Below are 275891 nucleotides of genomic sequence, written 5' to 3' on the forward strand. Positions count from 1 at the left end.
GTAGGCAAATAGCTTCTCTCTCTCTCTCTCTCTCTCTCTCTCTCTCTCTCTCTCTCTCTCTCTCTCTCTCTCTCTCTCTCTCTCTCTCTCTCCCCCCTCTCTCTCCTGTCCTCACCTTTGGAGAGAAATGTGGAAGACTTTTTTCGATTGCATCTTTCCAGTGCTTGGCATCTAAGGCCCGCAGGTACTTTGCTGACATTATTAGTTAATTAGTCTGCCAGCTGTGTTGGTTGTGTGCCTTCATTACCGTCTCCTAGCGATGGATGAGAAGGAACCAACCCCGCTGGTTTTTTATTAGGCTGATCACCCAACTCTGAGATTCTGTTTCCATAATAGCAGAGTGGCATGGCACAGAGGCGGGCATCGGCCGCACACATTCTCACAGTCTGGGAGCATGGGATGTGCTCCGTGTGCAACAGACTCCTATCGACTCCTATCGTTGGCACTCTGTGTGGCGATCGCACACAGGGCCCCCGGACTTTTGACGGTCTATTGACCCTGTTCCGCCACTGCGATTGCTTTTTCCGCTGCCACCACCCCGTATCTCACGGGGACACATGGAGTCCAGTCAGTTGTTAACATAAACAAATAATCAAGTTTATTTTTAAATGCAGGAACAAGCTTATGGTTTCAGTTAGTTTTTCTTGACAGTTTCTTATTCTTCGTTCCTAACAACACCAAACTGATTATTCCAACTGCAGCATCTATCTGACTCCACCTAACAATTCCTCTCACTCTCTCACAATACAACTCTACCAACCCACACCTAAACCTCCCTTTTCCTTCTTCCACTCCCAAACCTCAACTCAACTCCCAAACCTCAACTTCAACTCAACTCAACTAACTTTCAAAACCTCCCACTCTAACTTTTATTCCCCCCCTTGCATTCTCACTGGCCAATCACATCACACCTATTTTAACCCTTTCCTTATGACCCATCCTAGGAGGCAAACGCCACACTCTGCCTCTGCCTCACACCTGGCTTTTATGCGGGCAGGACATAAAAACATAAGAAGAGAGTGCAGGATCTGGCCCATCTAGTCCAGCATCCCGTTTACACATTGACCAACCAGATGCGTGTAGGAAATCCGCAAGCTCCAGCACAAGAGTGACACTCACCCCTCCTGTGGTTTCCAGCAACTGACATTCAGAAACATCGCTAGAAGCCATGGGTTGGCTGTATTCTACATTGTTGTTTAGTCGTTTAGTCGTGTCCGACTCTTCGTGACCCCATGGACCAGAGCACGCCAGGCACCTCTGTCTTCCACTGCCTCCCGTAGTTTGGTCAAACTCATGCTGGTAGCTTCGAGTCCAACCATCTCGTCCTCTGTCGTCCCCTTCTCCTTGTGCCCTCCATCTTTCCCAACATCAGGGTCTTTTCCAGGGAGTCTTCTCTTCTCATGAGGTGGCCAAAGTATTGGAGCCTCATCTTCACAATCTGTCCTTCCAGTGAGCACTCAGGGCTGATTTCTTTAAGAATGGAGAGGTTCGATCTTCTTGCAGTCCATGGGACTCTCAAGAGTCTCCTCCAGCATCATAATTCAAAAGCATCCATTCTTCGGCGGTCAGCTTTCTTTATGGTCCAGCTCTCACTTCCATACATCACTACTGGGAAAACCATAGCTTCAACTATACGGACCTTGACCTTATTCTACATTAATTTGCCTCCTCTTCATTGAAAGGTCATGCTTCCGGTGTGCTTAGTGAGAGTCGAGATCCCCAGTGGAACTAAAAACTTTTAAGGTTCCTGAAACAAGAACAACAACAAGTCATTGCGCTAAAAGAAGCCAGCACAATGGTGACATTGTAAATTGCAAAACAGAAAACTTAATAAAAATTATATACAAAAAACAAACCAAAACACCGTGGGGTTTAAGTGGTTTACAGCTGAATGTGTCACCGCTTCTTGTGAATAATTTCAGCAGTGCTGAAAAAAATTGCCTTTCTTTTCTGATTATTATTATTTTTGCCCTCCTTGCAAATCTGTTCATTTGCCTTGTCCTCACTTGTTCTCACATCAGTTGCCCTCTCTGCCCCTCAGCGAAGTCACAGCGTAGCCAAATCTAATTAGCGAAACAGCATCGTGGTGACACCCCAAGGGATTGCATGATCCATAATGGGTTAAAACCCTACATGGGACTTAATCAGAACTCCCTCACTTACCCTTAGTGAGATCCTTCTCGTAGCCAGATTTGACTGGCTACTCTGTTCCCTCTGTGATACCTGATTGGCTGGGATCACCCATAGTCAAGGAAGCCAAAAACAGCAACAGGCAGCAAGGGGTGATAATGCTGAAACAGCAGAAACTGGAGGAAACACCGTTGCTCAACAAAATTTGTTCACACACACAAAAATCCCTACCTAAGTAGCTATTTTGACCCCAAAATTGAAACAAGAGACTATTTAAAGCAGCGCTCAGTTTTCCAGATTTCAGAGTAGCCAGTGCTGGAAAAAAACAGCAGCCCACTTAAATTAAGTGGTTTCCAGCTGTAATTCTTTAAGAGAATATGGAAAAAAAGGTTTAGAAATAGGTTAAAATTTATTGATAAGGATTTGCTGAACTAACAATTTGAATTGGAAGACAAAAAAGGGAGGTACGAGGAGGTCTGGGAAATAGGTTAATGGAAAATAAGTAATGGAAACTCTGTGTGTTTTTAATTATTTTCATTTTTGTATTTTTGTTATTTTTTCTTTTTGATTTTTATTGTATTACTATTGAAAACTTTAATAAATATTCTTTAAAAAGAAAAGAAAAAAACAGCAGCCTAAGATAATTGCACTTCTTGTGGAAAGTCACATTTTCTCTCCAGCCCTGGTGCTTTCTGATGTGAGAGCCCTTGTTTATTTTATTACTGCTCCTCCTTGTTTATTTCAGAGTCATAAGCCTTGCTGCACATCTCCCTAATTTAAAGTGGGCTGAAGCGGGGAGAGTGCATAATGTAGTCATCTTCACTGTGGGTGGACATACGCCAGCACACATTGTATGGGTAACATGTGTAAAAACTCAGAAACAAGGAACCTTAATTCATCTTGTTAGTGGCAGAAGTAACTGCTATGACTTAATTTCCACAAAGGTGGGTCCTGTACCATTAGTCAGAAGAGAGCCTTTCCACTTTCCTATAGTCTAGAGGAAAGAGAGGTGCTTCTGGGCTGAATCAAGTGTACACGGTAACTTTAGGTTTGTGCATAAGTGACAAAGTGCTCTGCTGCCCTTGTGCAACTTAAAAAACCAGCAGAGCTTTGGAAAGTGACAGGGGAATGTACTGTGGGACAAACAGATTGTGGAAGGAAAATATGTATTCCTGTGACCCAAGTGTGTTCAGTGGCGTAGCGTGGGTTGTCAGCACCCGGGGCAAGACAAGTAATTTGCGCCCCCTAACCCGTGAATTTGCGCCCCCTAACCCATGGATTTGCGCCCCTAAACCTAACCCCCAGATGTTGCGCCCGGTACGGCCGGCCCCCCCACGCTACGCCACTGCGTGTGTTGGGCAAATAACAAAAGAATTGGCTGGGTCCCTGGATTCAAAATTGTAGGAGTGCAAATATCCAGAGTGTGGGATCAGGTGGGATTACTATGAGGAATTATAAAATATGCATCAAGCCATTGTGTCCACAATGAATGCATTGTGTTGACTGGGTTTGATTCATTGACAATAATTTCTGACCAAATCCCACAACCCTCTGCATCTCTGGCCATTATCTCTACTGTCCATCTCTCTTGCTTCACAAGTCACGTACACAGCCCAGTTGCTTCCAGTTGCTTGCCAGGAAGGCACCCTGGGCCATAAAGATAGTGGGCAAGCTTCTTTGATGAAGCCTTTCTGATATGTTAATCCCAGGATGTTAATCTTAGGGCCAGGAAACAGATTTCACATAAAGATGATAATGATCACTGTCCTCCTGGCCATCCTTTTTATCATGTATATTGCTTGTTTATCACCTCCAGGGTTGCCAAATGCTCTCCTTTGTAGTCCTGTTCTTTGTTTACCTTTTGCCTAATTAGTTTTGGTAGTCTAACTTTCTCCCCACTTAGGGTTTGGTGAAATGCTCAGAAGAAATCTGATTGGTTCTTACGAACACTCTGTAAAAAGTTCTTTTGTGAATAAAACGACCTGGGCCAGGGGCTGGAGGGAGACAGAGAGAGATTATTATACGCACCCTTCTCAGAGTCTTGCTGGTTCAAGCCTCTGTGTGTATTCTTATTAATCAGAGTTCAATCCTTCCTTTACTTTGGGAATGCCTCAAAAATGTGGAGTTAAACTCACTCTCTTGCAAGAGTTCCTCCAGGAACAGAGTTTAAACTCACAAAAGCTAAGCAGCAGTATAGTGTTAGGAATAAAGGTTGTTAGAGCCCCTGATCCCATTTATGTCCTGCAAACAGTGCTCCTCTCTTTCTGCCCCTCTTGCAGTGACCACACACTGTTAAGTAAGCTTAAAATGATTTACTTACTAAACATTCCAAAGGTCTGATTCATAGTTTTATCCAAGGAGCAGCAAGGAGGACAGGCGAAAAATGGTCGGGTAGAAAATAGAGAGTGATAGCTTCAAACACATTCTCTAAGCTTGCAAATTGCCTAGACATGTCTTCCTTGGTCAATTACAGACCACGGAGGAGAGAGAACAGGAAGAGAAGACTTCACTTCCTCCATCATCAAAGAAAAGGGGACATGACCTAGCTTAGCCTAGGAATCTAACTCTGTGCTCTTAACCCCTTCATGCACTAACTAGCACTCATGTTTGACTGCAATTTCCCACACAGATGGATAATGGCAAGACGTGCCAAGACTCCACAAGTGAATGGATGGCTTTAACATAGCAGTGTAGATTGCTGTAGATTCCTTTTATGCTAAGGTTCATGTTCTGCCATGGCCAGATGCTGATTGGCTTGTGGTAACATGGAGGCGGGCTTTTTGTCGGTGGGACTGGGCAGGAGATTGCTAGTTCTAACTGCCCCCATACAGACTTCCGCTTACTGTGGATTTGATTTCGCCACTTCTCAAATAAAGACAATGCCTGCTGTTAAAAAGGTAAAGGGACGCTTGAGCGTTAGGTCCAATCATGACCGACTCTGGGGTTGTGGCGCTCACCTCGCTTTATTGGCCGAGGGAGCCGGCGTGCAGCTTCCGGGTCATGTGGCCAGCATGACTAAGCTGCTTCTAGCAAGCCAGAACAGCACACAGAAATGCCGTTTACCTTCCCTCCAGAGTGGTACCTATTTATCTACTTGCACTTTGGTGTGTTTTCGTACTGCTAGGTTGGCAGGAGCAGGGACCAAGCAACGGGAGCTCACCCCGTTACAGGGATTCAAACCGCCAACCTTCTGATTGGCAAGTCCTAGTCTCTGTGGCTTAACCCACAGCGCCACCCGCTTCCCCCTGGCTAATTGTTGGTGGATCCCATGCTCAAAAGTTTTGAACCTCCTCCTCCATTACTTACAGCTAGGCAGTGCCATCAGTACACAAAGAATGATGGATGTGTGTGTGTGTGTATATGAACAGAATGTGCCAATTTTAGCACAAGAGAAGGGAAATATTAGAGTAAAAATAGGGAATGATTCAGCCAGGTCCCACTCCTTTTTCACTTCCACTGTTTTCAATGGGGTTGGTTGGGTGGGAGAAGGGAGAGAGAAGGAAAGGAGGATATGTTTAGCTCTTTACCAGTGAGCCCTGGCATTGAATCCCATTGGCCTATCGGGAGTTGCGAGGGTCTTCTAATCACCAAGGAAGTGATAGCATCTTCCCATCAAATAATAATAATATAATAATAATTTATTATTTATACCCCGTCCATCAGGCTAGGTTTCCCCAGCCACTCCGGGCAGCTTCCAACCAAATATTAAAAACAATACAGTGTCAAACATTAAAAACTTCCCTAAACAGGGCTGCCTTCAGTTTTCTTTAAAAAGTAAAATAATTGTTTATTGCCTTGACATCTGCTGGGAGGGCGTTCCACAGGGCAGGCACCACTACCGAGAAAGGCCCTCTGCCTGGTTCCCTGTAACCTCACTTCTTGCAGCAAGGGAACCGCCAGAAGGCCCTCGGCGCTGGACCTCAGTGTCCGGGCAGAACGATGGGGTTGGAGATGCTCCTTCAGGTATACAGGACCGAGGCCGTTTAGGGCTTTAAAGGTCAGCACCAACACCTTGAATTGTGCTTGGAAACGTACTGGGAGCCAATGAAGATCTTTCAAGACCAGTATTATATGGTCTTGGTAGCCACTGCCAGTCACCAGTCTAGCTGTCACATTTTGACAGTACGCCCAGCGTTAAACTGGCAAATAGGGAACAGGACAAATCTTTAAGTCTTTCCTGCCTCCTGCCTAGCCTGGAAATGTGAAGAGCAGTTTACCTTTACTCATAGGTGCACAAGTAAGTAAACCTGATTGTCTCAACAACAACCACAACAACAACAACAGTGTTCAGGCCTAGAGGGAAATAGTGAAAGCAAGTGGGATTTTGCTGCCTGGTGTATAGGTAGCTCGCAACCGATGTGTGCATTCAGCTATGTGTACTGGGCCAAAATTTCACATTTCCTTCAGAATGAGGCACAGTGGAAGCTGTGGTGTCTTTATGTAATAATTCTAGGGGTTGCTCGTGCGTAAGTTGCCGCCACTCCTGGCTAGGTTACCTGGTTGAACCCTTTCTGTCTGGACAGCCCTTCACTTCGTGGCTGTCTCAGTCGCTGGCAGAATCCGTCAGTGGGCGTTTCTTGAACTTCTTCCAGCAAAGAAGTTCTTTGACGCCAAGTCTCCTCCTACTCTCCCTGCACGGAAGTCTTCTGCGCAGGGAGGGTGTGGGCAGCGGAGTACCTGTGCTCTCCCCACTGGTCTCCGGTGAAGAGTCCTGGAGCCTCCTCTCTGATTCCCCCATCTGCCCCCCTTCTCCACTGGTGTTACGCTGATTTCCTTCCCCAGCTGATGAGCTGCCTCTCTCCCTGCTGGGACCCTCTCCGGCATCGCTCTGGAGCCTTCCCTCCACCTCTGGCTCCGATGGAAGTTCCCTGACACTTTATGACACATATGTAAAGCCTACGATTGAGGGATTCACAGCATCAACATCCCCAAAGGGCCTTGCTTTTCTTATAGTCGTGATTTTGGATTCAAGCATAAATCGAACGTCGCTTTGTCTCTCTCGGCTCCCAGTTTGCAAGTTGTGGGAAAGGCTCGCACGGAGCCCCTTCCTTTGTTCTCTTAATGGCCCATCACCTGGGAAGCTAGCCTTGTTTATATTTTGACATTTGCTGGATCCAGGGGTTGGAATCCCTAGCCCCAACTTCTAACAATATGAGTTTGGTTGAACTCCCGCATTGTCCTTTTTGATGGATCAGATTTGGCTAAGGTCTAATTTTTTGCTTCTGCCAGTAAACCTCAATACACCACCCAGGAACACAAAGTACAATGAAGTGTCTGTTTGGTTGATATTGGGCCAGATAACTGGATATTTAGTCGATGTCTTGTCCAATACTGTTATAGTTATGGCTGGAGAGATTAACACACATATAATATATGCGCCTTATTAAAGCCAAGCATCATCACATGACAAACATCCCAAACAGAAAAGAACGAGACAGTCTAAAAATATAAAGAAAATACACACACCCAGCTTAATCAAGGGCCAGCAGGACTTGGCAATATTTTCCTGGGGCTTTACAGAATCCCAATATAATAACAGCTGTCTCCAAGTTCTTTGCAATATGTCACTCGAATTGATGCTGCCATCTGAAGCACTTCATCATTTCCTTTAACCAACCCTCCACCATTGGAAAGGGATTTCTGCTGTTTAATGAATCCCTGGTTGGATTTTCCAGGACGTGTGCCTTCAGAAGTAAGTTCTGCTGTTGGAAATGGATCATGCTCCCAGGTACGGATGTACGGAGCCACCATATTCCCTCCTGTCCTATATTTGTCACATGCACCCACGCTTCAGTTCTGCTGCAGTTTGTCTTGCACTGAACCCTACATTGTGTGTCCCACTCGCCACCGCGGTGAAATTAGTATGTAATGTACGTATTTGATTACATGCTGGTGGCAATCAGGGGGGAAACTTGGGAAGGAAGTTGGAGAGGGGGGGGAGGGAGAGAGAGGGGATAACAGAGAGAAAAGGGAAAGAGAGAGAGAGAGATGGGGATAGCATAGAGAATGGGTGTTGGATTCTTGGTTCAAATTACCTATTGAAAGCCTTTAGAGAAGGGGTGGCAGAGAGAGTTAGTGGGTGTGAGAGAAAAGGTGATAGAAGAGAAAGAATGGAAGAAAAAGAGAAGAAAGGAGGCAACAGAGAGAGAATAATATGTGCGAGAGAGACAGAGGGTGCCTCTGTTCGAATTTCTGCTCCATGATTGCAGTCATGGGATTGTCTATCACATAATGGTGTATGTTTTGACTCCACAGAGTGGGAAGTGAAGGAGACAGGATGTTTGTGTCACTGTGTTCTGTAAAGTGGGACTATTGTCCTTTGTTCTTTTTCTCTTTGCTGTCTGAGAGAGGGAGCCATGTTGCAGTGCTCCGTGTGTGTTTATATGTAAATAAAGTAGATTAGCCAAAATGCTGAGTTGCTGAGGTCTGTCACGCACATGAGGCACAAACTCTGCGGATCCTTAAGTGATGTCTGTTGGCATCGGTCGCTGTGATGTTCAGGCAGAAGAAAGCTTATGAAGCTCCCGAACGGTCGATCAGGAGGGAGGGAACATGCCAGTCGGGCATGTGTCTCTGCCAGGGTCCTACTCGTGTGTAGGCTGAACTCCTGACAGCCTCATCTACTTTGAGCTCTGTCCCAGCTCCTGCCCACCTAGCAGTTCGAAAGCACATCAAAGTGCAAGTAGATAAATAGGTACCGCTCCGGTGAGAAGGTAAACGACATTTCCGTGCACTGCTCTGGTTTCACCAGAAGCGGCTTAGTCATGCTGGCCACATGACCCAGAAGCTGTCTGCAGACAAACGCCGGCTCCCTCAGCCAGTAAAGCAAGATTAGTGCCGCAACCCCAGAGTTGTCTGCGACTGGACCTAACGGTCACAGGTACCTTTACCTTTACCTTTTACCCACCCTCCACCTCTAGCATGCTTCTCCACAAAATTTCCCCTGAGAGGATGTGGAGCTCACCAGAAAAACGGCTTCCTGCCCCTGATGTGTGGGGCTGCTGCTTCTTAGTCACTGGTTTCCATTTTATTGCGGATGTTACATATTTTTAATATTGAGTCAGTTTTGCATTTTGTCTGTTAACGGCTTGTCTGGGGGTGCTTCACGTGCTCTCTTTTGTGATGGCTCTGTCCTCTGACTTCTTGTTCTTGCTGATATTGTTCTTTCTCTTTCTTTTTAAACATCTAATTCATTTGTAACTGAAGTATTACATAAGTATTCATATTTTTTTAAAAGAATATTTATTAAAGTTTACAATAATAATACAATAAAAAGGAAAAAGGAAAAAGAAAAAAGAAAAAAAGAATAACAAAAATACAAAATACAAAAATAAAAATATTTTAAAAACACATAAGGTTTCCAATGCTTATTTTTCATAAACTTATTTCCCAGACCTCCTCATTCCTCCCTTTTTTGTATTCCAGTTCAAATTGTTAGTTCAACAAATCCTTATCAATAAATTTTAACCTATTTCTAAACCTTTTTTTTCCATATTCTTAAAGCATTACAGCTGGAAACCACTTAATTTCTAACCAACATCATTCTAACATTCATTAATTTTGCAATATTTCTGTAAATAGTCTTTAAATTTCTTCCAATATTCTTCCGCCGACTCTTCTCCCTGGTCTTGGATTCTGCCAGTCATTTTTTTAAATTAACCCCCCCCCCCACAACAAGCTGTTCTGTGGGTCTCCGAGCAGTGGAAAATTCACATATAACAGCACAGGTAAAAAGGTAAAGGACAATGTTATAAGAATTATAAGGTCTAAGATATAAAATAAATGTTCAGGCAAACACATACATAAATATATGGGCCACATGTCTGAAACAGTGCAGGAGAGCAGTCTTGAAACCATTTTGACTCTCCCAAATGCTTCTCTGCAAGGAGGAAGGAAATGGGAAAACCTCCCCATTTGTCTCTGTGCTCACAAATCCTGCCTTAAGGGCACATTTGGGAAAGAATAGGGTGAGCTCAGGTAATGCAATCAGTGACCATTAACGGGTTTCCTGCCAGACAGGATTTCTGCTGTGGACCGCCCCTTCTGTGATGTATGTATGATGTATTGGGGGGTGGTCTTAAGCTACAGGGTGGGAATTCCAAAATTCTATATAAGGGCTTGCACACATTTGTTCTGGGTTCCTCCTCCCTCTTACGTGTGGGGAGTGGGGACCCTGTTGCAACAGTTTAATAAAGATCAGGCTTACTAGCTGCTTTGCTTCTCAATATTCCCTGGTTGGCCTCTGTTATTTTTCTACATAAAGATTCTATACGGGCTCTTGGGTACCTGTGGCATTTGCCCTCCTATGTGTGTGACACCATACTGGGTTCATAAGTAAAGGCTTAACTACAGTGGTGCCTCGCAAGACAAAATTAATTCGTTCTGCAAGTTTTTTCGTCTTGCGAGTTTTTCGTCTTGCGAAGCACGGTTTCCCATAGGAATGCATTGAAAATCAATCAATGCGTTCCTATGGAAACTGCCTTCAGACCAGGTCTGGGGACAGTCTGTCCTCCGACCTCTTCTGAAGGCTGGGGGGGGACAAGGGCTTTTCTTCCCACCCCCAGGATTTTAAAAAACCCCTGGACAGCAGAGGACTTCTCCGCTGTCCCGGGTTTTTTTAAAATGCTGGCGGGCAGCAGCGAAGGCTTCGCTGCCGCCCGCCAGCATTTTAAGATTGCCCTGGACAGCGGAGGACTTCTCCGCTGTCCCGGGGCGATTTTAAAGCCCCTGGGAAGGCAGGCGGGGGGGGGGAGCAAAGACTTTCGCCCCCCCGCCAGCCTTCAGAAGAGGTCCTGGACCTCTTCTGAAGGCCGGCGGGGGGGGGGGGGGGAGGGAAGTCTTTGCTCCCCCCCGCCTGCCTTCAAAAGCTGTCCGGGATAGCGGAGAAACGCGCTGCGTTTCTCCGCTCTCCCGGGAAGGCAGGCAGGAGGGAGCAAAGACTTTTGCCCCCCGCCGGCCTTCAGAAGAGGTCCGGGACCTCTTCTGAAGGCCGGCGGTGGGCAAAAGTTTTTGCTCCCCCCCCCGTCTGCCTTCAAAAGCCATCCGGGATAGCGGGAAGTGCTTCCCTGCTATCCCGGACCGCTTTTAAAATGCTGGCGGTGGGGAGCAAAGCCTTTCGGCCCCCGCTGGCCTTCCTGGACCTCTTCTGAAGGCCGGATGGGGGAAAAGGCTTTGCTCCCCACCGCCAGCATTTAAAAGAGGTCCCCGGAGATTTCCCTATGGGCTTTCTTCTTGCGAAGCAAGCCCATAGGGAAATTCGTCATGCGAAGCAACTCGCAAATGGAAAACCCTTTCGTCTTGCGGGTTTTCCGTCTTGCAAGGCATTCGTCTTGCGGGGCACCACTGTAATTGTAAAATGACTAACCAATGGGAACCCAAGGGGAGGAGTTAGAGTTAGAGTTGTTAAGAAGTCAGTCTGGAGTTAGAGAAGAGAGAGAGGATAAGTCTGTGGTTTGGGCTAGTCTGGTGTGAGAGAGGGAGAGAATCTGTTAAGAGGAGTCAGTCAAACAGTTGAGATAATCAGTCAGAATTATTAGGAAGGTATAGGCCGGTAAAGAAACTAAAGATAAGAAACTGACAGGAATATTATCTGAGAAACCATAAACTTGTTAATGTTTATAAAATAAACTTGTTTATTTGGATTAATTTTAACAACTGTCTGGACTCAGTGTTTTACCAGAGAGTAACGGGTTGGTGGCAGCAGGGGAGCGAGCACAGTGGTGGCACAGGGATCAATAGACCGTTAAACGTCTGGGGACCCGGTGTGATCTCCACAGTACCCCATAAGGGAAAAGGAGCAGTTCCCCCCCAACTGCTTGATTAAGTCAATTACAAATTGCCGTTGAGAATTTTTAGGGTGGTGGCTGTGAGACCCCGGGGACTAGATCTTCTACTGTCTCACCAGACCATTGTTTTATATCTCCCCCAATACTTTGTCATTCGTCTAAATCTGGTTTCCATATCCATGGGCCAATTAATCACCCTCCCCTCCAGTTTAATGCCCCCAGGTATCCTGCACCATCCATCTAAGGCAGCTCTAGAAATGCTCAGTTGGGGGGTGTTTTTTGGGGTGTGTGTGTTATAGGGTTGCCATATTTTGAAGAACAAAAAAGAGGACACATTTGACGACTTCTGCTTTTAACTATGGATCGCTATGACGACTCTTATTTCACATACCCATGAAAAAGAGGGCATGTCCTGGAAAAAGAGGACATATGGCAACCTTAGCTGCCCCATTCCTGTCCACGGCACAGGAATGATCACCAGTTTGATTTGTTAACGGCTTCAAAACACGTTAACATTTTATCCATCTTTTTGAAGTTAAAAAAACGAGGTGTTTTTCCCCCCCTTTTGCTTCCCAGCCTTTTAAGGTCACTCTAGAAGAGTTATTAGGCAATTATGCTAATGGCGGCCTTTTCTCCAGCAAGATGCTAATTAGCAGGTGGAGAAACCTGAGTTGTAAACATAAGTTGAAATCAACAAGATGGTCAGCTTTTGTTTTGCTTTTTTATTATAGAAAAGCCCACCAAACCAATATATCTTGCCAGACCTATATAAATCACAGCTATATCTTACAGCACCCTTGAAACATGGTGTGAAAGCACCTGTTAAAAATTTATGGGATCCGCAGCGCTGCTTCTCATCTTTCTTTGATATACTAGAACTGAATGCCTTTGGTATCTCTAAGGCCATGATCACAGGGAGGCTGCAGTATATATTATTTTTTCATTCAAATCACTTTTAAAAGCCCTCTCTGCATGCAATCTGGGAAGAGCAACTCGCCCCACTTCCAGCAGGCTCCCAGGTAAGGTTTTGGGGGGTGGGGAGAAAGGGGTGGCAGAAAGGGAGAGTGGGTGGGGGAGGGGAATGGGTGGTCTGCCTAGTTTTGTCCCTGTAACAACATCTTTAAAGTCCTAAATGGCCTTGGCCCAGTATACCTGAAGGATCGCTTCCACCCCCCATCTTTCACTGAGGTCCAGCTCCGAGGGCCTTCTGGCGGTTCCCTCCCGGTGAGAAGCAAAGCTAGAGGGAACCAGGCAGAGGGCCTTCTCGGTGGTGGCGCCCGCCTTGTGGAACGCCCTCCCTTGAGATGTCAAAGAGATAAACAACTACCTGACATTTAGAAGACATCTGAAGGCAGCCCTTTTCAGGGAAGTTTTTAATGTGTGACATTTTAATGTATTTTTAATCTTTGTTGGAAGCCGCCCAGAGTGGCTGGGGAAACCCAGCCAGATGGGCGGGATACAAATAATAAATTACAATTACAGCAACTCCAGAAAACCAGTGCTGGACAGCAGACTAAGCACTTAGAGCACGGCAAAGCAGGGATACACACACAAAAAGAATTCTTCTTCTTTTTCTTCTTCTTCTTTAAAAAAGAATTTGACAATTGGCATAGTTTTTAAAAAGTATCCAAGGAATCATCGTGGCAAAAATTTTGTTAGACTTATTCATATTTGTAAAACCTTTTATCGGCATCACATACAACACCCAAAACAAATCAATACAGAATTACCACTTCCCCAGGGGCACAAAATATTTTCTAAAAGAAAGGAGGCAGAGAAGTCTATCTTGGTCTCCAGGGAAATCAGACGTCTGCAGTGTATTTCGACGACAAAAAAAACAAATAGAGATACTTAGCCACTAACTTGGTGAGCTCCTGATCATTCCCCAGTAATAGAAAATGTATGAGCTCCGATTCTGGTTTCCATTTGGGGATACAGAGTTGATCAAGAAATTGCTGGCGGAGATCAGCATATAGTTTAGAGTTAAGAACCATATGTGTAGGGGTTTCCACCAGGTGGTCTTCACACGGGCAAGTTCTTTCTCCTTCCACCCTGCCTGAGAACCTTCCCCAAAGGAGGTTAGATGGATTTGAATTAAAGCTGGCCAGCAAAAATGCCCTTCTTTCTTGAGGGTTAAGCAGACATTATGGTTCGTTTCATGTGCCCAAGAAAGTTGGAAATAAAGAGGGGGACATGTTTTCTCTGCTGCTACTGTTAATTCTTGGCGTTCAATATCCTGCAACCTAGTTTTTATTATAGCCTTGGCAGATGGTAGGGACATTGATCACAAAAGTTCAGCCTGAGTTGCTGTACCTTCTTGTTAAACAGCTGTAGCCCTGGGGAAAGAAAGGGGTCTAACAAAACTTCGCTGAGGAGAGGATCTTTATCTGATGTAAGGCAGGTGCTTAACCAGCATAAAAGAAATCTCACCCAGGTGACAGTCTCTACCTTGTGTTGACCTCCCTCTAGACACAACAGTGTGGGGCAGTAAAAATCTTGAAGAGAAAAACTGCCTGCACTCGTTCTACCAACTGGGTAAACCCTGGCAGCCAGACTGGAATGCTGCTGTTGTTGTTTAGTTGTGTCCGACTCTTCGTGACCCCCTGGACCAGAGCATGCCAGGCACTCCTGTCTTCCACTGCCTCCCGCAGTTTGGTCAAACTCATGCTGGTAGCTTCGAGAACACTGTCCATCCATCTCGTCCTCTGTCATCCCCTTCTCCTTGTGCCCTCCATCTTTCCCAGCATCATGGTCTTTTCCAGGGAGTCTTCTCTTCTCATGAGGTTGCCAAAGAATTGGAGCCTCAGCTTCAGTATTTGTCCTTCCAGTGAGCACTCAGGGCTGATTTCCTTGAGAATGGATAGGTTTGATCTTCTTGCAGTCCATGGGACTCTCATGAGTCTCTTCCAGTACCATAATTCAAAAGCATCCATTCTTCGGCAACCAGCCTTCTTTATGGTCCAGCTCTCACTGGAATACCATAGAGCAGGGGTGTCTAACTCAAATTCATCGGGGGCCGCATCAGCAGTTTGGTCACCCTCAAAGGGCCGGTTGTATCTGTAGGACTTACAGTACAGGAGAGAAGGGTTCAGGCAGCCGTTGGATCTGTCACATCACAGGATGGCATGCGCTCAATATAAAAACAAGTGGAGGTTTCCTGAATGCATTTAAAGTGGAGGTTTCCTGTGTAGAATGGCCGGCGCCGCTAGAGGGCAGACGTTCTCTGGCTTGTAGGCTGCTGCGCATGCGCTGAAGAGGTGGCTTTCTTGTGCCAAAAAAAAAAGCGAGAATAAAAGGTGAAGGCTGGCGGCCGGTGGCGGCTACACGGGCCACATGACGAGGTCTGGCAGGCCGGATTTGGCCTGTGGGCCTTGTGTTTGACGCCCGTGCCATAGAGCAATTGAGCTATAATTTTGGCTTGTTATGAAAAAAACGCATTATGGGCTGCATAGACATCTTACTGGCATTCACTGCCATTGCACGGTGTGTGGACCAGAGAAGCCTATGATGGAATGTAATTCCCAGATAGTTGAATTAGTAATACCTGCTGGATGGGTATTACCTTGCTGTTCAGAAGGTCGGTGGTTCGAATCCCCGTGACAGGTGAGCTCCCGTTGCTCGGTCCCTGCTCCTGCCAACCTAGCAGTTTGAAAGCATTTCAAAGTGCAAGTAGATAAATAGGTACCACTCCAGCGGGAAGGTAAATGGCGTTTCTGTGCATTGCTCTAGTTTGCCAGAAGCGGCTTAGTCATGCTGGTCACATGACCCGGAAGCTGTATGCCAGCTCCCTCAGCCAATAAAGTGAGATGAGCGCCGCAGCCTCAGAGTCGGCCACGACTGGACCTAATGGTCAGGGGTCCCCTTTACCCAGCTATAGCTCTTTGTTAGACTTATGCTTCATGCTCTCCCCCCATTTTCCTGTTCTTTTTATATTACTTATCCTCACCTAAAATCAGGAGATGTTTACATCTGAAGGAAGCCCTGTATCGGGAAGTTTTTTAAAAAATATTTAATGTTCGATGTTTCATTATGTTTTTATATTTTTCTGGAAGCCGCCCAGAGTGGCTGGGGAAACCCAGCCAGATGGGTGAGGTATAAAACAACAACAAAAGCTGCTAATGTTAGATCAACACAATGGACTTTTCATGTGTTGCAACACATCTATGTTTTATTACTGATACACTCTTCAGAGTTACAGTTCTTGGTTCTTTTTTCCTTTCAACCCTCTCCTCCCCCATAATTATGTTGTGTAATCTGGTCTTTCCTTTTTAAAATTACATTTCACAAAAAATAAGAGTTTTCCAATCTTTTGCGGATAACATCGAAGAACGAGCAAGTCCAGCTTGTTTTTTAAAATTGGTTTTATTCTGAATCACACATGGAAGGCTTTATAATCTATTCAGTGCTTAAGATCTCTAAAGGTCTTAACACCCCCCCCCGGGTCAACAGTCCAGTTCACCCACCCCTAAAGCTGCACCTGAGTGATATAATATTGCTTTAAATGCATGCTGCGGATAAGACCACTCACTTGGCAGAATCTAGACTGATCTGGCCCATAATTTCACGATTTCTCCCATTGTCAGGCAGGCAGCGAAGTTAATCTTCCCTGGTCTTAAATATCTCCTCTGGAATCTCGCCCTTGGAAAAACCACAGCAGCTGTCCTGTATAGTTAATACGGTTAGACAGAAGATTTGTTCTGTTTATTTTATTCTGAAAATTATTGCTAATCTGCTGGTTGGCTATGGAATGAATGTGAAGGCTCCCAGAGATAAACAATGTGCTTAAACTGAGTTGTGGGACACCAGCGAAAGTTTGTATTATGGCAGGATTATAAAACAGGAAATGCCTCCTTCAATTTGTTCACAGCAAGGGCTTAAGAAACTCTCAGCATCAGCGGGCTTTAAAATGCTTCAAAGATCTTAACCGATGCTTTTCTCTGAGTATGTTGAGTGGGGTGATCTGGTAGACTTTATAAAACTGGTCCTCCGAAAAGTCTCTCACAAAACGCTTGTGAGCAAATTTAGCATTGAATTAGAGGACACGCTGAATATTTGCTCCTTTTTGGGGGGTGGGATTGAATTTGCTGTTGTTGTTGTTTAGTCGTTTAGTCGTGTCCGACTCTTCGTGACCCCAGAGCACGCCAGGCACTCCTGTCTTCCACTGACTCCCGCAGTTTGGTCAAGCTCATGCTGGTAGCTTTGAGAACACTGTCCAACCATCTCGTCCTCTGTCGTCTCCTTCTCCTTGTGCCCTCCATGTTTCCCAACATCAGGATCTTTTCCAGGGAGTCTTCTCTTCTCAGGAGGTAGCCAAAGTATTGGAGCCTCAGCTTCAGGATCTGTCCTTCCAGTGAGCACTCAGGGCTGATTTCCTTCAGAATGGATAGGTTTGATCTTCTTGCAGTCCATGGGACTCTCAAGAGTCTCTTCCAGCGCCATAATTCAAAAGCATCAATTCTTCAGCGATCAGCCTTCTTTATGGTCCAGCTCTCACTTCCATACATCACTTCTGGGAAAACCATAGCTTTTACTATACAGACCTTTGTTGGCAAGGTGATGTCTCTGCTTTTTAAGATGCTGTCTAGGTTTGCCATTGGTTTTCTCCCAAGAAGCAGGCGTCTTTTAATTTCATGGCTGCTGTCACCATCTGCGGTGATCATGGAGCCCAAGAAAGTAAAATCTCTCACTGCCTCCATTTCTTCCCCTTCTATTTGCCAGGAGGTGATGGGACCAGTGGCCATGATCTTTTTTTTTTTGATGTTGCGTTTCAGACCATATTTTATGCTCTCCTCTTTCACCCTCATTAAGAGGTTCTTTAATTCCCCTTCCTGGATCACTGCCTTGTTGTGGCAAAGGGGCTTGAATAACTCAGAGAAGCTATAAACTATGCCATGCAGGGCTGCCCAAGATGGACACGTCATAGTGGAGAGTTTTGACTAAACGTGATCCACCTGGAGCACAAACTGGCAAGCCACTCCAGTATCCCTGCCAAGAAAACTCCTTGGACAAAAAAACCATTGCTTAAAGTCTCTGCAAATAAGCAAGCACAAACACTCGATAAATAGCCAAAATCATCATCTAACCTCCCTCAAACAGACCAAGATGAATGATCAATAAACAGGCTGCATAGAATCACCCTTTACTGTGCTATCAATCAGTAACTGGTTCAAGAAGAGGAAGAGGAAGGTTGGAGTAAACAGGAAGGGAGGAAGAAGGGATCTGGAGTGGGGATCAGTGATACTTAAACCTTGTGGGAGGTGGCGAATCGAGGTCTATTTGCACGACTGATGAGGTTTTTAATTTTAATAATAATAATAATAATAATAATACTGGCCTTGGCAATAATAATAATAATAATAATAATAATAATAATAATAATAATACTGGCCTCGGCTCAGTATACCTGAAGGAGCGTCTCCAACCCCATCGTTCTGCCCGGACGCTGAGGTCCAGCGCCGAGGGCCTTCTTGTGGTTCCCTCATTGCGAGAAGCAAAGCTACAGGGAACCAGGCAGAGGGCCTTCTCGGTAGTGGCGCCCGCCCTGTGGAACGCCCTCCCTTCAGATGTCAAAGCGATAAATAACTACCTGACATTCAGAAGACATCTTAAGGCAGCCCTGTTCAGGGAAGCTTTTAATGTGTGATATTTTAGTGTATTTTTGGTTTCTATGGAAGCCGCCCAGAGTGGCTGGGGAAACCCAGCCAGATGGGTGATTACAATTAATAAATAATAATAATAATAATAATAATAATATTTTTATTATGTATGCCCCGCCCATCTGGGTTGCTTCTGTTCACTGTTACTGACTGTTAGCGATGCCCTGCTCCAAGACAGCCTATTTCATTTCCCCTACCAAACAGTTTCAATTCCTGCCCCCTCCCTCTCAGTAAGTCAGCATACAATGGCCACAGAGTATGCTCAGTCTTCAGGCTCACTGTGAAAACCCCTCTTAGCACCACCCACTGGGATAATGCAACTGAGACTTTGCCTCTGCTACCTTTATAGGGCAAAATGACCTTGCTAAGTAGGTTCTCCAGTGATGGGAGAAAGCTTTTGCAGTGCTTGGCTATTTACCTGTTACATTTATTCCCAAAATTTATTCCGTGCCTATTTGGCTTGCAAAAGGAGATATTTTTAAATGGCTGTTACGAAAGCCCAAGACAATAAAACAGTGCGGGATTAAAATAATTGGGAACGTTTAAGAACTGGGCCCCCTCCCCTTTTTGTACGCGGGGGTGTCTGCCTGCACCGATCGCACTGGTGGGTGGGCAGATCACGCAGCTCCTTGCGATTCAAAATAGGTGCACTGAGTTATTCTGGGCTTTCAAGCGCTGCGTGTGTTTTTAAAGGAATGTGCAGGAAGAACTGGTAATCAGCTCAGTTAGATGTGCTTAATCCTGCACATTTGGGAGAGGCACGATGCAATTGAAACAGGTACGCAGACTTGGACAAAATGACTGGGAAAATTAGATACCAAAGGGATCACAAGTTCATTGAGGACTGGGGAAAGCTTACGGATTATCTGAAAAACATATGTGATGAACAAACAACTCTAGTTGGTTTTAAAGATGCTTTGTTAAAGGTGTATTGTAAAAAAGAAACAGAGATGAAAGGTTAATATCAATTGGCAATATTATATATAGAAAATGCGTAAAGATAGAAAAATATGGATGATTGGTGGAGGAGCTGGTGGAAGTACAAAAACTGGAAATTTGAGAACATGGTTGTGTTGATCAATTTGTAAAGGAAAAAATTAATAAAAACTTATTATATAAAAAAGAAACAGGTACACAAAGCCATGCCCACCCCCCGACCCAGCCTTTCACTGAAGGAATCGAAAGAGCAGTGATGTCCCTCATCTACTAGAATTATAGAGCTCTGCCTGACCTGAACCATAAGGTAGACATTAAGGTTTCTGGTTCCATGTTGTGGAAAACTTTTCCCACAGAAAAGGTGCAACAGGCATCCTTGCTTTTGACTTTCAGGCGTCTCTGAAGACTCCCTCCCTTCTGACAGAGCTTTGCAGCTATTTAATTTTTGATTTGCCAGTCACCTTCATGATTCTCTATACTTTCAGGTTGTTGTTTTTAACGATCTTTGATGTTTCCACAATGTACGATAGGTGCGACAGAAATATGTCTACAAATAAATGAATAAATGCATAAATGTGGGGCGGAGGGAAGGGTGGGGACATGTATTGCCCCAAGAGGAAGTAGCTTTTACTCTGTAAAGGTCTTCTTTCATGGGGGGAAAAAAGCCGGGCAAAAAAGCAAATTGCGTTTGGCAAGCGTGCTCTGCATTACCTCAGCAGTGTGGGCTGTTCTTTAGAAAACTTCACAGCAAGGGAGTGAGAGGAGGTTTTTACCGTTTGAACAACGAAAACCCTAATGAATTTATGGTTCATATAAACGGAAGGCCTGCCATTATGGTGGATAAGCAGACGTATAGGGAGAGCTTGCTCGTTTATTGTGTATTGTGGGCCCATTGCACCTCTCTCCTGAGAAAGCCTTCTAGTCTCCTGCTGTCAAGGTGGGAAGGCAGGCCTGAAGGGATTGCTAACCTTTTTTTGGCTCAGTTTGGATTTTGATGAACTGCCATAGGCAGCAGTCACAAAATGGCGGCTGTTGGGTGTGTGGCATGATAGAAAATGGCTGCCTTAGGGTGTGTGGCATGATACAATATGGCTTCCATAGGGTTTGTGGCATGATACAATATGGCTTCCACAGGGTGTGTAGTATGATACAATATGGCTTCCACAGGGTGTATGGCATGATACAAAATGGCTGCCATAGGGTGTGTGGCATGCTACAAAATTCCTGCCATAGGGTGTGTGGCATGATACAAAATGGACGCCACATCTAAAAGAGCAGCAGAAGAGGCCAGAACGCAAAACAGTGCGGGCATGCCTTCATGTCTCATGCAGTGTGGATTTTTGAGGGAATATTTACTGAGATTTTCCATGGGTGCCATAGGAAGTGCTTACTGGCAGGCACACCTGCACCCACGGGTGCCACGATGGCGGCAATCGAAATTGTCAGCTTCAGAAATGTGTTTTGTTTTCTGGTCTTTGATCAAAGCAGGAGCTCTTTTGTTTTTTTCCTTAAGTGATTTCTTTCAGTATCCATTTGCATCTTCAAGATTATTTCCTTGGTAAGATGTATGCCGTTTGTGTTTGTTATTGTGTTTATTTCAAGAAAAAAGGGGGAAAGTGCAGAAACCTAAGGAGAGGGGAGAGAGTATTTCTGTGGCCTTGTTGCCAGGAGTGGGGAGGAAAGAAATTCACTCTCCAGATATAGCAATACAGTTCCCTGATTGTAAATGTCTGACATCAGAAAACAAATGGCAATGGAATAAGACAGGAAGAGAAGATGCAGCTACTGTGATGGCAAGAGACAAATGGAGGTGGACAGAAAATATAATGGGAACCTGCTGAATGGCACCAGTTTTTTAATGAGATCTAGGGCAGTTGATGTTTTGAGATGGGGTGGAGAAGTAACATGAAGAGATCATGACTGAGAAGAAAGAGAGGTGACTTGCAGGAAGGAGTAATTTGAACTCTGGTCTCTTAGGTCCTAGTCAAACACTTTAACCACTGACTCCCTTGCCATGCCAGAGACCAGCACTTTGAGAGACGCTCTCTGGAGTCTCAGACACAGAAGTTTTCCCATCTCCAGTTCTCTAAGGTTCTTTAAACTGGAAATGCTTGGAGGAACTGAACCCAGCTCTTTGCATTCCAAATATGTGCTCTACACCAAGGGGGATAATGGCTCATGGGATGGTTGTTCGCATCAGTCAATCTGCCTTTCAGCGAGGTAGACACCCAAGAAGCTGAATCTTCGCTGATATGGGCAGATTAAAAACACACACGGTTCTTTACGTTGTGCAATGGCCATCTTTAACCAGGGGTGCAAAGGGTGTGGTGCACCCAGGTGTCAAATTCTGGGGGGCGCCAGATGTATACCTAATGTATACGTTTCTGAGCACAATTGAAAGTGTTGGTGCTGACCTTTAAAGGCCTAAACGGCCTCGGGTCCAGTATAACTGAAGGAGCGTTTCCACCCCCATCTTTCTGCCTGGACACTGAGGTCCAGCTCTGAGGGCCTTCTGGCGGTTCCCTCCCTGTGAGAAGTGAGGTTACAGGGAAGCAGGCAGAGGGCCTTCTTGGTGGTGGCGCCCGCCCTGTGGAATGCCCTCCACTAGATGTGAAAGAGAAGAACAACTACCAATTTTTCATGAAAAATTGGAAAAGTGGTATTATACCGACAAAAACAGAATGGCTTGCCAAATTATTGGAGTATTACAATATATCCAAAAAATGGGAGAAATTGGAAGGATCTCAAAAGAGAAGATAGACAGGGACTGGAAGGTGTTTAAAGGATACTTGCAAAACCATATTGAAAAATCAGAACTCCTATTAGAATAAACAAGTTCCGTTTTAAATATTGAAATCCTAAATAAGATGGATAACAATGTGTAATAGAAAAAGAAGCAGAAAATTGGGTTAAAGGTGTGTGAAAGAAAGTAATAGAAGTGGAAAGAAATTGCAATTGAGTAGATTGGAAGTCTAACACAAAGGTGGGGTGAGGGGTGGTGGACGGTGACGGGAAAAGGAAATATCTGTGGGATTGAGTGTAGGTATGTTTGAACATTTTTAAGGATTGTATGAAATGTATGTTTGTATATTCGTGATATGTGTATATTAATGCTGAATTATTTTAATAATAAAAACTTTTCAAAAAAGAAAGGAAAAAAAGAAGAATAACTACCAGACTTTTAAAAGACATCTGAAGGCAGCCCTCTTTAGGGAAGCTTTTAATGTTATTTCTGCTGCGAGCAATTTTCCATTTTCCTCTCCCCAAAAAACAACGTTGACACCCCCCCTCTCAAAATAAAGCTCAACAACTTCTTTGAGTCCCCCCCTTAAAAATCTGGGGGTGGCTAAACTAAATTTGGGGGCGTCGGGCGGATCTTTGCACCCCAGCGGCGCATATGCTAAAGACGGCCCTGACGTAGTGCGTAGCTAAACTATGGAACTCACTCCCAAGGAGACAGTGTTGGCCACTAACCTTGATGACTTTAGAAGAGGATTGGACAAATTAATCGAGGAGAAAGCTATCAGTGACTATTAGGATGGCTATGCTCTGCTTGCATGGCTGGAGGCAGAAATGCTTCTGAACACCAGTTCCTGGAAACCACAGGAGGGGGAAGTTGTTCTTGTGTTCGGTGTTGACATGCAGCCAAGGAAACGGGGGCAATTTGCAGGCCCCCAGCTGGCTCCAGCCCACTGGCCGGTGTGCCGGGCGAACTCCGGTCCTTGGTGCAGCATAAATCTGTGGCCCAGGCTTCAGAAGACTGAGCACGCTAATCAGCAGAGAAATGCTGCCCAAACAGAAGTGGCACGAGAGGCCGTGTGAGCATATTTACAAGCAGGTTTATTCAGCGTAGATCGGGACAAAAGGAAACATGTCTGAGCTCCTTCGTGTCCAAAGCAAAACAGAAAGCTATACACAAATGGAAGTTCCTAGCAAGCTGTGCTGGACTGTAAACAGACATGTGACATGCAACAATTCCACATGTCTGTTCTTTAAAGTGGAACGGAATTCTCAACATTCAGTTCGTGTTCGAGGGTTTCCCACAGGTATCAGGTTGTGGCCACTGTGAGAACAGGACTAGATGGGCCATTGGCCTGATCCTGCAGGCTCTTCTTTTCCCTGCTGATACTGAATGTTTTGCTGAGTAGCTCTTGATGGAGGAAGCCAAGAGTTTTCTGGGGCAGCCCAGGCTTTCAAAGACCTGATGCCCTTCATACGTTGTTGGACTCTGGCTCTCACCAGCATGCCAATGGTCAAGGATGATGGGAAGAAGAAGAAGAAGAAGAAGAAGAAGAAGAAGAAGAAGAGTAGTTTGGATTTGATATCCCGCTTTATCACTACCTGAAGGAGTCTCAAAGTGGCTAACATTCTCCTTTCCCTTCCTCCCCCACAACAAACACTCTGTGAGGTGAGTGGGGCTGAGAGACTTCACAGAAGTGTGACTGGCCCAAGGTCACCCAGCAGCTGTATGTGGAGGAGCGGGGAAGCAAACCCGGTTCCCCAGATTACGAGTCCACCGCTCTTAACCACTACACCACACTGGGAGCTGTAGTCCAATGATTTGTGGAGGGCACTAGGGTGAGGGAGATGGGCCTGGTAAGTCTATGTGTTGCTGTTCCAAGAGCTGTTTTGGATCATGTCTGCTATGGGCACCTTGCAGCTTTCTCTCTGAACATTTCCGGAGTGTTTATGATCGGCCAAGCACTCCCAGAACGCTCGTATGCAACTCCCACTCAGCACACACCGGTATAATGCCACCATCCAAGTGTCTCTTTATAACTCTTCAGGGGACTGACGTGATACTTTGCTTTTCAGGATGCAGCTGGCAGCAATTTGGTGACTTGTATGAATGTACCTTATGCAATCTTATGCACCCTGGTAGGTGGGAGGATGATTACAGGCGTCAGAAGAAGTCTTTCATGGTAAATGACAGCTCCTGATCATGTACCGGAATGTTCATTATCACCCTCTCAAAATAAAATTGGAAAGACACGTTCAATGGGGTGGCAGCAAGTAACTTGGAGCAGACCACACACACTTCTGTGCTCCCGTCGGGCAACTCTTCCACTCACAGCTAGAGATAGGGGGCAAATTCAATTCATTCTCCATTTAACCTGCCCACTTCACAATTGGTTAATTCAATTCAAGAAGACACAGCCCTGCATTGAGATTTACACCCCTCCAAAGACTGCAAAGCAGCCTGTTTATTAACTTTCCCTTTCAGATCCTGTACTGATTTGTCCATATCTTTATGTTTCCTCAATAGATCTTTTAATTGTTCCAATAATTCTTTACTTATTTTAGCATTTCGTTCAATTTTTGTATCCATTTTTTAAATTTTTAAATCCATCGCGTCTAATTTATCATTCAAATTTTTGTCCATTCTGGCTAGAATCTCTTTTATATCCGCATTTGGGTCCGGGTCTATTAAAGATTGTCTTCTCGCTTGTACTCCTAGTGTTGCTGTAATTGTCCCTTGTTTGTTTCTTGTGCTCATCTTAGGCTCACTCATTTTTTCCTATCCAGTTACTTTACCACAACTCTCAATTGTTTTGTTATTTTGTTGAGTTACTGGTGGGATCTCCCTGCTGAGGGTTATTCGTTATTTTTCATTCCATCCCTTCTTTGCTTCTATCCCTTCTTTAATTTTCTTAATTTCCCCCTTCCTACCACTTCCCGTGTTTCACTTGCCTTGCTGTTGTTTTTATTATTTTCCGAATCCCCCAAATTGCAAAAAATGCAGATATTAGGCAAGTCTGGAATGCAAACATATTAGGAGAAATTTTGCACTAAAACACTGATGAGTTTTCATGAGGGTAGATAAACTTATGTGGAAATGTGAAGAAATGAGAAACTGAAAGAAAGGAGCAATGGACTAATCCTGTGCAGTCTTCATACTAATTTCATGAGGGTGATGTGGAAGGAAAATTTGGGATGAATAGAGAGGAACCCCACTTCCGGTTCTAGTCTTGCTCACTACCAGTATGTGCCTCCCCACCAACAAACCATCCAGTTCAAGGCCACCCATTGATGTGCCAAAGTTGTTGTTGTTGTTTAGTCGTTTAGTCGTGTCCGACTCTTCGTGACCCCATGGACCAGAGAACGCCAGGCACTCCTGTCTTCCACTGCCTCCTGCAGTTTGGTCAAACTCATGCTGGTAACCTCGAAAACACTATCCAACCATCTCGTCCTCTGTCGCCCCCTTCTCCTTGTGCCCTCCATCTTTCCCAACATCAGGGTTTTTTCCAGGGAGTCTTCTCTTCTCATGAGGTGGCCAAAGTATTGGAGCCTCAGCTTCACAATCTGTCCTTCCAGTGAGCACTCAGGGCTGATTTCCTTCAGTATGGAGAGGTTTGATCTTCTTGCAGTCCATGGGACTCTCAAGAGTCTCCTCCAGCACCATAATTCAAAAGTATAACTTTTGTATGTGCCAAAGTATAACTATTTAAATTCTGGTAGGAAATCCAAGCCTATCAAATACTGACACTGACAGTGGTGACAGATTTCAGGAGGTCCTCACTGTGATGCTACCAATGAGTCTCCATTCCTGCAACACACAAACCAACCAACCAACCAACCAACCACAACAGTCTGACTGCTTTTCCTGTAGTCTGCTGTAAGATGTTCTGCTGTTGTCCCTGGAGGTGGCACAGAAGCTGGAGCAAAACTGTTGGCAGGAGCAGGAAGGAGAGCTCTCGTCTCACTGCCACACACTGGCTGCCAGTAAGGTACCAGGTGTGTGATTCAAGGCCTTGTACTTGGCATATAGAGCCCTGGACAACTTGGTACTTAAAATTCCTGTTGCAGCTGCTTCTGCCAACCTAGCAGTTTGAAAGGACATCAAAGTGCAAGTAGATAAATAGGTACCACTCCAGTGGGAAGATAAATGGCGTTTCTGTGCGCTGCTCTGGTTCGCCAGAAGCGGCTTAGTCATGCTGGCCACATGGCTGGCTCCCCCGGCCAATAAAGCGAGATGAGCGCTGCAACCCCAGAGTTGTCCGCGACTGGACCTAACGGTCAGGGGTCCCTTTACCTCTGCGGTGTTAAAAGAGCCGAGGTATGGACTCAGCCCTCTTGGGGCAGGCTTCCAACATGGCAACTTCCGCCTTAAGGAGGTGGTGGAGTTGCAGGCTCTCACGACCCCTCCACATGTGCAGGGGGTGGGTGGCCAGCCCTGTGTGACTGGGGGATTCCCGGCTGTGTCACTGGCCAGGCCGACCAATCTGGTTGGTCTGAGGGTGTGGCCTGCCCGATAAAGGCAGGACGCAGCCAGGAGATCTCTCTCTCTCTTTCCGGCTTCTAGCTGCTCCGGTTTTCCCACCCTCCCGCCCTTTAAGATTTTCACCTCTTTTGACCTTGCTATGGACTTCAGTTGGTCGCCTTGGATCAAATCTACACTTCCAGGTGCCATAAGAAAGCTGCAGAGATAGTGCAGGATAGTGCGCACCCCGGAAATTATCTTTCAGCTTCTGCCTTCTGGAAGACGGTACAGGGCTATAAAGACTAGGACTAGCCGCCTGAGAAACAGTTTCTATTCAAATGCGATTTTGGTTTTAAACGCCGTGTAATGTAGTCTCTATGGCAGTATATTGTATTTAATTAAGGGGTATCAGAGTTTTCAGGGGGCTAACCAGGCTGGGATAACTGGTATAGCAGGCTTGTTGGTTTCTGAATGTCTGATGTAGATTTTCAATTTTGTTGTTCTGTATGGTACAATGACAATAAAGATTATTGTATCGTTGAGGGGCCTGGTAGGAATTTTTTCCACTTGGCAAATTGGCACCAGCCACTTGGTTTTCGCCTACCTCATAGCAAATTGTCACAACTTTTTAAGATTTGGTGGTTAAGCATTGGAATATTTCTGGAGAAGAGAAGAGGGGTAGCGGCATCACCTGCCCCACATATTGAAGGGTATTCCGTTAAAGGATTCTGGGGGGCGTGGCCCTGTCCGAAGCCTGGGGAGATGAGGATCTAAGGCACGACCCCTATTGGTGACCCCAGGGGGAGCTCCTAGTTGATGTGCATCAGGAGGACTCCCCCTACTGGTGGTTAACCCTTTCCAGACTCCCTGCAGATGGGCTGGAGTCAAATATAGTTGGTTAGATCCAATGCCTAAGCCAATACCGCTCATCATCTGTAACCAATAAAGTTGTGGCCTTTTTTTAGCCCATTAACCTTAAATATTTGAGTCATGTGTCTTTATTCAACCAAGGGCGGGGGGGGGGGGTGTCGGGTCGGGATCTTGCCACACAACCCAAATCGTGTTCCAGCCAATAAACCAATGCTATCCCCGTCTTCTTTCCGGTTAAACAACTGCAAGAACAAAACTCTCCAAAATCCATAGAAACCCCAAAACAGAAGAAGTGTTTATTATTGAAAATATTTACACCATATCGTCAGTGTGACATAAAAAGCCCCCGAGGATTGTCTACTGCATTCCCCAATGCAGACGAGACACTCTTGATGCAATGCAAGCCTCACAGCTGCACTGTCACCACCATCTTTGTATCGTGCTTCCCTTTAGAAAAAAACAACAACAGCTCATTTCTGAGCCTCCCTCAAAAGAAGTTGAGAAATCTTTCGGTTGTCCTCTTTCCAGGGAAAAGCAAAGGCAGCTGAAGGAGCTGCCCAGCACTCCTTCAAAGCTCAGTGATGAAGGAGAGGTGAACAAAAAGACAATCAGAGAGAGAGAGAGAGAGAGAGAGAGAGAGAGAGAGAGAGAGAGAGAGAGACTGACTACAGAGACGGTCCATTCAAAAGCTTCGTCTGCCAGCAGGGCCAGTATGTAGCACGGAAGGCAAATTCTGCTCCCAAGACCTTGAAAACAGTGGAGAAGATCCGTGTGCAGTTTCTAACCCTCCATTCCCCACATTTCCACTTCTTTTTTTTGGAGGGTGGGGAGTGTTGTCTTGGACATTGAAACAGGCTTGTAAATCGCCAAGCTAAGTGAGCTTCACCTCCAGGCCACTAGGAGAGGAAGATCACAAGGCGGCTAGATCTTTTGTTGCCGTTGCATTCAGGTTACCAGTGCTCCACAAATGACGAAAATAGGGACACGAAAGGCCAATGGACAAACGTGAAATTCTTGAGGGCTAGCGCCTTCTTCGGGCTGTGATTTGCAACCCACACAGGTGGCAAGGGGATGGGGGAGTAAGGCTACTGAGAAGGGTGAGACATTCCCAGATGGTTATTTCTGCAGGACAATTGCACAGTTGCTGGTAATAGGGTGTGTGTGTGTGTGTGTGTGTGTGTGTGTGTGTGTTCTGGATCCCTGCCTTTTAGGTGGGGCTTCTTTTGGGTGGCTGATGCAATATCCCAGCCCTCCAACCGCAGTATTGTATAGCCCTGGAAATGTGACTTTCCTTCTGGTAGCTTGGCCCCAGTGTTCCCGATGGGTGGAATGTGGTTGTGTCAAAGCTGCAGCGGTTTAGAGGTGGACCTAAGGTGCCATTACTGACCAGTAGCACAGATCTTACAACTTGAAACCACCCAGAATTGTGAGGTCGTGTTTGTGTGCGTCAACGTTAGAAGTTGAGGGCTGTTCCTCAAAAGCAGCATCCTTAAAATAAAATAAAATTGGCACAGAGCTTCAAGACTAGGATTTCAAGACTGTTCAATAGTAGGGAAAAGACCACCTGGTAGGGATTCCTTAGCTGTGATTCTGGCACGATGGGCAGTTGGTTTAGATGACCGTTGGGGTCTCTTCCAACTTTAGATTTCTTTGGCTCTAGGCCCAGAGCTCACTGGGAGCAGATAGGCTTTGCTTTAGGAGGTCCTTGCATCAAGGCAGGGCTAGGATAGGCCCCAATCCAAAACCCTGGACAGCCTTGGCCGGTCAGTGTACACAATACTGTCCTAGATGGACCATTGGTCTGCACTGACGCCAGGCAGCTTCCCATGTTCCTAACCACGATTCCTGCAGCCACTTTTGCTTTATAAATAAAATAAATAAGGCGGCAGACTCACTCGGGATTTAAAGCTGAGTAAACTTGCATAGGATTGGCTTGTTAGTTTTCGAAAGGCAATGGTCTCTCGCATATTATCCCTTCATTTAGCAGGATCCCAGCAAACAGAAGTTCAGGGTCTCCCTGAAATGAGGGTAGGTTCCCTGTTACAATGGGATTGTATGGGCCCGTCCAGAGATTCCCCATGACGGCCTTGGCCCAGTATATCTGAAGGAGTGTCTCCACCTCCATCGTTCTGCCCGGACACTGAGGTCCAGCTCTGAGGACCTTCTGTCGGTTCCCTCCCTGCGAGAAGCCAAGTTACAGGGAACCAGGCAGAGGGCCTTCTTGGTGGTGGCACCTGCCCTGTGGAACGCCCTCCCACCAGATGTCAAAGAGAAAAGCAACTACCAGACTTTTAGAAGACATCTGAAGGCAGCCCTGTTTAGGGAAGCTTTTAATGTTTGATGGACTATTGTATTTTAATATTTTGTTGGAAGCCGCACAGAGTGGCTGGGGAAACCCAGCCAGATGGGCGGGGTATAAATAATAAATTATTATTATGGTTGCAGTTCTCCTATTTGGGTTTTCAAAGCATAGGGTATTTCTGGAGGGGAGAGTGTGGGAAAGCAATAAATGGAGAACACAGGGCTGTGGCACTCCCTCCGAAGGTTGTGGACTCTCCTTCCTTTTTAAGCAGAGGTTAGGTGGCCATCTGTCATGGATGCTTTAGCTGCGATTCCTGCATTGAAGGGGGGTGGGACTAGATGACCCTCAGGGTCCCTTCCAAATATATAATTTTATTACTCTACCACATGGACGAGGAGGAATTGTGACAACCAAGGGGTTAAAAAGAGAAAAAAGAACACAGGGAGAAAGAGTATTTTTCTGGTGTGGGAATGAGGAGGAGGAGAAGGAGGAAAGAGAACAAAACTCCATAGTCAGCTGGTGGTTGGCTGGGGCTTGTCACACGGCAGCCGTCTGCTTTATACTGTGAAAACTAATCCTTGTCGGAGAGGTTGGGATGGACATGGCTCGAGCCACGCGGACTCGAAGGGAGTGGTGGTCTTGCCAGCGGTGCCATCTTTTCCGGGCTGCAGAACGTACCTAGTGGGAAGGAGAGAGAGAGAGAGAGAAAGAAGAGAAAGAGAGAGGGTGAAAGTCAGCAGCGAGTCAACGGTGTGATGCAGCAGCAAGAAAAGCTAATGCAATTCTAGGCTGCATCAACAGTCAAGGGTAGTGGTAATTCCCACCCAATTCTGCCTTTGTCGGACCCCACCGGCAGCCCTGTGTCCTCTTCTGGGCAGCCAAGCTGGAACATGTGCAGAGGAGGGCAGCCAAGATGATCAAGGGTCTGGAAACCAAGCTTGATGAGGAACGGTTGAAAGAGTTGGGTATATTTACCCCAAGGAAGAGGAGTCTGAGAGCAGATACGATAACCACCTTCAAATATCTCAAGGGCTGTCACACGGAAGAGGGAGCAAGCTTGTATTTTCCTGCTCCGGAGGGTAGTACTAAATATCAGGAAGAACTTTCTGACAGTAAGAGCTGTTGGACAGTTGAATGGGCTCCCTCAGGAGACAAGGGCGCTGCGTGCAGAGGGACAGGGTGGCCGTAGCCCCAGGCACATGGCCGCGATGGCCGGCTGGGCTCCCTCAAGCATGGATGGGTAGGCAGGCAGGCCGTGCAGTGTGGCCCTGTAAACTCTCCATGCCCCAAGCCTGCCTGGTGGTGAGAGAGAGGCCCCAAGCCTCCACACCCAGCCCCTGGTCCTGCCTGATCCCGCCACCCCCAACACCAATAAAGGACGCAGTGCCACAGTCAGGAGGCAATAGATTCTCCTTCCTTGGAGGTTTTTAAGCAGACATTGGGTGTCCAACTGTCATGAATGCTTTAGTTGAGATTCCTGCATTGCAGGGGGCTGGACCAGGTGAATCTGGGGGTCCCTACCAACTGTGTGGTGGGGTGCGGGTGGCGCTGTGGGTTAAACCACAGAGCCTAGGACTTGCCGATCAGAAGATTGGCGGTTCAAATCCCCGCGATGGGGTGAGCTCCCGTTGCTCGGTCCCAGCTCCTGCCAACCTAGCAGTTCGAAAGCATTTCAAAGTGCAAGTAGATAAATAGGTACCACTCTGGTGGGAAGGTAAACGGCATTTCCATGTGCTGCTCTGGTTCGCCAGAAGCGGCTTAGTCATGCTGGCCACATGACCCGGAAGCTGTACACCGGCTCCCTCGGCCAATAAAGCGAGATGAGCCCACGACCCCAGAGTTGGCCATGACTGGACCTAATGGTCAGGGGTCCCTTTACCTTTTCCAACTGTGCAATTGTACGAGACTGTGTGTTAGCGGTAATTTCTTTGCTTTGGGGAGGAGCTAACCTAGAGGCCAACTGAGCAGAGGGACTTCCTCTCATAGCCCCGTGAATCTTGGTTGTGAGACTAGGATTTGGTCGGGAGCGGGGACAACTGTGGCTCAGTGGGACAGCATTTGCCTTGCATGCAAGAGGTTCCTAGGTTTGATCCCCAATACTGTCTCTAGGCAGGGCTAGGAAAGACCATGGGGAGTGCTCTGTCCATGTGGACCAAGGCCAGACTACATAACTTGCTGACCCCCCTTTTTTTTGCCTCTGGCATGTCACCCCCAGAAGACTGCATGTGAACAAACATGGGCCTCAGATCTAAAAAGGTTCCCTGCCCCTTAGCAAAGGGCTTGCTGAGTAGACATGCCTGGTCCTACGAATCTGGTGGTTCTGATTTCTGATGGATGCTTTTGTAACAGCATATCTCCTTCCTGAGCGAGGCCTGAAAAGCTTCTCTCAACAGTGCTGTGCGGGCAGGTGGGTAGCTCATCAGTTAAATCGTGATTCATAACGGGCTATTATGACAAGCAAGCTCCCAGGCTGCTGAATTCGTAATAAAAGCCACGCGTACAATGAGGCAGATTGTTGCTTGGTGCTCCTAAGACAATCTCGCTGTTACAAAACCTGCTGCTTAGAGAGAGATTTTCCAGGCTATCAATGCTGCACGTTCACTCACTCACAGCCCTTTATGGCTGACTCATCACATAGTGTCTTTCTACAGTTGAATACATAGCTGATTGCAAGTTCAGGTTTCTCAGAGCTGGCATATCGGGACTACATATAAAATCAGCCACCTTGGGCGAGGTGGTACCTTCTCTGCGGAATCGAGATTTCCCAAAGATGAGAACCGCATTCCACACTGCCTTATGTACAGTGTCTATTGTCTAGTCCCAAACTTGGGTCTCCAGCTGTTTTTGGACTACAACTCCCATGATCCCTAGCTAGCAGGACCAGCGGTCAGGGACGGTGGGAGTTGGACTGGTTACTTGCTTGTTGCCCAAATGTCCCCAAGTGACTCGGAACACATTTAGAAACATAAACACGTTGCACTATTAACAGATTCATACAAAACACCTGCAATTCACACACACAACATACACAAAACAACAGCATCCCACCCTCAAATGGCAACAGAAAACTTTGGCAGCACATAAGAACAGGGTTGAGGGACATCGGTGGCGCTGTGGGTTAAACCACAGAGCCTAGGACTTGCTGATCAGAAGGTTGGCAGTTCGAATCCCCGCAATGGGGTGAGCTCCCGCTGCTCAGTCCCTGCTCCTGCCAACCTAGCAGTTCGAAAGCACGTCAAAGTGCAAGTAGATAAATAGGTACTACTCCGGTGGGAAGGTAAACGGCGTTTCCGTGCGCTGCTCTGTTCGCCAGAAGCGGCTTAGTCATGCTGGCCACATGACCCGGAAGCTGTACGCCGGCTCCTTTGGCCAGTAAAGCGAGATGAGCGCTGCAACCCCAGAGTTGTCCACGACTGGACCTAACAGTCAGGGGTCCCTTTACCTTTACCTTTAAGAACAGGGTTAAACAGTCACCACCTTGCTGCTCAAGCCTTAGCTGTGCAACTCCGATTAACATGTTAACAATATCCAGTCCTCCAGCAGCACAGAAATAAGCATAAAATCCAGCTGCTAAAAATCCCTGCGCACACACACACAACACGATTGGATCGCTGTATTTCTATTTGAGTGTAAGTGGCTTTGAATACTTTTAGCAGAGAAGAAGCTGAAATAGTCATTTGCCAACCAAAATAATTATTTTATCTTTTGCAGCGGACTGGAAGCTGTGATGACACCTCTGAGGTGAGAGTTGCAAGCTTCAAAACCTCTCGGATTTGATCAGATATAAGAGCCTGGGTCTTCCGTGACCTGAAATGTGAGCTGCAGGCCATGTTTAGCACCTGCTAAAAAGAGCCTGTGGTTTGCTTTTCAGAGCTCCTTCCTGACAGAGAGGAGAGGGAGGCAAAGCAGGTGTGAAGTCACAATGGAGAGAAGAAGAAACTGCTTCTTCTTCCTGATATCCCTCTCCATTATCTCTCTCATCTAGTGTAATCTTCCCTGGCAGCTTGAAGGCAGAGGGGCAAGGATGGTTAGCTGCCAAGGCAGAGAGATAATCTTAAACAACAGAAAAGGACAGAAAGCCCATTTTTGTGTGGTTTCCAGCTGGTAGGGGAGATTAGTTAGAGGGCAAGGAATGAATGGATGTGCTTTCTGCCCTGCAGAGCTGTTGGTTACAACTAATGCTCTGTAATGATGGGATGGCAGGTATTGCTGAACGATTTCCCCCTGCTAGTGTTTTGAATCACCAAGGGATTTGCCCCCTTGCTTCCTCAAGAGAAAATACATCAATTATGGGCACCACATAGATGCTTATCTATAAACACCGCTGTTATAAATAAAAAAACCCAGCTTGCTTCAGATGGATCGGAGGAGAAATGGCTGGACTCCTTTTTCTCCACGGCTGGAAAGTGGCTGTCGCTCTTAATTCACGCTAGGAGGAAACAATTGAATCTGCTGGCGAAACGTCAGAAGTAGTTGATTTGCAGGATTGTTTTTCCACTCAGATGAATACGATGTATTCCCTTGGCATGGAAAAGAACTGCCCCATTTCCCAGATGCGATGGGAGCAGATAAACCTACCCTCCAGCTGTCTGTCTAGGTCGGCCTTCAACAGGTGAGTGCCCTGCAGATGTTTCCATTGCCATCTCCCATCAACTCAGTTTTGCTGGCTGGTGCTGGCAGGATTTGCAGCACAAAACATCTGGAAGGCACTGCCCTTGCAAAGGCAATTGTATAATCTCTCCTTTGTAAAGAAAGGGCTTTTATTTATTTTAAAGTATACTCTGCCTTTCGATTAGACGCTTACAAGGCAGCTTACAAAAAAAGAGAGTTAGAAACAGCGGACACTAAAGGCAGCTTACGTAACAAAACAAAAACGAACCCTCTTCCCACAAGCACATAAAATGTTAATCAGCCCAAAACCTGGTTACAGAGAAATGTTTTCGCCTGGCGAAAGGGGAGGGAAACTTTAACAAGCATACATGCGGTGCTTAAAAAGGCACAGGAGTATAGGAAGCCTCCTTATACTTCCTGGAGTATGGCAAATATATTGGAGTGGTGTGCCAAAAGAAACAGTCTGGCAAAAGCACATCAAAGTGCAAGTAGATAAATAGGTAAGGTAAGCGGGAAGGTAAACGGCGTTTCCGTGCGCTGCTCTGGTTCACCAGAAGCGGCTTAGTCCTGCTGGCCACATGACACAGAAGCTGTACGCCGGCTCCCTTGGCCAGTAAAGCAAGATGAGCGCTGCAACCCCAGAGTTGGCCACGACTGGACCTGATGGTCAGGGGTCCCTTTACCTTTTTAAGGTTGCCTGGTGGGGACTGGTGAGAGAAAGCAAGAGGATGCCCAATGCCTTGTGATGAGAGACTTCACTTAGAATGAGTTTTGAGCCTCTTGGGCAGAGGCGGCCAATATGGAGCCTGTCAGGTGTTGGATTTAAACGCCTATCAGACGCTGACAGCGTGGCTGGTGAACAGGGATGAGGGGTGTTGTGGTCCAGGAACATCTGTAGGGCACCATGTTGGTTTGCCCCTGCATTAAATTGATATGGGAAAAGGAAGTTAAAACTGGCGACAACAGGACCGCCTCCTGTTCCAGGCTGAAGTCTGCAGGGTTTGCTTTTGAAGAGTCCAGGGTATGGGACCTGAGTGTTCAGGACCACGGCCAGCTCATTCTGGGCTGGGAGCTCCATGCAAGCGAGCCTAAGTACAGTTGTACCTCGGGTTAAGTACTTATTTCGTTCCGGAGGTCTGTTCTTAACCTGAAACTGTTCTTGACCTGAAGCACCACTTTAGCTAATGGGGCCTCCCGCTGCTGCCACGCAATTTCTGTTCTCATCCTGAAGCAAAGTTCTTAACCCGAGGTACTATTTCTGGGTTAGCGGAGTCTGTAACCTGAAGCGTATGTAACCTGAAGCATCTATAACCAGAGGTACCACTGTACTGATGGAAGGGTGTTCGAAGCTCTATTTCCTCAGAGGGAAGCTCTTTCAGCTTAGAAAGGCCTTTCCAAAATAGTAAAACATCTTGGAGGTCCCGGGCCACAGGGAGGTTAGGCTAGCCTTGACCAAAGCCAGGGCTTTTTTGGCCATGGCCCCGATCTGGTGGAACGCTCTGTCCCAAGAGACTAGGGCCCTGTGGGACTTGACATCTTTCCGCAGGGCCTGCAAGACAGAGCTGTTCCACCAGGCCTTTGGCCAAGGCACAGCCTGACCCCTTCTCTCCTTCTGTAATCCTCATAGAACTCTAGCCCAATGGTTGCCATTAATTTGACTCTGAATTGATTTTAGAATGAATTGATTATAGAATGTATTTCAATTAATTGATTGTGATTTTATATAAACTGTGTTATTTTTACTGTTGTTAGCTGCTCTGAGCCCGGCTTTTTAATTATTATTATTATTATTATTATTATTATTATTATTATTATTAAAGTTATAGGTTATCCGGCTGGATGACCACAAACATTATGACTATTTCTGCTGTACAAGGCCAGACACACTCCTTCTCCTAACAACTCTGTGCAGTCTGTCAATAATAATGGTAAGGATAATATTCTGAATATCCTCATCAGTGTACATCGTTGTTGTTGTTTTCTTACCTCAAGGGAACAAAGAAAGATCCGCGTCCTAAGGAAATTAAACCTAAAGCTTGCAAGGCAAAGGGTGAAAACCAGCAAATGTCCCCATTTCACAGATAGGGAGCTGAGGCCCAGAGCTATATGGGCCACAGCACCAAGGGACTCTCTACATCACTGCATGGGGAAATTGAACTCATGTCTCCTTGCCTCCAGCCCACTGCTTCAAACTACATCTCATCTTGACTATATCTCATCTTGCATTTAGCATGGTGGTTTCTTATTTTTCACTGTAAAAACCTTACATGAGGGATTCCAGCTCTGAATGCTGAAAATAATAATAATAATAATAATAATAATAATAATAATAATAATAATAATATATACCCCACCCTCCCCAGCCAAGACCAGGCTCAGGGCTGCTAACACCAGGTATAAAAACAATTTATTAAACTACAACTTAAAAACAAGATTAAGATACAACATTAAAATGCAGCCTCATTTCAGTAGAAACTCTAATCAAAAACTTTGGGGGGATGAAAATGTCAAGTCTTCACCAAGGCCAACTATCCAGACTGGTCCTATGTGGGCCAGAAAAAAGCCAGGCGAGTCCCCAAATAAGAGTTCCATCACAGAAGGAGAAAGGAAAAAGGAAAAGAAAGATGCAAGCATTTTTCTCCCTCAGCCTGTTCTCTCTCTCTCTCTCTCTCTCTCTCTCTCTCTCTCTCTCTCTCTCTCTCCTCCTCAGCCTCTGGCAAACTTTTTGAAGTGCACCTGGGGAATGGAATGGAAAAGAAGTGCAATTTGCCCCTGATGGCGCTGACAGCGAAAGTGCAGCAGAGATTCTGGGAATGGCATAAAACTATATTGGGAGAAGGCAGGTGGCGTTGCAAAGCACCCTGGAAAGCCCTGAAGAAGGCAGAGCGATGGAGCACAGATGCTGAGGAGGAGGGCGACTTCACAAAGCAAAGGTCCTTTGCATGCAAAGTTTAAACCTCTGTCCCACGGGGCTTACACATCCACCACTGGCCTCTCCCCATTCCCTATCCCCAGGTAACCATGCCGTGGCAGCAATTGGCATGGAGAAGGAGTGGTTTGCATCAGGAAAGGACGCAAGGGGAAGGGAAGGCTTAAACCAAACACTCGCCTCTTTCCCCCCAAACTCCTCTCCAGCTGCTGTGATTTCATTACATTTCAAAAATTCATCCTACTGCTCTTCAGCACAACAGCATTTTGTTGTAAAAGCTACTTCCGACTTCAGGAGGAGGTGGTGTTGCAGGTTTCATGCCCCCAACATGTGCCCGGAGGCTGGCTCCGCGCGATCAGGGGAATCCTCGGGCCATGTCATCCCCTGAGCTAGCCAATCGGCTGGCTCGGGGTGTTTGGCTTGCCTCATTTAAGGCAAGCGCGGACCGGGATCTCCCTCTTTGGCTGCTCAGCTACGTTGGTTTTCCCACCCGCCCGCCCTTCAAGGTTCCCCTTCTGACCTTGTTATGGACCTTGGTTGGTCGCCGTTAAGGGGCCTGGTAGCAATTTTTTTCCACTTGGCAAATAGGCACTGTCCATTGGGTTTTCTGCCTACCTCGTAGCAAATCGTCACAACTTCTTGGTTTGGCGGTTAGGCATTGGTAGGGGTATTATTATGTAGATGTGTTGGGGGGGAGCACCATCACCTACCCCAAATATTGAAGGGTAGTCCGGTAAAGGATTCTGGGGGGTGTGGCCTCATCCAAAGCCTATGGAGGCCAGGGCCTAAGGCGCGCCCCCAAGTGGTGACCCCGGGGGAGTCCCTAGTTGATGTGCATCAGCAGGGTTCCCCCTGCTGGTGTTAACCCTTCCCAGTCTTCAAGCAATCAGGCTGAAGCCAGTTAGTTGCATAGGACCAATGCCTAAGCCAATACCGCTCTTACCTGCAACCAATAAAGTTGTGGCCAATTTTAGCCCATTAACCTAAAATAATGGTGTCATGTGTCTTTATTCCTACAGGGGAGAGGCGGGAACTCGCCAGGCAAATTATAAAACAGGGTACAGGAACCTTTTTAAATTTCAGGGCTACATCCTACCCCCAAAATGAGCCTCCTGGGAGGCCACATGCTCATGGCGAGTGGAGTCCGAAAGAACAGAGGGCTGATGAAAGTAGCAAGCAGCAGGAAATCACACGGAGTGAGTTGTAGGGAACTCGTGATTAGCAATACAGGATCCGCGCAGGAGTGTCAGGCCTAATGAGCACAGCAACTCATCTCCGGCAAGTCTTGCCCCCATGAAGACCAAAAGTCCCCACCTCCCCACAGTTGCCTACGTCTCCACCTCTCCAGGGTTTCCCCGAAGCAATCTGATACTATGCCTGTGTGCCTGCCTTTGCTCCTCTTGTTTCATGCCTCTTCTGGTTCTGGGAGACAAGCGGGGAGGGGAGCTGGGTGCAGCAGGAGTGGGAGAGACCTGGGCCTCTTCACAAGCCTCATCTCTGCCTCTTGGTCTTCCTCTTCTCCTGCTTCAGCTTCCGGACTTCTCTCTGCCACAGACTCTCCCCATTCACACAGCCCTGTTACCTCTTCAGCTTCCAACATCTCTTCCTCCCAACCTTGTCCCTCTGATGCCTCATTGTCATCCCACCACCACTCTGAACCTTCTTTCTTTGGTGATTCCCCAGCTGGTTCCTCCCACCATTCCTCTGCGTCCAACCAGCCCCTGACAACTGATCCATGGCTATGGCTCTTAAAGGTAAAGGTAAAGGGACCCTTGACCGTTAGGTCCAGTTGTGGCCAACTCTGGGGTTGCGGCACTCATCTCGCTTTACTGGCCGAGGGAGCCAGTGTACAGTTTCCGGGTCATGTGGTCAGCATGACTAAGCCGCTTCTGGCGAACCAGAGCAGTGCACAGAAACGCCGTTTACCTTCCCGCTGGAGCGGTACCTATTTATCTAGTTGCGCTTTGATGTGCTTTCGAACTGCTAGGTTGGCAGGAGCAGGGACAGAGCAATGGGAGCTCACCCCTTTGCTATGGCTCTTACCTTTGTACATTAGGCTACATGAAAAGCCAGAGGTTTCTTCTCTCTCCCCCCTCTCTAACACACACACGCACACACAGTTTCTCCCCCCACTGGCCACACTTCTCTGAATTCTCCCTCCAGCCAAGCAAGAAGCATCATCACAGTCCAAGAGAGCCACTTTCGCCCTTGGAGGAGGTGGGGTTGCGGGCTTCACAGTCTCACACGCGTGGTGGGTGGAGGCCAGCCCCCGCATGATTGGGGGGATTTCCGGCTGTGTCACCCCTGGCCAGCCAATCAGCCAGCTCAGGGGGCGTGGCCTACCCTATAAAGGCAGGACGCAGCTGGGGATCTCCCTCTTTGCCATTCATCAGCTGTTCTGTTTTCCCACCCTCCCACCCTATAAGATTTTCGTTCTTTGACCTTGCTATGGCCCTTGGTTGGTCGCCGTTGAGGGGCCTGGTAGGAATTTTTCCACTTGGCAAATTGGCACCAGCCACTTGGTTTTCGCCTACCTCATAGCAAATTGTCGCAACTTTCTTGGTATTGGAAGTTAGGCATTGATATTGGCATTGTTTTGTAGATGGAAGAGGGTAGGTAGCACCATCACCTGCCCCACATATTGAAGGGTAGTCCGGTAAAGGGTTCCGGGGGGGGGGCGTGGCCCTGTCCAAAGCTGAGGGAGGTGAGGGCCTAAGGCATGCCCCCTATCGGTGACCCTGGGGGAGTTCCTAGTTGATGTTCATCAGCAGGACTCCAGTTGGATATAGTTGGTTAGGACCAATGCCTAAGCCAATACCGCTCATCACCTGTAACCAATAAAGTTGTGGCCTTTTTTAGCCCATTAACCTTAATGTGTCATGTGTCATTATTTCCACCGGGGGGGGGGGGGAATTGCCACGCAACTCATGCTAGCTACTCAAAAGGCCCTGGAGCATGGCTGATGAGAGGTGAGCCCTCATGAGTGTGTGTTTGTGTGTGTGCATGAGAATGGGTCCCCTGCTGGGACATGGGCCCTTGGCATCTGGCTGAGCATGCCAACCCCTTGGTGCTGAACCCCGACGAAATAACATTATCTTGTTTTATCCCATCTTCTCTCTCTCTCTCCTGTGTCTGGAGTGACTCACATGAGTGTGCCATTGATGGACTGAACAATGCAATGAGGAAGGGGCAGTCTGGTAAGCTGGAGAAAGCCACCAAATGTGGTGGGCTGACATAGGAAGGACTTGCCTCTCTATTTGTATGTTTCAAGAAGCCTTAGAATAATTGCAAGAGGTGCACGGAAAAGGCCTTTCTGCTTTGCACAGGGCGGGAGGTGGCGAGCAGGGAATCACGCAGGCAGAAAGGGAAGCAAATGAGTCCCGAAATTATCGCAATCAAATGCTGTTATACCTGGCTAATGGGATGGAATGGGTCAAGTCAGAAAAGGCAGAACAGAAAGAGAAGAGCATTGCTGTTGCTAATGGCTCTGAAACGTCCTCCGTGCAGAGAGAGGAGAGAAAACTATTAGGGTGGTGCTCTGCTTGAGTGGAGGGGATGAGCGCTCAGTGAATGGCTCCGTGAAGGAAGATGGGAAACCTCTCCCCAGAGTGCAAAGGGATTAAACAGCCTGCAGCGAGGAAATGGGAGCAAGACGTGTGTGCATGTCTGTGTAGAAGCCAGCTTTAAAACTCTTGTTAAAGTAAATGGCTTTTGCAAAGTTCTTGCTCAGCAAATGTACAAACAGTGGAAGATGTTGTTGCATTGTCAGCCAGAGAATCGGGGAGCTGTTTTCTGGTGCACCACCACCAGAAGATCATATAGGAAATTGCCTTCTTCTGAGTCAAATACCTGGTCTAGTCCAGTATTGTCTACACTGGCTGGCAGAGGCTCTCCAGTGTTTGGGGCAGGACATTCCCAGTCCTTCCTGGACATGCCAAGGGGAGGGGATTGAACCATGATCCCTCCCTTTAATTTTGCATTTGCTACATCTATTTGCTCCCATTTCCTGGTGTGCACGCTTGTTTGCTGCATCTGAACTCTACTTTTTGAGACGTACTGTTCTCATTTTGAAGCAAAGTTCTTAACCTGAGGTACTATTTATGGGTTAGCAGAGTCTGTAACCAGAAGCGTATGTAACCCGAGGTACCACTGTACTATTGTCTTATACCCTGAAAAATATGGTATATTTCAAAGCAAAGGTTTGGAGTGTGGATATGGATTCAGAATGTTTTGCCAGATTTTTTTTTTTGGGGGGGGAGAAGTTAAGATTGTGCATATCAAGGGGCTGTGAGGATAACATGCGCAATCTGATGTATGTTGCAGATCCTCCAAGCATGTTGAAAATCCTGAAATCACCCAGCCCAGCAAGTTATGAAGCAACTGACTTGCCTGGTGCCTCAATCTCTCCTATGTAGATTGGAAATAATTTCATAGAATTGCAGAATGGAAAGGGACTGTGAGGGTCATTTGTCCAACCCCCTGCAATGTAGGAATCTTTTGTTCAACCTGGGGTTCGAACCCACAACTCTAAGATGAAGAGTCTCACGGTTTACCGACTGAGGCTTCCCTCACAGAGTGGCTGGGAAGACAAGCATAACCAAGACTGGATGGTCCTTTTTCTATTAGGAAGCCTAACTTCCCCATTTTGCTAAAAAACAACAACCCACCAACTTTTTATTAAGGGACGGTGCAGACAGAGAATAATGAAACTTACCTCTCCATTTAAGAAGCAGTAAAACACAGACACAAAAAAGCCCTAGAAGAAACAGAAAGACATTGGTATGAGGTTATTTTCCTCCCATTGCAAAAGAGGATAGGAAGAGGCATGAAAAAGGGCTGGAATGTTTGGGGGTGAATATCACAAAGCCCTCACTTTTTTTACTTCTGATGTCCCTCAGCCAATATTCCTCTGCCAACAAGTTGATTCTCAAGTCGTCGCTTTATTGAGATACATCTCAAAGTAATGCTGCGTTATCTCACCAGAGCGATCCTTAATATTGTCTAGATTATGGGTCCCTAACCTGGAGACCCCCAGATGATGTTGGACTAGAATTCCATTCGTTTGTTCAATTAAAAAAAAATAGTATCCCATCTCCAGCTAGTCTCCAGGTGGCTATGAGAGAGCAATAAAAACAGAGTAAAACAGAATAAAACAAACACTTTTGAACACGGGCCCCGTTGCCTTGAGGGTCACAGGTCAGCCCTGTCTGGTCTAGATCTATGGCTGGCTGTTCATAAATTGGTTTGGGGGACAAATCTCTTTAACCGGACATTACATCTTGGAAATCAAGTATATATCACAGATGCTTGCTACTTAAAGCCCAACTCCGCTTCTATAAGTGATACGTGGGGCTGCCCTTGAGACTGACCCAGAAACTCCAGCGGGTGCAGAATGCCGCGGTGAGACTCCTTACGGGGTCCTCGCTGCAGGATCACATTCACCCAGTGCTATATCAGCTGCACTGGCTCCCGGTGGAGTACAGGATCAGGTTTAAGGTGCTGGTTTTAACCTTTAAAGCCCTATACGGCCTAGGACCCTCGTACCTACGGGACCGCCTCTCCTGGCATGTCCCATGGAGGACCTTATGGTCTTCAAACAAAAAGATCTTGGAGGTACTGGGCCACAGGGAGGTTAGGCTGGCCTCAACCAGGGCTTTTTCGGCCGTGGCCCTGATCTGGTGGAACGCTCTGTCACAAGAGACTAGGGCCCTGCGGGACTGGCCATCTTTCTGCAGGGCCTGCAAGACAGAGCTGTTCCACCTGGCCTTTGGTTTGGACTCAGTCTGACTCTTATGTTTCCTCCCCTTATGGTTTTGATTTATGGGCTACTATTAAAATGAGGCTGCATTTTAAATTGTATTTTAACTGGTATTTTAATAAACAGGCTGTCTTGTTTGTTTGTTTGTTTGCCCCCCCCTTATGTTTTATTGTAATTTTATTGGTGTAAGCCTCCCTGAGCCTGGCTCTGGCCGGGGAGGGTGGGGTATAAATAAAACTTCTTCTTCTTCTTCTTCTTCTTCTTCTTCTTCTTCTTCTTCTTCTTCTTCTTCTTCTTCTTCTTCTTCTTCTTCTTCTTCTTCTTCTGTGAATGTTCTCCAAAGCATTCTCCAGAGCGTTCCACCAAGTTGGGGCCAGTACTGAAAAGGCCCTGGCCCTAGCTAAGACCAATCTAACCACCTTGTGGCTCGGGACCTCCAAAGTGTTGTTATTTGTGGACCTTATGGTCCTCCATGGGGCACACCAGGAGAGGCGGTCCCGTAGATACGAGGGTCCTAGGCCACATAGGGCTTCAAATGTCAAAACCAGCACCTTAAACCTGACCCTGTACTCCACCGGGAGCCAGTGCAGCTGGTAAAGCACTGGATGAATGTGATCCCGCGGCAGGGACCCCATACATTATAACCCATCCACAGTCCGTGAGGTATTTCTCTTGGCTATCATTCCTTGTCAGTCACCCTGACTGCGAGCTCTAGCGGTCGACAGAGTGACACACTTGTCAAAGCTGAGCCAGTTTAGTCATTTACCACGACTGTGCCCATTTTGCATTTTAACATCCCCTACCTGAAAAGACTGCAAGAAGGAATTGAAGTAGATGAAAAATATCTGGGAGATATCATCTTCCCCGGGGTTGACGAAGAAAAGCATGTAGGTAATACCCAGAAGAGGCAGAAGAACCAATGTTGCTTTGACGGCCTTCCTGTTAAGGGGAGATCAAAGGGGGAAAGTTCACAAAAACGACAGGAAATGAGAACATTGATGGAGGACAACATCTCACCAGTGAAATGCTGAAATCGCATGTTTAGTGAATGAGACTGGATTTGCCTGACCTGTGGTAGTTTCTAAGCTATGTGTGGGATGAAAGGCCACCCAAATTGCAGAATTTCAGACAACGAGGCTCAGGAGATTCCCAAATAGCTTGTGCCATCATTTGTTCACTCACTTTTTACAGAGAATATGCAGAACATTATAGCCAAACATTCAGCCTCCTTTATCGCTTCCTGTTCAGTGTGGCTGGGAGTTTAGGGGTGAAGCCAGGGAGTTGAAACCTATGAACCCAACAATGTTGACCCTGATCTTGCCCAAGTCAGTATCGACACAGCCAGGGATAGATAAGTCAGATAATTTCAGTGTCTTGTCTGGTTCCCATTTTTCCAATCTTAAACCTATTTCCCTACATTTCCACATCAGTTTGCGAATTATAAGAAAGTAACCAGGAAAACTAACCAGAGTTTTTGTTCTGATTTATCCCAATAGACACATATTTGTATGGAATTCTGCCTAATATTTTTGCAACACAGTTTTCACCGTTATATGCATTTTTGTACACATTACTTGGCCGGAGAGCTACACTGAAAAATTCAGAGAAGGGTGAATTTTGAACGGTGGCTGTGTTTTGGTTCACATATTTTTAATGGAGTGCAAATTAGGTAGGTTTACCTCTAAATGTGAACTGAATTGAATCCCCCCCCCCAATCCCTAACTCTGTCCAAAGAATAAATGGAAAGTAATAGATTTAAAGGTCTGGGTAATTTTTTTTTTTAGGTCTCTGCTAGTGCTAAAAAAAGGGAGACTCAGTAGTGCCAGGCATACCACTCTGAAAGCACAGTTCTGCAATTCAGGTGCTACCACTGAAAAGGCCCTGTTTGCACTTGGGAAACTGGGCATTCCTCTGCAAGGTCCTAATTCATTTGCCTCGGTTAAAAGGTAAAGGTAAAGGGACCCCTGACCATTAGGTCCAGTTGTGGCCGACTCTGGGATTGCGGCGCTCATCTCGCTTTATTGGCTGAGGGAGCCAGCGTACAGCTTCCGGGTCATGTGGCCAGCATGACTAAGCCGCTTCTGGCGAACCAGAGCAGCGTACAAAACGTCATTTACCTTCCCGCCAGAGTGGTACCTATTTATCTACTTGCACTTTGACATGCTTTCGAACTGCTAGATTGGCAGGAGCAGCGACCGAGCAACGGGAGCTCATCCCATCATGGGGATTCGAACTGCTGACCTTCTGATCGGCACGTCCTAGGCTCTGTGGTTTAACCCACAGCACCACCCACGTCCCATTGCCTCGGTTACACATATGCTAAAATCAAACTCCCAATGAGCTGATCTACACATTTCACAATGTAGTGGTATAATCCGGGGTGGGGGGGCTCCTGGGACTATACCACTTCAGAACATGGGTGGTGCAAATCATAAGCTTAAATACTCTACCAACTCTTTCCCTGTGAAAAATTAGGAGGTTGCAAGCCAGGCTTTCCTCTAAACCCTAGTTTTCTATTTGCAAGGTGTTCTTAACCTCACACAGGCAACCCCACCCCCTGCTTTCTGAAATGATACAGCCCTCGGAGAGCTGTGCCACGTGTCTCCTCTGTTCCCCATAATTTGACTCTAAGATGCTTCATGTTGCTATATCCCAGATTTCTACAGATGGGTCTACAGAGGTACGTATCGCTTGCTTAGTTTGCTAACACAACCGTGAGCGGAGCTCTTCAGCAGTTCAGGTTCAGCAAAGTTTATCTTAACTTTGCAAAACAAAGGGGGGGGAGAGGTGGGAGAATAGAGGACTTGTAAAGAGCAGATCAGCTTATTTTAATTTGCTTGCAGAAGCACTGCTTTGCAAAGCATTAGCTGGGATCTAGCAAGTCAGCTTTTGGAACATTTAGCTTAATTGCCAATAAATTTGATTCCAAAACTCGAAGGAAGGTGGAGCTGAACAGGGGGAGAGAGGGCAATTTAGCTTTCAATGCGAGAGTGAGGGAAATGGGTCTTAAAGCCAGGGGGTTTTTTGCATAGAGAGGGAAAGTCAGCAGAACTAAATATAAAATATGAGATAGAATGAGACTGACAGTCACCTGATCGCATGTAGCAAGGAGGGGCAGCCTGTGGTCTTCCAAAAGACTACAACTCCTATTATCCATGACCATTGATGATTATGGCTGGGGCTAATGGAGGTTGAAGGGACACGGGTGGCGCTGTGAGTTAAACCACGGAGCCTAGGACTTGCCGATCAGAAGGTCAGCGGTTCGAATCCCCATGACGGGGTGAGCTCCCGTTGCTCAGTCCCTGCTCCTGCTAACCTAGCAGTTTGAAAGCACGTCAAAGTGCAAGTAGATAAATAGATACCACTCTGGCAGGAAGGTAAACAGCATTTCCGTGCACTGCTCTGGTTCACCAGAAGTGGCTTAGTCATGCTGGCCACATGACCCGGAAGTTGTATGCCGTCTCCCTCGGCCATTAAAACGAGATGAGCGCCGCAACCCCAGAGTCGGTCACGACTAGACCTAATGGTCAGGGGTCCCTATACCGCTTTACCTTTAGTGGAGGTTCAGAGTCCAAGAACAGCTGGATGATCCCTTGTCCCCGCCCCCAAGCAAATGCACATTTTGCTATTACGAAATATTCTTAACCTGAGCCACTCTATGACACACAAACCGTCTATAATTAAAGGAAGATAATGTTAAATGGAGAGGTAGCAATTGGCAGTTCTTCAGCCTGATTCCAATCACAACTCTCTATTGAATTTTCTTTATAATAACTGGTGTCTTTCGCAGTGAAATGAAACCTCGACACCCAATTGACTTCATAGTGATTAAGGTGAAGGAGTGTTGAAATGACATGTTTAAGCAAATGAGCTTTGAGTTTGCCAGACTGATTGGCAATTTCTAAGGTGCGCGGGGGATGAAAGGCCACAGGATTTCAGAGGCTCAGGGGATTTCCAACTGGTTTCTCTCAGATTTCAGAACACAACCCAGCGGCGTGCCTTCACTTATGTATAAGAAATATGTTAGTCACAATTTTATTTATTTTTTATTTAATCCTGTATAGACAGACTTGGGTTGTAAAGCCGTCTATACATTTGTAAAGTAAATAAATAGCTTGTTTTCTCCTGCTCTGGAGCGTAGGACTCAAACCAGTTACAAGAAGGGAGATTCTGACTAAATATCAGGAAGAACTTTCTGATGTTAACAGTGGAACAGACTTCCTAGGGAGTCTGTGGACTCTCCTTCCTTGGAGGTTTTTAAGCAGAGGTTGCGTGGCCATCGGTCATAGATGCTTTAGTTGAGCTTCCTGCATTTGAGGGGGCTGGACTAGATGACCCTCAGGGTCCCTTCCAACTCTACAATCCCACAATTCTGCGATTCTATTATTCCATGAGGCAGTTTCCTGCAGAATACATGGGAACCACCTTACATCAATCTGCCTTATATCAAGTCAAACCATTGGTCCATCTAGTTCTGACATGTCTACAATTTCTTTTCAAACCTTTTATTGGAATCACCTATAAACATCCAAGGGACGTGGGTGGCGCTGTGGGTTAAACCACAGAGCCTAGGACTTGCCGATCAGAAAGTCGGTGGTTCGAATCCCCGCGACGGGGTGAGTTCCCGTTGCTCAGTCCCTGCTCCTGCCAACCTAGCAGTTTGAAAGCACATCAAAGTGCAAGTAGATAAATAGGTACCACTCTGGCGGGAAGGTAATTGGCGTTTCCGTGCGCTGTTCTGATTCGCCAGAAGCGGCTTAGTCATGCTGGCCACATGACCCGGAAGATGTACGCCGGCTCCCTCACCCAATAAAGCGAGTTGAGCGCCGCAACCCAAGAGTCGTCCGTGACTGGACCTAATGGTCAGGGGTCCCTTTACCTTTACAAACATCCCAAACAAATCAATACAGAATTACCACTTCCCCAGTGGCACAAAACCTTTGCAAAAAGAAAGGAGGCAGAGCAGTCTATCGCCACATCTCTTGGTCTCCAGGGAGATCAGACGTCTGCAGTGTATTTCGACGACAAAAAACCAAATGGAGTTATTTAGCCACTAACTTGGTTGAACTCCTGATCATTTGCCAGTAATAGAAAATGTATGACCTCCGACTCTGGTTTCCATTTGGGGATACAGAGTTGATCTAGAAATTGCTGATGGAGATCAGCATATAGTTTACAACTGAGAACCATATGTGTAGGGGTTTCCACCAGGTGGTCTTCACATGGGCAAGTTCTTTCTCCTTCCACCCTGCCTGAGAACCTTCCCCAAAGGAGGTTTGATGGATGTGAATTATGGCTGGCAGCAATTCTTCAGTACACTCCCAGCCCTCTCTGGAGATTGTGATTGGGACCAGTGATTGGTTGGGGATATAAGGGGAAAGGTGATTTTTCAGCAGCGCCGCACTCAGCTTACCTGTACTGTATTGTTTCTGAAGTCGTCGACGCTCTCAGCTTTGTCATTAGAATCCTAACTATGTTAAACAGGAAAACAAAATTTATCTGCAAGAAAAATGGGGGGGGGGGAGAGAGAGGAAACAAGATCAGTGCCGATAAACACGTACGAGGCGCAACGAAATGATCGATGTGTTTTCTGCGGTGCAGGAAGAGCTTCTCCTCTTGCAAGTTGTGATACAATAAAGGGAGTGAAAATTAAATTGGCCTTCTTCCTGGAGAGCCGTTGCTGGAGTCTCCCTCTTTTCTACCTGTCTGAGATGAGTTCCAATAAAGGAGCAATATGTTCAGGTGGAATGAAGCCACACACATTCCAATCTTGAGCCGCAAAGGGCATTGAAGAGGCAGTTTGGGGAGGGGGCAGAGAAATTGTTATCTGAAATCCGAGCTGGTAACTGGCAACTTCCCAAAGTAATTTTATTTAGCCCTGGTGACTCTACTGAGAATTTCTCCTAGCTGTAAGAATCAGTGACTCCACAGTTCTGCGACTTGCTTTCAGATCTGTGTCTGCAACAATAGCACTGTGCTGAAATCTGTCTTCCACCTTCTGCCGAATTTTCTTCCCCTGTGGGGAAGAAATGCCTTTAGAATGCCTTTAGAACAGGCATAGGCAAACTCCGGCCCTCCAGATGTTTCGGACTACAATTCCCATCATCCCTAGCTAACAGGACCAGTGGTCATGGGTGATGGGAATTGTAGTCCCAAACATCTGGAGGGCCGGAGTTTGCTTATGCCTGCTTTAGAATTTCAGTAGGTCTGGGGATCTGAGCTCAACTTATTGTTGTGAAGTGCTCATGAATGGTGGGAAGAACCACCTTTACACTGTTAATCAGGATTCTGCACCCACTGAGCATGCTCAGTCACCAGTGAGCTGGGTTCTGAGGGGCTTAACACACATTCACACACCATCCCCACTCCCATATCTTTTGTATTTCTGTAAAACCTTGAGCCTGCTGATATCTTCCTCTTTTTGTGGCCGGATGGTGGCATGCAGACTATAAAAGGAACGGCACTCACATCCTGAACATCAGAAATAGCAAGACCGCAGATAGGAGGGACAAACAGCAAAGGATGGCCCTGCTTGTGAACTCTCAACAGGCATCAGTCTGGATGCAGAAGGCTTGACCAGGTGGGCAGGCCAGATGGACCCTGGTCTGCTCCAGCAAAGCACTGCTTTTGAAGGGATGTCCCCTTGAACTGGGACATGAGAGCCAAACGCCCCCCAGGCCCTTTCTCTCCAAAGCCTTTTGTGAGATGACACCCAGTAGAGATATGAGAGACGTTTGGAATAACAGATTTGGCTGAGTATAGTGATCTGAAAGTTCCTCTTCAGAAGGTTTGCCTCAAAGGCAGGAACTGATAAATGGAAATGACAGCTCCAAACTGATTGTATTTATGGCAGAGTACCATTGCTGCATGCCTCAGGGATGTATCGTTCTACTTAAGCCGAGAACTATTTGTTTTGCTGGAGCTCACCGGTGGAAGTAATTACCAGAACCTGTTTCAATCTAGTACAGCCAAACCAATTCAGGACCCTGGTCAGCTCCCAGTGGATCCTGCGTGCTGAGCTGTGGTGGACGTTGTTTCAGCAAAGGACCAGAATAATTTGAAGGCTTAAGAAGAAGACGACTGCAAGGCCTACCATTCCAGACCCTCCCAGTGCCTCTCTTCCAGGACATAGAATCATAGAGTTTGAAGGGACCATGAGGGTCATCTAGTCCAGCCCCCTGCGATGCAGGAATCATCTGCCCAATGTGGAGCTCTAACCTCCGACCCTGAGATTAAGAGTCTCGTGCTCTACCAATCTCCCTGCAATCCTTAAAGGACTCATAGTGGAATCAGATTACATGTTGGTGGAACAGGGGAGTCACCCTCAGAGTCTAAGGGTGATGGAAGAACCATGTCCTCCATCCTCAATATAAAAGCGGGTGCTGAGGGCTCCTAGCCCTGAGTGGGGTGGCTTGGGATTCATCTAAGTCCTCCTCGGGGCAGCCTTGGGGCTCGGATGTAGGGGATATGACACTGACTGCTGCTTCTCCCTGTGTGTTGCATGGTTGGGGGGGAGTACTGCCCGGTGCAGCATTATTATTATTATTATTATTATTATTATTATTATTATTATTAACAATGGGGAAGCATTGAGCCGCTGACAAGGTTCCAGCAAGAGGTTATTTTCTAGTTTTCAAAAATGGTCCCCTCTTGCAACACACGAGGAGGTTTCATGTGCGAGCATGAGTCGTTCTGCATCCTACTGCAGACAAAAATGTTCCAGGCGCATTGGTTTGGGAGGTGGGGAAGCAAGAATGATGCAAATCAACAATGGCAGTAACTCGGCAGGTTTTGCTGGAGGAGGAGAACTTCCCTTGCTGAGGTGAGGAAAATGAGGCCGGAGCAATAATGAAATCCTTTCGGTCCTCGGAGGGGAATAAAATGCAGGATTCCCTCTTCATTACAGCAAGGTCTCTTTGCTGATTCACCATAATTGAGAGACTGAAATGCTCTTGGAAATGGAGTGGAGAGCAAGGTGAAAGGGGCATTCGCCACTCTCTTGAGCCTTCTGTTCTCTGGCTGAGCCTCCCCAGAGCCGTCTTTCCCATTGGTGTTAGTGGTTCTGTGCTGGTCCCGTGGATTACCTGAGAGGCGAGGTCCAAGTCTGGTCCATAGTCAAAGGTGCAACGAGGAGGCAGTCCATAGTAGCTGAATCTGGGTGCAGGGCAGGGAGTCAGGTGAAGTTAGGAACAGGCACACAAGCAGGGAGCCAGGGCGGGTCAGGAGCTCAGGCAGGAACTAGCAACCAACAATGTGGCTCCCGCAACTTGGGACTGGGGCTGGCCGGCTTTTATCTGCCCCAAGGCAAAGGGTGGCCCTGATCCTCAGGTGACTCGCCTCTCCTGGCCTGGAGGCAAGCTCTCCTCCTGTGGGAACTTAGTTCCCGCCGCCTCTCTGCCCTGAGCCTCTGCAGCTCAGGAGAGGCTGGAGGGTTACCGGACCCAGAGGCAACCTCAGCTTCCTCTGACGGGGCTGAGAGTGGAGCACCTGCAAGCAATTGGTCCACCATCACCTCAGGAGCCAGAGCAGACTCACCTGAGGATCCCGCACAGGTGAGGACCCTTCAGGCTCATGCCCCAGCCCCGGCTCAGCTGGTTCTGGAGGCAGGGAAACCTGTGCAGGCTGGGATCCCTCAGGTTCAGCATTTGAGTCCGAATCCCAGGCCATCACAGGTTCGTTGCGCCAGGGCACCAGCCTCTCAGGGGTGACCTAGTGAGTGGGGGAGCTGCGTGGCTTTGCTGGCAGCCTCCCCTTTCCCTGCACGCCCGCCAGCTGCGCCCCGCCAACTATATGGCTGGCAGGCGCGCAGCTTCCTTCCCAATCCTCTGCAGGAGAGAGCGATCCCTGCAGCAGCTTAGGAAGGCAGCTTCCCTCCAAAGCCTCTGCATCTGCTAAGGACAGCCCTGCTCCCAGTTGTTGTCCTTCTCCTGCTTCATGGCAAAAGGCGGCGCACAGCCTTCCCAGGCTGCCTTCTCGGGTGCCCCGACACAGAGAGCATGTCCACCAGCATGTTTTCCTGCTTGATCGCTGCCATCATGCCCGGGATCAGGGCGGTGGGGGAGGCAGAGGACATTTTCCACTGCCCCCTCGCTTGTTTTGGAGTTGCCGGGGTGGGTATGTGGCGCCAGAGGGATTTTTGTGTTAGGATATAGTTCTGTTCCACCTTAAAAGGAACAGGCATGACTGTGATGGCCTGGGAATCTGATTTAGAGGCTGAACCTGAGGAATCCCAACCTGCACAGGAGTCCCCGCCTCCAGGGCCGGCTGAGCCGGGGCTGGGGCTTGAACTGAAGGGCCCTCACCTGTGCCAGATCCTCAGGAGCAGACACCAGTTGAATCTGCTCTGGCTCTGGAGGTGATTGAGGACCCATTGCCTGCAGGTGCTCCTCAAAGCGGCTAACATTCTGCTTTCCCTTCCTCCCCCACAAGAAACACTCTGTGAGGTGAGTGAGGCTGAGAGACTTCAGAGAAGTGTGACTAGCCCAAGGTCACCCAGCAGCTGCAGGTGGAGGAGCAGGGAAGTGAACCTGGTTCACCAGATTACGAGTCTACCGCTCTTAACCACTACACCACACTGGCTCTCTAAGGAAGTCTAAGGAAGGGAAGGAGAGCCACAAGAGATCTCCTTCTTCTCTTCCTCCTATCAGAGGCAACAAGAGCCAGGATTCAGAGAGCTCTAATCCTTTATGCCAACAGCCTGGTGCTAGAGCCACACTATTAATAGTTAACAACAATGTAGAGCAGCCTTGATGCTTCCGAAGAGTAGCACCCAAGAGGGGCAATATATATTTTCATGCCACCATATTAGCTCTATCTATTTTCTTGATTTATTTTCCGATCACCCTGCTCAGTACTTTTGCTTTCAATGTTCTGCTCAATTTTTTTAAAATGGATTTTTAATTGTATTTTGATAGCACATGTTTACCTCTCGCTTGCCGGTTAATGATTGTAATTTCCTGAGAGTTGCTTAGAGAATTTGTTAAATTAGGGGGTTCTAAGATGAGTAAGCAAATAAATAAATAAATTGAGATTCAAAGAGCTAACTAATGCTTTAGGCCAGATACCAGCAATTTAGTAACAATAATAATTCATTATTTATACCCTGCCCATCTGGCTGGGTTTCCACAGCCACCACCACACTATTCAATGCTGTTTTTTTCTTTGACAACCCGGTCCAGAATGTCCTCCATTCAGGTTTTGGAGTTGGGGGTGGGGGCGATGCTTTACAGCTGACTATCTGTGCTTTTAAAATTGCTGTTATGAATCAGTTACAAGACCACGAGCCATTTCCTAATTGCTCTCTTAGCAGGAGACGCTTTCTTAGTAAGCAAAGCCATTATCCTGAATAATCATCCTTTGCCGATGTATGAAAAGTAATGCCAACCCCAAATCCTGTGATTTGATAACCCGAGCTCTTCAGCGTTTTGTCAGCCTGACCTCACTCAACTAATGGTCTCCTGACCTCCGGATTTTTTCTTCATTTGCCTTTTCAGATTGCCTTGCTGTTCTTGAGTAAGTCTCATTTCCTTTGGAGAATGATATGCATCCCAGAAAGAATCCCTTTTAGGATTCGCGGAACCATTTTGAGACGTGAGCCAACAGCAGGCAACTCCTTCTAGCATTGTTCCTCCTCCTCCCTGCGGTGTCCCACAAGGGCAAATGTCAAGAGCCAGAGTCAGGAGTAGGTCAGCAATAAAACACCTGGTGTCGGTGAAGTCGACTCTTTGTTCAAAGAAACCAAAACAGGCCTAGTGATCACAGCAACTCAGTAGGTTCTGCCCCAATGGGGCAGTTGTGAGGACTGAAGGTCCCCAACTTCCCACTGCTAAGGCTCCTTCCCCAGTTGCCTAAGGCTCCTTCATCTAGTCTCTCTTTGCTTCACCAAGTTCATTCCTCTGCATGTTCTGTGAGTCCAGGGAGGAGGGGAGCTGGTCACAGCAGGAGGGAAAGACCCCCCTGGCTTCTTCAGCAGCCTGCCTCCACCCTGCCTCTTGGTCCTCTTCCTCACCAGCCTCTGCTTCTGCCTCTGGTTCTGGACTGCTCTCTGACACAGCCTCTTCCTGCTCACTAAACCCTGTTGCCTCATCACCATCACCATCATAATTCTTTTACACCCCACCCATCTGGCTGGGTTTCCCCAGCCACTCTAGGCAGTTATGATATACGATATACGGAATCTTTATTATCATTGTCCCATGCAGAACAATGAAATTGAAAAACTACATAAAACATTCAAAACCCCCTAAAAACTCTGAAACCCCATTTTAAAATACACTATACTATAGAGACCCCTTATGCTGCGTTTAGAACCTGAATTGCATTTGCATAGAAAGTGTTTCTCAGTTCCCAACAGAATATTAAAAACACGATAAAACATCAAACATTAAAAACTTCCCTAAGCAGGGCTGCCTTCAGATGTCTTCTAAAAGTCAGATAGTTGTTTATTTCCTTCTGATGGAAAGGTGGGAGGGTGTTCCACAGAGTGGGTGCCACTACTGAGAAGGCCCTCTGCCTGGTTCTCTGTAACCTCGCTTTTCTCAGTGAGGGAACCGCCAGAAGGCCCACAGAGCTGGACCTCAGTGTCTGGGCAGAACGATGGGGGTGGAGACGCTCCTTCAGGGATACTGGGCCAAAGCCGATTAGGGCTTTAAAGGTCAGCAACAACACTTTGAATTGTGCTCCGAAACGTACTGGGAGACAATGTATGTCTTTCAGGACCGGTGTTATATGGTCTTGGCGGCCGCTCCCAGTCTAGCTGCCGCATTCTGGATTAGTTGTAGTTTCCGGGTCACCTTCAAAGGTAGCCCCACGAAGAGGACATTGCAGCAGTCCAAGCGGGAGATAACTAGAGAATGCACCACTCTGGTGAGACAGTCTCCAGCCTTTGACACCACCTGCTCCCAGTCTTCTTCCACTAACCACTCCTGTTGTCCCACCACCAATTCCATGGCTCGGAGCCTCCTTCCCCAGGAGATTCCCATGGGTTCCCCAGCTCATGACTCCCACCTCACCTCTGTATCCAGCCAGTCAGTGGCAGCAACCCTGAGCCTAAGGAAGAGATAATGAACAGGCAGTGCCACCCCTAGAATAGTTTTATAAGCTAGAAGGTGGGGAGGCAGGAATGGGCTGGCAGAGGGCGGACTGAGGCTGGTGGGGCAATGCCCAGTTCACTCTAATGGAGCAACCGCAGATGTTTCTCAGCATCTATTCCTTGCCCTTTGGGGCAGCGGCCCAGGCTGGGCTCAAGCGGGAGCCAGCAAGATCCCTGCTTTGCAGGGGGGTTGGACTAGATGGCCCTCAGAGTCCCTTTGTGATGGCCTGGGACTCGGGCTCACTCTCAGAACCAGAGGAGTCTCAGTCTGCACTGGATCCTTTGCCTCAGGCATCATCTGAACCGAGTCTGGGGCTTGATCCTGAAGAGTCCCCAGTCTGCACAGTTTCCCCTGCCACAAACACCAGCTGGGCCGAGTCAGGGGCCGGAGCCTGCCCTGGCTCCAGATGCGGGGATGACCTCATTGCCTTCAGCTGGGCCATCACTTACAACTGCTCCACTACTGGTTGGGTCAGGGGAGGCTGAGACAGCCTCTGGGTCTAGTAACCCACTGACGTCTCCCGAGCTGCAGAGACTAAGGTCTGAGTGAAGGAGAGACCTGAGTACGAAACAGGGCGAAACAGGGAGGTGAGTCACTGGGGGATCAGGATTGGCCGTTACCCCAACAAAGATAAAAGTCTGTCGGACCTTGCCCCAGGTTGCAGGAGCAACATTGCTGTTTGCTAGATCCTGCCTAAGATACTGTACCTGTCCTTGCCTGGTTTCCTGCCTCGTATCCTGCCCATAGCTGTCAACTGTCCCTTATTTGGTGGGAAAGTCCCTTATCCCAGCACCGTGTCCCACTGCTGTCCCTTCAATTCCTGGGTTTCAAAGGAAGCAGCTCCTCTCCCTCCCTCCCTGCTGGCCAGGGAGGAGGGAGGCTACAACTGTTTTGCTTGGCTGTGTTGCTCACCCAATAAGGAGTCTAAGAACGACTGAGGGGTGGAGCTTGCATGCCTTGTGCCGATCAAGTCGGCCGCGTTGCCTGGGGACTCGCCTTTGCTCAGCGCTTCCCAGAGGTGACAGTGGTTTTCCTTGCTGCATCCCCTTTGCCGGGTTGTTGTGCTGTGGGAACCACCGCTTGAGGTTTCGTTTGGCTGCTGGTTGACTAAAATCCCTTTATTTTGGCTGCCGATCCCTTATTTTCAAATCTGTAAGTTGACAACTATGATCCTGCCTTGGCCCTGTTGGACTGACTCCATATTCTGGACCGGTCCTGGACCGCGTTTCAAGGGTTACCCCCGGGCCCAGCGCACCTTTCCAGCTTTACTATCCTACAATTCAAAGAGAGCAGGCAGCAGCGGCAGGAAGAAGCTTATGCAGTCAAATCTTGTCTGCGAGCCTCCCCAAACCTGACGCTGGCATCAAAGCATATTGCCTTGCAGGTGTGATATTATGCAATATCACCGAAGCGAGTGCAAATGAACATCTCGGCCAGTCTGTGCAGGCCAGAGATGAAGAGAAATGAAAGCATCTGTGGGCTAGAGGCTAGACCCGTGGATTGTGTGCATTATGAGTCAATTAGGCCAAGTCCTCTGGGAAGGGTGTGTGTGAGGAGGGTGGGGTCTGAGTAACTGGAAATACAGAATGCTAACAAGCTCTTCCTGTTGCCTGCAAATGCCACGGAGTGATTCAGAACCTGCGGCGGCTGCCGTTTGTTGCAATTAGTCAGGTGGCGCCGGGAGCACAAGGGACAGCATTCTTTCCCCTAAGGCCTGGTGCGCATCATCTAAATCCCCTTAACCTTTAGTCTGCTTGCCAGGGCTTCTCGAGATGGAGACCGTCAGACAGAATTGGGCAGCCCAGGCCGTTTTGCCAAGCTCTGAGCCAAAAATATATATTAAAAATCCACGCTACAGCTGGTCAAAGGCTGCTGGTTTTCTAGGCAACACTGTAGTGCCACCAAGAAATTAAGAACTTATTAAGAGGAGCCCATTTTCCCCAAGCATCCTGTTCTACTGGCCATGAAAGCTGTGTTCTGCGTTCGCTGGCAGAGGCAGCATTCTTCCATGCCCTCCAACATTTCTCAGATGAAAATAGGGACATCCCCTTCTGCGTCAGGAAGCTTCTCCCTTGTCTGATGTCTATCACACACGTAGATGCCATACGCACATTGACATTGGCCACCTCGAGCCAATTGCAACCTCCATGCCAATTCTACCTCACAGGATCGTTGTAAAAGAAATGGGCGAGGGAAGGATAATATGCAACACCTTCCACAGATACGTGGAATGAAATAAGCTGCCTTGAGTCCCTGTCAGAGGAAAAAGTTAATAATAATAATACTAATAATAATAATAATAATAATAATAATAATAATGGCAACACTGAGAATGATCAGGAACATATCAGAGAGTAAATCCTATTGAACTCAGTGGAATTTAAAAAGGTAAAGGGACCCCTGACCATTAGGTCCAGTCATGGCCGACTCTGGGGTTGCGGTGCTCATCTCGCTTTACTGGCCGAGGGAGTCGGTGTACAGCTTCCGGGTCATGTGGCCAGCATGACTAAGCCGCTTCTGGCGAACCAGAGCAGTGCATGGAAACGCCATTTACCTTCCCGCCGGAGCGGTACCTATTTCTCTACTTGCACTTTGACATGCTTTCAAACTGCTAGGTTGGCAGGAGCAAGGACCGAGCAATGGGAGCTCACCCCGTCACTGGGATTCAAACCCCTGACCTTCTGGTCAGCAAGTCCTAGGCTCTGTGGTTTAACCTACAGTGCCACCCGTGTCCCCAGTGGGATTTAATTCTGAAAAAAATGCTCCGTATTGCAGTGTAAGGCTGCTCTGTCTTTACCCAGTTACCTGGGAGTAAGCTCCATTGAATGGAACTTACTTGTGAGTAGACAGTGTAAGGCTCAGTTTACAATCAAGGTATAAACATTATTCCACCCATTTCCTAAGACATGGCTGGCTGCGGAAGAAATGCAATGAAAGAATTTAAAGCGGACCTTTTCCTTCAAAATTATAGGCAGGGCTTCGTATACACCAGACTTACACCCTCACCTTCGGCCTGGTCTAAAAGTCCACTTATTATATTTGTGATGCTCAAAGAAGACTGAACAGAGGAGCGAATGGCAAAACCACATGCCTCCCCGCTGGCTCGTTTTGAATATTCATCTTGAAACGTGAGCAACTTGCTTCCGGAAGAGTGGCAAGGGATGAGGAAATGAGGGATATTTGCAATCAAGGAGCTATTTTGCAAAATGTTTGGAAATATATCCGAGGAAGAAAGTGGGGCGGGCCGGAGAACTCCACACAGCCTCCCCAGACAGATGCACCTGGGAAGAGTTTTGTTGGCTGGCATTGTAAGGATACCATGATTCCTTGCTCTCTTTTCAGAGGCAGAGCGGTGTAATGGTTAGAGCAAGGGGGCAGAGGCAACATGGTTGGACCCCAGCATCAATCAGCCTCAGCCAGCATTGCCAATGGTGTGATGAGAACCGTGGTCCAACAGCATCCAAGGTGGGCCACTTTGTTTATGGTCCTCCGCCTATGTGAATTATAGGGAAGCCAAGTTACAGGGAACCAGGCAGAGGGCCTTCTTGGCAGTGGCGCCCGCCCTGTAGAACGCCCTCCCACCAGATGTCAAAGAGAACAACAACTACCAGACTTTTAGAAGACATCTGAAGGTAGCCCTGGTTTTTGTTGTTGTTGTTGTTTAGTTGTTTAGTCATGTCCAACTCTTCGTGGCCCCATAGACCAGAGCACGCCAGGCACTCCTGTCTTCCACTGCCTCCCGCAGTTTGGTCAAACTCATGCTGGTAGCTTCAAGAACACTGTCCAACCATCTTGTCCTCTGTCGTCCCCTTTTCCTTGTGCCCTCCATCTTTCCCAACATCAGGGTCTTTTCCAGGGAGTCTTCTCTTCTCATGAGGTGGCCAGAGTATTGGAGCCTCAGCTTCAGGATCTGTCCTTCCAGTGAGCACTCAGGGCTGATTTCCTTAAGAATGGATACGTTTGATCTTGCAGTCCATGGGACTCTCAAGTGTCTCCTCCGGCACCATAATTCAAAAGCATCAATTCTTCGGCGATCAGTCTTCCTTATGGTCCAGCTCTCACTTCCATACATCACTACTGGGAAAACCATAGCTTTAACTATAGGGACCTTTGTCGGCAAGGTGATGTCGACAGCTTTTTAAGATGCTGTCTAGGTTTTAATGTTTGATGCATTATTGTATTTTAATATTTTGTTGGAAGCCACCCAGAGTGGCTGGGGAAGCCCAGCCAGATGGGCGGGGTATAAATAAATTATTATTATTATTATTATTATTATTATTATTATTATTATTAGTGGTGGTAGGGGTCTCATGGGTCACCTAGTCCAACCCCTTGCAATGCAGGGGTCAGAGCTAAAGAATCGCTGACAGGTGGCTGCCCAACTTCTGTTTAAAAACCTCCAAGGAAGGAGATTCTGTGACAGTAACCCTGAAGAACCGCTGCCAACCAGTCTTGACTGACCCAGATGGACAAATGGTTCTGACTCGACACCAGGCAGTTTCCTGTGTTTCTTAATATACAGGCTTACCACTCCTGAAACATGGATATCCCATTTGTCTGCCAGGACCAACAGCAATTCATAGACATGTTTAGAGTTGATTGGCACTATCGAGCAGAAAATTGACGGGCTGCGTTAAATTTGCTAAAGTGAATAATTCCCAAGCCGTTCTAAGCCATTCCGCCTTCTGAGGCTTCCTGGTGGTCTGTCTTGCAGCGGTTAAACACATACAACGAAGGTTCCTGTAAACCGTCGTGTAGCGCTGTCTTAACACAATTAAGGGGAATCTGGTGCCAAGCGTGTTTCAAGGAACTCATTAAGTGCATTTATCATCGTTTCCCACAAATCGGCAGCTCTTTTACGAGTCTGTTTCCTATTGTAAAAAAACCCCAACCTTTTATTCACTCAGCAGTATCAATCCCTACCATTATGATTTCCATAAATAGAGTGACAAAGGCCACATATCACAGTTTTTAAAGCGCTCTCTCTCTCTCTCTCTCTCTCTCTCTCTCTCTCTCTCTCTCTCTCTCTCTCTCCACACACACACCCCCCCAACATTTGGTGCTATAGCACAGAGATCGGAAGAAGATGTTCTGGGACCTACTGATAGCTTCGATAAAATACATATTTTGCTATGTGCAAATGGCTTTAGATACCTATTAGGTCCAAAAATTACCACATAGCATATATTCAACACAAAAAACAGCGACAGTTTGTTGTTGACAAAAGACAGCTGGACATATAAATGCCCCATTGCCTTCATAGCTTAGGGCCTCATCAAACCTAAATCTGGCCCTACCCCGCCCCTCTCTCCACACACACACACACACACACACACACCCCCTAACAATTGGTGCTATAGCACAGAGGTCGGAAGAAGATGTTCTGGGACCTACTGATGGCTTGAAGTAGACCCACAAAGATTTCTGATCCCCATTTTCCAAATGGACAACTGTGTTAGCAGAGAAGACTGGTCATTTTTTGGCAAATGGAGCACTTGCTCCACCAAGACAGGCAGGTGTGAGCTGGCTGACGGCCGACTGAGGTTGGCTGGGCAATGCCACATTCACCCTAACAGACCATTTCCCCTCTCTGGATGTAAACTGGTGGGAACCAACAACCAACCGGCTCCATTTCCTCTTGCCCCGCGATAAGCAAGCAGCAGACAGTGGAGAGAAGGTGTTTATTATGAAAGAGGGCAGGGAGCCTATTCTGCAGGTGGCTCACTCCAATCTCTTTCTCTGCAGTTTGAACTGCTAAGGATGCTTTTATGCAAGGGAGAGAGAGGCTCTGCCCGGCATGTCATTAAGAGCTTATTGGCCTCCACTGGTTTCTGCTTCCTTCCTCGCCTCGCTTCTCACCTGGGCTGACAATATTGTGTCTGCGGAGTTTTGGAGATGGCAAACCGGCCAATTAAGTCATCTCGTTCCCGGCTGAGGAATGATCAGCCACCAAATCCCAAGGCAACAAGAGGTCAGCTTTTCAGGTAAAACAAAATGAAAAAAGTTGGTGTGGGGGGGGGGGGAGGGGAGCAGCAGAGAGGACTCTTTCCTGCAGCTGCTGATGGGCCTGAAAGACATCTTTTTGCCATTAGATAGTGGTACCAGGATCATAGCGTGCAGCAGGGACTTGCTGGGATCTCCTGTGGAATTGGTTCAAAAAGCTGCATATGCACGCCATGCCTTGCTTGCAAGTGTTGAAGTGAATTTGAGCCAGGGTTCAGTGTCATCTCTTCTCACAGCATGGCAGGGACTACATAGACGATCCTCTGGGTTCCTTCCAGTGTGACAATTCTGTGGCTCTGTGGGTTAAACCACAGAGCCTAGGGCTTGCCGATCAGAAGGTCGGCGGTTCGAATCCCCGTGACGGGGTGAGCTCCCGTTGCTCAGTTCCTGCTCCTGCTAACCTAGCAGTTCGAAAGCACGTCAAAGTGCAAGTAGATAAATAGGTACTGCTCCAGTGGGAAGGTAAACGGCGTTTCCGTGCGCTGCTCTGGTTCGCCAGAAGCAGCTTAGTCATGCTGGCCACATGACCCGGAAGCTGTACGCCGGCTCCCTTGGCCAGTAAAGCAAGATGAGCGCCGCAACCCCAGAGTCAGCCACAACTCAACCTAATGGTCAGGGGTCCCTTAACCTTTACCTTTATGGTGCATTGCCATACCTGCAGCTTTGTAAATAGAGTGCACCGGATCAGGCCAATGGCCCATCTAGTCCAGCATCCTGTTCTCACAGTGGCCAACGAAGTGCCTGTGAAACCCACAAGCAGGATTCGAGCACCAAAGCCCTCTTCCCTCTTGCAATTTCCAGCAGCTGAAATTCAGAAGTACAGCTGCTTCTGACAGTGGAGTTCAGAGCACAGTCACTGTGGCTGGCAGCCATTGCTCCTCCCTGAATTTGTCTAATCCTCTGTTACAGCCGCCCAGCTTGCTAGCCATCATGGCATCTTGTGGGAGAGAAATCCATATTTCAACCAAGCACTGTGTATAAAAAAATGCTTTCTTTCGTCTGCCTTGAACCTCCCACATGTCCACGAATTCTGGCGTTATGGGAGCCAGCGGCGTAGCGTGGGTTGTCAGCACCCGGGGCAAGGCAAGTAATTTGCACCCCCTAACCCCTAACCTGCCGCCGCTGCCAGCTTCTTCTTGCTGCTGCCTGGTCTGGTCTGGTGTGGTTCTCTCCCACGCTCAGCGCTGCGCTGGGCGGCCGCTGCACTGTCCCTCCCCCAGATAGTCCCTCTCTCTCTCTCCGCACCGCACGCCTGGCACCCACCCCCCTCCACAGTGGGCGGCGACCCGGCGGCTTGGATCGGATTCGCACAGCCAGCACTGCAGTGAGAGAGAGAGAGTGAGCCAGCTAGGGGCAGAGAGCTGCGAGTGCAAGCGCCCCCCCCCCAGATGTTGCGCCCGGTGCGGACGGCCCCCCCCTGCACCCCCCATGCCACTGATGGGAGCGCCTCTTATTTCCATACCGTTCGCCTCACCTGCAGCGTAAGGATAATCTCACAACTTGCCTTACGGAAGCACATAACATCAAGTCAAACACTATACTGGAAAATTGCCCTTTGTGCCAAAGAGAGGCATAGCATAGAGGCAGGGGGACCTCAAAGGCCCTCTAGTCCAAATCTAAGAAATCTGCTGTATGGCATCCCGGATAGGTGACCATCCAGCCCCTGCTTAAAAACCTCTGTCAGTGAAACTGAAAATGGCAGCAAAGGAAGGCACAGGTTGATTCTGTGTCCAGGGCGGCTGTTTATCAGCTCCATCTGGTACGCAGGATGAGACCCTACCTGCCTGTGGACTGTCTTGCCAGAGTGGTGCATGTTGGGATACTGCCAGGGAGACAAAGGCCATCATGCCCCATGCCGTCTCCAGACGATCCAGCGATCTCTCGTAGAAACGCAGTATCAGTTAATTAGCGACATGAGCCCCAGAAATAGCTTCCAACATTCCAGAGCTCTTGCACGCTCTATCAGCAGATAATGCACAGCGAAAGATGCATGCAGGAGAGCATTATTTACAATTTTATTCAGCGTTGGTCAGAACAAAGAAAACATGACTGCCTGCGTTGATGTCTCAGGCACAGAGAGAAAATGAAAGCAAACAGAAACATCCTGTGAACAGGAAATACGTAGGCTGTGACTCACAACAGCCTGTCCCCTTTTAAGGTGGAACGGAATATCCTAACAGCGCATGCTCTGGTTATCTCCCACTTTGACTACTCCAATGCGCTCTATGTGGGGCTACCTTTGAAGGTGACCCGGAAACTGCAATTAATCCAGAATGCGGCAGCTAGACTGGTGACTGGGGGCGGCCGCTAAGACTGGTCCTGAGAGATCTACATTGTCTCCCAGTACGTTTCCGAGCACAATTCAAAGTGTTGGTGCTGACCTTTAAAGCCCTAAATGGCGTCGGTCCTGTATACCTGAAGGAGTGTCTCCTCCCCCATCGTTCAGCCCGGACACTGAGGTCCAGTGCCGATGGCCTTCTGGTGGTTCCCTCATTCTGAGAAGTGAGGTTACAGGGAACCAGACAGAGAGCCTTCTCGGTAGTGGCGCCCACCCTGTGGAACGCCCTCCCTTCAGATGTGAAGGAAATAAGTAGCTAAACTATCTTTAAAAGACATCTGAAGGCAGCCCTGTTTAGGGAAGTTTTTAATATTTAATGCTGTATTGTTTTTAACATTTGATTGGAAGCCGCCCAGAGTGGCTGGGGAAACTCAGCCAGATGGGCGGGGTATAAATAATAATTATTATTATTATTATTATTATTATTATTATTATTATTATTATTATTATTATTAAGACATCAGCAAGCAAAACAATAGCAAATTGATAATGCAGAGGGTTTTCTTGCTGGTAGCGCCCTCCCTGTGGAAGGCCTTTTCCCGTGTTTTTATATTCTGCTGGAAGCTGCCCAGAGTGGCTTCAAAAACCTACCCAGATGGGTGGGGTATAAATAATAAAATTATTGTTGTTGCTGTTGTTGTTATTATTCTGTGGTCTAAACCACAGAGTCTAGGACTTGCCGATCAGAAGGTTGGCGGTTCAAATCCCTGTAACAGGGTGAGCTCCCATTGCTCGATCCCTACTCCTGCCAACCTAGCAGTTCGAAAGCATGTCAAAGTGCAAGTAGTCTGGCGGGAAGGTAAACGGCGTTTCCGTGCGCTGCTCTGGTTCACCAGAAGCGGCTTAGTCATGCTGGCCACATGACCCGAAAGTTGTCTGCGGACAAATGTCAGCTCCCTCAGCCAGTGCGAGATGAGCGCCGCAACCCTAGAGTTGTCCGCGACTGGACTTAACAGTCAGGGGGTCCCTTTACCTTTACCTTTACCACTCTGTAAACATGGTCAGGTCACATGAAAACCTTAAATCCAGGTAGAAATTGAGACACGTGGAATTTTGCATATTTCCGAGGAGGCTTCCAATGCCGTTTTTTTTCTTACCAGCAAGACAAGAATCACTGGTCCTTGGTAGATGTAGTCTATATACTTCCCCGATTCCTTTCCAAACCAGCACCTGCAAACAGAACATCATTTCTTAAGCTTGTGCAAATCCCACCTATCAGCTAAAGTATACTAAGACTGATTTGGATCTTGAAGGCAGTGGCATAGCGTGGGTTGTCAGCACCCAGGGCAAGGCAAGTAATTTGTGCCCCCTAACCCGTGGATTTGCGCCCCCTAACCCTAACCCCCAGATGTTGCGCCCGGTGCGGGCGGCCCCCCCTGCACCCCCACGCTACGCCACTGCTTGAAGGACTGCACACAACTACGGCTTCTGAAACGCCGTTTCGTTTTTCAGCACAATAGCGCATGGGAAAGGAAACGGATGAATCTTGTGTGTGTCCCCATCACATGCGCTCCCTTTCGACAGAGACTATAATGGCAGATTGCAAGTCCCCAACAGCCCTTGCGATGTGCATACATGGTAACATGTCTGAGGTGCACCTCCTCACTTTCAAGTCTGCTGTGGAAATGAGGAGATATTTTCCTCCCTCGGAGTTTACACATGCCCTCACATGCCATCCAATTAACAAGCGTTTGGCTGGTTCTTAGCAAAAGGATGAGGTGAGGAATCGGGAAGAAATGGCCTTCAAACGGCTGTCGGGTCCTTGCAAATTTGTGGCGACTCCCTTCCTTCAAAGCACCCAGCTCTGAAAACTGACAGATAGAATCCTGTCCATCCTACTGTCGTGACAATTTTCACTTTCCATTGTCCCTGGTTAGAGCGCATGCACACAGACGCTGGCACCTGCTAAGGAGCGTTTTGACTCAGCTGCTCAGTCATGAGAAATGGAAGAAAAGGTTGTACTCACTGCTCGTTTTCATAATGCAGCTTGCAGACAGCCCAGGCGATAATAATTGGACAAGGAATACCTGCAAAAGCAGTGGGGCAGGGGGGGAAAGAGAGATGGTCCAGGTAGCTTTGACAAATTAGTGTGCCTTCTCTCTGCTGTTGTGCACACAGCCACAAACCCCACAGTCACCTTCACCCCCTTTCGTACCTACCATAGCTGTCAACTTACAGATTTGAAAATAAGGGACCAGCAGCCTCGGATATAAGGGATCAGCAGCCAAAATAAGGGATTTTGCTTAGCTTATACCAGGGGTCTGCAACCTTTAAGACAAAAAGAGCCACTTGGACCCGTTTCCGAAGGAAAAAAAACTGGGAGCCGCAAAACTCGTCATTATAAAAATAACCTTTTTGTCACTTTTTAAAATTTCTTTGTTTGACCCCTCAGAATTACTCCTCCTCAATGAAATAAACGTTAAATTAACAAGTTACCTTTTTTGTTTGTGTGTGTTCTTCACTCCCCTTCAAACCAGTGTCCAGCGTACATGCCCCCTTTCAATGCAGTGACCAGCGTACATGCCCCTTACAATGTAGCGGGCGGGCGGGCAGGAAGGTGACGTCGGGACAGTGTGTGACTAACGCACGCACCGCCCCCATGCGACGTCACAGCCAGTACAGCGCCCGCCACAGTGGGGAGTGTAGGGGCGCACAATGCGCCTCCTCCCCTCGCTAGTATCCGCCCCGGAGCCGCGGCAAAGGTGAAAAAGAGCCACATGCGGCTCCGGAGCTGCGGGTTGCAGACCCCTGGCTTATACAGAAATCCACCACTGATGGAGCCATGCTGCTTTTGCTGCAACTATGTTTTGCAGGGAGTTGGACTAGATGATCCTAAGGGTCTACAACTCTGACCAAAGAAGATTGGCAGACAAAACTGATGAATGACATCGAGATGGCAAAGCTTACAGGCAGAATTAGAAACCAGGAAGAGGACCTCTTTAATAAAGAATGGGGAAAGTTTATAATTTAGCTGAAAAGCTATTGTAAAGAGTTACATACATTGGTAGGACTGACAGAAAACTTGTAGTAAAAATTTGAACTATGGATGGACAAATGATTTATAAAAATAGAGTTATGAAAGGGATGCAGAGGGGGAAATCACTACATTAAGATGCTGCTCTGGTTGGAGCGGATGCTAAGCAGCACGTCGGGGCTGCCATTGTCCTGGTGTGAGGAGTTCCATCGGCCCTTCCCCTCCTGAGAGAGAGGGAAGGAAGGAGACAGACTCTCGCCCACGCCGCTCACGAGCCTGGCATGAAGCGTTTGTGGCTCCGCTGAAGCACCGACCTTCTGCATCCCTCCCTATCCCCTCCTCTTCCTCCTCCCTCAGGCCGCCTCCTCAGTCGCCTCTGGCTTCCCCTGGCAGCGAGGCGGAAGTCTCGCAAGAGAGGGGCTGCCTGCCCGCCCGCCGCCACCCGTCTCCTCATGACGCACCCAAGGGGGAAAGGGGAGAGACGGAGATGCGGCAGCTCGTGTGCTCTCTCTCTCTCTCTCAAGGCGGAGGACCCCAAGCCACTGCTTCCCTCCTGAGCCGGGCGAGCATGAAACCCGGGAAATTTAAGGGACATCATCAATAAGGGACAGCAGCGGGACACGGCACTGCAATAAGGGAGTTTCCCACCAAATAAGGGATGGTTGACAGCTATGGTACCTACTCCTTCTCCCAGCCACAAATGCCCACTTGACCGCTTCGACTGGCAGACTTGGCACTGCTACTGCTGCCCCATAATATCTGTTCGGCATTTGTAAGGACATGATTTTTTTTTAGCGTGGCAGCACCCACACTTTCGACCTCCCTGCCTATTGATATCAGGCAGGTGACTCTTCTCTGCGAGACCTAAAAACATTTTTTGTTTTTGTTTAGACAAGCCTACGGCGTGTTACTTACACCATCCGATGAAGAGGAAAACCCACTTCCTCAGCTTGTCTGTCGAGTAGGTCATGACGATGGCCGTGTGCAGGTAGCAGCCTTCCACAAACATCCAGAAGAAATTGGTCACCACAAAGTAGTTGAAGATGGCTGTGATGCACCGGCACCACAGCTAGAAGGGGAAGCAAAAGGGAAGCATAGGTGAGGCCTACAGGGCAGGTGAACACTTCCTCGTTAAGTTTAATTGGTTTAATTGACACTGAAGTGGGAATGGCTATGTGTATTCATGAAGGCTTTAACATGGAGATTTTCCATGGGGCTATATTGATGGCAAGAATAGGACTCTGAACTCTAACTGAGTCGATAATGAACTATGGTTGTTTTCTGCTAGCTAACACAGGAGTGTTTAACCTTAGACCACATGAGAGGTATTGAATTGCAAATCTGCTGTCTTGGAAGGGTGGCATCTGCCATTTTTTTTGTTCCCAGACTCTGTGAGATGTAAATGAAGCTCTCCAGGTAAACAGCCTAAAACAGGATGCCGGTTGGAATGCAGGCTATGGGGAGAAACAGACCTCTGCTTCTAGGTCTGTTGGAATTATTTCTGGTGGAATTATTTCATATTTTGTCAGGTACTTGGAGCCTATGCCTTGGACTGGCGTATGTCTTATGGAACTGTTTGGATGTATCATTGGATGTTTCTGTTATGTTATGAAGAAAGTTCTGCGAGGAAAGTTTTAGATTAAACTTATGGGCCTTGGCAATGTTTCTATTTCAGAAGGAGTTAGTTTTTATGCATCCAGTTGCTTCAAACTGTGCAATATTAATATCTGCAATATTCCTGACCTGCTAGGATAATTCAGCCTAAACAAGACTTTTTATTGTGCGCCCGCAATATACAAGTGAAAGTAATTGCAGAAATGTATTTTGCATTTTTCACATTGACATGTCCTTCAATGATCACAGCAACCTTGTAAGGTAGGCTAGACTGAGAGATCCATGATAGACTTCATGTTTAGCTTGGAGAAGAGGAGGTTAAGGGGTGATATGATAGCCATGTTCAAATATATAAAAGGATGTCACATAGAGGAGGGAGAAAGGTTGTTTTCTGCTGCTCCAGAGAAGCGGACACGGAGCAATGGATCCAAACTACAAGAAAGAAGATTCCACCTAAGCATTAGGAAGAACTTCCTGACAGTAAGAGCTGTTTGACAGTGGAATTTGCTGCCAAGGAGTGTGGTGGAGTCTCCTTCTTTGGAGGTCTTTAAGCAGAGGCTTGACAACCATATGTCAGGAGTGCTCTGATGGTGTTTCCTGCTTGGCAGGGGATTGGACTCGATGGCCCTTGTGGTCTCTTCCAACTCTATGATTCTATGATTCTATGACTTAGGGTAGGGTTTGTTTGTTTTTTTGGCTGAGCAGGGTCTGCCAGGTCTCATCATATATACCAGGCATAGGCAAACTCGGCCCTCCACATGTTTTGGGACTACAATTCCCATCATCCCTGACCACTGGTCCTGTTAGCTAGGGATCATGGGAGTTGTAGTCCCAAAACATCTGGAGGGCCGAGATTGCCTATGCCTGATATATACCTTCAGGGAAGCGCCACTGAAAGCAATGGAACTTTCTTATGAGTAGACACATATAGGATTGCCCTATTTATCATAGGCACTAGGTTTTTGAGAATGCACTGATTCCCTGCTCCCTAACAAATGGAAATAATATCCACCCAACCCTTTGTCTGTTGAGAATCAGCAGGTATTGCTCACAATATTGGAGCAGATTTTTCCATCCGAAGGGACAAGGAATGCTATACTGTGTTAGATGGGCCCAGGGTCTGAAATGTTATAGGGCAACAGCCTAGGCTCCTATATCTGAATGACTCTATTTGAAAAAGAATTAATTAAAAATACATTATTATTATTATTATTATTATTATTAAAAAGTTTCCGCTTCAGAAAATGAAGAAAATGGCTTAATTCCTTCCAGACTCGCAAGCTCACAGCTCACGAAGCATGTGATTAGACATACTATTCCTTAAACAGGTACTAATCAATTCTCCTTTTTGGAGAGACATAAAATTATACAGCCAGCTGATTAAGCTGAGCTAAAAGAGAGGCCTTGTCTTGTCTCCCTGAGGAACCCGAACTCTGGGCTTCATTTGCACAAAACACGAAAGAATTTCATGCGGGGGGGGGGGGATAAGTGAGGGTAGCCCACCCTCCCTCTCTCGCCCATGCAATTAATAGGCAAAGAATGAGCTTCTGGTGATCAGTAGGTAAGTTCATTTTCATTCTCAATTTACCTGGAACTCATTTAAGAGGCAAATAAATTGCTTGGGGGAATCAGGTCAATGACCCATCTTAGTCCAGCATCCTAGCTATATTCCGATGGGCTTTGACACCATCTGCATTACGTACTGGATAGCTCAGTTGGTTAGAGTGTGGTGCTGATAACACCAAGGTTGCAGGTTCGATTCCCTTAAGGGCCAGCTGCATATTCTTGGGTTGGAATAGATGATCCTCAGGGTCCCCTCCAGCTCTACAGTTCTATGATTCAAAGCACTAGGACGCCACTTTATGCAGTCTGGCTTACACCAAAGAGAATCCTGGGAGCTGTGGTTTGTAATAATAATAATAATAATAATAGTAATTTATACCTCGCCCTCCCTGGCCAGCGCCGGGCTCAGGGCAGCTAACACCAGCAAAATTACAATAAAAACATAATAGGGGGGAAAAACCCCAATTTAAAATACAGGTTAAAATGCAATTTAAAATGCAGCCTCATTTTAAAAGTAGCCCATAAATCAAGACCATAAGGGGAGGGAAACATAAGGGTCAGACCGAGTCCAATCCAAAGGCCAGGCGGAACAGCTCTGTCTTGCAGGCCCTGCGGAAAGATGTCAAGTCCCGCAGGGCCCTAGTCTCTTGTGACAGAGCGTTCCATCAGGTCGGGGCCAGTGCTGAAAAGGCCCTGGCCCTAGTTGAGACCAACCTAAGCACCTTGAGACATGGGGCCTCCAAAGTGTTGTCATTTGTGGACCTTAAGGTCCTCTGTGGGGCATACCAGGAGAGGCGGTCCTGTAGGTACGAGGGTCCTAGGCTGCTGACAGCTGGTAGGAGACCCCTCACAGAGCTACAATTCCCAGAGTCCCCTGGGAAGAGGGATTTGTTGTTAAACAACTCTGGGAACTGTAGTTCTGTGAGGGGGATGAGGGTATTGGCCTCTCTTAACAACTCTTAGCCCCTCTAAGAAACCACATCTCCCAGGAGTCTTTGCGAGTGGGGGGGAAGCCAGGACTGGCCCAGAATATTTGCCGGAGGGACGTTGTCCAGGATAACGAAAGAAAAGGAGAGATGAGATAAGGCACAATGATAACCATAATTCTGAGGCGTTGACAAGGAGGGGCTATAATTCGGTCTGGCACAATCCTATTATTTAGGACTGAGCCCTGTCTAAGAGGCAAGGATTATTTATAGGAATGATCTTTTCTGGGGAGGGAAAGATTAATGGAATGAATTTGTTTCCCCTTCCTTCTTCTCAAGGTACCATCAAGACCTGGGTGAGGTGTAGCATCACAAATCACTTTAAAGTTCTTGTAAGGATCAGACTACTGGGGGAGAAAAAAAATGAGTGCATATAGCAGGGTCTAAAATTCTGGGAATCAAATCAAATCAAAACTTTATTAGCAAAGCCAACAGGCCACAGCTATACAAGAGTTAAAAGTGAAAATAGGGATAAAAGGAAGAAAAGAACAAGCAAAAGGAGGTCCGTCAGATGATCAAGTCTGTCACTCAGATGGTGGCCCTCAATTTTGCAGCTCTCTCGATGTACCTCGCGACCTTCTCTGTTATCTGACTATCCGTATCAGATAATAGAAAATACAGTGTAATGTCTGGTGAACGGCCGGGGTTGGAGAGAATGAGTGGAGTAATAATCTCGTTCCTTAGGTCTTTGTAAAGGGGGCAAGATAGAAGGACGTGGGACACTGTTTCCGTGTTACCATCTCCACATGGGCAAAGTCGTTTTTCAAATGGAGTCTTTTGGTAACGACCTTCGAGTACAGCAGAGGGAAGAACATCCCATCTAGCCAATGTAAAGGCACGTCTGTATTTTGGGATGGTTAGTTTAAACAAATATGAAGCTGGAGAGTCAAAATGAGAAGGGGGAAAGTAGGTATACCATGGGCACAGTTTCTTTAAGATAATCAGGTTGTTTTGTCGTTCAATGTCTTTCAGGCGCTGGCCTATTAGACTCTTTGCTTTAATGAGGCCCATTGATAGTAGGGACTGTGAATGCGGACCGCATGTAAGGAGTTTTTGATGCACAGTTTTGAACCACTTGCTTTTGTGAGGGTCTTGCATTACTAGAGGCAGTAGACCAGGTGGATTTAGATTAAGACGAAGCCAATAGTTGAATGTTCTCTGCCAGGTCTGAGTTTCTACAGATGGAAGGCAGGCCTCGAGTCGTAATGCTGCGTTTGGAACACAGGAGGGGACGCCGAATATCTGCCTTAGAAATTTAGACTGAACAGTTTCAAGACTGGGGCAGTGGTTCCCCGTCCAGATTTGTGCCCCGTACAGTAACTGCGCCAGAGGTTTTGCTTGAAAAACTTCAAGGGCTGCTGGGATGTATCTGCCCCCCTTTGTGTAAAAGAAGCGGGACAGCATCTTGATACTTTGAGCTGCTTTTTCTTTGGCACATTTTTGATGGACATCCCAGGACCCGGTCGACTGGAAAACGATACCCAGATATTTGAAGGCTTTAACCTGTTCAATTGTCTGGTTATCCATCCTCCAGCTGTACTGTCTGTGTTTCCTTGCAAAAACCATAATTTTGGTTTTCTGATAGTTTATTGCAAGTTGCTCTCTCCTACAGTATGCTGAAAATTCACCTATGAGCCTATTTAAGCCTATTCTTGTTCGAGATAGGAGTATCGCATCATCAGCATACAAAAGCACTGATATTGATTTGTCAGCCAGTTTGGGGGCGTGGAAGTCCGGAGATGACAAACAGTTAACCATATCATTGATGTAGATGTTGAATAGAACTGGGGCCAGGATGCAACCTTGCTTGACCCCCTTACTGACAGGAACTGGTCCTATAAGATGGCCATTTAACGAAGTTCTTACATGCAGCACCGTGTCTTTATATAAACAGCTGATCAGAAATAATAGTCTTTTGTCAATACTTGATGTGCTCAATTTATCCCAGAGTCTTACACGTGGAATTGAATCGAAAGCAGCCTTTAGATCGATAAAGGCTGCATATAACACCCCACGGGATTTTTTGGCATATTCTGGGAATAAAATGCACCTGTGTGTGTGTGTGTGTGTGTGTGTGTCTGTGTATTCAGTACATATAAAACAAGCGGGGTCTGCAACAAAATGTTGCAGTGCAGAGTACTTCTGCTTAGAGTGCCAGCCAGCCAGCCAGCCTTTCCTAGGATAGTCCATTCCATTCCTGCTATGTTTCCGAGTCCCTCCATAGCTCAGCAGACATAGCCTGGCAGCAGTATCCTACATGCAGAAGTTCCAGCTTCAGTCCCCTGCATCTCTGGGCAGGGATGAGAGAGACCCCTTCTGAATCTACGGAGAGCTGCTGCCAGTCAGTGTAAACAATACTGAGCTCAATAGACCAAAGGTCTGTCTCAGTATAAGGCAGGCATAGGCAAACTCAGCCCTCCAGATGTTTTGGTACTACAACTCCCATCATCCCTGACCACTGACCCTGTTATCTAGGGATGATGGGAGTTGTAGTCCCAAAACATCTGGAGGGCCGAGTTTGCCTATGCCTGGTGTAAGGTTGCTTCCTAGGTAAGCCACAGTGTCTGGACTCAGCCTTAAGGGTAGACACATGTGGAACGCATTACGGCAAGCCAATCTTGACGTTGACAATGCACAGATCACTGTGGTCAGGTCCTCTCTGTCCAAAAGCAGAAGCTGGAAGACGGTACGCAAAACTACTGTGACCACTTAAGCTGAGACCCTACCTGCCTGCAGACTGTCTGGCCAGAGTGGTGCATGCTCTGGTTATCTCCCGCTTGGACTACTGCAATGCGCTCTACGTGGGGCTACCTTTGAAGGTGACCCGGAAACTACAACTAATCCAGAACGCAGCAGCTAGACTGGTGACTGGGAGTGGCCGCCGAGACCACATAACACTGGTCCTGAAAGACCTACATTGGCTCCCAGTACGTTTCCGAGCACAATTCAAAGTGTTGGTGCTGACCTTTAAAGCCCTAAACGGCCTCAGTCCAGTATACCTGAAGGAGCGTCTCCATCCCATCGTTCTGCCCAGACACTGAGGTCCAGCTCCGAGGGCCTTCTGGAAGTTCCCAAGGGAGGTTACAGGGAACCAGACAGAGGGCCTTCTCGGTAGTGGCGCCCGTCCTGTGGAATGCCCTCCCATCAGATGTCAACGAAATAAACCACTATCTGACTTTTAGAAGACATCTGAAGGCAGCCCTGTTTAGGGAAGTTTTTAATGTTTGATGTTTTATCATGTTTTTAATATTCTGTTGGGAGCCGCCCAGAGTGGCTGGGGAAACCCAGCCAGACAGGCGGAATATAAATATATTATTATTATTATTATTATTATTATTATTATTATTATTATTATGACAACAAGGAACCCAGGTGTACCCCCAAATGTCACACCAGCTCTGTAAAGGTGAGCACTACCCTGTCTCAAACAGCCACCCTACTTGGCTGGGGAAGGCTTCATGGAACCATAATACTGTAGAGTCGGAAGGGGTCGTGATGCCCATCTAGTCCAAACCCCTGCAATGCCCAACGTGGTACTCAAACCCACCACCTCAGATTAAAAGGCTCACGGTCTACCAACCGAGCTATCCCAGCTGAAGACCTCGGAACCACCTGCCCACAAGGCCTTTGTCTTGCCAGCATTCAACTACCGGGTCCTCATCCAGCCTCCCACTTTGAATTCTCTGCGCCTGAACGCATCAGTTTCCCTGCTTCTCTTCAGCACGGATCGTTTCAGAATGGATTTTCAGCATCCTTGCATCATCAGCGCTCCAGCCCGTCCGGTTTACAAGCATCCCTCTGGGCCAACCAGGTGGCAGGGCTGTGCAGGAGACCACGTGGTACCCAGCTCCCACCCTGTTGCAGACTAGAGCATCACCTGGCCCCCCAAAAGTCAGCCTGGAACACTGTAACCCAGGATGGATTGCATAGCAAACACAGCCTCTAACGCAGGAAGAGAATACCGGTAAATAAATAAATAAATAAATAAATTTTTATTTATACCCCGCCCTTCCCAGTTCAGAAAACCGGGCTCAGGGCGGCTAACAACCAATTTAAAACACTTAATTGATGCATCAAAAAACAGCATAACATACAGTATAAAACGTGGATAACAATAAATTCAAAATTCAGAAATCAATTTAGGGGGGGAAATCCATCCAATAAACATTAGGTAGTCACCAGGGCTAGCTGGCTAAATGAGTCCTATTTAGGCCAGCGAGGAGACCAGGGGAGAATTAGCTGTGGGATCCCAAAGCGTGTAATCTTTATAAAAAGGGGAGGGAGAGGGAAGGAAGGGGAATAAAAGATCAGGCTAAGTTCAAATTGAAAGCCAGGTGGAATAGCTCTGTCTTACAGGCCCTGAGAAAGGAAGTTGAATCCTGCAGGGCCCTGCTGTCATGGGACAGAGCATTCCACCAGGTTGGAGCCATCACTGAGAAGGCCCTGGCCCTGGTGGAGGATAATCTGACTTCCTTAGGGCCCGGGACCTCTAAACTGTAATTATTCATGGACCTTAAGGTCCTCTGCAGGGCATACCAGGAGATGCTTTTCAATTTCTACTGCTTTGGTTGGTCTGTAATCCCTGCACTGCCAATTGCAAGATGCTTAATTCTATGATGATGATTTAGTACACGGGTGTCAAACACAAGGCCTGCGGGCCGAATCCGGCCCGCCAGACCTCATCATGTGGCCCGTGTAGCCGCCACCGGCCGCCAGCCTTCACCTTTTATTCTCGTTTTTTTTTTTTTTGACACAAGAAAGCCGCCTCTTCAGCGCATGCGCGGCAACCTACAAGCCAGAGAACGTCTGCCCTCTAGCGGCGCCGGCCGTTCTACACAGGAAACCTCCACTTTACATGCATTCAGGAAACCTCCACTTGTTTTTATATTGAGCGCATGCCATCCTGTGATGTGACAGATCCAACGGCTGCCTGAACCCTTCTCTCCTGTACTGTAAGTCCTACAGATACAACCGGCCCTTTGAGGGTGACCAAACTGCTGATGCGGCCCCCGATGAATTTGAGTTAGACACCCCTGATGAAAGTACCTCGTTGTTTTCATGGATGTCATGATCTATCATCTGCAGCAAGAACCACATCACATTCCTCAGGATGAAGGTGGTGATCAGATTCCAGTGGATAATATTCCGAAGGCATCGGATGCTCCTAAAGAGGCAAAGGCCAGAAGAAATTTCAAGAATATTTAGCTAAATATTGTGATATAAGATAATTAGAAAATTCTTGGAAGTAACAAATAGGCTTAGGGGCAGAAAAAGAATAGGTGGTAGTAAATATTAAGGATTAGAATATTAATAAGACTGCAGAATTTTCACACTCCCCCCCCCCTGCATTCCTATGTCAAGATTTGGAAAAAAAAATTAGACTGGGATCCGCTGGATCAGAGCGATTTGCAGCAGCTCAGCAAGGATTCCGACTCTTTCCTTCTTCTAAATTCTGCTGGCAGAGTGGCGTTCTCAACAGACACTGGGATTGAGGCTTCCTGTCCAATGTTCAGGGGTTTCTGCGAATCATTTTGACTGGGGGCCAAATTCCATCGCTCTGGTGGAAATGGTCTACAGAGCACCCATTCCTGGTTGGAGATCAGAGCTGGATTTAGGTTTGATGAGGCCCTAAGCTACTGATGTGGGTGGCGCTGTGGGTTAAACCACAGAGCCTAGGACTTGCTGATCAGCAGGTCGGCGGTTTGAATCCCTGCGACAGGGTGAGCTCCCGTTGCTCGGTCCCTGCTCCTGCCAACCTAGCAGTTCGAAAGCACGCCAAAGTGCAAGTAGATAAATAGGTACCTCTCCAGCAGGAAGGTAAATGGCGTTTCCGTGCGCTGCTCTGGTTTGCCAGAAGCGGCTTAGTCATGCTGGCCACATGACCCGGAAGCTGCATGCCAGCTCCCTCGGCCAATAAAGCGAGATGAGTGCCGCAACCCCAGAGTTGGCCACAACTGGACCTAATGGTCAGGGGTCTCTTTACCTTTACCTTTACACATGTCCACCACATATGATAGTATGACCCCTCCTCTTTTTTGCATCTCCAAGGTCACCCAGGGAGCTTTATGACTGAGTGGGAATTTGAACCTTGGTCTCTCTGGCACTCTAACCACTACACCCCACTGCCTTCCTAGAGTACCTCTGCTGTGGAGCAGCTCTATAAATCAAGTAGGTAAATAATATGGGGAAAGCAAAATGTCGCTTAGAGAAGGATCTGAAATATTTTCCTTGACGCTTGAATCTTTATTATTATTCAGGATTGTTTAATGTGGTGTTTTAATGTTGTAAACCACTCTGAGATTTCCCCCCTTAAAAATATGAAGCGGCATAGAAATGAAATTAATTATAACAATAAAATTAAGTTTAATAAACAAACAAACGAATCAGGCTTAATATAAGGAGGTCAGAACATCCCTTTGTGTGGGGGAGTTTTCAGCCTCGCAGGAGAATTTTGATTTGTTCATTTCTTATGGCATGCTAGCAGCTCTCTTGCTGTACGCAAATGAAGAATTGCTGGGATAGGCTGCAATCTGCAAACCGTTGGCTCCGGAATAATTGTCTGCACTTTAAGAAGACTACTGTGAAACCGCTTCAGAATTAATGGCTTGTGCAAAGCAGGTTCATTCCTCATTTTCCAGTTGCTAAACATTTTGCATAAAGAGCGCAGCATCAGTGTCTTAATGAGGTGGAGAATGGCTCCGAGATATTATTTCCCCGAACTTTCACACTCCACAATATCGAAGGTCTTTTCAACACCCACCGCGTATTGGAGCTCAAAAATGATATTCCAAGGGCTGCTGCAGCTCTTTCACTCTCTGACTGTGTGCCTCTGTGTGTGTGTTTGCAACAGCACAGCCTGGGGGCATTAGAAGTTTCATTCCAATTAGGTTTTGCAAAATTATCCAACAGGAGAGAAGGTGTTTTTTTTTAAAAAAAGCTCCTTGCAGCTTCAGATGCACTGTATTTTTTAAATTATTTTTTTAAAAGACAAATTGAAAACATGATTTGCACTGAAATCTGCAGGAAAGGTGAAAACTGCCATGTACACTGCCCTTGGCTAAAAAATAATGATATGTCTGGGTGCCGAATCGAAATCAAGCAACGCACGACACAGAAATATACACACAGAGAGAGACAGATATATTGCAACAAGGTGAAAAGAAAAAGTGGAATGATAAGACGGCATAGGTAAAAAAAGGTAAAGGTAAAGTCCAGTCAAAGGCAACTATGGGGTTTTGGTGCTCATCTCGCTTTCAGGCAAAGGGAGCCGGCGTTTGTCCACAGACAGCTTTCTGGGTCATGTGGCCAGCAGGACTAAACCGCTAATGGTGTATGGAGACCATGACAAGTGCCAGAGAGCATGGAAGCACTGTTTACATTCCCACCGCAATGGTACCTATTAAGTAGATAATAGATAAATAGGTACCGAATAATAATAATAAATTGCTGTTGCTATTATATTTTATTGATACTTTATTTACTCTGGGTGGCTTCCAGCACATATAAAACACAATAAAATGTCGAATATTAAAAGGCCAACATTTTCAGCCTCTCCCTAGGAACAGAGCTGTAAAGGTTTTTCTCTTTTCTTGTTTTCTTCCTCCCTTCTTCCCTATCCTTCTTTCCCCTATCATCAGATTTGGGCAGCAGCCGAAACTTTTTTTTCTTTTTCATTTCCCCAGACCTTTTAAAAACTTCGACTGAATTATTTAGGCTGGCTCCGAAGCAAAGTTGTTGTGCTTTGTTCTGCTGCTGTTGGTTTTATTGGTTCATTTTCTTTGTTAGATTGTTTTTAATATGTTCTGCTCTGGTCCTCCCAGAGCGCATTTTTAAAAAAATTCTTTTATGGAAGGTGTGCGGCTCAAAGAGATTAAATCGTTAATTAGTTAAATATCACCACTACATAGGTGTTTCCTTCCAATAGCTTCCAATTACTTCTCTGTTTCTTTTCTTGTGATATAAAACTGGAGAAATACTTCACTGTTATATCTCAGAAGATTTACCTTGTGTTTGTAAGAGTAATTCTGCAACTTTTTTTTTTTTGGCATTTGTACCCATGCGAAAGGCTGGGCTGGATGAATCCCAAACCAGAATTAAGATTGCTGGAAGAAACAACAAGCTCAGATATGCAGATGACACAACATTGATGGCAGAAAGTGAGGAGGAATTAAAGAACCTTTTATTGAGGGTGAAAGAGGAGAGCGCAAAATATGGTTTGAAGCTCAACATCAAAAAAACCAAAAACCTAAGATCATGGTCACTGGTCCCATCACCTCCTGGCAAATAGAAGGGGAAGAAATGGAGGCAGTGAGAGATTTTACTTCCTTGGGCTCCATGATCACTGCAGATGGTGACAGCAGCCATGAAATTAAAAGATGCCTCCTTCTTGGGAGAAAAGCAATGACAAAGCATCTTAAAAAGCAGAGACATCACCTTGCCAACAAATGTCCGTATAGTAAAAGCTATGGTTTTCACAGTAGTGATGTATGGAAGTGAGAGCTGGACCAGAAAGAAGGCTGATCGCCAAAGAATTGATGCCTTTGAATTATGGTGCTGGAGGAGACTCTTGAGAGTCCCATGGACTGCAAGAAGATCAAACCTCTCCATTCTGAAGGAAATCAGCCCTGAGTGCTCACTAGAAGGACAGATCCTGAAGCTGAGGCTCCAATACTTTGGCCACCTCATGAGAAGAGAAGACTCCCTGGAAAAGACCCTGATGTTGGGGAAGATGGAGGGCACAAGGAGAAGGGGACGACAGAGGATGAGATGGTGGGACAGTGTTCTCGAAGTGTTCTCGAAGGTACCAGCATGAGTTTGACAAAACTGCGGGAGGCAGTGGAAGACAGGAGTGCCTGGCGTGCTCTGGTCCTTGGGGTCACGAAGAGTCAGACACGACTAAACAACTAAACAACAACAACCCTGAGGAGCTCAGGCTAATTTTAATTGTCCATTCTTCCTTTTCTCCTCACATCAACCCTGTGAGGTCGGTGCGGTGGAGAGAGGGTGACTGGCCCAATATCACCAAGTAGTTTTGTGGATTGATTTATCGCCAACATCTTTGTTAATATATACCTCCTTTCTTCCGAAAAGCTTGAGGGGATATGCAGTTCCTGTCTCCTATTTAATCCTCAAACCCTCATAACAACAATGTGAAGTAGCTTCAGATGAGTGACAGAAACTGGTCTGAGGAAAAATGTTAGAGGGAATGGAGTCATGTGACCCCTGAGACAAGGAGATAAGTAAGTAGACAAGCTTTAGAAGACATCTGAAGACAGCCCTGTGGAAGGAAGTTTTAAAATGTTTTATTATGTTTTATGTAAGTTGGAAAAATGGGACGTGGGTGGTGCTGTGGGTTAAACCACAGAGCCTAGGACTTGCCGATCAGAAGGTCGGTGGTTCGAATCCCCGCGATGGGGTGAGCTCCCGTTGCTCAGTCCCAGCTCCTGCCAACCTAGCATTTCGAAAGCACATCAAAGTGCAAGTAGATAAATAGGTACCACTCCGACGGGAAGGTAAACGGTGTTTCTGTGCGCTGCTCTGGTTCGCCAGAAGCGGCTTAGTCATGCTGGCCACATGACCCGGAAGCTGTACGCCAGCTCCTTCAGCCAGTAAAGCGAGATGAGCGCCGCAACCCCAGGGTTGGCTACGACTGGACCTAATGGTCAGGGGTCCCTTTACTTTTTTTATGTAAGTTGGAAGCTGCCCAGAGTGACTGGGGCAATCCAGTCAGATGAGCAGAGTATAAATAATAAAATTATTATGAGGATGGAATAGGATGTCCCTATTTTCATCAGAGAAATGTTGGATGCTTTTCTCATGCAGACATACAGAGATTCAGGAGTATCACCTGCCCACAGCAAATTGTGTGATGGAAAGGAGCTAAGGCCGGGGGACTGGATTATGCAGAGACTTGGTCCTATTTTTTTAAGCAAACTGGGTTATCTTGCACCTGCTGGACTATGGCATCGATTGCATTTTTTCGATTTTGCACTTCTCTTCGCCTGGCAATACAGTTCCAGACTCAAATAATGTATCCGAACGTATTCATATTACACATTTCAGGGTAAAATACATTTAGAAATACGTGTTTTATGATCAATTTCACAATGCAACTTCTTTTTGAAAGTCACATATTCTCTGCACAAAAGCGACAGAGAATATGTATGAATGAATGTACCCAAAATTGACTCGGACCCCAAATAGACTGATTTTTTCTTTATAGTGGAGATACAGAAGGGTCCACCCACCGAAACATATAGAGATGATTCATTGGGCATAGTAAATATTGTGCATCCTTTATAACGACTTTTGCAAAAGGGATAGATGGCTATACTACACTGAGGGCCAGTGTGGTGTAGTGGTTAAGAGTGGTGGACTCGTAATCTGGTGAACCGGGTTCGCTTCCCCGCTCCTCCACATGCAGCTGCTGGGTGACCTTGGGCCAGTCACACTTCTCTGAAGTCTCTCAGCCCCACTCACCTCACAGAGTGTTTGTTGTGGGGGAGGAAGGGAAAGGAGAATGTTAGCCGCTTTGAGACTCCTTCGGGTAGTGATAAAGCGGGATATCAAATCCAAACTCTTCTTCTTCTACAGGAATCTCAATTTCAGAGACCTTTTCCCCTCCCTAATTCCTGTCTCATTCCTTCACCTTGGCCTGACTTGAGCTTTTCGTCACCCAGTTATGTAAAAACATGCTTCAAAAACAATTACAATGTCATAATCATGCATTATAGGGACACAATGTGTGCACAATGCAATGTACACATTGCATACATTGTGCAACAAATGCATTCTCACATTAAGAAGACATCTGAAAGCAGCCCTGTTTAGGGAAGTTTTTAAAGTTTGATGTTTTATCTTGTTGTTATTATTCTGTTGGGAGCCGCCCAGAGCGGCTAGGAAAACCCAGCCAGATGGGCGGGGTAATAATAATAATAATAATAATAATAATAATAATAATAATAATAATAGTTCTCCTGGTCACAAGCACCCTTCCTGTCTTCTCCGACCCACCAGAGTTTCCCTCCCGTTCCTCCATTCACTGCATTAAGCATTCTAAGGTTTGGCTGTGGATCTTAGGGAGAGTGGGTGAGTTTTAATTCCAGAATAATATCTTTATTGATTTATGTTTGTGAGTAATCATGTTTTGAGGAAGGAAACCTTAACCTAGCAGCAAACCGGATTTCCATTCTGCCTCTTGCACATATTCTAGGCATATTGGCCAATAGATCACTTTGCCTTTGACAATGCACATATTTTATGCAACTACAGGGACAAAGGACAGGGCTGGGCTAATCACAGTGAAGGAACGAGCTTAAGCGCCGCATAAACAACAGAATCCATTGCATTACCCAGTGTGGTGTAGTGTTTAGAGCGTCGGACTAGGACCTGGGAGACCAGGGTTCAAATTCCCACTTGGCCATGATGATCACTGGTGACCTTGGGACAGTCACTGCCTCTCAACCTAACCTACCTAATTGTGGGAATTAAATGAGGAGGGACAGAACCATGCATGTTACCCTGAGCTCCTTGAAGAAAAAGGTGGGATATAAATCCAAACATAATTAATTAACCCACGGCCGATTATGTATAGCTTATGGAAGAACCTCACAACCTCAGATATGCAGATGACACAAACTTGATGGCAGAAAGTGAGGAGGAATTAAAGAACCTCTTCATGAGGGTGAAAGACAGCACAAAATATGGTCTGAAACTCAACATCAAAAAAACTTAGATCATGGCCACTGGTACCAGCACCTCCTGGCAAATAGAAGGGGAATAAATGGAGGCAGTGAGAGATTTTACTTTCTTGGGCTCCATGATCACTGCAGATGATGACAGCAGCCACGAAATTAAAAGACGCCTGCTTCTTGGGAGAAAAGCAATGACAAAGCATCTTAAAAAGCAGAGACATCACCTTGCCAACAAAGGTCCGTATAATTAAAGCTATGGTTTTCCCAGTAGCGATGTATGGAAGTGAGAGCTGGACCATAAAGAAGGCTGATCGCCGAAGAATGGATGCTTTTGAATTCTGGTGCTGGAGGAGACTCTTGAGAGTCCCATGGACTGCAAGAAGATCAAACCTATCCATTCTGAAGGAAATCAGCCCTGAGTGCTCACTGGAAGGACAGATCCTGAAGCTGAGGCTCCAATACTTTGGCCACCTCATGAGAAGAGAAGTCTCCCTGGAAAAAACCCTGATGTTGGGAAAGATGGAGGGCACAAGGAGAAGGGGACAACAGAGGACGAGATGGTGGGGCAGTGTTCTCGACGCCACCGGCATGAGTTTGACCAAACTGCGGGAGGCAGTGGAAGACAGGAGTGCCTGGCGTGCTCTGGTCCATGGGGACACGAAGAGTCGAACACGACTAAACAACATGAAAGAACCTGAGTGCAAACTGAGGAACTGTGCATTTTTTTGGTCTCATTTATGTATTTTTGGTGTGCATACTTCCCAGCCTTAAAAATAAATAGATAAATCTTGATGCTTAAATAAGCAACTGGGACGGAAGTGGGTCCTTGACGTAAGAAGCAATTCCACATGAGACAGAGCTCAAGTGCCCTGGAATTCACAAATCCATTATCAAAACCCATTTGAGTTGCATTCCTCAAGCATCTCTCATTAAAAAGCAGCGAGTGCAAATCGGGAGAAACCTAGCACTTCTACATCCTGCTGATTTTCCACTGGGAAGCGAGTCAAAAAGATACATCTCTCCCTCCTCTCTTTGAAATCAACAGGAATGGAATGTGCTCAAAGGGGCAGATCAAGCCCACTGATATCTCCGCCCAAGTCTGAAATCCATTGCTCCCGGATTTCTATGGCAGGCATAGCCAGCACCTTTCCAAGTGACTCTGTTCTGGCAATGATGCAGATCATTAAAACGCGCAATTGCAATGGGGTGTGGGGAGGAGGCCGGGCGCCGTGGTGAGTGCCGTGCACCAGAGCGTCCCACACATTTACGTATAAGCTAAACAAGCTATAGCTTAGGGCCCCACTCTCTAGGGGGCCCCCCAAAAAAATTAAGGGGGAAAAAACTGGCTGCACATTTCCAAAATATAAGATAAAAAAGAAATAAAATAAACCCTACATACAGCACAGTGTTTTGTGTTGTGTCAACTCCTATGATGTAATTCATGGGCCCCACTTTCTAGTCTGCTCCCTAAAATATCACTGGTTTGCTCCTTTCTATATATAGGGTGCCTACATTCTGCATGGACTGGCTGCATGGCAACATGTGCAAATGGCTTGAGCTACCTATTAGGTCCATCAATGACCATATAGCATTGGTCTATAAAGATAAAGGGACCCCTGACCTTTAGGTTCAGCCGTGACCAACTCTGGGGTTGCGGTGCTCATCTCACTTTATTGGCCGATGGAGCCGGCGTACAGCTTCCAGGTCATGTGGCCAGCATGACTAAGCCGCTTCTGGTGAACCAGATCAGCGTATGGAAACACCATTTACCTTCCCGCCAGAGTGGTACCTATTTATCTACTTGCACTTTGATGTGCTTTCAAACTGCTAGGTTGGCAGGAGCAGGGACTGAGCAACAGGAGCTCACCCCATCACGGGGTTTCGAACTGTCGACCTTCTGATCAGCAAGTTCCCAGGCTCTGTGGTTTAACCCACAGCACCACCCACATCCCACCATATAGCATATATTCAACACAAAAAAGCGACAATTTGTTGTTGACAAAGGACAGCTGGACATATAAAGGGCCCCATTGCCTTCAGTAGCTTAGGGCCTCATCAAACCTAAATCTGGCCCTGCATGGGGAGGCTGGGCTTGCTCCCCCAAAATATTGAGGTGGCCTAAAACACCTCAGCCCCCAAGAGTCAGTGCCCCTGATCTGGCCAATGACCCATCTAGTCCAGGATCTCATTCTCACAGCAACCGCCTGTGCAAAACCTTCATGCAGAACCTGAGCACAGGAAACCTCTCCTCTTCTGCAGTTCCCAGCAACTGTTATTCAAAAGCATTGCTGCCTCCGACCATGGAGGCCGTGTTTAGGCACCATGACTAGTAGCTATTGGTAGACTCTTCCTCCATGAATTTGTCTAAACCTTTTCAAAGCCATCCAAGCTGGTGTTCATCGCTGCCTCCTGTGGCAGTGAGTTCCATAGATTAACTGCATGCTGCACAAAGAAGTCCTTTAACTGTCCTTTATCTCGCAACATTTACACTGCATGAGTTCCATTTTGTAAACTTCTACCATGTTAAAATCACACGCTGCCATTACAAATTGGAGCTACAAGACCAAGGAGAAGCTTTTTTTTTTTAGAACTGACATTTATTGATTAATTCATCTTCTTTGGCGGTCACTCGTAGCCGAGTAAGATTGTTTTCCATAAACACAGTTTTAACAGTGAGTCCGTAAGTGACTGTAGAGGCCAGTTCTGGATCCACACGTCCTTCCACAGTGGGGACATTGGTTTCCAGGTGGGAGCTGATCAAGGTGTGGATTTGCCAAGCGTGCCTTCCTCTTAGCACGTTTCTCCCTTGCGTCCTGAGTTTGAGTGTCTTCAAAGCCCATGACACCTTTGGTGAAGGCTGTTCTCCAATTGGAGAGCTTGCAGGCAGGTGTTTCCTAATTGTTGGTGTTTATACTAAATTTTGCTAAAGTAAGTTTTTGCTTTGAGACAGTCTTTAAACCTCTTTTGTTGACCACCAGCATTACGCTGTCCATTTTAAAGTTTGGAATAGAGTAGTATTGATTAATATATGTATGTATGTATGTATGTATGTGTGTATCTATATATAGATATAGATGATATAGATATAGATATAGATGGTATAGATATAGATGATATTGATTGGTATATGTGCATGTTTTTCTGACTGAGAAGGAACAGTTGTGGAAATTATTTGCACCTGTGTTTTTCAATATCTATATATTGTAACAAAAAAAAGAGAGATGAACTACATTTGAGAGGCAGGATATAAATTGCAAGGGGTTGGACTAAATGACCCCATAGGTAATTTCCAATGCCACAATTTTATGATTCTAAACAAAGCACAGAACACCCGAGATTTCCTTGTGATTGCACACTTCCAGGCATGCTCTGATCCTGGGTAGATATACACACAGGAAACCCCCCCCCCACTATAAATAAGCCAGAAATTAAATTGTTATAACAAAAGGGGGGGGAACACTATAGAAAATCGATTAGAATTTTGTTTTGCTCTCTGGCGCCATCTGGGTGTTGCATGCTTATAACACATTCCGAACACTGTTTCTTGACTAATGCAGCTGAGTCCGCCATATAATATGTCCACCTTTGCTAATCTTTGCAGCAAGGAACTCCTGATAACCTTTCAAGAAACTGGCAGATTCCTTATCGTACAGTTTGCTCTGCTTTACAGGGGAAAGACATGATACTGAAACAGATTAGATTGTAGATTTCCTTATATGGTGTAAAGCTCAAATGGTTTTTGTTAAAGAGAGACCCCAAAAGGCAGAAAAGTCTTTGGCACACACGAGGTTGGCGAAAGGTTGTGCGGATTCTACAGAGCCAGAATCAATATTAGGAGCTCTGTATGGAACACTGAGGGGACGCGGGTGGCGCTGTGGGTAAAAGCCTCAGCGCCTAGGGCTTGCCGATCGAAAGGTCGGTGGTTCGAATCCCCGCGGCGGGGTGCGCTCCCGTTGCTCGGTCCCAGCGCCTGCCAACCTAGCAGTTCGAAAGCACCCCTGGGTGCAAGTAGATAAATAGGGACCGCTTTCTAGCGGGAAGGTAAACAGCGTTTCCGTGTGCAGCTCTGGCTTGCCAGAGCAGCGATGTCACGCTGGCCACGTGACCCGGAAGTGTCTTCGGACAGCGCTGGCCCCTGGCCTCTTGAGTGAGATGGGCGCACAACCCCTGAGTCTGGCAAGACTGGCCCGTACGGGCAGGGGTACCTTTACCTTTACCTTATGGAACACTGAAGGGACACGGGTGGCGCTGTGGGTTAAACTGCAGAGCCTAAGAGTTGCCGATCAGAAGGTCGGCGGTTCGAATCCCCACAACGGGCTGAGCTCCTGTTGCTCGGTCCCTGCTCCTGCCAACCTAGCAGTTCGAAAGCACACCAAAAAGTGCAAGTAGACGAATAGGTACCGCTCCGGCACTGCTCTGGTTCTCCAGAAGTGGCTTAGTCATGCTGGCCACATGACCCGGAAGCTGTCTGCAGACAAACGCTGGCTCCCTTGGCCAATAAAGCGAGATGAGAGCCACAACCCCAGAGTCGTCCATGACTGGACCTAATGGTCAGGGGTCCCTTTACCCTTTACCTATGGAACACTGAATTTGAGAGAGACAGAACGAAGTCTCGAGGATTTTTTTCTGAGCCTCGAGATACGAATCCACCCTGAGCACATTCTAAAAATATGGCCGTGTAAAAAACCCCCACATCAGTGACATTACTGGCATGGTGTGGTAATACATTTTTAGGATAAAGTCATTCGCTGTTGAGAACAGGCTGACATTTTGGCTGAAGTGTTGTGATGGTTTAAGGATTGGGATGGAACCAATCCCAAAAGGAACCGCTTTGCCGTTTTCCTTGAGCCAGGGAACACAAATGTTCCCAAAGGGAATAGGTAATCGGTAGGTATTTTGTACGTTTTCTGCTGCTCAGAGGCATCAAAAGCATCTGGAAAAGAAAGTATTTGGGAACGTGACTCCTACTTGAGAGCTTAGGATGAAAAGGCAGGAAGTTGAATGAACTGCCTGCTAACATGCTGGACTTTAAGAGGCCCAACCCAATCCCAATACTGGCTAGAGAAGTGTGGTGCTTAGCTGCAAGGTGCTTAGCTGCAGTGGGACTTCAAAACATCTCTCCCCCACCCTTTTATATTTAGTAAAGCAACAAGATAAACAGTTTCTGAAGAAATGATTTTAGAGTTAAAAAATCATAATTTTATAGTTGGAGCCCATTACCTATAAGAGCAATTTTTTAAAAAACAATGAGAAATAAATGTAGTCATCTAGAACTGTAGACTGTTTCCCTAACCAAGCCAATACTTACCATAATAATTTTTATCCCTCAGTTCAGCTTTTGTTTCCCTTCATGGTATTTTCCTAGTTCCTTCTTCCTACAGTGCCCAGTTGTGCTCTCTAATATTTTCCAGTGCTCCAACACTCTAGAAGTGTTCCTTCCTTCCTTCCTTCCTTCCTTCCTTCCTTCCTTCCTTCCTTCCTTCCTTCCTTCCTTCCTTCCTTCCTAACATTTCTATAGAACTCAATTTAATTGCATTTCTAAACAGTGCACATAAAAAAAAATCCACAGAAAATGGGACAATTTCTTAATCTTAATCTTCAGGTTCCCAGAATGAACCTTTGACCACCCCATGCAAAAATTCCTGGGCAAAACTTGTCCCATGTACTTTTAACCTTCCAGAGAACTTTCTTCCCTTCTATGCACAAGTTTGCCCTTGCAGTGCGAGCTGTAATATACAGAAATTTTATTTTTCAAAAACATTAAGCTACAAAGAGCAGATCTTCATCCACAGCCTGCAACAGCTGTTGTAAGTCTGAATTTCCCATCCAACAAGCAGGAATTCCTCCAGCAAGGGTGGGGAAGTTTGGCTTCCTATGAACATATAAATCTGCCTTATACTAGACAACACTGTCACCCTACTTTGACCGGTTGCAACTCACCCCAATCTTGTAGGGATCTTTGCCCACCGTGACTGCTATTGTTTTGAGAAACCCCTATTGTTTTGAGAAACCCCTGCGTCCCCCAGAACAAGCTCAAAATGGCTGTGCAAAGCATTAGCTTTCTGACATCCATCCATACCCAACAGCGATTTTAGCATCGCTCCTTCTAATTGCAAAACACAGGTGGTGTGTGCCAACGGAAACAGAGCCAAAAGGGGGGAAATAAAATGAGAAATAAAAGGTGGGCGTTAGCATGCTTGGGGAATGATGATGTTTGCAAACAAACAAACAGACAGACAGACAGACAGACAAACAAACAAACCTAAAGCGGGGATAGTGGAGAAACCCCAAAGAGCCCAATGAGGACTGAGGATATTCTTCAGCCACAGAATTTCGAGTCTGCCAGAAAACAAAAATAGGAGCAGAATGCCTTAAGCTCCTCACAGCATCCTTGAAGGAGGGAGAAAACCTGAGTGGCAACACTCCTGCTACAGATTTCGTTGCACATCTCACTTGTTGTCATTATGCCACCAATGTAACTCAGTTGTATTAGGAGTCACTTCATGGTCCGCCCCGGCCACTTAATGGTCTTAGTTTCTGTTTGCCACTATGCAGAGTCACAAGACTCTGTTTACATTCCAGAGACATTCCAGGCTGTTGGAAGTCTCACGGGAGACGGATGTGACGTTACTGGTTTCCTGTTCCTTTGTTTGTTTCAGTTGCTCTCTGCCTTTCACAGAGAGAGGATGATTTCTTTTCTGCCTGCGTAGCTTAGTAATAAAACCTAGCAATGTAGCCCATACTATCTCGTCTCTTCCCTGTGCTGGAAACTCTGCTGAATGGGGGATGTGCCTGGAGCCTTATCAGAGGCTCAGGTTGTTAATCACGTCGGAGGCGATTCTGAAGGACTTGACCAGAGGTGGAGTAGCTCGGTTGAATGCAGATTCCAACAAATGGATCCACATTGCTGATCAGGGCTATTGACTGTCTGGCTCCGAAGCGCCCTCTCCGATTGCATGGAGCCCGGACAGCCCCGTGGTTTTCCCCGGAGCTGAGGGCAATGAAACAATCGCTGAGACGGCTAAAGCGCTGGTGACGGAAAACTCATTCTGAATCTGACCGGACACAGGTTAGAGCTCAACGTCGAGCCTGCCAAGTGGCGATAGCGACGGCAAAGAGGACCTTCTTCACCGCCTCTATTGCATCTGCAGAAAACAGCAGCAGGGACTCTTTCAGGTGGTCTGCAATTTAACGGAACCATCTGCACCACCGGGGCCCGGTAAGGGCCCCAAGATCTCCTGCAATGATTTTGCAAAGTTTTTTGCAGATAAAGTCGCTCAGATTTGGAAAGAGGTAGACTCCACCGTGGGAGCAGGGCTGGGGCGGGAGAGTGCTGCAGTCCTGTCTGGTCAAGTTGCATGGGATCAATTCCAATCTGTTACCTCTGAGGATGTGGACAGGCTGCTTGGATGAGTGAAACCGACCACTTGTCTCCTTGATCCTTGCAGTGGCCATAATTACATTTGTGTGTGTGGCAAAAAAGAGAGAAAAAGGAATCCATGATCAGAAGGGGTAGGGAAAGAGTGGGGCAACATCAATGGGGCTCAATTGCCCACTGTGCTAACCCACTGCTGCAATGAAATCCTTGTCATCTGAACCTGGTTATTTGGAGGTGAAGAAGACATTACAATCAAGGAGACCAAGGGCTAACACTCTTACTGCCTCAAAGGAACAGCATCATGGCAAGGGGGAGAGCAACTCCATGTATTGTCCAGGAAAAGAAGCAGCGGCAGGGAGTTTGCTTTGCCTCTCTGTGCCAGAAAGGCCACTTGCAAGAACTGTGCAACTAAGAAACGACGCCTGGGTTTGCTTTTTTCTTCCTCCCTCCTCCATCCCTCCTCCTCTCGTGCCATGTCTTTCAGAATGCATAAAGGTAAAAAAAGGTAAAAGTAAAGGACCTGTGGAAAGTTAAGTCCAGTCAAAGGCAACTATGGGGTGTGACACTCATCTCGCTTTCAGGACGAGGGAGCCAGCGTTTGTCCACAAACAGCTTTCCAGGTCATGTGGCCAGCAGGACTAAACCGCTTCTGGTGCAACGGGACACCGAGACGAGTGCCAGAGTGCATGGAAATACCGTTTACCTTCCCGCTGCAGTGGTACCTATTTATCTACTCGCACTGGTGTCCTTTCAAACTGCTAGGTTGGCAGGAGCTGGAATAGAGGAAGGGGAGCTCACCCCGCCGTGCGGATTTGAACCGCCGACCTTCTGATCGGCAAGCCCAAGAGGCTCAGTGGTTTAGACTACAGTGCTACCTGCTCCCAAAATGTATACCAGATGGTGTGGAGCCTTGCTTTCCTTAAAATAATAGTGTCCCCAAGCCCCTCAGAAGCGCCTCACAATGTGTAACCATAACCTGGCAGCCTGCACGCTGGAACGTTGATGTGCCATCTTGCAAAGTAACCTCTTGTTGACGTGGTGGGGAAACTTTTTCAGTCCTTACGGGGAATCCTTTGGGGAGGCCCCCTGCCACCTGTGAATGTTGGCAGCCCAGTGGGCATTAAGCAGCTACTGAGAAGTCAGGAACTAATGCACCCCCAACTATGTCCGTCTTTCCAAGCAAGAGAGTTTGCCACAGTTCAAGGACACAATCTGCCCAAGCCAAAGCACATCCAAGGCAGCTGTGGAGCAGCGCCAGTGAAGGGTGTGGCCTCAGAAGAAGGGGTGTGGCCTAAGCAGGGGGTGTGGCCTGGGGAGAGCTTAGGGAGGGGCAGACAGAGGGGGTGGGGTCTGCATTGGGCTGCTGAGCCTGAGATTCCCCACACCTGTCAGATGATTTTATCTTTCTTCCAGAAAGAAACACACAGCCGTTGCATGCCCTGCTTAGCCTGAAACCTTTGCTGCTGAATTGGCTGGTTGTTCCTGCCTTGGCAGGATGATGAATGAAAGGGCATCTGTCGGCCACCTGGGCAGAACGAGGTCCTAACCTGGCTGCTTCCCCTGTGTGTGTAAAAGAGTCATGTTTTCTGCAAGGACAGCAGCACCCTGGCAGTTCATATCCCGCCCCAGGGATATTACGCCGCATGAAGGATCACTGAGAAACAGCCTCTCTGCAGGAGCTGCCCTCCTACTTTACAGCCTGCTTTTTTTGCAGTGGCATTTACTCTTCTCTTTCCACCTCATCAGCAGTTGGCAGAGCAGCTGCTATTGTTGCCCTGCAGATCAGCAGACAAAGCGACTCAGGAGACAGGAGAGAAAGAGGAATGAAGATGTTCAGCACTCATCGCCTCCCCCCACTCCAGTTCTTCTTGCAGGAAGCCAGAAGCCAGAGTTGAGTGAAACTGAGTTCTCTTGGTTTCTCATTTTTCTAGTTTTTTAGTTCATTGCTTCACATTTCCACATGAGTTTGTGATATATATTTTTTAAAGTTCCTCATGAAAACGCACCGGCGTTTCGTGCAAATTTTGTGCAAATTTCTCTGAACGTGCACATTTTTGTTTGCAGTATTGACTGATGTGCCCATTTTGCAAAGGAATTTTCCCTAATAAAATGCATTTGCAAAGGGATTTTATCAATTCCTATTAGTGCACATTCTGCCCCCTTAAATGCATTTTGTACACATTTCCTGACTGGAGCAATTATTATTATTATTATTATTATTATTATTATTATTATTAAATACCACCCTTCATCTGTAGATCTCAGGGTGGTTCACAACATAAAATACAATATAAAAACACAAAATGTGTAATGAAAACAAGAACAAAATCCACAAACCAATAGACCTCCCCTTCCCGCAAACACATTTAAAAGGGCTAAAAGAAATCAACAAGCCAAAGTCCTGGCTGAAGAGGTACTGCGTTGCAAAATTCAGAAAAGTGCAATTTTTTGGAGAATGGCTGTGCATTGTTGCAGGAAGCGAGAATTCAATAGGTTCAGGAACAGTATAACATTCCCCACCCCCATCCTTAACTCCTGTCGTTCACCAGACCTGGAAGTCCTTCAAGGCAACTGAGGGCAAGGCAAGGACCAGGAATGGCAAGCTGTAATGATCTGACTTGAGGTGGGTTTTGCATGGTCTTCTGTTAGCTAAAGGGGATACTTTTTGAAGGATTTTTTCTACTTCAGACTAATGTCTAGGCATGTGCAGTGGGGTTGTGGAGTTGCAAAATATATAGCCGCTTTTCTTTCTCCCTTCCCCATAGTAGCTGCAGAGACTGTCTGCAGTTGAAAAAAAATTGCTAAGGGAGTTTATAAGGGAAGCGGGTGGCGTTGTGGGTTAAACCACAGATCCTAGGGCTTGCGGATCAGAAGGTTGGCAGTTCGAATCCCCATGATGGGGTGAGCTCCTGTTGCTCAGCCCCAGCTCCTGCCAACCTAGCAGTTCAAAAGCACGTCAAAGTGCAAGTAGATAAATAGCTCCCTCGGCCAGTAAAGCGAGATGAGCCCCGCAGCCCCAGAGTCGGCCACAACTGGACCTAATGGTCAGGGGTCCCTTTTCCTTTACCTTTAAGGGAGTTTGCTAACATGTCTGCAAGCTGCACAGTCAGGGCCAATTACTCACCTCAAGCACAGGAAGAGCAGGAAGGCGATGATGAGCGCGCCTACAGAAATGCAGTGGCCCAGGTAGTTTATGATCATGGCAACCTGGTAATAGAGAGCAGGTTTCGTCTGGAGGTGAGAAAACAGAAAGAGAGGTCTCATGAGGAAAGCAGCCTGAATCTATGGACCTGAATCAAGGCGGGTGGCCCATCCTATGGCCCTTAAAAGATTGCTGGACTCACTTGGGAAGACAGGCGAACTAATACAGTGTACTGGAAGAAGCAAAGATCACCAGTGTGGAAGCAATGATTCTTCAACAACAACTTCATTGGACTGGTCATGTTGTGCGGATGCCTGATTATCGTTTTCCAAAGCAACTACTCTATTCCGAACTTAAAAATGGAAAGCGTAATGCTGGTGGTCAACAAAAGAGGTTTAAAGACTTTCTCAAGGCAAATCTTAAAAAATGTAGTATAAACACCAGCAACTGGGAAACACTGGCCTGTGAGAGCTCCAGTTGGAGAACAGCTTTTACCAAAGGTGTCATGGGCTTTGAAGACACTCAAACTCAGGACGAAAGGGAGAAACGTGCTAAGAAGAAGGTACGTTTGGCAAACCCTCCCCATGATCAACTCCTGCCTGGAAACCTATATCTCCACTGTGGACGGATGTGTGGATCCAGAACTGGCCTCCACAGTCACTCATGGACTCACTGTTAAAACCGTGTTTATGGAAGACAATCTTATTCGGATACGAGGGATCACCAAAGAAAGAAGAAGAAGTCCCAGCCAGCATGACCAATGGCCTGAGATGATACGAGTTGCCGTTTACTGCTGAAGGTCTCAAAGGTCAGAGGTCCTTCAACTTTGCATTAAGATATGGCGAATCGGTTGAGAAAGTGGTAATCCACCTACACTTTTAGGCAAGCGAGTCACCCTACGCAGCTTGGCCAACTGAAAAATTGCATCGCCTTATACCAGTGTTTCTTAAACTCGGGTCTCCAGCTGTTTCTGGACTCCAACTTCCATCATCCTTGACCACTGGTCCCCCCCAAAGTGTCATGGGATCTGTAGTTTGAGAGCCAGTATGGTGTAGTGGTTAGGAGCAATGGACTCGTAATCTGGTGAACCGGGTTCGCTTCCCCGCTCCTCCACCTGCAGCTGCTGGGTGACCTTGGGCCAGTCACACTTCTCTGAAGTCTCTCAGCCTCACTCACCTCACAGAGTATTTGTTGTGGGGGAGGAAGGGAAAGGAGAATGTTAGCCGCTTTGAGACTCCTTTGGGTAGTGATAAAGCGGTATATCAAATCCAAAAACCAAAATCCAAGGGTTGCTAAGAGTTGTCAATCCCTCTTCACAGGAAACTTGGGAAACTATAGCTCTGTGAGGGGAATGGGGATCTCCAAACAACTCTCCACGCCCCTCCTTCGCAAACTACAGTTCCCAGGATCCTTTGGGGGAGGGAAGCCATGATGGTTTAAAGTAGCATCATAGTGTATGGTGTGAAAGTGGCCCTATGTGATGGCCTGGGATTCGGACTTGGAGGCTGGACCTGAGGGATCCCAGCCTGCACAGGGTTCCCCGCCTCCAGAACCAGCTGAGCCGGGGCTGGGGCTTGAGCCTGAAGGGTCCTCACCTGTGCTGGATCCTCAGGTGCAGGCACCAGCTGAGTCTGCTCTGGCTCCTGAGGTGAGGGAGGACCCATTGACTGCAGGTGCTCCACTCTCAGCCCCGTCAGGGGAAGCTGAGGTTGCCTCTGGGTCCGGTAACCCTCCAGCCTCTCCTGAGCTGCGGAGGCTCAGGGCAGAGAGGCGGAGGGAACTAAGTTCCTGCAGGAGGAGTGCTCACCTCCAGGCCAGGAGAGGCGAGTCACCTGTGCACTGTGACCGCCCTATGCCTCGGGGCAGATAAAAGCCGGCCAGCCCCAGTCCCAGGTTGCGGGAGCAACATTGTTGGTAGCCTGTTCCTGCCTGCACCCTGTCCTGCTCTTCTGCCAGAGTTCCTGACCTCACCTGACTCCCTGCCTTGGACCCTGCATCAGACTTGACGGACAGCCTCCATACTGCACCCTCGACCTCGGACTGGACTCGGACCTCGCCGCATGGTTAACCCTCGGGACCAGCACACCCTAGTTTGGCTCACCAGAGACTTCAATGGTTAATAATCATCCAGGGGTGCCAACTCGAATAATTTGGGGGGGCAGGAAAGCCATGCCCCACAACAAGATGAGGCATGCACACAACATTTGAATAGCAATGCCCATTAATTTTGGAGGAGGCCCTCAAATATTTTATTGGGGGGAACTGAAGGGACCTTGGCCCCTAGGAGTCGGCTCCTATGTATTCAGCCCAGTTTGGAGAGGAAAGTAGGGACCCCCCCCCCTGCTCTTTTAGTATTTGGAACTGGGCTGGTTGCATCTGGTCAGCCTAGAAAATAATATATTCCATCCATAGAGATTAAAAAACGAATAATAACAAACGGCAGGGAAAAGGTCATTGGAAGCGGGCTAAATCGGAGCTTTAATCAAAACTGGAATGACGGGGAAGTATTTGGTCATAAACCCAGCCTCCCTCCCTGCTTCTCCTTCTCATTTGAGATCTGAGCAGGCATTTGGGAATATTCCTCTGCTTTGATATTTATAAAGCACTTTGGCAAACCAATGAGGAACTACCAGACAAATATCTTAATGCCTTTCAAACACCAAGCTGGACTTCTGGGAATGTTTCTGCTCCTGACTGCTGAAGAGAGCCTTCAGTGCTCCCATGACAGAAAGTATTGAACATAAACTGATCAGATGAGACTAGCCCTGTGACAGCAAGATGTTTGGCATAGCTCCCCCATGTTTGTTTTTCCGACACAAAGAGCGGCAGAAAGTCGTGCGAGGGGTGTTAAGTATAACTGTTTAATTGTACACTGAAATGGAAATAACTCTGTATATGCTCTGTATGAGTCTTACTAAGGGTTTGACGTTGGAAATTTCCACTGAGCTAAATTAGAGAGCTCTCTGAGCATCTAAAGGGGTGCTAATCAGCTTAGGGTGTACCTCTGCTCTGCTCTCTTATGTGGTGTTTAACTTTAGATCATGTGAGTGGTTATTCAGTCACAAATCTCCATCTTGAAGGGCGCTGTCTTTCTCTAAACCACAGAGAACAAAGGATGTGATAATGGTCTCTCTTTAGGAGAACATAGTCTTAGGCTGGAATGCAGGCCAGGAAAGAGACAGAGGTTTGTTTTTAGCCCTGATCATAGCTATGTTATGTTTTTAAGAAGCTGAACCGATGCTTTGACAAGTGTATGATTTATACAACTATCTGGACGTATCATTGATTGCTTTGTGTCGGTGCTGACCTTTAAAGCCCTAAACAGCCTCGGTCCAGTATACCTGAAGGAGCATCTCCACCTCCATCGTTCTCCCCGGACACTGAGGTCCAGCGCCGAGGGCCTTCTGGCGGTTCCCTCACTGCAAGAAGCCAAGTTACTGGGAACCAGGCAGAGGGCCTTCTCGGTAGTGGCACCCGCCCTGTGGAACGCCCTCCCATCATATGTCAAAGAGAAAAATAACTACCAAAATTTTAGAAGACATCTGAAGGCAGCCCTTCCCAACTCTACCTGGGGATTGAACTTGGGACTTCCTGGGTGCAGAACAGATGCTCTACCACTGAGCTATGGCCACAGTGAGGGAAAGATGCCAGTGTATTCCGTACTGTGAGCAGGAGTGGTCATTGTACTTGCAAGGAAGAGAAGCATAGCAGTGCCTTCAGATGGCTTCAGAATGGAGACCACCAACGTTCCTAAGGTGTGAAATTGCCCCTGAGGCATTGCGAAGGAGGAAAGCCACTTCCGAGCTAGGGAGGAGGTGGGGTTGCGGGCTTCACGTCCCTCCCCTCACACGCAGGGGCTGGCTTTCGGCCCCCGCAATACCAGGGGAATCCTCAGACGCGTCACCACCCGGCCAGCCAATCGGCTGGCCCAGGGGGCATGGCCGGCTCTATTTATGGCTGGCGCGGTCTCCCTCTTTCCCGCATCTCAGCTGTTCAAGTTTTTTCCTCCCCTCCCACCCTTTAGGCTAGGCTCTCTGACGTTGCTATGGACTTCGGTCGGTCGCCGTCAAGGGGCCTGGTAGGAATTTTTTCCAATTGGCAGATTGGCACCAGCCACTTGGTTTTTGCCTACCTCGTAGCAAACCGTCACAACTACCGGTATGGGCGGTTAGGCATTGGTAGGGGTATTATTATGCAGATGAAGGGGGGGGGGGAAGAAGCGCATTCACCTTTCCCCAAAACAAAGGGTAGTCCGGTAAAGGATTCCGGAGGGCGTGGCCTTGTCCTAAGCCTATGGAGGTGTGGGCCCACGGCACGCTCCCGAGTGGTGACCCCGGGGGAGCTCCTAGTTGACGTGCATCAGCGGGACTCCCCCTACTGGTGGTTAACCCTTACCGGTCTTCAAGCAAGCGGGTTGAAGCCGGTTAGTTGATAGGACCAATGCCTAAGCCAATACCACTCAATTCCTGTAATCAATAAAGTTGTGGCCTTATTTGACCCATTAACTCGAATTAATGGCAACCAAAATGGTCAAAGGCCTGGAAACGATGCCTTATGAGGAACGGCTAAGGGAGCTGGGCATGTTTAGCCTGGAGAAGAGGAGGTTAAGGGGTGATATGATAGCCATGTTCAAATATATAAAAGGATGTCACATAGAGGAGGGAGAAAGGTTGTTTTCTGCTGCTCCAGAGAAGCGGACACGGAGCAATGGATCCAAACTACAAGAAAGAAGATTCCACCTAAACATTAGGAAGAACTTCCTGACAGTAAGAGCTGTTCGACAGTGGAATTTGCTGCCAAGGAGTGTGGTGGAGTCTCCTTCTTTGGAGGTCTTTAAGCAGAGGCTTGACAACCATATGTCAGGAGTGCTCTGGTGGTGTTTCCTGCTTGGCAGGGGGGTTGGACTCGATGGCCCTTGTGGTCTCTTCCAACTCTATGATTCTATGATTCTATGAATTCTTGTGTCTCGTGTCTTTATTTCTGAGGGGGAGGTGGGAACTTGCCACGCAACCCAATTCTTTGGGTTGGAGAGGACAGGGAGCTTGCCAGGGTTTTTCAAAAACTGACAAACTTCATGCAACAAGAATGCAGAAAGCTCAGAGAGATACAGACCTCTTCAACCAGAATCGGCTCACACTGGGAATAGTTGGCCTTGGAGGCCCAGGTCCCGTTCCCCATGCATTCTCGGTAAACATTTCCTGACAGGAAAAACCAGAAATGAAATCAGATTAATCATCATATTGATAAATTTTATTTATACCCCGCCCTCTGCAGCCAAGACTGGGCTCAGGGCGGCTAACACCAGCTATAAAAACAACTGATTAAAATACAACTTAAAAACAAGATTAAAATACAACATTAAAATGCACCCTCATTTCAGTAGAAACTCAAATCAGAAAGTTTTTAGGGATGAAAATGTCAAGTCTTCACCAAGGCCAACTATCCAGACTGGTCTTACGTGGGCCAGAAAAAAAGCCAGGGAAGTCCCCCAAAAAGGAGTTTCATCACAGAAGAAGAAAGGAAAAAGGAAAGAGGGGGAGGGGATCAAGTTAATTCCAAGCCAAAGGCTTGGAATTGGTTTTCAACAACAAACAATGACATTATTATTAGTAGTAGTAGTAGTAAAAGGTAAAGGATGGTTAAGTCCAGTCAAAGGCGACTATGGGGTTGCGGCACTCATCTCGCTTTCAGGCCAAGGGAGCCGGTGTTTGTCCACAGACAGCTCATGTGGCCAGCAGGACTAAACCACTTCTGGTGCAACGGGACACCTTGACAGAAACCAGAGCGCATGTAAACGCCATTTACCTTCCTGCCACAGCGGTACCTGTTTGTCTACTTGCACTGGTGTGCTTTCGAACTGCTAGGTTGGCAGGAGCTGGGACAGAGCAAAGGGAGCTCACTCTCTCGCGGGGATTCGAACCACTGACCTTCTGATCAGCAAGCCCAAGAGGCTCAGTGATTTAGACCACAGCGCCACCCACTTCCCAGCCACTATTATTATTATTAGTAGTATTAACTGGGGGAAATCTCCCCCACCTGTTCAGGCAGGTAAGGCAGCAAATGAATTTATTAAGTTATGTAGAATATCCATATGCTACTTTTCAAGGCAAAGGCCTCCCCAAATAATTAGCCTCAGGGGTGGGGAACTGCCAGCCTGAAGACCAGATATGGCCCGCAGTCTCTTCTTCTCTACCCCTCACCAGCTCAGCAATTAGGCTTGACAAAAGTCTTCTGTTCCAGCCAATAGGTAGGCTTTTCTAAATCTTTTTGTGTTTTTTTGGGGGGGGGTACAGCTGGGGGAAGGAAGGATTAACCCTCTCCCGCTGTTCCCATACATCCACCAGAGCCAGGGCCTTCTCAGTGATGGCTCCAACCTGGTGGAATGTTCTGTCATATGAGACCAGGGCCCTGCAGGATTTAACTTCCTTCCGCAGGCCTGTAAGACAGAGCTATTCCGCCTGGCCTTTAATCTGAATTCAGCCTGATCTTTTATTCCCCTTCCTTCCCCCTCCCTCCCCTTTTTATGAAGATTACCCGTTCTGGGATCCCACAGCCAATTCTCCCCTGATCTCCTCGCTGGCTCAAATAGGACTGATTTAGCCAGCTAGCCCTGGTGATCATCTAATGTTTATTGGATGGATTTCCCCCCTAACTTGATTTTTGAATTCTGAATTTATTGTTATTCATGTTTTGTACTGTATTATATGCTGTTTTTTGTTGCATCAATTAAGTGTTTTAATTTTGTTGTTAGCCACCTTGAACCGGGAAGGGTGGGGTATAAATAAATAAATAACTTATTATTATTATTATTATTATTATTATTATTATTATTATTATTAGATGCATTTAAGCAGAGGTTGGCCAAAAGCCATGTACGATCTAGTTGAGATTTCTGCACACTTCTATGATTCTATAAACAAACAAAAAAGAATGCCTTAAACGAGCGATTGAAACACCATTCCATAGCTCAGGATAACACTTGTGTGAAATCAATCTGGGTGCTAAGAAGATATGCCTTGAAACGGGTAATAATGTAAAACCATTAAAACTGAAAGTGGAGAACAATATGTGGGCTTTTTGTTTGGAAGCTAATGTAGATGAAGCTGAGCATATGATATGATATGATATGATACGATACGATACGATACTGTTTATTGTCATTATCCCATACAGAACAACAAAATTGAAAAAATCTACATCAGACATTCAAAAACCAACAAGCCTGCTATCCCAGCTAACCCCCTAGAAACTCTGATACCCCATAATTAAATGCAATATACGCCCATAGAAACTACCTTACACTGAGTTTAAAACCAAAATCGCATTTGGATAGAAACTGTTTCTCAGGCGGCTAGTCCTAGTCTTTATAACCCTGTACCTTCTTCCAGAAGGCAGAAGCTGAAAGAGATCATTTCCGGGGTGCGCACTATCCTGCACTATCTCTGCATCTTTCTTATAGCACCTGGAAGCATAGATTTGTCCCAAGGTGGGAAGAGTGCACCCAATTATTCTCTCTGCAGTCTTAACAACCCTGGACAGCATTGTTTTTTCCCTGACCTTGCAGCTCCCAAACCACACACACAGACCATAAGTTAATACACTCTCAACAGTACAATGGTAAAATGCCATCAACAGGTCCTTTGAGAGATTGTTTTTCCGGAGGATTCTCCGAAAATATAACCTCTGCTGTGCTCTCTTCAACAGGTCTTTACTGTTTTCTCCCCAGGTTAGGTCAATGCTATTGAAGGAGATGTTCTTCTTGCAATAAATAAAAGGATTCTAAGGAAAACAGGAAAAAATGATATAACGCTGTTCTGCCGTTCGACAACCAACCAGCCAGGTGTACAGTGCTGCCTTGGTTCTCAAACTAAATCTGTTCCAGGAGTCGGTTCGACTACCGAAACCATTCGAAAACCAAGGTGTGGCTTCTGATTGGCTGTAGGAGCTTCCTGTGTTCAGTCAGAAGGTGGGCAAGCCACGCTGGATGTTTGGCTTCTGAAAAACCTTTGCAAACCAGAACACTTATTTCCGGGGTTGCTGCATCTGGGAGCTGATTTGTTCAACAACTAAGCCGTTCAGGAACCAAGGTACCACTATACAGTGGAACCTCGAGTTACCTTTGGGTAACATAACTTTCGGGTTGCGAATGCAGCAAACCTGAAAGTGTATACTTCTGGGTTTCGCCGTGTGCGCATGTGCAGAAGTGCTCTGTGCACTGTGCGCATGCTGCAAATGTGCGCAGAACCGGCGCCTCTAGATGCGGACTTTTTGGGGTATGTATGGACCCCCAGGGGACGCAGGTGGCGCTGCGAGTTAAACCACAGAGCCTAGGACTTGCCAATCAGAAGGTCGGCAGTTTGAATCCCCGTGACGGGGTGAGCTCCCGTTGCTCGGTCCCTGCTCCTGCCAACCTAGCAGTTCAAAAGCACGTCAAAGTGCAAGTAGATAAATAGGTACCACTCCAGCGGGAAGGTAAACAGCGTTTCAGTGCGCTGCTCTGGTTCACCAGAAGCGGCTTAGTCATGCTGGCCACATGACCCGGAAGCTGTACGCCGGCTCCCTCGGCCAATAAAGCGAGATGAGCGCCGCAACCCCAGAGTCGGTCACGACTGGACCTAATGGTCAGGGGTCCCTTTACCTTTATGGACCCCCGGAATGAATTAAGTTCATATCCAGAGGGTCCACTGTACTTCCAAATTAGCGAAGGTTCAGAGGGAAGTGTCTATCAATGGGGTGGGAGTTCCACACATACGGACCAGAGCCAAGGAACTGGGTGTTTTGCTCTGATTGGCTAGTGGCTGCCCCTTCTTTCCCCCAGAATGCCCCTCAGAACAAGGTCCTCTCAACCCCAGAATAGCCACAATGCCTCTTTCAAACTTAGTGGCCTGCAAATGTCGTGGCGAAACTGAAGCATAGAGGAGAAGTCTAGAATGGGAAGAGGAAGAAGTTTCAACAAAAGAGGAGTGGTCTTTAAAGCTATTGGACTATTTGTGTAGCACCCTGCTTGTGGTTAACGCTTAGCTGGAATGAAATATTCAACGCAGCAATAGAGAAATTAAAATAATAATTTATTTGTCAGACAAATAAATGATAGGCACAGTGGTATATGGTTACCAAAGCTCTGCCCACTCCAGCCCTGATGGCCAGCACTTATATTTCTTCAGCCCAGCCCCCTTGCTCCTCCTTTGGCTGCCTCTGTCCAATCAGCCTGGTTGAAATTCCTATTGGCTGTTTGCTAGAACCAATCATAAAAGATACACCCATTTCCTATTGCCTTTTATGGGAGACAAAGAGCTATATTTCCTTCTATCCATAAATGGCAAACAAGTAGCCATATATCTTACATTTGCCTCAACAAGGCACCTTAATTACCAGATCACCTTTTGCCCTTGTTGCCCCTCCATTCCAAAACAAATGGCTAAAACAGATGGCTCATGGTTTTACATTTTGTCTTAAACAGAGATCTTGGGTTCACCTTCTCACACACCATCAATGAAATAAGAATCTAACATAAGAATCTAACATTTCTTACTTTCTAAACCCTTTGCATAATTACATTTAAGCCAACAAATCTCATACATTAACATAGATAGCTTTTTAGAAGAAAAGGGCATTTTCAAAGTAAAACTCTTCAGTTTACACCCCCCTTTCCTGGCCAGCTGCTTTTCCCATTAGCTCTTGCCCTTTAACCTTAGGAAAATGTGGCTAAAGTCTCTAATGGGAGGCACATGGTATTATTTTCTGTTAAACAATAAATCCTACTATTTACTAACTCTTAATTAGTGTTTTTGCAGCTTGATTGTATAATATGTAGGGTCAGTAACCTTTGCTCCCAGCCTATAATTCCCTTTTACAACTTTGAGAATTTTGGCTCCTGCTATAAATCAGGGGGGCCCTTGTCCAGGAGGATAAACATCTGCCAAAGTCCTTAGCCAGCTGGTTTTCTGCCTGGCATGAAAACATTTGCAAATCTTTAAGCTCATTTTAAAATACAGGCCTTGATCAGATGCCTCATTTGGAGATGGCCAAATAAGAGACAGACCCAAAAGATGAAATGTTTGTGGAAAATTGGATACCCCCTTTTTGGATTATTTGAGAATATGCAATAGTCAAATGAAATTTCAGGCAGGATTGGAAGCATACAGTAGGCAAAGGGATTGTAATGTAGGGCCTATGTTACAGAAATAAGTATAGTTGATGCTCGGGTTGCAAACGTGATCTGTGCGGGAGGCACGTTCGCAACCCGCAGCGTTCGCAACCCGCAGCATGTCTGCGCATGCACGGTTACAATTCGGCGCTTCTGCTCATACGCAAAGCACGATTTAGCGCTCCTGCGCATGCGCGACCGCCAAAACCCGGAAGTAACCCGTTCCTGTACTTCCGGGTTTCGGCGAGTCTGTAACCCGAAGAAAAGCAATCTGAAGTGTCTGTAACCCGAGGTATGACTGTACTGCATTTTAGGCAGTAGATTAAAGGATTTGAAGAGAAACATCATGGAAGTAAGGATGGGAAGTCAAATGCTAAGGGGATATTGTATGGAAACTGAACTGAATTTGTTAAATTGCGGGGAAATGAATAAAAAATTATCATAAAAAATAGAACAGACCCTTTGAGTTAAGATCTTTTTACCAGGGTTAAAAAAGGAGAAACTTAAAGTTCTGTTTAGCGCACTCACCACAAATCAGAACACACTCTCCTGCTCCCATCAGAGTTGTGCCATCATTATTCTTTTCAAAAATAAAACTGAGAATCTTCCTTTCAAACATTGATCTGCTTTTCCTTTGAACAAGCTGTACTGAATAATTGCGGTCATTTGGATAATGAAGGCGAGGGGGTGGGAGGCTATTGTTTTCTTCTGCTCACTGATATATTGAAGTTTCCCCCTGACTGATTTCTCTGAAAGCAAACTAATAGCATCAAGAGCCTTTCAGCTAAATTGATTGCCAATTCCCTTGCCGGCCTCCTACCATTGGGAATATCAGATCACCCACAGGAATCGGAATTCAGGCTTGAACGATTGCTTAACGGCACAGAGGTTGCCAACGCAGGAGTGGTCACAGTTGCAAACATGACGCGGCATGTCAAGAATCATAGAACCATAGAATTGTAGAGTTGGAAGAGACCCCCAGGTCCAGGGTCTTGCAGTCTCGAGGAGGGAAGAATTTCAGCTCGTAAACAGCTGAGCAGGGGCCAAACAGATATTGCTACTGAGCTTATTAACAGACCTTTTTTTCCCCCCTTCCTCCCAGCTCCAACTGAGGGGTGGGGAGGGAATTGGCAAGGGCCATTTCCTCCCCCCCCAAATGATTTTTATTGAGACTGAAGAACACCAACACCAACCAACAAAAACATCAGGTCTTATTAGATATATCCTACTTTATACTCCATATACTTCCATTGACTTCCATCCTTCCCTTCCACAAGTTTTCCTGTTCCAATCTATAATTCACAGTTTCATTAATTAAAAATTACACCGTGACGTAAGATTTATTTCAATCCTGCCAACATTTTCATATTTGTACAGTTCTCGCTTATATAAACCATAAATTCTGTGTGTCAATTTGGCCATTTCAGCGTATTCTACCAGCTTTATCTGCCATTCTCTTACCGTCGGAATCTCCTGGAGCTTCCACTTTTGGGCTATCAATACGCTAGCTGCTGTTGTTGCATACAGATATAGTCTTCGGTCTGTCTTCTTAATATCTTCTCCCACCAAGCCTAGCAAAAATTCTTCCGGCTTTTTGGGAAAACTATACTTAAACATCTTTTTAAACTCATTATGGACCAATTCCCAAAACTCTTTTATTTTATTACATGACCACCACATGTGGTAGAAGTCGCCATCCTTTTCCTTGCATTTCCAACAAGTTTTATACATTTTTGCCAATTTGGTGCGAGTGAGATACCAACGATAGACCATCTTCATAACATTCTCTTTTAAGGCAGAGCATGCGGTGAATTTTAGACTCTCATTCCAGAGTTTAGCCCATGCAATCATAGTCTATGTTATGTCCTAAATCAATAGCCCATTTTGTCATGGCCTCTTTTATGAATTCATCTTTTATGAATTGCTTGGCAAGCACCATTACCAAAGCGAAGTTGCCTGGTCCACACCTCCTGATTAAGGTGGCTTAGGTCCAAGCCATTTAAAAGACGGCATCCCCTCATATGAACCTGCCTTTGAGATCGTAGTGGGAGGCCCTTCTCTTGGTCCCGTCACCCTCACAGGCATTCTTGGTAAAATAATAATAATAATAATAATAATAATAATAATAATAATAATAATAATATATTTATATTTATATCCTGCCCTCCCCAGCCAAAGCTGGGCTCAGAGCGGCTAACAACAGTAAAAGTAACACAGTTTACATAAAATCATAATCAATTAATTGAAATACATTCTAAAATCAATTCAGAATCAAAAATAATAATAAAATTTTATAGGAACATGGGAGAGGGTCTTCTTGGTGGTGGCTCCCAGACTTTGGAACTCCTTCCCTAGAGAAGCTAGGCTGACTTCCCCCTTGCTTTTCCAACAGACTTTTGGGAACAGGCTGCTTTTAAGGAAAGGGCTGGTGTCATGAGGTTTTTATGGTATTTATTGATATGGTATATAGACTCAAAGAAGCATAGAAGGACCCCGAGGGTTATCTAGGATTCTCGACTAGATAGACAGGCAGGCAGATAAATAAATAAATAAATAGATTTAACCACTGGGGGGGACGCATACCCCAAAACATTTTGTAAATCTTTGTACTTTTGTCCATTTACTGTATTTATTTCCCCCCCAATCTGAACTGTAAAATGGTGATTTTCTTGAGTCAAAATGTGAGTACCCTTAAACATTTATTATTCTTTTTAAAGAAAAAAGCACTGGCTTTAATTCTATCATTGTTTTTAATTATTGTTTTTTCTATGTTTTTTGGCAGTTCTTATCTGTAGACTTTGAGTCCCTGTCACTGAGTCCCTGTCAGGGAAAAAGGCGGAGTAGTAGTAGTAGTAGTAGTAATAATAATAATAATAATAATAATAATAATAATAATTTGCTTTTTATGTGGGTACATTTCATAAGCACATAAGAAAAGACTGCAGGATCAGGCCAAAGACCTGATTTATTACTACTAATAATAGTTATTAGTAATAATAATAATAATATTACTAATAAATAATAATATTTCTACTCCGTCCATCTGATTGGGTTGCCCCAGCCACTCTGGGCGGCTTTCAGCATATATAAAAACATAATAAAACATTAAACATTAAAAATCTTCCCTATACAGGGCTGCCTTCAGATGTCTTCTAAAGGTTGCAATAATAAAATTATTATTATTAGGGAATAGGACATCCTTATTTTCATCAGAGAAATGCTGGAGGGTATGCTTTCTTCTATTATCAATGAAGGGGCAATATGTATTGCGACAATATAAAAACAAAATTCACACAGCATTGCCGGTGAAAACAGTAGATGTTTTTCAGACGCTTTTGGACCGAATTGATTCCCCCCCCCCCCAAGGTGTGTGTGTGTGTCTATAATTCTGGGTGCCTTTCTTTGCCTTGCGATTCTGTACACACCTTTCCTGCACTTAATATCTGAATGATGCCTGGCATTTTCTAGCCTCCAACTTTGTTCCCAAGTGATTAAATGGAGGATTTTGTCGAGATAGGGTTTAGCCGAAAATTCATTTTCTTCAGCTGAACGCAGTCAGAAGCACTGCGTTAAAATTGCTTTCTGGAATATTAGATTTGTTTGCTGACAGTTGTAAAAGATAGTTTTGACAGGAGTTCATTCTGAATCATATTCTGGCACCAGGAATAGATTGGGAACCTCAAAATAAAGCGCAATGAGAATTAAAGTATGTATATACATACACACACACACACACACACGATAATTGCAAGGTGAAAAAAATTGAATCAGCTCAGTTGCCACAATTATTTAAAACACCTCCTAGTGATAGGTTCCATTTTTTTATCTATTTTTTAAAAAATTCTTACAATCCAACTCGCTCAAATTATTTTCCAAGCAGGGGGGGAAATCAAGGATCCATTTTCTAGCTGATGAATATATTCATGGCAAAGCCTCTGCAATCTCATTTTTATGGTGATTAGCTTAAATTCAGAGGAGAGGAAGCTTCCTGAGCTAGAGGCAGATAGCACTTTCTTTTTTCTCAGAGCGATGAAGGCGGTTCAAGACAGATCAGCGTTTGCAATTTCCCACTTCTGCCTCTGGCCAAGCGGGTCAGGCAAGTTTTCGTATTGTTTCAAAATCCTGCCAACCTTGCGTGACCAGAGAGAGAACAATGGGGCAACAGCCCATTTAGCTGCGCCCCCTGTTTTCACAGTGGCTGACCAGATACTTGTAGAAAGCTTGTAAGCAGGACTCAAGCGCCACAGTATTCTCATGCAGGTGAGCGGCAAATGCTGTCTCCGCTGAATTCTTGCCATCCATCCTTATCCCAAGCTTGCGAAATTCCTCCAGATACAGAAAGCAAAGAGACTACCATTTGCTGGAAATAAAAAGATGGCGAGAGTGTTCTTGTGCTGGAGTAGTGCTCAAGGCCAGATTTAGGTTTAATGAGGCCCTAAGCTACTGAAAGAGACGGGGTTGGCACTGTGGGTTAAACCACAGAGCCTAGGACTTGCCGATCAGAAGGTTGGCGGTTTGAATTCCTGCAACGGGGTGAGCTCCCGTTGCTCGGTCCCTGCTCCTACCAACCTAGCAGTTTGAAAGCAAATCAAAGTGCAAGTAGATAAATAGGTACCGCTTTGGCAGGAAGGTAAACGGTGTTTCCGTGCGCTGCTCTGGTTCGCCAGAAGTGGCTTAGTCATGCTGGCCACAAGACCCAAAAGTTGTACACTGGCTCTGGCTCCCTCGGCCAGTAAAGCGAGATAAGCGCCACAACCCCAGAGGCGGCCGCGGCTGGACCTAATGGTCAGGGGTCCCTTTACCTTTACCTTTATCCTTATCCCAAGCTAGCGAAATTCCTCCGGAGACAGAAAGCAAACAAGACTACCATTTGCTGAAAATAAAAAGATGGCGAGAGTGTTCTGGTACTGGAGTCGTGCTCAGGGTCGGATTTAGGTTTGATGAGGTCCTAAGCTACTGAAGGTAATGGGGCCCTTTATATGTCCAGCTATCCTTTGTCAACAACAAATTGTCGCTGATTTTTGTGTTGAATACAGTGGTGCCCTGCAAGACGAATGCCTCGCAAAACGAAAAACGCGCAAGACGAAAGGGTTTTTCGGTTTTTGCGTCGCTTCGCTAGACGAATTTCCCTATGGGCTTGCTTCGCAAGACGAAACGTCTTGCAAGTTCTTGCGAGTTTTTTTCCTTTTTCTTAAAGCCGCTAAGCTGTTAATAGCCGCTAAGCCGCTAAGCCGCTAATAGCCGTGCTTCGCAAGACGAAAAAACCACAAGACGAAGAGACTCGCGGAACGGATTAATTTCGTCTTGCGAGGCACCACTATATATGCTATATGGCAATTTATGGACCTAATAGGTTTCTAAAGTTATTTGCACATGTAGAATGTAGGCACCCTATATATAGAAACGAGCAAACCAGTGATATTTTAGGGAGCAGGCTAGCAGGCGGGGCCCATGACTCACATCACAGAAGCCTACACAACACAAAACACTGTTGCTGTATGTAGGTTTTATTTTAGTTCTTTTTTATTTTATATTTTGGAAATGTACATCCAGGGGTTTTTTCCTTTAATTTTTTGGGGGACCCCCAAGAGAGTGGGGTCCTAAGCTATAGCTTGCTTAGTTTATACAGTGGTACACAGGGTTACATACGCTTCAGGTTACATACACTTCAGGTTACAGACTCCGCTAACCCAGAAATATTACCTCAGGTTAAGAACTTTGCTTCAGGATGAGAACAGAAATTGTGCAGTGGTGGCGCAGTAGCAGCAGAAGGCCCCATTAGCTAAAGTGGTGCTTCAGGTTAAGAACAGTTTCAGGTTAAAAACGGACCTCTGGAATGAAATAAGTACGTAACCAGAGGTACCACTGTACGTAAATCCGGCACTGGTCGTGCTTGCAGATTCCCTACAGGCTTCACGTTGGCCACTGTGACCACGTGTCAGGGGGCTGTCAGGCTAGCCCAAGTCATCCACAGGGCAGGGAAACACAGGAGTCACAGAATGCTGCCAGCTTTTTATTAACAGAAAAGGACAACACCAGGAGTCTGCTGGCTTGTCTTCATTCAGCAGAGACATTGCTGAAACTGACCACTGGCCCTGCCGTTCCCCCTCTAGCCTCTCACTCTGGATCGTTCCTAAGAAGACGAAGAGGATCGCCTCTGAACCTGCCCGGCCTATTGCTTAGCAGTGTGCAGGACTCTCTTTGATCAAGGTATCAGAGGGGAAGGAGTGCCAGCAGGACTGGGACTGTGATCCAGGGTCCAAATCGTCTTCTGTGTCATCCCTGGGCAGGCAGCTCTCACCACTCTGTTAGAATTCCTGCTCCATGATTGCAGTCATGGGATTGTTGTCTTTCACGTGACGGTATATGTTTTGACTCCACAGAGTGGGAAGTGACAGAGACAGGATGTTTGTGTTACTGTGTTCCGTGAAGTGGGACTATTGTCCTTTGTTCTTTTTCTCTTTGCTGTCTGATTGCTAGAGAGAGAAGGAGCCATGTTGCAGTGCTCCGTGTGTGTTTATATGTCAATAAAGTAGATTAGCCAAAATGCTGAGTTGCTGAGGTCTGTCACGCAAGTTGTGCAAACTCTGCGGATCCCTAAGTGTGCCGGTGTCGGTTGGCATCGGTCGTTGTGATGTTCGGGCAGAAGAAAGCTTTTGAAGCTCCTGAACGATCGACCAGGAGGGAGGGAACATGCCATTCGGGCATGTGTCTCTGCCAGAGTCCTACTCGAGTGTAGGCTGAACTCCTAACACACTCTTCCACATCCAGCCAGGGGATGTTGGACTAGATGGGCCATTGGCCTGATACAGCCAGGGCTCTATGTGTTTGTTGTCGGTGGAGCTCAGTGGAAAACCCTGCCATGGGGTGTTTTGAGAGCAGGGCAGGGAAGGACCTGGCACAAGGATCAGACTCGAGTTTCCTCATTCCCCACTCTCCATCACAGCCACCACGAGTGTCTTGGCTGCAGATGCGCTGGTGATCCTGCTGCTCTGCCAACGCTGTCTGAGGATTGCACCATTAAGTTCCAATTCACCCATTATGTCAATACGTTTCTACTGGAGTTCCCAAAGACTGAATTCGCCCATCACTCAAATGTTTCCAGACAGTGGGGCAGATCTAGAATGAAACGAATGAAGCTTAAGCTTCAGGGCTCCTAATCCCAGAGGATCCCCAGAAGTGACTTCAGTCCGCATTGCTTGAACAATTTAGGTATAAAAAGGTAAAGGGATCCCTGACCATTAGGTCCAGTCGTGACCGACTCTGGGGTTGCGGCGCTCATCTCGCTTTATTGGCCAAGGGAGCCAGCGTACAGCTTCCAGGTCATGTGGCCAGCATGACTAAGCCGCTTCTGGCGAACCAGAGTAGTGCACGGAAACGCCATTTACCTTCCCGCTGGAGCGGTACCTATTTATCTACTTGCACTTTGACATGCTTTCGAACTGCTAGGTTGGCAGGAGCAGGGACCGAGCAACGGGAGCTCACCCCCGTCGCGGGGATTCGAACCGCCGACCTTCTGATCGGCAAGTCCTAGGCTCTGTGGTTTAACCCACAGCGCCACCAGTGTCCCAATTTAGGTATAGGAGACCTAATTTGAGTTGCATGACTCACATTGATCAGTTTTTTGTTGTATATACAGTGGTACCTTGGTTTTTGAACAGCTTCGTTTTTGAACAACTTGGAACCCGAATGCTGCAAACATGAAAGTAAGTGTTTGGGCTTGCGAACTTTCTTTGGAAGTCAAATGTGCTCTGTTTTAAGTGCCACACTTCTGTTCTGGGTGCTATGCTGAGGTCTGTCTGTTTTTGCTATTTATGTTGCATTTTTTGTGGCTTTTTGTTTTGTTTTTGTGACTGTGTGGAACCCAGTTCAGCTACTGATTGATTGTGTGACTACAGAAATGGATAAAAGCTGTAAAGCCAAGAGAACCATTGACAGAACAACAATAGAGGTAAAGAAGCAAATTATTTCCAAGCATGAAAGTGGTGTCTGTGTAAGTAATCTAGCAAGTGATCTGTTTTAGGGGGTTGTTTTTAAAAGTCTGGAGTGGATTCCTCCATTTTGCATTACTTTCTATGGAAAAGTGCACCTTGGTTTTGGAATGCTTTGGTTTTGGAACGGACTTCCGGAATGGGTTAAATTTGAGAACCAAGTGTGACATTAACATATGAGAGTGCTGGAGGTGAAATAGACGAAGAAGAGATGAGTTTGCATTTGATATCCCGCCTTTCACTCCCCTTCAGGATTCTCAAAGCGGCTAACAATCTCCTTTCCCTTCCTCCCCCACAACAAACACTCTGTGAGGTGAGTGGGGCTGAGAGACTTCAAAGAAGTGTGACTAGCCCAAGGTCACCCAGCAGCTGCATGTGGAGGAGCGGAGACGCGAACCCAGATTACATGACTACTGCTCTTAACCACTACACCACACTGGCTCTCAGTGGTTAAATAGTTAAACAGGTTACCCAATCAGGACCCAGGGGGTGGAGTCAGAGGGACTATAAAATCAGCTCTGGGAGGGGCGAAGGGAGGAGTTCGTTGGGAGTTGGTTGGTTGGTTGGCTGGAGTGGGAGTGAATTGGGATGGAGTCTGTGGGTAGGTTGAGTTAGTGTAGCAAAATAAGCTGAATCAGGAACAGCTAGGAGCTAGGAAGACAGGTAAATATCTGAGAGGTGGTTTAGTGAGGGAGAGCAGGTAGCGGTAGTTATAGTTCTGGATAGGCACCCCATGAATGAAATTGACCGATACCATTTATGAAACCACACGCTTGTTAAACTGCAATAAATAAACAAAAGTTTATGTTCCAATTTAACCCTGACTGGACTCAGTATTGTACCAGGTAGGGCCTGGGTGGTGGCAGCGAGAAATAAAGTGGTGGCACAGGGATCAATAGGTGGTGAAACGTCCGGGGACCCTGTGTGATTGCCACATCAAGGTACCACTGAATTTCAACAAAGCTTGAGAGTCAGTAGCACAGATGTCAAGGTGTGGTGATCTGTTGTGAAAGAAGCCCATTGAAGAAGATTAACAGTGGTTATCCAAAACTCATTGCTGGTTGTGAACAGGCCCCCATAACACTTCAAATTTCAGGGCCCCCAAAACGTAGGTCTGCTGCTGCTTCCAGTCAAGCACTTCCAAGCAATGAGGCACCCCAGGTTTGGAATGGCTTTGAGTGATTTCACCTGCACAGCACTGAAGACATTGCATTGTGGGGGCTCTGGGAAGGTGTATTGACCCTGTTGTCAGAGGCGAATTCTTGCCACCCACCCTCCATCCTCACTAGCAAAATTCCCCCGAGAGACAGAAAGTCAACAAATGGAGCAACTCTGGCCAAATTGTCTGTGGCCGCTGCTAGATGGTCAGTGCTGATTTCAACACCGTCTCAGGGATACATTCAGAGAGCGATGCAAATCCAGAACTGTGTACTTTAAAATGACTTCAGCGTACCTTGCATTCCAGCTACTTAGGAATAATCTAATTATGATCGGGCGAGGCGAGGGTGCAGGGTACGTGCCAATTATTTTTATTTTTCGACAAGGGTTACATATCTAGCCGCCTCAATTAAGATGAAAAATGTAATCTACCTTCAACCATGCATGACAGCGAACCTGTGTAAAGACAGCCGTGATAGATTGGCAGAGCTGATAACATTTGCCTCGGGAACAAATGCCGGCAATTAAAAGTGTGCTTTGCAAGCTTAAGGGCAGGTGTTTGGTTGACCCCAAGGCAACTACTTGTAGAAAGATGTTGTTGTGATTGCAAATTGCTGGGACTTGAGACAGATTGGCTTCCTAACCTCCTGGAAAACTACGAGTACTTTTCGCACAGCACATATTTACTCCGGAGCTAGGTTGCTCTGGGGGGCAGGCTGCTATCAACAAGGAACACCTTTGCTGAAAGAACTGTACCGGCTGCTGAGTTCAATGTCTCCAGAGATTCAGGGCAAACAAGAGAAAGTACCGTATTTTTCGCTCTATAGGACGCACCGGACCATAGGATGCACCGGACCATAGGAGGGGGAGAACAGGAAAAAAAATTTCTCCCCCTCTCTGCTCAGCGCCCCTTCAGCGAAGCGGCAGGAGAAATGGAGCCCCTTCCATTTCTCCTCCCACTCTGCTAAAGGGGCGCTGTGCAGAGAGGGAAAACTGTGCAGCGCCTCTCCAGCGAAGCGAAGCCTGGAGAGCAAGAGGGATTGGTGTGCACTGACCTCTCTCGCTCTCCAGGCTTCAGGCGGCTATCCGCAAGCCTTTGGAGTGCAGCGGGAACTCCTGCTGCGCTCCAAAGGCTTGCGGATAGCTGCCTGAAGCCTCCGAAGCGCAGCGGAAGTTCCCGCTGCGCTCCGGGGGCTTCAGGCGGCTTCAGCGAAAGCAACACGAAGCCTCCGGAGCACAGGGGGAGCTGTCCCTCTGCGCTTCGGAGGCTTCGGGTTGCTATTGCTGAAGCCAAGGAGCCTGTACTCGCTCCATAGGACGAAAAAGTAGAGGGGAAATAGTGCGTCCTATAGAGCGAAAAATATGGTACGTCACCAGCACATAGCCAAAATATGGAATTCGCTTTCGGAAGACACAACGTTGGTTGCCAATTTGGATGGCTTCAGCAGAGGATTGGACAAACCTGATTGTTGGTATGTTGGACCAGGACCTAGGAGACCAGGGTTCAAATCTCTACCTGGCTGTGAAGAACACCTGGTGGCCTGGGGCCAGTCACTGTCCCCACAATGTTGTTGTGGGGTTAAAATGAGGAGGGGGGAGAATCTTGTACACTCACCTTGGAGGTAAAGTGGGATTATAAATGCATAATAGCCTCCAACATATCTCAGATTAAAATAGGGATGTCCTAAGAAAAAGTGGGACATTCCAGGATCAAATCAGAAACCAAGATGGCTTCTGTAAGTCCGGGAGTGTCCCTGGGAAATAGGGGTCTGTAAAACGCAATAAATAAACAAAGCTTCCCACGGCTGTTAGTTAAGATGGCTATATTCTATTACCAAGGGTGGTGCTGTGGGTTAATCCACAGAGCCCAGGGCTTGCCGATCAGAAGGTTCGCGGTTCAAATCCCTGTGGTGGGGTGAGCTCCCGTTGCTCAGTCCCTGCTCAAACCTAGCAGTTTGAAAGCACATAAAAGTGCAAGTAGATAAATAGGTACCTCTCCGGCGGGAAGGTAAACGGTGTTTCCGTGTGCTGCTCTGGTTCGCCAGAAGTAGCTTAGTCATGCTGGCCACATGACTTGGAAGCTGTATGCCGGCTCCCTCGACCAGTAAAGCCAGATGAGCGCCGCAACCCCAGAGTCAGTCATGACTGGACCTAATGGTCAGGGGTCCCTTTACCCTTTACAAAAGCCTAAATAACTCAAGACTAGGTCACTTTAGTAAAGGTAAAGGTACCCCTGCCCATACGGGCCAGTCGTGTCCGACTCTAGGGTTGTGCGCCCATCTCACTTAAGAGGCCAGGGGCCAGCGCTGTCCAGAGACACTTCCGGGTCACGTGGCCAGCGTGACAAGCTGCATCTGGTGAGCCAGCGCAGCACACGAATACACCGTTTACCTTCCCGCCAGTAAGCGGTCCCTATTTATCTACTTGCACCTGGGGGTGTTTTCGAACTGCTAGGTTGGCAGGCGCTGGGACCGAGCAACGGGAGCGCACACCGCTGCGGGGATTTGAACCACCGACCTTTCGATCGGCAAGCCCTAGGCGCTGAGGCTTTAACCCACAGCGCCACCCGCGTCCCTTAGGTCACTTTAGAGATTGTCTTAACCCGGTTATGCCCCCCTGGTTCCTGTGTTCAGTTGATGAGGCCTTGCTGGTGCTGCCAGACCGGTCAGTGCTTCCTGACAACAAGGCCTTGACAACATGGCTGCACCAGCCTCATGGAAATCCATCTCCTTGGCAATGAGACAGGCAGCTGTAATTCTGTGCTGTAGATGCCTGCTGAGAACCTTCCTTTACACAGGTCCTCTCTAGCTGATTTGTTGGTTTAAGATAGTTTGCAGCCGATAAAACAAGACTGGAGGAGTGTGTGTATGTGTGTATGTATTTACTAATGTACTTCAATAAATAAATATTGTGGTTTATTTTTACCAACTAGAGGGCTTCTAGAAACCTATAGTCAGCCCAAGTGTGGTTCTTAAATACCTATGAATGCATCACCTGTGAAGACCAGATTAATGCCCTCAAGAGGACTTGCCATATTTTATTTTTTATTATTTTCTTTATTAGATTTATATATTTCCCATCATCACAAGATTTCATGGTGGTTCACAAGATATACTTTGTGGAGTATGAAACTCAATGCATGCCTGCAGCTATTTGTTCATATTGGGTTGGATCCAGACTAAGTTAGTTGAATTTAGTCCCCACTGAAATAAGTTATGACATAAGATAAGGCCCATTGATTTCAGTGGGAGTTCCATACAACCAACTCATGGTCTGGATCAAAACCATGGCATTTGATGTGAAAGTCTGGTGATCATCTGCTGCCTTGGTTGGGTTGCCTCAGTGTGACTCAGGCGTTGGAAGGGGGGAAACCAAAAACTGTCAGAAAAAGCATTAGAGGATGTTGATATAAACGCCATCTCCAACTCCTCGAAAGATTCCATCAACGGTGTCTCTGAAATTTTGTACACATCACTTGGGAAGACAGGCGAACTAATACCAGTGTACTGGAAGAAGCGAAGATCACCAGTGTTGAAGCAAGGATTCTTCAACATCAACTTATTTGGACTGGTCATGTGTGGATAACTGATTATCATATTCTAAAGCAACTACTCTATTCCAAACTTAAAAATGGAAAGCGTAATGCTGGTGGTCAACAAAAGAGGTTTTAAGACTCTCTCAAGGCAAATCTAAAGAAATGTAGTATAAACACTGACAACTGGGAAACACTGGCCTGCAAGCACTCCAGCTGGAGAACAGCCTTTACCAAAGGTGTCATGGGCTTTGAAGACGCTCAAACTCAGGACGAAAGGGAGAAATGTGCTAAGGAGAAGGTACGTTTGGCAAACCCTCACCGTGATCAACTCCCGCCTGGAAACCTATATCCCCACTGTGAAAGGATGTGTGGATCCAGAATTGGCCTCCACAGTCACTTACGGACTCAATGTTAAGACCGTGTTCATGGAAGACAAACTTACTTGGCTACGAGTGATCGCCAAAGAAGAAGAAGCTATGGGTTCCAAGCAGAGATGAAGTAGCTCAGTGGCAGAGCACGAGATTCTTAATCTCAGGGTCGTGGTTGATCATCAAAGAAGAAGAAGGTGGATTTTTCTCTTGATCAAACAAGATCTGCGTAATAGATGTACACCCTGATCTGGGAGAGAATATTTGCTAAGGAGCGATTATTATAATAAATAATAATAATAAATTTTATTTATATCCCGCCCTCCCCAGCCGAAGCCGGGCTCAGGGCGGCTAACAACACTAAAACAGTGCAACATTATAAAAATTAATTAAAATCAAAATTGATGGCAACCGTAAACTAAAGTTTTGTAAAGATTGCCAAGGAGGGAGTCAGGCTGCGCCCTGACCAAAGGCCTGGTGGAACAGCTCTGTCTTGCAGGCCCTGCGGAAAGATGTCAAGTCCCGCAGGGCCCTAGTCTCTTGTGACAAAGCGTTCCACCAGGTCGGAGCCACAGCCGAAAAAGCCCTGGCTCTAGTTGAGGCCAGCCTAACCTCTCTGTGGCCTGGGACCTTCAAGATGTTTTTATTTGAAGACCGTAAGTTCCTCTGTGGGGCATACCAGGAGAAGCGGTCCCGTAGGTACGAGGGTCCTAGGCCGTATAGGACTTTGAAGGTTAAAACCAGCACCTTAAACCTGATCCTGTACTCCACCGGGAGCCAGTGCAGCTGGTATAGCACCAGGTGAATGTGATCTCGCAGTGAAGACCCCGTAAGGTGTATTGTTGGGAATACACCAAATAGCTTTTCTGAGGTTGGGTTCTGAGCAAACATTGAAGGATAGGCCACATGTTTATAAAAAGCAGGGCTGGGGAAGCTTCCCGTTCAGCGTGAGGGCCATACTTCATCATCTGAAACCTTCTGGGGCCCACAACCAGTGGTGGCAAGACGCAAAGGTGGGCGCAACAACCTATTTAACTCTTATTTTTGTTTTGTAGGTGATATTCCAGCCACACAGAGGTTCCTAGATGCCCACGCCTCTCCATCCAATCCATCATAATATTCAAGGACACATTCTGGCCAGGTTAAGACACTCAAGGAGGCTGCAGAGCCACAACAAAGCCTAGGAAGACAAAACATCTCTTGCAGGAAAAGGGAAATTAATCATCAAGCAAGGAAGAAAAAGAAGAAGAAGAAGAAGGAATCCGCTTTGAAGACAAATGAAATCCTTTATGCAACACCTCCCTGAAACAACATTTCCATCTTCAGTGTTCATGCCTAATTTTCTTTCTAAAGATGAAAGTTATATTATAGATTCTGCATCCCTGGCCTCCTTTGAAAAATCAAATTGCTTTGCCTGTGTAGGACTGTGGGACTGCCTCTAATTGAAGAATGTTCACTTAGTGTAGCTGGAAAGCAGAGGAAGGAAGGGGAAGAAACGATGGGCTGCTGGAATTCAGATTGTTCAGTTGAACAGTAATCCACACCATGTGTGTGGTTCCGTGGGAGGCATTAATGAATAATAAAGTGCAGAACTGCAATGCTTTTGCATCAGGGAAAGGTCCCCAGGTCCCATCTCTCTGATGCTGTGTACACACAATAGTTTCTTCTCCTCAAAGAACTCTGACCTCACAGAGTTACAGTTCTCAGCAAGTTTTAACAAACTATGGAAGCCTAGGGATGTTCACATGAGATGCCACAGGAACTTGGATGGTACCATGATTGCGGGATGTGGCACATAAGTAGCAGTCAAGTACAACATTCCTTGTTTTCCTAGAGTGGACATATGGGGGAATGTTTGGTCCAGCTAGCTGAAAACTTCCTGTTTCCTCCTGGCTGGGACATACTTCCTTTGCATGTGACTAGAGGTGGATGTGACCTTACCTGTCCAGGTAACAAAAGGACAAGGCACGCAGCACTCTCTCTCTCTTTGACTTCCTCCGTCGTTGGAGCAGCTTCCAGCCAACAGAGGACACTAGGATTATCCCCATATGGGACAGATCCACATGTAATGATGTCTGCCTTCAGGGATCCAACTGTGAACTGAATGTGAGTAAACGTCTTTTATATACATTACACAAGATTGTGGTGTGTGTTTTTCCTTTAAGAGAGATATAAGGGAACTTAGGTAAAGGGACCCCTGACTATTAGGTCCAGTCGTGACTGACTCTGGGGTTGCAGCGCTCATCTCACTTTATTGGCCGAGGGAGCCGGTGTACAGATTCCGGGTCATGTGGCCAGCATGACTAAGCCGCTTCTGGCGAACCACAGCAGTGCACGGAAACACCATTTACCTTCCCGCCGGAGTGGTACCTATTTATCTACTTGCACTTTGACGTGCTTTCGAACTGCTAGGTTGGCAGGAACAGGGACTGAGCTTACCCCGTCACAGGGATTCGAACTGCCGACCTTCTGATCGGCAAGTCCTAGGCTCTGTGGTTTAACCCACAGCGCTACCCACATCCCCCATAAGGGAACTTACCAGGAACCTAATAGTGAGAGGCTTACACAAGCCTGCAACCAGTTATCCGCTGTGCATTTAAAACGGGAATGTGAAGCTCTGCTAAGTAAAGTAACTTGATAGCGCAAGTTAGGAAGGATACTAATAAACAATATATCCTCTCCTGCCTCCCTGAACATTCCCACAATGATAGCATCCCAGAACTGGCGCACTGCGCAGGCCTTGCCACACAGGGGTAAGTCAGAGAGCTCAAAAACTCTTTCTACAATGGGACACCCTTTAAGCTCTCCTCTCTGCCTTGCTTGCATTTAACACGCACAATTCCAAACAGCTGGCCTTCAACCGCACAAGGTTGAAATAGCACAAGTTAAATGAACGCAATGTGGTCGTACTGTATCTATCTGGAAAGTTCACTCCCTGCCAGAGCCTCACATCTTCTTCCCAAAGCACATGTCTTGTTTACCCAGCACTGCAAGGGCTGTGGGGAGGGTGTCAAATGTTCGCCTCGCACACGACAGCATATTACCAAGGTCCGTTCCTGCCGATAGCATGAAATTAATGCACCAATCCATCAGCCTCTCTCTTTGATTATTTTCTTGGTTGGGATCCATTTTGGTTAACGAAAGCAGATATCATTAGTAAAGCCAGAAAGTATGAATGAGTACATGGCTCTTCAATATATATGTAACTGCAGAAACAAAGGCAAACTTTTGTTCAAACTTCAGAAAGAAAGAAAAAAGCAAGGGGGAAAAAACGAAGAAGAATTGAATCAAAAACACTTTTCATTTTCTTGAGCTTTTCCAATCAAAAGGAGAAACTCACTGTTAGCAAGATGCCAAAATATAAAACAAAAGCAACTGAACATCTACTTTGCTGAATATCAAAACTTTCTACAGAATAATGAAATTTATGTTTTTGTGGTTTGTTTTTTTCAAGAGAGCTGCCAATTATACTCCCAGCACAAGTTGCAATAATAATAAAAAACGATTTGTGGTCCGGGAAGTACAATCACAACAGAGAATTCTAAAGAACAAAGACATCGAAAGCAAAGCAAAGACTACACTTATAAATATATAGCCACAAAGGAATCAAGAGAAGATTTACATATCTGAAAGAGGAAGAAACAGTATTGCAGATCATAATGCAATGCCCTCTTCTTCCAAGATTAGAAGTCATCTGTTCTTTTACACCAGTATAAAACTGAAACTACTCTGTTATTTGAAACCCTTCACAGCTGCAGAATCAAAATGTAGGTGAGCTTGTGACCTAAATCACAATTTTTTTGTGGATTGTTTATATTTTGGGTACTCTGTTCACAACAAAGAGAAAACGTGTTACAGGTGATCTTTCAACCTTGAACACTTCTTTGTGAGTGAAGGCAAAGTTTTGTAGCTGAACAAACTTCAATCAACGCTCCAGTACTCAAGTTGAAAAATATGTTTGGAAGGATAAATTTAAAAAGATACTGGAAGCAACTGTTTATGAAATAACGAGGCTGCAAACTTCATTGGGAGTAAAAGCCAATGAACTCAGTAAGACTTGTTTCTGAGTAAACATGCTTAGCTGATGCAAACTGAAGAAGAAGAAGAAGAAGAAGAAGAAGAAGAAGAAGAAGAAGAAGAAGAAGAAGAGGAGGAGTTTGGATTTGATATCCCGCTTTATCACTACCCGAAGGAGTCCCAAAGTGGCTAACATTCTCCTTTCCCTTCCTCCTCCACAACAAACACTCTGTGAAGTGAGTGAGGCTGAGAGACTTCAGAGAAGTATGACTAGCCCAAGGTCACCCAGCAGCTGCATGTGGAGGAGCGGAGATGCGAACCCCATTCCCCCAGATTACGAGACTACTGCTCTTAACCACTACACCACACTGGCATTGGTTATCAGAATGGCAACAACTGAATTCAAGGCACTATTAGAAGAGTTGGCTATATATTCGCTTTGGTTATGATCAACTGCCATCTGATGGAGCTGAGTAGGTAAAGCTTTGATGGTTCAGGAAAGCAAGAATAGTGACCTGAGATGAAAGAAGCCATGGTGTGTGTGTGACTGGACTTACAGGGTTGTACCAAAGGCTTCCTTCCTTTGTTTCCTCTGGAAGAAACTCCTTGTGAGGAACTGTTGGTTGCTACCTATGAGGCGGGGTCCTAGCTCACTGGTCAAGCACATGTTTGCTCAACAAAGGTCCCAGCATCTTTGGTTTCAGGATCTCAGGTAACTGGAAGAAGACATAGAGAACTTGGAGAGTCAGGGTCCTGTGGAACATGACCTCTGGAGGATGACTGGTCTGGAAACCAAGCCATATGAGGAATAGTTGAAGGAGCTGGATATGCTTAGCCTGGAGAAGATTATGGGGAAGACATAAAAGTAGTCTTCAATAATCTGAAGGGCTGTCCTGCAGAAGATGGAGGAGACATGTTCTCTGATGCTCCAGGTGGCAATACAGTGGTACCTCGGTTCTCAAACTTAATCCGTTCGGGCAGTACGTACCAAAACCAAAGCGTTCCAAAACCAAGGCGCACTTTCCCATAGAAAGTAATGCAAAATGGATTAATCCATTCCAGACTTTTAAAAACAACCCCTAAAACCGCAATACAACATGAATTTTACTATCTAACAAGACCATTGCTCCATAAAATAAAAGCAATAAACAGTGTACTGCAGTCACACAATCAATCAATCAATCAATCAATAGCTGAACTGGGTTCCACACAGTCACAAAAACAAAAAGACCTCAGTGCAGCACTCAAAACGGAAGTGTGGCACTCAACTCAGAAGTGTAACACTCAAAACAAAGCACGTTTGGCTTCTGAAAAAAGTTAGCAAACTGGAACACTTACTTCCAGATTTTCAGTGTTTGGGTTCCAGGCTGCAGCTGACAGAGAAAATTACAATTTCACAAAACTGTATCCTTTTGATGATCCCATTTTCTTTTGAGTTTATGTCCTAGCTAAACTGAATAGGCCTTTGCTTTCCTTCCTTTATACTGTACAGAACTAGTACTGTATGCAGTGAATATCCGTTCCAGAAAACACAAACACACACACACACACACACACAAAACAAATAAAATAAACTTTTAGAATCTATGGTGGCCATTGTATGCCCGAAAAGAGAAATGCCTCAGCATGGCAATTGTGATTAATCTTCCATTGTTTTGTAGATAGATGAAAGGCATTTGGAAGGCATTTAATGAATAGGAAAATTAGTCAAAGTCTTAATAAAGAAAGACATTGAAAAATGTATGTAATCACATAATATTATGATGAGGGCTGATCTGAAGAGCCAACTGATTGTGATTGGTTCAGGATGATGACGCTGGGTTGCAATTATTAAGATTGCTGTGATCCTTTGACTGGTGAATAGAGATCATGTGTATAATTTGGGAGTGTATGAAAATATTGCTTTGGATGTGATTCTCTGCAGCCTCCTCCTTAGTTTTAAGGCTGTCCCTACACACATTTGCTTTTCAATAAAGGCCTATCCTTTCACTTAGAGTCTGCATCTTTTTCTTTGGGGTTTTTGGGAGGAATACCTCCAGTATAAAAAGGTAAAGGTAAAGGACCATTAGGAACCCCTTATAAATTTCTCCAACACAGTCACACTGTGGCATCTAAGGAGTATGAATCTCAGAGAATCACATGATTGTAGAATTGGACATGACCCCAAGGGTTTTTTAGTCCTGCTGAAATTCAGGAATCTCAATGAGATCATCCATGCCAAATCACACCAAACATCTGCTTAAAAACTGTTAAGGAAGGAGAGTTCGTAATCTCCCAATGGAGACCGTTCCACTGCCCAACAGCTCTCACTGTCAGAAAGTTCTTCCTAATGTTTAGTTGGAATCTCTTTTCTTGTAACTTGAAGCCATTGTTTTCTCCTACCCTCCAGAGAAGGATAAACCAAGCTTTCTCCATCTTCCATGTGACAGCCCTTGAGATATTTGAAGGTGGCTATTGTATTTCCTCTCCTTGAGATATTGGAAGATCTACTTCAGCATCCTGTTCTCACACTGGCCAACCAAATTAATCATCATCATCATCATCTATGCCCTGCCCATTCGGCTGGGTTTCCCCAGCCACTCTGGGCTGCTCCCAACAAAATATTAAAACCACGCTAAAACATCAAACATTAAAAACTTCCCTATACAGGGCTGCCTTCAGATGTATTCTAAAAGTCAGATAGCAACTGCTGTGCTACCTTCAAGCTCCCATGTGGCCCAGAGGCCCACCCCCAACACCCAGCAGCCATTGTGCTGCCCTACAGGCCCCGTTGCCACCCGACAGACCCTAGTGTCTTCTAAAAGTCAGATAGTTGTTTATTTCCTTGACATCTGATGGGAGGGCATTCCACAGGGCGGGTGCCAATACCGAGAAGGCCCTCTGCCTGGTTCCCTGTAACCTCACTTCTCACAGGGAGGGAACCGCCAGAAGGCCCTTGGAGCTGGACCTCAGTATCCGGGCAGAACGATGGATGTGGAGACACTCCTTCAGGTCTACTGGGCAGAGACCATTTAGGGCTTTAAAGGTCAGCACCAACACTTTGAATTGTCCTCGGATATCTCCTGGGAGCCAATGTAGGTCTTTCAGGACCGGTGTTATATGGTCTCGGCGGCCAATCCCAGTCACCAGTCTAGCAGCCACATTCTAGATTAGTTGTAGTTTCTGGGTCACCTTCAAAGGTAGCCCCATGGAGAGTGCATTGCAGTAGTCCAAGTGGGAGATAACCAGAGCACGCACCACTCTGCTGAGGCAGTCAGCAGGCAGGTAGGGTCTCAGCCTGTGTACCAGATGGAGCAGTTAGACAGCTGGCCTGGACACAGAATTGACCTGCACCTCAATGGACAGCTCTGAGTCCAAAATGACTCCCAGGCTGCACACCTGGCCCTTCAGGGGCACAGTTACCCCATTCAGGACCAGGGAGTCCTCCACACCTGCGCACCCTTTGTCCACCCCCAAACAGTATTTCTGTCTTGTCAGGATTCAACCTCAATCTGTTAGCCACCATCCATCCTCCAACCGCCTCCAGGCACTCACACAGGACCTTCACCGCCTTCACTGGTTCTGATTTGAAAGAGAGGTAGAGCTGGGTATGATCCGCATATAGATGAACACCCAACCCAAACCCCCTGATGATCTCTCCCAATGGCTGCATGTAGATGTTGAAAAGCCCCCTATCCCCAAAGAACAGTACTTCTGTCTTGTCAGGATTCAACCTCAATCCGTTAGCCACCATCCATCCTCCAACTGTCTCCAGGCACTCACACAGATGTTCACGGGAAGCCTGCAAGCAGTACCCAAGGACAACAGCACCAGTATTCAGAGACATCAATAGCCATCAATAGCTATCAACAGCCTCACCCTCCATGAACAGTGGTGCCCCGCAAGACGAATGCCTCGCAAGACGGAAAACTCGCTAGACGAAAGGGTTTTCCATTTTTTGAGCTGCTTCGCAAGACGAATTTCCCTATGGGCTTGCTTCGCAAGATGAAAACGTCTTGCAAGTTTGTTTCCTTTTTCTTAACACCATTAATACAGTTGCGACGTGACTTTGAGGAGCAATGAATAGAACACAGTGTACATAGTAGCCTTTTTTGAGGTTTTTAAAGACTTTGGTGATTTTTGAAGCTTTTCCAAAACTTCTTTTGCCCCCATTTGGTAAGTCAAGCTTTTAAAACTTTTTTTGGGGGGGTTGGATTTTGGGTTGGGGTGTTTGGAATTCAAGGACTTGGTGTTGGGGAGGGGTTTGCAAGAATCTGGAAGTTTGTGTGTTTTTTTCTGCATTTTTATGATTTTCTGTGACCATTGGGCCACTCTGCTGTTTTTTTAAAAAAAAATCTGGATTTGAATTTCTGTGTGCTGGGTGGCTGGGGGAACAGTTGGGGAGGGGTTTGCAAGAATCTGGAAGCTTGTGGTTTTTTTTTCTGCATTTTTATGATTTTCTGTGACCATTGGGCCACTCTGCTGTTTTTTTTAAAAAAATCTGGATTTGAATTTCTGTGTGCTGGGTGGCTGGGGGAACAGTTGGGGAGGGGTTTGCAAGAATCTGGAAGCTTGTGTTTTCCCCCCTGCATTTTTATGATTTTCTGTGACCATTGAGCCACTCTGCTGTTTTTTTTAAAAAAAATCTGGGTTTGAATTTTGAAATGCTCTTTACAGTATGTGTGACTTTAAAGATCACTTAATAAACTCTTGTTGTACCAAATTTGGCTTTGTTTGGACTTTTTTTGACCATAGGAATGCATTAATTGTTTTATATATATATATATATATATGGAGGTTTTGGTGTCCTCGGGTGTCTTCCCGTGTAAAAGTTGGGGTGTCTAGGCGACGTTTCGACGAGGTCTCACTCGTCATCTTCAGGCTGGTGCTTTCGGCTTCTTGTTACTGGAACAGAGCAGGATCTCAGTGTTTGAGTTCCTATAAATACTGTTGAGGGGGTGTGGTGTATAGCCTCCAATGTTCTGGGCAGAGAGGAAGTTCCCAGGCTAGTGTGCCTTTTCTTCTTTTGTTCCTTAATTACTTGAGGGATATCTTGAGTGATTTCTTGAGTGATATCCTGAGTACCACTTAGGTGGGTCATTAGGTGTGGATTAGTTGCTAAAGTCTTTGTGTCTTGACCTCTTGAGGCACACAGAACGCCATCACCAATCAACCACACCAGACCCAAACCCAGACCCTCTCCACAGATAAATTACAGACACCATCCAGTAGCCAAACCATGGTGGCACCTCCGGATGCTGCACCCCCCTGCAATCCCTACACAGATCTGGCTGACACAGGCCACAAAACCACAGCTCGCCCCTATACACGAAGCCAAGCCAGAGCACAACTAAGTGCAGTACAGCCATCTTCTCAGAAAAACTCTTCACAAAGTTCAAGTCCATTGTATGCCATTCCAACAAAATTTTATACATTTTGGAAATTATTTTACAATCATTATTCACAATCTCTGTTTGGAATTTTGAATCTTTTTCTTTATACCCTTTTTCTTTCACTTCCTTTTTAAACATTTCATTTATTTGGTAGTAGTGCAGCCAATCATAAACATATTCTTTTACTTGTTCATATGGTTTTAGTCTCCACTTTCCCCCTTCCTTCACCACCAAATCTCCATAGGTAATCCAGTCACTTCTCATATTAACTTTTTTGACACCTATGACCTCTAATGGGGATAACCAATGTGGGACCCCCATTTCCAATATATTTTTGTATCTGTCCCAGACTTCCAATAACGATCTGTGGAAGATGTGGTTTTCAAATGATTTATAACCCTTCTTCTTTTCTTTCCAAAGATACGCGTGCCATCCAAATCTGTTATCAAATCCTTCCAAATCTAGGAGCTTTGTATTTTTAAGTTTAATCCATTCTTTTAACCAGCAAAGACATGATGCTTCGTAGTATAACTTCAAATCTGGCAGGGCAAAGCCTCCTCTTTCTTTTGCATCTGTTAATAGTTTATATTTAATTCTCGGCTTTTTGCCCTGCCAAACGTATCTTGAAATCATCCTTTGCCATTCTTTAAAAATTGCCACTCCTTTTAAAATTGGTATCATCTGAAATAGAAATAACATCTTTGGTAGCACTAACATCTTGATCATTGAAATTCTACCCCAAAGGGATAGTTTTAATCTATTCCATACTTCCAAGTCCTTCTTAATTCCTAAAGTCCTTAATTAATTGATTTTCAATGCATTCCTATGGGATTTCATGCTTTGCAAGACGAAAAATTCGCTAGACGAAAAAAATCGCGGAACGAATTAATTTCGTCTTGCGAGGCACCACTGAATTTATAAAACCCTCTTTTAAAGCCAACAGAGTTGGTGGCCATAATTATAGCTTGTGGGAGTGAATTCTGTAGTTTAACGACATCATGTCGTTAACAGTAGTCACCTACGTCCAGCATGGCAGTGAACAATATCATCTCCCCACACTGCGCATTCTCATGTCACCACCCAGTGATGGTGACTCTGTCCACTGTACCACATCCATGCACACTTTTTCAGTGCGACTGTTTTTCCAAAATAAAATAATGTGTGCAGAGTCCAACAAAGGTGGGAAGATGGAGTGGTAGAAGACAGTGTTCAAGCATAAATGTTCTTCTTAGGAATTCAAAGGCATTCAGAAGGAGGGAGAGATTTTGATCTCCCGAAATTCTATACATCCCTAATTATTTGCTCTATGCAGCACAGAGTGTTCTGTCAGCACATTCAATGACAATATAAGAAAGAGAAGAATTAAATCAGCTCCCTTTGTGAGCTGCGCTTTATGATGTACATTTTATTCAACAGCAAGAGCAAATTCCGGGACTTAATGTCTCTCTGACAGCCCGAGTTGTCTATAAATCAGGCCCTAGTCTTCAGCGCCGTGGCAATAAAACCAGGTTAAATGACTCACCTCTTTCGTAATAGGCTTTGGAACGGTTCCCTCTGAGGGTCAATGCCGTGTCAAGACCCATAATCTGAACTCGGGCAGTTATGCCAGGATTCCCACAAGTTTGGGGGATTCTGTGCCCCACATACTGCCTTAGCACTCCCCACTGACTAGCTGATGCAGCCTAAATGATTCAATGTATGCAAATGGGCATCCTTTGCATAATCTCTGCACATCCAGCAGTATACAATTCCAATGGGGGCGATTGGAAGGGCAAAGAGAATCCACAGTTTTTTCCTTGTTTTCTCAGTATGCTACCAGCTGGCTATAACGGTGTGTACTGAATTTGCATTTGATAACTCGATACAATGCTTGGTATGATTAAATCTGGTGTTTAATTTTAGTCGCCTTCAAGCCTCCTAAAGGTAAAGGGATCCCTGACCATTAGGTCCAGTCGTGGCTGACTCTGGGGTTGCGGCACTCATCTCGCTTTACTGGCCGAGGGAGCTGGCGTACACACGGAAACGCCGTTTACCTTCCCGCCACAGTGGTACCTATTTATCTACTTGCACTTTGATGTGCTTTCAAACTGCTAGGTTGGCAGGAGCAGGGACTGAGCAACGGCAGCTCACCCCGTCATGGGGATTCGAACCAGTGACCTTCTGATCGGCAAGCCCTAGGCTCTGTGGTTTAACCCAGAGTGCCACCCGTGTCCCTGCTACATGTGGGTTTAAAGTGGGATGGGGCATGGATCCAACCCTATCCCGGAAGTCCTCACACATCCCAGCTCCTCTCTCAATCTTTGGGCACGGAGAGGAATTCTATCCCCCACCCCATTCATTCAAGGTGAGCTCCAGTTGCTCAGTCCCTGCTCCTGCCAACCTAGCAGTTCGAAAGCACGTCAAAGTGCAAGTAGATAAATAGGTACCACTATGACGGGAAGGTAAATGGCGTTTCTGTGCGCTGCTCTGGTTCGCCAGAAGCGGCTTAGTCATGCTGGCCACATGACCCAGAAGCTGAACGCCGGCTCCCTCTGCCCATAAAGTGAAATGAGCGCCACAACCCCAGAGCCGGCCACGACTGGACCTACCGTAATGCTCAGGGGTCCCTTTACCCTTTACTCTTTGCAAGCAGGAACAATCAAGGTTCTCAACTGCAGGGAGAATTCTGACTGCATTCACTGGAAAATAGTAAGAATATACAGTGGTACCTCGGGTTACAGATGCTTCAGGTTACAGACGCTTCAGGTTACAGACTCCACTAACTCAGAAATAGTACCTCGGGTTAAGAACTTTGCTTTAGGATGAGAACAGAAATTGTGTGGTGGCGGCGCGGCAGCAGTGGGAGTCCCCATTAGCTAAAGTAGTATCTCAGGTTAAGAACAGTTTCAGGTTAAGAACGGACCTCCAGAACGAATTAAGTTCTTAACCCAAGGTACCACCGTATCGGCAAACCTTCTGGTCTGCCCCAGGTGGTGCTGCTGGCCAGGGGGATAAGGTTTTAGCCTCTATGTGTGTGTATTCGGGCAGGCGGGGTGGGGAGATATAGGCACAGATTCCAGGACCCAATATTATGCGCTGAAAGTCCCAGGTCAGGATCCAGTAAAGAATGTCAAGTTTAGCAGAGATCAGGTTTGAGCTGAGCAGGTTTAGAGGAAGCAGAGGTTCATACGTCAAATGAGCAGGATGCGTAGTAGCACCCTGGAGGGCTCCAAGCGAAGCCTAGCTGGTAGACACACAAAGCAGTTTACTGTTGCTCCAGAAAAAGTTATGACACTGAGATGTACAGGATTTGATGGACTTATAGACTTGGCCTCTGCATTTGACTGTGGATGCCAGGTCAAGACCAGCCCATCTTTACAGAAGGAAGAAGCCACTGGCAAAGAAGACAAAGAAGACCGGCAAAACAAAATACTGAACTATGCAGGACATATTAGATCATTTGAAATCCAAGGAAGAAAAAGGACATTGGTGGGTTTTTTTAAAGGAGAAATGTTATTGCATATTATGTAAGCTTTGCGTATAAGTTTCTACATTAGTCAAAGTTCCAAAAGAAACTTGTAGCAAGATGAATGAGGTTTCAAAAATGGACGGTTAAGAATATAAGATTATATGGACAGTATAAAATAATGGAACTAGGAGGGGGAATGGAGGGAAGTCAATTAAGTCTTATGAGTTAAATATTTGCTTGAAATGTTTTGGGTTTTTTGGGTTTTTGTTATCATAAAATTAATAAATTGTATCAAAACATCCAGACAAAAGGTAAGTAGGACCATAGTTCCTTCTAGGCAATAACAACAACAACAACAACAATTTATTTACCGTATTTTTCGCTCTATAAGATGCCCCAGACCATAAGACGCACCTAGTTTTTGGAGGAGGAAAACAAGGAAAAAATATTCTGAATCTCAGAAGCCAGAACAGCAAGAGGGATCGCTGCGCAGTGAAAGCAGCAATCCCTCTTGCTGTTCTGGCTTCTGGGATAGCTGTGCAGCCTGCATTCGCTCCATAAGACGCACACACATTTCCCCTTACTTTTTAGGAGGGAAAAAGTGAGTCTTATAGAGCAAAAAATACGGTATACCCCGCCCATGTGGCTGGGTTTCCCCAGCCACTCTGGGCAGCTCCCAACGGAATATTAAAAATAGAATCAAACATTAAAAACTTCCCTAAACAAGGCTGCCTTCAGATGTCTTCTAAAAGTCAGATAGTTGTTTGTTTCCTTGACATCTGATGGGAGTTAGCGCCTCCACCCCTTTTAAAGGGACAGAACCTTTTTTGGCCAGGGATCTAGTGTGGCCTCTTTGCATAGAAAGTAATGCAAAATGGATTAGTCCATTCCAGACTTTTAAAAACAACCCCTAAAACAGCAATTTAACATGAATTTTACTATCTAATGAGACCATTGATCCATAAAATGAAAGCAATAGTCAATGTACTGTACTATAAAAGAAAAAAGACAGTATTGTAGATCAGTGTTTCCCAACCTTTTTTGGGCAAAGGCACACTTGTTTCATGAAAAAAATCTCGAGGCACACCACCATTAGAAAATGTTTAAAAAATTAACTCTGTGCCTATACTGACTATATATAAAGTAACTCTCTTTAATAGGAATCAAATAAACACAAAGAAAGTATTTTATAATTACTTTATTATGAAATAGTAAGTAAACAGAAATATGAAAAATTATAAAATACTTTATTCAGTGCGCCTTTTGTCCCTCTCCTCGAAATGCTCCAACTCAATGTTCCTCCGCGGGCTGGCCATTGGAGAGCCGTGTCGCCCACACCGCAGCCCAATACAATATGAACCCTCCCCTCGCAAGCGGCAACCCCTCCACACTCCCCACCTTAAGCCTCCACACGCGCCCTGCCCAAAGAGATGCCCGCCCGCGCGCGAGGGGATCCTTTACCTCAGCATCCCGCCCAAAAAAAAAAAAAAAAAGGGCGGGAGACTGCGGTCCCTCAGAGGCTGGGCGTTAGGAAGAAGCAGCCGCCTTCATCCAAGCAGGAGCAGCAGCAGCTGTAGCTGTAGTAGCGCCAAGCTGTGCCGGGGACTCCGTGCCCATGAGGGGAGGGAGGGGAGAGAGAGGAGAGGCAGCAGGTCGCCCTCTTAAGTCACGCGCGTGCAGGCACCACCACGCATCCCTCGCGCCCTCTCGCAGAGCCCCTGCTCAGCACCTCCCGCCTCGGGGACGCCCGTCATGAGCCGCTGAGAGGCCGCCAAGCCTCCAGACTGCTCCCATTCAGCCTTAGGCGCGCGCCCGCCTTGGGAAAAGCGGTGCTGGGAGGCGGAGAGAGAGCGAGAGAGAGAGAGAGAGGACGCCGCTGGCCGCGTCCCACCCTCAGTCAGTCGGCTCGGAGCTACTGAGGAGAGGGAGGTGGGGACGACGGCGCGTCTGTTCCGCTCGGGGCCAGCGCGCCCCCGCCCCCCTCTCCAGAATCCCCAACTAAATACGATGCGCTAAGGGAGGGGGGAGAACCCACCCACAAAGAGGACGCCTTTCTGCAGGGCGCCTAAGGCCTCTCGCCGCCCGACTCGCCCGCCTCCCTCCCACGGCACACCAGGCAACGTCTCGCGGCACACTAGTGTGCCGCGGAACACCGGTTGGGAAACACTGTTGTAGATGATCGAAACTAAAATTCCTTTTTTTCCTTACCTGCAATGGGGAACTTTTATCCATTTCCGCAGTCACACAATCAATCAACCAGTGGCTGAACTGTGTCCCACACAGTCCCAAATACAAATTAACCGAAAAAGCCATAAAAACGCAAAAATAAATAGCAAAAACAAAAGCGCCAAACTTAATCCATTCCGGAAATCAGTTTGATTTCCAAAATGATCGAAAACCAAGGCGCAGCTCCTGTTTGGTCCAGGTGCTCCAGAAACTATAGCTGACATCCACATCAGATGTTCAGCTTCCAAAAAGCATTTGAAAACTAGAACACTTACTTCCAGGTTTTCGTCGTTTGAGAAGCAAGGCGTTTGAGAACCAAGATACCACTGAAATGTGTGATCATTTTTCCTGTGAAACCTGCATGTATAGGGCACTATACAGATGATGATAATAATAATAATAATAATAATAATAATAATAAGAAGAAGAAGAAGAAGAAGAAGAAGAAGAAGAAGAAGAAGAATATCAGTCTTTTAGTGTAGCAGCACCTATGCACTGGAATTCCCTGCCTATGGACATCAGGCAAGCATCTTCACTATACTCTTTTCATAGCCTGCTAAAAATGGTTTTTGTTTAGACAAGCCTACACAGGCATGTAGAATGTTGATAATATGTTGTAATATGTTTTCAGTTTAATGCTGATTTTAACTTTTGAACGTTTTAAAGAGTTGTTTTTACTGATAATTTTATTGCTTTATTCTCTTTCTAAACCACTTTGAGGGCTCTCTCTCTCTCTCTCTCTCTCTCTCTCTTACAATCAAGTGGTGGATAGGTACGTAAAGGGACCCCTGACCATTAGGTCCAGTCGCGTCCTACTCTGGAATTGCGGCGCTCATCTTGCTTTACTGGTCGAGGGAGCCGGCGTACAGCTTCCGGGTCATGTTGCCAGCATGATTAAGCCACTTCTGGCGAACCAGAGCAGCACATGGAAACACTATTTACCTTCCTGCCAGAGCGGTACCTATTTATCTACTTGCACTTTGACGTCCTTTTGAACTGCTAGATTGGCAGGAGCAGGGACCGAGCAACGGGAGCTCACCCCGTCGCAGGGATTCGAACTGCCAACCTTCTGATTGACAAGTCCTAGGCTCTGTGGTTTAACCCACAGTGCCACCTGCGTCCCCTCAAGTGGTGGATAAATTTCATTAAATCAATCAATCAATCAATCAATCAATCAATCAATCAATCTTCCAATCAGAAGTAGCACCCCCTCTTTTCTCTAGAAAAAACAGGTATGACCTGTGCACACCCCTCGTTTCCATTCATTTTTCAATCTGTATCTATCTATATATACTGGCAGCCTTCCTTCTCCAAGGAGTTCTGGTCTGTTGGACAAATCTGTGCTAGAACAAATTGCAAAAAAATAAAATCAATGGGTAGGGGCATATCATTAGATGGAGAAGATACATCAGTAGCGAGCTTGTTTGAAATACAGAAATAATGAAATTCTCCTGGGAAGCTAGCCGGCTTAGACTGAGCAATTTTTAAGACGACATGTGATCTTTCTAGACAGCGTATCTTTGAAGTCAAGAGGTGGATGTATTTGGTAAGAAGTGTACCTTCCAAATGGAGCCTCAAAGAGCAAAATGGATGGATTTACAGTTAGGCATCTTTCCTGGACATGTGTAACTGATCAGAATGCTTTCAGCACCTGCAATGACTTAGCCATTAACGCTCAAAGTATATGGCTTCTTCTTAGGATGAGTGCAACGCATGGGCAAGGACTCACCCAGACAGTCCATTAGTAAGCATGGCGGACATCAATGCCTAGAAACTGACCTCTATGGCGGTAATTGCTAAAGTAATAAATGGGGACTGGGTGGGAAAGTCCCCCTTCTGCCCTCTGTTTTTTGGAATTACTGTACAGAGTTCCACACTGGGTACCAGTGGAACACCAATGTCTACAGAACCAACCTTTATCCCATCAACTGTCTATGTTTTCAAGAGGAGCCGATAGTTAAGGAAGAGTTTCTATTTGAAAAGGAATGACCGCTCCCCACATTAAATGGGGGGCGCCCTTAGCGTGGTCACACGCAGCCCCCTGGACCCTATGCAGCTCCATTGGCCTCCCCCCAGGAGGTACCTGGGGGGAGATCTGGAGATACCTGGAGATCTCCGCCTCCCTCAGCCAGTTGCCCAATCCCGCCTGGGGAGGCGTTGCCAAGGTGATCAGGCCAGGTAGGGGGAGGGACCACCTGCCCACATAGTAGGGGGAGGATCTTATCTGGGAATCGTCAGTTGGCTCCAGAGCTTCTCCCACCCTACCCACCCTCAGTTAAGACTTATTTTGCGGGTTAACCTTTTCTCCACAGGTACGCGGGCGCTGCTACGTTAAGGTCGCTGTTGAAGGGCCTGAAAGGAATTCTCCTGCATTGGCAGGTTTTGCCTTTCCTGTAGCAAGATGTCACAACTTTGATGGTATCAGGCCTTGGGAGGAATCCTTTCGTCTATCTTCCCTAAATGGGGGAGGGCCTGCAGCAGTGACCCACGCCCCCTCCTCTTTGTGGTGGCAGCACCAGGGTTCCCGGTTAAAGGGGTTCTTAGAGGGGAGGCTTTGGCCGTACGCCAAGAGGTTGTCATTGCTCTCCCCTGAGACAGCGGCGTAACGGGGACGGGCTCTCTGCTTGAACATATGTTCTCCAGAGCCAGCCCAATGCCCACGCACTGGATAACCCTGGTGTTACCCAGATCCCCGACGGGGGACTGGGAGGGATAAACGCCCAATGCCTGAGCCAAGGTCTAAAGGTAAAGGTAAAGGTACCCCTGCCCGTACGGGCCAGTCTTGACAGACTCTGGGGTTGTGCGCCCATCTCACTTAAGAGGCCAGGGGCCAGTGCTGTCTGAAGACACTTCCGGGTCACGTGGCCAGCGTGACATCGCTGCTCTGGCGAGCCAGAGCCGCACACGGAAACGCCGTTTACCTTCCCGCTGGTAAGCGGTCCCTATTTATCTACTTGCACCCGGAGGTGCTTTCGAACTGCTAGGTTGGCAGGCGCTGGGACCGAGCAACGGGAGCGCACCCCACCGCGGGGATTCGAACCACCGACCTTTCGATCGGCAAGTCCTAGGCGCTGAGGCTTTAACCCACAGCGCCACCTGCGTCCCCACGAGCCAAGGTCTACCCACATCTGAAACATAATAAAGTTGTGGTCAGTTTTAATTCTATAGCACATTGCCTTGAGTCGTTATTCCACATGGGGGCCGCCCAGGGTTTGGGGGACTCTGTCTGTCCATGCAAATCAAAGGTTGCATGAATGTTGCAGGTTTCAGAGAATACCCCCAAACTCTTGAACCTTGAGAATCACCGGCCAATTTTACGAATGTCCCAAACCCCAGGAATGCAAAAGTTATTATTTTTGATACCTGCATTCCACCTGTCCATTGAAAGTTCCCAAGCTCATCTATGCAATATATCAGAATAGAAGGGAAACAAGAAAATTGTTACCCATAAACACTAGTAAGTGAAGTAGGCTAAGTTCATGCAAATCAGGCACATCTAGCTGAGCATCCTCACTGTGGCCAACCAGATGACAGTGGGAAGCAGGACATGAGCAATAAAACTGCTAGCACATTTGCAAAGCTAAGCAGGGTCCAGACTGGTTTCAAATTGGATGGGGGACCCATGTGTTGAGATGCCTGCATTGCAGGGGGTTGAACTAGATGACCCCTGAAGTTCCTTCAAACTCTACCGTCCTATGATTCTATGAATGCCACAGCGTGATCACAATTGCCAGAAACTGGAATGTGCATTTATTTTACACAGTCCTTGGCTGGAGACTTGCATTGCAAAACTCAGGGATGTACAAATTATGAAGGACGCCTGGGCTGGGTTTTGTGCCTATCAGGAAATGCCTATCTGGTAGGTTCCCCTTTCAACGCAAATTGAATCAAAATTCTCCCTGTCCCGAATTCTAAGCCTTTTCCTTGGAAGTGCGCCAAGATAGTACCCCATATTCCCCATTAATGAAACAGAATGTGAAAGGTTTCTTTCCCTCTCAGTGCTTCACGTTTGGCACTTGTTTCCATAGTAATTTTGTTGATTCCATTTCTACTGTGCAATTATTGCCGCGTTCTCCACTTTTTTTTTATAAAAAAGCAACATCTGGAAACGAAGAGAAACAAAACCCAGAGGTGGCGGGGAGTCTAACGAAGTAAAACGATAACAATGTCTCTAATGAGGATGTAGATATCGCTCTCAAAGATCATTAACTGCAAGGCCCCTTTTTATTCCTTTGATGGTGCTGTACATTGTACATTTTGATTTAACTTTTACTGTACTGCGGATTGCTCAGAGTGCCTGATTGTAGCTGGAAATTGGAGACATAAGCTGTATGAATGCATGAGCAATAAATTGGTTTCCACTTTGGAAGGAAAGGAAATGAGATGGCAAAACCTACTGTGAACTAGGGATGGAGGAGACATTTGAATCAGTCCATGTTTAAAGGTGAACCTACTGAATTTGCACTTCTGAAAATGCATGAACCTCAAAATTTGCATTGAATTTGGCATTGCAGTTCTCCAGCCAAGTAATGCGTAAAAAAATCTGCACATAACAAGCGTTAAAGGTAAAGGTAAAGGGACCACTGACCATTACGGTAGGTCCAGTCGTGGCCGACTCTGGGGTTGCGGCGCTCATCTCGCTTTATTGGCCGAGGGAGCCGGTGTACAGCTTCCGGGTCATGTGGCTAGCATGACTAAGCCGCTTCTGGAGAACCAGAGCAGCACATGGAAACGCCGTTTACCTTCCCGCTGGAGTGGTACCTATTTATCTACTTGCACTTTGACGTGCTTTCGAACTGCTAGGTTGGCAGGAGCTGCGACCGAACAATGGGAGCTCGCCCCGTGTGTACAAATCTGCACATACTAGGTGTTAAGTGTGCAACAGTGTAGATGTTGGCAAAAATTTCCCATACGAAAATGCCTTTTAGAAGAACAATTGCTTTGCAAACATGTCATATTAGGCAAAAAGAGCATAGAAACATTTGCATATTATGTGATTGCAACTCGTTTGAACTGCTTTTAATTTTTGCATTTTGAATTGTTATGACCTGCCCTAGGACCTTTATGCTGAAGGACAGATAATAAATCAAAACAACGCTGATGAATTTTCATGAGGACCTTAGACAAGAAACAAACTGCAAACTGATGTGTAAATATGGAGAAATGAAAAGACTGGGGGGAAATGAGAAACTGAAACTTAAATTGGCAGATCCTCTCATTCCTATTCCCAAACAATGGCTCAAATCCCAAATCCATTGGATTTTTGCTGTTCTCTGTAATGAGATCTGAAACTGTGTCAGTAAAAAAAAGCGAGGGAAATAAGAGTGTGACTTTGCAATACTATACACACTTAAAGCCCCTCTCAGCTGATCTGTGTAGACCATTCCACTGCAAACATTCCATGATGTCACAGCAACTCAGCCTATCATTGCCCTTTCTTCTAAATGCACTATGCAGTATCCATTTGCTCTATTGGGTGGATGTTTTAAGGAGCTTTCAGAAGCCAGAAGGATAGAAATAGGGGAGGCAGAAGAGATTCTGACTTGCAGTCAATGCTAGACATACTCAGAGTAGACCCATTGAAAGGAACACATATGGCTAACCTAGGCCCATTTATTTCAATGGGTCTACTTTGAGTGGAACTGAGTGTGCTGCAACCCTGTAACCAGCAGCTCAAGGAAGAAAATGTGAGGAACACAGGTGGAATTTTGATATTTACAGTCCTGCTCATGTGCCATGTTTATTCTACAACTCTTGTCGGCTTTTCGAACTTTGAAATTCCCCCAGAAAGATACAAAAGGAATTGCTTTCCAGCCATGAATGGAGAGGAGAAGTTACAATAGACACAGACTCCATCAACAAAACAAGATATGCCCTTGGAACAGCTTAAATGAAAGCGCAGAAAACTAACGCTTACTGCAGCAAACACGGAAAACAGGTGGTTAGCATTCTTAACAACCCAATAACCCTGAAATATTATTTCCAGCAGTCATTTATATAGGATAATGCTAGAGGCAAAATGAAACACAACAAACCCAAGGCCATACCTGCAGTCAGGGTGTAGGGTTTTTAGTATCTCTTAATCCAGATGTCTCAACATTTTCCATCCGTTTCATAGAAAACAAGCTCATGGCCAGGTGGCTAATCTGAGAAAATACCCTAACTGAAAATAATAACATCAGTTGAAGCCTGATGGCTCAGTGTGAAGGTTAGATTTGTTCGTTGCAAGTTGGTTTATGTGACTTACCGTATTTTTCGCTCCATAAGACACACTTTTCCCCTCCTATAAAGTAAGGGGAAATGTGAGTGTGTCGTATGGAGTGAATGGCGCTGAGCAGAGAGGTAGAGCTGCGCAGCGCCTCTTGCGACGCGCCTGCCTGGAAGCCGGAACAGAAGGAGTTCCTTCTGTTCCTTCTCTCACTTTGCAGCGAGGCGCCTGTCCTGCGAAGCCGGAGAAGGAGTTCTCCCTCTCTGCGCAGCGCCCCTTCAGCGATGTGCCTGTCCTGGCATCTGCCTTTGCCACGCACAGCCTCTTCGGGCAGGGGGAGCCTTCATCCCGCTGCCCTGAAGAGGCTTGGCGCGGTTATCCCAGAAGCCAGAATAGCCACACGCTATCCCAGAAGCCAGATCCCTCTTGCTGTTCTGGCTTCTGGGATTCAAAATTTTTTTTCTTCTTGTTTTCCTACCCCCCAAACTAGGTGCGTCTTATCATCTGGTGCATCCTATAGAGCGAAAAACACGGTGTGTATCACTTTACCCAACCAAAATGAGTCCTGATGCAGTTTACAAAGGCAAGACAATGCCAGTCCTCGTTCTACATCCACTTTCTACATCCTTGCCTTTGGAGAATTGTCCATTTATTTATTTCTGCTTCCTGTATCTTGATCCACAAGAAGACCTCTCCTCTTATTCCACGGCTGCCAAGCTCTGCTTGGGAGTCTTTGGTGGGGTATTTCCCCAAAAGCTTTTGGAAAGTCTAATTGCGCAATGCCAACTGTTGGCTTGTTAACACTCAGAAAAAAGTTTAGCGAGGCAGGATTTGATCTTGCCGAAGCCATGCTGCTTCTGCTTCAGCAAGGCTTGTTCTTCTCTATGCTTAATCATTCTCTCTTTAGCAAGACTTCCCACCAGTTAAGATAACCTGCCTGTAGTGACCAGGATCCCCTTAGATCCCTTTTCAAAATCTCATGTTGCCCTGGGCACTTTCCAGTCCTCAGGTACAAAGCCTGATATTAGCGGAAGAGTTAAGATATTTTTGTTAGCAGATCTGTAGTTTTACATCTGAGTTCCTTAAGACCCAGAAAAATGGAGTGAGCACAATAATAATAATAATAATTTATTATTTATACCCCGCCCATCTGGCTGGGTTTCCCCAGCCACTCTGGGCGGCTTCCAACAAAACACTAAAATACAATAACCTGTTAAACATTAAAAGCTTCCCTAAACAGGGCTGCCTTCAGATGTCTTCTAAAAGTTTAGTAGTTATTTTTCTCTTTGACATCTGGTGGGAGAGCGTTCCACACGACGGGTGCCACCACCGAGAAGGCCCTCTGCCTGGTTCCCTGTAACTTGGCTTCTCGCAGTGAGGGAACTGCCAAAAAGCACTCGGCGCTGGACCTCAGTGTCCGGGCTGGACGATGGGGGTGGAGACGCTCCTTCAGGTATACATACAGGACGAAGGCCGTTTAGGGCTTTAAAGGTCAGCACCAACACTTTGAATTGTGCTCAGAAACACACAAGAGCCAAGTCTCAGCTTCCTCTGCCTGAGTCGGCATCTTAGCAGACGAATAGAGACTGATAGGCACAAACTATCTCTAGGTGATTGCAGAGAGAAAAAATAACCTTGTAGGGCAATTTCTTCAGAACGCACTCTTACACTCTTTATGCAATCGTGTCATTCATGCTCATAATATTACTTGAAATCTTTCACTGAAGAAAAAGGAAAAGAATAAATAAGCAAAACCGTTTTTTGCTGAATGGAATCACTCTTGCCTATTGCAAGGAAGCTTCTAGGTTGGGGAATGAAGGGGAAAACATTTATTCTTGAATGCAGGGCCGGATTTAGGTTTGATGTGGCCCTCAGTTACTGAAGGCAATGGGGCCAGCTGTCTTTGTCAGCAACAAATTGTCACTGTTTTTTTGTGTTGAATATATGCTATTTGGTAATTGTTGGACCTAACAGGTATCTAAAGCCATTTGCACATAACAAAATTTGTATTTTATCAAAGTGGTTGTTGAACTGAAACACAGTTAAGAAGAATATTAGTAGTGAAATACAATTAAGAAGTACATTAATAGTGAAATAATTATTAAGCCCTAACTTAAAATGATTTTTTATACATAACAAACTTAATAATGCAAACACATTGGCATTTGGCAATAACAAAAGTTCCTTTAAAAACACAAAGACTGATAATCTAATCTCTAGAAACTTGCTATAACATGAAATAATAATAGGCATAAATATATCATTCAAACTACTAATAATTATAAAAAGCAGAATGTAGGCACCCTATATACGGACCTTTGTTGGCAAGGTAATGTCTCTGCTTTTTAAGATGCTGTCTAGGTTTGCCACTGCCTTTCTCCCAAGGAGCAGGCGTCTTTTGATTTCGTGGCTGCTGTCACCATCTGCAGTGATCATGGAGCCCAAGAAAGTAAAATCTCTCACTGCCTCCATTTCTTCCCCTTCTATTTGCCAGGAGGTGATGGGACCAGTGGCCATGATCTTCGTTTTTTTGATGTTGAGCTTCAGACCATATTTTGCGCTCTCCTCTTTCACCCCCATTAAGAGGTTCTTCAATTCCTCCTCACTTTCTGCCATCAAGGTTGTGTCATCAGCATATCTGAGGTTGTTGATATTTCTTCCGGCGATCTTAATTCCGGCTTGGGATTCATCCAGCCCAGCCTTTTGCATGATGAATTCTTCATATAAGTTAAATAAGCAGGGGGACAATATACAGCCTTGCCGTACTCCTTTCCCAATTTTGAACCAATCAGTTATTCCATATCCAGTTCTAACTGTAGCTTCTTGTCCCACATAGAGATTTCTCAGGAGACAGATGAGGTGATCAGGCACTCCCATTTCTTTAAGAACTTGCCATAGTTTGCTGTGGTTGACACGGTCTTAAAAAGCAGAGACATCACCTTACCAACAAAGGTCCGTATAGTTAAATCCATGGTCTTCCCAGTAGTGATGTATGGAAGTGAGAGCTGGACCATAAAGAAGGCTGATCACTGGAGAATTGATGCTTTTGAATTATGGTGCTGGAGGAGACTCTTGAGAGTCCCATGGACAGCAAGAAGATCAAATCTCTCCATTCTTAAGGAAATCAGCCCTGAGTGCTCACTGGAAGGACAGATCCTGAAGCTGAGGCTCCAAGACTTTGTCCACCTCATGAGGAGAGAAGACTCCCTGGAAAAGACCCTGATGTTGGGAAAGATGGAGGGCACAAGGAGAAGGGGACGACAGAGGACGAGATGGTTGGACAGTGTTCTTGAAGCTACCAGCATGAGTTTGACCAAACTGCGGGAGGCAGTGGAAGACAGGAGGGCCTGGCGTGCTCTGGTCCATGGGGTCACGAAGAGTCGGACACGACTAAACGACTAAACAACAACAACAAAGGCACCCTATATATAGAAATGAGCAAACCAGTGATATTTTCGGGAGCAGGCGGGGCCCATGACTTACATCATAGGAGCCTACACAACACAAAGCACTGTTGCTGTGTGTAGTTTTTATTTTATTTATTTTTTATCTTCTATTTTGGAAATGTACATCCAGTTTTCCCCCCTTTATTTATTTATTATTATTATTATTATTTTGGAGGCCCCAAGAGAGCTATAGCTATAGCTTGTTTAGCTTATATGTAAATCTGGCACTGTCCGTGAGAGGCAGGAATTTATTTGATTGGGGAACTGATTTCAGAACTTCACAAGAAACTTGATTTCTTGATTTCTAATCAATTAGTGACGGGGGTGGGGCGGATCTGGAAAGGCAGTGATTGTCAAAGTATCCCTAATCATTATAGAGAAGAGGCAATTACAGTCTTTTTTTTTTTTTAATGCTCACAGAAGCTGAACATTTTAAAGTGACATGCGGGGAGAATAAAGAGAATTAGTGTTTGCTTTTGAAAGACCTGAACTTTGCTTTCAATCTATTACCCTGCTGCGAAACCGCACAGCCGCCTAATGATAAAAGGTGCTTCATAACAAGAGATGCTCCAGAAAGGAGAAAAGGTCATGCACACAAATTCTCCTGTTACAGGTAGGTAGCCGTGTTGGTCTGCCATAGTCAAAACAAAACAAAATTCCTTCCAGTAGCACCTTAAAGACCAACTAAGTTAGTTCTTGGTATGAGCTTTCGTGTGCATGCACACTTCTTCAGATACACTGAAACAGAAGTTTCCAGACCCTTCTATATAGTGAGAAGGTGGGGAGGGGTATTACTCAGAAGGGTGGTGGGAATGGGTGATTGGCAGATAGCTGTGATGAGCCTGTTGACGACTCTTAACGACTGCAATAGGTCTTACAGGAAAAAGCAAGGGGTGAAAAGGTGGAAAATGGCTTTGTCATGTATAATGAGATAAGAATCCAAGGTCTTTGTTCAGACCAGGTGTCTCCATGGTTTTAAGTTTGGTGATAAGTTGCAATTCAGCAGCTTCTCTTTCCAGTCTATTTCTGAAATTCCTTTGTAGTAAAACAGCTACTTTGAGATCTTGTATAGAATGTCCTGGGAGAATGTCCACAAATTGCCACTGTTTTTTTGTGTTGAATATATGCTATGTGGTCATTTATGGACCTAATAGGTATCTAAAGTCATTTGCACATGTTGCCATGCAGCCAGACCTTATTTATAGAAATGAGCAAACCAGTGATATTTTAGGGAGCAGGCTAGCAGGAGTGGCCCATGACTTACAACACAGGAGCCTACATAACACAAAACACTGTTGCTGTATGAAGCTTTTATTTTATTTCTTTTTTATCTTATGTTTTGGGAATGTACATCCAGGTGTCCCCCCCCCCTTTAATTTTTTTGGGGCCCCCAAGAGAGTGGGGCCCTAAGCTATAAATATCATATCACAGATCCAGGAAAACAATAACATAAGAGCGACTGAGGCGGGGGAATCAACTCTGCGCCCCTCAGTGTGCAGCAAGTGACACGTTGGCTTCAGTGAGTCAGCTCATAACCGTTTCCAAGTCATCATTATTATCCAACTGCGGAAGACAATCAAAGCAGAATTGTGCAATTTCCCATTGATTCTCAAGCCGCATTTAAGATCTCTACCCAACGTGGATTGATAGGCATGGAGCTTTAAATGACAAGCACAAAATCTGCTTTTTGATGCTGATGTTCCTTAAACTGCACTGTTCAGGGCAAATAAAGGACTTTTTGTTGCAGTGTATAGTTAAACTACCGAACTCACTCCCATGGGAGTCAGTGATGTGATGGCTACCAGTTTGGATGGCTGTAAAAGAGGACCAGGCAAACAGAGAATATTACCATATGTGGTGGACGTGTGATAAAGTAAAGACATTTAGGGAGTCAATTTACAATGAACTTAAGAAGATATTAAAATATACCTTCCCCAAAAAGCCAGTGGCTTTTCTACTTTGCTTGATGGGAAAGGAGATTAAGATAAATGATCAAAGCAGCTGCAAGGACTTTGTTATCCCAAAAATGGAAATCATAAGAAGTTCCCACCACTGCGGAGTGGCAGACGAAAATGACGGACTAGGCAGAGCTAGCCAAACTGACCAGAAGGATTTGGGATCAGGATGATCAGATATTCCAGGAAAATTGGAGTAAATTTATTGTATATTTAAAGGATAGTTGTACAAATCTAAAGACACGAGCAGGACTGAAGTAATTCCTACATCGTAGACGATAGAAGATGTGAAAGGATAAAATATGCGATTGGATTTGATGAGGGATCCCAACTGAAGGGAGGGAGGGAAGTCATAAGCTCGGCAGAGCAAAAAATGTTTATATGTTGATTAATGTATTGTAAGAAAGAATGTGTTAAGAAAATAATAAAAAAAATATTGGCAAAAAAAAAGACTGCCAAGGCTTTGCTCTGCCTCTACAGTCAGAGCAGTGGCATAGCAGGGGTTGATAGTGCCCGGGGCTATGCAGAGAGTGTGGGTTGGAGGTAAATGGGTGGATTATGCATGAGCATTCAACTGCCTAATGGCCTTCACTTCACCCAGGAGATCGCAGCCATAAGAAAAGAAGAGTTGTTCTGTTGCCTGGAGAAGTCACTTCCTGGTTCACGTGGGGAAATTTTGCACCCCCTAACAATTTTGCGCCTGGGGCCCCCCAAGGCTACGCCACTGAGTCGGAAATAGCGATGGTCCTGAATACAAGTTGCTTGCAGGCTTCCCGGAGGCAGCTGATTGGTCAGGATCCTATATTAGATCTTCTGGTATCCCTGTGAATCAGGATATACAGAACCTGCTTTTGAGCTCCCTGTCACTCAAGCTGCGTTAGTATCCCTAATTTTATTTTGTTGTTCACACTCACAGTCGGATACAAGAGAACGTTTGCAGCTACACTCCCCCTGAGCAGGTTAGTGTGGATGCATTCCTGTTACTTAATATTTTTATTATTATTATGGGTGCAATATTCATTTCCAATTATAATTAGAGCATCCCTAAAGAGGCTCTCTGGTGCCTCCGTTGCAATCTTCTCAGCACCAGGCTCCCAGCTCTCTCCGCCTTGCTTTTCCCAGACACCTTATTTATTAAATTTATATCCTACTCTTCTTCCCAAAGGAGCCTAGGCAAGGGCATCGCAAAGTCCTCCCAAAGTGTGTTGCAAGGAAGAAATGATCTACGGGAACTCACCGCCTCCTCCAAGTCTTTTATTTTTATGAAACCATGCCATTTCCAAACAGAGAAATCTCAACACAAAGCAGCTGTGCTGAATCCATTATAACAACAACAACAACAACAAAAAGTCTATGGTGGGAGGAAACAGCTGTCAGCTCGCTTTAATATTCCTCCCAGATGGCATTAATAGCTTTTGCTTGTGGATTAGGAAAACTGGCTTTGGCCATTTGGAATGCCATAGTGTCCGTCCTGCTGGGTCACCCAACACACCCTGCTCCTCAAATCAGAGGTCATTTAATTTTAAAAAATGGGAAAGATATAGGTCCCAAGCCAGCTGCCTTATCTCATGCAAAGGTAACGAATGCATGCACATCTCCTTTTTTTTTTTTTAAAAAAAATATCTTTATTAATTTAAAATAAATACATTTATGAAAAACAGATGCACATACAAGTAATCAATCAATCAAACAAACAAACAAACAAATAACAGAAAACTCAAACAAACCACCACACTATAAGATATCAGATTAATATAATTATCACCCTATATACTCCTGGTATTGAACACAATTATAAAATGTATAGAAAAGAAATTTAAAACTGACTTCCAGTTAATTTCACTGTACAGTGGTACTTCGGGTTAAGTACTTATTTCGTTCTGGAGGTCTGTTCTTAACCTGAAACTTAACCTGAAGCACCACTTTAGCTAATGGGGCCTCCCGCTGCCGCCACGCAATTTCTGTTCTTATCCTGAAGCAAAGTTCTTAACCCGAGGTACTATTTATGGGTTAGCGGAGTTTGTAACTTGAAGCATATGTAACCCGAGATACCACTGCACTTTGTCTATCCATTACTTTATACCGCACAGTTACATATTTCTTATATAATTTCTTTTTACCTCCCTACAAACTTATATTTATACAATACAGGGATCAGTCTAATTCTGCCAAGATGTTTCCTTTTATTCCATAGTTCTCTAAAGATTCTTTAAAGATTCTCCAATCCTTATAGACTTTTTGTTTTGGTTGGCCTCTTACTCTTCCTGTTGCTTTTGCATGTCTCCTTTTCTGAATGCTCAGAAGGTCATGTCTACTGCTGGGCAGAGCAGCGGTGGAGAAAGCCACTCGGGTGCCCAGGGGCAGGATGAGCTGCCCATAGGGGCGGGCACACCACGGGGCCTCCGGAGTCTGCCTGCCTCCTTGCACTCAGCCACCCTACAGCTGGGGGCGTGGAGGCAGCGGGCGGACCGTATGGGCAGCGCAGAGCCTATGTGTGCCCAAGCCACTGTGTCTCTCCCAGGAGAGACACATGTCTTGGGTGCGTTGCAGGCCCCGTGGTGAGTGCTGCCTGGCATTTTTTCACCCCCCCAGTGGTGATACCCAGGGCAGATCACACCTACCGCACCCCCTTCCTCCGCCCTGGGGCAGAGGAACCAGGCAGAGGGCCTTCTAAGCAGTGGCACCCTCCCTGTGGAAAGCCTTCCCACCAGATGTCAAGGAAATAAAGAACTAACACAGCTTTTAGGAGGCATCTGAAGGCAGCCCGTTATCGGGAAGTTTTTAGAGTTTGATACTTTATTATGTTTTTCTATGTATGGGAAGCCACTCAGAGTGGCTGGGGCAAACCAACCAGATGGGTGGGGTATAACAGCAGCAGCAGCAGCAGCAGCAGCAATTCTTGCCCATTATGGTGCTGGAGGAGACTCTTGAGAGTCCCATGGACTGCAAGAAGATCAAACCTCTCCATTCTTCAGGAAATCAGCCCTGAGTGCTCACTGGAAGGACAGATCCTGAAGCTGAGGCTCCAATACTTTGGCCACCTCATGAGAAGAGAAGACTCCCTGGAAAAGACCCTGATGTTGGGAAAGATGGAGGGCACAAGGAGAAGAGGATGAGATGATTGGACAGTGTTCTCGAAGCTACCAGCATGAGTTTGACCAAAATGTGGGAGGCAGTGGAAGACAGAAGTGCCTGGCGTGCTCTGGTCCATGGGGTCAGGAAGAGTCAGACATGACTAAACGACTAAACAACAACAAATTTGCAGAATGGGTATAGTAATATGACAATAGCCTTGTTGGCTCAAGCCAATGACCCATCAAGTCGAAACTAAACTGTAGTTGAGTGTCCTGCCATCCACAGAGGTCATGAATGAAGAGTTGACTTCACTGACACTGGGCATTTTAATCCTGACCTGCCCCTGACTCTAGCTCCTGACCATCGGCCATTGGATTGTGCATGTGTCTTGCTAGAGCATGGAGCCACTTCCCATGAGCTTCTCATGCTGAGGGCCTCTCTTCCTCTCTTCCTCCCAATCATCCATGCTCAAGGTCCAGATGTCAAGGAGATGGGTCAGAAACAGGGTCCCACTGCTTCTTCAATGCGGGGGTGTCCTACACACGTGTAAAGCAAGAATAGGACCTACGGTGCATCTTCTGGCCAAGCCTGAACCTGATCATCTGATAATGGACTTTCACTTACAAGTATCATTAATCTTCCGACATTAGAATGCACTTTTCTTCCAAGCACGCAACCTGTTTGGTCATGATGTGTGAGTCTACATTTCCTGTGTAAATGTGCAAAAGTCTAAATTTTGAAGTCTGATTCAGTTGGGAAATGCATGGGCATGATCCAGGAGAAGATGAACCTTTCACTTTATTGCTTCTCGGAATGATCTGAGCTGTTTTACAAGGTTTCAGAGATATTGCCATTGCTGTGAGAGCTCATTTATTTTATTAATAAAAGGAATTAATAACGTAACACAAAATTTCTAAGATGATTCTGCCAGAAGTCTGTCTAAGACTGGTGCCTTATCATTTTTTCATCCTCTTATAACAAGGAGATAAGCCCTGATGAAATTGTTTGAGATATTGTTTGAGAAGTTTTTGATATGTTAAGGTTGGTTAAATGAATATTCTAAATTGTAAAACACACACACATGAATTAGGATTGCTTCATTGAATTGATCAGGGCAAGAAACAAAGGCATCAATTTTACTTTTCAATGCATATTAAATTCTCATGTAACCATCTTTCAAAGCACAGGTGTGCGGTCAGTGGACCAGTCCCCTAAATGTTCCCCTGGCATCTCCTTCCCAAAGCCTGAGAAGTTTCAGCCTGGCTTAGAGAGGAAGGTGAGATGCTCACCTGTGTTACGCCCCTCATTGCCCCTGCAACCTGGCGCCTCTGGCCCTGTTCCCCTACACAAAATTTCACAGCACGCCACTGCTTCAAAGATGTCATGGGAATCCACCAGGTAGGGAAACAGCATGAGAAATCTAAAACAAAATATGTCACCATTTGGTTTCCAAAACAGAAAGGGGCAGCCAAAGTGTGAACTGCAGCTCCCATCAATGGCAGTAAGCATGACTGATAGTCAAGGATGAGGGACCTAGCAGTTCACAACATCTGGAAGGTACCACACTGGTTACCCATGTAGCGGAAAACACCAGAGATGTGATTGAAAGGGGGATAAGGTTGAAAAGTACAAATTGAGGAAGGTTTGGGATAGGAGGAATTTGAAAGGTAAGGCCGAAAGGAGGAGAGGAAGAGGCCTTGTCTACAGACACAGCACAATGAAGTAGACAAAACCTACCTTGTGCCTGGTTTATTTCCCTTTCCAACTATTTTCCTTAAACTGCTCTAAACCAGGTTATCTGAAAGAGTGTCTTCCCAGACTGAAGGATGAAATTGATGGACTATGCAGAATTAGATAAACTAACAGGAAGGATTCGAAACCTGCGGGACCAGAGATTCTCAGAAGACTGGAGTAAATTTATAGACTATTTGAAAATTGATTGTGATGAACAGATTACGCTAGTAGGTTTTCAAGAAGTTTTGTAAGGTGAACTATTCGAAATATTGCAAAAAAGACAATGAGGAGAATTATTAGTTAAAGATATTAAAGGCAATATGAACTTTGAAAATGCATAATATGTGACGGAAGTCCAAAAATATTGTATAGGATGAGAAGTTATGTTGTATGAATGTTGGAATTAATATGTTAAAAAAATAATAAAAATGTATAAAAAAAGAAAAAGAAAGTGTACCTTGCCCTCCATTATCCGGTAAGGCCATTAAAACCAACAAGCTTGATCTGTGAGTCACAACTGAGGTCTTCTCCCCATCTACCTTCTCCCCTTTCTGATGTTTTCTCTCTCATCCCCATTCTGGCATTATTATGTATATGGTAATCTTAGGGACGCTTGCTTTTAGCAAATGCTTGTCTGTAGCATTTCTTTCCACATCTAGATTGCCGGGGTGCCGGCAATGTTCATAGAGGCAGGAGAGGATCTATTATTTATTAATATCCTTCCTAACTTGTGCTGGCAAGTTCCTTTACTTAGAAGAGTTTACATTCCCCTTTTACATGCACAGCAGGTAGCTGGTTGCAGGCTCGTGTAAGCCTCTCACTATCATACAATTCAGTAATGAATTGTATGTTCCTGGTAAAGGTGAAGGGACCCCTGCCCATTAGGTCCAGTTGTGACCGACTCTGGGGTTGTGGCGCTCATCTCGCTTTATTGGCTGAGGGAGCCGGCGTTTGTCCACAGACAGCTTCCGGGTCATGTGGCCAGCATGGCTAAGCCACTTCTGGCGAACCAGAGCAGCACAAAGAAACACTGTTTACCTTCCCGCCGGAGCGGTACCTATTTATCTACTTGCACTTTGACGTGCTTTCAAAGTGCTAGGTTGGCAGGAACAGGGACCGAGCAACGGGAGCTCACCCCGTTGCGGGGATTTGAACTTCCAACCTTCTGATCGGCAAGTCCTAGGCTCTGTGGTTTAACCCACAGTAGCATCCACGTCCCTATGTTCCTGGTAAGTTCCCTTTTATCCCTCCTAAAAGAATAAAGACACAACAATCTTATTTAAAGTCAGTAAAAGAAGTTTACTCACATTCAGTTCACAGTTGGATCCCTGAAGGCAGACTTAGTTACAGATATGTACATGTAGATCTACCCCATATGGAGTTATAATCCCAGTGCTTCTGCTAGCTGAGAGCTAGCAAAGCAGTCCTAGCTAAAAAGCTGGTCGAATGAGGAAAGAAGTGAAAAAGAGAGGGTGTGGCAGCATGCCTTGTCCTTTTGTTACCTGGACAGGTAAGTTCGCGCCCACCTCTAGTCACCTGCAAAAGGAAGGATGTTCTAGCCTAGGAGGAAACAGGAAGTTTCGACTGGCTGGACCAAACATCCCCTTGTATGTCCACTCTAGGAAAAAAAGGAATGTTGTATTTGACTACTCCCAGTGGATTACATCTCACAGCCACACAGATCTTCAGGGGTTTCCGGTTTGCATTGTGTCACCTTGTATAGATCTCCACTTGGCTCTGCTATGCCTCAGACCCCTCAAAGGGCACCTCACTTGTGCTCAGGATTGGGGATTCACTGGAAACTGATGTGCAGCCCCATTCAACGCATTTTCTACAAGTTTGCTCTATAGAGTCAAGCAGCTCCTTGTTACACAACAACAGCATGTGTTCCTTCTGTTGCCAGCTGCCAGACATATTGATATCAAGGGAGCCTTCTATCAAAATATGAGCATCATCAGCATAAACTAAAGCGATAAAATCAAACCATTTATAAAAATGTATTGCAGGCACCGGGGAACATCATGTAATCTCCATCTGGTGGACATTACAAAAATGGTCACTTAGTAAAGGCATTTTAAAAGGACTTTCAATGACTAGAATAATACAAAAGCCCATTTCAAACACTCAAAATACCCAAATAACACAATCCTCTATATTATCTATTCCTCTTTAAGCAAGCTTATTAAAAAAAGACATTCTGATTTCGGTCAATGTGACCTACAGTCATCAGCTTATAATGCATCTTGACTTCTAAAAAAAATATATTCCATTTAAAAAAACCCCAGTTACGCCATTTCCACAGTGGTGTGTAAGCTATCCTTGATTAGAATAGTGATTGCATTGGTTTTCTGGGCTGACGTGTATATGAGCAGTTGTTGCTTTTTAAAATGCCAGATTCCAACCAGTGACATATTTGCTTATTTGATAGACGTTATTTGAATGGCACGCTCTCAGAGCCTGTGATTAATGCTTAATGTGCCATGCTTCATGACATCACTGCAGCTCGCTCCTGTGATGTCACCAGGGGCTACCCTTAGGTCACAGGCTTGAGCCATGAAATCTCAGGCTGCAGACCTGCTAAGTGTCTCTATTTTCCAGGGGCGGTGCTAGATTTACAGAAGCCATGTTGAGTTTGAGGGGTCAGTCTAGATGATGCCCTGAGTCCCCTTCCAGTTCTTGGGATCTTGTATCTGCCAGGGGTACTTTGCCAAACTATTCCCTTTGTTTTAGCAACTGCTTTGGCTGACTGGTTAAGCATAACAATTACGGTAGCTCTATGCCAGACCCTCCAAGTGTCCCTATTTTCCAAGGACAGTCCCGGTTTCTGATTTGAATCTGAAATATCTGGCTTTTCCTTGGGACATCCTAAACTTGGAACCCAAATGTTGCAAATCCAGAAGCGTGTGTTCTGGTTTACAAACTTTTTTCAGTAGCCAAACATGCTCTGTTTTGAGTGTTACGCTTCTGTTTTGAGTGTTACGCCGAGGTCTGTCTGTTTTTGCTATTTATTTTGCGGTTTTGTGGCTTTTTGTTTTGTTTTTGTGACTGTGCAGAACCTAGTTCAGCTACTGATTGATTGATTGTGTGACTGCAGTACATTGTTTATTGCTTTCATTTTATGGATCAATGGTCTTGTTAGATAGTAAAATTCATGTTAAATTGCTGTTTTAGGGGTTGTTTTTAAAAGTCGGGAACAGATTAATCCATTTTGCATTGCTTTCTATGGGAAAGCACGCCTTGGTTTTGGAACGGACTACCAGAACGGATTAAGTTTGAGAACCAAGGTACCACTGTATAGGGAAGCTGGAAGCCACCCAGAGTGGATGGGACAACACAATCAGATGGACGAGGTATTAATAATACTAATAATATTGAATTGTATGTCCCCATTTTCCTTTGTAAAATGTTGGAGGGTTTGGGGTGCGCCTGATTGGAAACCCTACTGTCTTGCCAGGGGGGTGCGTGCTCTGGTTCTCTCCTGCTGGGACTACTGCAATGCGCTCTACGTGGGGCTACCTTTGAAGGTGACCCGGAAACTCCAGCTAATCCAGAATGCGGCAGCGATACTGGTGACTGGGAGTCTTGAAAGACCTACATTGGCTCCCAGTATGTTTCCGAGCACAATTCAAAGTGTTGGTGCTGACCTTTAAAGCCCTTAATGGCCACGGTCCAGAATACCTGAAGGAGTGTCTCCACCCCCAACATTCTGACCAGAAACTGAGGTCCAGCGCTGAAGGCCTTCTGGCGGTTCCCTCACTGCGAGAAGCCAAGTTACAGGGAACCTGGCAGAGGGCCTTTTCGGTGGTGGCACCTGCCCTGTGGAATGCCCTCCCATCAGATGTCAAAGAGATAAACAACTACCTGACATTTAGAAGACATCCAAAGGCAGCCCTGTGTAGGGAAGTTTTTAATGTGTGACATTTTAATGTATTTTTAATCTTTGTTGGAAGCAACCCAGAGTGGCTGGGGAAACCCAGCCAGATGGGCGGGGTACAAATAATAAATTATTATTACTACTACTACTACTACTACTACTGTCACAACCACTGACAGAGGAAGGGACCTGCTCTCTTCCACTCTGGTGTCAACCCCATAGCTTTCAATGGGGCAGAACTGACACACACACCCATCCCTTCATGCCATTTTCAAATGCCCAATGCATTCAGAGGAAGGTCCTGTCTTAAAAATTCAGGAGAAGCCATTAGGAAATTAGAGCATGCAGGGCTGAGAGATTACAGAAAGGCCCTCAGGGGCTGTGCTGAAGTCAAAAGGTGTGGAACACTCTCAGAACAGCCTTCAGGCAGGCCGCTTGTAAAACAGACAGGCTCTTTAATTATCAGAACATGTTCTGTAACCACTTTATCTGAAAAGAGCTTCAGGAAAGTGCCCGCCCCCAGTGGTTCCTAGAAAAGTGCTTGGTTTTTCCATCAGCTAATTGTAACTTGCACCACCAAAGGGGGGGGGGGGGAGAATATCAAATGTTCTTTATCAAAGAACAACGATGAACCGAATTCTACTTATATTGGCATAAATGTGTTCCTAGAACGACACACGCCTCTCACTTTGATGATGAGGGCTCCAGTTTCGGCTTTTCTGACACATTTTCCTTTTTGTCTTTTCCCTATTGCTCCCCGCGTATAATAAAGGGGATACGTTTCCCATCAAGGTGAAAAGCTAGCGGGAGAACACATCAACTAATGCCGGCTGCCGGTTATATTTATAGCTAAATTCTCAGTGTGAGGATAGGTGAAACAGCTTCAGATGGGCAGGCAAAGTTTTGGGTGTCTCTGCAAACCTCTCTCTCTCTTTCATAATGTCTGGGAAAATGGGTTAGGTTTTCAGAGTGGTTCAGTCAAATGGAGAGGGTGATGAACCAGGTTATGGAAGGCACCAATTGGCTTATACCTGGGACGTCACCAACACACCTCAACCCTGCCAAAGCATAAATTTTAGTGAATTTTCTGGCTGTGGCAGGGGGATAAACATATATGTGCCACAATTTTTGTTAAAAGGTGGACAGGTAACCTGATGCACATGGGCAAGCGCTGATCCAATGTTTAGCCTTAATAAACTACACCTCCCAGAATTCTTTGGGGGAAGCCAATAATGGTTTGAAGTGGTATCATAGTGCTTTAAATGTATGGTGTGGCGTGGCTGATGCCACATTGTAAAGTAAAGGTAAAGGGAACCCTGACCATTAGGTCCAGTCGTGACCGACTCTGGGGTTGCGGCGCTCATCTCGCTTTATTGGCCGAGGGAGCTGGCGTACTGCTTCCAGGTCATGTGGCCAGCAGGACTAAGCCGCTTCTGGTGAACCAGAGCAGCGCATGGAAATGCCGTTTATCTTCCCACCACAGTGGTACCTATTTATCTACTTGCACTTTGACGTGCTTTCGAACTGCTAGGTTGGCAGGAGCAGGGACCGAGCAATGAGAGCTCACCCCATCGTGGGGATTCGAACCGCCGACCTTCTGATCGGCAAGTCCTAGGCTCTGTGGTTTAACCTGCAGCGCCACCCGCATCCCTATACCACATTGTACCTGTTTGCAGATATCTCTTCGTCTCACACAGCCCAAACTCATTTCTCACCTTTGAGCCAGAACCGTGTGGTTCCGTTGAAAGGCTCCATTGAAAGGACACAAGCAGAGCAATTTTGCAAGTTCCCATCCCATCTGCTTCCCCCACTTTCGATAGCTCTCTCCGCCCCCCACCCCTCGCCACTGCCACTCCCCTGAGATGGTTTGCTTTGAGAGTTTATTAAATTACCAAGAGGCGTTTTGATGCCAGCTCCAATCTGTCGCACTCGGAGCAGATTGTGTACATAACGCAAAATGCTAAAATAAGCACAGAAAACCGAAAAGTAAACAGTATCTTGACCTTGCGGGTGACGGAGGCAAATAGCAGATCGCAAAGCATGGGGGGGAGGGCAGAGATGTTTGGAAAGGTTGCTCAGGCAGGAATGGGTGAGATCTGGCCGCTGCAACTTGTGACCCATGAAAGCCGGCTGGAATCCACCGGTCCTACAGCAGACATTTTGGACACAGTCAAATGCCATGCAAGGCTGAGGAAATCTAAACCTGCTGGAATAGCATATTCAGGCCAAAGTTCCATTTTTTCAGCCCTAGAGCTGCAATTTCTTCTGAGTAACCTGTCAAAGGTTAGGGGTGGACACATGACAGTGATGGGCGAGGTCAGAGGCAAAAGTAGGGGAATGCAAATTTCAACTCTGTACAATAATAGAGTGGTACCTGTGGTTACAGACACTTCAGGTTACAGACTCTGCTAACCCAGAAATAGTACCTCGGGTTAAAAACTTTGCTTCAGGATGAGAACAGAAATCGTGGCAGCGGCGCAACAGCAGTTGGAGGCCCCATTAGCTAATGTGGTACATCAGGTTAAGAACAGTTTAAGTACGGACCTCCGGAATGAATTAAGTTCTTAACCTGAGGTAAAGGTAAAAGGTAAAGGACCCCTGGATGGTTAAGTCCAGTCAAAGACAACTATGGGGCTGCAGCGCTCACCTCACTTTCAAGCCGAGGGAGCTGGCATTTGTCCACAAACAGCTTTTCGGGTCATGTGGCATTTTTTTTTTTTACAAGAAAGAAGATTCCACCTAAACATTAGGAAGAACTTCCTGACAGTAAGAGCTGTTCGACAGTGGAATTTGCTGCCAAGGAGTGTGGTGGAGTCTCCTTCTTTGGAGGTCTTTAAGCAGAGGCTTGACAACCATATGTCAGGAGTGCTCTGATGGAGTTTCCTGCTTGGCAGGGGGTTGGACTCGATGGCCCTTGTGGTCTCTTCCAACTCTATCATTCTATGATTCTATGACTAAACTGCTTCTGGTGCAATGGGACACCGTGACGGAAACCAGAGCGCATGGAAACGCCGTTTACCTTCCCGCCGCAGCTGTACCTACTTGCACTGGCGTGCTTTGGAACTGGTAGGATGGCAGGAGCTGGGACAGAGCAATGGCAGCTCACCACCGTCATGGGGATTTGAATTGCCGACCTTCCAGTCAGCAAGCCCCAGAGGCTCAGTGGTTTAGACCACAGCACCACCTGCGTCCCTAAAGGGGGGAAATGGCCCGTTTCAATTCCACTCACACAGCCCTCTCTGTCCTCCACCATGGCTAGGGCCTTGCAGAGCCAGGCAGAGGCCTGGGCAAGGTAGATAATGGGTTCCCCATTTTATGAACCACCACCACCCTTTTTATGGAAAAGGCCTAGAAGAAAATCTGGTAAAAAAAATAGTTATCAGTCCAAGAAACACTGGGGACCATTAGCATGCATTAAAAATGAAACCCATCTAAAAATTCTTATTGAATTCCTTTAGATCAGAAAGCACGGCAGAGCCTGAATTCCTTTCTCACATTTTCTTGCTCATTCAACTATATTACGCAAGCACTTTCCCACAGAGAGGTCATTAGATGCAGCTTGAATGGGGGAGAGTTTCAGAGTAGACAGAAGGAAGCGCTTCGTCACCGGGGACAGATCTAAGCGGTGGAATCGGCTCCCACACAATGTAGAGCCAGGCTCAGTTTAAGAGAGGTTTAGGCAAATTCGTGGAGGACACGAGTTCCGAGGGCTGTAAGTCACCAGGGCCAGGTACCCATGCCTTGGAATACCAGTTGGTGGGGGAACAAGTTCAGGAGAGAGCTGTAGCCCTTCAAATCCTGCTCGTGGGCTCCCCGTCTGATTGGTTGCTGTGGGAACAGGTGGGCCTTGGGCGTGCTCCAGGAGGGCTATTCTTGCCTTCTCAAGGTTTCAAAGCATTGGAACATTTCCCTACACGTGGGACTGAAAACAGCTTACTGGAGACTGTGGTTGGCATGCAAATATAGTCGGCTCTACTGTTAGGTACTGTTAGGGATGCGGGTGGCGCTGTGGGTTAAACCACAGAGCCTAGGACTTGCCGATCAGAAGGTCGGCGGTTCACATCCCCATGATGGGGTGAGCTCCTGTTGCTCAGCCCCAGCTCCTGCCAACCTAGCAGTTCAAAAGCACGTCAAAGTGCAAGTAGATAAATAGGTACCACTCCAGCGGGAAGGTAAACAGCGTTTCTGTGCGCTGCTCTGGTTTGCCAGAAGCAGCTTGGTCATGCTGGCCACATGACCCGGAAGCTGTCTGCAGTCAAACGCTGGCTCCCTTAGCCAATAAAGCGAGATGAGCACCGCAACCCCAGGGTTGGCCACGACTGGACCTAATGGTCAGGGGTCCCTTTACCTTTACTGTTAGGTAGAGTGAGAAGACTCCCTGGAAAAGACCCTGATGTTGGGAAAGATGGAGGGCACAAGGAGAAGGGGATGAGAGAGGATGAGATGGTGGGACAGTGTTCTCGAAGCGAACAGCATGAGTTTGACCAAACTGCGGGAGGCAGTGGAAGACAGGAGTGCCTGGCGTGCTCTGGTCCATGGGGTCACGAAGAGTCGGACACGACAGAACGACTAAACAAAAAAAAAAGAGCGAGGCAGTTGCCTCAGGCGGCAAAAGCAGGGGGCGTGGGGGGGCAACAAAGTGATGATGATGATGATAATAATAATAATAATAATAATAATAATAATAATAATAATAATTTTATTTATTTATACCCTGCCCTTCCCAGTTTAAAAACCGGGTTCAGGGCGGCTAACAACAAATTTAAAACAATTGATTCAACCAAAAACACCATAAAATACAGTATAAAATGCGAATAACAATAAATTCAGAATTCAAAGATCAGTTTAAGGGGGGGAAATCCACCCAATAAACATTTGATTTCGTGTGGGGGGTGGAGACGAAAAATGGGGGGGGGAACAAGGATGATATGTTTTTGGATAACATGACTTGTTATAATTTTGATTTAAAAAACCCTAAAAATAATAATAAACAAAACAAAACAAAACAAAAACCATCATTTCCCTAACGAAGCATGGCTGATTTCACTTCTGCATTCAACCCCACGCAAATGAGAATTTTGTGTTTGCAACTGCATGCAAGAGAGATCTCAGGGACACATTCCTCACATGCAAACCTGGATTTTTGTCTCGACGTGCTAAAAAACAGGACAGAGGCTAGCAAATGCAAGCCCTATACCTCCCTGCAGTGGGGGAAAGCTCAGCCTGGGAAGCGATCTGCCGCAGCTCCCATTCAGCAGAGACAGATGGCAAGAGCTGACCTTGTGGCTCTGCACCTACAGCTCCTGGGGAACAACAACCTAGCAACAACCATTCATGCTTTTGTCAGCTCAAGGCTAAGGTACTTGTCACACGCCGCCCTTGAAAGCATCTCTCGCGCTTCCATTCACTGGTGGAGAATGTGGCAATCTGCTTGCTGGTGGGCTTATGCCAGTGGATGCCTGTTATAGGGGTTCCTTCAGCAGCTATGATGCCATATTGCTGTGGGTTGTGGTTTTTTTAATAAAAAAATTGTTTACTATGGTGTGGTCAGCGCAACTCAGATTTTAACAGCTCGGTTGTTTAGAGCGTGGTGATGATGACGCCATGTTTGCAGATTTGATCCCCGTATGGGGCAGCTGAATATTCAGGTTAGACAAGATGATCCTCAAGGTACCTTACAACTCTGTGATTCTCTATGAAGTGTCAGGAGTCCAGTTCCTGGCTTGATGACACAGTAAAGGTAAAGGGACCCCTGACCATTAGGTCCAGCCGTGACCGACTCTGGGGTTGCGGCACTCATCTCATTTTATTGGCCAGCATGACGAAGCCACTTCTGGAGAACCAGAGCAGAGTGCGGAAATGCCGTTTACCTTCCCACCAGAGCGGTACCTATTTATCTACTTGCACTTTGACGTGCTTTTGAACTGCTAGGTTGGCAGGAGCTGGGACTGAGCAACGGGAGCTCACCCCATCACGGGGATTTGAACTGCCGACCTTCTGATTGGCAAGTCCTAGGCTCTGTGGTTTAACCCACAGCACCACCCGTGTCCCAGATGACACAGTAAGCGTAGTTAATTAAAAAGGATGATTTGTCAAAATAGCTCCGGATGGCTCCAACACAGCCTCCCGGCATCATCAAGCACGATGACCCTTCTGAAGACCACTTCTGGTTACAGAAGATATAACTTTCTCACTTTCACCTCTTGCTTTATTTCCAGTCTAACAGCCCTCCCCTTAGCCAAGTCTTAGGAGGGATTGGATCAGCTCCAATCTATTCCCATTCTGACAAACTGCTCCCTTCTCTGTTTGCACCAGCTTGCACTTCTTGAGAGCGTTGGCTGGCTTCTGGCCCACTCTCAGCCATTCCCTTATCAACCGGCATTCCAAGGGGCAGGGGAGTTGGCACTAGCCAATGCTCATCTGGCATGGCAGTTAACCCTCTCTGTTCCTGGCTGCTTTCTTCAATTGTCTGCAAACCTCCACTGGGAGCTGGCTGCAAACCTTCCCTGAGAGCTGGCTGCAAACCTTCACTGGGAGCTGGCTCATTCATGACATGAAGTTTATGAGCGCAGACAAGAGTCAGGGAGCAGATGTCTGTGGTTGGTACTACAGGGCTGTGTCACTGAACTGGAGGTGAGGATAAGCTTTGTTGTTCCCAAGATCTTTTGATACAGCCCTTCTCTCGGTTCCCCTTTCACTCCCTCCCCAATATCTGAGGAATCACAGAATTGTAGAGTTGAAAGAAACCCAAAGGATCGTCTAGTCCAACCCCTTGCAATGCAGGAATCAGAGTTAAAGAACCCTAGACAGTTGGCCCTCTAACCTCTGCTTAGAAACCCCTGATGAAGGAGGGTCCACTACTTTCCAAGGGAGTCTGTTCCACCTACCAACAGAAAGTTCAGTAGCTGAAACCGCCTTTCTTAACATTTGAATCTGTTGGTTCAGGTCCTACCCATGGAGCAGCAGGAAACCAGTTTGCTCCATCTTCCATGGGACAGCCTTTTAGACGTGAAGGTATCATGGTACCTTCAGATGCCCCTCCTCTGGGCTAAGCACACCCACCTCCCTCAACTGTTTTTCAGTTGGGCATTTGGCTAGGACATAGGGCAGTGTCTTCTTGGTGCCTGCAGCCAGATTTTGGAAGTCAGCTCTTCCTAGGACCTTCCCTAGTAGGCAGTTATGTATCTCCAAAGGAGAGTACCAGAGAGAGAGAGAGAGAGAGAGCACAATTTGTATAAAATTTGCATGTGATCTTTTATGGGAATGGTGTATCCTGGAATAGGGCAGAGCTGCCTGGCTGGCTGGAACTCTTAACAACTCTGAACACCAACACACTGCTATTTGTTATACAGTGGTACCTCGGGTTAAGTACTTAATTCGTTCCGGAGGTCTGTTCTTAACCTGAAACTGTTCTTAACCTGAAGCACCACTTTAGCTAAAGGGGCCTCCCACTGCTGCTGCGCTGCCGGAACCCGATTTCTGTTCTTATCCTGAAGCAAAGTTCTTAACCTGAAGCACTATTCCTGGGTTAGCGGAGTGTGTAACCTGAAGCGTATGTAACCTGAAGCGTATGTAACCCGAGGTACCACTGTATAAATAACAACTACACTGCTACTAGTATTACTACCCATAATAATAATTCCCAAACTGTTTCTTCTCATTATGATGCTCCATGTTTTTTTAAAAAATACCTCTGTTTCCTTGGCAAGCTCTGGGAATCTAGGCTAGGAGAAAGAGGGGGGGGGGGAGGAGGGAGGGAGGGAGACAGGGAAACTTCCAATGTTTCTCAAATATTACATTTACCTACCTGGCATATAATAAGCCAGGTTAAAAGGTTCATTTGGAACCACAAATTTCTCCGTAATTACAGCACAGCCACATAATGGCTGTCCTATCGTCTTCCTCCTGGCTCCTCAGTCACATATATCTGAAATTATTTCTGATGCGAGACAATTATATATTTCAGTAACCGGGGTGGGTTTTTGTTTCACCTCCCTCCTCGTTTGTTCCACTCGTTAACAGAGAGGGAGACTACATAAAATCACAGCTCCCATTTTCTTTTATGAATCACCATTTACTTAAGAGTGCAGAACTCCAAGCTGCACGCTTAAGGATGTCGTACGGTAAAGAATAATTGAGAGAATCAGCCAAAAGCAATTTGTCTCCATCTCTTGCAGTTAAGAATTCAGCCAAAGCACTGTGTCAGGATCTGAAAGTTCGGTGAGGGAGAACATTTAAGAACAGAAGGAGAGTCTGGCTGCTGGTTGAGACCAATGGCCTCTCTAGTCCTCCATCCCCATTCTCACAGGTGTCAGCCAGATGCCTATACTGGGAAACCCGCAAGCAGGATTCGAACCCAGGAGCCACTCTCCCTTCTTGTGGTTTCCGGCATTGTGGAGGCAGAAAAGAGGCTGGTAGCCGTTGCTCTTCTGCACAGAACTGGGGTGGCCAACAATTAAGGTAAGAGCCGGCTGCACCCAGCTAAATTTCATCAATTCAGCCCCCTGAACATTTTCCTCCTTTGTGCTATATGGAATGGGGTAATAACCTACATTATTATGATTATGATTATTAATTTATTTTACTTGTATACTTTCCTTCCATTGTAGATCTCAGGATGGTTAGCAGCACAAAGGGCGGGTCACAACGTAATTCACAACATTGGAAAGTCTATACGTTGTACCTTATAGAGAGTTATTACAGTGGTACCTCGGGTTACAGATGCTTCAAGTTACAGACGCTTCAGGTTACAGACTCCGCTAACCCAGAAATAGTACCTCAGGTTAAGAACTTTGCTTCAGGGTGAGAACAGAAATCGTGCGGTGGCAGCGGGAGGCCCCGTTAGCTAAAGTGGTACCTCAGGTGAAGAACAGTTTCATGTTAAGAACGGACCTCCAGAACTTTGCATTTAATTAGGAATCCTAGCTTCTCGCCACGGTTCCCATTTCTGAAAACAGAGCATCACAGAGCATGCTACTTGACCATACCTGTGCCTGGTCCATTAAGAAATGGAGCTCACTTTCCATATGATGCCCAAAGCAGTTCTGGGTGGCCACTGCAATAGGGTCCTATATGATGACAGGCTCTGCCATAGCTCAGGTGTAAGATGTAATACGCTACTCACTGATCTGCCCTTTATATTGGAATCTAAGAGATCGATTGCTAATACCTTTGCTGACTCCAGGAAGCAGGCTTAGTATGCAAGAAATTGTTCGTTTGTGTGTGTGTGTGTGCGTGTGTGTGTGTGTGTGTGTGAGAGAGAGAGAGAGAGAGAGAGTGAGAGAGAGAGAGAGAGCAGGGCCAGATTTAGGTTTGATGATGCCCTAAGCTACTGAAGTCAATGGGGCCCTTTATATGCCCAGCTGTCCTTGGTCAACCACAAATTGTCGCTTTTTTGTGTTGAATTCAGTCTTACCTTGGATTAAGAACTTAATTTGTTCTGCAGGTCCGTTCTTAACCTGAAACTGTTCTTAACCTGAGGTACTACTTTAGCTAAGGGGGCCTCCCACTGCTGCTGCGCCACCGCCACCGCACAATTTCTGTTCTCATCCTGAAGCAAAGTTCTTAACCTGAGATACTATTTCTGGGTTAGCGGAGTCTGTAACCTGAAGCGTATGTAACCTGAAGCATCTGTAACCTGAGGTACCACTGTATAATCTATGTGGTAATTAATAGGTATCTAAAGCCATTTGCATGTAACAAAATATGTATTTTATCCAAGTAATTGTTGAACTTCTCCTATCTTTTGGAAATGTACATCCAGGTTTTTTTCCTTTAAATTTTTTGAGGGCCTAAGCTGTAGCTTGTTTAGCTTATACATAAACCCGGCACTGTGTGTGTGTGTGTGTGAGAGAGAGAGAGAGAGAGAGAGAGAGAGGGAGGGAGGGAGAGAAACGCTAAGAGTTTTGTGAAAAATAGAGAGGCGCATTATGCTCTGGCTGCAAAAAAGATTAAAAAGTGGCAAAAATGTTGCTCGCCCCAAAATGGAAAGAAGCAGAAGTCCTGGCAAAGGAAGAATGAATACAAAAACTTACGGAATACGCAGAAATGGCAAAACTTACTGGAAGAATATGTAATCAATATAACAAACTTTTTATAAAAGAATGGAAATGGTTTATTGAATGTTTACAGATAAATTGTCAACAGATGAGGACATTGGCAGGATTATTGTAATAACCTGCAGTTTCATAAGACAACAGTGGTACCTCGGGTTAAGTACTTAATTCGTTCCGGAGGTCCGTTCTTAACCTGAAACTGATCTTAACCTGAAGCACCACTTTAGCTAATGGGGCCTCCTGCTGCCGCCGCGCCACCGGAGCACGATTTCTGTTCTCATCCTTAAGCAAAGTTCTTAACCTGAAGCACTATTTCTGGGTTAGCGGAGTCTGTAACCTGAAGCGTCTGTAACCTGAAGCATATGTAACCTGAGGTACCACTGTATATATTTAAAGTAGATGAATAAATGAGCAAATCAAGTTAATTTGGATATGCAGAAGATATTAAAAATAAATTTAAGGAACTGCAGAAAGAGGGGGAAGGATGTCAAGTTTTGAAATGCTAAAATGATTGTAAAATCAGTGAAATGTATAAACCTGAAAAACATGTGTGTGTGTGTGTATGTATGTGTATATATATATATATATATATATGCTTTCGTAGATTTTCACGGGTACAGGAATGCAGGTTTTGGTGTCCTCGGGTGTCTTCCCGTGTAAAAGTTGGGGTGTCTAGGCGACGTTTCGACGAGGTCTCACTCGTCATCTTCAGGCTGGTGCTTTCGGCTTCTTGTTACTGGAACAGAGCTCTGTTCCAGTAACAAGAAGCCGAAAGCACCAGCCTGAAGATGACGAGTGAGACCTCGTCGAAACGTCGCCTAGACACCCCAACTTTTACACGGGAAGACACCCGAGGACACCAAAACCTGCATATATATATATATATATATTTGCTTTCGTAGATTTTCACGGGTACAGGAATGCAGGTTTTGGTGTCCTCGGGTGTCTTCCCGTGTAAAAGTTGGGGTGTCTAGGCGACGTTTCGACGAGGTCTCACTCGTCATCTTCAGGCTGGTGCTTTCGGCTTCTTGTTACTGCAACAGAGCAGGATCTCAGTGTTTGAGTTCCTATAAATACTGTTGAGGGGGTGTGGTGTATAGCCTCCAATGTTCTGGGCAGAGAGGAAGTTCCCAGGCTAGTGTGCCTTTTCTTCTTTTGTTCCTTAATTACTTGAGGGATATCTTGAGTGATTTCTTGAGTGATATCCTGAGTACCACTTAGGTGGGTCATTAGGTGTGGATTAGTTGCTAAAGTCTTTGTGTCTTGACCTCTTGAACTTTGTGAAGAGTTTTTCTGAGAAGATGGCTGTACTGCACTTAGTTGTGCTCTGGCTTGGCTTCGTGTATAGGGGCGAGCTGTGGTTTTGTGGCCTGTGTCAGCCAGATCTGTGTAGGGATTGCAGGGGGGTGCAGCATCCGGAGGTGCCACCATGGTTTGGCTACTGGATGGTGTCTGTAATTTATCTGTGGAGAGGGTCTGGGTTTGGGTCTGGTGTGGTTGGTTGGTGATGGCGTTCTGTGTGCCTCTGGATCTGGTGTCAGTTTTTGTGGGGAGGGCTAATTTCCAGATGTCTGGCAAGCGGGATGTGTCGTCACGCTTGTTCATGTTGTGAGGGTGTTTCTCTATCTCGGTGGCACCTCCGGATGCTGCACCCCCCTGCAATCCCTACACAGATCTGGCTGACACAGGCCACAAAACCACAGCTCGCCCCTATACACGAAGCCAAGCCAGAGCACAACTAAGTGCAGTACAGCCATCTTCTCAGAAAAACTCTTCACAAAGTTCAAGAGGTCAAGACACAAAGACTTTAGCAACTAATCCACACCTAATGACCCACCTAAGTGGTACTCAGGATATCACTCAAGAAATCACTCAAGATATCCCTCAAGTAATTAAGGAACAAAAGAAGAAAAGGCACACTAGCCTGGGAACTTCCTCTCTGCCCAGAACATTGGAGGCTATACACCACACCCCCTCAACAGTATTTATAGGAACTCAAACACTGAGATCCTGCTCTGTTCCAGTAACAAGAAGCCGAAAGCACCAGCCTGAAGATGACGAGTGAGACCTCGTCGAAACGTCGCCTAGACACCCCAACTTTTACACGGGAAGACACCCGAGGACACCAAAACCTGCATATATATATATATATATATATATATATATATATATATATATATGATCAGAAAGCGAGAGCTAGATGGTATTGCAAGAAGTTGCGCAGGAGATTCAGAGCTTGAACATGGGTTAAGTTACGTAGGATTGAGCTAGCAAGTGATATTTATGAATTCTGACTCTTTCTTCACATCATTGGTGCCTTGTTTTATGTAATTACTGTATGGTGTGATCTGCAGCCTGGCAAATTGCAGTGGCTGGAATGGTTACGGCCTTTGGTGGATGCAATAAACTCTTTGGTTTGGTAGTAGCTACTGAAAGCCCTCTCCTCCACTTATGAATTTGTCCGGTCCTCTTTTAAAACTGCCCAAGCTGGTGTCCATCATTGCCTCCTTGAGGAATGAGCCTTAGATCACGTTTGAAATGGATGAGTCAAGAAGGAGCGTATCAACAGCAATCACCGGTGACAGCTAAGTGCAAGCAACATGTTCAGAGATGTGTGCTACTGAATACCAGACAATGAACATGACAAAACAGGGGGGAACTGCTACTGGTAAGCTTCCTGAAGACATCTGTCCTGAACTATTCCTGAATTGATGCTTTTGAATTATGGTGCTGGAGGAGACTCTTGAGAGTCCCATGGACTGCAAGAAGATCAAACCCATCCATTCTGAAGGAAATCAGCCCTGAGTGCTCACTGGAAGGACAGATCCTGAAGCTGAGGCTACAATACTTTGGCCACATTGTGAGAAGAGAAGACTCCCTGGAAAAGACCCTGATGTTGGGAAAGATGAAGGGCACAAGGAGAAGGGGGCGACAGAGGACGAGATGGTTGGACAGTGTTCTTGAAGCTACCAACATGAGTTTGACCAAACTGCGGAAGGCAGTGGAAGACAGAAGTGCCTGGCGTGCTCTGGTCCATGGGGTCATGAAGAGTCGGACACGACTAAACGACTAAACAACAACAACATTCCTGAAAAAGCAGGATGCTGGGCCTGATGAAACTGCCAGCAAGGCAGTTGTCTTTTGCAATACACCAAACCAGTGTCCCCCAACCTGGTTCACTCCATATACAGTATTTCAAACTACACCCCCATCAATCTCCTCCTGACCTTGGCTGGGCTGACTCTGCTGGCTGCGAACTATATTCCAAAACTTCTTAGAATCACAGAATTGTTGAATCATCTAGTCTAACCCCCTGCAATGCACAGCACAGTTTATGGTTTGTTGTGAAACTGCCTTCGCTTTTTGCAATGATGCTGCTGTTTGATTATTTACGTGTCCTTGATTTTTTGAGTACAGAGACAATAATGGCATGAACATTCCCCTGTTCCTCTGTTTATTAGTAACTAAGGCACTGGAAATGACATATTGCAACCAGCAACACATACGCAGAGATAGACATTTGGACCTGGTCCAGACATAACACAAAACCATAATTTAGCATTTCAGCAACGACAGCGCATGAGTGATGGGCTCAACCGCCTCTTCTTCCCTGGCAACAGAGAAGAGATTGGAAGCTTCCTGAGGTAAACTAACCACATTCTCTTGCTATACCAGGACAAACCATGGTCTGTTCAAACCATGGTTCTATTGAAATAAGCCAGGATCTAAAACTGGTTTTGGCCCATGGTGAATTTCAACTAATCGCAGGTCCCACTTGGGATGTAACAACAAACTGGGTTGAGTTAAAACCTGAAAGAAGATCCTTCGAAACTCCTCTTTGCAGTGAAAAGGAGGAGAGAGACTGCTAAAGTCTGAAGCTCAAACTGGCTCATTCCTGTAATACCCAACTGAGACAATATCAACGACATTGCAATCAGTCAATGAATAAATTAATAAAAGAGGAGGAGGAGAGGAAATGAGAGTCGGTGATCTCGGAAAACTCAATGTCCCTTAATTTTAATTAATTTTCAGGCAGCTCTAGAAATGTAGACCACACACTGGGATGCTTTGCTATGGTATCCCTTTGTCAGGCTTGGTTTGTGTGAAAAGGACTCCCTGCAGCTCCCAAAGATTCGAAGTCATCAGATCAAATCAAGGCACTTGAAGCCCAGTTCAAATAACATCAGCACATCGGATGGCAACTGCACACCCCTGTGATGAGAGGCAGAGGAGTCATTCATATAAGGCCACCAGGTGAGTTTGCAACAGCTGCGAGATTTGAACACAGGACGTTCTGGTTTGCAGCTTCACTCTCTCCTAACCGCTATGCTACAGTGATGCTAGAATCAAACATTTAGATCAGACACAAGAGCTATCTCTAGATAGCCGGAGCTGATAGCTATTCATGCGTAAGATAGAACAGACTTGGAATCTTGGAATTTTAGAGTTGGTGGGAAGTGGGTGGAACTGTGGGTTAAACCACAGAGCCTAGGACTTGCCGATCAGAAGGTCGGCGGTTCAAATCCCCGCGATGGGGTGAGCTCCCATTGCTCGGTCCCTACTCCTGCCAACCTAGCAGTTCGAAAGCATGTCAAAGTGCAAGTAGATAAATAGGTATCGCTCCAGCGGGAAGGTAAACGGCGTTTCCGTGCACTGCTCTGGTTTGCCAGAAGCGGCTTATGTGGCTGGCCACATGACCCGGAAGCTGTACGCCGGCTCACCCAGCCAGTAAAGCGAGATGAGCGCCGCAAGCCCAGAGTAGTCTGTGACGAACCTAATGGTCAGGGGTCCCTTTACGTTTAGGGACCCTTTGGGTCATCTAGTCCAACCCCCTGTAATGGAGGAATCACCACTGATTGTGACTAAACATTGGGGGAGATTTCCTAACCAATAAGAGCTTTTTGACAGTGGAAGAGGCTACCTTAGCACGTAGAGGCTCTCTGCCACTGGAGATAGAATCTGCATGTCCACCTCTCAGGGATGCTGAACTTCAGGTATGGGGGACCTTTGGCCCTCCAGGTGTTGCTGAACTACAACTCCCACAATCCCTGGTTGTTGTTTATGCTTGCTGGGACTGAGGGGAACTGTAGTTCAGCCATAACGGGAAGGTCAAAGGGTGCCTCACTCCTTCCACAGTTGCATTTTCCACTGCAGAACCTGTGATGAGCAGGTGGGATTAGAGGGGTTGACGTCCGAGATCCCTTCCAGCTCCAGAACTCGAAAGGCAAAGGTAAAAAGGTAAAGGACCCCTGGATGGTTAAGTCCAGTCAAAGGCGACTATGGGGTTGCAGCGCTCATCTCACTTTTAGGCCGAGGGAGCTGGCATTTCCGCATAGACAGCTTTCCGGGTTATGCGGCCAGCATGACTAAACCGCTTTTGGTGCAACGTAACACTGTGACGGAAACCAGAGTGCACAGAAACACCTTTCCACTACAGCGGTACCTATTTATCTACTTTCACTGGTGTGCTTTTGAACTGCTAGGTTGGCAGGAGCTGGGACAGAGCAACGGGAGCTCACCCTGTCACGGGGATTCAAACCACTGACCTTCTGATTGGCAAACCCAAGAGGCTCAGTGGTTTAGACTGCAGCGCCACCTGCGTCCCTTCCATGACTCCAGGCAACATTCTACAATCAGGTCATCTTTTTGAAGTGGCTGGTACAGTAAGATAAACGTCCTGTGATAGTTTCCAGGTGTCTGGCCCATTGGTTCAGAGCTCTGGGTTCCTGCTGTCTACTCACAAGGCAAATAAGCATCTCTTGGGGAAATCACAGGTTTGGCACAGGTAGCTCCTACTTCACATGAGATAACCACATATTCCCCACACTTGCCATTGCTAGCAGCTCTTAATTTGAGCCACACCTGAGCCAAGCCCCATCATTTGTTGCCAGGTCTGGGGCTTACTCCTCACAATGCAAAGTAATCCAGAACAGGAGGTTGTCCAGAATTAGCAGAAAAGACTTTTTGGTCTCTGGACAGGGCTAGGATGCCTGGACACGTTTTGATTCAGTTAAGTACTGTTTGGGTTCTAGGGTGCTCAGGTAAAAGCATGGGAAATTCCCCGATGATCTTGTCCCTCAGATATTTTGCAAAGCAATCAGTGGGTTGAACATAATGATTAAAGATCTTACAGATTTCCACTCAGAGATGATTTTGTGTCCTGGTAAAAAACACTTTCCCCTCTGAAACCCAAACCCTGCGCAATTCCTTGCCCAATTTCACCACTAGATCAAGATACATTTCCAAATGCTGACATTGAGAAGTGGCTATTGCTGATCCTGGAAAAATTCTGTCAAATTCAAAAACCCATTTCCCTGCTATTCAAGCACAATCACACAGTCAAATACAGCCACGTTCAGGTGACAGTGTCGATAGCCTGTGTCAAAATTTTCACATTTGTCTGTGATGATCAACACTCACATGATATATACTCTTATATAAAGTGCTTGGGGCTGATTGTCGCTGGTTGACCGACTTCTAGGAGCTGAAATCTGGGTTATGCGATTTCCAGGCAGATCTGGAGCACCGAACGGTCAAAACTCAGGAGCAGAGAGGGCTCTACTCTTGGCCAGAGCAAGCAGAGCCACATGCATACTGAACCACATCGTTCCCCCCATCTGCACGCTTGATCTGCTTCGGATCAGGGAAGGCATTTTATTCCCAGTAGCAACCCGGAATTCGCATCTACTTGCAGACGCCAAGACATTTGCCCAACTTGACCACTAGATCAAGATACACCTGGGGAAAGGGAGTGTGCAAAACACACTCGAATATTCCCAGGTGACTACAGCCGACCTTAGATACTTCCTAAAATTGATATAATGCACACTCCCCGAGAAAGAAAGGATTCCACACGACAACACACCCAGTGGCTCGTCTTACTTCTTAATTATTTTACTGCGCCGTTTGAAAGCACCCAACTTCCGCTTCTCCCCATGGGGAAAAACTGAAATAAGTCAATGAACTCTTAGCAAACCAAACTTAACATGGGAACACAATTTTGCATCTGTCTGCTTCTGGAACGAAACTCCTCATTTTCCAGGAAAACACTTAAGGAGGAAACAGTGGGGGGGGGGGAGGGCAGTGGCATAGCGTGGGTTGTCAGCACCCGGAGCAAGGCAAGTAATTTGCACCCCCTAACCCGTGGATTTGCGCCCCCTAACCCCCAGATGTTGCGCCCGGTGCGGCCGGCCCCCCTGCACCCCCCACGTTACGCCACTGGGGGAGGGAATACACCCCTGAGACGTTCATTTTGCCTTGTTTTAAAACTTGTCTTCAATACTGTTCTTAAAACTATTTTACCTGTTATTGTGGTTTGCCTACCTTTAGACACGCGTAACAGGCAAGAGATAAACGAGCCAGTAATATTGATTATAATATCTATCTATATCTATCTATCTATCTATCTATCTATCTATCTATCTATCTATCTATCTATCTATCTATCTATCTATCTTACATTCTGCCACTGAGCTTCCACCAGGACCAGTTCCCACCTTCACCCCAAAAGCCCAGAATTCATCCTCCAAGAAAAGCGAAGGCACACACACAGAGAAAGAGAGTTCGCTTTGCGCTTACTCGTGGTGTTGTACTTGACTCCGTTGAGAAACTCGGGGCAAGGTCTCTCCACCAGCTCCCCGGCGCTGGTCTTGGGCCAGCAGGTCCCGATCTGATCGGTGGTGGCGTTGCAGTAGGGACCTTCAAGTTAAAAGAGAGAAAAGGGAGTGACTGAAACCATCCGCGCTCCGTGCGCTCCGGCGCAGCGCGCCGGGACCCTCACACCGAGAACCCCTCGAGAGACTCTCCCAGCCCTCTTCGCCCTCCCCTACCATCAAATCCATCCTGCAACAAATCGAGGAGACTACAGTTCGCATCCAGCTCCTCGATGAAGTACTGGAGGACGATCGTCTCGTTCATGGTGGTCCCGTTCTGGCAGAGGAGGAGGAGGAGGAACAAGCTGGGCTGGTGTTCCAGGTTCCTTTCTCCCGTGGTTTTCTTTTCCCTCTTCCCTCTTTGCCAGTGAATCAAAGCCTACTGGCTACATTCTCTTTCCCTCCCTCCCTGCTTCTGTCTTTTGGAGGGTGGGTGGACCCAACACAGAGATATCTTCCCAAGCGCTCCTGCTTTAAACAGCAGCTCAGGAGCCAATAAAATCACAGCCGGTTTCTCAGTGAGGGTCTTTCTGCTCTCTCCTGCGCCTCCCTCCTGCTGACATTTGGCTGCTGTCTAATCCTGCTCTGTCCTGGCTATTGAGAGTAAGAGGAGAGGGGAGTCTCTCTCTCTCTCTCTCTCTCTCTCTCTCTCTCTCTCTCTCTCTCTCTCTCTCGTATTGGATTGGCTTGATTATCCCTTAAGCGACAAACATTTCCTGCGAAATCGGGGAGAAGCGGTTTCAAGGCGTAGCGCAAGACGGGACCAACCTCCCCTCGTGTCTCCGACTCTTCCCTGCCAGGGGAGGGGGTCCAGGAGCACCGGTTCCTCCCCCCTCCCGCCAAACTGCTGCAGATCAGGAACCTTGGTGGGCATGAGCATCTCTCAGTGGCAAAGGCTAAAGTACTCTGCACATGCATACGCTCTTCTCCCCAGGCAGATTGCAAGCACGGGGAGGGAAAAAGAGCCCGGCAGCTTATGGCAGAATTCGAGCTGATCTGAGGGAAATCCGTTTTTAGGGTTTGCTGGGTATTGCAAGGCTCAGGAGATCTCTTCTCCCGAAGCTGCAGAAGGGAAAGGCAACAGTCAGAGGGCAAGCGATGTAGCTTAGTGGGGGTGGGGCATCTGCTTCGAATGCAGAAGCCATCGGGTTCAATCCCGATGCGGCAGTGTGGTGTAGTGGTTAGGGCATCAGACTAGGGTCTGGGAGACCAGGGTTCAAATCCCCACTCGGCCACGAAGCTGGCTGAATGCCCTTGGGCCAGCGCCTGCCTCTCAGCCTGTTGTGGGGATTAAATGAGTTGGGGCAGAACCACACATGCTAGCCTGAGCTCCTTGGGGGAAAAGGCAGGAAATAAATGCAATCATAATTAATTATACCTTATGGAACAACCTGAACGGAGCAATTTGTGCACCTGTATTATTTCTGCATTATTTAGGTTTTTTTGGTGTGCATAATTCCCAGCCTTTAAAAATAAACAAATCTTGATGCTAAACGAACAACTGGGTTCTGGGCACAAGATGCAGTTCCACATGGGAAGAAGCTCAGTTGCCCTGGACCTACCTCTCAGGGTTGTTGTGGGGATTAATTGAGGAGAGGGGGAACCACGTGTGCCACTTTGAGATCCTAGGGGGCACAGATGGGATATGGATGCAGTAAATAAAGACTGTGGTACCTCGGGTTAAGAACTTAATTCGTTCCGGAGGTCAGTTCTTAACCTGAAACTGTTCTTAACCTGCCCCATCGCTTTAGCTAATGGGGCTTCCTGCTGCCGCCGCGCCACTGCTATGCAATTTCTGTTCTCATCCTGAAACAAAGTTCTTAACCCGAGGTACTATTTCTGGGTTAGCAGAGTCTGTAACCAGAAGCGTCTGTAACCTGAAGCGTCTGTAACCAGAGGTACCACTGTACTAGGGAATCCTGAGCTAGAGAAATCAAGGGTCTGACTCTGTAGAAAGCAGCTTCCTGTATTTCAATGTTCTAAGGGGCTCATTGCCTTCCCCCAGCACTGAATGTGCCGGCTTCCCTCTGGCAAACATCTGATCGTGCTGAAATCCAGGAGAGCTGTGATTAATGTAGGCCACACACCCACATTTCAGGGCCTCCACACTCTGTGTTTTCCCTATAATTCAGGAAGGATGTGGAAGACAGGGAGGTTGTGCTAAACCTGAAGTGTGTGTGTGTGTGGGGGGTGTCTTCTAACTCCAAGGGCCACACTGCTTTCTGGGCAACTTTTCAGGGGCCGCATGCGAGTGGGCCCTGAGGCAAAGCAACCAATGTAAATGTAACTTTTGTACAATAGGCTCGTCTCTATATACTGGTCTCTCCATCCAGGCAAACAGAAAGCATGGTCAGAGCTGCAGGTGTGCCCATTTCATTTGCACAAAAGCATTCTGTGAGGGTGCAAAGCAGGGCAAGGGAGGGGCGTGGCCTGCGGAGAAGGGGTGTGGCTTGAGAGAGGGTGCATGGCCTCTCATCTTCCCACCCTTCCTGGGGACAGGAGGGAGCCGGAAGTAAATCACAGCAAGAAAGCTGGAGTTAACTCCTTATTAGCAAAACAGGATCCGCACAAGAGTGTCAGGTCTAATGAGCACAGCAACTCAGGTCTTGCCCCAATGAAGCAGTTGCTGGGACTAAAGATTCCTGCCTCCCCACAGCCATATATCTCTCCTCCTCTCCAGGTTTCCCCCCCCCCAAAGCAATCAGAGACTCTGTCTGCGTATCTGTCTTTGCTCCTCGTGTTTCATGCTTCTCCTGGTCCTGGGAAACCAAGGGGAGGGGAGCTTGTCACAGCAAGAGGGAGAGACCCCCTTGCTTCTTCAGCAGCCTGACTCATCTCTGCCTCTTGGTCTCCCTTCTCTCCTGCTTCAGCTTCTGCCTCTAATTCTAGACTGCTCTCTGCCACAGCCTCTCCCTGTTCACTAAACCCTGTAAACTCTTCAGGTTCTGACACCTCCTCTTTCCAGTCTCTTCCTCTGACCCCTCATCATCATCATCCCACCACCACTTCCTTGGCTCTGAGCCTTCTTCCCTTGAAGGTTTCCCAGCTGGTTCCTGTGGGAATGTTCAGGGATGCAAGAGAGGATATACTGTTTGATTATAGGCTTTCCAACTTGTGTTAACAAGTTCACAATTTAGCAGAGTAACATTCCCCTTTTTAAACTCATAGCGGATGCATTTGCTCAGGCTCACTAAAGCCTCTATAATAACTGTTCTGGTATTTTCCCCTTATTCCCTCATAAAAGATAAGACATGACACAGTCTTCTATAAAAGTATAAAAAGAGTTTACTCCCTCACATTCTGTTCAGAATCGGATCCCAGAAGGCAGACTTAGCTTAGAAAAGTAAGATACACCTGGAAACTATTTCATAAGGAGACAGTTCCTTTGTCCCCTCTTGGCTGGAGGCTCAGGCTGGAGGCCAAGATAGCATCTTTGGCTAAGCAGATGTTGCTTCTTTGATGAATGTAGTCAGAGAGAGAGAGATGGCTGCCCTGCCCTGTGCTTTTGTCCTTACCTGCACAGGTGAGGCCACGCCCACCTCTAGTCACATGCAAAGGAAGTCTGTCCCAGCCCAGAAGGAAACAGGAAGTTTACTTGCTGGCTGGACAAACATTCCTCCCCATGTGTAAACATGTTCACTCTAGGAATGTTGTACTTGACTGCTCTTGTGTTTCACATCACACAGTTCCTTCTACCATTCCTCTACATCCAGCCAGCCCATGACAGGCAGCGGCAGAGGAAGCCGCTTGGGTGCCCAGGGGCGGGGGGAGCAGCCCATAGGAGCAGGGTGCACCATGGGGCCTCCAGAGTCTGCCTGCCTCCTCCCACTCAGCAGCCCTATAGCTGGGCGGGGGGGGGGGAGTGAGTGGACTGTTTGGGCAGTATGGATCCTGCACGTGCCCAAGCCAGGAGAGACGCGTGGCTTGGGCGCGCTGCAGGCCTTGCGGTGAGTGCCACCTGGCATTTTGTCACCCCCTCAGTGGTGACACCCGGAGTGGCCTGCACCCACTGCACCCCCCCTTCCTCCTTCCATGATGACAGGTGGAAAAGACTTGAGAAGCACCTTGAACGCAGCATTGCTGCTCATCTCCCTGTCCTAGGGTGGAGAAGACAAGCAGCAACGTTTTGAGGAGTGTCCTGGCTCTTCCGGAGTTAAGTGAGAGCAGGGGGCATTCTGGCAATGGTAAAAGTTGGGGGGGTGCAGGGAGTGGCACATTCCTGCTTCACCTCAGATGGCGAAATGGCACAGGCCTCCCCCTATCTCTGAAACAAGGAATTCAAAGATATTAACAGCACTGTTCCCTGTGTGACAATGCCCTGCACTACTACAGTCTGATCACGGGCCTCACTTCCTCTTGTTATCAACAGAGAAGGAGCACACAAGGGCTGCTTGGTTAGGGTTACCAGACGTCCCCGGTTCCCAGGGACAGTCCCCGGATTTGCAAATCTGTCCCCGGACAAATTCCATCCCCGGAATGTCCCCAGATTTGCACATCTGTCCCCGGGAAACGTGGCAGCGACAGCCTCAGCAGCCCAGAGCCAGCCTGGTAGCGCAGTTGGCTCTGGCTGGCTCCGGACTGCTGATTGCCGCTGCTGCCGCCACTGCCAAAGGGGAACCGGGGACGTCCGACAGTACAGATCTCCTGCCCCCTTCCTCCTTTGTTTTGACTATGGGGGAGGCTCGGGAGTTGCGGGCGAGCCGCCGTTGCCCAGGAGGGGTGCAAGGTGCGTGTTTTCTCTGCCGGGCAAAGTGCAAAGCCCTTTTTTCACACCCTGTGAAACATAAATGTGCAGAATTTTTTAAAAACTGGGCAATGGCACACCACCTGCCCATGACTCCTGAGCCTCCCCCGATCTCCTGCCCCCTTTGTTTTGACAAATCAGGAGAGGCTCGGGAGCCACGGGCAAGCACCATTGCCCAGTTGTTGTTGTTTTAAAAAAAACCCTTTGCGCATTTATGTTTCACAGGGTGCGAAAGAAGGGCGTTGCACCTTTATACAATATGCATACATGTGCTTGGGCCCAGGGTCTTTTGCCTCACCATCCCCACTACTGACACCCTGTTGCTACTCAGTTTCACAAAAAAAAGGGGGGGTCCCCGAATTCATTGAAAAAAATCTGGTAACCATATGCTTGATCGCATTACGTGATTATGCCATGGGACAGAGACCTGCCTGAGAGTTTACAAGGCGCCTGCTGGTTGCTAAGTGATAGTGCCCTGTCTTCCCAATGACTAAGCCTTGCACCTTTCATCGCACACTGGAATCCCACAATGTCACCCACTATGCATGTGCGTGGCTACATATTGCAACGAGCTCAATTAGCCAAACGGCTTGAACAATGAGAGCGTTTTGATGGGATTAGATCCCTGATGGGGGGCTGATGGCAGTGGCATCACCTCCGGGTCATGTTAACATGAAGGAGACCCCACTGAAAGGTGTGGGGCACTGGAAGAAGGGAAATGCCTTGGGTAGCTAAGCCGGTGTTCATCTTTGTAATTTTGGCTCAGCATTACCCAGCCTTGGGAATTGAAATGTCAGCCAGGGTTCCGTGAGGAATGTTCTGAACTTAAGTCCTGCTAGATCATGGGTAGGCAAACTAAGGCCTGGGGGCCGGATCCGGCCCAATTGCCTTCTAAATCCGGCCCGTGGATGGTCCAGGAATCAGCATGTTTTTACATGAGTAGAATGTGTCCTTTTATTTAAAATGAGTCTCTGGGTTATTTGTGGGGCATAATAACTCATTCATCCCCCCCCCATATAGTCCGGCCCCCCACAAGGTCTGAGGGACAGTGGACCGGCCCCCTGCTGGAAAAGTCTGCTGACCCCTGTGCTGGATCATATCAGACCACCTGGTCCAGCATCTTTCTTTATATTGGCTGAAAGGATGCTTCCGGGAAGTTCACAAGCAGGGCATGAAGCCAACATCCCTTTTCTTCTGTTCCACCAAAGCAAATGGTGCTAAGAACATAGGAGGAACCTGCTGGATGTAGCCAATGGCCCATCTAGACCAGCGTCCTATTCTCACAGTTGCTGGCCAGATGCTTGAGGGAAAGCGGTAAGCAGGTGCCGAACACAGGAGCCCTCTTCCCTTCTGTGGTCTCCAGAAACTGGTACTCAAAAACATTACTGTCTCCAACTGTGGATGCAGAGCATAGGCATCATGGCTGGTACCCATCAGTAGCCTTCCCCTCCATGAATTGGTCCAATCTTCTTTTAAAGCCATCCAAGTTGATGGCCATCACTGCCTCCTGGGGGAGTGTTCCACTTTCTCAGTGCCATACATTGTTTCGTGAACTTCAATCATGACATTTTTCTACACTAACATGTTCCAGGTGCTGCAACCTTTCCTTATAATGGATCTACTCCATGTTCTTGATGATGATGACAATGACGATGACAACAACAACAACAAGTACAGTCATACCTCAGGTTAAACGGTGTCCCAGAAGTAACGGAACGGGTTACTTCCAGGTTTCGCTGTTCGCGCATGCGCAGATGCTCAAAATGATGTCACACGCATGCGCAGAAGCAGCAAATCACAACCCACGCACAAGCAGACGCAGGTTGCGTTCTGCTCAGGATGCGAACGGGGCTCTGGAATGGATCCCATTTGTATCCAGTGGTACCACTGTATTTAATTATGGGGTATCAGAGTTTTTAGGGGGCTAACAAGGCTGGGATAGCTGGGATAGCAGGCTTGTTGGTTTTTGAATGTCTGATGTAGATTTTTTTTCCATTTTGTTGTTCTGTATGGGACAATGACAATAAAGATTATCGTATCGTAACAACAACAACAACAACAACAACAACAACAACAACAACTTATTTATATGCCACCCATCTGACTGGGTTTCCCCAGCCACTCTGGGCAGCTCCCAACAAATTAAAACACAGTAAGACATCAAACATCAAACACTTCCCGATACAGAGCTGCCTTCATTTGTCTTCTAAAGGTTGCATAGTTCCTTATCTCCTTGACATCTGAAGGGAGGGCGTTCCACAGGGCAGCCCCACTACTGAGAAGGCCCTCTGTCTGGTTCCCTGTAACCTCACTTCTTGCAGTGAGGGAACTGACAGAAGGCCCTCGGAGCTGGACCTCAGTGTCCAGGCATAACGAGGGGGGTGGTGGAGATGCTTCTTCAGGTATACTGGGCCAAAGCCATTTAGGGCTTTAAGACATAACTCCATGCCATCCAATATCCTTTCTTCCTTTGATTTTGATGAGGTTGTATCTCATAATTTGCATACAGAATGTCTGGGACTGGAATGAGGGAGACCAGACTGAGGAGGAATGGTGGAGACTCCGCCCCCTCTTCTTGAACCTTCCAGATAAGGGAAAGATATTGATTTGTGGCAGTGCTTTGAGGAAGGTCACAGCTCAGAGACAGGTGAACAGAAGAGTTGGAGGAGTTGGGAGAAGAGAGGGGAGAGATAGAGACAGAGCAGTCACTGGACAGCATTCCTGACTTCCCTTCTACCAGAACCCGGCGTGCATTGAAAGTGAAAGAGCAAAAGACTCAGACACAATTAACCCCTGGCGGCCACCGTAAAGGGAAACACTGTTGCTAAGAAGGGAGTGGGGAGGAGCCCAGATGAAGCAACGCCATTGTCCGAGTGGTTGCCCTTCTGTATATCTCTGTGAATTGTGAATAAATACACTGGTAAGAAGAACGTTGAAGACTCCCTGGAAAAGACCCTGATGTTGGGAAAGATGGAGGGCACAAGGAGAAGGGGATGCCAGAGGACGAGATGGTTGGACAGTGTTCTCAAAGCTACCAGCATGAGTTTGACCAAACTGCAGGAGGCAGTGGAAGACAGGAGTGCTTGGTGTGCTCTGGTCCATGGGGTCACGAAGAGTCGGACACGACTAAACGACTAAACAACAACAAGAAGAACGTTGTGTTTTTCCATTTCTGGCACCCAGTCGGGAGGGAGGACAATCGGAGTCTGACACAGAAGGTCCCAGGTTCAATCCTAGTTTCCAAACAAGACTGGAAGACTCCTCTGTCTGAAACCACAGAGAGCTCCTGAGAGTCAGCGTGGACATCATAGCTGCTAGCCAGGATGGTTATGTTCTGTCTCCACAGTTGCAATGCTTCTGAATGCCATTTGCTGGAAACTGCAGGAGGGGAGAGGAACTTGAATTCTGCTTATGCATGTCCTACTGGCAACTGTTCAGCCATTGTGAGAGCAGGGAGCTGGACTAGACAGGTCACTGGCCTGATCAAGCAACATCTTCTTATGTTCTTAATGAACCAGATGGACCAAAAATCCAAGGCATCTTTCTGCACTACTTGCTGTTCTGGGCCCGGGGGTAACCCATGAAACACGGTCCAGGACCGGTCCAGAATTCGAAGGTTCCACTAGGAGTCAGACCGACAGGGCCGAGGCAGGACACGAGGCAGGAAACCAGGCAAGGACAGGTACAGGATCTAGCAAACAGCAATGTTGGTCCCGCAACCTGGGGTGGGGTCCGACAGCCTTTATCTTTGTCGGGGTAACGGCCAGTCCTGATCCCCCGGTGACTCACCTCCCTGTTTTGCCCGACGTCGAGCACTCCTCCTGCGAGTACTCAGGTCTCTCCTTCTCTCAGACCTCAGTCTCTGCAGCTCGGGAGATGTCGGTGGGTTACTAGACCCAGGGGCTGCCTCAGCCTCTCCTGACCAAGCTGGTAGTGGAGCAGCTGTAAGTGATGGCCCGGCTGATGGCAACAAGGTAATCCCTGCATCTGGAGCCAGGGCAGGCCCAGGCCCCTGACTCGGCCCAGCTGGTGTTTGTTGCAGGGGAACCTGTGCAGACTGGGACTCTTCAGGATGAGGCCCCAAACTTGGTTCAGATGATGCCTGAGGCAAAGGATCCAGTGCAGACTGAGTCTCCTCTGGTTTTGAGTCTGAGCCTGAGTCCAAGGCCATCACACCCGCTGGTGAAATCTCCGAGGTCCCAGAATCAGGGACCACCAGCCAGATCTTAGGCAAATGGAATAACATCTTTTTTGACTACTGATGAAGAGCAGTTTGTGCTCATAGAATCTGCTTGGCCATCACTGAAAATACACCTGGGGGCTCAGAGCGACCCTTGATCTCTGAAACAGTCAGGTATTGCTTATGTTCTTGGTTGTCACAGTCTTATCTAACTCCCTTCCTTGACGAGCGCTTGTCTTTTTCTTAGCTGACAAGCTGGCATCTGCAGCGCAAGCAAATTCCTATTAAGGAATGAAAAATGACAACCTGGGAGGGTTTGTCAAGGAAAAATAAAAACAAATAAAGTGTCAATATGCAGATTCCTCGCAGTAATTCTTCACGCTGCAACAAAAACTGGGAAGAAATATTTACTGCTTGCAGAAGAAGAGACCGCAATAGGGCAAATATTTTATTTTATTTTAAAGAGAATGTTTCACAACAACACCCCGGCTATATTTTATCCGGGGGTGAGCACATTTTGCCATTCCCCAGTCCTATAAAAACTGTGCGAGTGAATCCTATTACATGAGAAGAATTATGTTAGTCGTGCTGGGAAACTATAAAGAAACTGCGCCAAAATGATATCTGGGCACAACATTGTCAATTTTTGAAGCTAACCCATTAAAAGGTGCTAAGAATGAATGCGTGAAAAACTGCTATATTGAACCTCGCATTATTCCACCCTCATTTTTCTATTAGCTTCTTTGCATTTTAAGTAGCACTGCAGTTTTTGTGATGGTGTTTTGGCCTAGGATGCGGTGAACACACAGTGTGAAGGGCAGACATATTCCCCCAACCCAGGGGCTGCCAACATTGTGTACTCCAGGTGTTGATGGACTTGGAGTCCCATCATCCCTGACCATTGGCCATGCTGGTTGGGGCTGATGGAAGGTGGAGTCCCACATCTGGACCCTCTTGGCTACGCCTGCCCCTCTCCATCATCGCACACGCAATTGGGTCAGAGACGTGCATTGCAAAACTAGGGAGAATATGATTTGCAGAAGTGCGCCTGCAATACAATTTGTGCATCATTTTAGGAAGTGCCAAGGATTCGGATCCACAACAAACTGGCAATCAAACCAAAGTGCTGCCCCAACTCTCTCCCTCCCCACCCCAGGGGTCCAGTAATTCTTTTCTTTTCTTTTTAAAATCAAAGTTGGCAGCTATCCTGTGGAGTTATGTCGGCTGAAGCACCGGCAAGGCGTTATTATGGAATTAGTGATTCCGCATGATGAATTCCACATAATTAAGCATTGGAAAATCGATCTCTGCAGATAAGAGTCAGATCCATTTCCTTGCCATTAAGAAGCTGTTATTAGAACAGCTCCAACGTGACTTACCAGGCGACGCAGGAACTTTGGGATAAAGAGAAAGGGCAACCCAGGGGCCATAGTTGGGGAAACACATTTGTTGCAGCGGGAGAAAAGATAACAAGCATCTGGGCAATGGGAGCTTCTGGCGTGAAGGTCCTCTGAAATGAATGGAAATTGCAGAGGTGCTAATCTGGTGCTGGCCCTGTTTCAAAACAGCCAGTTCCATGCAGTACTCTCTCCATGGTCACCACAAAATAGAAGTCCCCAGCACGTTTGGAAGCCAAGCCTTATGAGAAACAGTTGATACAGCGGTATCTTGGGGTTACAGATGCTTCAGGTTACAGACGCTTCAGGTTACAGACTCCGCTAACCCAGAAATAGTACCTCGGGTTAAGAACTTGCTTCAGGATGAGAACAGAAATCATACAGCGGCAGCGGGAGGCCTCATTAGCTAAAGTGGTGCTTCAGGTGAAGAACAGTTTCAGGTTAAGTACAGACTTCTGGAACGAATTAAGTTCTTCACCCAAAGTACCACTATATACCTTTCCCAAAAAGCCAGAGGCATTTTTGCTTGGCTTGATGGGAAATGAGATTATGAAGATAGACCAAAGACTTTATGTACGCCACAGTCGCAGTGAGGACTTAGTTGGCCCGATAATGGAAATTACAAGAAATTCCTACTATTGCGGAGTGGCAGGAGAAGATGATGGGTTTTGCTGAGTTGGCCAGACTGAATTGCAGGATCCGAGACCAGGATGATCAGAAATTCCAGAGAGACTGGCGTAAATTTACTGTATATTTAAATGAAAACTGTAAACATCTGAAGACACTAGCAGGGTTGAAGTAAATCCTACAATGTAGAGATACTGTAAAGAGTTAGAATGCACGATTGGATTTGACATGGGATACCGGTTGAAGGGAAGGAGGGAAGTCACAAGCTTGGTGGAGCAAAAAAGAAAAGAAAAAAAGGTATATATGTGGATTAATGTATTGTTTGAAAAAGTTTGTAAGGAAAAATAATAAAAATTTACATGTAAAAAAAAAGAGAGAGAAAAAGTTGAAGGAGCTGAGTATGTTTAGCCTGAAAAAGAGGAGATATGATGGCCAACTTCCAAGATCTTAAGGGCCATCACATGGAAGATGGAGCAAGCTTGTCTTCTCCTGCTCTGGAGGGTAGGACTCAAACGACTGGCTTCAAGTTACAAAAAATGAGATACCAATTAAACATCAGGAAGAAGTTTCTGACAGGAAGAGCTGCTTGGCAGGGGAATGGTTTGAGAGCAGTACATGTGAAAAGGATCTAGGAGTCTTGGTTGACCACAAACTTGACATGAGCCAACAGTGTGACGCGGCAGCTAAAAAAGCCAATGCAATTCTGGGCTGCATCAATAGGAGTATAGCATCTAGATCAAGGGAAGTAATAGTGCCACTGTATTCTGCTCTGGACAGACCTCACCTGGAGTACTGTGTCCAGTTCTGGGCACCACAGTTCAAGAAGGACACTGACAAACTGGAACGTGTCCAGAGGAGGGCAACCAAAATGGTCAAAGGCCTGGAAACGATGCCTTATGAGGAACGGCTAAGGGAGGTGGGCATGTTTAGCCTGGAGAAGAGGAGGTTAAGGGGTGATATGATAACCATGTTCAAATATATAAAAGGATGTCACATAGAGGAGGGAGAAAGGTTGTTTTCTGCTGCTCCAGAGAAGCGGACACGGAGCAATGGTTCCAAACTACAAGAAAGAAGATTCCACCTAAACATTAGGAAGAACTTCATGACAGTAAGAGCTGTTTGACAGTGGAATTTGCTGCCAAGGAGTGTGGTGGAGTCTCCTTCTTTGGAGGTCTTTAAGCAGAGGCTTGACAACCATATGTCAGGAGTGCTCTGATGGTGTTTCCTGCTTGGCAGGGGGTTGGACTCGATGGCCCTTGTGGTCTCTTCCAACTCTATGATTCTATGGTCTCCCTCAGGAGGTTATGGTTTCTCCTTCCTTGGAGGTTTCTAAGCAGATGTTGGATGGTGATCTGGCATGAATGATCTAGTTGAGATTCCTCCATTTCTGGGGGTTGGACTAGAAGACACTCAGGTTCCTTCCAAAGCTACAATTCTACGATATGTGTAAAGAAAACCATATATCCCAAAGGCACCACTGTCTCCTGTGACCTTCATTCTGAGGAAACCGAACCAAACCAAACCAAACCGAAAAATGCAAGCACCCCTGGAGTTTCCTGTCACTTGGAGATTGAGGCGCACGCCCCAGTATTTTGAGAACCGTCTTTGATGGAGAGAGAGAGATTAATAGTGGAATAACTTCTGAGACTTCAAACATTTGCTCTCAGAATCACTTGCGTCTCAAGCCAGACGGTCTGATCTTCAAACTCATCTTGCTGATGGGATTTTCACAGTGCTTACGGTATGTCCATCTCTTGAAGATAACCTCCCTTTCTGGGAAAAGCCAGAGAGTATCTGGCCAGGGGTCCCTCTGAGAAGAAAACTGTTGCTCCCAGCACCCTAGTGAGTGCTTTTATCTCATTAGAAACTGGGGAGATGTTTCCATCTGAGCGATGAGCAGTATTCACTTCTCCCCCACCCCACGCCCCAACCCACAATCCATGGAAATTTAGATTTTTCATGCCAGCCACTGGAAGTTTCCCAGCGGGTTTTGCAAATACAAAGGAGCACATCACAGATTGTTGCAGGGAGGGGAGAGTGTGGGGGCTGTGGGTGGATGAGGAAGAAAGCAGGCTGTGCGGAAGCAGCATAATTCACGCTTATAAAGTTCCAATCCTTCAGCTCGTGTCAAGGTCTACAAACACGCAAATCAGAAGCAGTTTTTGTTTTGCTGCAGAGTGTTGCTGTCTTAGTGAGAGAGAACGGTGCCTCCCTTTGCAAATAAGGGATTGCACAGAGGCTGGTCTTAAGGTGGCCACTTTCTTTTCTTTAAAAAATATTTATTTGGTTTTTCAAATTAAAATAGTTCTCTTAAAGACTGTTTTGCCTTGCCTGAACCTCAGGGAGAGGTTATACTTTTGCCATTACTGATTAATACTCGAAGGTATCGTGATAACGTGGACTATATTACAGTTTTGGAGGCTTATGCATAACTTTGGTGGAGAGATGCTTATTTGTGGGGCATCTGATTTCGGCACGGCAGGGGACATGAGAAGATGGCGGACTTGGAAATTCACCTTTTAGCCGTTTACTTAGAAGGAAGCCAAACCTGACATCACTAGGAAAGTCAAGGGATTCCAGAAGAAAATGGAATTCAGACCAGGTTTCAGGTTCAGGAGGACTAACCAAAATCTGCTGTGGTTTCTCTCTGACTTTTGCCTGGCTGGAATATGTCCTTTGTGGATACCTCTTGCTCTCCAGCATGAAGGATAGAGTGGGGTTTGAGTGTAGAAACCAGCCAACTGTACAAATACAGTGGTGCCTCGCAAGACGAAATTAATTCGTTCCGCAAGTCTTTTCGTCTTGCGAGTTTTTCGTCTTGCGAAGCACGGTTTCCCATAGGAATGCATTAAAAATCAATTAATGCGTTCCTATGGAAACCGCCTTCAGACCAGGTCCGGGGACAGTCTGTCCCCCGACCTCTTCCGAAGGCGGGCGGGGGGCAAAAGTCTTTGTCCCCCCTGCCTGCCTTCCGCAGAAAGCAGGAAGGCAGCGCTATGTTTTCCGCTCTCCCGGGAAGGCAGGCAGTGGGAAGAGCGGACCTCTTCTGAAGGCTGGTGGGGGGCAAAAGTCTTTGGTCCCCCCGCCTGCCTTCAAAAGCCGTCCGGGATAGCGGGAAGTGCTTCCCTGCTATCCCGGACCGCTTTTAAAATGCTGGCGGTGGGGAGCAAAACCTTTCGCCCCCGCCGGCCTTCCTGGACCTCTTCTGAAGTCCGGAGGGGGGGGGAGGCTTTGCTCCCCACCGCCAGCATTTAAAAGAGGTCCCTGGAGATTTCCCTATGGGCTTTCGTCTTGCGAAGCAAGCCCATAGGGAAAATCGTCTAGCGAAGCGACGCAAAAACCGAAAAACCCTTTCGTCTTGCGGGTTTTTCGTCTTGCGGGTTTTTCGTCTTGCGAGGCATTCGTCTTGCGGGGCACCACTGTACTTTTTATTATTATTGTACATTCATGATGATTTGTGCTCATGATGGTGTCGGGGCGGTTATATGCGATCCAGCTTTCAATACTGGATTTTTGCACATCCAAAAGTTTCAGGGCAGGTCTTACAGGTGCTGTTGGGAGAGGTCCGAAAACATTAGAAGGACCACCATTTCCCCGTTTCTCTTCTAAGATAAGAATGTTCTTCAGCCAGTGTTCTTCAGCCTGGGGTCCCCAGATGTGGGTAGACTACAATGCCCATCATCCTTGGTCATTGGTCTAAGGTGGCTGTGTATGGTGGGCCTTGCAGCCCACCCACATCTGGGAACCCCAGGTTGAAGAAAACTGTATGCTGCAAAATCACGTGAGGCCACCAGTTTGCTGGAACTAACCAGATCTGGGTTTGGTCAGCGCTTGGATGGGTGACCAGGGCTGTCTTACCCATATGGCACCTGGGCGCTGGGCTCTAAGGGGTGCCAGGCCAAGAGTCCAGGGCCTGAGAGTTGAGTCCAGGGAAGAGCCCATCTGTTGGTTGGAGTGCCATGGTGGGCTCTTCTGCAACAGGCGGCTCTGCACTGTGAGTTCAGGGGTGACCAAGCCAGCGAGACACTGAGGCAGCTGGCTGGCTCCACTCTGCTGCGCGCCTGGGACTGGGCAACCTGGGGGGTGGGACCAGGCTGATCTTTGCACCCCGGCGCCACATTTGCTTAAGACAGCCCTGTGAGTGACTATCCGTAAACCATGTGCTTTGGGTTCTATGATAGAGGAAATCTGGAATATAAACATAATGTGGTCCTGCAGATGTTGGTGGACTCCCAGCCTGTCAGGGAGCAGACAAGGAGAACAGGTCATTTGCAGATCAGAGAAAGAAAGTAAAATGCTGGCTAATTTACATCTTGTTTCATTATTAAGGTAGCTGAACAGAGAACACACGGATTGCTCCTGCCTAGATGAAGCAGTTGCCTGGACTGGCTTGTAGCTCCCCCTTCATTCCTACCCCTGTGTCAGGTCCCTCCCTCTGTCTATGGCGAGCCCCGAGGGACCTATGTCTGCCTGGCTCTCTACTTGGCAACTGTCAGGATACTGTCAGCAGCTCCCAGCTGGTTGCCCAGGAAAGTATAAGACAAGGAAAAGTTTCTTACTGTCCTTTTTTATTTCAATCTTTACAGAAAGAGGCTATAGAACCCAGCTTCTTGGATAATAGCATTGTCCCGAGTGAAACTCCACCCCCGTCTCTCCCACTTCCTCATTCGTCTCTTCTACAGGTGCTGCTACGTGCCCTCTGTCTTTGAGCAATTTGCTCTCCTACTTTCAAAGCTCACCAGCTTCTGGGAGATGCTGCAATGCTTTCTAATGACAACGTGTCAGCCGGGTGCTGTTCTGGCTCTCCTAATATTTCCCAGCTTTTCCCCTTATCTGCCTCTGAGCTGTAAAAATGGTAAAGGTAAAGGACCCCTGACAGTTAAGTCCAGTCGCAGACGACTCTGGGGTTGCGGTGCTCATCTCGCTTTACAGGCCGAGGGAGCCGGTGTTTGTCCGTAGACAGTTTTTCCAGGTCATGTGGCCAGCATGACTAAGCCGCTTCTGGCGCAACGGAACACCGAAACGAGAGCAACTCATGGAAATGCCGTTTATCTTCCTGCCAGAGTGGTACCTATTAATCTACTTGCACTTCTGGCGTGCTTTCGAACTGCTAGGTTGGCAGGAGCTGGGACCAAGCAACGGTAGCTCACCCCATTGCGGGGATTTGAACCGCCAACCTTCTGATCGGCAAGCCCAAGAGGCTCAGTGGTTTAGACCACAGCACCATGCACGTCCCTTGCCTCTGAGCTGTGACCTCGCTCAAACCCCCGTTGTAAATCTATACTGTCTTCCTCTTCCTTCTCCCTGGAGGGGTCAGGCTAGGGAAGTGGTCTCCACCATTCTTGCTCTGCACAGTCCCTGATAGCAACATGCAATAGACCCCTCGTTCTGGGAGTTGGGGAGGCTATCAAGGTGGGTTTGTGGTAGAATTGCCAAGTCTGATTCCTGTCCCAGCCCAAGACTTTGGATGTAACATTCCAATGGAGGCATGGGGAAGATTATGGAAGAAGGACTTGAGGTTTACTGCCTGCTATTCGTTGAAAGAAAACTTTATGAAGATGCTTTATCGTTGGTATTTAACACCATAAAAGTTAGCAGAAATGTATAGAAATATCTCAAGCAATTGCTGGAGATGTGGAGAGGCGGAAGACACAATGTGATATATGTGGTGGAATTGTAGGAAAGTAAAGGAATTTGGGGAAACGGTATATAATAAGCTCAAAAAGATATTTAAGATCTCCTTTGCAAAAAAACCAAAACAAAAAAATGAAGCATTCCTTTTGGGTATAATGGGCACAGATATTCCAAAAAGCGTGAGGAAGATATTATTTCTGTACGCTACAGTTGCAGCAAGAACTCTAATAGCCAAAAATTGGAAGGGAGATTCAACTCTGACTAAACTGAAGTGGCAGTAGAAACTGTCAGAATATGCAAATTAGCAAGGATGACAGAAAAATTAAGGGACCACAGAGATCAAACATTTACGAGAGAATGGGACATGTACAGAAAATATCTCAGGGAGCACTGTAAAAACCTGAACTTGTTGGCAGGTCTGGAGTGACTTCTGTAGGAAACCTTAGGGATTTAAGAGAACTGGGATTTGCTTTGATGGATAAGGATAAGTGCGCTATGCTAAAACTACTTAGGACCCATGATGGGGTGATTGGAAGTCGTTATAGAACCTATTTATGAAGAAAGTATTTTATCATTTGGTAATGTGCATTATTCTTATGTTGGCTGTTTGTTTTCTTTTTGGATTCAATAAAGCATTTTTTTTTTTAAAAAAAGAAGATTCCTGTCCCTGCCTTGTTCTGGGGCACCTGCCTGTTTCCCCTTCTTCATCATCCTTCAAGTGGCGTAGCGTGGGTTGTCAGCACCTGGGGCAAGGCAAGTAATTTGCGCCCCCTAACCCGTGGATTTTAGCACTCGAGTCTCTTCCACTAGGTTGCGAGTGTGAGCGCCCCCCCCAGATGTTGCGCCCGGTGCGGCCGGCCCCCCCTACACCCCCCACGCTACGCCACTGATCCTTTAAGCTCCAGGACTTCCCAGCTCTTCCCCTCCTCTGGGGTTTGGATAGTTTCCCACCACCAGGTTCCAGGATCTAAATTTTCTCCCTCTGTGCTTTCCCTGAGGGGCTCTTGGTTGGGCAGCTACCCCTACACCTCACCCAGCCATCACCTGACACAACATCTATCAGCCCTAGCAATCATGGTCGGTGGCCAGAGATGATGGCAGCTGTAGCTTGGCAACATCTTGTGGGATGTAATCCACTGGGAGCAGTCAAATACAACATTCCTTGTTTTCCTAGAGTGGACATGCAAGGGGATGTTGGTCTAGCCTGTCGAAACTTCCTGTTTCCTCCTGGCTGGAGCATCCTTCCTTTTGCATGTGACTAGAGGTGGGTGTGACCTTACCTGTCCAGGTAACAAAAAGGACAAGTCACGCAGCACTCTCTCTCTCTCTCTGACTTCCTTCTTCATTGGACCAGCTTTTTAGCTAGGGACTGGATTATTCCCCCAAATGGGGTAGATCCACATGTACATATTTGTAACTGCCTTCAGGGATCCAACCGTGAACTGATGTGAGTAAACTTCTTTTATTGACTTTAAACGAGATTGCCGTGTCTTTATTCTTTTAGGAGGGTTAAAGGGAATTTATCAGGAACTATACAATTTAATCTGTAGTGGACTGATTTGTATAATAGAGAGAGGCTTACACAAGCCTGCAAACAGCTATCTGCTGTGCATGTAAAAGGGGAATGTAAACTCTGCTAAGTAAAGGAACTTGCTAGTGCATATTAGGAAGGATATTAATAAACAATATATCCTCTCCTGCCACCCTGAACGTTCCCACACATTTGAGGACCAGAGATTCCCTGGTTAAGCTTTAGCGAATGGGCTACCACCGTTGCACAAGAGAAGAAAGGACTATAATCTAACCACCGAAGTGGAAATTATTTTCTTCATCTACCCAGGTTTTTTAGGGGTTTTCATAGGAGTAACTAATCTGGACTAAGCTGTATTTAAAAGATCTAAGCGGTCCATCTCTTTTGGGAGAAGCGGGGGAAAGGAATCTCATGGGTCCGCCATTTCCTAACACCTTTTTAAAAAAAATACTCTGCATCTGTTGTGTTGCATATATCACCTCAGAAACATTTTTGCACATTCTAGAATTCCCCAAAAGCCTTTTAGGACATGACAGATGAGGCGGAAAAGAAAATTGGGGTGGGTGGGGAAAGCGAGAGAAGAGAGAGCCCTTAAAGCTAACTTTTATTTTCTCATCTTTCAGCATGCTTGGACAATCTAGTAACTCAATGGAAGTGTCACATTTTTTGGGGGGGTGAGATTAAAAAAAAATAAAAATCACTGTGGGCTTCTCACCCTGTTTCCCTAAGTGTTTCTGACAGCCCGTTTCAGAGCATTGTGAAATTCAGGGGGCAATAGGAACTGGTGGCTCTGTACGCCACAAGATAAAGGCAGCCAAGAAGAGAAACAGGGTGAAATGCTTGGGGAATGTTGGGACGCAGGATGGAAGTCCCATGGGAAAAACTGACCAAGAAAAACTGACAGAACTAACAGCGTATTCCTAACCATGACTGTTTCTCTCCCTCTCTCATGAAGCCACTTCCGACATCTGGAGGAGGTGGTGTTGTGGGCATTCATGCCCCCAACACAAGCGTGGGTGCTGGCTTCCACCGCGCAATCAGGGGAATCCTCAGTCCCTGTCATCCCCCAGAGCCGGCCAATCGCCCGGCTTGAGGTGTGTGGCTTGCCCCATTGAAGGCAAGCATGGCCCCGGGATTTCCCTCTCTGACCGGCGCAGCTGTTCGTGTTTCCCACCCACCCACTCCTTTTTCTTTTCAGGCTTCCCTCTGACCTTGCTATGGACTTTGGTTGGTCACCGTTAAGGGGCCTGGTAGGAATTTTTTCCACTTGGCAAATTGGCACAAGCCATTTGGTTTTTCGCCTACCTCGTAGCAAATCGTCACAACTTCCTTGGTCTTGGCAGTTAGGCATTGGTAGGGGTATTGTTATTTAGATGTGTTGGGGTGGAGGAGCACCATCACCTCCCCCAAATATTGAAGGGTAGTCCGTTAAAGGATTCTGGGGGGCGTGGCCTCGTCCGAAGCCTATGGAGACCAGGGCCTAAAGCGGGCCCCCGAGTGGTGACCCCGGGGGAGTCCCTAGTTGATGTGCATCAGCAGGGCTCCCCCTGCTGGTGTTAACCCTTCCCGGTCTTCAAGCAATCAGGCTGAAGCTGGTTAGTTGCATAGGATCAATGCCTGTAACCAATAAAGTTGTGGCCAATTCTAGCCCATTAACCTTATCCAATGGTGTCATGTGTCTTTATTTACACTAGGGGGGAGGCGGGAACTCGCCACGTAACAGCAGAGCATGTGGACATTCAATGAATCTGAGTGCAGGAAGATTTGGGGCAGACAAAAGAAAGCACTTCTTGACACAGTACATAGCTAAACGGCGGAACTCCCTGCTGTAAGATGGCCACTACACCTGATGGCTTTAAAACAGGATTATAGACAAATTCATGGAGGATATGTCTATAGATGGCTACCAGCCATGATTGCTGTTTTCTGCCTCCGCTGTTGGAGGCAGTGGTCACAGAATCCTAGAACTGCAGGATTGTAGAGTTTGGAGGGTTAGAGTGTTGGACTAGGACCTGGGAGGCCTGGGTTCAAATCCCTGATCAGCCATGATGCTAGCTCAATTACACTGAGCCAGTGACAGTCTCTCAACCTGACCTACCTCACAGGGTTGTTGTGAGGACAGAATGCAGGAGAAGACAACCATGAATGCCAGCTAGAGCTTTTTGGAGAAAAGGTGGAATAATAATAATAATAATAATAATAATAATAATAATAATTTATTATTTATACCCCACCCATCTTGCTGGGTTTCCCCAGCCACTCTGGGAGGCTTCCAACAAAGTATTAAAAAAGGAAGAGGTAAAGGGACCCCTGACCATTAGGTCCAGTCGTGGCTGACTCTGGGGTTGTGGCCGAAGGAGCCGGTGTACAGCTTCCGGGTCATGTGGCCTGCATGACTAAGCCGCTTCCGGCGAACCAGAGCAGCGCATGGAAACGCCGTTTACTTTCCTGCTGGAGTGGTACCTATTTATCTACTGGCACTTTGACATGCTTTCGAACTGCTAGGTGGGCAGGAGCAGGGACCGAACAACAGGAGCTCACCCTTTCGCAGGGATTCGAACTGCCGACCTAGGCTCTGTGGTTTAACCCACAGCGCCACCCGTGTCCCTCTAAGTATAAAAATACAGATACTAAAATACAGGGATAGAAATGGAAGTAATGGTGATGATGGTGATATAGTACACACAAATGCAGATTAAAGGTTAAAACATAATATGCATGCAAGATATGATGAACTTAAAAAGAAGAACTTGAGAAAATTAAAGCTTTTCATTCTGACCTTGGATAGCATAAAAGAAAGTCTGGGGTGGGGGGAAATCAGAATGCTTCTGCAATGTGGGATCAAAAGGCAGCGAATATAAATAGAAGGAAGAGGAGTGAGGGGGAAGGGGCTCTATTCTGCAGATCTGTAAGTGGGAGAACCCCCCAGAACCTGGCAGCACTCTGAGCAGATCTGAATAGGACCAAGAGAAAGCTCAACAGGCGTCGGAGAGAGGTGCAGGAGTCGGAAGAAAACAATCAAATTGAACCAGAGAGCAGGGATATAATGGCTTCGAAGGAGAAGGAAGCAGTATGCCTCCAGCGAGGGAATGTGAAAATTTCCCAGAGCTACTCTAATTGCAGAGAGAAAAGGGGGGTGAAGTTCAAGAGAGAAACACTCAACTTTCTCACTAAATGCTTTGGGGGCTGGATTTAAAGCCCTATACGGCCTAGGACCCTCGTACCTACAGGACCACCTCTCCTGGTATGTCCCACGGAGGACCTTACGGTCTTCAAACAAAAATATTTTGGAGGTCCCGGGCCACAGGGAGGTTAGGCTGGCCTAAGCCAGAGCCAGGGCTTTTTGGGCCATGGCCCCGATCTGGTGGAACGCTCTGTCACAAGAGACCAAGGCCCTGCGGGACTTGACATCTTTCCGCAAGGCCTGCAAGATAGAGCTGTTCCACCAGGCCTTTGGCCAAGGCACAGTCTGACCCCCTCCTTTAGTAACCCACATAGAAGTCTAGTCCAATGGTTGCCATTAATTTGATTTTGAATTGATTTTAGAATGAATTGATTTTATAATGCTGTGTTACTTTTATTGTTGTCAGCAGCTCTGCGCCCGGCTTCGGCTGGGGAGGGTGGAATATAAATAAACTTTTATTATTATTATTATTATTATTATTATTATTATTATTATTATTATTCCTGAAGCACAGCAGGAGCACACTGTCCCCAGAGCTTTTGAGGACCACACGTCTGCAGTCTTACTGAATAAGATGACGGTGTGTCTCTGCTAGTGTGAAATCAGGGTGGCCAGTTATGCACTATTGATTATGTCTGCCCCAGATTTGCATAATATTTGCATAAATATTAAGCTCCAACAATTCGGGTCTTGATCCATCTCCTCTCAGGGCCCTACAACCCTAAGCAGGTGACCAAAATTATGCCAAAAGGGGATCTTTACAAGGGGATCTCAGGGCCCCTCATCCCAGAAGGCAAGTCTTAGAATCATAGCCTCATAGCATTGTAGAGACTCAACTTCCCTCACTCAAAGGCGCCTAAGGGAACCTAGCTAACATTACCCTGTGTTGGATCCTCGCACATATCTGCCAACATTTGGCCTAATCAACGTATTGAAAGAAAATACTCATAAAGGAAGGGATGCAGGTGGTGCTGTGGGCTAAACCACCAGGCCTAGGGCTTGTCAATCAGAAGGTCGGTGGTTCGAATCCCCGCAATGGGGTGAGCTCCCCTTGCTCTGTCCAAGCTCCTGCCAACCTAGCAGTTCGAAAGCACGAAGTGCAAGCACCGTAGATAAATAGGTACTGCTCCGGCGGGAAGGTAAACGGCGTTTCTGTGCTCTGCTCTGGCTCGCCAGAAGCAGCTTAGTCATGCTGGCCACATGACCTGGAAAAACTGTCTGTGGACAAACGCCGGCTCCCTCACCCAGTAAAGCGAGATGAACGCCGCAACCCCAGAGTCATCTGCGACTGGTCCTAATGGTCAGGGGTACCTTTACCTTTACTCTTAAAGGAAATCAGCAACCCAACAGATGTGGAGCAGAGGGGAACTGAAGGAAGAGACAGAAATCTGTTCCATGCTATGCTGCAAGGTAACCTTCCTTTGTGCTTTGCGCAGATTGTTGCTAAAATTCAGGATCGATAGTGCTCCAAAAGCATCAAGACACTTTATCCTTCCCATTTGCAGACACGTTAGATTGTAAAGTTTGCGAACGGGGTGCGTGTCAAGTTCCAGTCTTCCATGAGCGAACGATGTTGCCAAGTTTTGAAAATCAACATCTGGGCGCCCGAGAAAGTGAGGGAGCTTTACGGAGCGGGAAAGAGTTGCACGTCCAAAAAAGAAAAAGAAAATCAATGGACTGATTCCGTTCACCCACACGATACAAATGCACTTGAAAATCCCCTTTGTCATTGTTATTTTGGGAAGCAAAAAAAGGCTGCAGGGCTGAACGGGGAACATTTTTCAGTTAAAGCAAAGGTCAGTCTTTTTCATGAGAAGCCAGGCAGATTGAGGGCAGAGAAGAGCACTGTTAAAAGGCATAGATCCTAAGACCAAGTCATTCTTCAGCACAACTGATGCGCTCTTCCCCTCTCCATCTCACAACGACCCTGTGAGGTAGGGGAGGTCACCTAATGAGCTTCATTGCTGAGTGGGGATCTGAACCCTGGTCTTCCAAGTTATTTCATAAAGTGGTTCTTGTGTGTCTTGAATGCAACAGGCTCACAAACACCCACACAATCCCGGTTTCCTTTTAAAATCAAATGTCTGACTACATGGAAATGGCGGAAATGACTGGCAGAATCCGAGACCAGGGAGAAGAGTTGATGGAAGAAGATTGGAAAAAAAATTAAAGTATATTTTAAAAAGTATTGTAAAATTAATGAATGTTAGAAAGATGCTGGAATGAACCTACATGGTCTTAGCAGAAAGGTTATAAAGAATTAAGTTAAAATGGATTGTTAATGGGTTAAAGTGTAAAATTTAAGGTTAAATTGTGTTAAGATAAATTATGGAATAAAATCTGAGAAAGAGGGAAAGGACTTGCTGAAACAATTATGAATTAAGAATACAAAAAGGGAGGTGTGAGGAAGTCATGGAAATAAGTAAATGAAAGATAAAGATATGAAAATACTGGATGTTATTGTTTTTAAATGTTATTGCTTAGCTGTACTGTTTTGGGGTTTTCTCTTTTTTCTTTTTCTCCCCCCCTCTTTTTTTCTTTTTTAGCATTGTATTTTCCTGTATTTTTGAAGTATTGTAATCTTTTTTATTATTATTGTCTGTTTTTCTTTCTTTGTAATTGTTAAACTTTAATAAATATCTTTAAAAAATAAAATAAAATAAAATGTCTGCCCTCTTGCCGAGAGAGGTTGGATAATTCCGGTAAAAATCAAGACAGGAGCAGAGATTGTCCGTCTTTGCTTAGCAATCTGACGTCCGGAACGGAAACCAGTGTGACAAATACAACAGGTAATCGCTGCTGGTGTTGCTTGCAGTCCGTAAATGGTACAACATTGATTACATTCCCCCCCCCCCCAAAAAAATTGTATCATGTTCCCTTTGCAATGAAATGAATGTGGTGGAATAAGGTAATGACAATGCAATTTGCGCAATTAATTGAGTGCGTTCCGCACCTAATGTAATTTTGTTGCAGCACACAGAGAGGCGAATAATGTAGCTTTTGGCAGAAGTCAAACTGCAGTGGAATGGAAACAGTACTGCATGCAACAGGTACAGGTTGAGGGTGGGATATGATGCCTGCTTTTGTTGTTGTTGTTGTTTAGTCGTGTCCGACTCTTCGTGACCCCATGGAACGCCAGGCACCTCTGTCCTCCACTGCCTCCCGCAGTTTGGTCAGACTCATGCTGGTAACCTCGAAAACACTATCCAACCATCTTGTCCTCTGTCGCCCCCTTCTCCTTGTGCCCTCCATCTTTCCCAACATCAGGGTCTTCTCCAGGGAGATTTCTCTTCTCATGCTTACATCCCTACTATTATGCACAAACACATATACTTGCTGCAGTCATTCTTTAGGCTGACCATATGGGTTACACTATTTTTCATGCAGATGTTTTGCACAGGGATGTCTCAGTTTAAGAACAGCCCTGTTTACGAACGATTCGGTATACGGACTCCGCAAAACTGGAAGTAGTATTCCGGTTAGTGAACTTTACCTTGGTCTACGAACGGAAGCCGAATGGTGGAAGGGCACCGGTGGTGGGAGGCCTCAACAGATGTCAAAGAGATAAACAACCACCTGACATTTAGAAGACATCTGAAGGCAGCCCTGTTTAGGGAAGCTTATAATGTGTGACATTTTAATGTATTTTTAATCTTTGTTGGAAGCCACCCAGAGTGGCTGGGGAAACCCAGCCAGATGGGCAGAGTACAAATAATAAATTATTATTATTATTATTATTATTATTATTATTATTATTATTATTGAAAGTGTGCCTTGGTTTAAGAATGGCTTTGGTTTAAGAACAGACTTCCAGAATGGATTAAGTTCATCAGCCGGGGTACCACTGTACAGGCATCTAGTTTAACCTCCTCCTCAGTGCAAAAATCCAGAGTTAGAACAGTGGTACCTCGGGTTACATACACTTCAGGTTACAGACTCTGCTAACCCAGAAATAGTACCTCCGGTTAAGAACTTTGCTTCAGGATGAGAACAGAAACTGTGCTCTGGTGGCAGCAGCAGCAGCAGGAGGAGGAGGCCCCATTAGCTAAAGTAGTGCTTCAGGTTAAGAACAGTTTCAGGTTAAGAACGGACCTCTGGAACGAATTAAGTACTTACGAGATACCACTGTATATCCTCAACGGATCACTGGTCAGCCTCTGCTTAAAGACCTCCTCCATTTCTCCAAGTAGCTAGTTGCATTGTCAAACTGCCCTTCTCATCAAGAATTTCCCCCTAATGTTCAACTGAAACCTGCCCTCCTGTAACTAGGGATGGATGAATCTGTCCTTTTTTGGTTCTCTCCGTTTCTCATTTTTCCGCTCTTAAAATACATTACTGCGGCAATCTGCAATTTCCCTTAAAAGCAAACAAACAAGCCACAAAATCTCCACAATACAGTCATACCTCGGGATAAATGTGCTCCAAGTTAAGTATTTTCGGGTTGCCCTCTGTGGCGACCCGGAAGTAACGGAGCGCATTACTTCTGGGTTTTGCCCTGCGCGCATGTGCAGTCAGTCAAAATGACGCCACACGTATGCGTGGAAGCGGCGAAATGCAATCCGTGCACGCGTAGACACGCGGACGCAAGTTGCGTTCGCTTCAGGGTGAGAACGGGGCTCCGGAACAGATCCCGTCCACATCCCGAGGTACCACTGTAATGTTTCAGTGGCCTGCTGTGGATATCTCCTAATAAACACAAATTTCGTATTCAGTTTCGGGAAATAGAAACATTTTTTGCCAACCATTTCCCCTAATGCAGTGCATCTTTGAAAGTTATGCTCACCATTACATGCATTAAACACACACACGTTGCACACAATACATGCATCTTTGTGCACACTGCTTGGCTGGGGAACTGCATTTGAAAAATTCAGAAAAAGCATGAATTTTGAAGGCTGGCTGCATTTGAGTCCACATATTCAAGTGGTGGCCAAACTTAGCCGTCCAGCTGTTTTGGGACTACAACTCCCATCATCCCTAGCTAACGGGACTAGTGCTCAGGGATGATGGGAATTGTAGTCCCAAACAGCTGGAAGGCCGAGTTTGGCCACCACTGGCATATTGCTTTGGAAAGTGCGAATTTGCCAAGTTTGCCTTTAAATGCAAACTAATTCAGCCATTTGCCTTCTACTAGCATACAGTAGCAGGAGGGATTTAAAAAAAAAAAAAAAAATCCATCAGTTGATAACTAAACTATTTGCCAGGATTGAATGCCAACACACTTGGGAAGTTCCAATTTCATGGGCAGGGAAGCATAACAGATTTGTTTGTTGCAAACTACGTTGCAGTTTCATTGTGGTGTTCAAATCTTATTTAAGAAGGCCACAAATGTGAAGCTGGGGTGGAGAGAATGAAGAAAGAAGAGCGCTTAATTTGGAAGAGAAAGCCAAACGACAACAACAAACCACTCCGCGATGAATAGTCTTTTCATCTGGCTTGTCTGGAAGGAAAATGGAGTTGCATTTAATGAAATTAACCGATAAGAAATAAGCTGTAGCTTTGGAGCATTTATCCAGCGGAATGAATAACTGTAAAGGAGGAACTCAGGAAATCAGCAATCAACTGCAGTGTTGGCGGGTGCAGACAGGAACCAGCCCGCAGAAATGGCACTTCTGTTCAGACCCAGAAGTCAGATGAATCGGCAGATGAATTTTATTTGGAAACTGGTGATCAAAGGGCGCTCCTGGGGGCAGAAGGCCAACTTAGGGGGCACGGGCAGGCCTTGCATTGGGATAAAAAAGGTAAAGGGACCCCTGACCATTAGGTCAAGTCGCAGACGACTGGTGTTGCGGTGCTCATCTCGCTTTATTGGCCGAGGAAGCCGGCGTACAGCCAGCATGACTAAGCCACTTCTGGTGAACCAGAGCAGCGCATGGAAATGCTGTTGACCTTCCCACTGGAGTGGTACCTATTTATCTACTTGCACTTTGACATGCTTTCGAACTGCTAGGTGGGCAGGAGCAGGGACCAAGCAACGGGAGCTCACCCTGTCGCGGGGATTCAAACTGCCGGCCTTCTGATCGGCAAGCCCTAGGCTCTGTGGTTAAACCCTGCATTGGGATAACAGGAGTCAATTACCTACTGAAACCCCCTTTTCGTACACAGAGTGAGCAGCCCTTAAGCTGTCAGATCTTGGTTTGAGAGCAGACTTGTTGCAATCACACACAGAGATGCTCGTAGGTGGGAAAATGGCAAAGTTGTTTCCTGCAGGAAATCTATAACTTGGATAGAAAGGTATCTAGTTCTAGTCTAGCTAACAAGTCTGGAGAAGAACAAGGCAGCCTTGCTTGCTCCCTTGATCTTTCAGAGTGTAGCTTAATGATAGCGATACAGTCAAACCTCAGAACTCAAATGGCTCCGCTCTCAAATATTTCAGTTCCCAAATGCAAAAACCCAGAAGTGGTTTTCAAACGTTTCGGAAGCCGAACGGTCTTCCGGAACGGATTACATTTGAAAACCGAGGTTTCACTGTAATATTATGTAATGTATTACATGTTAGGTAAAGGTAAAGGTAAAGGTACCCCTGCCCGTACGGGCCAGTCTTGACAGACTCTGGGGTTGTGCGCTCATCTCACTCTATAGGCCGGGAGCCAGTGCTGTCCACAGACACTTCCGGGTCACATGGCCAGCGTGACGAAGCTGCTCTGGCGAGCCAGAGCCGCACACGGAAACGCCGTTTACCTTCCCACTAGTAAGCGGTCCCTATTTATCTACTTGCCCCCAGGGGTGCTTTCGAACTGCTAGGTTGGCAGGCGCTGGGACTGAGCAGCGGGAGCGCACCCCGCCACGGGGATTCAAACCGCCGACCATGCGATCGGCAAGTCCTAGGCGCTGAGGTTTTACCCACAGCGCCACCCGCGTCCCTTGTATTACATGTTATGTAATGTTAATGATAATGATGATGAAGATGAGAAGAAAAGAATCATCGTATACCATCCTTCATTTATAAATCTCAGGGCAGTTCACACCATAATATTCCAAATAAAAGAACCACAAAACACATAGTAAAAATAAAAATATAATAAAATAAAAATAAGAACAACAACAAACCAGTAAACCCTGCCCCCAAACACATTTAAAAAGGTAATCTTTCAAAGTCCTAGTTGTAGAGAAACATCGTAGAGAAAACATTTTCGCCTGATGCCCAAAGGTGTATAATGTATAATGAAGGTGCCAGCCAAACCTCCCTGGGGAGAATATCCACATGCCACCACAGAAAAGGCCCTTTCTGGCGTTACCACCCTCCGGATTTCTCACACAAAGGGGCCTCAGATGATGATTGCAGGGTCCTGGTTTGTTCATATGGAGAGAGGCGGTCCTTGAGGTATTGCGGTCCTGAGCTGTTTAAGGTTTTGTAGGTCAAAGCCAGCACTTTGAATTGGGCCAGGAAACTAAATGGCAGTCAGTTAAAGATGATCTCTCAGCTTGAGGTCTGAGAGGAAAGTGTGAGAAGGAGGAGGGAGTTGTAAACAGAAATGTAGGGAAATAGATAAATGATATAAACATTATAGTGGAATGTATTAAAAAGAATATAAAACAAAACTGCGTGATAATACCATGACAACAGAAAAAGCATAACAAGAAAGATTGGAAGGTTTTTTTTGCAAAAATAAAATATATTAATTTTTTTTATAAGATTTTTATTAAAGCTTCAAAAATTATATAAAAACAAAACAATAATACAAACAGACAAAAATAAAAACAAGTATAATTTCAATCCCTTATTTTCTTATAACTTACTTCCTCATACCTCCCCTTTCTGTATTCCAATTTCTAATTTATTAATTCAGCAAATCCTTTCCCTTAATTTCCATTTATTTTTTGACCTTTCTTTTCTTTTTACTTATCCATTACCGCTGGAAACCACGTAATTTCTAAACCAACGTTCTTCTAACATTCATTAATTTTGCAATGTTTCTTAAGATAGTCCTTAAATTTCTTCCAATCTTCTTCCGCCGTCTCTCTCCCCTGGTCTCGGATTCTGCCAGTCATTTCTGCCAGTCCCATGTAGTCTATCACCTTCATCTGCCATTCTTCCAAGGTGGGTAGATCTTGTGTCTTCCAATACTTTGCGATGAGTATTCTTGCTGCTGTTGTAGCATACATAAAGAATGTTCTATCCTTCTTTGACACCAATTGGCCAACAATACCCAAGAGAAAGGCCTCTGGTTTCTTCAGAAAGGTATATTTAAATACCTTTTTCAGTTCATAAAATATATTATTTGATAGATATAATGTTGTATAAATCTTTGATCTTTTTTCTTCTTTTTTCTTTTTATCATTTTTTTTGTCTTTGTTTCAAAAAATTTCTTTCCCCCCATTTTTTTGTATTTAAATCTGAAATACTTACCTTCGTGTATGATTGTATCATATTTTAAATCAATAAAGATTTAATTAAAAAAGAAAAGAAAAAAGAAATCTAGGGAATTTAAGATTGGAAAATGAGAGAGAAACCAAGATTGACAGATTTGCCCATCCCTAAAAGTGACATGCACTTTCTGCTTTGACGGGACACACATAATATGGGTCCCCTTCCTCCAAGAGAAATATTCCCCTTTACGGTCATGCAAGGTGGCTTCTGAAGGTATTCCCAGACTATTTTCAGGCACCACCAAATTCAAAGTTTGTGCAATTAGAGCTGATTTGCAGCTTCTGTGCCACAAACCCTGGGTGGATCGAGACGGGGGGGGGGACCCTATAAATAAGTCAGAAATTAGATTGTTTTAACAAAAGAAAAAAATCTCTATTGAAAACCGTGTTTTAAAATTTCTTGCTCTCTGGCACCCCCTGGTGTTGCATTATTATAGTGCATTCAAATCGCTGTTTCTTTACTAATATAGCTGAGTCCTCTGTCCTTGCCCACAAACTGGTCTTTCTGAGATAAGGAAACTGGCATAAAAGCCACTGGGAATGGGATGACGCTTACTGGATGCAACATCGTATAACCTCCCCAGAAACAAATCAGAACGATTGCTCAACAGCTAGCCGACGTCATTTAACCTCCCTGCAAACTTTGCACAAACATATAGGGATCAAATATTCAATAAAACAGGTCATCTGGAAGTAGGGGAAGGAGAAGAAATTTTATTCAGTGCACATTTAAATCCAAATCTATCAAATTTGCCCTTTACAAAAGAATGTGAGAATTAGCAGGGGAAAGCGAAAACAGAATATAAAAATGCATTATATTGGGAAAGATTGATTGCAAAAATGCTTACATTAGTCAAGGCTGCATATAAAATGTGTTTACTAGGAGAATTTTAGCCCTACAATGCTTATAAATTTGCATGAGTTGCTTAAAAGAAAAAGGAAATCAGATTGCTGCAAAATGTGGACAGCTGGATTTATGATTGGTTAAATGAGAAACTGAGAGAATCGAAATGGAGTCTACAGACAAGGGCAAGAAGGCAACAGCCCTAACCCATTGCATGTCTCTATCACTTGATATTTAGAGGTAATATGGCTCTGAATATGCAGGTTCCATTTCACTATCATGGCCCAAAAATCCCACAACCAACTGAAATACCTCTCTGCCGCAAATTTCCATTTTTTAAGTTGTCTAAGCCAGTGGGCATCCCTTACTAATTAGACACTATCTCAAGGGCATTATTACCTGTCAAATTGTGATGGGAGGACCATTCTTCACAGTATCTCTCCAGCAGAGCGGAGAAGGGCAGGCTTGCGGAAGAATCACAGTGCAGAATCAGCTGAGAGGAAGGAAGGAGACAAGAAGATTTGTTAGTAGGGAAACTGAAGGGAGGAAGAAGAGAAAACACAGGATTTGTTAGGTGAAGAAGTGTTGTAGAATCAGAGATTAGAGCTGGGGGAGACTGGAGATAATCTAAATCAAACCAATGGGTGTCTGGTGGTTGGGCAATGACCCCCCCTCCCAATTAATAATAATCCCCAGATCCCCAGCTTTCGTTTTTAAAAGATTGTAAGTTTCTAGCCCTTCTAGAAACGGAAATATGACACAAAATGTACTGGTACTATTACATTTCCCCAATAAATTAGCCTTTCAGTGTCTTACTCTGGGGAGAAAGTTACGTGGACACTCATTGCCCAACCTGTCTTCCAAGGAGCTCAAGGTCATAACTCTCCTCCTCCCCATTTCCTCCTCACAACAACCCTGTGAGGTAGGTTAGGTTGAGAGTGAGTGAGCAGCCCAAGGTCATCCAGGGAACTTTGTGGCTGAGTACAGGTAGGTGTACCTAGGTAGATTTGACTTTCTTGGGCTCCATGATCACTGCAGATGGTGACAGCAGTCACAAAATTAAAAGACACCTGCTTCTTGGGAGAAAAGCAATTTCGAACCTAGACAGCATCTTAAAAAGTAGAGACATCACCTTGCCAACAAAGGTCCGTATAGTTCAAGCTATGGTTTTCCCAGTAGTGATGTATGGAAGTGAGAGCTGGACCATAAAGAAGGCTGATTGCCAAAGAATGGATGCTTTTGAATTATGGTGCTGGAAGAGACTCTTCAGAGTCCCATGGACTGCAAGAAGATCAAACCTATCCATTCTGAGGGAAATCAGCCGTGAGTGCTCACTGGAAGGACAGATCCTGAAGCTGAGGCTCTAATACTTTGGCCACCTCATGAGAAGAAAAGACTCCCTGGAAAAGACCCTGATGTTGGGAAAGATGGAGGGCACAAGGAGAAGGGGACGACAGAGGACAAGATGGTTGGACAGTGTTCTCGAAGCTACCTGCATGAGTCTGACCAAACTGCGGGAGGCAGTGGAAGACAGGAGTGCCTGGCGTGCTCTGGTCCATGGGGTCACGAAGAGTCAGACATGACTAATCGACTAAACAAAAACAGGTAGGTGGCACCCATCCTTCTTCTGATAGGAAATGTTCTGAAGGAGGGAGGAGACCAAAAATAGGGGGTCAAGGAGGGTCAATTTGAGGGTTTGAGAAATGTCCCTAATTTCACCTGAGGCATGTTAGAGGGTATGTTATATGTCTTTCTACACTTTCCAAATCATTCTCCCATCACTTCCTAACTAGGGTTGCCATATTTTGAGGAACAAGAAAGAGGACACATTTGCTGACTTCATACTTCTTCTTTGTTCTTCTTCGGCGATCCCTCGTAGCCAAGTAAGGTTGTCTTCCATAAACACGGTTTTAACAATGAGTCCTTAAGTGACTATGGAGGCCAATTCTGGATCCACACGTCCTTCTACAGTGGGGACATTGGTTTCCGGGCGGGAGTTGATCGGGGTGAAGGTTTGACAAGCGTGCCTTCCTCTTAGCGCATTTCTCCCTTGCATCCTAAGTTTGAGCAACTTCGAAGCCCAAGACACCTTTGGCAAAGGCTGTTCTCCAACTGGAGCGCTCGCAAGCAGTCCAGTGTCTCCCATTTGTTGGTGTTAATACTACCTTTCTTTAAAGATCTGCCTTGAGAGAGTCTTTGAACCTCTTTTGTTGACTGCAGGCATTATGCTTTCCATTTTTAAGTTCGGAGTACAGTTGTTGCTTTGGAGGACGATAATCAGGCATCTACACAACATGGCCAGTACACACACACACACACACACTCCCTGCTGCCAGGGCCAGTTAAAGCATCCACCAGCCCAGCCCTGGTTTGAGAGTGAGCTGGGGGAGCACTGGTGCTGGCTCAGCTGGGGAGCGTCCCAGGCACACACCTGCCCAAAGAACAAAACAAAACAACCCCCCCCTCATTTCTTGAAAATTGTAAACGTCCGCCTGAGTGGAGATGTTGGACCTTGAAAGGAGGACAGGCCCGGGAAACCCCAGACATATGGCAGTCCTACCTAACCACAAAGTGGCCTTTAAGAAAACAAGGTGGATTTGTGGCACTTGGGTGGCAGAATGCTTTTGTAGACCTACATTTCCAGTGCGCATCTGAATCCCTCCAGCAAATCACCGACAGCCTGGAGACGAGAAGTCATAGAGGTCAGTGTTCCTCGTTGCAGAATGCATAGCTGGCTGTCATTCACCAGAGGCTAGACACTGTAAATGCCAACACTGCTGCTCTTCTGCAATTTCATATTTAGTTTTTCATCAGCAACATCTGGCACATGCTTGAAACCTTCTGGGCTTAGTCTCCAAACAATGAAGGATTCCTTCATGCATGAGTCAGTGGGCAATTTAAGGCGTTTACCCGATGCACAAGGTGGAGGAACAACGACTAATTTTGTTTCTCGTGAAGTGCTCTGAATTATGGTCCACCGAAAGCTCTTGGCGGAGCTAGCCTTGGGAACAATTCAAGGCACCGTCCAGCTCTGCCTAAAAAATTATACATCTGAGATGAAAAGAGATCAATTGCTATGTTGCAGGGCAATTACGGGACAATCAGACGCTCCCTCATATGAAATTACACGATGCTGCCAACAGAAATTTGGGGCAGACAAAAAAAAGCACTTATTCACGTAATGCCAGATGAAAGGATGGAATTTGATGCCGCCAGAAATGGCCGCTGGCTTAGGACCAAAGCAGACAAGATGATGGGCAACTGAGGTCCCTCTTTCTCTAATTAAGTGTTTGTGCATGCTATATCCAATTTGCATGTTTAATTGGGGTTTTAAGCCCTAATGAAATATATAGTTGTGGCAGAGGAGTGGGAGGGAGGAGAAAGAGATGCACATAGAGAATCTGCCTGTCTCCATCTATGCATTTAAATCACTATGATACCATTTTAACAGCCCTGATCTCCCCTAAAGGATTCTGGGAATTGTGGTTTGTTAAGGGTGCGGACAGACTTCAATTCCATTCCCCAAACTATACTTCCCAGAGTCCCCTGGGAAATGTGTGGGGAGTGTTGTTTTGTTTTTGTGAGGGGTGTTGTTGTTTTGTTTTGTTTTGTTTTGTTGTTTTGTTTTGTTTTGGTGTTATTGTGTTATGCATTTAGTTTTTTTTAATACTGTAAATGGCTCTGTATGAAGGGGAGTATCTAAATTTAATAAATGATAATATAACAACAACAACAACAACAACAACAACAACCATGGCTTCCTCCAAAGAATTCTGGAAGCTGCAGTTTGTCAAGGATGCTGAGCATTGTTTTAAGAGGAGCCCATTCCCCTCAGAGACAGGGCACAATTTAGTGGGGGGTCAGGGCCAGACTTGGGTGGGGGTCATCGTGCATGTGACATCATGTGCACACGACGGCGGCCCTTAATGTTGGGCGCAACTTGGCACTCCTGCTCAGAGAACTGCCATTCCCAGAATTCCCTGCAAAGAAGGCTTGGTTGTTAAGCCACTCAGAATTGTAGCTCTGTGAGGGAAAATGGCTCTCAGCACCTTAAACAGACTGCAGAATCCTTTGAGGGAAGCCATGGCTGCTAGCAAGGCTGCTCTTACTCCTTAATAACTGTTGATATATATTATCGCTGTGCTGTGTATTTTGGGTCTATGGAGCACAATAAAGCTGTGTGTGTGTGTGTGGGAGAGAGAGAGAGAGAGAGAGAGAGAGAGAGAGAGAGAGGTCAACCACCTCGGGTGCCATGACAGCAAATGGGTGTGGGAATGTTCAGGGTGGGAGGAGAGGATATACTGTTTATTAACATCCTTCCTCACCTGCGCTAGCAAGTTCCTTTACTTAGTAGTTATATTCCCCTTCTAACATGCACAGCAGATAGCTGGTTGCAGGCTAGTGTGAGCCTCTCACTATTATACAATTCAGTCTGTCTCAGATTGAATTGTACGTTCCTGGTAAGTTCCCTTGAATCCCTCTTAAGAATAAAGATGCCACAATCTTATTCAAAGTCAATAAAATACATTTACTCACATCAGTTCATAGTTACACATTTGTAACTAAGGCAGACAAACATGTACAGTAGATGTGGATCTACCCCATATGGGGGAATAATCCAGTGCTTATGCTGGCTGAGAGCTAGCAGAGCAGTTCTAGCTAAAAGCTGGTCAAACAAAGAAGGAAGTCAAAAAGAAAGAAGTGTGCTGCATGACTTGTCCTTTTGTTACCTGGACAGGTAAGGTCACACCTTCTACCACATGCAAAAGGAAGGATGCTCCAGCCAGGAGGAACAGGATGTTTCGACTGGCTGGACCAAACATTCCCTCGCATGTCTTCTCTAGCAATTCAAGGAATGTTGTACTTGACTGCCTCTCATGGGTCACATCCCACAGTGGGTGCATAAATGTAATACATGGGGGATTGCAGCCCTCAAAGTGAAAAGGGTTATCTACCCCCAACTTGACTCAAATCGTAAACAACTTTTTAGAGTTCTAGGCAAAGCATCCATTCCCACCACCTGCCTCGTAAATGGAGATTTCAGAGTCTGACTCCTGGTTCCTTAATCTTTCACTTCTCAATGAGCTGTTAAAAAATAATAATGAGGTATCTTGCCAGCGAGTTGAGGGGAGTAGGAACTCTATCCAACACTTCTATTTGTGATATCAAAAGCCTCTTTGGATAATCCTTTGAGGTATTTACGGTGGTAGAGAGGCAAATGAGATGTCAGATTAAAGCACAGGTTTGCAGAAAGCAGTGCTTTTTGCCACTTCGCCCGCAAAAGGCAGGGAGACAGGGACACAAATATAGGCTGAGTTTTTAAAATAATCCATAGCTAGTTGCTATGATCGGCTGCGAGAGGTTTGCCTTTGCAATATTCGAAATTAGACTTCAGTGGTGTTACGGAATATTCACAAGCATCTCAACTGCTCTGTAGCTTGAAAGAGGAACCATGCTGCTACCCAAGAACCAGTGCAAGTGAGTACAATTGGTGGAAAGGGGTGAAGCAGGGAAGGGAACAGGCAGGACTGTCGAAGCGTCACTCAACTCTCAGCAGTGAATACTATGGCAGGAGAAAAAGAAGGAAAGTTGAGTCACTGAGGCCTCCTTTATTGGCTCTACCAGGACCAAATGCCCTTTGGATCCTCCTCTCTCGCTGCATGTTGACAAACGTAGAAATACAACATCCCATAACTTCCTCCACTGTTAAATATGGCTGCACCAGAGTGCTTGGCGAGACCAGCAAGTCCCTCTCCATCAAACTGGCCACTTGGACCCTCCTCCTCGCACTACAACCACCAAACAACCTTCTGCAATAGCCACCCCGCCTGGGCGTTACGAAACCTTGTGGAAAAGTTGGAAGCTGAAGTTGCTTGTTTTCCTCCTCCCTCCCCATTCCTTTTTCCTTTTGTATCAGAAGGCTGGATACTTCTTTCCTTATCTTTGAGGGGTTCTGCTTCTCTGTAACATCTGAGTCCAGGACAGGCCGTAAATGATCTTTACCCTTTTCTGGTGGTGGATGAGGACCAGGAAGCTGAGCTTGAACCCTGGGAAGACAGAGACACAGGGAGTTGGTAGCCAGCGTCTTGCGGGTTCTGGATGAGGCTGTACTCCCTTCAAAAGAACAGATTTGAAGGTTCTGTCTTTGTTGCTGGAGGCTCAAGTACACACAGTGGCTAGGAATGACATTCACCAGCTTCGGCTGGTATGGCAGCTTCAGCTGTTCTTGGACAGGGGTAGCCTGGGCACAGCGATTAATGCAGTGGCAAACCCAAGACTCAATGATTGCAATGTGCACTATGTGAGGCGACCATTGGTTCTTTCCCAGAAGCTCCAGATGGTGCAAAATGTTGCAACTAAACTGCTGGTGGGGACAGGCAGTTCCTAGCACATAGCTCCAGTGATCAAAAGGCTGCACTAGCTGCCCATATGCTACCAGATCAGGTTCAAACTTCTTGTATGAATTTACAAGGCGCTAACAATTTCATAGAATCATAGAGTTGGTAGGGACCCCAAGGGTCATCTAGTCCAACCCCCTGCAATGCAGGAAAACTCAGCTGAAGTATCCATGGCAGATGGCCAGCCAACCTCTGCTTAAAAACCTCTAAGGAAGGAAAGTCCACCACATTCCGAGGGAGTCCATTCCACAGCTGAGCAGCTCTTACTGTCCGAATGTTTTTTCCAAATGTTAAGTTGGTATATCCTTTCTTGCAACTTGAAGCCATTGGTTTGAGTCCTACTCTCCAGAGCAGGAGAAAACTAGCTTGCTCCATCTTCCATGCAACAGTGTCACGGTCCAGTCTATGGGCGATCAAAGTCCCAGCTGAGGACGTCGGGACCGGGGGCAAGATGGCGGGGTGGCAGCAGGAACGAGACTCCAGGAGCCAAGAGTCCGAGGGTCAGAGAGCTGGAAGTCAAGAAGTCAAGGGTCCGAGTGTCAGGAAGCAAGGAGTCACGAAGTCAAGGGTCTGAGGATCAAGAAGCAGGGAGTCAAGAAGCCAAGGTCCAAGGATCAGGAAGCAAGAAGCCAAACGCAGCAAAGCAAGAAGCGTGTTGCTGTGGCAAAGAGCCAAAGGGAAATGCTGCCCTTATATCCCTTCCCAGCTCTTGCCACCAGGTGCTGTGAGTTACCAATAGACCTCACCTGTGTGGCTGTGCCTTGCCTCTTCAGAACAAACTTAGGAAGGCCCCAGCCCTGTGAAGTCCTACTGGTCACAGGGCCTGGCTCCTGCACGCACTCCTGACAAACAGCCCTAAAGATATTTGAAGATGGCTCTCATATCTCCTCTCAGTCTCCTCTTTTCCAGGCTCAACATCCCCAGCTCTTTCAACCGTTCCTCATCAGGCTTGGTTTCCAGACCCTGGATCATCTTGGTTGCCCTCCTCTGCTCACGTTCCAGCTTGTCAACATCTCTCTTAAATTGTGGTGCCCAGAATTGGACACAGTATTCCATGTGGTCTGACCAAGGCAGAATGGAGTGGTACTATTACTGTCCTTGATCTGGACACTCTGTTGAATTTGGGTCCATGATACCTCAAGGACCATCTGATCCCTTATAACCCTGCTTGATCACCCAGCTCTTCAAAGGAGACACTGTCTGAGGTCCTCCTTGGCTCGGATGCATGACACATATGCAGCAGGATCTGTATGTTCACTATTGGGGCACGTTTTGTGGAACTTCTTTTCCAGTTGAGGTCAGGCGAGGTCAGACAGGTCCCTCTCCCTGCAGAACTTTTAAGACCTACTGAAGACTTTTTAAAATGTTCCCGTGGATTTTTAAATGGAATCCCTACAGTTTCGACTCATTTTTAGTCTTACTGTACTTAGTCTCTCATACACTGCTTCGGGACGACTGTGATCAAGCTGTGTACAAAATGTTGAAATAAATAATAAAGAAATCTGCATTTTTGAAAATAATAATAATCAAGAATAATCGTTCGATCAGTAGTGTGTGGTCCGTGGACTAGGGGGACTAGGTTAGTCCCCTAAATATTCCTGGTAAATTGGAGTATTCAAGTATCAAAAACTTGGTGCCTCCTTTCCAAAGCTGGGAATCGTCTGCTTGGCTTACAGAGGGAGGTGCGAAGCTCATGTGCACAAAATTGCCCCCACCCAATTGCCCTGCAAGCTGGCGTCTCTGGCCTGGACTCTTTCCCTATGAAAAATTTCACTGCTGTAGATGCATATTTTAATACCATTTAAATGTGAGTTTCCCCTGAAAACAGTGCTTAAATTCATTTCAGACTACAGCGGTACCTTGGTTTACAACCATAATCCATTCTGGAGGTCAGTTCATAAACCAAAACAGGTTGTAACCCAAGGCACGCTTTCACCAATGGGGCCTCCAAAATTTTTTGTTCGTGATCTAAAAAAAAAGAAAAGAGGGTTGTAAACCAAAAAAAGTTCGCAAACCGGGACATGCACTCCTGAGTTTGACGTGTTTGTAACCCAAAATGTATGCAAACCAGACTGTCTGCAAACCAAGGTACCACTGTATAGTAGTACCTCGGGTTAAGTACTTAATTTGTTCCAGAGGTCCGTTCTTAATCTGAAACTGTTCTTAACCTGAAGCACCACTTTAGCTAATGGGGCCTCCCGCAGCTGCTGCGCCGCCAGAGCACGATTTCTGTTCTTATCCTGAAGCAAAGTTTTTAACCTGAAGCACAATTTTTGGGTTAACGGAGTCTGTAACCTGAAGCGTATGCAACCCGAGGTACCACTGTATGTCTAAAACCTCCAAGAATTGCATTGCAAAATTCAGAGCGGTGCAAAATCTGTGCCAGATGGTTCTCTTGCGACCTGTGCAATAATCCGATCGCAACGTTTCAAAATGGAATTGGCAGCAATCGATATCTCGAAGCAGCCCCACCCTCTGCCTGTTGGATTTATTCCCAAAAGTCTTTTTACACTAGGAAGGGAGGGAAAAAGCAAACAGGTCTTCTGCCACTGCTGGTTTCTGAAGCAATTCTGGCCATCGCTCGTCGTTGAACTGTCGAGCTGCATTTAAAAATTGCTGCAAACCAGCCGCAGCACACCCTGTTATACACGATCAATGAAATGAAGGGAGAGAGAGAGAGAGATGCTGTACTTCAAAACGCCCGGTTTAAATTACATCCCGCTCATGCAGCTGTTCACTTCACGAGGCTGCTCTGGAGAGCACAGAGACTGCTCAGCTTTCACAGCGAGAAGAGGAAGCGAAAGGTTGAATGTCAGGCTTGCTCGAGGGCTCGGCTCAGGCTCCTGCAGAGTGCGAAAGGGCCTTTTCCTTACGCACGCAGAAAGCACTACCGTTCTCTCGCTAGAAGCCAAGCTACACCAACAAACAAGGGTTTCCACGCTTCACTGTTCTTCCAAAATCTGTCGTGAGAAAGGCAGAAGGTCACTTCGCACCAGGAGCTGAAGATGGAGACAGCCCTGGGATGCAAACCATTCTCCACTCCCTCCTAGGAGTCTTTTGCCCTTGGCCCAGAGACTGGCGGGGTCTTCTCCCATTTCATGCAAGGTCAAAGTTCAGGCATCGGAAGCTACTCTCTTACTACTGCTTCTGCCTTTTGCAAAGCTCAAATCTGAAGTGACAACAGATTCCCCACCCTCTCGCTCTCTCAAGCTCTCTGGGCAAAATCATTCATTGCCTATTATTTACAGCATTTATACCAGTGGGGTCTGATCCATTCTGGCAATCAGGGCACAACCCTTTCGAGCGGAATGTCAAGCAATTGTTTTCACCTCCCCTCACGCAAAACCCCCTCAAAGTCCTACACATCCTCCACTTGAATTTCAAGAGGATCCAGGAGACGTTTTTGGCCAATCGGCTCTCTGGACCACTCAACCAAATTTTGATTCAAAAGTATTGCTGTGGCCAGGAGGTCCCGCTCATCTGTCCCAAGGAAGAAAAAAGGCATGTGATTCTTAGCCCTGGTTGTGCAGTTTTCCTTTTGTCGCCCTGGCAATCTAGCCATAGCATATAACGCTAATACAGTGGTGCCTCGCAAGACGAAATTAATTCGTTCCGCAAGTCTCTTCGTCTTGCGAGTTTTTCGTCTTGCGATGCACGGTTTTCCATAGGAATGCATTGAAAATCAATTAATGCGTTCCTATGGAAAAAGCCTTCCCCCGACCTCTTCTGGCGGGCGGCATTTTAAAATCGCCCGGGACAGCGGAGGACTTCTCCGCTGTCCGGGGCGATTTAAAAGCCCCTGGGAAGGCAGGCAGGGGGGACAAAGGCTTTCCCGCCCGGCCGCCCGGCTTCGGGACATCGTTCCGATGCCGGGCGGCTGGGGGAGGCGTTCCTGCCCCACCGCCCGGCATCGGGATGATGCCCCGAAGCCGGGCGGGGGGGGGAGGCTTTCCCGCCCGGCCGCCCGGCTTCGGGACATCGTTCCGATGCCGGGCGGCTGGGGGAGGCTTTCCTGCCCCACCGCCCGGCATCGGGATGATGCCCCGAAGCCGGGCGGGGGGGAGGCTTTCCCGCCCGGCCGCCCGGCTTCGGGACATCGTTCCGATGCCGGGCGGCTGGGGGAGGCGTTCCTGCCCCACCGCCCGGCATCGGGACGATGCCCCGAAGCCGGGCGGCTGGGGGAGGCGTTCCTGCCCCACCGCCCGGCATCGGGACGATGCCCCGAAGCCGGGCGGCTGGGGGAGGCGTTCCTGCCCCACCGCCCGGCATCGGGATGATGCCCCGAAGCCGGGCGGGGGGGGAGGCTTTCCTGCCCCACCGCCCGGCATCGGGACGATGCCCCGAAGCCGGGCGGCTGGGGGAGGCGTTCCTGCCCCACCGCCCGGCATCGGGACGATGCCCCGAAGCCGGGCGGCTGGGGGAGGCGTTCCTGCCCCACCGCCCGGCATCGGGATGATGCCCCGAAGCCGGGCGGGGGGGGAGGCTTTCCCGCCCGGCCGCCCGGCTTCGGGACATCGTTCCGATGCCGGGCGGCTGGGGGAGGCGTTCCTGCCCCACCGCCCGGCATCGGGACGATGCCCCGAAGCCGGGCGGCTGGGGGAGGCGTTCCTGCCCCACCGCCCGGCATCGGGACGATGCCCCGAAGCCGGGCGGCTGGGGGAGGCGTTCCTGCCCCACCGCCCGGCATCGGGATGATGCCCCGAAGCCGGGCGGGGGGGAGGCTTTCCCGCCCGGCCGCCCGGCTTCGGGACATCGTTCCGATGCCGGGCGGCTGGGGGAGGCTTTCCTGCCCCACCGCCCGGCATCGGGACGATGCCCCGAAGCCGGGCGGCTGGGGGAGGCTTTCCCGCCCGGCCGCCCAGCTTCGGGACATCGTTCCGATGCCGGGCGGCTGGGGGAGGCGTTCCTGCCCCACCGCCCGGCATTGGGACGATGCCCCGAAGCCGGGCGGCGGGGGGAGGCTTCAAAAGCCGTCCGGGGGCTTTTAAATCGCCCCGGACAGTCCCGGGGCGATTTAAAAGCCCCCGGTTAGGCAGGCAGGGGGGGCAAAAGTCTTTGCCCCCCCTGCCTGCCTTCAAAAGCCGTCCGGGATAGCGGGAAGCGCTTCCCTGCTATCCCGGACGCTTTTAAAATGCTGGCGGTGGGGAGCAAAGCCTTTCGCCCCCGCCGGCCTTCCTGGACCTCTTCTGAAGTCCGGAGGGGGGGAAAAGGCTTTGCTCCCCACCGCCAGCATTTAAAAAAAGGTCCCCGAGATTTCCCTATGGGCTTTCGTCTTGCGATGCAAGCCCATAGGGAAAATCGTCTAGCGAAGCGTCGCAAAAACCGAAAAACCCTTTCGTCTTGCGGGTTTTTCGTCTTGCGAGGCATTCGTCTAGCGGGGCACCACTGTAGATCTGCTGCTATAGTAGACTCAGGAGCCAGATTGTTTTGAGGGCCTGTTTTGAGCATGCTCAGAGCCGGTTTCCTTGAAGGCCACACCTACACAACAGCAAAGCTTAGGTCCCAGTTTTCCTGGCTGGTCTTGCTGCTTGGTGTTGTTGTTTTTTACTCCTCTCACTATTTGCGTGGCAAGTCCCCTCCCCCATGTGAAATGAAGACACTGGACACATTATGTAAGGTTAATGGGCATAAAAAGGCCACAACTTTATTGATTAGAGAATTGAAAGGTATTGGCCTTAGGCATTGGCTCCTATCGACTACCCGGCATGGGGACCGGGAAGGGTTATCCACAAGCCGCGGGGGTCCTGTTGAAGTACGCCAACTAGGGTCCCATGGGTGTCACCGCTCAAGGGCCTGCCGGAGGCCCTTACCTCCCTAGGTTTCAGACAAGGCAACGCCCCCCGGAGTCCTCTACCGGACTACCCTTTTCATTGGGGAAGGTGATGGCGCTTCCTTCCCCTTCATTTGCATAACAATTGACCCCTGCCAATGCCTAACCGCCAATACCACGGAAGTTGTGACGTTTGCTACAAGGTAGGCAAAAAAACCAAAGGGCTAGAAGTGCGCCAAGTTGGAAAAATTCCTACCAGGCCCCTTGCGGCGACCAACCGGAGTCCATAGCAAGGTCATAGCTAGCTAATCCTACAGGGTGGGTGGGATGGGAAAACCACTCAGCTGGAAAGGGGAAAGAGGGCAGTCCCCGGGCGTGCCTGGCCTTAAATAGGCTAGGCCACCCCTCCCCTGCCCGCCGATTGGCGGGTAGGGTTGAAGGCGCGCCCGGGGATTCCCTGTTCTCACGGGGGGGGGGGGAAAGGCCAGCCCCCGCGTGTGTGGGAGGGGGTAGCCCGCAACCCCCTCTCCTCCCTAGCTCGGAAATGGCTTTATGTGAGGGAGCACCACTGGACACACCGTGAGTCCCTTGTTTATAAAATAAATGAATGTTGTTGCTGCTGTTGTTGTTGTTTTAAACTTATACTATTTTTCTGGAAGTCGCCCAGCTAGATGGGTGGGGTATAAATATGTTGTTGTTGTTGTTGTTATTCAATGCCTGTGAGAACTTAATTATTGACTTGGCATTTCACTGCAGGGACAACTCTGCTGGGTCCTTTTACAACACTAGGTGTGCACTTGGAGAAGCTTCATCTGGTTTTAATTCATACTACAAAGACCCAAGAGTCCTGGCATTTGCTTCCTAGGGATACCTGAAAGGGACAGTTATGGATGTTTAAACAACTTGGAGCACCTGAGGTTGGGAAACTGCGGCAGCTGACTAGGTCTGAACCTAATCAGAGCCTCCATCCAAGCCACTCTGAGCTTACTAAAAGAAAAAAGAAGAAATAATGAAAAAGGATAATAAATAAATGCTGTCCCACTTGGCAGAAAGAGCAGAGAAGCATTTCCTTTCCCAAAGCAACAACCGCCATAGACGTGGAAGAGGACCTCTTGTTTTATGTGGAGGGGTCACCGTTCGGTGGTAGACCACATCCTTGGCAAGATAAATCTCTCAAATTCAGTCCCCAACATCTCTAATTAGAAAGATCAGTTAACAGGTGATGGGAAAGGCCCTCTCTCTCCGAGTCCTTGGAGAGAGCTGCTCTCCAGGCAGAAGAAGGTTAGACCAGTGTTTCCCAAACTTAGATCACCAGCTGTGTGAGGACTACAACTCCCATCATCCCTGACCATTGACCCTGCTAGCTAGGGATGATGGGCGTTGTAGTCCAACAACAGATGGAGACCCAAGTTTGGAAAACCCTAGTCTAGATCAGACATAGGCAAACTCGGCCCTCCAGATGTTTTGGGACTACAGCTCCCATCATCCCTGACCACTGGTCCTGTTAGCTAGGGATGATGGGAGTTGTAGTCCCAAAACATCTAGAGGGCCCAGTTTGCCTATGCCTGGTCTAGATGATGTCCTGAGTCCTCTCCAGTTCTTGGGATCCCATAGAATCGATAAGAGCAAGCAAACCAGTCCCTTTGTCTCAGCAACGGCTTTGGCTGACTAGTTAAGCACCACGATTAGCATAACCAAAGAAATTGTTCTGTGTCATAGAACAAAGGGATGGGCCTTTCACCTTGTTGCTAGGTAGGAGAACAATAGCCAGAGTTGCATGGGTGAGCTGAGCTGGGAGCAGATTGGAGACACAAAGACATGCATTCTCTGTGCTGGATGGAGAAGCAAGATATTCTGGGGTGTTAATCCTGGGAGCCCCTCCCGTCTTATGCTCAGGTTGTATATATGTATAAATAAAACCATGTATCCCAAAGACAACCCAGTCTCTGTTGACCTTCATTCCAACGTGGGATGTAACATCACTGTAGCAGTCAAGTACAACATTTCCTGTTTGCCCAGAGTGGACACACAGGGGAGTGTTGCTTCAGCCAGGAGGACTTCCTGTCACACCTGGTCTGTGGCATCCTGCCCCTGCATGTGACCAGGTAGATGGGCGTGACCCTGGCAGACCCTACAAAAGGGCCAGTCACGCAGCCATCTTCCCTTCTCCCTTCTCTCTCTTGACTCTTCTTGATGTTCTTATGCTGTCTGCTGGTCCTCAGCCAGGAGCACATGGGCTCATTCGCCACATAGGATGAACCCAAACTCTCTTCTGTAACCACAAGCTAAAGCCTGCCTTTGGGACCATACTGTGAACTGAATGTAAGTAAACTTCTTATTACTTTTAAGAGAAGACTGTTGTGTCTTTATTGTTTTTAAGAGGGAATTAAAGGGGAATTTAAAAGGCACACGGGTGGCGCTTTGGGTTAAACCACAGAGCCTAGGTCTTGCCGATCAGAAGGTCGGCGGTTTGAATCCCCTTGATGGGGTGAGCTCCCGATGCTCAGTCCCTGCTCCTGCCAACCTAGCAGTTCGAAAGCACGTCAAAGTGCAAGTAGATAAATAGGTACCACTCTGGCGGGAAGGTAAATGGCATTTCTGTGCGCTGCTCTGGTTCGCCAGAAGCGGCTTAGTCATGCTGGCCACATGACCCAGAAGCTGTACGCCGGCTCCCTCGGCCAATAAAGCGAGATGAGCGCCGCAACCCCAGAGTCGGTCACGACTGGACCTAATGGTCAGGGGTCCCTTTACCTTTTAAAGGGGAATTTACCAGGAACAATCCAATCTGGACAAGTCAGACTGGATTGCTTAACTCAAGAGATTCTAACAAATCTACCAACTAGCTTCCTGAGATATACATGGAATGTGTTCTGTTACCATCTCCCTAGCATGAGTGAGAATCACATTTAATCAATATACCCTCTCCTACTATCCTCAACATTCCCACAATTCCAAGCAAAGTTAACCCTGGGTAAGCACTGGACCCCTCCCCAAATCTCTCACCACTTGGATATTGGGGGAGGACACATGCCAATAGACTCATAGAATCATAGAGTTGGAAGAGACCACAAGGGCCATTGAGTCCAACCCCCTGCCAAGCAGGAAACACCATCAGAGCACTCCTGACATATGGTTGTCAAGCCTCTGCTTAAAGACCTCCAAAGAAGGAGACTCCACCACACTCCTTGGCAGCAAATTCCACTGTCGAACAGCTCTTACTGTCAGGAAGTTCTTCCTAATGTTTAGGTGGAATCTTCTTTCTTGTAGTTTGGATCCATTGCTCCGTGTCCGCTTCTCTGGAGCAGCAGAAAACAACCTTTCTCCCTCCTCTATGTGACATCCTTTTATATATTTGAACATGGCTATCATATCACCCCTTAACCTCCTCTTCTCCAGGCTAAACATGCCCAGCTCCCTTAGCCGTTCCTCATAAGGCATCGTTTCCAGGCATTTGACCATTTTGGTTGCCCTCCTCTGGACATGTTCCAGTTTGTCACGTTCCACGTTTGTCCAGTTTGTCCAGTTTGACTCCCCCCTCCAGATACGCACACAAAACACCAGTGTGTCTCCAGTGATTCAAAGCACTGGCGATTAGTCCATGGCATTCCAGACCCATCGACATGCCAAGGCAGATCCCGTTCCAGCTTTCCAAGCCCCTGATTGTCTCCTACTGGTGTGAAAGTTAAAAGGGGACACACAATTCATTGTTAATCTCCATCTTGACTGCTTCATATTTACTCACCCTTCAAAACCGTTCAAGAAAGGCTTTCGGTAATTCAGCCAGGATTACTCTGAACTTTGTAGTGCTTTAATTAGTCTTATTTACTTAGGAAAAATAAGGCTACAGAGTTTGGTAGCTCCTGTTGTTCAGCGTCTATAAATACAGATGGCTTTCTAAGCAAGGGCACCGAGTGAAGTGCACTTAGCCTTCACTGCAGCAGAGATGAGAAACAGCGATTTTGTGCCGTTCGCTTTTACGGGGGAAATGCCACCGTAACGGATGACATTGCCATGCAATTAGTCCCTATTTGTTCACCCTCAAGGTTAAATCTGAGTTTGTGCAGCTCCATGGGAAGAAGAAGCAACTGTGAAATAACGTATTTCACTGCGGCGACTTTTCTCTGCAGTTTCGGGGACCCATGAGGCAAAATGGCCGCCCATCCCGAAGGGAACCCACTGTCAACATGTTATTGTTGTTTAGTCGTTTAGTTGTGTCTGACTCTTCGTGACCCCATGGACCAGAGCACGCCAGGCACTCCTGTCTTCCACTGCCTCACGCAGTTTGGTCAAACTCATGCTGGCAGCTTCGAGAACACTGTCCAACCATCTCGTCCTCTGCTGTCCCCTTCTCCTTGTGCCCTCCATCTTTCCCAACATCAGGGTCTTTTCCAGGGAGTCTTCTCTTCTCATGAGGTGGCCAAAGTATTGGAGCCTCAGCTTCACGATCTGTCCTTCCAGTGAGCACTCAGGGCTGATTTCCTTAACAATGGATAGGTTTGATCTTCTTGCAGTCCGTGGGACTCTCAAGAGTCTCCTCCAGCACCATAATTCAAAAGCATCAATTCTTCGGCGATCAGCCTTCTTTATGGGCCAGCTCTCATTTCCATACATCACTACTGGGAAAACCATAGCTTGAACTGTACGGACCTTTGTTGGCAAGGTGATGTCTCTGCTTTTTAAGATGCTGTCTGGGTTTCAATACTCAGGCACCCTGAGCAAACTACAGTTTCCAGGATTCTTTGGTTCCCAGCATACCTGAAGGAGCATCTCCACCCCCATCGTCCAGCTGTTTGATGTTTTATCATGTTTTTAATATTCTGTTGGGAGCCGCCCAGAGTGACTGGGGAAACCACTCTGGTATAAATGTATACCTGGCAGTGGGAATGAGTGTTTCTTAAACTTGGGTCTCCAGCTATATTTGGACCACAACTCCCATCATCCCTAGCTAGCAAGACCAGTGGTCAGGGATGTTGGGAACTGTGGTCCAAAACATCTGGAGACCAAAGTTTGAGAAACGCTGGCTTAAGTCTGTGGCGTGTGAAGGAATACTTTATTTTTGTCTGTCCTGAATACTGCAGCATTCAGCCTTGATGGATGTCCCTGAGATGTGGTGTTGTGACAGAGGGAGAAAAAACTCTCTGTCCACCCTTCGTACATCCTGTGCAATTTTGTACACTTCCATCAGGTCAATTCTTACTTGCGATTTCTCTGAACTAAACACCCCACTTTCCTCACAATAAAGAGTTTTTCACTGGGAGCTTTTCATTGGGAGGACTGTCCATTTATTCCTGCTCTTGGCTTCCTGTTGTTTAACCAGTTCCTGATCTGATGTGCAAGAAGATTTCCTGGTTTTGCCAACACCTCATATTGATAGAGAACAACATACCACACAGTGGCTTTTACAAAATTCACATCTCAGAAGTCCCAGAGCTGTCTGGCAAATCCGTTTGGCACTTCTCAACCAGACAAGGAGGCCCTAGGCACTACTGTAGACCTTCATGAATATTTACTGTGCTCAAAGCACTACAAAACGCTGGCTTGAATATTCTCTATTTTTAATGGGTTTTCTCTTTCATTTAGCTTACATCTTTTTTTAAAAAAGCACCCCAAAAACACTGAGAACAAAACCCATGTTTAAATTATTCAGGAGGCATTCTTGTACATCTCAGCAGATTCAAGAAGAATAGCGTTAATTTTTAAAAACTTGGGAAGGTCAACTGGCGGTTAGGATATCATCCACCCTCTGCTAAGCCTCCCCTAAGGTAAAGGTAAAGGGGCCCCTGACCATTAGGTCCAGTCGTGGTCGACTCTGGGGTTGTTACACTCACCTCGCTTTATTGGCCAAGGGAGCTTCCGGGTCATGTGGCCAGCATGACTAAGCCGCTTCTGGAGAACCAGAGCAGCGCACGGAAACGCCATTTACCTTCCCGCCGGAGCAGTACCTATTTATCTACTTGCACTTTGACGTGTTTTCGAACTGCTAGGTTGGCAGGAGCTGGGACCGAAAAACAGGAGCTCACCCCGTCGAGGGGAATTGAACCACCGACCTTCTGATTGGCAAGCCCTAGGCTCTGTGGTTTAACCCACATCGCCACCCACGTCCTAATAACTCCAGTGACTCCGTTCTACCTCCATTTGTTGGAGGAAGTACACTTCTGAATGCCACAGGAGCCGTGACCACACTAGAAAGATGCAACTGTTAAAGCTGAAATTAATCCAACATAAATTTACCCTCAGGTAGCAGTTCTGAAGTGTTTAAAAAACATTAAAATGACTAGCAAGCAGACCTCCAGCACAGTCAAAATCTAGAAGTATACCTTCCCCTTTTAACTCGGGTGAAGCTGCGCATTTTTACTCATTTGCTGGTCTTCTGTCGGGCCAAAATATCAAGCTAGCTACTGTGTTAAAACCCACTTTTGTTTGAGCACATTCAAATGGCTCCCCCAGAGCAGCAGAACAAACACACAGCCAAAACTTGAGAAGTCAAGTGTTTGCCAGAAATCCCATTAATAGACACTTATTCCTCCAGCCACTCATTCATAGCGGGAGGAAAATTGGGGTGAAATTCCAGCTTAAACAAGATATTATAGCTCGAAAAGGCTTTACCTGCATTCCAGCTGTACGGGATGCCCTGTGTCAGGGAACTGCCATCTAAAGCGCCGGGGGCGCAAAGGCTCACTGAGGTTGAGAGAGGAGTAGCAGCGGAAGAGGGAACCAGTAGAGGGCGAGCAAGAACTCCAAGGGAAAGTGAGTCGGAGGGATGGCTCAGAGACGCTTCCAGCGAAAACAGTGGGGAGGTCTCAGGACCTCCTATAGGGACACCCACACCTCGCCGGAAACTGTCACGCCGAGAGGCCAGACGACGTGTTTCCGTTAAAGAGCTTTTATGTTGGAAACGATTCCGAAAGCAGCCACTTTCGGATTCTACTAGTGATTGACGCAGCCATGCTGGAGGGGCTCCGTCACAGGCAGAGGTTTGAAAACCTGATCAAACTCTGAGGGACTTGCATTTTACGCACAAGCAGCTCATCGTCCCATCACAGCAATCCGAAAGTCACCGAAAGCCAGCTTGTGCAGGGAGAAGCATCATGAGCAACCCAGCCGGAACCGGAGGAGCAGGAGCAGCTGGAGGGGGTCCAAGCCTGGAAGAAAGGTACAGGGCGTTGGAGATCCAGTTGGCGCTGCAAACGGCGAGGCTTGAGGAGAGGAGGGCTCAGGATGCAGAAAAGGGAAAGGAGAAAACCACCCCGCTCGCCAGAAAGGTGCCAGGATTGGTGCAGAAATTCGGGGGGGATCCCAGGACCTATCATGCCTTTAGAACAGAGATGCAATACGCTCTAAACTTGCAGTTTGATGACTTCCCCGACGAGGAATCGCGAGTGGCTTTTGTGATTGGCCATCTCGAATCCGGGGCGAAAGATTGGGTTAGACCCCTGATGGCAGCGAATAATGAGATCCTAAAGGACACGAGGAAGTTTTTTCGTGCCATGGACCTGATGTTTTCCAGCGATATTGAGCAGGGGGTGGTGCGAAGGCAGTTAATGGCTTGCCAGCAAGGAAGCAGATCTGTCCGTGAGTACTGGACTGAGTTTACTATGCTGATTCATAAATTGGGGTGGGACCTATCGGCGGAGCCCATCCAAATGCTTTTCGAAGAGGGGCTTTCTTCAACCGTCAAAGATGAGCTTTCCCGGGGGCCCAGGGCGGAGTCTATGGATCAGTTAACCAAATCTGCGCTGTGCATAGGAGCGCACCAGGAGGCGAGGGCTTTGGAAAAGCGGGAAGGGAAAGGAGACCGTTGGAGGGAGTTCCGCATTCCAGACATTCCAGAGCCACCTTTCCCGCCGGCAGAGCCGATGGAAGTTGGAACAGCGCGGGCGCGCGCAGTTTCAAATCCCAGTGAAGGGCGGAAGAAGGAGGGAAGGAGCGCCAAGAGATGTTATCTCTGCCAACAGCCAGGGCACTTTGCCAGAGTCTGCCCACAAAGAAAGGAATGGCAAGGGATGGCAGGAGCTGTTGGGGGAAAGGAAGAGGAAGGCAAGGAGCAAGTAAAAGCCAACGCCTGGCTGCCACCGTCGGGGCACAGCAGCCAGGCCAAAGAGCAGTGAAAGTGCCCATGCCGGAACCTCCCAGACCCGCTTTAGTGATAGAGGTGTTACTAGAACTGCCAAACGGACACCCACTAAAGATCAAGGCGCTTTTGGATTCAGGCAGCTCCTGTAATTTCATGAGTAAGGAGTTTGCAGCTGAGCACCAGATACAGACCATCCCTTTAAGTAACCCCTTGCAGGTGACTACGATTGACGGCAGAGAGCTGTTGGGGGGAGAAGTTAGCCAACAGACTGTCCCGATGATAATGAGGGTGGCAAGGCACACCGAACAGATAGCGTTTAATGTGGCCATCCTGGGAGGAGCGCCCATCATTTTGGGGATGAGCTGGCTGGCGCTACACGATCCGCTAGTGGGCTGGCATCAGAGGGTGGTCTCCTTTGGGTCAGCGCATTGCCTAGAACACTGCAAGGAGGGGAAGGTTTCGGGAGGAGACAGAGTCACCCTAGCCGGGATGGAAGTAATGGACAAAGGGAAGGTGCCCCCGCAATACGCAGATCTGAGCAACGTATTCAGCGAAAGGGAAGCAGACAAACTGCCACCGCATAGACCCTTTGACTGTCAAATCAACCTACTCCCTGGGGCCCAACTCCCAGTAGGCAAGCTGTACGCCATGTCAGACAGGGAGATGCAGGAGCTGAGGGAGTTCATTGACAAAAACCTGAAGCGAGGTTTCATCAGAGAGTCCCGAGCGGTGGGGGGCAGCCCAGTGTTTTTTGTGGACAAAAAGAACACAGACAAACCGAGACTGGTGTGTGACTTTAGGGCCCTCAATGCAGTGTCGGAGCCCCTGGCTTTCCCTATGCCCCGAATTGATGACATTTTGACCAGAGTAAGGAAGGGAAAGATTTTTACAAAGCTGGACCTGCGGGGGGCGTACAATCTGATACGCATAAGGAAGGGAGATGAATGGAAGACCACCATGTTTACCCCTTTGGGAGCCTTTGAATACCTCGTTATGCCCTTCGGTCTACAAGGGGGCTCCGCGTGTTTTCAAGCTTTTATAAACCACGTTCTGGGACCTTTGCTCTACAAGAATTGTGTGGCCTTTTTAGACGACGTGTTGGTGTATTCGGAAGATGAGGAACAGCATGTGAGGGACGTTCGAGAAGTGTTGGGCAGGCTGCAAGCCAACCAGCTGTGGGTGAAACTGGAGAAGTGCCAGTTTCATACCAAGGAGGTGGAATTCCTGGGGTACCGCTTGTCAGACAAGGGATTGGCCATGGATCCAGGCAAGGTCCAAGCGGTACTGGAATGGAAGACACCGAAGACCAAGAAGGACGTGCAAAGATTCTTGGGGTTTGGGAACTTTTATCGGAAGTTCATCAAGAACTTTGCCCACTTGACGGCGCCCATTACCGACTGCCTCAGCAGCAAGAAGAAATTTGTTTGGACGGTAGAGGCGGATCGAGCCTTTGAAGAACTGAAAAGGGCTTTCGCCTCGGAAGAACAACTTCTGCATGTGGATTTACGAAAACCCATGAGAGTGGAAACCGATGCATCCGACCGGGCGGTAGGGGCGGTCCTTCTTCAACCGGGGAGGAGTGCGTCGGAGTGGAGACCGTGTGCCTTCTTCTCGCGGAAGCTGAATAAATCCGAGAGGAATTACACGGTGTATGACAGGGAACTACTTGCCATTCACGAAGCATTCCGGAGGTGGAGACATTTATTAATTGGGGCACAACACAAGGTGCAAGTGTGCACCGACCACAAGAATTTAGAGTATTGGAGAACAGCTCGAGGGCTCAACCAACGACAAGTGAGATGGGCACAGGAATTCTCCAAATTCAACTTTGAAATTTGTTATGTGCCAGGCCCAGAAAACGTCAGGGCGGACGCGCTCTCACGCAAACCAGAGTATTGGGAAGGGGAGGGGGTGATCGAAGAGAGACATGTCATCCCTGAGGACCGCTGGGTGTGTGGGGCGGCGCTGGTGGGGCAACGAGAACTGGTAGAGGAAACGGAAAATGATGAATATGCCCAGGATAAGCTCAGAGGTCTCAGGGGGGAGGGCGAGAGCCCCGGAGGTTTTGAGGAAAGAAATGGGGCATTGTATTACAAAGGGGCACTGTATATACCCGAAGGTGAATTGAGGGGGAGAGTACTCAAGCAGTTGCATGATAGCCCCACGGCGGGACATTTTGGACAACACAAGACCATGTGGTTGGTTACCAGGGAATTTTGGTGGCCTAAGGTGAGGGAAGATGTAAGGGAGTATGTAAGAGGGTGTGACCAATGTCAGCGAGCCAAAGGGGAAAGAAGGGCGCCGGCAGGGTTATTAGAACCATTACCCACACCAGAACGGCCTTGGGAAGCGACATCAATAGATTTTATGACGGATCTGCCAAAGTCCAAGGGGAAAACAGCCATCATGGTAGTAGTAGACCTGTTAACTAAGATGTGCCACTTTGTAGCATGCTCACATGCAGTCACAGCGGAAGAAACAGCGAAGTTGTTTGTAGAACACATCTTTAGGTTGCACGGGGCTCCCTTGAGGGTGATCTCAGATCGCGGCAAACAATTTACTTCCAGGTTCTGGAGGAAGCTCATGAGCTTGCTGCACGTGGAAGTCAATTTTTCAACTGCCCGGCACCCTGAAACCAACGGGCAGGCGGAAAGAGCAAATGGCATTCTTCAACAATATCTGAGGTGTTATGTCAATGACAGAGAGAACGATTGGGTCGAAAAGTTGGCGTTGGCAGAATTTGCCTACAATAATGCGGAGAATGTGTCCACAGGGATGAGTCCCTTTTTGGCTAATTACGGGTGTCACCCCAGGGCATTTCCAGGGGAAGGAGGGGAGAGATGGAGCGTCCCAGCGGCTGAACATTTTGTAGAAGAGATGGAAGCGATCCATCATCAGCTCCAGCTCAACTTAGAAAGGGCTAAGGCACAATATAAGAAGCAGGCAGACAAGAACAGAAGGGAAGGTGAAACCATAAGGGTGGGGGATCAAGTGTGGTTGTCAACCCAAGGGTTGCCGTTCAAAGGGGGTTGTAAGAAATTGAGGCCCAGAAGATTGGGACCCTTTGAGGTCATTCAGCAGGTCAACCCGGTAGCTTTCAAACTCCGATTACCCAACCACATGAAATTGCACCCAGTGTTCCACAGGTCGTTACTGTCACCATACAGGGGGGGACGTGAAGGGGAGTACGTCAGGGGACCAGCCTTGGAAGAGAGGGAACGCCGCAACCATGTAGCGGAAATCCTCGATTCCAGGTGGAAGGGAAATCAGGTGGAGTATTTGGTGGCGTGGGAAGGGGAACCGGAGTCAGAAAACACCTGGGTGAATGCAGAGGAAGTCAATGACGAGGTTTTAACAGAAACGTTCCACCAAAGGTTCCCGAGGAAACCTCAGCCGATAGCAAGGTTTAGGAGGGAGTATTTCGGCACCACCGATGAGGAAGAGGAAATGGAAGGGTTCGCGGAGTCGGAGTTGGAAGAGGGAGTGGACTCCGATGACGAAGATTACCGAGAGAGTAGGAACAGCAACAAGTGGAGGGAAGTGTTCGCGACGTCGGAAGACGAAGGAGGTTCTTTCAGGGGTTTTACCTCCTCACCGCCAGTAGGGGAGGAGACGGGAGGGGGTGAAGGGGGCCCTGGAGGGGAGGTGGATGTCTGGGAACTGCCATCTAAAGCGCCGGGGGCGCAAAGGCTCACTGAGGTTGAGAGAGGAGTAGCAGCGGAAGAGGGAACCAGTAGAGGGCGAGCAAGAACTCCAAGGGAAAGTGAGTCGGAGGGATGGCTCAGAGACGCTTCCAGCGAAAACAGTGGGGAGGTCTCAGGACCTCCTATAGGGACACCCACACCTCGCCGGAAACTGTCACGCCGAGAGGCCAGACGACGTGTTTCCGTTAAAGAGCTTTTATGTTGGAAACGATTCCGAAAGCAGCCACTTTCGGATTCTACTAGTGATTGACGCAGCCATGCTGGAGGGGCTCCGTCACAGGCAGAGGTTTGAAAACCTGATCAAACTCTGAGGGACTTGCATTTTACGCACAAGCAGCTCATCGTCCCATCACACCCTGCAATATATATTTTTGACAGAGACAAAGGATTCATCTTTTCATTTTTTCATACTGTCCTATCAGATGCCTCCAGGAAGCCCAGAAATGATGTGAAGAACATGAGAACCTACCGGATCAGGCCATGTTGTCCAGCATTCTGATCTCACAAGGACCTGCCAGATACCTGTGGGAAACCGGCAAACAGGATTCGGCCACAAGAGCCCTCTCCCCTCTGGTGAGAAATTTTCTTAGAGGCTTAGAGATGTCTCCTGCTGTGCAGGAGGAGCTACTTCATGCAGGAGCTACTCACAAGTAAGCCTCTTTCCCCAAATAATGTTGGAAGGTGTCGTTTCCTAAGAGCTTTAAGGGGTGCTTAAAGCTCTTAGGAAAACCCCTATTCCCCTCCTAGGGCTACAATTCCCAGAGCGGTTTAACAATCAGTCCCTCTTCACAGAGAACTCTAGGAAATGCGGCTCAGAGGGAGGAACAGAGAGGTCTCTTAATAACTCTCAGCACCCTGAACAAACTACACCTCCCAGAATTCTTTGGGGGAAACCATGACTGTTTAAAGTGGTACACTACCACTTCAATGAGAGCTGGACCATAAAGAAGGCTGATCGCCAAAGAATTGATGCTTTGGAATTATGGTGCTGGAGGAGACTCTTGAGAGTCCCCTGGAAGATCACACCTATCAATTCTGAAGGAAATCAGCTCTGAGTGCTCACTGGAAGGACAGATCCTGAAGCTGAGGCTCCAATACTTTGGCCACCTCATGAGAAGAGAAGACTCCCTGGAAAAGACCCTGATGTTGGGAAAGATGGAGGGCGCAAGGAGAAGGGGGCGATAGAGGACGAGATGGTTGGACAGTCTTCTTGAAGCTACCAACATGAGTTTGACCAAACTGCGGGAAGCGGTGGAAGACAGGAGTGCCTGGCGTGCTCTGGTCCATGGGGTCATGAAGAGTTAGACATGACTAAACGACTAAACACCAACAGCAATAGCTTCAACAACACATGTGGTATCCAGGGCACACTGTGTTCCTATTGCATACTCAGATACCAGGGATGCAGGTGACTCTGTGGTCTAAACCACTGACCCTCTTGGGCTTGCCGATCAGAAGGTCAGCAGTTCGAATCCCTGCAACAGGGTGAGCTCCCGTTGCTGTGTCCCAGCTCCTGCCAACCTACAGTTCGAAAGCACGCCACTGCAAGTAGATAAATAGGTACCGCCGCAGTGAGAAGATAAATGGCGTTTCCATGCACTCTGGTTTCCATCACGATGTTCTGTTGTGCCAGAAGCAGTTTAGCCATGCTTGCCATATGACCCAGAAAGCTGTCTGTGGACAAACGCCGGCTCCTTGGCCTAAAAGCTAGATGAGCGCCGCAACCCCATAGTCGCCTTTTACTAGACTTAACCGCCCAGGGGTTACCTTTTTACCTACTCAGATACCTTGAGAGACTACATTTGCCAAGACACCTTGCTGATTGCACACATTCACAAGCTTGCCCTGCATTTTGTGTTGAAGAAATTCGGGGAAACTGTGCTCATCTCGTAATATAATTGAACATTACAAGATGGGGAATGTTTGCATTATGAACTGTATAAATCACTATGTGGAATCTGACTCTATTGAGTCATGGCCAATCCTGAACGGACCCATCAGGAAAGGAATAAGAGCCATTCCACACATGACACAGCCACCAAGTGTACATTTGCAAACTTTCTGATACATGTACCCTGATGATACATTTGTTTGATTATTAAGTTACATTTTGTGGCTAATTTAAAACAAAAAAGGTAATTGCGCATCTGAAAACAGAAAGTCAATTCCTTAAGTCAAAGGCGTGTGAACTGCTGCAAAGCGGTGCCATTCCCCAAATATTTTTTTGTTTTTCCAGAGCTGCAGAATATCTTCGCCTCAAACTGTCAAACCATCGCTACAGATTAAGGTTTCATCAGAAATTAAAATTCAGCCTACATTGTTTCACACAGTGGTGGGGATTTATGCCTGGTTATAATTTGTATGTTTTATTTTATTTTTAAAAGGCAACCACATCCAGCTTTTGCACAGAACTGCAACTTGGTGGGGGACTGCGGTTCTCCAGATGTTGTCAAAATCCAACTCACATCTGCCCCAACCAGCATGGCCAATGATTGGGAACGATGGGAGTTGTAGTCTGACTAGGTCAGAGGCTCCTCCATCCTTGCTTGTAGATACTATCTTATCAGAAGGTCCATTCCATATGATATAGGAACAGGGTCTTCACTGTGGTGGCACCTACCTTTTGAAATCCCCTCCCATGAAATATTATTCAGGTGCCCTCTCTACTGTGTTTCTGGAACCTACTAAAGATCTTTCAACATGCCCCTTAAGCAGAGATATTCACCCCAGTCTACACCCAAATTGGAATTGTTTTTAATTGTTTTCATATATATGGATTTTGAGATATTTTTATTGCATTATTTAATCACTGATGTGTTTGACACCCTGGCCTCTTATAGAATCACAGAATCGTAGAAGGTTTTATTTACACATATCATAGAATTGTAGCATTAGGAGGGACACTGAGGGTCATCTAGTCTAACCTACTGGCTCCAACTCCCATAAGCCCAAGCCAACAAGGCTAATGGTCAGGGATGATGGGAACTGTAGTCCAGAAACTTCTGAAGGTTCACATGCCTCACAGGTTCCACACTTGTAGATAGTACTGAGCTAGAGGGATGCATAATGTGAGTTTCTATAAGGCAGTTTCCTATGTTCCAAAGTAGACATTAAGCTTTCCTAATTGCTGGATTAAAAACAAACCCCAGAATTTGCATTAAATATTAAAATTCCATTACTTCCAAAGTCTGGTCCAAATCATTCTGGCAGCCATTCCAAAATCCACCAAACTTTTAACAAAATCTACTTACGAGCCATGCTTGCCTGAGCAAACATTATGTATTGTCGATCATGCTGTTTGTGACATTCCATCCTTTACACCCGAAACTGCATGTATTCTTAGTGACGACTTAATTTCTTGCACTATCTTTTGCTGGTACAAAACATATGTATCCACACAAAAAATGTGGGTTGTAATCCAGTGAGAGCAGTCAAGTACAACATTCCTTGTAATGTTAGAGAAGACATACGGGGGAATGTTTGGTCCAGCCAGTTGAAAACTTCCTGTTTTCCTCCTGAATGGAGCATCCTTACTTTGGCATGTGACTAGAGGTGGGCATGACCTTACCTGTCCAGGTAACAAAAGGACAAGGCATGCTGCCACACCCTCTCTTTTTCACTTCCTTCTTTGACCAGCTTTTAGCTAGGACTGCTCTGCTAGCTCTCAGCCGGCAGAAGCGCTGGATTATTTCCCCATATTGGGTTGATCCACATGTACATATGTGTAACTAAGTCTGCCTTTGGGGATCCAACTGTGAACTGATGTGAGTAAACTTCTTTTATTGACTTTAAATAAGATTGTCGTGTCTTTGTTCTTTTAAGAGGGATAAAAGGGAACTTACCAATACTGAATTGTATGATTGTGAGAGGTTTACACAAGCCTGCAACCAGCTATCTGCTGTGCATGTAAAAGAGGAATGCAAACTCTGCTAAGTAAAGGAACTTGCTAGTGCAAGTTAGGAAGAATATTAATAAACAATATATCCTCTCCTGCCACCCTGAACATTGCCACAACAAACGCATTTGTATTGTTGACACTTTTCAGTCTCTTCCCTTTGTCCACCAAATCGCTATTCTCATGCGCAACACATGCCTTCAGGGCATGGCATAATGGAGCTAACTTCTTGAATAACTAAGCAGATATATGGGCCTGATCCACACCGGGGCGGGAGGCAGCCTAGCAGCTCTACGTGGTGGAAGAGGAATATACATTTGTATTCATTGTGCAGGAATGCAACCATCCATTTAGTTAGCTATAGACTACAAAACCCATAGTGCAGTGCAACCAAGAGGAATGGAACATGGCGAAAGACACCCAAGGAACTGAAATCGACACACAATCGGAACCAGCTGAAATTATCAGCCACACCACCGTGGGAACACAACGACAAAAATGGACTCCTGACACAACCTATTATGTAATAATAATAATTGCCTTCTAAGCCCATCTCAAGGCAATGCACAGAATGCAATAAAAAACAGATCTGCAAGCACTGAGCAGTAGACAAATTTAATAAAGGATAATAATAAATTTTAAAAGCTGCATCTTCATTGTTCACCCAAAGCTATGCAGTGAAGCGGCCAGATCCCTCTGCAGGGAGGGATTGCCACAATTTAGGGGCTGCTGCAGAGAAGGCCCTGTCTGAAGGATGGCAGTGGATCTACCACAAGAGCCCCCTCTACTGATCTTAACACCTGAGAGGGTCTGTAGGAGAGGAGGCTGTCTCTCAGATATTTAGGCCTAGGTTTGGGCCTTAGGGACCCCTAGTTCCAAGGAAGTCCCAGTGTGAAAAGGTGCAGCTGTGATTGCCTCTGGGAACAAACAAACTTCATTGCAGGCTGAAATCTGGATGTGATCATCTTTTTAGGGCACAAGGTGGTTAATTATAATAACCCTAATAATTATGAAGGGGGCTTGATTCAAAGCACACGGGAGCTGAATCCCAGAGCTTGTTGTTAACAGCATGACTTGTCCCTCACCCCATGAGCAAGGTGATTATGAAACCTATCTAAAAAGAGGTCTTCTGTTTATGTGCAGAGTGTTTCCCATTCTTCTTACTTCAGGGAAGGACCACCAATTTTGGGTGTGTTCTGGAGGCAATTGCACCGCAAAGCAAGTAGGGGAAAGATTGCAGTGAGTTCCCTGATTGTGTTATTTTTTAAAAGAAACTGATAAAAAGGGGGGGGGGAGGGATTTCTATGAAGGAATAAAATAAACTGGCAGGGAGTGAGAGAGAACATAAGAAGACCCTGACTGTGAGATGAGGCCAAAGACCCCTCTAGCCCAGTATCCTGTTCTCACAGCTGCTGGCCCTACCTCACAGGCTTGTTGTGAAGATAATGTGACGTGTGTGCGCACACGTGCGTAAACCACGTACGCCACCTCAGGGCGAAAGCAAGACATAAATATAGAAAGAAAGAAGGTGGCAGGTGCCCACAAGCAAGATCTGAGCACAACAACCCTCTCCTCAGCTGCATTAAAAGCGGGTTGGAATGGATGACCATTGGAACCCCTTCTAACTCTGCAATAATAGTATGAAATAAATAACCCCAGCGTTCCTCTGTGCCCTGCAATGTGCTCCCCGCTCCCCTTCCTTCCTGGGGGGGGGGATACCCCCTTCCTGCTACCTATGGGCCTTCACCCTCCGCCCCCAACCACTGGGGATGGGGCAGCAAGCCAGGCGTCGCAGATATGTGTACCAGAGCATCCTCGTGGCGCGCGCAAGGTCCTCGGAAACATCTCCAGGTAAGGCGCTTTTTTTTGGCAAAACCCGGAGAGCCGCTGCCGGTCCGTGTCGACACCACGGAGCTAGCCGAACCAACCAACCAACCAACCAAGCAGCTTCGCAGGTCCCTAACTACAGGTGAGAGCTAGGTGAGCGCGCGCGGGGGAGGGTTCCCCGTAGAGGCGTTTCTTCCTCCCCTCCCCCGCAGAGGAAAGAGACCTCTCTGCAGCCACTTACCGGCAGCAGGAAGAAGAAAGCGGTGGGGAGCGCTCGGGGGCTGCGCGGCTGGGCCGAGCGCCTCCCCATGAGGGCAGCCTCCGGTGCCGGCCGTCCTTTCGGCCTCACGCCCGCCCCGAGCGCGTCGCCTCCGGCAGGGACAAGCGCATCGCAGGCGCCCGGAGCCGCCGCCGCTAATAAAAGGCCAGTCCCAGGCAAACTAACTTCCTCTACTGCCGCAGAGCCGCCGCCTTCTCCTGCGCTCGCTGCGCGCTCCGCCCGAGGCTGCCTCGCTCAGGTCCCCCCTCCCCGCCCTTGAGCACCCAGGAGGAGGCAGCAGGAGGAGAAACTCCCGTTGCCTTCGGTTGCAGGGTCCCTCCTCTCTCTCTGTGTGTGCTAAGATCACAGATGAGGAAGACAAGGGGACCTCTGAGCAGGTGCAGAGGGCCTCCCCACCCCGCGCCTCCAGAAAGCTGCCCACGGACCCGGTGTCGTGGGGGCACTTCTCACGCGGGCGAAAGCGCAGGTTTTATGGAGAGCTCCTGGCTTCAGGAAGCAGGGCTTGGGTGGGGAAGGTATTCGGAGAGAGAGGGGGTGTGGGGGGGCTCCTGGGCACGTGCAAAGCTGTCTCCCCTCTCTCCACCGAAGCACCACAATCAGCCCATTCGCGGACTGGGGTGCATGAGTTGCAGCAGGTCAGCCTCCGTGGGTAGAACCTCCTCCCTGCAGGATCTGGTCCATCTGGTCCAGCAACCTGTTCTCCCAGACGTCCATGAGAAGTCCACCAGTAGATTGTTTCCACAGTGAGCAGGGACCCAAGAAGCTCTTGGGGTCCCAGGAGGAAGACTCGGACCACTGCAACGCAAGCCTAGGCAGGTCAATGCCCAAGCTGAATTCTGTGGGGTTTACTCTCAGATGAACTATGTTCGGGATTGCAGCTCTAGAGAGGGTTGATCTGAGCTTTGGGTCCCTAGAGCAGGGGTCAGCAAACTTTTTCAGCAGGGAGCAGGTCCCTCAGACCTTGTGGGGGGCCGGACTATATTTTGAAGGGAAAAAAATAATGAACAAATTCCTACGCCCCACAAAAAAACCCAGAGATGCATTTTAAATAAAAGCACACATTCTGCTCATGTAAAAACACCAGGCAGGCCCCACAAAAAACCCAGAGATGCATTTTAAATAAAAGGACGCATTCTACTCATGGACAAACACGCTGATTCCCGGACCAGCTGATTCCTGGACCGGCTAGATTTAGAAGGCAATTGGGCCGGATCTGGCCCCCAGGCCTTAGTTTGCCTACCCATTGGTAAAGGTAAAGTGGCCCCTGACCATTAGGTCCAGTCGTGACCGACTGGAGTTGCGGTGCTCATCTTGCTTTATTGGCCGAGGGAGCCAGTGTACAGCTTCTGGGTCATGTGGCCAGCATGGCTAAGCTGCTTCTGGTGAACCAGTGCAGCACACGGAAACGCTGTTTACCTTCCCGCTGGAACGGTACCTATCTATCTACTTGCACTTTGTGCTTTCGAACTGCTAGGTGGGCAGGAGCTGGGACCGAACAAGGGGAGCTCACCCCGTCGTGGGGATCTGCACCGCCGACCTTCTGATAAGCAAGTCCTAGACTCTGTGGTTTAACCCACAGCGCCACCCGTTCCCTTGCCTACCCATGCCCTAGACCAAATGGCCTCTCAGAATGTACAGAATGCCTTTGTTGTTTCCATCAAATAAACTGGCTCTCCTCTAGGGGAAGCCTGCTCTATGTGCCCCCCTTGTTCATCCTTCCCTAAAGTCCTGCCCTGATGGTGCCACCATGACAGATGACTGCCCACCCAAAGGCAAGGGGAGCCCAGAAGGAACAGGTTCCATTGTTAAACTGTTCCACACATGTTCAAAGTGTTGGTGCTGACATTTAAAGCCCTAAACGGCCTCGGTCCAGTATACTTGAAGGAGCATCTCCACCTCCATCGTTCTACCCAGACACTGAGGTCCATCGCTGAGGGCCTTCTGACGGTTCCCTCGCTGCGAGAAGCCAAGTTACAGGGAACCAGGCAGAGGGCCTTCTCAGTGGTGGCCCCCGCCCTGTGGAACGCCCTCCCACCAGATGTCAAAGAGAACAACAACTACCAGACATTTAGAAGACATCTGAAGGCAGCCCTGTTTAGGGAAGCTTTTAACGTTTGATGTATTACGGTATTTTAATATTCTGCTGGAAGCCGCCCAGAGTGGCTGGGGAAGCCCAGCCAGATGGGAGGGGTATAAATCATCATCATCATCATCAACATTATTATTATTATTATTATTATTATTATTATTATTATTATTATTATTATGACATCCTGTTACTTAAGCCCACCAGACCTAGTCCTGCAGCAGAAAACAAGGCTGCCTCCTCTTACGAACACCAGAGGAGTGTCCTGGATCAGGCCAATGGCCCATCTAGGCCACCATCCTGTTCTCACAGCGGCCAACCTGATGAATGTAGGAAACCGGTGAGTATGACCTGAGTGCGAGATTCTGCTCCCTTCCTGTGGCTTTCTGCAATTGGCATTCAGAAGCATTTCTGCCTCCAACCATAAAGGTAAAGGGACCCCTGACCATTAAGTCCAGTCGTGGCCAACTCTGGGGTTGCGCGCTCATCTCGCTCTATAGGCTGAGGGAGCCGACGTCCGCAGACAGCTTCTGGGTCATGTGGCCAGCATGACTAAGCCGCTTCTGGTGAACCAGAGCAGTGCATGGAAACACTGTTTACCTTCCCACCAGAGTGGTACCTATTTATCTACTTGCACTTTGACGTGCTTTCAAACTGCTAGGTTGGCAGGAGCAGGGACCGAGCAACGGGAGCTCACCCCATCACGGGGATTCAAACCACTGACCTTCTGATTGGCAAGTCCTAGGCTCTGTGCCACCCGCGTCCCAACCTCCAACCGTAGACGCAGAGAATAGCCATCATGGCTAGTAGCCTTCCCCCTCCCCAAATATGTTCGTTTTAAATCCAAAATGAGTCCAATTAAAAACCCTTTATTGTGTAAGGAATTGAGTCACTTTGGAACTTAGCATCTCCCCCCCCCCAAATAAAAAAATAAACTTCCCTTTTGTGGTCCGGGACCCTTTTAAAACAGGGGGAGGGTCTCCCCTAGTCATCTCTCCCTGACACCCTCTGCCGCAAAGTCCGGTATTGATACTTTTACAGAGGAGCCACTATTCCCACTGCTCCTAGTGTTTACCCAGCTGCTATATAAATACTTCAGTTAGTCAGCCTCTGCCCCCGAGAAGAATTCCTTGTTGAAAGGAAGCCTGTCAAAATATAAATCCTCCTCTTGTTTTCTTAAAAAAGAAACAGGTTCTAAGCTCACTATTATTAGAAATGTTTCGTTATCTTTTTTTTTGTTGTTGAAAGGGAGGGCACGTTGCTGCTGCTGCTTTTAACTGATGGAAAGAAGGTTTGGTTTGGATTTCAGGCTTTGTCCGAAGGAAAAACAGGGGCATGGGGCAACCTCAAGGTGAAAATGCACTGTCTTGTTTTGGAATATGAGGACGAAGCCTGAATATATGGAGCAGAGAGCATCCTTTCCCCTGGAGAAGTATGGGCATAGACGTTTACCCCTTACTCCATCTGTTTCAGGAGACAATAGAAGGGTGCACCTTGAGGTGTAAACTCAAAAAACCAGAGAGTTACAGCATCTGCTGCAGCTGTAGAGACCGATACAGGAGAGACATGTTTTGTTGCAGCTGGGGCAAATGAAGGCGTCCAGTTGCGCTGCTGCAAATGCGCTATGGCGTTTCTTCTCTCTGTGCTCCTCCCAGCAGTTGTTCCTCCTCCGATCACCGCTGTGGATACACAACCTGACTGTCTCCAGGCACTGCGATTGGTTGTCTGCAAGGGGTTAATGTTGTAAGCCTTCACATCGCAGGCATCTTTGCAATGCAGCGTTGGTCTGCCAGCAGGCCTGGCGCTTGAAGCCAGCTCCCCACAGAGCACGTCCTTGGGGATCCTGCCATCTTCCAGTCTGTGTACGTGAGCAAGCCAGTACATGACCAAGTTGATCCCTCACAGAGTTAGAATTCCCAGCATCCCTTCACAAACTACAGTGCCCAGAATTCTTTGAGTGGGGGCGGAGAGAATGTACTTCAGAAGTACTTTAATGGTAAAGTGTGAATAATAATAATAATAATAATAATAATAATAATAATAATAATAATAATAATATATTTATACCCCACACATCTGGCTTGGTTTTCCCAGTCACTCTGGGCGGCTCCCAACAGCACATTAAAAACACGATAAAAGATCAAACATTTAAAACTTCCCTAAACAGGGCTGCCTTCAGATGTCTTCTAAAAGCCAGATAGTTGTTTATTTCCTTGACATCTGATGGGAGGGCGTTCCACAGGTCAGGTGTCACTACCTGAGAGCCAGGATGGTATAGTGGTTAAGAGCGGTAGACTCCATGGGATTCTCAAGAGTCTCCTCCAGCACCATAATTCAAAAAGGACTCCCACTACTGGTGATTAACCCTTACCGGACTTCAAGCAGATGGGCTGAAGCCGGATATAGTCGGTTAGGACCAATGCCTAAGCCAATACCGCTCTTCATCTGTAACCAATAAAGTTGTGGCCTTATTTAGCCCATTAACCTTAATAATTGTGTCATGTGTCTTTATTTCCACTGGGGGGGGGCGGGAACTCGCCACACAACAGGATGCTGGACTAGATAGGCCATTGACTTGATCCAGCAAGCTATTCCTATGTTCTTGTCCAGCTTCGAGGGCCTTCTGGCAGTTCCCTCACTGTGAGAAGTGAGGTTACAGGGAACCAGGCAGAGGGCCTTCTCAGTGGTGGCACCCGTGCTGTGGAACGTCCTCCCATCAGATGTCAAGGAGATAAACAACTATCTGACTTTTAGAAGACATCTGAAAGCAGCCCGGTTTAGGGAAGTTTTTATTGTTTGATCTTTTACCGTGTTTTAATGTTCTGTTGGGAGCCGCCCTTTTTTTCAAAAAAAAGAGAGAAAAGAACAATAGGACTTTTGCAGTTTGGAAAGTGACAAGAAAATGCATGGGAAAACATTGGGCCAATAAATGCTTAATGGGAAGACACGGAAGAACCTGAGGAGCAAATCAGTGCTCCTAGTCATACAACTGTCCGCATAAACAAATTGGAATGAATATTCAATAAAGACCAGACCAATGAAGATGAACGCTGAACAAACAGGTCATCGGGATCAGCCCTGAGTGTGGTGTATACACAGGAAGGACCCATTGCTCAGTGTTTTACAGATGAGCATATTCCGTTGGAGAATTGTCTCTCATTGCCCCAACCTCACCCCTTTCTAATCATGTATTGCATTTCAAAATAATAGGGTATTTCAATTATGGGCATCAGGTCTTTGATGTCAACGACAAGTGTTTCCAGGCCACTCATGCATTCATTGTCCTGGCAGTTTCTAGGGGGGGAATTTTCCTAAGACACACACACACACACACACACACACACACACACACACAGAGACCGTTATTTCAGGAAAGTGTTGCATTCATTATTAATAGAAGCCCTTGAGCTCACTTTCTTTACAAGCTGAAATTATTATGTTCCTGGTTTCAAATGTCATGGGCTGCTGGCTGTTCTCTGTGGCTGAATGGCTGTTTGCTAAGGACAGACCCACTCCAAATCTGCCATGTTAAAGCCTTCCTATTAGGGGAAAGCACAAACCTTTATTTTGGTCCCCATTTAACCACGTATAGTAAAAGCTCTGGTTTTCCCAGTAGTGATGTATGGAAGTGAGAGCTGGACCATAAAGAAGTTTGATCGCCAAAGAATTGATGCTTTTGAATTCTGGTACTGGAGGAGACTCTTGAGAGTCCCATGGACTGCAAGAAGATCAAACCTCAGCTGGTAGGTGGGAAAAGAGGGAGATCCCCGGCCGCACCTGCGTTCAATAGAGCAGGCCACGCCCCCAGAGCCAGCTGATTGGCTGGCCAGGGGGTGACGCGGCCGGGGATTCCCTCAATTGTGCAGAGGCTGAGCTCCAGCCTCCGCGTGCATGGTGGGGGCGTGAAGCCCGCAACACCACCTCCTTTGCAGGGCGGAAGTGACTTTCTCACAGTGGGCAACCTGGATGCCTATGATAAACCAGCAAGCAGGACTTGAACTCAAGACCAACTCTCCCCTCCTGTGGCTTCCTGCAACTGATATTCAGAATCTTTGCAACCTCTGTCTGTGGAGGCAGAGCAGGGACATCATGGCTAGTGACCATTGATCATCTCCTCCTCCTTCCGCCATTTTTCAAAACCATGGAAGCTGGTGGCTAACAGTTCCTTTCATGGGAGCAAGTTCCACAATTTAGCAATGCCTTGCTTGTTTCCCAGAAACATCTGGCAGCCAGAATTTGAAACAGGTTGAAGAACAAGATGAGAAATGGGGAAGCTGTGCGGCTCCCCAGAATTTGCTGGACTCCCTCTCCCATCATCTCTGACCGTTGGCCATGAAAGGTTGAGGCTGCTGGGATTTGGAGTCCATCTGGAGAGCTCTAGGTTCTCAACCCCTGGACTAGCAGAGAAACCAGCGATAACCCTTCAGCAAGGCCACTTTCCTTTATATTTATCGCCTTGTGCTCTTATGCCTCTGTTGATTAGTTACTGGATGTGCTTTTTTTCCAACCTCACCTTTTCCGTCCTAATGCCAGCTTAATTAGATTTAAAAGGGAGCTTTGCAACAGCTCAGGAGAAGTGAATAGGTTTGTTTGGAACTGTTGATGGATGGAAAGAATGTGATTAATAAAAGGCCGTCGCTGGGCTTTCCGGGCTCACAATTACATGCAGGGAAAGGCAGATTGTGGATCACAGCAGCTGATACAGGCAGAAATGATTATGTTTGCCACAAAACAGATGGAAAGCAAATGTTTGACACAGGAACATGCATGTGTCCACATCATTCAACCATTTTTTGGGAGGCCTAAGGAAAAGGACCCCTATAGCTGCTTGGAAACTGCACAAAACAGCCAGGATTCTTGTGAAAACATTAAAGTTTATTATGGCACAAGCCTTGGTGAGTTAGGATGGAATTTTCTGACAGTCTTGATGTAGAACTTCCCCACATGGATTTCTTCTTCCCTATTTCCCATCTCACTTTTTAATCTTGACAAATAGTGAGTCCTCCCACCCCAGTTCTTCTGAAAATACAATCAATTCCTTTTTAATTTTTTAAATTAAGTTTCCATTTTATCATATTTAAACACATCCTTATTACTTATTTGCTCAATCGAGCTTCAACTTCCCTCATGGTTTTCATAGTTCATTATTACTTCATAGCATTTAAACATTTTCCAATTTACGTTTCACTCCCCGCCATTTATCACAAATTTTAAAATAAATATTAAACGGTGCAATTCATTGTTGTAAGTTTTCTTACAACAGCCCTGCTGGTGTTGTAAATTGTTCACAGTTATCCTTCAACTATTTTACAAATTTGCTCCAGTCTTTTTGGAAAGCTTGATCACGCTGGTTTTGGATTTCCCCGGTCAGCTTTGCCAATTGTGCATCTAAGTCTGCCAATCTTCTAATGACGGAATTTCCTGTTGCTTCCATTTTGGGGCTAAAAGAGTTCTTACTGCTGTTGTCACATACATAAAGGTAAAGGGACCCCTGACCATTAAGTCCAGTCGTGGCCGACTCTGGGGTTGTGATGCTCATCTCGCTTTATTAGCTGAGGGAGCCAGTATACAGCTTCCGGGTCATGTGGCCAGCATGCCTAAACTGCTTCTGGCAAACCAGAGCAGCGCATGGAAACGCCATTTACCTTCCCGCTGGAGCGGTACCTATTTATCTACTTGCACTTTGATGTGCTTTCAAACTGCTAGGTGGGCAGGAACAGGGACCGAGCAACGGGAGCTCACCCTGTCATGGGGATTCAAACTTAATATTATATTTGCACTTATCCATCATCGCACTGTCAGCCATGTGCACATCAGAGTGCCAGCTTGGGTGCCCGGGGGTTGTGGATGCCATGCAGTGTGCATGGCCCTGGCAATGAAATTTGTGTGTGCCCGCGCACCCAGGGCCCAGGGAGTTGGCTAACTTCCCATGCTCCTCTGTTGTCATCACTGCTGCCACTGGCAGAAAGGAGAAGGCATATACAGTGGTACCTCGGGTTACAGGCACTTCAGGTTACAGACTCCGCTAACCCAGAAATAGTACCTCGGGTTAAGAACTTTGCTTCAGGACGAGAACAGAATTCACGCAATGGCAGCACAGCAGCAGCGGGAGGCCCCATTCGCTAAAGTGGTGCTTCAGGTTAAGAACAGTTTCAGGTTAAGAACGGACCTCCGGAACAAATTAAGTTCTTAAACCAAGGTACCACTCTATCTATCTATCTATCTATCTATCTATCTATCTATCTATCTATCTATCTCTATCTATCTATCTATCTATCTATCTATCTATCTATCTATCATCTATCTATCTATCTATCTATCTATCATCTATCTATCTATCTATCTATCTATCTATCATCTATCTATCTATCATCTATCTATCTATCTATCTATCTATCTATCTATCTATCATCTATCTATCTATCTATCTATCTGTGTTGTTGTTGCCATCTGTCTGTCTTGGGAGAGAATGGAAGAATGCACCTTTGCAGATGAACTCAAACTGTTGGAGAGTTACAGTATCTGCTGTGGCTGTAGAGACCAATATGGGAGAGACATGTTTGGTTGCAGCTGGGGTGTTCAGTTGTGCTGCTGCAGATGCACTATGGCATCTTAGAATCATAGAATCATAGAGTTGGAAGAGACCACAAGGGCCATCGAGTCCAACCCCCTGCCAAGCAGGAAACACCATCAGAGCACTCCTGACATATGGTTGTCAAGCCTCTACTTAAAGACCTCCAAAGAAGGAGACTCCACCACACTCCTTGGCAGCAAATTCCACTGTCAAACAGCTCTTACTGTCAGGAAGTTCTTCCTAATGTTTAGGTGGAATCTTCTTTCTTGTAGTTTGGATCTGCAAGACATTCCCACATGGCGGGGTTAACGTTGCCAGTCATCGAGCCATGTTTGCATACATCTTTGTCATGTTAAATGGATGTTATTTATTTATTTATTTATTTATTTATTTATTTATTTATTTATTTATTTATGCCCTGTCCATCTGGCTGGGCTTCCCCAGCCACTCTGGGCGGCTTCCAACAAAATATTAAAATACAGTAATGCATCAAACATTAAAAGCTTCCCTAAACAGGGCTGCCTTCAGATGTCTTCTAAAAGTCTGGTAGTTGTTGTTCTCTTTGACATCTGGTGGGAGGGCGTTCCACAGGGCAGGTGCCACCACCAAGAAGGCCCTCTGCCTGGTTCCCTGTAACTTGGCTTCTCGCAGTGAGGGAACGGCCAGAAGGCCCTCGGCGCTGGACTTCAGTGTCCGGGTAGAACGATGGGGCTAGAGATGCTCCTTCAGATGCTCCTTTCCTCCATCCCCACCCTTAAACCTTCCCCCTTTCCTCTCACCACTCTTCTGTTGACAGGGGGGGTGACATCCCAAGTCGATTCCCAGCGTACTTCGTTCCGAGGCCAAAGAGTTCTGCTTACAAAAGGAGACAATAGACCGCAAGCTTAAAATAAACCCAGAAATGACAGGAGATAACAATGACTAAAACACATCCTGTCACTTCTTAAAAAAAAATATGTAGAAATGAGAGGCTAATGGCAGAGCTAGTTAAAAAGAAGAAGAAGCCGCATCTCCCTGCTCCCCCCCCCCCAAAAAAAAAACATGCCTTGGATAGATTTTAAAATAGATGCAGCTCAGAGAGCTGAGTTTGCTTTGGTACCCTGTTGGGCACAAATGGAGATATAGCAAAACTCAACATGTGCACACACCATTTGTTTGCTGCTAAGGGATGCTTCGGGGATGCGGGTGGCGCTGTGGGTTAAACCACAGAGCCTAGTACCTACTGATCAGAAGGTCGGCGGTTCAAATCCCCGCGACGGGGTGAGTTCCCGTTGCTTGGTCCCTGCTCCTGCCAACCTAGCAGTTCGAAAGTACGTCAAAGTTCAAGTAGATAAATAGGTACCGCTCTGGCAGGAAGGTAAACGGCGTTTCCGTGCGCTGCTCTGGTTCGCCAGAAGTGGCTTAGTCATGCTGGCCACATGACCCGGAAGCTGTACGACGGCTATTGCATTCACACTAAGATTACCAGATTTTTTTCAATGAATCTGGGGACACTTTTCAACTTCAATGGATTTTGTATGGGTACTGATGATTAAATCCGGGGACTGTCCCTGGGAAACGGGGACATCTGGTAACCTTAATTCACACCCCACCTTTCTCTCTTTCTCCCCCTCTCCCTACACGTAGGCTTAGAATCCAAAGTCAAAAATCTGAAGAAACTGTAAGTAAGGGACCTTTTCTTCTTCACCAGTGGGACCGTGTGTGTGTGTGTGTGTGTGTGTGTGTTTAAACTCTGTTAAGCAGTCCTAGTGATGTGGGAATTCAACAGAACAAGTGGTGTTGGGGCTGGGTAACTCTAGCTTCCAAGTTTTGAACTCCGCTATAAACCAATTCATTTTTTAAAGCCCAAGAGCATCGCGCCCTCCTTGAGTGCAGCCGCCTGCCTGGAATGGTTTCTTGAACTGTGATAAGGCACCTTACTTGCCTGAATGGAAGGATGTTCATGAGCATAAAAACCTGACTTTTGCATTGGTGGCTGAAGGCTGCTATACAAAGCTAAGCATCATAACCGCCTACTTTGGCTCCAGCCACCACTGGCTGACGGTCCCCACAGAAAGTTCCTTATGGCTGAAAGAGAGGAGGTGGGCCCCCTACTTGTTGGGTTTTGGTAATTTGGTGAAAGAATGGAAGAAAAATTCCGTGGATGCCTAGATCTAGGTTTGGGGCAATTACTCTTTGGTGAGAGAACCCCAGGAGAGATTTTAAAACCACAAAACATCCAGAGAAGTAAAGCATGGAAATATAGGCTGTTAGACCTTTAAAATATGTCCTCCTAACTTCCTTCCAAAGTTCCCCACTTCCCCTTAGCATAGAAAGAGACCACACAGTTTGGTAAGTTAAAAATGGTTTACTTACAATCTCTTCAAAGGTCAGATTCATGTGGTTTCCCATACAGCAGCAAGAAAAGACAGGCAGTACAACTTAGTTTCAAAAAAATGGTAATAGTTTAAATTATTTATATAGAAACACAAATATAACTTGGACCATTCAGCTTAGACTTCCTTACTGGTCACATTCACATGGTGAAAAAATAATGGTGGAAAGTGAGAGAAGAAAAATTTTGGTAGCCCTTCATCCGAGTGTGAGAGTGTGTGACCTGGCAGGACAGCGTACTCTATGATCTTAACCTCTTTGTGCATTAATTGGCCCCAAACTGGAAATTACAAGAAGTTCCTACCATTGTGGAGTGGCAGACGAAAATTATGAACTATGCGGAGTCAGCCAAACTGACCGGCAGGATTTGGGATCAAGACGATCAGAGATTCCAGGAAAGTTGGAGTAAATTTATTGTATATTTAAAGGATAATTGTAAGAATTTAAAAACACTGGCAGGACTGAAGTAGCTCCTACAATGTATAAGATATGAGGTTAAAAATCGAAAATACATGACGGGAGAGAATAAGTGTTACGATATGGATGCAATGCTGCTGCAAAGTGCTAGCTTGAAAAGTAAACATGATGGGAATGTTGGGACTGCGTGTGGGAAACAGAGGGACAGTCAATTCACAGTGCGAAGCACCGGAATGAGCTCAGAGTGTAATATGAGCTCTTCCGTTTGTTCCTGTCCAGGAAGTACAGGAAGTGTTTGTCTCTACACTGCTGGAGTTTGAAGAGAGCAGTCATGTTTTTTGTAACGCTACAAAGACAGAAATAAAGGCATGTAAATACGTTTCTGTCTATCTCTTTCCCCTGCCAGGGGGCAGGAAAGAGGGGGGGTGTTCTTCTCACGTTTGAGAAGAATCGCTGATCGAGACCTAATCTGCGCTTGCTGGGGAATGCAGCCAGGGAGGTCAACAGGGAATCAAGCCGGGTGCCTAGGATTGTTGCCAGTTTCTCCTGATATGGGCTTGAATTCCCGACAATAAGGATACCCACTGAAGGGAAGGAGGGAAGTCGCAAGCTTGGCAGAGCTAAAAGTGCATATGTGGTTTAATGTATTGTAAAATGACTGTGTAAACAATAATAATTTATTGATTAAAAAGAAAGAAACATGGCGCCTTACAGGCAGGAGACCTCTGTACATGTTCCCAAGTCGGGCTTAGGAGGCACACCCATGGAACATGGAAATGCCTCGAACCAGTGTGGTGTAGTGGTTAAGAGCGGTGGACTTTTAATCTGGGGATCCGGGTTCACGTCTCTGCTCCTCCACATGCAGCTGCTGGCTGACCTTGGGCTAGTCACACTTCTCCGAAGTCTCTCAGCCCCACTCACCTCAGAGTGTTTGTTGGGGAGGAAGAGAAAGGAGAATGTTAGCTGCTTTGAGACTCCTTTGGGTAGTGATAAAGTGGGATATCAAATCCAAACTCTTCTTCTTCTTCGTCCCTCACAAAGCCTTCACAGTGACTGGAGTTGGCTGTCGCCATGCATCACTATGAAGTTCAAGTCTTTCTGGCACCTTGACTGCAACAGCTAATAGCGGATTCTTGGAAAGCTCCTCCGCTTCTGCGGAAGAGAGATTTAATTGACAAATGTGTAGTCACCAGAGCTGCCTCTGGGCGAGTAAGGCCCAAACAGGGGGAACAAGCTTCTCTGTCCTGGGACTGAGATGGCAACCAGGCCGGCAGGCAGGCAGGCAGGCAGGCAGGCAGGCAGGCAGGCAGGGACTTGGAGAGATTAGGCAAAAATAGAAACAAAACCCACATACTCTAAGGAAAGACAAAGAAGGTTAATGACAACCTGGAAGCGGCAATTCAGGAGGGGCCGACAGAGGAGGAAATTAAAGCCGGCTCGCTGGAAATTGAAATAAACATGTAGGGTCTATTTTCATCCAATAAGCATCTCTAGGAATAATTTAGCCATCCGCTTCTGTTTGCAAATTGGACGTAGGTAGATTATCATTTCCCCCATTTCCCTTTTATGCTTATTTATAGCAGCCACGTACTCAGGGATGGCACCAGGGCCTGGTGACCTTGGGCAGCTGCTGGGGTCTCCATGCCCTGCGAGGGTCCAATGCCTGCCCTGGACTTTGCTGGTGTGACCTTCTGAGTTGGAGTCACCGATTGCCAGGGCCTGGTTGGATGAAGTGGTGGAGCGGTGGAAGGCACCAACCAGGGGACCCCCATCTGAAACCCCAGAGATGGAAGGCTCAGAGGAAGGGCATTGGTGATGGGACACCGAGAAAGAAGGTCGGGAGGAGGTGATGGATGCTGAAGGGGCAAACAGGGCTTTGTGAGCAGGAAGAGAATGGAAAATCTTTAAAGAGTACAGTGGTACCTCAGGTTACATACGCTTCAGGTTACAGACTCCGCTAACCCAGAAATATTACCGGGTTAAGAACTTTGCTTCAGGATGAGAACAGAAATCGTGCTCCGGTGGCGCGGCAGCAGCGGGAGGCCACATTAGCTAAAGTGGTGCTTCAGGTTAAGAAGTTTCAGGTTAAGAGCGGACCTCCGGAACGAATTAAGTACTTAACCCGAGGTACCACTGTATTTGGAAAAGCATTACAATAACAAGTATCTCCTGGCAGAAATAGAATGATCCTTGTAAAACAGCAAATATAATGGTTTTATATATATATATATATCTGACAAAAACAAAGAAAGAAATATAATAACTTGGAACTGTGTGTGAAAAAAATTGTAGAAATAATAATACAATGATTCTAATCAGAAGCCAAATGTATTTTTGTTTTGTTTTGTTTTCCCTTTTCCCCCTTCCCCTCATTCCCCCCTTCTTCTTCTTCCTCTTCCTCTTCTCTTTTCTTTTTTGTGTCTCCTTCCTTGTTCTTTCTCTTTTTAATATGTTAAGAAAGAGATAAAGGGATAAAAGTGCAATATGAAAACTTCAGTAAAAGTGATATTGTGTAAATTTTCAGTTACTATTTATATATTTTTAAAATTGGTTAGGTGTAATGAATTGATGTCACAACTACTGTGGTTTCCCTCCTCCTTTGTTATTGTTGAATTCTAAATAAAGTATTATTCGGGATTCGGGGGGGGGGGGAATGAAGAGCCGGTGACAGGGAGAAGTTCGGACTCCGAGGCTGAACACTGATCCTGGGACCTCTTGAATGGAAAGCAGGTGTGATGGCCTGGGATTTGGACTCGGATGCTGAACCTGAGGGATTCCAGCCTGCACAGGATTCCCCGCCTCCAGAACCAGCTGAGCCGGGGCTGGGGCTTGAGCCTGAAGGGTCCTCACCTGTGCTGGATCCTCAGGTGCAGGCATCAGCTGAGTCTGCTCTGGCTCCGGAGGTGTTGGAGGACCCATTGCCTGCAGGTGCTCCACTCTCAGCCCCGTCAGAGGAAGCTGAGGTTGCCTCTGGGTCCGGTAACCCTCCATCCTCTCCTGAGCTGCAGAGGCTCAGGGCAGAAAGGCGCAGGGAACTAAGTTCCCGCAGGAAGAGTGCTCGCCTCCAGGCCAGGAGAGGTGAGTCACCTGTGGATCAGGGCCGCCCGATGCCTTAAGGCAGATAAAAGCCATCCAGCCCCAGTCCCAAGTTGTGGGAGCAACATTGTTGGTTGATAGTTCCTGCCTGAACCCTGTCCTGCTTTTCTGCCGGAGCTCCTGACCTGCCTTGGCTTCGTGTTGCAAGCCTATTCCTGAGTTCACCCGACTCCCTGCCCTGCACCCAGCTTCAGCTACTACGGACTGCTTCCACGTTGCACCTTCGACCATGGACCGGACTTGGACTTCGCCTCTCTGGTAACCCACAGGACCAGTACAGCAGGTGCTCTATTGCTGAGCTCAGGGGTGTAGGAAGGGGGTTGCAGGGAGTGTGGTTCACTCTGGATGTCCTCCCTAAGGGGGTGACAAAATGCACACCACAGGGGGTGGCACTTACCGTGGGGCCTAGCCTGCAGTGTGCCCGAGCCATGTTGGGAAACTGTACATGCAGCTACTCACACAGAGTCAATTAAGGTTTGGCAGATAGCGAGAAGGCAATCTGAAGGAGTAAGTCTGCCTGGAGATAACAGAGGCATGGAGACTGCTCCCTGATTGGTCAAGCTCTCTCAAGGGAGTGATAATTAATGGCCTACTAACTGGAATGTGTTAGTTTGTGAGTTCAGTGGTTCAGTGTGTCAGTGTAGGAGTTGTGAGTCATGTCAGAGAGAGCTAGAAAATGATCCATGTTCTGTTCCTGTAAATAGTCCACTGTATATAATAAACACCTAACTACAAGTTCCTGGTTGCTGCTTCGTCTATCCTGTCTGCAGCCAAGTCACCAATTGCTTCCGTGGATTCTGCGTTTACTTTGCTAGGTCTGGCTAAGGTCCTGCAACTAGTCAGAAAGTTGCGAAACACCAAATAGGTTTTGCCAATAAGCCACGCGTCTCTCCTGGCAGTGACGCAGTAGCTTGGGAATCACACTGCCCCAAAAGGTACCCCCTGGATGGATTGCCGCCCTGCCTCTGTGGGCGGATTGCCCCATCTCTGTGGGTGGATTGCCCCGGCCCCAATGTTCCCGGTGCTGGAACAGCTAGCTACACCTCTGGCTGAGCTACGCCTCTTCCCTCTAAGCTCAGCAGAGACACACATTGAGTGAAGCAAATGCCACAGCTGCCGTGATCTTCATCTCCTGGAGAGGGGGGCCTATTGTGAGTGTGGGCTAGGACTACAGACCTAACACGGGCCCTGATCGCAAACAAATGCAAGTAGAGCATTAGGCAGGTTGGTGCGGTAAATTTATTCAGACCCTGTGCAATTAACCCACAAAAAAAGTGCCGTAGTCCTGTGACAGGCCTTGCTGAAAAGCCCAGACATGACAAAATGGAGAGAGATGTGCAGAGCGGCATGTTCTGTTTGAAAGCTCCCAGATCATACTCTTGACTCGGAGCCAGTTCGCCCTCTCAGTTACATGAGACAGATCCATCAACTCCCTTTACATCCCTGGCACCATTTTCTGATTTGGACGAGGGTGAGTGACAGCCCCTGGCTTTCTGCCGGGAACAATCAGCGCCTGTAAATATATTTTCACTTCCTTCCTTGCCCTTTGCTGCTCATCAATAAGTGATAACATTTCTGATCGTTTTTAAAACAAACAAAAAACTGCAGATCAGGCAGGAGTCGCATTGAGTTTTCTCAAAGATTTTTCTTTTCCTGAAAAACTTCGTGAGGAAAGTTTTCTCACCCACCCACCTGCTCAGAAACGGAAGGCCGCTTTGTAATATTACCACTGAATACTCCCCATCATCTTCTTTTTCTTGGTGGCCCCTATTTCCATGTGCCAGAAGTGCAACAACAGAGATCATTCTGTTTGTAACCTAAGGGTTAATTCTGCTATTAGTAAATCAGCCAACCAAGAGGGTGTGTGGGCGGATGTGTTCCTTAGCAACCAGTCAGGGTCGCATAACACTCCCTGAGGCAGCATGTGCTCTGATTGGCTATGTAGATCTGAGGGAGTTTCCCCCTGTGGGTTTGGTCAAACGTCACCCTGCTATGTACAAGGCCTGATTTAAGAAAGGCAAAGCCTCCCTGTCTCTTTCTCAATAAATTATACTTCCCATTTCTCTTCTAAGAACTAACATAAACTTAGAATTCCAAGTTCTGCACAGAGCTGCGCAAACCAGATTTGCAGGGGCCAAATAAACACTTGACAGCCTTTTTTACCGGTGTTTGAAAACTGGATATAATTGACACACAGAAACAGGACCAGTAGGAAATCAAGGAGAGAGGCTGCGCCTGATCACAACCACACACTGTGCCCCATGGAGGCTATGGGTGTGTTGTTATTGCCCTGGCAACTGCGGTGTCTCGGTAGGCAGAACTGAGCTCTCAGGCTTTTGTGGAAGCATCCGAACAATTTTGATATCCCTGCCAGTGAAGGAATCTGAGCCAGAAAGAGCTCATTGCCAGGAGCTGGACAGCACCCTCTGTCTCCTCCTGTTTCCATCCCCTCATCCCAGTCAACATGGTCAATGGCCAAACATCCTTCCATGTGCTGCTCACAAGGAAGAAACAGTGGCAAGCTTCAAATATCTCCTAAAGACCCCATCTATTTAAGCAGGCATCCCCGAGCTCATAAGATTCATAGAATCACAGAACTGTAGAGCTGGAAGGGACCCTGACGATCATCTAGCCCAACCCCCGGCAATGCAGAAATTTGCAGTTGTCCCAGGTGGGGATCGAACCTGTGACCATTGCATTGCCAGCACCATGGATCCAGTTGTGTTCTGTTTTGTTGCTTATTGCTATCTTGCTGAATGTTTTGTTGATGGCTTCTCTGTTTTGATGGGTGTATTTCTTTGTATCTTTGGCATATACAATTTCCTTTTTCTTTTTAAAAAATCATCTCTCTCCGTTTTATGTAAACTGCTTTGGGATTTTTGTACGTTAAGCAGCATATAACTATTATTGAGGATGGTGATGGCGATGTGCAAATGGTTGTGGATGCAGCCCACACAAAACGAATTTTGGTATGACTCTGCATCACCCTCCTACATTCTCTCAACTTCCATCTGTACATCACGAATTGAGAGGAGGCAAGCATAAATGTGCAGCCCTCTGTACATTTCTAATAATGTAAAGGGATCCCTGACCATTAGATCCAGTCGCAGACGACTCTGGGGTTGCGGCGCTCATCTCATTTTATTGGCCGAGGGAGCCAGTGTTTGTCCACAGTTTTTCTGGGTCATGTGGCCAGCATGACTAAGCCGCTTCAGGCGAACCAGAGCAGTGCACTGAAACGCCGTTTACCTTCCCGCTGGAGTGGTACCTATTTATCTACTTGCACTTTGACGTGTTTGAACTGCTAGGTTGGCAGGAGCAGGGACCGAGCAACGGGAGTTCACCCTGTCGCGGGGATTCGAACCGCCAACCTTCTGATCAGCAAGCCCAAGAGGCTCTGTGATTTAACCCACAGGGCCACCTGCATATTGTAACAATGTACCTGTTCAGTTTCTGTTAATTGATTCTCATGGGAAACTTGCAGATTCTGGCTTCAAACAATTAACTCAAGGCAGTGTCAATTTACTCTTGGGAGAAAGCCCAGGTCAGCTTGACCTAGAAACTGCTTACTCTGATTGGTTAACGACCAGCATTCAACTCTTAACTAGGGATCGCTAGCTCAGTTTGATGTGAGGTGTGTTAGGAGTAGAAGTGCTGTGTATGGTTTTGAGAGAGAGAGAAAGAGAGGATTTACTTTGCTTTTATTTGTATGCAGAAACTCTGCTGGTTTTATTTTCTCCTTTTTAATAAATCCTGTAAATAGTTATTCTGAGTCTAGCTGACTAGTCATTACTGCCGCAACTAGCTTCTTCGCTGTGCAGGAAAACTCTGCTACGTTTGGGCTAAAGCCAATAGGGCTATGTCTGACACTTCAAAGTTCCAAGAGTACCAAACACCGTTTGTGTTATACATCTAGAGAAAGCCCCCCCACACACTAGTACCACCCGGGTCTGGCCTTCCCTCTGCCACAGAAGCAAGGAAATGTGGCTTTGGCTTCTGAGTTAAGGAGTGATTGATTGATTGATTGATTATTTAATTTCTATACTGCTTAAAATATTAAAATATCTCGAAGCAGATACAAAAAACTGAAGCAACAACAGGCAACTGGGTGAAGTGAAAGAAAAAAGTAATATTGAACATTCTACTGCTATCATATCAGCTGATGCCAACTTTCTCTTAACATCAGTAGAAAAATAATAATGATGGATGGGGCCAAAGGTTGGGCATGGAAGCCTCTCATGAAAGAAAAGAAAAGTTTTGCAAAATCCCTGTCAACTGCTTCTATAAGTTAAAGCATATCAGACTGCAAACCGGGAAGATGACAGCTTGTCTGCTAAATCTGTAGTGTAACGAGGGAGTTTGCGCAAAGGCATATTTGGTTCAAGGTTTGGTATACCTGCAATCAAAGGAACTGAGGCACTGAAAAACTCTCCAAATGTAATTGATTCCTATTTCACATACGGCAGCTTTCACAACCTCTCTGCCTGACCGTAAGAAAATAAGAACAGGCTTGCTTCTTTTTTTGTGTGTATGTCTTTTTGCAATGATTCACAGCACCTTTTCATTTCCCATTCAGACGGAAAAATGGGAAGAGGCAACCCTGAGAACCACAGTTGATATTTATTAGGGACATGTCCTGGTTTGGAAGATTTGACTCCCCATTTGGGACCAAATAATTCTGATCATGATTCTTGCCTGCCAGGAGGGAGGGCAGTGGTGTGTGAGTGTGGGCCGCAGCCAGTTTTACTGCACAAAGGCAACAATTTCATCCCTTGCCCCATTGCAATGTTTGTAACAAGTTGTCTGTTCTGGGGCCGAACGGAGCCTTTAAGGTGATTTAGGAGAACAACAGATTAATTCTGTAATCCATCATATAGAGAACCACTCCCAATGCATTATGGAAAGATTAAGAAAAAGCAACAACTTGAATTCCTCCTTTGGGGATACAGCACATTGTAACTCCAAAACAGCAGTATGATTGGTCTTCGATGGGGCGGCAAACAGAGCTTTGCTGCTGTTCACCCCCGACGGCTTATTCATGTTATTTTATTAACTATTTATCATTCAGCGATCTCCCACTTCCAATACAGATTTATGCAGAGCGCCAGCCGCGTTCAGGGAGCTCTCTATTGTGGCAGGACAAATTGTACCGAACATTGATGATCTTTATGCAATGTGCCTGGCATAATCTCCAACCTGGCTTTCTTCTGATCTCCAGCCTCCGGGCACTCCTGCCTTCCCATTTATTGCTTGTCTGGAGCAAAAACTTGCTTCCTCTCGGCTATGGCCGACCCTTCTGTCAGTGGGGAAATGATTCGTGCGCAAAAGTCCTGTATCAAATGACTATGGGACCTTTAGGTGGGAAAACAGAGGTGATCTTTCAATCATACGGAATTGGACTCTCTTGGAAAGGAGACGCTTTTGTTTTCTGTCTGTTAGTTTAGGGCAGCGGTGGGCAACCTCAGGCACAGCGGCTAAATATGCTTTACCCCGCAGACACCTCTCTCTCTCCCTCCCTCCCTCTCCCCCTCTCTCCCTGGACTCTCCTCTGCCTACTCCACTGTTGGCATACCTCATTGGCTCTGTTTTCCACCCTCCTTGCCTACCTTGGCTTGCCTGGAGTATTTATTGATTTATCCAAGGAGCTCAAGATGGTCTACACAGTTCTCCTTCCCATTCCATCCTCACAACAGCCCTGCGAGGTCCATGAAACTCACTGGGTGACCTTGGGCCATTAACTCACTCTCAGCCCAAACCTTACCTCACAGGGTCGTTGTGGAGGATAATATGGGGAGGAGAATTGCTAGGCCACCTCAAGTAACTTGGAGGAAAGGCAGGGTGCAAATGTAATAAGGAAGTAAACTATTTAGGCAGGGGGGCACAGGTCAGTTCTGTGTCCAGGGCAGCTGTCTACCAGCTCCATCTGGTACGCAGGCTGAGACCCTACCTGCCCATGGACTGTCTCGCCAGAGTGGTGCATGCTCTGGTTATCTCCCGCTTGGACTACTGCAATGCGCTCTACGTGGGGCTACCTTTGAAGGTGACCCGGAAACTACAACTAATCCAGAATACGGCAGCTAGACTGGTGACTGGGAGCGGCCGCCGAGACCATATAACACTGGTCCTGAAAGACATACATTGGCTCCCAGTACGTTTCCAAGCACAATTCAAAGTGTTGGTGGTGACCTTTAAAGCCCTTAACGGCCCAGTATACCTGAAGGAGCATCTCCACCCTCATCGTTCTACCCAGACACTGAAGTCCAGCGCTGAGGGCCTTCTGGCGGTTTCCTCCCTGCGAGAAGGGAAGATACAGGGAACCTTCTCGGTGGTGTCACCCAGCCTGTGGAACGCCGTCCTGTCAGACATCAAGGAAGTAAACAACTATATTAATTTCAAAAGACATCTGAAGGCAGCCTTGTGTAGGGAAGTTTACTGTGTTTAATATTTTAATTTGTTGGAAGCTGCCCAGAGTGGCTGAGGCAACCCAGTTAGATGGGTGGCATATAAGCATATTATAATTTAAATTATAATTATTATTGCCATATGTTCCTCAGGACAGAGTCCTGCATTTTTCATAATATAAACGTAAAGGGACCCCTGACCATTAGGTCCAGTCGTGTCCGACTCTTTATTGGCCGAGGCAGCCGGCGTACAGCTTCCGGGTCATGTGGCCAGCATGACTAAGCCCCTTCTGGTAAACCAGAGCAGCGCACAGAAATGCCGTTTACCTTCCCGCCGGAGTGGTATCTATTTATCTACTTGCACTTTGATGTGCTTCCAAACTGCTAGGTTGGCAGGAGCTGGGACCGAGCAACGGGAGCTCACCCCATCGCGGGGATTCGAACCGCTGACCTTCTGATCAGCAAGTCCTAGACTCTGTGGTTTAACCCACAGCGCCACCCACGTCCCTATTTTCATAATATATTTCTGTATAATAAAGGACCATTTGCACCAACAGCAATGTCTGTATTTTAAAGGGTCCTGGGTGCTTAGGCAGAAATGTAATCAAGCCTTTGTTGTTTCAGTAAAATGACAGAAATTGCCCAGAATCCCTGCATGAAACTCTCGCTGACTCAGCAGCCAATAAAGTGTTTGCTCCGTCACATTTTTATGCGTCCTTGTAAAACCAAAGGAGGGCATCAGAAGAGTCAATCTATTAATGTGGCCACAGGACTGCTCTAGCAGAGATGCTTGACGTGCAGTTAGCTCCCGTTAAGCTTGTCTTTTTTCAGAGTAAGGCTGAAAACGTGCAGGACAAGATGTCGGATTTGTGCGTTATATTTTCGCTCCTTCGGTCCTTCCCAAAGGGAGCCCAGGAACAGCTTCCAGGCAAACCAATTCAACAACAATATTAAGCATTAAGACACCCACTTACAAACTGCAAAAAACAGGAAGCAGAGGGAGAATCTTCAGGCCCATTCTCCCTTTCAGGAAAGTTTTGGACAAAGGAGAGTTTTTAGCTGCTGGGGAAAAGATCCCAAGTTGGGGAGATGAATGCAGTTCCTGAGGCAGGACGTTCCATAGTTGGGATGGGAAAGGGACTCACAGGCCACATGCAGCCTACAAACCACCCTGATCTCTAGGATGATGGACCATTTGTAGAAATTGAAGCATCTCCCACTTCCCACACTGTTCTGTCATAGGATCAACAGAATCCAATTTCTGCCGACTTTAGAAAGTGGTTAAAAACTGACTCAGTCAATTCTGTTCCTCGCATTAAAGTTAATTTGAATTGTTTGCTCTGAGGGATTTGTGAGTTAATTGGAAGAAAAGTGTTCTGAAACGATCGGTACCTTTCTCAACCTCAAACTGAATTTTCCGATGGCTCTGTTGCAAAATCCCAGGGGTGGGGTGGGATGTTCTATGTGCGAGCATTTTCACATTCATACTTTTTGGGGGGGTTCCTCCTACTTTGGACTGGCCAAGAGATCATTCAGACATGCGAGCATCCTGTTGTCAACAGGATCTGATGCAATGCTAGCTTCTCCTCTTCCTTGACACTCTCTCTCTCTCTCTCTCTCTCTCTCTCTCTCTCTCTCTCTCTCTCTCTTCAGTTTTTCAGATTAAAATTTTACAATCACATATCCTACATACAGGGACGAGGGTGGCGCTGTGGGTTAAACCACAAAGCCTAGGATTGCCGATCAGAAGGCCAGCGGTTTGAATCCCCCCAACGGGGTGAGCTCCTGTTGCTCGGTCCCTGCTCCTGCCAGCCTAGCAGTTCGAAAGCACATCAAAGTAGATAAATAGGTACCACTCCGGCAGCATAAAAACAAGATTCCAAAGAATCTCTTGGACTTCCATTGTCCCCTTTGTGGGTCTTATTGTTAATCGTTTCCTCCTGCATCTTTTGTGGTAATCCAAATTTTTACAGTACATCTCCATTGTGTCCAAATGTAAAGACTGAAATAAAAAAGGACTGTAAGAAACTTCTCCTTGTCTTTATACTTTCCCAGGCAACCAGCCGGAAGCTGCTCATAGCATCCTGACAATGACAACCCTCCAGATATTTGAAGATGGCTATTGTATCTCCTCGTGGTTGGAGGATGAATGGTGGCTAACAGATTGAGGTTGAATCCTGACAAGACAGAAGTACTGTTTTGGGGGGACAGGGGGCGGGCGGGTGTGGGGGACTCCCTGGTCCTGAATGAGGTAACTGTGCCCCTGAAGGACCAGGTGTGCAGCCTGGGACTCATTTTGGACTCACAACTTTCCATGGAGGTGCAGGTCAATTCTGTGTCCAGGGCAGCTGTCTCCCAGCTCCATCTGGTACACAGGCTGAGACTGTACCTGCCCGCAGACTGTCATGCCAGAGTGGTGCATGCTCTGGTTATCTCCCGCTTGGACTACTGCAATGCGCTCTATATGGGGCTACCTTTGAAGGTGACCTGGAAACTGCAATTAATCCAGAATGCAGCAGCTAGACTGGTGACTGGGAGTGGCTGCCGAGAGCATATAACACCGGTCCTGAAAGACCTACATTGGCTCCCAGTACATTTCCAAGCACAATTAAAAGTGTTGGTGCTGACCCTTAAAGCCCTAAACTGTTGAATGGTTTCTTTCAATGTAAAGGTTCATCATTGTTCCACCCGATGTGTATGTCTTTAAGGGTCCAGAGCAAGGGCCAGAGCAAACTAACGAGACCCAGCTTTACAGCTGCGAAACATAGCAGGTGCTGCTGAGTTGTATTGATTAAGCTCTGTCAGCAATTGGGTGTAGCATTTATATCTCTGAGGACCTCTCATGGACTGCAAATATTAATATGGTTGTGAGGAAGGTGCAGGGGAGGTTGTATTTCCTGAGAATGCTCAGGGGACTGAATCTATCTCAGCACCTACTTCTGTCCTATTATCACAGTACCATCGAGAGTGTCTTAACCTATAGTATATTATCGTGGTATGGGAGCAGCTCTGAAATGGATAAAAAAGCTTTACAGAGAATAATTAAAATTGCCCAGAATGTTATTGGGCTCCAACTACCAACCCTGGATGAGATCTTCACGTCTCGCAGCTTGAAGAAGTCACACAATATCCTGAGAGATCCCACCCATCCTGCTCACAACTTCTTTGAACTGTTGCCTTCGGGCAGAAGATATAGGACAATGAAAACACGAACCACACGCCTTCTGAATAGTTTCTATCCAAGAGCTCTGATTGCACTAAATAATGATCTCAGGGCCAGTTGCAAGAAATAGCAAGCAGGGAGTAGGAAGGAATGAGATAGGTTTTAGGTTATGTTATGCCTTTAATAGGTTATGTTATATTCTGGATTATGTTATGTTTTATAGATTATGTCTGAATAGGATGAGAGTGTTGGAGATACGTGCAAATGTGTATGTGAACCCGGTCTTTGGGTGTTTGATTTTCGTTGTTGTGTATACTGTGTATACAGAGACAATGACAATGAATTTATCTTAATCTTAATCTTAGTATTTAAGGAGCAGCACCTAGCTCTCCCATTACCCTGGGGGATGGGTTGGTGGTTGGGTCTGGTTTGTTGATGTATTTAGTGTAAATGGAGTTTTTGTTTTTCTTATTAAAACCTTGTTTCAGTTATTTTTGAGTCCCTTTTTAATGCATGGTCTCCCCGGCAAGCTCTCTGCAGCGCTACCATACTGCAAATAGCCAACATAAACAGCCTCGGTCCAGTATACCTGAAGGTGCGTCTCCACCCGCATCGTTCAGCCCAGACACTGAGGTCCAGCTCTGAGGGCCTTCTGGCGGTTCCCTCGTTGCGAGAAATGAGGTTACAGGGAACCAGGCAGAGGGCCTTCTCAGCAGTGGTGCCCGCCCTGTGGAACGCCCTCCCACCAGATGTCAAGGAAATAAACAACCACCTGACATTTAGAAAACATCTGAACATTGCCCTCTTTAGGAAAGTTTTTAATGGTTGATGTTTCATTGTGTTTTTAATATTCTGTTGGAAGCCACCCAGAATGGCTGGGGAGGCCACTTATAATAATTTGTAAGTAAATAATAATAATAATAATAATCTCAGTCTCCTTTTCTCTGGGCTAAACATACCCAGCTCCTTCAACTGCTCATGCAGTGCACACATAAATACACATTGACCTTTGGGGTGAGGGGGATGAGGCTATAATATTTGTGGTGTAGGCACGTAATTCACTCCTAGGCCATGCCACATTTAACACAAAGAAGGCACCCACAGAGGGCAACCTCTTTTAACCGTTAACTGTTTTCTTGGAGTAGTTTCTTCCACCAGCCAATTTCTCAATGGGAGGCCACTGCATGGGAGTTCTCTACTGTTGCCAAGGGTTAAGGATTTACATTCCATACCCGTTTCAAGGCATTCGAAGAGGTTTGGCTGTTCTGCGATCATTTCACACCCAGCCACGAAGAAGGCAGGCAGCCCCGCTTCTAAAGCATCACATCAGCAGAAGCTGCGGGACCCCGCAGGATGCTTGCATAAATAAGAGAAGTTCAAGATGGGAGCAGATGGGATGAAAGCACTTTGAAAGTTGCCCGATAAGCAGTTCTCAGAGAACGGCAAACCACCTCATTTATTTGCCTTTGGAAAGCTTGGTGCCTGTTGCTGAGGAGGAGGAGGGAGCTGTGATTATCGATCGCCCTGGCACTTTTGGCTGACCCTGCGATGCACTAAAGTCAGGGAGCGTTAACTGGAAATCCTAAAACCTGATGGTTTTCCTCAAAACCTCTGCCAAGACCAGTCCTAGGCATTCTGGCACTTGAGGCGAACCACAAAATAGTGCTCCCCCTCCTGCAGGGATGAAGAGGCTGGATAAATATATACAGAAATTGGGGGGGGGGTGTCATATCAATTGTCCCTTTTTTCTGGAAGAAGGTACAGGGTTATAAAGACTAGGACTAGCCGCCTGAGAAACAGTTTCTACCCAAATGCAATTCTGGTTTTAAACGCAGTATAAGGAGTCTCTATGGGACGCGGGTGGCGCTGTGGGTTAAACCACAGAGCCTAGGGCTTGCCGATCAGAAGGTTGGCAGTTCGAATCCCCACGAGAGGCAGAGCTCCCGTTGCTCGGTCCCTGCTCCTGCCAACCTAGCAGTTCGAAAGCACGTCAAAGTGCAAGTAGATAAATAGGTACCACTCCGGCGGGAAGGTAAACGGTATTTCCGTGCGCTGCTCTGGTTCGCCAGAAGCGGCTTAGTCATGCTGGCCACAAGACCCAAAAGCTGTACGCCGGCTCCTTCAGCCAATAAAGCGAGATGAGCGCCGCAACCCCAGAGTGGGTCACGACTGGAGCTAATGGTCAGGGGTCCCTTTACCTTTACAAGAAGTCTCTATAGGAGTTTATTGTATTTTTATTTTTTTTAATAAATATTTATTGGAGTTTTTAGGAAAAGGAATACAATAATAAAAAACAATATTGCTTTGTTTTAACACAATTTCATAACATCCTTGAACTTCCTCACGTCTCCCGCTCCCACTTACATCATTAATAAATTTTTGTCAAGCAAATTATCATCTTATTTCCAATTTTGTATCCGCTTATTTAAATACAATAATATAATTCTCCTGCAAATTTGTTTCTCTTAATCTCTCTTATCATCAACTCCTGATCTATTTTAGTGATGGCCAATTATTTATAACCAGTTTATTGTATTTTAAAATGGGTTTTCAGAGTTTTTAGGGGGTTTTGAATGTCTGATGTAGATTTTTCAATTTCATTGTTCTGTATGGGACAATGACAATGAAGATATTGTATCGTATGGTGGATATGCAAAGAAATGTGCCCACAGGCAACCCTCTTCTCCACTGAAGTGAATGGGGGAATTTGGGAGCTGTGGCTGCATATGGAGAACAGAAATGGGGGACACAGAATCAATGAGAATTTCATCATGTATTTTCCGAGGTTGTCTGGGGTAGCTCTTTTCCTTTGCTGTCAGGAGGGGGGAGGGAAAGAGAGATGCACTTAACCATTCCTATTAGTCTTGAGCTAATGAGTCATATTTCCTCTCCATTTTAACTTTATATAATTCAAGGTGTAGGAAGGCAGAGGAGAGAGGCAGCAGAAGCCTCTCTTGCACGCTGATCAAAAGCGTTGAGCCCTATGATTCATCCCAGCCCGGGAGCTCGTTTCTCTTGCAGAAAATGAATCCAAAATGCCAATCTCGTCAAGGCAGTTTGTCGTGATGGAACGAAGCGAGGCCAACACAGAATTTGTACAAACGCATCTGTGCCGTTACCATATATGAGAGAGTGCTGGAGGGGAAATAGTTAACTAGGCTGCACAGACAGGGCCCAGGGGGGTGGAGTCAGTGGGTCTATAAAGGAGTTCTGGGGGTTAGTTCGTTGGGAGTTGTGGGTGGGGAGTTGGTTGGGTTTTGAGTGGGTTGTCTGGTTGGGAAAGGCAGTTGGTAATAGAGAGACAGTTAGGGCAGTTGGTCCTTGAGTGTGGGGTGGTAGCAGAGATAGAGAGCGGAACATAAGACTAAGAAAGTAACGAGGAACACTGTTTGGAATGCTGTAATAGTTTTGCTTTAAGTCTGAAATAAAATACACCCTTCTTTATGAATTGAAAAGCTGACTGAGACTGAAGTGATTTTACCAGGGAGGACCTGGTTGGTGGCAGTGGATTAGTGGTGTACGGGTCAATAGTCCATGAGACGACCGGGGGCTCCATACAAACGCCACAGCATCCTCCAAGCCACGTGAGTTAACTCAGCCTGGCAAACTCATGGTAGGCATGTTTCCGGTTAGGGGATCATTCGATCTCCAAAGCACCCGGCCCTACAAAGCCACTTCCGACGTAGAAGGAGGTGGGGTTGCGGGCTTCACCCTCCCACCATGTGAACGGGGGCTGGCTTGGGATTTCCTCAATTGCATCATTGCCTGGCGAGCCAATCGGCTGGCCTGGGGGGCATGGCCTACTCTATTTAACACAGGGGCGGCCTGGGATCTCCCTCTTTGCCTCTTCCAGCTGTTCCTGTTTCCCACCCTCCCACCCTTTAAGGTTTTCGTTCCTTGACCTTGCTATGGACCTCGGTTGGTCGCCGTTAAGGGGCCTGGTAGGAATTTTTCCACTTGGCAAATTGGCACCAGCCACTTGGTTTTCATCTACCTCATAGCAAATCATCACAACTTCCTTCGTATTGACGGTTAGGAAATGGTATTGGTATTGTTATGTAGATGGAAGGGGGGAGAGGAAGCGCCTCTCCACATATTGAAGGGTCGTCCGTTAAAGGATTCCGGGGGGCGTGGCCCTGTCCGAAGCCTATGGAGGTGAGGGCCTAAGGCACGCCCCCCCAGCGGTGACCCCAGAGGAGTTCCTAGTTGATGTGCATCAGCAGGACTCCCCCTACTGGTGGTTAACCCTTCCCGGACTTCAAGTGGACAGGCTGGAGTCAGAAATAGTCGGTTAGGACCAATGCCTAAGCCAATACTGCTCATCACCTGTAACCAATAAAGTTGTGGCCATATTTAGCCCATTAACCTTAAACATCTGTGTCATGTGTCTTTATTTCCATTGGGGGGAGGTGGGAACTCGCCCCGCAACTAGAAGCAAGTTTGTTCCATTAGTAAAGTTATGAGGGGACTTTGGTGGTGGGAAACCAGGCAGGTTCCCCAAAGCTTAATTACCTTCAAGGTATATACGTGCTGTGCTTTGGAGAATGGCGTGTCCCAAATGGTCTCCTGAATGGATTCTGTAGTGCTTGTTTTTGTGATTAAAAGAATGATATGTTCGGAACTGCCGCTACTCTTGTTTAACAAGTATTTTTTCTCCCTGGTTAATGAAAGCACATGCCCTGGATCTCCCTTTCTCTTGTTAAACTGGCTGCTTTTAAAAAAAAATTGCCCTGTTCATTTCTTCTGAGCTTATGAGTGACTGGGAGTGGCTGCCGAGACCATATAAGACCGGTCTTGAAAGAACTACATTGGCTCCCAGTATGTTTCCGGGCAAAATTCAAAGTGTTGGTGCTGACCTTTAAAGCCCTAAACGGCCTCGGTCCAGGATACCTGAAGGAGCGTCTCTAACTCCATTGTTCACTGAGGTTTTCTGGTGGTTCCCTCACTGCGAGAAGTGAGGTTACAGGGAACCAGGCAGAGGGCCTTCTCGGTAGCGGCGCCTGCCCTGTGGAAATTCATCCCATCATATGTCAAGGAGATAAACAACTACAGTGGTACCTCGGGTTACAGACACTTCAGGTTACAGACGCTTCCCGTTACAGTCTCCACTAACCCAGAAATAGTACCTCGGGTTAAGAACTTTGCTTCAGGATGAGAACAGAAATCGTGCTCTGGTGGCGTGGTGGCAGCAGGAGGCCCCATTAGCTAAAGTGGTGCTTTGGGTTAAGAGCAGTTTCAGGTTAAGAACGGACCTCCAGAACGAATTAAGTTCTTAACCCGAGGTACCACTCTATCTATCTATCTATCTATCTATCTATCTATCTATCTATCTATCATCTATCCATCTATCTATCCATCTATCTATCTTTAGAAGCCATCTGAAGGCAGCCCTGTTTAGGGAAGTTTTTAATGTTTGATGTATTTATCGTGTTTTTAATATTCTATTGGGAGCTGCCCAGGGTGCAGATGGGCCGGGAATGAATGAATGAATGAATGAATAAATAAAATAATAATTAATAATAATAATAATTCTTCCAAAGATCGAGCAGCCTATAAGATGATGCTCACCCACTAATGAACAATGCCATTTTCAGCCCTCCATGCCCTTGTCTCTGGCTCTTTCCGCAATCCACCTCCCCAGCCACCATCCTCACCACCCTTACTTCACATTCTCCCTGAGTAGTTTTGCCTGGCTGGAATATGTCCTTGAACGCCGTTTCTGCTTCTCGCTTTCCTGATTGCAGGACAGAGACGGGTGCGCGAGTTGTGTGTAGAAGCTAGCTGACTGCACAAAGAAAAACGCACAAGGTTTGCTCCGCCCACATTTTCCTCTGGGCCCCGCCCACCCCGGCATGTGGTCCTTAGAAGGTCGCTCAGAAAGAAAGGCAGGCCTGAATGGAGCGAGCCAGCAGCAAATCACACTGTGCACAATAGAGTTGAATCTTCATTAGCAAGAAATGTATAAGACAAAAATTAAGGAATGTTGGAAATGTAATGAAAAGGAGGGAAACTTTTACCACATGTGGTTGTGTTGTAATGTAAAAGCTCACTGGAGAAATAATAATAATAATAATAATAATAATAATAATAATAATAATAATAATAATTTATTTATTTATATCCCACCCTCCCCAGCCAAAGCCAGGCTCAGAGCGGCTAACAACAGTAAAATAATACAGCATTCTGAAATCAATTCATCATAAAATCAGTTCAAATCAAATTAATGGCAACCATTGGGCTAGAGAAGAATTACCAAAGGAGGGGGTCAGACTGTGCCTCGGCCAAAGGCCTGGTGGAACAGCTCCGTCTTGCAGGCCCTGCGGAAAGATGTCAAGTCCCGCAGGGCCCTAGTCTCTTGTGACAGAGTGTTCCACCAGATATTGGAGGGGATGGAATAGGACATCCCTATTTTCATCAAAGAAATGTTGGAGGGTATGCCATTATACTAGTTCCCAAGGCTCCTGAATTCACAGGTGCTTAGCATCTTTTATTCTGACTTCCATTCTCTTTCAATAAAATAAAATAAAAATGGAATAATGGAATCTCAAGGACATGCCTACTTTGCAAAGTCACCATCGGGCACATTTTTACATTTTCCTCTCCCTTTCTTCTCTCTCCCCGACTCCCCGCAGCCTGGGATTCTTTTCTCTGTAAGATATTTATGGCAAGCAACTGCCGGAACAGAATATTGTGCGGAGAAGTGGTAAGACTCTTTAACTAACTGCGTTCGCAACACGGATGGAGGTAATAAATAAAGCACTAAGGATGAACTTGCTCTCTATTTCTTGACAACAGGGGATATATTACAGGGCGGGGAGATTTCTGCCTCCCCCCCCGTGCTTAAGTGCTGGCAACTCACAATGAATTTCAAAAGGTAGAAACACAATGAAATCTCATGATCATTTTGGAAGCACTTGGGGGGGGGACATTATTGGGGGAGTGAGTGATAGAGTTCATGTGCCGGTAAAGGATTCACAATTCCTACCCTTTATTGCAGAGTTTTCCTTTATAAATGAGACTCCATTTTTTTTTTTTATAACGGCCAGTTTACCTGAAATTTCAGAAACACTGTAAACACAGAACTTCAAGGATGAAGGAATTACAGTAGTACCTCGGGTTACATACGCTTCGGGTTACATACGCTTCAGGTTACAGACTCTGCTAACCCAGAAATATTACCTTGGGTTAAGAACTTTGTTTTTTTTTTTTTAAATAAATTTTTATTGATTTTAACAACATAAAGAATAGCAACATAACCAAGAAAAGAAAAAGAAAAGACATACAGTGGTGCCCCGCAAGACGAATGCCTCGCAAGACGAAAAACCCGCAAGACGAAAGGGTTTTTCGGGTTTTGCGACGCTTCGCTAGACGATTTTCCCTATGGGCTTGCATCGCAAGACGAAAGCCCATAGGGAAATCTCGGGGACCTTTTTTAAAATGCTGGCGGTGGGGAGCAAAGCCTTTTTCCCCCCTCCGGACTTCAGAAGAGGTCCAGGAAGGCCGGCGGGGGCGAAAGGCTTTGCTCCCCACCGCCAGCATTTTAAAAGCGGTCCGGGATAGCAGGGAAGCGCTTCCCGCTATCCCGGACGGCTTTTGAAGGCAGGCAGGGGGGGCAAAGACTTTTGCCCCCCCGCCCGCCTTGGGAAGAGGTCCTGGACCTCTTCCCAAGGCGGGCGGGGGGGCAAAAGTCTTTGCCCCCCCTGCCTGCCTAACCGGGGGCTTTTAAATCGCCCCGGGACTGTCCGGGGCGATTTAAAAGCCCCCGGACGGCTTTTGAAGCCTCCCCCCGCCGCCCGGCATCGGGGCATCGTCCCGATGCCGGGCGACGGGGCGGGAAAGCCTCCCCCCGCCGCCTGGCATCGGAACCATGTCCCGATGCCGGGCGACGGGACGGGAAAGCCTCCCCCCGCCGCCCGGCATCGGAACCATGTCCCGATGCCGGGCGGCGGGGCGGGAAAGCCTCCCCCCGCTGCCCGGCTTCGGGGCATCGTCCCGATGCCGGGCGACGGGGCGAGAAAGCCTCCCCCCGCCGCCTGGCATCGGAACCATGTCCCGATGCCGGGCGACGGGGCGAGAAAGCCTCCCCCGCCGCCTGGCATCGGAACCATGTCCCGATGCTGGGCGGCGGGGCGGGAAAGCCTCCCCCCGCCGCCTGGCATCGGAACCATGTCCCGATGCCGGGCGACGGGGCGAGAAAGCCTCCCCCCGCCGCCCGGCATCGGAACCATGTCCCGATGCCGGGCAGCGGGGCGGGAAAGCCTCCCCCCGCCGCCCGGCTTCGGGGCATCGTCCCGATGCCGGGCGACGGGGCGAGAAAGCCTCCCCCCGCCGCCCGGCATCGGAACCATGTCCCGAAGCCCGGCGGCGGGGCGGGAAAGCCTGGGCGCGCTTGCAACTCTCCGCAAGGAGCGCGCTGCTTGCGGAGAGGTCCGCGCCTGTCCTGGACCTTTTCTGAAGGCAGGCGGGGGGGGCAAAAGTCTTTGTCCCCCCTGCCTGCCTTCCCAGGGGCTTTTAAATCGCCCCGGACAGCGGAGAAGTCCTCCGCTGTCCCGGGCGATTTTAAAATGCCGCCCGCCAGAAGAGGTCGGGGGAAGGCGGTTTCCATAGGAACGCATTAATTGATTTTCAATGCATTCCTATGGAAAACCGTGCATCGCAAGACGAAAAACTCGCAAGACGAAGAGACTTGCGGAACGAATTAATTTCGTCTTGCGAGGCACCACTGTACAAACAAACATACAAACAAACATGCACGACTTCCCCAAACCTTCCCTTCACTGCACCCTTATTTTTAAATTTAGCTTTTAGCAATCCTTCTTTCAGTTTTAATAAAACAACTTTCTTTAAATTTTCTTAAATTTAAACTTTAACAGCTATAATTCTCTAATTTCATAACCCTTGACATCTTAACATTCCAAATTTTACAAAAATTCTTAAGATAAACTTTACATTTTTTCCAGTCCTCTTCCATCGTCTCTCTCCTCTGGTCACGGATTCTGCCAGTCATCTCTGCTAGTCCCATAAATTCGATCACCTTGGTCTGCCATTCTTCCAGAGTAGGTAATTCTTGAGTCTTCCAATACTTTGCTAGAAGAATTCTTGCTGCCGTAGTTGCATACATAAAAAAGGTTCTGTCTTTCTTTGGAATCATTTGGTCGACCATGCCCAGAAGAAAGGCCTCTGGCTTCTTTACAAATGTCCACTTAAGGACTTTCTTAATTTCATTATAGATCATTTCCCAGTAGGCCTTAATTCTTGGGCAGGTCCACCAAAGATGGTAGAAAGTTCCTTCACATTCATTACATTTCCAGCACTTGTTATTGGGCAAATGATATATCTTTGCAAGCTTGGCTGGGGTCATGTACCACCTATAGATCATTTTCATTATATTCTCTTTTAAGGCACTACATGCCGTAAATTTAATACCTGTGGTCCATAACCATTCCCAGTCCGCAAACATAATATCATGACCGATATCTTGTGCCCACTTAATCATTGCTGACTTTACTGTTTCATCTTGGGTGTTCCATTTCAGCAGCAAATTATACATTCTAGACAGGTTCTTAGTATTGGGTTCCAATAGCTCTGTTTCTAAGAACTTTGCTTCAGGATGAGAACAGAAATCGTGCTCTGGTGGCGCGGTGGGAGGAGGAGGCCCCATTAGCTAAAGTGGTGTCTCAGGTTAAGAACAGTTTCAGGTTAAGAACGGACCTCCAGAACGAATTAAGTTGTTAACCCGAGGTACCACTCGATGTGGGTAGGACGGGGGCTGGTTTTTCAGTTGTTATCCATAAATTATATGGGAGAAATGGAATTGGCTTCAATATGGGATGAAGAGAAGAAGAAGAGTTTGGAATTGAGATCCCGCTTTATCACTACCCGAAGGAGTCTCAAAGTGGCTAACATTCTCCTTTCCCTTCTTTCCTCACAACAAACACTCTGTGAGGTGAGTGGGGCTGAGAGACTTCAGAGAAGTTTGACTAGCCCAAGGTCACCCAGCAGCTGCATGTGGAGGAGCGGGGAAGCGAACCCGGTTCACCAGATTACGAATCTACCGCTCTTAACCACTCCACTACACTGGCTCCCAATGGGATATCATTGAAGCTGGGGAGAAGACTTGGGGAAATTGCATTTCCATGGGTACTTGTTTTCCCAGATTGGTACTTCATCGGGGGCATTGGTGGAAATGGAAATTGCAGCACCTTCTTGGGCTCCATGATCACTGCAGATGGTGACAGCAGTCACAAAATTAAAAGATGCCTGCTTCTTGGGAGAAAAGCAATGACAAACCTAGACAGAATGTTTAAAAGCAGAGACATCACCTTGCCAACAAAGGTCCATATAGTTAAAGCCATGGTTTTCCCAGTAGTGATGTATGGAAGTGAGAGTTGGACCATAAAGAAGGCTGATCACCAAAGAATTGATGCTTTTGAATTATGGTGCTGGAGGAGACTCTTGAGAGTCCCATGGACTGCAAGAAGATCAAACCTATCCATTCTGAAGGAAATCAGCCTTGAGTGCTCACTGGAAGGACAGATCCAGAAGCTGAGGCTCCAATACTTTGGCCACCTCGTGAGAAGAGAAGACTCCCTGGAAAAGACCCTGATGTTGGGAAAGATGGAGGGCACAAGGAGAAGGGGACTACAGAGGACGAGATGGTTGGGCAGTGTTCTCAGAGCTACCAGCATGAGTTTGACCAAACTGCGGGAGGAAGCTTTTGAATTATGGTGCTGGAGGAGACTCTTGAGAGTCCCATGGACTGCAAGAAGATCAAACCTCTCCATTCTGAAGGAAATCAGCCTTGAGTGCTCACTTGAAGGACAGATCCTGAAGCTGAGGCTCCAATACTTGGATCACCTCATGAGAAGAGAAGACTCCCTGGAAAAGACCCTGATGTTGGGAAAGATGGAGTGCACAAGGAGAAGGGGACGACAGAGGGCGAGATGGCTGGACAGTGTTCTCGGAGCTACCAGCATGAGTTTCACCAAACTGCGGGAGGCAGTGAAAGACAGGAGTGCTTGGCGTGCTCTGCTCCATGGGGTCACAAAGAGTTGGACATGACTAAACAACTAAACAACAATGAGTGTTCTTCCAGAGTGCTGCCACCACTAGCACCTACCAAGGTCATTGGGGTCCATCAGAGGCCCTGCACCTACAAATTGCCCCCAGTTATGCATATTTGCCACATGTTTCTTTGTACCTCCTAGCTTCTCTTGAATCTGGTTTCCAGAAGCAGTGTTTGTAGATGCCACAAGCAGAAGAGCTTCACTGGGTTGGTGGAGCTGCTCCACCAGCTTCCTGGAAGGAGGGTCACTGATGCTTGCTGGGAAGGAAGAAGCAGCAGTATGGAAGTGAGCCTGGTATAATGTCACCAGTAGGGGAGCCACGGTCTTGCCTCTCTCCCTCCCAGCAAACAACAATGGTCCACCTGGCAAAAATAATGAAAATCAACAGTAAGCTAAACAAAAATAGATCAAAGCACATGTCAATATTCTGGACAGCCTTTCACGGACAAAAATGTTTCCAGCAGGTGTTCAACAGAGTATAGCAAAGGAACCTGCTAGATGTCAATAGGTGGGGAGATCGAAAGTGTGGGTGCTGTATTTTTGTTAAAAATACAGTAGTACCTCAGGTTACCTACGCTTCAGGTTATAGACTCCGCTAACCCAGAAATAGTGCGTCGGGTTAAGAACTTTGCTTCAGGATGAGAACAGAAATCATGCTCCGGCGGCACGGCAGCAGCGGGAGGCCCCATTAGCTAAAGGAATGCTTCAGGTTAAGGACAGTTTCAGGTTAAGAACGGACCTCCAGAACGAATTAAGTTCTTAACCCAAGGTACCACTGTAGTAGTAATAGTAATTTATTATTTGTACCCGCCCATCTGGCTGGGTTTCCCCACCCACTCTGGGCATCTTCCAACAAAGATTAAAAATACCTTAAAATGTCACACATTAAAAACTTCCCTGAACAGGGCTGCCTTCAGATGTCTTCTAAATGTCAGGTAGTTGTTTATTTCCTTGACATCTGATGGAAGGGCATTCCACAGGGTGGGAGCCACTACCAAGAAGGCCCTCTGTCTGCTTCCCTGTAACCTCACTTCTCGCAGTGAGGGAACCGCCAGAAGGCCCTCAGAGCTGGACCTCAGTGTCCGGGCAGAATGATGGGGGTGGAGATGCTCCTTCAGGTATACTGGGCCTAGGCCGTTTAGGAGTATTATGCGGCAGGTCTAAGGGTTCCAGTTCTGAAGATCGAAGCAGTGATTTTTGCAAGGCAAACTGGCCACAGGATATAATACTGAGATTCATCCTAGCTCGGGCATTCGCAAGCTGCTCCTGCATAAACAACTTCTCTGATGCAATCTATCGGCAGCGGTGAACATGCCTTTAATGGGGATAACTCATGCTACCATTTACATGAGGGGTGGGGGCTATTGCCCGAGCGCTGCTCCCACACTTTCCCTCTTGCTGAACCAATATGCTGTGGTGCAGTGTGACCTCAACAGAGAACATTTCCCTTCATGCGCATCCATACTCTTTAATAAACAGGCACCTGGTTTTTAACTCATTTGGCATTGACAGCGACGCGGCCAGAAGCTCTTTCTCTGCATTCGAAGCTCTTATACTAATTTCATAAGACCTAAGAGGAAAAATCTCCCATTGGTGCCATTAGCGTCGGCATGGTGTTCGGATGTGTTTTCTGGGGTAATGAACTTTTCTTTTTTTGTGTGTAGGCTTTTCAAAAATGGATTGCAATTTCCAGGACCAAACAAATGGGGAATGATTACTTATACTGAGAAACATTTGGTCCGTGGATTTGCAGAGGCACAGAGAGCAACAAAGAAGTGCAGAGTTAAGCATCTTTAAACCCATCATTTTTTTCTGGGGGTTGTTGTTGTTGTTTAGTCGTTTAGTCGTGTCCGACTCTTCGTGACCCCCATGGACCAGAGCACGCCAGGCACTCCTGTCTTCCACTGCCTCCTGCAGTTTGGTCAAACTCATGCTGGTAGCTTTGAGAACACTGTCCAACCATCCCGTCCTCCGTCGTCCCCTTCTCCTTGTGCCCTCCATCTTCCCCAACATCAGGGTCTTTTCCAGGGAGTCTTCTCTTCTCATGAGGTGGCCAAAGTATTGGAGTCTCAGCTTCAGGATCTGTCCTTCTCGTGAGCACTCAGGGCTGATTTCCTTCAGAATGGATCGGTTTGATCTTCTTGCAGTCCATGGGACTCTCAAGAGTCTCCTCCAGCACCAGAATTCAAAAGCATCCATTCTTCGGCAATCAGCCTTCTTTATAGTCCAGCTCTCACTTCCATACATCACTACTGGGAAAACCATGGCTTTAACTATACGGACCTTTGTTGGCAAGGTGATATCTCTGCTTTTTAAGATGCTGTCTAGGTTTGTCATTGCTTTTCTCCCAAGAAGCAGGCGTCTTTTAATTTCGTGACTGCTGTGACCATCTGAAGTGATCATGGAGCCCAAGAAAGTAAAGCACCCGCAAACTCTGAGCTGGATCATGTCCATTCATTTTGAGCATTAATTCCTATCCTGTAGACTCAGATAAAATGCAGCCTGAATCTAAAGCTCTCTCCACGAATAAGCACTCACACTTTACATTGTGGGTGCCCTTTGCAGGATCGCGCGTGGTGCTACAGTTTCCAGGGAGCTTACTGGCAAACAGGGGCTGGCCTGCCTCTCAGTGTTAATTTTTGGAGGTTCACGCCCAGCCTCAGTAATCAAGTTTTTTGCTGGGAGGTGGGGCCAGCCCCATTTATAAACAGGGGGTGGAGCTGACAATAGCCAGGCAGTCAGCTCTGGAGATTCACCCTCCCTACCCTCCCTTTGGTTAATGTTTTCTTGTTTGCAGGTTAACTTTTTCTTCCTGTTTAGCGTGCGTTGCTACGGTCTTTGACTGGTTGCTGTTGAAGGACCAGGAAGAAATTTTCCTGCATTGGCAGGTTTTGTCTTCCCTGTAGCAATTTGTCACAACTTTGACGGTTATGGCCTTGGGCGGAATCCTTTAGTCTTTTCTTCCCTATATTGTGTGTGTGTGTGTGTGTGTGTGTGTGTGTGTGAGAGAGAGAGAGAGAGAGAGAGAGAGAGAGAGAGAGAGAGAAGTGGTGACTCATAGAATCATAGAAGAATCATAGAATCATAGAGTTGGATGAGACCACAAGGGCCATCGAGTCCAACCCCCTGCCAAGCAGGAAACACCATCAGAGCACTCCTGACAAGCCTCTGCTTAAAGACCTCCAAAGAAGGAGACTCCACCACACTCCGAGCAACGGGACCTCACCCCGTCATGGGGATTCGAACCACCGACCTTCTGATCGGCAAGCCCTAGGCTCTGTGGTTTAACCCACAGCGCCACCCGTGTCCCTTAGAAGTGTAGTAGCACAATCCTAAACACAATGAACTCCGTAAAGGATACAGCCTTGAAGGACAGGTAAGAACTAAGCAGATATCTGTGGGTTAGGACAAGTGTTTACCAAGTTGCAACCCCAGATTTTGTAGTGGGGCTATGCACAGCCCCATGTTACATCTTCATCATGTCTGGATTCAGTCACAGTTTGGCACAACACATTCCAGAACCACCCTCTCGGGAAGGCAGATCTCATTCCAGGTTTCCTGGCAGCCTCATTTTCTCTTACCGGTGGGAAAGTCAAACCCTTTGCCGAAAGGGACGCATAATTTGACGTTAATCTCCATCTCGATTGCTTTGTATTTACTTGCACTCCAAATCCACTCCAGAAAGGCTTTCAGTAATTGAGCCAGGATTACTCTGAACTCTGTAGCGCTTTAATTAGTTTTGTTTACTTTGAAAAAACCAAGGCCTTTTAAGGAGGAACACGCTACTGTGTTCAGAGCTCTACGTTATTTAGCATCAATAAATAAATAACAAGTGAACACGGTGGGTTAAGTACGCCAAGACTCCCCTGCAGCACATTGGGAGTGCGAATTTGTGCAATTTACTTTTTACAGGGAAATGTCACCAGGGCTTGGAGGCATTTTCATGTTATTCTGTTTAACTCGTTCTAACAAGGGGAAACTGACTGTGTACTCCATTATAAGAAAAACATAGGGGGGAAATATCACTTCTTGGTGATTTCCTTGTAAACCTAGATAATAGCCCATCACTTTTCGAGCCAATACATAAATGCATTTTACTCCCTCCAGGATTAGGCTTGGCTTCCAGTTCTGTCTGGGATTCTATCCCATGGTGGTGGCTGCTATCCCTTGAGAATGGGAGGAAGGTAGGCAAGAAGACCAACAGTAAGGTAAAGGGACCCCTGACAGTTAGGTCCAGTTGCGGACGACTCTGGGGTTGTGGCGCTCATCTCGCTCTATAGACTCAGGGAGCCGGCGTACAGCTTCTGGGTCATGTGGCCAGCATGACTAAGCCGCTTCTGGCGAACCAGAGCAGTGCATGGAAACGCCGTTTACCTTCCCGCTGGAGCAGTACCTATTTATCTACTTGCGCTGGTGTGCTTTTGAACTGCTAGGTTGGCAGGAGCAGGGACCGAGTAATGGGAGCTCACACCGTCACAGGGATTCGAACCGCCGACCTTCTGATCAGCAAGTCCTAGGCTCTGTGAGTTAACCCACAGTGCCACCCGCGTCCCTAAGACCAACAGTAGATGGAGACAATGTCAATATTATTATTATTATTATTATTAATACCCCACCCATCTGACTGGGTTTCCACAGCCACTCTATCTATGAGATGAAGCCCATAGCAGGCAGTGCCAGCTCACCCTGATTTGGTCCCCATTCTATTTTTTATTTTATTTGTTGCTTTTTATTTTTATTGTGTTTTGTCTCCTACAGAAATCCAAAAGAAAAAACAGTCCAACAATCAAACAAAAACAAACAGAAACTTAAGTGTAGTAACAAACAGAAATGATTAACTACGTATTTACTAAATCAACATTTCCCCCCTCCACCATTTACCAATAATCAATATTCTAAATTATCAATCATTAACATTCTAGCCTTTTGAAGCGACTTCCGTCAATACGAGTCACACTTTCCCCTTAATTAACTGCCTTCTTTAAATGTTTCTCATTTCTTGGTATTACATGATATATTTATAGTAAAAATGACAGAAATAATTAGGAATCGAACAACCCAAAAGTTCAGCAAGGAACGGGAGTGTTATAGAATCTGTTTAAAAAAAACATTGTTTCTAAGTAACATCTTTATTATGCTTTGATTAATTTATGCAAAATACAAGACAGTTGATATAAGATATGGTTTGCATTATAATTTGGTCCCCCTCCAAGTGCCCCTATTTTCCAGGGACAGTCCGGATTTACAGCTGTTCCAGTTTTTCATTTGATCCTGGAGTGTCCTGCTTTTCCTTAGGATGTCCCTAATTTCTTAAAAAGCAGAGACATCACCTTGCCAACAAGAATGGATGCTTTTGAATTATGGTGCTGGAGGAGACTCTTGAGAGTCCCATGGACTGCAAGAAGATCAAACCTCTCCATTCTGAAGGAATTCAGCCCTGAGTGCTCACTGGAAGGACAGATCCTGAAGCTGAGACTCTAATACTTTGGCCACCTCATGAGAAGAGAAGACTCCCTGGAAAAGACGCTGATGTTGGGAAAGATGTAGGGCACAAGGAGAAGGGGATGACAAAGGACGAGATGGTTGGGCAGTGTTCTCGAAGCTACCAGCATGAGTTTGACCAAACTGCGGGAGGCAGTGGAAGACAGGAATGCCTGGTGTGCTCTGGTCCATGGGGTCACAAAGAGTCGGACACAACTAAACGACTGAACAACAACAACAAATTTCTTTAGAGAAATGTTGTGGGCTGTGGAGTTATCTGACTGCCGAGCTATCTGAAGGCAGCCCTGTACAGAAAGCTGTTTCTCACCTAGCAGGAGTCAAATGTGCTACAGGCAAGGAAACACTGAGAAGCAACAGTTCTTGACAAAACAGAAATGAGCAGAGATGTCTCCAGGCAGTGACAGGAAAGACAACACTTCATTCTCATTCCATTAGTGAAGGCAGATATTTTAAACTATGTGGGACAAAACCATTTGGCTTCCAGGAACATGCCAAGAAACCGTAGTCTTTTTCATCTGAATTCGCGCAAGAGAAGAGAAGGAGGAAGCCATGGAAGGAGATCAACCCCACAAGCTGGGATTCCAAAAGCCATGGGCCGTGTTCAGAAAGTGGTGGTGGAGGGTGAGTGTTCAGACCCCTGGGCTCTCACTTGTGGGGTGCCTCAGGGTTCTGTCCTCTCCCCCATGCTTTTTAACATCTACATGCAGCCGCTGGGAGAGATTATCAGGGGGTTTGGGTTGGGTGTTCATCAATATGCAGATGATACCCAACTCTACCTCTCTTTCAAATCAGAACCAGTGAAGGTCCTGTGTGAGTGTCTGGAGGCGGTTGGAGGATGGATGGTGGCTAACAGATTGAGGTTGAATCCTGACAAGACAGAAGTACTGTTTTGGGGGGACAGGAGGCAGGCAGGTGTGGAGGACTCCCTGGTTCTGAATGGGGTAACTGTGCCCCTGAAGGACCAAGTGTGCAGCCTGGGAGTCATTTTGGACTCACAGCTGTCCATGGAAGCGCAGGACCATTCTGTGTTCAGGGCAGCTGTCTCCCAGCTCCATCTGGTACGCAGGCTGAGACCCTACCTGCCTGCCAACTGTCTCGCCAGAGTGGTGCATGCTCTAGTTATCTCCCGCTTGGACTACTGCAATGCACTCTACATGGGACTACAACTAATCCAAAATGTGGCAGCTAGACTGGTGACTGGGAGTGGCCGCTGACATCATATAACACTGGTCTTGAAATACCTACATTGGCTCCCAGTACATTTCCAAGCACAATTCAAAGTGTTTGTGCTGACGTTTAAAGCCCTAAATGGCCTCAGCCCAGTATACCTGAAGGAGCGTCTCCACCCCCATCATTCTGCCCATACACTGAAGTCCAGCGCCGAGGGCCTTCTGGTGGTTCCCTCACTGGAGGAGCCAAGTTACAGGGAACCAGGCAGAGGGCCCTCTCGGTAGTGGCGCCCGCCCTGTGGAACATCCTCCCACCAGATGTCAAAGAGAAGAACAACTACCAGACTTTTAGAAGACATCTGAAGGCAGCCCTGTTTAGGGAAGCTTTTAATGTTTAACAGACCACTGTATTTTACTATTTTGTTGGAAGCTGCCCAGAGTGGCTGCGGAAACCCAGCCAGATGGGTGGGGTATAAATAAATTATTATTATTATTATTATTATTATTATTATTATTATTATTATTATTATTAAATGCACCTGATTTGACCAACCTTAACCAATGTGGGGAAAGGGGCTTGGGGTTGCTCCAGAATTTTTGCATTGCCCAATCTTTGCTTATAGGTTTCCATAGAGGTAGTCTTGGGGCTTGCCTGCCTGTTTTATTTAAGAGGGTATTTTTAGGGGGGGACATTGAAATCAACAGCAAATCCCACCAAGAGCAATGAATTTTGATGATAGCACAAGAATCTCAGTGATAATTCTACTTACCGTGTATGTATTTTACATTCAGTTCTCTTTTAGAGTCATAGGGGCAATTGTGCATATTTTATGTGAAGTAATATATATAATAATATATAATTTATATCCCCTCCTTCCTCCCAGAGGAGCAATTAATATTTAATACACCACTTGATTGCCAGAGTGCCTTCTAAGCGATTTACAAGTATATAACCAATTAGAAAAAATATATAAACCCACATCATTAAAATACTCGCTGAGACAGTTCCATGAAGACACTAAAATAAACACCCACAATTAAAATGTGCAACACAATAAACCCATTAAAAGAGGGCAGCAATTAAAACAGTTTAATGGTTTCAGGCAGCTGAAATTACTTTCTTTTTAAAAAAAATACGACCACAACAAAAGAAGAAAGCTCATAAACAAAACCTGGACCACTTTGTAACTGTTTTTCCTATTGGAAAATCGTGTGCAACTATTTGTCCTTAAAATAATGGATGGAGACAGGACGGGGTGGACTTTAGTCCTGTTCTGAGATGAATTAGACCAACAGAAAATTTGTCCTTGTTTCTACCTGGGGAACAAAATCTGCCTCCATTCTCTGAGGCTTTCCAGGGGACTCGTCCTATATCTTCATGGGCTCAGGAAAGCCCATTCACGTGGCCAGTTCTCCAGAGAGGGGCAGCCTACAATACTCTAGGTCTTGTCAGTACATAAGGCTTCCATGGGCTCTAACACCTTCTTGAGAGAATGTCTTCCTACAGCCACAGGAGAGAAGAGACCTTCAGCTGGCTGGGTCCCCTTGGAGCTGTTAAATATGTGGGAATGTACAGGGATGCAGGAGAGGATATATTGTCTGATTATAGCCTTTCCAACTTGTGTTAACAAGTTCACAGTTTAGCAGAGTAACATTCCCCTTTTTAAGCTTGCAGCGGATGCATTTGCTCAGGCTCGCTAAAGCCTCTATAATAACTGTTCTGGTATTTCCCCCTTATTCCCTCATAAAAGATAAGACACGGCACAGTCGTCTATAAAAGTATAAAAAGAGTTTACTCACACATCATTCTGTTCACAATAGGATCCCAGAAGGCAGACTTAGCTTAGAAAAGTTACATACACCTGGAAACTATCTCATAAGGAGACAGTCCCTTTGTCCTCTCTTGGCTGGAGGCCAAGAGAGCATCTTTGGCTAAGCAGATGTTGCTTCTTCGATGCATGTAGTCAAAGAGAGAGAGATGGCTGCCCTGCCCTTTGCTTTTGTCCTTACCTGCACAGGTGAGGCCACGCCCACCTCTAGTCACCTGCAGAGGAAGTCTGTCCCAGCCCAGAAGGAAACAGGAAGTTTACCTGCTGGCTGGACAAACATTCCTCCCCATGTGTAAACATGTTCACTCTAGGAATGTTGTACTTCACTGCTCTTGTGTTTCACATCCCACAAAATAAAGGAATGGAAATAGATCCTTCTACGGAGTGATCCTGTGCACCTACCAAGAGCAGCTAAGAAGCTGCTGGGTGCCGTCAACCTCAGTCTCTACTGCTGGAGAGGCAGATTCACAGATCCTGCTCACAGAATCGTGGAATTCATAGAATCCCTTCCAACTCTGCAGAGAATCGTAGAATTCTATGAATTGTAGAGTTGAAAGGGACAACTAGGGGTATCTAGCCCCCCCCCCCTGCAATGCAGGAATCTTTCGATGAGAGTGGAAGATGGGTCTCCATATTAATTGCTGTCTTTTAATTGGATTGGCTTACTGAAAGTTTTAATTATGGATGTTTCTACATGGATGGTTTTATTCTTGTAAACCACTTTGTAGCTATTATTATTGCATTAGATAAAGTTAAAGGGACCCCTGACCATTAGGTCCAGTCGTGGCCGACTCTGGGGTTGCGGTGCTCATCTCGCTTTATTGGCCGAGGGACCCGGCGTACAGATTCCAGGTGTACACGTCATGTGGCCAGCATGACTAAGCCGCTTCTGGCCGTTTACCTTCCCGCCGGAGCAGTACCTATTTATCTACTTGCACTTTGACGTGCTTTCGAACTGCTAGGTTGGCAGGAGCAGGGATCGAGCAATGGGAGCTCACTCTGTCGCGGGGATTCGAACCGCTGAACTTCTGATCGGCAAGTCCTAGGCTCTGTGGTTTAACCCACAGCGCCACCCGCATTCCTTATTATTGCACTAAGCAGTATGCTAATAATAAACAGGGTAGAATGGGAAAATTACCTGCTCCGGCCCTGACAGTCAGGACCTTAAAGGATAATGAGTGCAATTCTGTCTGCACAGTGGATCTCTCTCGCCCAGGATGGGAGTCTTGCTCTGCTTTCGGAACGTCTTCCTTTGCTGAGTGGCACCGACTCCAGCTATTTGAAACATGGGCAGTGAAAACACAACCCGTGAGTATAATTAGAAATATGTCCCAAGGGCCTTGTAGAAGGTGTGAAGTTAAGAGAGTGATGTGAACATCCCACTGAAAGCCCCTCCACTTTTTAACTGAGTCTTGGTGTTAACTTCACTGGGATAGAAGATGAATATTCATGGCATATTGACTTCTCAAAATTACATCTGCCCATGGTTCATCTCAGCAGCCTGGAGCAAATTTTGAGGGAGGTGGATTATGAACTACCAAATGTCTTCTCCAATTTATGATGCCGGTCGGGAAAACAGTTGCCCTGTGGTGATTTCGGATTTCTGTTATTGCAGTTGGATGGATCCTCAGACATCACGAACTGCTGAATTTACAGTCCCTCTAATCCCCTTGGGGGGTTACATTTCAGCTGTGCAACATGAGTTTTTACTAATCAAATTATTTTCAATTCATATTCTGTCTTTCAGGCCCTGAAGGAGGCTTATATAATTTGGGGCAGGGTAGGGGGGGAATTATGGGACGTGAGTGGTGCTGTGGTCTAAACCACAGAGCCTAGGATTGCCGATCAGAAGGTCAGCAGTTCGAATCCCCGTGACGGGGTGAGCTCCCGTTGCTCGGTCCCAGCTCCTGCCAACCTAGCAGTTCGAAAGCACATCAAAGTACAAGTAGATAAATAGGTACCACTCCAGCGGGAAGGTAAACAGGATTTCCGTGCACTGTTCTGGTTCTCCAGAAGTGGCTAAGTCATACTGGCCACATGACCTGGAAGCTGTACGCCGGCTCCCTCAGCCAGTAAAGTGAGATGAGCACCACAACTCTAGAGTTGTCCGCAACTGGACCTAACAGTCAGGGGTCCTTTTGCCTTTACCTTTAGGGGGGAATCACAAATAGTTGATTAAAATAATTGTTAAAGCTACTATCCTATACACACTTACCTAGCATTAAGACTTATTGAACTCAGTGGGACTTACTTCTGAGTAGAGATTCACAGGGTTCCATGGCTAGACTGTGAAACTGGTCATGGCTGCCACATTGTTTCTCCAGTGATACAGCGTTGGTGTTCCCCAGGGCTTTCAGTCGGATCCTGAACACCTTTACTTGAAAGTAAGTTCAGCTAAGCTGAATGCGATTTACCCTCCAGATGTCCCAGTTTTCCAGGGACAGTCCTGGAATTACAAAAGCCATCCTGGATTCTGATTTGATCCCGGAATGTCCCTATTTCCCCTGCTAGTGCTACTACTTTCAAGCTCAGGG

At 46.8% G+C, this 275891-nt stretch overlaps 1 protein-coding gene across 4 annotated transcripts; it reads right to left on the minus strand.

The window, feature by feature from the left end:
* Window positions 1-27852: 27852 nt before the first annotated feature.
* CRHR2 (corticotropin releasing hormone receptor 2) lies at window positions 27853-229867 on the minus strand. Of its 4 annotated transcripts, none has more exons than XM_081882589.1 (13): window positions 229643-229867; window positions 200133-200226; window positions 169149-169268; window positions 98074-98159; window positions 92944-93050; window positions 75795-75912; window positions 67501-67654; window positions 65578-65638; window positions 64709-64781; window positions 48592-48677; window positions 43982-44117; window positions 42135-42176; window positions 27853-30558 (listed from the first exon to the last, which is right to left on the minus strand). In XM_081882589.1, the coding sequence occupies exons 1-13, from the start codon at window positions 229709-229711 to the stop codon at window positions 30418-30420; spliced, it is 1287 nt and encodes a 428-aa protein (XP_081738715.1). In that variant the 5' UTR covers window positions 229712-229867; the 3' UTR covers window positions 27853-30417. The 4 variants fall into 4 exon arrangements, with proteins under 4 accessions (XP_081738715.1, XP_081738717.1, XP_081738716.1 ...); XM_081882591.1 differs by lacking the exon at window positions 229643-229867 and adding an exon at window positions 169400-169499; XM_081882590.1 differs by lacking the exons at window positions 200133-200226; window positions 229643-229867 and adding an exon at window positions 169400-169898.
* Window positions 229868-275891: the final 46024 nt, after the last annotated feature.

Source organism: Podarcis melisellensis (assembly GCF_964234715.1).
Source record: "Podarcis melisellensis genome assembly, chromosome: 12".
In the NCBI taxonomy this organism is placed as follows: domain Eukaryota; kingdom Metazoa; phylum Chordata; class Lepidosauria; order Squamata; family Lacertidae; genus Podarcis; species Podarcis melisellensis.

Bases quoted from the DNA above. Each gene is read 5' to 3' on its own strand.
- CRHR2 (XM_081882589.1), bottom strand. From the start codon at position 229,711: ATGGGGAGGCGCTCGGCCCAGCCGCGCAGCCCCCGAGCGCTCCCCACC. The intron at 67,655-75,794 runs GTACTTTCATCA...TTCCCCTTCTAG, and splicing joins ACATCCATGAAAACAACGAG to CTGTGGTGCCGGTGCATCAC. The intron at 48,678-64,708 runs GTAAGAAAAAAA...TTTTTCTTGCAG, and splicing joins CAGTGATTCTTGTCTTGCTG to ATAAATTTTGTTTTCCTGTT.